Raw genomic sequence first — 288,358 nt, forward strand, 5'->3', positions numbered from 1 at the left:
TGGTTTAGTTCTATGTGCCCAGCACTCTCCCAGCCCCATCCGCTGGCTGGGTTCCACTGCTGCTCCTGCTCTGGTGTGGTTGGGTGCAGTTCTACATGTCCAGTGCTTTCCCAGCCCACAGATCTGTCCTGTCGACCCTGTGTACTCTTTTTGGCTAGAAATCTGCCACACTGTCTTCTAGTAGCTGCTACCTCTCTCAGATCTGCTCAGATTCACTTTTTTAGAGGTATCTGACAGAATTTGTAAGAGAGCTCCAGTAAGTCACTGGTTTTACTCTGCCATCCTAGCTCTGCCTCAGACCAGTCCATGCTGGACTTCTTGACAATGCATGACATGCTTTCCTGTCAATACTTGCTTGTTAATATCTGTCAGCAGCTTTGACCACTGAATTGAACTTGCATTTTGTGTGTTTATTTGGAAAATAATGTAATCACTATGACTTTATCTTTGTTATACAACAGATAAAACACATATGAACCTTTTTTCAAAACTTTCTTCCCTTCTCTTCTTTCCTTAGGCTTCCACCACTCTCTTATGTTTATTTAACACCTCCCAATTGCACCTGAGGCTGCCCCCTGGATTGTTCCAGCACCCCCCAGGTGGTGGCATCACCCACTTTGGGAATCTATGTGAAGATCATTGTGTTGCTGAGAAGAGCTGAGTCCTTCACAGTTGATCATCACATAGTGTTGCAGATACTGTGTAAAATGTTCTCCTGGTTCTGCTCACTTCAGCATTCATGTAAGTCTTTCAAGGTTTTTCTGAAATCTGCCTATTCACCATTTCTTGTTGCACAATAGTATTCCATTACATTCATATACCACAGCTTGTTCAGCCATTCCACAGTTGATGGGCATCCCCTCAATTTCCAATATTTTGCCACCACAGAAATGGCTAATTTTTTTGCACATGTAGGTCTTTACCCCTTTTTTATGAGTTCTTTGGGATACAGACCTGGTAGTGGTTTTGCTGGATCAAAGGGTATTTGGTGCATAGTTCCAAATTGCCCTCCAGAATGGTTGGATCAATTCACAAATCCACTAACAATGTATCAATATTCCAATTTTCCCACATCTTTTCCAATATTTATCATTTTCCTTTCTGTGTGTCATATTAGCCAATCTGATCGGTATGAAGTGGTACCTCATAGTTGTTTTAATTTGTATTTCTCTAACCAAAAATGATTTAGAGCACTTCTTCATATGCCTACAGATAGCTTTCATTTCTTTGACTGAAAACTGCCTGTTCATATCCTTTGACCATTTATCAATTGAAGAATGGCTTGCATTCTTATAAATTTGTCTCAGTTATCTATATGTTTGAGAAATGAGGCCTTTATCAGAGACACTTACTGTAAAGATTGTTCCCCAGCTTTCTACTTTCCTTCTAATCTTGGTTGCATTGGTTTTGTTTGTGCAAAAGTGTTTTAATTTAATATAATTACTATTATCTATTTCACATTTTGTAATGCTCTATATCTCTTGCTTGGTCATGAACCTGTAACTCACTTAATTTCTCCTTTAAGAATTCAGATGCTATAACACTTGGTGCATGTATGTTTAGTACTGTTATTGCTTCATTGTTTATGGCACCTTTGAGTAAGATGTAGTTTCCTTCCTTTTCTCTTTTAATTAGGTCTGTTTTTGCTTTTGCTTTGTCTCAGATTAGGATTGCTACCACTGCTTTTTTTTTTACTTCAGCTGAAGCATAACAGATTCTGCTCCACTGCCTTCCCTTTAGTCTATGTGGGTCTCTCTGCTTCAAATGTGTTTCTTGTAAACAACATATTGTATTATTCTGGTTTTTTATCTAATCTGCTATTCACTTCCATTTTATTGGGGAGCTAATCCCATTCCTATTCACAATTATGATTACTGTGTATTTTCCTCCATATTATTTTTCCTCCCATTTGTCCTCTCTCTCCTTCCACCCTTTTCCTCTTCACCAGTGTTTTGCTTCTAACACTTCCCCTGATCTGCCCTCCCTTCTGTTAGTCTCCTCCCCTCCTTTACTTAATCTTCTCCCCTCCTACTTTCCTGTTAGGTAAGATAGATTTCTATATTCAACTGATTGTGTATATTATTCCCTCTTTGAGCCAATGCTAATGAGAGTAAGGCTCAAGTGATGCCCATCACCCACTTTCCTCCCATCTTTCCCTCACTATAATAGGTTTTTCATACCCCTTCATGTGAAATAATTTGCCCCATTCAACCTTTCCCTTCCTTGTGCATCCAGTATATGCCTCTTTCTCATTCTTTAATTATTTTTATGTCATTCCCTCAAATTCACCTTATACCTGTACCCTTTTCTATGTATATTCCTTCCAGCTGTATTATTAGTAGCATAAGTTTTAAGAATTACAAGTATCATCTTCCTATGTAGGAATGTAAACAGTTCAATTCCATTGAATCCCTTATGTTTTTTTCCCTTTTTACCTTTTTAGGCTTCCCTTGGGTCTTGATATTGGAGATAAATTTTTTTGGTTCAATTTTGGTCTTCTCCTTATGAAAGCTTGAAACACTTCTATTTTATTGAATGATCATTTCCCCCTTTTAAGCATTATGCTTAATTTTGCATTTTGCAAGAGGATTCTTGGTTATAATCCTAGCTCCTTTGCCCTATGGAATATCATGTTCTATGATCTCTGATCCTTTAATATTGTAGCTGCTAAGTCATGTGTAATCCTGATTGTGGCTCCTCAATATTTGAACTGTTTTCTTGTTGGCCATTTGTAGTATTTTCCCCCTAACCTGATATTTCTGAAATTTGGCAATAATGTTCCTTGGAGTTTTTATTTGGGGATCTCTTTCTTGAGGTGATTGTTGGATTCTTTCAGTACCTATTTTGCCTTCTGGTTCCAGGATATCAGCACAGTTTTCCCTGATGATTTCTTGAAAGATGCTGTCCAGGTCCTCCTTTAGAGTATGGCTTTCAGGTAGTCCAATGATTCTGATATTGTGTCTCCTTGACCTATTTTCCAGGTCAGGTTTTTTCCCATGAGGTATTTTACATTTTCTTCTATTTTTTCATTCTTTTGAACTTGTTTGATTCTTGGTGTCTCATAAAGTCATTAGCTCAGTTGTTTTCTTCAATGGATTTTTGTATCTCCTTTTCCATTTGGCCAATTCTACTTTTTAAACTATCATTTTCTTTTTCCAAGCTGTTGACTCTTTTTTTTCAGAATTCTCTTGTATCACTCTCATTTCTTTTCCCAATTTTTCTTCTAGCTCTCTTCTATGATATTTAAGATCCTTTTTGAGCTCTTGGGCTTGAGACTTCTTCCTGTTTTTCTTTGGGGTTTTGCCTATAGGTATTTTGACACTGTTGTCCTCTTCTGAGTTTGTGTCTTGGTTTTCCCTGTCACCATAATAACTTGCTGTGGTTAGATTCTTTTTGTTGTTTTTTGCTTATCTTCTTTGGCATTTTTTCTTTCTTTTAAATTTGAGCTCTGCTCCTAGGGTGGAAGGGGCACTGTCTCAGGTTTCTTGTGCCAGGGGTTGTAGGCCCTGTTTACCTGGTGCTGTACTGATGTTGCTCTGAGGTCCATGGGGGACCCTCATGTCTGGTGCTGTGCTGAGGGGTCGGATTGGGGGGGTGCTGGTGCTGCTGGCAGCTTACTCGGTGCTTAGCTGGCATCCTGGTGCTATCTGGCATGTGCTGAGTGCAGTGGGGGTCTTTCTGTGTTTCCCTGAGGCTACACTGGGAATTTGGCTAGTGGTGGGTATTCGTTTGCCTGGGATTATGCACTTGGAGGTCTGGCCACTGGAGGCTGCCTGTTTGCCCCAGGCTAAACTGAAGCATGTAGTGGTTCATAGAACTAGAGTCTGCACTGGGGCTCAGGATCTCCTGGTGGGTTGCTGAGGTGGAGCTTGCTGGGATGCTTTATGTCCTGGACTGTGCTCCCCTTTTACCTGAGTGAGACAAATCTTTCTTGCCAATATTCCAAATTTTGGGGGCTAAAAGATTGTTTTACCCTGTGTTTTTGCTGGTTCTACTATTCCAGGATTTGTTTTGGGGTGCTATTTTATGGTTGTTTGGAGGTGAATATGGAAGAGTCATGAAGAAGTGAAAGGTGGTAGCCAGGCAGAGGAGTTTTCACATCGGTAGCCTATATCTCTGAATCAGACGAATTCTGAGTGGAGGGGTTTCCTAGCTGGTAGAGTTTAATAATAATTACTAGAAACATATACTGATAGTTCATTAGAAAGGTACAAAGTTGACTATGGGAGGTTCAGAAAAGGAGGGTCATAAATTATTTAAAGTGGCTTAACTTCTATGGGCTTCAGTTTCTTTATCTGTAGTGGGAGGGTAAGGGGTTGGTTTAGATTGGCTATAAGATATCTTCTGGCTAAAACTTCTGTGATTTGGGGGTCAAAAGGAAAAAGCTTACACCTCATCAGAAGTCTAGATTTAATCCCACATAGTATTTTGTTTAATTTGGCACTAGAGGGAGCAACACTGCTAGACATGAAAACTCAGCATTCTAAAATAGGAGCTTTACAACTAATACAAAATATTATATTGACAGCTACAACATTTCAGAAAAAGAAAAATGAATAAACAGTAAGAACATTCTTAGTCCTTGATGACAAACCTACTATGCACTACCAATTAGGTTAAACACCTATAAGATATAATTTAGATATAATAAAAGGAAAGATGAGCTTAAATTCATGAGGATCCTCATGACATTGTATGTGGGCAGGTCAGCACATATGTATTGTTTTGGGGAATGGGAGTTCCTAAGGTTGGAATTTCAAGTTCACAAATTTGAATGGTATTAAGAAAACTAGCACAGATTATCCTCACAAATGTTGCTTACCTCCTAAAAGGAACATATTATGGATACTACCATATTTCCTTCCTAGGACAACCTAAAGCACAATTTCTTCATCTAAGCATTCAGCACAGATGAGGTAAGAATCTTGATGATAATAATAACCCACATTTTATCTTTTATTTCAATTTTGTTTTACTTTTAGGTCTACATTATTTCCCTCCCTAACTTCCCAGACTGGAACTGAAATGACTGAACCTCCCAGGAAGTAAGTAAAACAAAATTCCTTACAAATGCATATGGTAATTATAACAAATTCCTGCGTTAGCCACGTCCTACCCACATCTATGTCTCAATCTATACTCTGAGTCCATTACCTCTCTATCTGGAAGTGGGTAGTGTGTTTTATTATGAGTCCTTTGGAATTGTGATCAGTAGCTGTGTTGATCAGAGTTCCTACATCTTTGCCAATTGATTGTCTTTATAATATTGTTGTTATTGTATAAATTGTTCTCCGGATTCTTCTTACTTTGCCTTGCATCAATTCATATAGATCTTCTTAGCTTTTTCCCTAAAACCATCTCTTTCCTCATTTCTTACAGTGTAATAGCAGCCTGTCACATGCATATACCATAACCTATTCAACCATTCTCCAATTGATATACATGTTCCTCAAATTCCAATTCTTCGTCACCACAAAAAATGCTATGGTAAATATTTTTGTACATGTGGGTCCTTTTCATCTTTCTTTGATCTATGTGGGGTATTGACCTTCTAGAATATCACTGAGTCAAGGGCTATGTGCAGTTTAATAGCTTTTTGGACATAGTTCCAAATTGCTTTCCAGAATGTCTGGATTACTTTATAGTTTCATCAGAAGTACATTAATGTATAACCCCTCCAGCATTTGTCATTTTCTCTTTTTTGTCGAGTTTGTCAATCTGATGGGTATGAGGTGATATCTCAGAGCTGTTTTAATTTTCATTTCACTAATTATTAATGATTTAGAGCATTTTAATATGGTTATTAATAGCTTGGATTTCTTCTTATTCCTATCATTTGACCATTTATCCACTGGGAAATGAAAGAATTTACATTTATATAGCACTTGGCGGTTTACAAAATATTTTCCTTAAAAGCAATCCTATGAGGTAGGTAGTACAAATATCATACCATTTTTATAGTTAAGGAAACATAGGTTCAGAGAGAATAAGTGATTTGCTCGTAGATATATGGCTAGTAAGGGCCGGTCAATCCACCAAAATTTATTTATATTTATTAAATACTCACTATGCCAGGCACTGTGTTTAGCAATGGGGATACAAAGAATACTAAACCTACTCAGGCTCCAATGACTTCACATTCTAATGAAAGAGACAATGTGTAAGTAAACTAGTTACATACGGGATGTACACAAAATAGAAAGAAGTTAATATTAGAGGGAAAGGCACTAGCAACTAGAAAGACAAAGACCTCCAGAAGAAGGTAGGATTTTAACTTAGTCTTAAAGGAACCCAGGGAAAGTAAGAGGCCTGGGTAAAAAGTAATAGCATTCCAGGCAGAGGAACTGATGTAGTATATGTAATGTCTCAGCAGGAACAATAACTGGTTCTGTGTGTCTGCATTATAGAGTGCATGGAGAGAAGCAAATTGCTCTACTGGAAAAGCAGGAAGGGGTCAGGTTATGAGGAGTTTAAATGACAGGCAACTTCATGTATAACCCTAGAGGAATAACAAGCCATTGGAATTTACTGAGTGGTGAAGGAGGTGAGGATGACATTGTCAGACCTAGCATTAGAAAAATTACTTGGCTTCAGAGTGAAGGAGAAATTGGAATGGGCAGAGACTAGAGGCAAGGAGATCAGTTAGAAGGCTGTTACATAGTCCATGTGAGAGGTTATCATATTTATAAAATGTATAATATTCATAAGTATAAACAGATTTATAGTAACACTTATTGTTGTAGCAAAGCATTGTTAGAAAAAAAGTGGATAACCATCAGTTGCTAGATGGCTAAACAAATTGTGGTCCAGGAATGCAACAGGATATTATTCCACTTTAAGAAGTATTAATTGAAGGATTTCTGGAACAATTGGTATGAATTGATGCAGAGCAGAATCAGAACAATTTATACAATGACTATAATAATGTAAAGGAAAATCATTTTGAAAGACTTAAGAACTTTATTAATGCATTAACCAATTATGATTTCAGAAAATAGATGATGGAGTATGCCTTCTGCTCCTTAACAAAGATAATAGACTAAACATGCAGATCGAAACATACGTATTTTCATACTTACTCAACATTTGAAATTGTTTTACTTAACTATACTTATTTGTTACAAGGAAGGGTATTTTTTGGGTAGAGGGAAGTTGCGGTGAGGCAAGTGAGTGTGTAGGTGAGAATGTAGCCAAAGTGATAACCAAAAAAAATTACACATAGCCCCCTCTTATATTTCCACCAGACCTTCTGAAAACAATGACCAAATGCATAGAAATATGCATAGCATATTTCAAGAAGCCAAAACTGCCCAGAACTATTGGATCAGAGGACAAAGGAAAAACAGAAAGAATCCATTAGTGATTACCTAAAAGAAATTTAACACAATGAGAAATTTCATAGCCAACGTCAAGAGCTTCTAAGCCAAAGAAAAAAATAAGGCAAGCAGCCAAGAAGAAAAAAAAATCAAGTTAAAAGGAACTATAGTCATGATCACACAAGATTGTAAAGCAATTTCCTTTAAAAAAAGGAAATTTGGGGATAAAGTATACAAAACACAAAAGTAAAAGGCTTATGACCAATAATAGCTAATAATAATAAGTAGCATTTGTATAGCACTAGATCATCTCCAGGATCAAATAGAAAAGCCTCTATTTGGCATTCAAAGCCCTTTATAAGTTGGCCCCCTCCCTAATATTCTTGTCTTCTTACATCTTGGTTCCTTCACATAATCTGTGACCCAGTGACACCATCCTACTTGCTGCTCCTGAAATGTGATGCTCCATCTTCCAGCTTCAGGCATTTGCTATTATTACCCATGCTTGAAACACTGTCTCTCCTCTCTGCTCCTTGATTTCCTGGCTTCTTTCAAGTCCCAGATGAAATCCCACCTCCTACAGGAAGCCTTTCCAGATCTCTCTTAATTCTTGTGCCTTCCCTCTGATGATTATTACAAATCTATCCTTTATATAGATTGCTTGTACATAGTCATTTGCACATTGACTCCCCAGTTAGACTGTAAGCTTCTTGAGTATAGGGACTGTCCTTTCTTTATATCGCTGCTATTTTGTTGTTGTTCAGTCATTTCAGTTATGTCTTTATGACTTTTCATGACCTCATTCGGGATTTTTTTGTCAAAGATACCGGAGTGGTTTGTCATATCCTTTTGCAGTTCATTTTACAGATGAGGAAACTGAGGCAAACAGTGTTACATAACCTGCCCAGAGTTACACAGTTAGTAAGTGTCTGAGACCAATTTGGAGCTCAGGAACATGAGTCTTTCTGACTCTAGGCCAGATGCTCTCTTCAATGTGCCACCTAGATGCTACATCACCACGATAGTTTTATTTAAATTTTCAAATCTATTTATATCTATTAATTTTCAAGATTTTGTCATTATATTAGAGTTGTCAATTTGTTTATTTTCTTATGAGGCAGCATGGATATAGAGCCAGTCTCAAAACCAGGAAGACATGGGTTCAAATTCCTTCTTCCCACACACATTGGCTGTGGGATCCTGGAAAGTCATTTAACCTCTCAGTACTCTAGGCAACTCTATGAGCTTCAGAGAATGTGTTGAAATGAATTAGTAGAGAAGTTTCCTTACCCTGGGTGTTTTATATGTCAATGAAATTATAGGTCCTATCTCTATTCCTACTTTATTCATTTTTTCTAGTCTTTTAAAATGTATGATTCATCAAGTTTATACAACAAACCATTGACTTCTCTGTTTTTCTTATTTTTTATGTTAGTTTCATTTAGCTTTATGAAAAGACCATCGAAGTTTCATACATGCCAATATCTCTTTAAGCTGTACTTAACTTTTTCTTTCTTTAAAAAAGATGATAGCGACAAGTACCTACTAAATAGCAAGCATTTTAGTAGCACTGGAGATATGTAAAAAAAACCCAAATACATGAAATCATGGATACATCAAAGTGAAAAAAAGTCCTTTGATGTAAATAGAAATGAATTAAAGATGTTCTGGTTTCAATTCATACAAATTCTTAAAGCATTCCAGATTTTTGGAATTTACTATCTTCCTCATTTCCTCTCTCCCTTACTATTCCTTTTCCAAACTTCCTTATTTCCATTAAACAAACTACTAGTAGGTGGCGCAGCGGATAGAATACCAGGCCTGGAGTCAGGAAGACCTATCTTCCTGAGTTCTAATCTGGCCTCAGACACTTACTAGCTGTGTGACCCTGGGCAAGTCACTTAATGCTGTTTGCCTCAGTTTCCTCATCTGTAAAATGAGCTGGAGAAGGAATTCCACTATCTTTGTCAAGAAAACCCCATGGACAACACTGGCATGCTACAGTCCAGGAGATCAAGGGGAGCTGGACATGACTCAGCAAGAACAACAACAAAGACTGCAATCAAAGACTTAGAGAATGGCCTAGAGCACTGAAAACTTAAGTGACTTGTCCAGTGTCCCACAGTCAGTATACACCAGAGACAGGACTTGAATCTAGGTCTTCCTGGGTTTGAATCCAATCATCTTTCCACAATGCATGTAGCTGGGGCAGTAGATAGAGGATGGCCCTATAGTCAGGAAAACCTAAGTTCAAATCCAGAATGTGACATTCCTAGCTCTGGCATTCTGGGTAAATCACTTAACCTCTGTCTCACTCAGTTTCCTTATATGTGAAACAGAGAAAATAAAAGTACCTACTTCACAGAGTTGTAAGAATAAAGTTAGATGATAGCTCATAACTTTAGATAGTAAACTGCTTTGCAAACTTTAACATTCTGTATGAATGTCAGGTATATATTATGATTATGATTATTCCATAATGCTAAGCCAAAACCATTTTCAAAAGAATTCCAGGTGAGTCTGTAAGGTCTAGGCATCTTCAGTAATATGCAAAATACCAATGTAAAAAATATGGTGGGATCTATTTTTACTTCCAGTATTCCTGTATGCCTTGGCTTCATTGAGAGATTGATGAACTCTGATAAATGTATTAGTAAAGTAAGAAGAATTGTTTCAGAATGACAGAAATTCCAAATATAATAAAAATTATGACACATTAATTGTCAGATTTAGGGCTACCAATCCAACTACCAATGAGTTATTTGATCAAGGTAGACAAAAATAATAACAAAATTAACTTAGAAGAACAAAAGGCCTTTGAACCTCAAGGGAATGAAACAGCATGTCCAGATGTTATAAAATAGTAGGTCATAAAAGACTAACCTAAACTATTTGAAATTGGTTTAAAAATAGTAAAGTAGATTAGTGAAACAGATTATGGAGGCTAGAATCAGAAACAATCAGATTCAATAAACCAGTGTTCAATAAACCCAGGAACAAAAAGTACTTGGGGAAAGATTCCTTATTTCATAAGAATTGTTAGGAAAACTAGAAATCAGTTTGATTAAAAAAATAGGTTAGATCAGTATTTTCTACAATTTTTACCACAGTAGATTCCAAGTAGACACATGAGTTAAAATGTAACATTATATTTCTAAAATTGGAGGAAAATGATGGAGATAACTTTCATAAGTAAGGTCATAAGAAGAATTCTTAAACGAATAAGGAATGCAGTTGATCACTAAAATAAAATAGATAATTTTAATGACATGAAATTGAAAATATTTGCAATGAGCAAAATAAATGCAGATAGGATTAAGAAGAAAACTGGCAGTTAAAAAAATCTTTTCCTTAAATATCATCATGAAAAATCTGATATTTAAGAAAGAGAGGGAATTAACACAAATAATAACACAGTCAATATATGTGTAGTACTTACTGTACTGAATGTTTTACAATCATTATCTCATTTGATCCTCACAATAACCCTGAGAGGTAGGTGCTATTATTATCCCCATTTTTACAGATAAGGAAACTGAGGCAATGAGAAGTTAAGTGACTTGCTCAGTGTCACTCAGCTAACTTAAGTATCTGAGACTGAATTTGAACTCAGATCTTCTTGACTCCAGGCCCAGCCCCAGTGCACTATCCACTATGGCATATAAGTTGCATCAAATATACAAGGTCTCTCACCAGGCTGCTTCTTGCCATTTCCTAATAGGCACATGATCAAAGAACATGAACAATTCTCAGCATAACTGCAAACTATTAAAAAAATGTCAAATATTGCTCAAAATCAACAAATCAACAAGCATTTATTAGGAGCCTACATGTACCAAGCACTGGGCTCATTGCTGGGGATACTAAGACAAAAATGGAACAGCTTCTTCCTTCAAGAACCTTATGTTTGAAGTGTTTTGTAATTTTTAAAGCACCATAATAAAGTTAGTTTTGACGATGGTGACTAGAAGGAAATCACTAAATAATAAAACAACTGTAAATTAAAACAACATTGAGATTTTTTTCTCAGACCTGGAAATCGCCAATCAAGAAAAAACATGGAAATAGTTAATGTTGGAGGGGCTTTGGGAGTCCAGACACATTACTATACTATTGGTAGAGCTGTGAATTAGTCTATTCTGTTAAATAATTTAGGATTATGCAAAAATTTGACAAAAATGTCTATACCTTTTGATGTAGAGATCCCATTGCTAGTTACATACCCCAAGGACCTAAGAGACATAAAGTTCTCATATTAGCCAAAATCTTCATAATGTCACTTTTTTGTAATAGCAAAGAATTGGAAACATTGAGTACCCATCAACTAGGGTACAGGAAAGAAATGGCTTATGTTCAGTTGGGTCTGATCCTTCATGACCCCATGGACCATAGCAAGCAAGGCCCTTCTGTCCTCCAATATTTCTCAAAGTCTGTCCGAGTTCATGTTTGTTGTTTTCATGTTACTATCTATCCATCTCATCCTCTGTCATCCCCTTTTCCTTTTGCCTTTAATCTTTCCCAACATCAGAGTCTTTTCCAATGAGTCTAGTCTTCTCATTATGTGGTTAAAGTTTTTAATCTTCAGCTTCAGTATTTGACCTTCCAGCGAGTAGCCGGAATCAATTTCTTTAAGTATTGCCTGATTTGATCTCCTTATTGTTCAAGGGACTCTCAAAATTCTCCAGCACCATAATTCAAAAGCATTGATTCTGCAGCACTCAGCTTTCCTTATATACTCCAACTCTCACAGCCATGCATTGCTACTGGAAAAACCATAGCTTTGACTACATGGACCTTTGTCAGCAAGGTGATGTCTCTGCATCTTAGAATGCTGTCCAGATTTGTCATCTGGAATACTATTGCATAATAAAAGACTTGTGGATAAAAGAGTTTGAGAAAAACAAGGGAAAGCATAATTATTGAAACAACACATAGAAGGGTTATAGTAATGTGAAGGGAAAGAACACAAAATCTATAGTTTCATCACTAAGTTTGACCTCAAGGAAGAGATGAGAAGCTTCATCTCTCTATTTCAGCTAGAAAGGTAGGGGATAATGAGTATGGAATGTTTCATATATTGTACTGGTTTGTTATGATTGTTTTTTTTCTCACAAGGAAAGGCTAACTATGGATTGGTGTAGGAGTGTTCGTGTATGTGATTGGAGGGGTGTGACAGAAAATTATGGCCACATAACTAAAAATATGAATAAAACTTTAAAAAATCTATTAGTATTATTATTCCATTCTCATCTTTTTTCTTGTAGTTCAAATACAATCTGAGGACAATTAATGGTCCAAGTATTATTCTTTTAAAGTTAATTCTTTGTGTTGTATTGTGCAGATGAAAAAAAGACTGCTTTTTTCTTTACAATTGAATTAGAATGCTGAGATATAAGCTTATCTCCCTTAGACTGACTGAAAACATCTTCAGCACAACTCCAGTAGCTGCCAATACAAAAGGGATGATATGTACCTCATCCAGTTTCTTCATAGTTTTAATTTCTTCCATTAAGTCTCTATAATTTGAAAGCTTTTTTATTCCAAATAGTTAAGTTTATGAGTAAGGTGGTATTTAATTAAAAAAACATTGTTCTTACTGTTTATGGATCAAAACATTTTATGTGTTTGTGGGGAACAGTTCTGTCTGTGCTGATGCTTCAGTTTCAGTAAAGTCTATTTGGCTACAAAATTAAAGCTATGTAGAAATTGAATGAGGTACATGTCCTTTCTCTTGTCCTGTCTGCTACTGGAGTTGTCCTAAGGATATTTTCAGTGAGTCTAAAGAAAAGGAGCTTTTATGTCAACATTCTTCTTCGAGGATATTTGGGGACTTGTAATTTAGAGTGTGGAGATTTGTCTGTTAGTTTATAGAATTAAAGATATGTAGAAATTGAACGAGGTACATGTCCTTTCTCTTGTCCTGTCTGCTACTGGAGTTGTCCTGAGGATATTTTCAGTGAGTCTAAAGAAAAGGAGCTTTTATGTCAACATTCTTATTCGAGGATATTTGGGGACTTGTAATTTAGAGTGTGGAGATTTGTCTGTTAGTTTATAGAAAGAGAGTGAGCTTGTGGCGCATAATTCTGTCGCTGTTCAATTGTTTCAGTCATGTGACCCCATTTGGGGTTTTCTTGGCAAAGATACTAGTGTGGTTTGCCATTTCCTTCTAGCCACCTGTTATATCTTTCTAAATACATTATTATTATCATCATGACTATATTATCACAGGTATCATCACTATTATTATAACTAGCTCAATACTGGCATTCAATGAGAATGCTTTAGGACCAAAACAGAAATTCTACTTTCTTTTGCAAGTTTGTATGTTCGAAATGTTCAGATTCCTTAAATTCTTAATTTTACTTGGAAGTGATCCTCAGTATATTTCAGTCTTAAGTTCTTTAAACTCTCCAATTTTTATAATATAGAACTCTTGGAAAATTTTGCACAAATCCAGAAGGGCAAATCAGCCCAACAGATAGTTATTAATTGTCTATTATTTCAGTCAAGCAAGAAAGCATTTTAAGCGTCTGTTAACAGGATTTTACTGAGTCAGTCTCTAACCTGAGAATGAAGAAACAGTAGGCCAGAGACAAAGTGTCAGTAATCAGGTAGCCATTTAATTAATTAGTTTCACTATGAGGAACAGATTTGCAAATTGAGATTTCTCTTGATCAGAATTCTACCTTGCAGAAGTGAAGACAGACATTGTATACATAAATCACAACTGGAGGGGAGGGGGGAAAGTGGATTACAAACAGTTGTTACCCAGGGCTTGAGTCGTTCCCCAGAACAAGCCCACAAATCCACACTACAATTCTGGAGTCAAATTTTTGGGGCTTGTGACTATCTCCCAGCCCTGCAAGGCACACCAAAGTTCTGTGACAGGAACAGATTCTACAATCTTTGATTTCCTTCTCTTAAGGTACCCAGGTACAAGAATGCCAGTAATTGTGAGAGTGCTGTCAGGGGTTTGATTGATCATTTCAAGCTGCATCGTTAATTCTGACGCCCAAGCCAGAGAGGCAACTCTTAAGAAATCTAAATAATTAGTGTAATCATTATATATATATCATATTGATTAATATGAAAATCACAGATCTACTATGTACCAGGCACTGTACAAGGTACTGGGGATACAAAGACAAAATTGAAATAGATTCTGACCTCAAGGAACTTTCATTTTTAGAGGGGAGACAACATGTTCATATATTTGTAAGGCATTCGCTAGGTCTTTGGAATAAAAAGGCAGATACAACACTTATCCTTCCCTAGGAGGTAGATAATGTGGGTAATGACTACATATGGACAAATAACTATAATACAAGAGAGAGCATGATTAATACAAAATCAAAATCTCAGCAAAGTGCTCTGAGAAATTTGAGAAAGGGATCCTTGTTAGCCACATGTTAGAGATGGGCTTAGGGAAGGTTCATAGATACGGCACATCATTTGTGTCTTGAAGGAAGAATAGGATGTCATTGAGGAGTGAGTGAATCAGTATGGGTGCATGTGTGTTAGTCAATTTCACTTTTTGGGATCAGTAGGATGAAAGACACCAAGGCAAGAAAGATAAGAAAGTAGTCCAGTTTGTCTGGAATAAAGGTTTCCAGAAAAAGTTGTGGATGAATTAAGGCAGGCATGGAAAAGGACCTTTAATAGTAGCAGGTAGATTGCAATTACTGATACGCATCTACAAAGGCATTTTGTTTACATATTTTAGATTTAAAAATGAACTGCATTATGTCATATTTCTCAGAAATCTATTTTGTGATTAAGTTAGGACTTGAATAGTTATCTTGCCTAGCACAAGCTTTATTTTAAACATGTTATTTGTTTCTGCAGGTCATGTGCGATCAATTTTACGCTGTTTTGGTCCTGCCTACTCTGGGCATAATCTAGGAGGTAAAGACACTAGAGATAAATGCCTCCTGATTTCAGAGAGAGAGCTCCCCATATCGAACTCTTTTATTTACTAGGGCCCTGACCCTTGCCCTGGGACTTGGGACAGGAGACTAAGTCATGAGCTGGTTCCTTCTATCCCTTGTACTTGATGGGAGAGAGAAGTTGAGGGAGGATTTGAGATCCTGGTAGAAGCCTCTGAAGGGAAGCCGGAAGGGGATGTTGTCTATCATCAATGACCTGGGGATATCAGCAGTAGTTAAGAGGCATGCTTCTGACAGAATCTGATTTTCTGAAATTTATTGCTGAAATCCACTCCAGCTTTAGAGAGCACCTGGTAAGTTTTCAATTCTTCCCCTTCTCCCTTTCTCTTCTTTCTCTCCTTCTGTCCCAAGATTATCTTTCTTGGTTTGTTTCGCTTTCTGTATTTAAATGTTTACCTTGTCTCTTTGTGATAAAGCTGTCAACCATCTTCATTGCTAAACTATGTATTAGAATACAGTTCGAGGGATAATTGGGGCTCCTGAGAGAGAAAAGAGATAGATTTAAAACTGATATTTTGCTAGAGCAGGCCCTCTGGCCATGGCTTTGAGCTTTTGTTGTTCAATCATTTAGTGATATCTGACTCTTAAAAACCCCATGGACATAGCATACCAGGCCCTTCTATCCTTCACTGTCTCTCAAAGTCTGTCCAAGTTCATGTTTGTTACTTCCATGATCCCATATATACATCTCGTCTGTCCTCTGTGGTGCCCTTTAGCCTTTAATCTTTCCCAACATCAAGGCCTTGAGCTAGATAAGACAATTATCAATTTTTTTTTTACAATTTCCAAAGTCAGAGAGAATACTTTGGCTGCTATTTTTCTTTTGTGGGAGAGAGGGGACAAAAGTGCAAATGAGTCAGAAGCAATGGCTGTGGCTAGCTCACCACTCAGACTGGTATTGAGGTGGTTATAAACCTTCTTTCCTAGACCTGGTTTGAAAGAAATGCCACTACCCAGAGGGGTATATCGATCAGAGGGTGGGTAGTAAAATAACAATGTCTGCCTCCCACCAGCATAGTCCAAGATACCATTACAAATTAGACCTTACTAAATTAGAAGGTTGCTAATATAATGTGGTTTTTTTTTTTTAACTGGACTTAAGATTTTATTGGTAGGGAACTCCCCCAGAGGAAACTCCTTCTGCCAATGCATGTCAGCCTACTCTGCACATTAAAGTCTTAGAGAGTTGCCTATGGCACTGGGGGGTTATTTATTTTCCTTAGGGTTACAAAGCCATGAGACTTGAATCTGTCTTCTTAACTCTGAAACAATTCCTTTCACAATTTCCTTTTACCAGGTTGCCTCTTACCTTCATTACTAATTGTAAAGTATCTTTTGGCTTACAGGTTGGAAACCAAGAAAGTGTTTCCTCATTGCAAGGTAAGGTCCTTGTTTTGTTTTTGTCTTTGTATCTCTAGGGCCTGGCACAAATTCAGTGCTTAATAAATGCCTATTGATGGGTTGCCTGACAGGTCAGATGATAATGTAAGGCCACATTAACACATTGGCAAAAATGAAAGGACAACTGAGGTTAATTATCTGATTAATTTACTACAGAACAGAATATTATCTTTGGTCGTCACCCATCTAGAGTAGCAGTTTTAATAGATCAAATTGTCCTGAAAGAGAGAGATTCTTCCCCCTCCCCCTCACCTGCGCCCCCTCTTTTTCTTGTGGATAGACCAACTGACTGTTGCAAGGGTAAAAGAACTTATCTTTTTCTTGAGACCCCAGGGAAACTCAGCTAGGGGCGTCAGTATCTGAGCACTCGAAGTTAGGGCTGGGTCCCTCTATCTGGTATATTGCCGAGCAAGCAAATAAAATCTTGACTTCTCTTAACCACGAATTGCTGTTTTGCATAAGCAGAGACGTCAGGCTCTGCCTGCCACTGCAATCAGTAAGTTTGTTCCATGGTTTCTCTGGGCAAAAGTGAAATGTCCTTCCTCTAAAAGTACAACTACCTTCAGCGGAGAGTTTAATTCCTTTCCTGCAATTCCCAGGGACTGAGAAACCTACCCTAGAAGAGCTGGAGCACAACTCCGCTGATGGAATTACGTCTGCTTCCTTTCATTTTTTTTTTTTAATTTAATCCCACGGGAGGGAAGGCAGCTATCATTCACCTGTCTCTCGGAGTTAACTCCAAAGCCAATGTCTACACTGGGTGTTTGAGGCTGATGTTGACATCACGTGGGAGTCATGCCACCGCTCTTTCCTATGGCTCTGGGAACCTGGATTTTAAAAATTAATATAGTAACTAAAAATATGTTTAGTGAAACATCCCGAATGTCAGAGAGAAGGCGAGATTAAGACCTAGACGGCCCTTCTCTCTTTAACTGCAATTAAGGAGTCGGTGGGTGAATTGTCTAAGAGTGCCAGAAAGGGTGGTTTACTTTTGGAATTTTTATAGAGGATTTTAAAGAGAGGAAGAGGTGGAGAGTCACCCACTCCGCTCATGGGAACCAACCTCCCCCTTTTTAGGAACTGAGTTTTGTGCTTGAGTGATCCCTTGAGCTGCGACCTTGGTCAGGAAGAACCTCAAAAGTAATTAAGCATCTCAGATCCCAAGACGCAAAGAAATGTTTCCGTCACATACCATACAGCTGCGTAGCTATCCTACACACTGAAGGGTATTCTTTTAGGAAAACACTGTGAAATAAATGGCCCTTGTCCCAAATCTGTTTCCTTATGTGGCTAATAAGACTATGTGTCTACATGCACGTAGTGATTCCATTTTAAAAATCACATTACAAATCAGTACTTTGTGTGTCTTTGATATTGAAAATACAAGTCGTGAGAATCTTCATATTCAGCGTCTTTCAGAGCCTAAATCAGTTTAGCAAAGAACGCTGTTCTAAATTTTAAAATATACCGAGAAGAACATGTAACCCCAGAGAGTTTGCACCTCAAGCGAGGTCGCTGAAAAGGAGGCGATCAGGACTTGGGACAAGGTTGGGGGTGGAGGATGAAGGGGGGGGGGGTCTTAAATCGGATGCCTTCGCTCGATGTCTCTCGTTCCATTTCCTGCCTCTGAAGCAACAGTGTCTGTCTGGGAGAGAGAGCACTTCGTGCAATTTAGAAACTCGATAGGAGGCAGCAGCTGATCTCAGACCACCCTAAAAATAATTCGCGGCAGGGCTCTACGTGCTTCATTCGCGAAGGCAAACTCTACCACCCGAGTTAATACTCCAGTAGTAAGAGGGCAACACCGGCTCTTAAAAATTCTTTTAAGACTAAAGGTAAGCGACACATTTTGGTCTTAACTTTTTAACTGGCAATCAGTGGGAGGGAGTATAATCTTTTCCTCCCTCCTCAGGCCCCTCAGCCCCTTCTCCTAACCCCTGCGACTTAGTCTACAGGACCCTTCGCGGACTTGCGCGGAACCTTGGGGGAGGGGAAGACTGTGGGGGGGGGGCGGGGGGGTGAGATGCGAAACTTAGAAGCTGTCTTTCCTGAACCAATGGAAAACATTCAGAAGTCTCAGGGTGCTGCTCTTCTTTCCCCTTGACATCTGTAATTTAGTGGATAGATTCTCGGTTTGTTTTTCCAATGTTTGGGGGTTTTAGGAGTATGGCTGCTTCGCTGGAAACAAGATCTTGTGAAAATTTAGCAAACTAGTGTTCGTGGAGAAGGCAGCACAGGTGTCCCCGTAGTGGTTTCAAGTAGTAGCAAGCACGTGGCCATGCCATTTGCCTTTTTACCTTAGGTATTTAATGTGGCCAATTCTTGCCCTTTTTTTTTGTATTCTAAAAATTGAGTGTTGAGAGTGTTGGGAGTTAGTCTCCACAGTCTCTTAAAAGCAGAAGAGTAAACTTAGTTCAGGCCACCAAATGGCTAACTAGTGTTTATTTTTGACTAGTGGTTGTCACAGTTGAATTCTCAGACATTTCTTCAATAATCTTTTCTTTAAAAGCACTGTATTTGTTGCTCACTTTGTTGATAATTTCTGCAGAATAGAGGACAAAGTGGTAGCTTCTGTAAGCTTTTGGTGAAGAAGCTCTAGCCATGGATAAGAAAATTATATTTAAAACTTAATGGTTTGCACACCTACAGAGATTTAGATAATCTCTGAATAAACACAAATGGTTTGTTCGAAGCCATAAATCTTTGCTGAATTGAACTGCATAGCCAACATACAAATTTACTTTGTACATAAGATTTAAAAAAAAAATTCCTTATGATACCTGTTCTGGGTTGTGAGAATACTTTAAAACAGCCTAGAAAATAGAGACTCTGAAGTAATGATTTGTGTGAAGTACTAGAGAAGGAGGGACAATTATATCAGTAATAATTTTACATTTACAATTTAAGAAGCCAATCAACAATAACAGTTCTATTTGCTTCTTACAACCCTCACAGGATTTTTTTTAAGTGTTGCACCTCCAGTGGAGGGGATTGTTGGAAAAATAAATGACATGATTATCAAACAATACTTATTTACATATTTGGAACAACAGTACTTTATAGTTCAGATTGCTATGTTCCCATTTTGCAGCTAAAAAAATGAAGAAGTCAAAGAACCAAATGACCTGGTAATTCTACATGCTATTTTGATAGCAATCACTGAATTCAGGTCTCTTGACTTTCAATATTTATTCATTTTTTTTCAAAATAAGAATATTTCTAATAGTAATTCTGCTATAAAATTAATGACTTTTAATGAAATTTAGTGATCTGTGCTCCCTTTCCCCCCTCCCATTTAAGGTTAGGGATACTGTTGAAAATGATCCCAATACATGCCTCAACATTTTTTATTGAGAATGTTCCAAAAGTGTTAGTGGCATTAATGCTTAAAATGGCACTAAGACTTTTGGGACATCTTGTACACAGTTGATTTTAAAATATTTCTTGAAAATACTAATGTCCCCAGTATTCAAAAGGTATTTGGCATTTTAAAAATAAGTTTGATTGAAATGTTTTATATTACCAGAATTTATTCATTGGCATCTCTTCCAAATAATTTTGGGAATCTGTAAATGAAAAATAAATACCACCTACTTTCCTGAAAGAGCTATGATCATCATCAAAAATATTTGACTTTCTCATCCTATATTTTAAAAATTTAGCAAATCTAAATCTTTTCCCTTGCATGCCACCAAAAACCTGCAGAGTTATGAAGTTAACTTGCATTTTATGATTTGACATTCACAGGAAAGATTGGATTATGCTCTTCTACTACCATGGAAAAATGATTTCATCTAGGACCACTTGGTCAGTGACACCCTCTAATGTCACAGCTTGGCAAAAGAGTGTATATGGTTCAGAAATGTCAAGGGTTTTACACAGGAACAGGAACTTTGCTTCCTGAATAGCAACCATGAATGCACTTAATAACAAATTTCTTTGCCATAAGCAGGTTATTGGTCTAGCCTAGGGAATCACTATCATCACATAAAAGCTTTGCTGAATACCTATGTGTTCAGAGTTGACAGCATACCAAAATAAATAGAAAGAATCCCCCACTAGAGTTCTTCAGATATTCTCCCCATTATCTATCACATACCCATCCTAGAATCTACCCATTTTTGTAGTCAGAGATGGCTAGTTAGGATATAATTCTCTGAGGCATCTTTTATTATGATAATCTTTGCCATCAATTACTGTTGGATGTGAACATTAAACACCTAAGGTAAAAAGCAAATGGCATGGCCACGTGCTTGCTGCTACTTGAAACCACTACAGGGACACCTGTGCTGCCTTCTCCCTGAACACTAGTTTACTAAATGAATGATACTCTCTGAGGATCTTGCTAAATACCCACACAATATTACGAACATACATATATCACTCTCAATGCCCAACATGGACACAGTGATACATATCAACAATGGTGTAGGGGAAAGGATGAGTTAGGGGACCTAGATTCTGTATTAGCAGATGGTTGTGTTATCTTGGTCAGGTTTCTTCTTCTTTTGAGTCCTTGGTTTCTTTCTTAGTAGATGAAATAACTTAGATTAAGTGATCTCTGGAGTCCCTTCCAGCTCTAATATCTTCCGATATTACTCATTGTACTATGGAAATTTATCAAATATTTACGAACTAGTTCTTGTTTATGAGGCCCTTTTTTCAGTAGAGAAAACAGCAAAGAGTTGTTTGGTGATCTTCCCAATATTTCAATCATTGGTCAGTGTGTGACATGAGTTCTACTGTCAGTTTGAAGTCTTCCAAATGAAGGGAGATGCAAAGTACAGTGAAGCTCCTCAGTTTGGAAAACAGCCTTGGGGGAAGTATTTTAATACCTGTGATCAATGATTAAAGGCAGAGGGTGAGAGATAACAACTGTCATCTGAGTATGTGAAAAAAGAATATACAAGGAATGTTGGAAAGATTGTCCTCTCTTCAATTTAGGGGATGGAAAAAGGTTGGATCAGATGATATCTAATGCTTTTTAAGGTTGTATTAATGTAAATAGGGTGTTGAAAGAAACAATTGAGTGAAAACAGGAAAGGGAATTTCAGGAAATGGGAGGGGAGATTTAAATGAGAGATTTGGGTTGAAGGAACAAATTGAGAGTGAAGGGCTATATAAGAAACGAAAAGGCTGAAATTGGAAGGAAGAAATGATTTAAAGACCTTTATGTTACTGATGTGAAATGCATGCTTGGTTGTGCTTCTGATCTTTTAGATAACAAATCAGGGGTGATTTAAGGTGAACATAATATTCATAGACAGTGTTGCATGGTCTTTGAATCAGATCCCTGAATATCAGTCCTAGCTGTGTTCCTCTTGTTAAGTTTTTATTCTTAGCAGGTCATTGTATTTCTTGCTTATTTTCTTAACTCATCCCTAATACCCAAAACCCATCTTACTCCAGGAGAATATTTTTGGATTAAGATACTGTGTATGAAGTACTCAGAAATCATTAGAAGAACTTATGTGTCAGGTAAATTCATGGTATTTTTCTTACAAAAATAATAATGATTAAGGTTCAAGTTTTAAAATCTAGCTAAAGAAAAATAATACTTGTTTCATCTAATTATTGGAATGCTGTACAATTGATATTCCTATTCCTTGTTTTTGAATCATTTACACATTCGTTGTAAGTATCCTTGAATTCTCCTAATATCTTTTCTAATAAATTAAAATAACAATCTAAGAAAAACTTCACAAAGAAAAAAGCACTTTTTTTCTATTTTTAACCCTTTTTTTTTTTTACCAGAAATACATTTAACAGATGAATAAATTAAGAATGAGGAAAGGAATAATTCCAATTGTAAATTCATGCTTCAAGCCATTTTTAATTCCCTTTTTCCCCAGGCTAAAGCAATAATACTTTGTTACCATTTATCAAATATGTTACCTCATCTTGATTTTTTACATTTGAGAATTATCTTTTAAAAAAATAAGCATCTAGAATTAGAGATGATAGTGATATTATTATATCAGTAAACGGGTGTATGTGTGACTCATTTACTAAATACGAAAAGAGAAGCTGTTAATACTCGGATGACTTAGAAGAGGTTCTTTTTAAGTTGAGCTTAATGACTCAACAGTTGATTCACAATGCGTGGTCTTCTCTGTACTGCTGTCTAAATGTTTTTACATAGAAATAGAGAAACAGATATTTTGTGATTTTAGAATCTTATATACCGCTAGTGACTTCAGAAAGAGTAAGTAAAAAAGTGTTTGGAATGCCAGATTTAAATGGAAGAATTTTTAAGACCACTAGAATACATACATACATACATACATATATATATATATACACACACACACGCACACACATATATATATATATTTCCTTTCATGTGGTAGAAACTCAAAATTGTCTAATCTACAAACAAACAACAACATAGATCTAGAATTGCAAGGGACGTCAAAGACCATTCAATCCAACCACTTCATGTTTACAGATGATGAAACTGAGGCCCAGGAAAGTTAAGGGAGTAGTCACAAGATCACACATATGATCATCATAATGATAATAGCTCACATTTATATGTTATCTGCTTTGTGTCAGACACTGTGTGAGGTGCATTACAATTTTTATCTCATTTGATACAACAACCCTGCGATGCTGGTATTGTTACTATCTTCTGAGGAAACTGAGACAGACAGAAGTTATGTGACTTGTCCAGGGATACAGTTAAGTAAGTGTCTGAGGTAGAATTTGAACTCAGGGCCTCCTGCCGACTCCTGGCCCAGCTCTCTGTGCACTGTGGCACCACCTAGCTGTCTCTAGTAAGCAATTCAGGGGAAAGGGATGGTGAATGTCAGCTATCTTCAGATCATCTGTCCCTAAACCTAGTGATATTTCCTATATCCTCATGGATTTGAAGTAAATATCTCTGCTACAGCCTATACTATCTATCATTTTATTGTTTGAATGGCCGTGGAATTTGGAGGCTCTTTGCTCTGTTTCTTATTCATTTGCCAATTTCCACTTCATAGTCTTTTTCAACTCATTTTTTACACGTATACTGAGCCAGTGGACATGGTAGATGTTCTCTTGTAGTTGTATGATTTTATTGTAAAAGAATCATGAATATGGTTATATTTATAACTAACTATAAATATAATTAATTGGAACATAATTGATTAGAAGTATAGTTAATTAGAACATAATTAACATTTTCATTGTCAGGCCGGCTCAGTTGGTAGAGAAGAGTCAATTCTTATAAAGCTGCTAGTAGCATTGATATCGTGATTCACCTTTCTAGCAACTGCTCTATCTGAGGGTGATCTCATAGTACTCAAAATCCTCTCCATCATGGCAGATGCAGTGTTCTTATCTATAACAGCTGTGAATTTTGAATTTGATTTTTTGAGGAATACCAAAGCATAACTCTGAGGTAATCAGACTGATTTTTTGAATTTCATTGCAATATGATCCGTAGGGTTTTTTTGTTTTCATTAGCTGGAAGGGACCTTGGAGGTCATCTAGGCCAACATCCTCCTTTTAGTGATGAAGAAACTGAAGTCTACAGCCATGCATTTAGTGACAGAGACAGGATTTGAGTCAAGTTCCTCTAAATCATACTGCCTCTTAATTTATAAATTAAATTTTTTTTTCAATTAACAAACATTTATTTTTCACTCTCCTCCACCTTTAAAAGAAAAGAAAAAAGCCTTTGTAAAAAATATGCATAGAACAAAATAAATTCCCGTTAAAAGAAAAGAAAAGCCAAACCCTCTTAAAAATTATGCATAGACAAGCAAAAGACTCCTACATTGTCCTGTATAAAAAGTCTAATTCTATACCCAAAATCTAGCATCTCTCTGTGAAGAGGTGGATAGCATGTTTCCTCATGGGTCCACTGTCATGGTTGGTTATTGTGTTATCAGAGTTCTTAAATCTTTCAAATATGTTTGTTTTGCAATTTTGATATTATTGTGTAAATTATTCTCTGTGTTCTGCTCATTTCATTCTGCATCAGTTCATACAAGTTTTCCCAGATTTTTTGGAAGCCATCACCTTCCATTATTTCATATAGCCCAATAAAATAGCATTACAATTCAAATCTCCTAGTTTGTTCAGCCATTCTTCAATCATTGGGCACCCCCATAAGCTCTACTTTTTTACCATCATAAAAGAAGCTACTATAAATGTTTTTTTGCAAATATAGGTCCTCTTTCTTTTTCTTTTGATTTCTTTAGAAGGAGTGGATATACAAAGTTTAGTAACTTTTAGGCATAGTTCCAAACTTCTTTGTAGAATAGTTGGAACAATTTTGCATTTCCAACAATTAATTAATGTACTTGTTATTGCACAGCCCCTCGACATTTATCATTTTCTTTTGTTTTTTTTTTGGTTAATTTTTCTGGATGTGAAATGGAACTTGATAGATGCTTCAGTTTGAATTTCTATAATTATTAGTGATTTGGAACATTTTTTAAAAAATTATCTGTTGGTAGCTTTGATTTCTTCCTTAAAAAAGTTCCTATTCATATCTCTTGATCATTTCAATTGGGAATGGCTCTTATTCTTATAAGTTTAAATCACTTCCATCTATATCTTAGAAATGAGATCTTTATCAAAAAATCTTACCATGAAGATTTTTTCCCAGTTACTTGTTTCCCTTCTAATTTTAGCCACATTGGTTTAGTTTTGCAGAAACTTCCTAACTTTATTTAAAAAAAGTCAATTTTCTTTTCCTTTGGTTATCAACTTTTTTTTCTCCAAAGATTTTTTTCTCCTTGTTAATCTAATTTGTTTTTGATTTCACCTTTTATGTCTTAATTGTGCATGGATTTGGAGTTTATCATAAAATGTGGTGTAAACTGTTGGTCTTCCAGATTACTTTCCAGTTTTCCTAACAGTTTCTGTTAAATGATGAGTTTATCCCTGCAACTGAAGTCTTTGGGTTTATCAAACACAATGCTGTATTTGTTTATTTCTCTATACTGTGTACCTGTTGACTTCTTTACTTGTTAACCAGTACCAAGTCACTTTGGTAAATGTTGCTTTGTAGTATGGTTTCAGATCTGGTACTGCTAAGTTCTCTTTGTTGCCATTTCCCTTGACCTGTTGTATAGTTCCATAACGAATCATTTTGTAGTTTTATTGGTATAGCATCTGATAAGTAGAATTTAAATAATACTTAGATAGTATTTCATGGCAATTAATACTTCATTGATTATTAGATCTGTTGTTACATTTGTAAAGAAAATTATATAGTTGAATTCAGTAGTACTTATATAGTCTTAGTAAAATTGATTTGCAAGTCTTTCATATTTTTTGTAATTATTTTTAATGGAATTTCTCTGTCTGTCCCTGTTGGGATTTATTGGCAACATAAAGAAACATTTATGATTTGTATAGTTTTATTTTATTCCCTGTAACTTTGCTAAAGTTATTAATTTTCAATTAATTTTTAATTGACTCTCTTGTATTTTCTAAGTAGACCATATTGTTTGTAAAATATAATAATTGTGTTTTCCCTTCACCAGTTCTTATACCCTCAATTTCTTTTTCTTTTCACTGCTATTGCTAGCATTTCTAGTACTATATTAAATAGTTATGGTGAAAATGGGCATCCTTGCTTTACCTCTGATCTTATTGGAAAGGTCTCTAACTTTTCTTCACATAATGTTTGCTCTTGGATTTAGATCCTCTTTACAAAGAAGAGGATGGGGAGCAAGGTAGAATGTGCTCAGCATCAGTAGTCTAGATTTGATAGAATTTTTTTTCAGCTTCCTCACCTCTTAACTTTTTGCCCTTCTCAGAGCCTAATCTTATTTTTCTTTCTTTCCTTTTAAAACATTCTTCATGATCCACCAGTAGTACGAGTTTTTTTGCTTAAGACTAATCCCTCCTTGAATTTGGCTTCTTTTTAATTTTCTCCTTGTTACCTCCTCTCTACTTACCCCTTTCTCCTTTCCCTTCTTTTTCCTTGTGTGAAATAGATTTCTGCATCCAACTGTGTGTATGTGCATATTTTTTCCTCCTCCCTTTGGGCCTGCTCCCTACTTACTGGTTTCATGGTATTTGCCATATGCAACACTTTTGGATTCTGCTTATCCATATGTGTAGTTTCTATCAGATGCTGGTTGATTGGACACTGTTCAGGTGGACATATAACCTCCACTGGATCTAGCTCTCTGGATGCTACTTCATGGCCTGGAGCTTCTGGCTCAGCTAAAATCCTTGGCTTTCTCTGTCTCAAGGAAAGTTTTTGTTTTTCGGTCGTTCACTCAAGTCTGACTTTTTGTGACCCCATTTGGGGTTTTCTTGAAAAGGTATTGGAGTGGTTTGCCATTTCCTTCTCCGTCCTCAAGGAAAGAGCAGGTGCTAATTAATCATTTAGCTTAAAACCCATAGGATTTTTTTCTCACCAATTCCTTTAGAAGAGGCAGAAAACATTATTTTAGCCAGGAAAAAAGATTCCCTGTTGGAAACAAGCTTCTCAGTCTTCTTTTTTACTTGTGGAGTGAACTGCTTTGTTCCTCTAAGAACCTTAGCCATGATTTTTCACTCATCTCCCCAATAGGAGATTCTTAGCCTAGGCATTGAACTTTAAAACTCAGGGTAGAGTTACTCCTAGTAACTAGTTTCCTCAGGTTCAAGCCTATAATCTTTTTGACTCAACTTACTGGGGTTGGGATGGTGGGGTCTTTGTGAGTTACTTCATTCTCGCTTTTGGTGGGCATTTAACATATCACTCAATTTTAATTTCTCTAGGCTTGACTATAAACCAACTATGTAAGTCCTGTTTGCACAAAACAGCTCTGTGGTGAAAGGCTTCAGTAGTTTTCAAACCCTGATCCTTTTCTGTTTTCACATGTATATGGGAGAGGTGGGGTGTTTAGACCAAGCTATGCAGAGGAACAAGGTTATCATCTCTTTCACCTTCCTAGCCACATTCCTAGTATTTCCCGGTATAGATACACATAGCAGGTGTGGGCAGGCAGAAGCTGAAGGGAATCCTAAAGCTCATCTTTGCCTATTCATCTAAACAAATGTGGCTCCTCATCAAAGCAGTGATCTTGTGACGATCTATGCATATGATGCAACCAGACTGTCGAGGCTCCAAACAGTTTTTGAACTGCATTGTTCTTTTGGAATTGGCTTCAGGGCATAAATGATGCTTTATTTCATTCAGTAAACATTAATTAAGTACTTGTAGTGGGTACAGCAAGGAATAGAAAGATGAATAAAACAAATTTTTTTTACCCTTATGGAAGTTATAATCCAATAAGGAGGATAAGAATGCAAATAACAGTAATACAGGGTAGAAGGTTATATAAGTACAAGTAGAATGTCAGGGAAAAGTGGACAAGGGGAAGATCATACTTGTCCATTATGGGTGAATTTGACTTTTAGTACAGTCAAAGGCCAGTCAACATAAAGTCTATTCTATTGAATAAGATGAGTGCTTAGTGTAATACTTTTTCTATAAACAAAAAAGAAGAGGGCACAAATACCAAATGATAAGACTGATTTTCTTGTGGTATTTATATGCTGTTTCTGAAGGTAGTTTCATAGATAAGTCAAATAAATATTTAGAGCATTGATAACACCATCAGAAGAAGTGAATAATCAAATAAAATAACTATGAATTTGACAATATATATTTGAGAGAGAAAACACATACATACTACACACAAACACCTCCCCTCCACACACACCCAGAGGGAAGGGTGGAGGGAGAGAGAGAGAGAGAGAGAGAGAGAGAGAGAGAGAGAGAGAGAGAGAGCGCACAAGAGTGAGAGAGCTCTTGTTTTATAGTCATTTCTCAAAAATTTCCTATGATACTCAGGGATTCTGTTTCCTTCTTGAGTCCAAAGGGGAGCATCAATGAGGCTATTTTTTTTTACCATAAGTTGTTCAGCATGACATTAGCCTTCTTTTTCTTTGAAGATTTTTATCTCTTATTCTTCTTGCAAATAGTATTCATTTTTACATTACTTTGCTTAGCAATCCTCAGTTTTTCCTCTAAGGTTTTGCATTTCTACTTTGGTTCCCACCAAAGTTGTTTGTTAGGTGACAGAGATTTCTGAATAAATTCAACTTAGATACATAATAGTTTATGTGACTGGAACTTTTTGAATTTGGAAGACTGGCTTTGTAGCATGAGGTGAATTTTAAATGTGAACTTTTAATAAATTATTCTGAATAATGCTATAGAGATTTATTTTTAGTTTGCTGTAATGTATTGGTTATATGCTCATTCCTACACATTTAAAATATATTTTTAGAGTTTTATTGATGCATTTTGTTTTAAAATCAGTCATTTTTAGCCATCCTCACTTACCCTTTAACCCAACCCCATGATCTTTCTCTTATAGCAAAGATAAACCACCTGGCAGTGAACATGATTGACACTATATGTAACCTTCCATATCTGTATTTTCCTACCTCTGTAACAAAAGGAGGAAATTGCATGTTTTCATCTCATATCCTGGGACAAGTTTGGCTATTATAATTACATACTGCTCTGTTTTATTTTAATATTCTTTTCATTTACATTACTGCGATCATTTTGTATCATATTTTGCTGGTTGTACTTATCTGTATCAGTCTGTATCAGTTCAAACTTATCTTTCCATGTTTCTTTGAGTTCCTTATATGTATAGGTTCTTATGATGCAATAATATTCCATTATATTCATATATCACAATCTGTATAGACATTTCCCACTTCAATTGCTAAGTATCTGCTTTATTTTCAGTTTTTATTTTTGCTACCACAAGATGCTGCTATGAACATTTGGCTAAATATGAGATCTTTCTTTTGTCTTTGATCATCTATCTCAGCAGTGATTACCCTGGTTCTCCCTGTCTGAAGGCCAGTTATGTTACATTTTACCCCTCTCCCAGGATTCTCTGGTACCCATAAGGGTGTTTGGGGTGTATAGTCCCTGCCATTGTCTCAAGTTCCTATCAATTGGGTTCTCCAATTTTGGGGGTTCCCTGAGCTCTGATTCCATTTCACCACTTAATAGATTTTTACCAAGAAAACATAATCACTTTATACCACCTCAGATTCAGGGAAAGGGAGATGGATTGGTTCACAAAATAGCCCCGTTCCTATAGAGTATGGGTTCTGTCACTTTCCAAGTTAACCTTCTTCTCTTTAGCTTGAGTCCCAGCACTTTGGCTTCCCGGGGCTTTCTTGCTAGGCTAGAAGCAGCATTCAGCATGGAATTCTGCCTCCAGGGTCTCCATGGATTGAGCTCCTGGATCCAGAGACTCTGTCACCTGAATCTAGAATTGTAAAGGAAACAGAGCAAAACCCCAAACCCATTTCTCAGGGCAAGAGGGCTTAAAAGGTGGGGCGAGGAAAGAGTCCATCCTAGTTCATAACACCTCTTTTGTGGGCAAACAGGACTTTCACTACCCCCGCCCCCCAAGCTTCTGGCAAAAGAGTGAGAGTATGCAAGACTGGCAGTTTTAAAGAAGTAGCCTGTTCAGGCTACGTTCAGGCTACGTTCAGGCTATGCAGTCGATTAAGAGGCTATTCCACTCACATGGGAGGGCAATGAAAAAATGTCTTTTCCCAAAAGCAAGTTCCTGCTGTTTCCCACATGGGTACCTCCATGTCAGGTGGACTAAACAAGCACAGAGCCTGGGGTGGGGTGTGTGGGAGAAAGAGAGAGATGGAGAGAGAGAGAGACAGAGAAAGAGAAAGAACGTAACTGTCTATATTGAGGCAGCTGAGTGGCACAGTGTATAGAGTCTTGGATTTAGAGTCAGGAAGACAGGACTTCAAATCTGGTCTCAGACACTTAATACCTGTGTGACCCTAGGCAAGACACTTAACTTCTGTCTGTCTTAGTTTTCTCATCTGTAAAATGGGAATAGTAATAGCACCTATCTCTCAAGGTTGTTGTGAGAATAAAATAAAATAACATGTGTAAAGCACTTGGCATAATGGCTGGCACGTAGTACCACTTAACAAATGCTTGTTAAAGGTTTTTTTAAAATATTGTTTATTGAATATCCATTTGGGACTTGGGTCATTTGACAGATGCTTATGTAGTGAGTATGTTCTTTGGTTGACTATCCCTGAGCCAAGTCAGCTACGTCTGTGCCTCAGGGCTTTAGTGGTACCCTAAGAGGTTGGGATATCTCTTCTCTACTACCATCAGCTTGAGCTCTCACCAGTTGTGTTCTCCCCCATTAATCACCAATCAGTGTTTAACACCTCAGTTTCATTTAGCAGTTAACATCGTCTATCTTTTATTAAAGGTTGTGTGCTTTGAAGACATAGGAATAACAAAAGTAAAAACATTTTCCCCCCAAATTTCAAAGAGACACTCTCCTCTATTCCAATTTGTTCTCTGGGGAGAGCTGGTCTCCTCTAGACTTAGCTAAGTTACTATATGACACTGATTCTACCAACTTCCATCTCCGAACGTGGCATCATTGCTGTAAAATTGTTTTAGGTACTGCTAGGCTGGGTATTGAAGGTCACCCCCAAAGGTTAGCTCTTCCTCCTTAGGGCATCAGTGCCAGGCTCCCAGAATTCTTACTTTCTTGGCCTTTTGAAACTCACTAGGATGTAGTCTCTAATCCCTTCACCTCAAATGGAAACACCAAGGCAAAATAATGAGGATTTTTCATAGGGCCACATGTTGGCTTCCAAGAGAGGGACCAAGGCTTTTGGATTTATTTTGTAGTATTATTGTTGCAATATATCATGAAGCTATATTATCTCAAGCACTTTCTCTGATGATTCTCTGGAGTTTTTAAAATAAACCATTGTGCCATCTACGATAAGGATAATTTTGTCTCCTCTTTTCCATTGTTTATGCCTTCAATTTCTTTCTCTTGTAGCATTATCTCTAGCATTTCTGAACCTGTCAGATAACAGTGGAAGATCATCCTTGCTCTAGTCATGTAATTATTGTGAAAGGTTTTTTTTTAATGCTTATCCGTTGCAAATGGACTGGCATTTGGTTCTAGATACTAGATATATTTTAATATTTAAACAAAAACCTTTCATGCCTACACTTGCTAAGGTTGCAGTGTAATATTGTATTAGAAGTTTTTCTGCATCTATTGATATGCTCATTGTTATGGTAATTAATTTTGTTGTTTATTTCAAGGGATCAGTAAACTACAGCTCAAGGGTCAGTTTGGTCTACTGACTGCTTTTGTATGCCACTTAGATAAAAATGGTTTTTACATCATTAAGTACCATTGTTGAAAAAAAACATTCCCTGCTGTTGGGCTATATAAAAATAGGCAGTGATCCAGACTTGACTGAAGTCAATCATGGTTTATGCAATTAATTGTTTTCCAATCTTCAGCTATCCTTATAACCCTGGCATAAATCTGATGGTTAGAGTGAATAATTTTTGCTTACCTTAATATATATATATATATATTATTGCATATATTACTATAGTCGTTTTTGCTATACCTTTATTAAAAAATTTTGCATCAATTTTAGTAATAATGCTGTAAAGATTTCTCTCTGCTTTTTCCCTCTCTGGTTTAAGTATTGGGACCACATTTTCTTCACAAAAGGAATTTGATAGAGTACCTTTTATATTTATTTTTTTGAATTTTTGATAGCACATATATTAATTTCTCTTTGATAAAACTTAACGGAACTTTTTTGTTAATCCATTCAGGACAGTAATTTTCCCATTCATAGTTCCTATGTGGCTTGTGCAGTGTCACTTTCTGAGATTAGGTTGCTTAGATATCATGTTTTGTTGCAGAAGAACTTTGTATTTTTAGTCCCTTTTAAACAAAACAAGATCCATGTAAATAATTCTGTAAAATTCCCTCAGATATACTTATGAATAATTTTGGCCTGTATCTTATTATTCATTTTAAGTTTTGGCTTTTTCCATCTGAAAAGTTACAGTAAGATGCTGTATTCGTATCAGTAGTAACCAGGGCCAAGCCAGTGCTAGGAATGGCTATGAAACTATTCTCTCTGGGGCAAGCTTTAATGGGGAATAGGTCACTCAAAATTTGATTGTTGGTAAACCACTCAAATAGTGCAAGGGGCGACTGGACTAAAACCTAGTACTCAATATCCTCTTTAAATTCAGATAGTGGAATAGATCATTGTCTAAAATGTTTAACCCTACCTCCTCTAAAACTATGGGCACATAAAGTTTTTTGAATTAGAAACATTATTCTATAAATCATGGAAAATAGAGCATCTGAGCTTTAGTCTTAATCCAGATTCCTTTTAATAGACATAATGAAAAGAAATGGAAACATAAGCGAAGGCAGGAAAAGGAAGAAAAAAGTGATTTATTTCAGATAATTTAGGAGGTATGTCACCAAGGATTATGATCTTGGGATATATAGTAGCCTGGTATATGCTAGATAATAGATGCAATTCTATGCCAAAACATAATTTTTTAGAGTTCTGAAATCTATTGATCTTGACATTTCTCTCCCCCATTAAATGGAAACTAATTAATTAGCAACAATTACTTGATTTAACTACAAGTAACAGTTTTCTTTACCTATTTGCCAAATTATTTTATTGGTAAATAAAGTCATTAACATAGTTATTAAGACCATGGGACTTAAAATATTAAAGTCCATCTATGACCATTTGAACCTAAAAAACCCCAAAGAATCAGATGTGAAGTAGAAATGAATGCTAATTTTAAAAGAAACTGAATTTAGCAAATAGTTGCCTAGTTCTTATTTGTCTTTCCTTGAAACAAACCTCTGATTGGTTGAAAATGGTGGATTTCAACACTCCTTTTCTGTTTCCTTTGTCATATCCATAGCCTGTCTCAGGGTGCTAACAAAGCCTTGGGATATGTAAGGATTTGCCTCAGAAAAGATTTCAGTTTTCTTTTCCTCTGTCGTGCATAACTTTTCTGGCCCAGTCTCCTTTTTTAAAGCTGTTTTCCTTTTAGAGAGTCATTGGATTTATTGACCAGTTAGGTTAGCGTAGATATTATTAGTGGTACCTGTAATCTTCCATCGTGTATTGGCCTCCCTGGCTTTCTTCATTTCTTGACTAAACTCCCAATTTATGCAAGAAGCCTTTGAAGTCTTCCTTAATCTCGGCACACTTTCTCTGAGATTATCTCTAATTTATCCTGTATATATTTTGTTTGTACCTAGTTGTTTGCATATTGTCTCCCCTATTCACCTGCAAGTTCCATGAGAGCAGGGACCACTTTGTTTTTGCTTTTCTTCTGTTTTCAGCGCTTAGCATGGTGTCTGACTTGATTTGTCAGTTTAGGTTTTTGTTTTTGATATTGTTGCACTTTACCATCCATGTCCTTTTAGATTCATGGCTTCAGTAACATATAACTGTGCATAGTAATTCTGCTAAACCTTTTGATTTATTCTGTTTTTATTGTGAATTTACTTTATTCGTTTGATTTTGGCAACAATTTACCTTTCTTTAAATGAGCTTAGCTAAAAGTTGATCAATTTTGATAATCTTTTAAAAAATACCAGCTCTTAGTTTTTTCTGATGATTTCTTCTTTTAAAAGAAATTTTGATATATTTTATTTTTACATCTCCTCTAAGTTTTACCTTCTATCCCTCCTCTTCTCCCACAGTGTCATCCTATGTAACAAAGAATGTATTTCAAATAGAAAAAGAAGAGAAAAAATAAGCAAAAGTGAGGAATACATGAAAAATGTGTTACAGTTACCATGTGCCTGAACCTGTCATGTCAGCAATGGACTAGGGGAATATGTTTTCTCTTATCTCTATTTGGGGGCCAGTCTTGTTCATTATAATTTTCAGATGTTTAGTTTCAGTTGTTTTGTAGTGATTGTTCTTGGTATTTACATTGTGGTAGTCATTGTGCATATTGTTTTCTTGACTCTTAACTTCACTCAGCATCAATTCATGGAATTCTTTTTATGCTTATCTGTATTGATTACATTTGACATTTCTTAAAAGTACAACAGTATACCATTACATTTGTTTACCACATTTTTTTAGCTGTTTCCCAACAGATGGGCATCTCCTTTTCCCTAGTGCTTTGTTACCACAAAAATGCTACTTTGCATCCTTCTGTTAGGAAAACTCATGTCCACGGACTTGTGTCTATTGGGCTTCTGCTTAACTACTTTATGCATTTAAATAAAATATTTCAGCTATATTTTTAGCTAAATTGGCCTCATACTTGCTGAAATCTTCATCCTTGCATGCCTCTTCAGTAATCGACATACTCTTTTCTCTTTCCCTTGTGGCCCCATCCTTTCTCTTTTTTAAAATCAGTGAGTTCTATAGATTACTATTTTCTCTAAAATGAAATTATTAAGGAAACTATAAGAGACTGTTATAGGTATTTGCCTTTTTCTTTATCTATAAATTTCCAAGATCTTTTCATACTCTAAAAATTGAGTACTTCACAAGAAAATCTAATAATAGTTTATATTATATACTATGCTTTTAAATTTGTTTTTTCTCTCCATTTTCAGGAAAAGCAACAGGAGAAAATGAGCCTTTCTTTTTGTGGTAACAACATTTCTTCTTATGACATCAAGGAGGGCGTATTACAAAATGTCTGTTTTGTGGATGCCCTTAACCTGGTCCCTCATGTCTTCCTGTTATTTATTACTTTTCCAATATTGTTCATTGGTAAGTAATCTCGTGTTCATATCTATTGTCAATAGATAAGCTTCAATAAAACATTAGTTTTGTTCCTTAAAATATGGAATAGAAGAACTGTTAGAAAACTTATTAGTATTTGGATATCACTTCCCACATTTTATGGTATATGATTTAGTATAGGTAAAGTAATTTTAATAAGATGTAGGATTACGTTGGAGAAATTAAGGAAAAGTCAAAGAAAAGTAAACAAAATTATGAGAAGGAAGGAGAGTAGGTTTAGTGACAGTTTAAAGGTTAAAGTAGTTGAGATCATTTAACCTATAGAATGGGATGCATTACATTAAGGATAATTCTAACTTTAATTCAACAAACATTTATTAAGAATCTGCCCAGTGTTAGGTACTGTGCTAGGCTCCAGTTATACACACATAAAAATGAAACAGACCCTTCTGATCTCAGTGAACTTACAGACTGCTGATGGGGAAACCACAAAGTTAGCTATACACATACATGAAATAAATACAAAATAACAAAACAGACATGTAAAAGAGGTGTTAGTCCTGGTGCCTACATTATTAAATGGAGAGGAAAGCAGCTAAGTTAATTTGGGAATCCCAGTGGTATTGTAATTTCTGTTCCTTCATAAATTGCTCAGGTTTTTCCTTATTTCAAACCTAAATTTGTCTCTTTTGTAACTTCTATCCTTTGCTTTTTGTTCTGCTTGGCCCTTTGAGACCTCAAAGAATGAGGCTAATTATTCTCTGTATGACAGTCATTCAAATACTTGAAGACACTATCCCATGGTCTACTCTTCCCTAAACAGGGTTAAAACAGCTCTAATTCCTTAAACTGATCTTCAGTAACACGAAATTAATCTTTACTTGATGCTCTCCAGGTTAGCAATATCTTTCCCAAAATATTCCCAGAAATGATGTAGTTTGAACCAGAACTAGATGTAGCCTGAATAGGTCATACTGCAATGGGATTGTTGCCTCCTTTATTCTACGTATTATGCTTTCTCCTAGTAAATTCTAAGATTGTATTAACTTTCTTGGCTGTCATAGCATACTGCTGACCCATTTGGATCTGGAGGTCTACTAAACAACCTGTATCTTTCTGTAGGCACAGTTTCTTCAGCTTGTATTTGTGAAATTGATGTTTTGAATCCAAGCATAAGACTTTAGTACCTCCACAATTACATTGCATCTATTACCTTCAGGTAGGAGCACAGGAAAGATTTAATCAATGGAATACATAAAGTTTCCTTTAGCTAGGTGTCTCAGTGGATAGAGTGTTGGGCATGAAATCAGGAAGATCATCTTCATGGGTTCAGATCTGGCCTCAGACCCTTACTAGCTGTGTGACCCTGGGTGGGTCACAGCCCTGTTTGCCTCAGTTTCTTTACCTGTAAAATGAGCTAGAGAAGGAAATGACAAACAACTCCAATATCCTTGCAAGAAAAACCCCAAATGTGGTCATGAAGAGTCAGACATTACTGAAATGACAACACCACCACCACCACCACCACAACAACAACAACAAAAATAATAGAAAACATCCTCCCAATTCATGCTTAACGTTTAAGAGATCTCTGTAATTAGGGGAATCTAAGACTGTTGTGCTTTCGCTGTTATAGATGGATAAATGTTTTCAGTTAGGGATCAGATTACCCATATTAGAAAAATTAGAACTTAAAAGAAAAGTTCAATGATATAATTAAATGAATTGCTTGAATTGTTGGTGTGCTGAAATGACAAGAAGAATGAGTTAAGTGTTTTCAGCTAGAGATAGCTCCATCATTTGTGGCATGAGTTCCTAAAAGTACCATTAATATTCAAATTTGGAAACTGTTAATTGAGTGGTGTTTCTTGTGCTTTGTACTCAGAAATTTGCAGAGAAATTTAGCAAATGTTTTCTCTAGCCTCAGGAATTTAAAATCTGAGGGGAAGATTTTTATTGTAATTAGTACATAAGAATAAAAACTATTTTTGAAAGGAACAAGGAATGAAATATTTTAATAAATGTTATAGTGATGCTTTGTGACTATACAGGGTGTTCCTAAAGTCTGGACACATAGGCAAAATGGTTATTTTCAAGAAATGAAATGAATGAAAATTTTATTTAATTGGAACGTTAACAAATAACATCTTCAATATGATTTCCATCATTTGTGATGCAAGTGTTGATGCACTTTGCAAGATTCACGTGAACTCAATGCAATAACTCCACCTTTGCTGTCAGTTGCCTATGTGTCCAGACTTTAGGAATACCCGTATAGTAATTCCTTCCTGAACAGTGTTGTAACAACAGTGCTACTTGCCGCTACTGTGGCTGTGTAAGACCAGTAACACCAGCACACAAGAGGACTGCTAGCACAGGTTCTTTGATCTGCTTTTCTAAAGAAAGCAACTTTAAGGGGTTTACAATTTTCCTTTAATTAAACATATATATATACATGTATATATATAAAATATGTGTGTGTATATATATACATACATATATACATACATATATACCTATATACATACATATACATACACACACACACACACACACACACACACACACACACATATATATATATAAATAAAACAAATATAACACAAATCAACAGAGAGGCTTCTGTCTGACCAAGACATTATATACATAGTTACCAGAGAGAGAAGCATCAGCATCTGGGCTTTTCAAAGCTGGGGGGCTTCAGTGGCTACCCAGAGTCTCGTCTGGTCAGATCACATGATACTCTTCCAGGGAGTGAGCCCCAAACAAAATGCTAACCAGACTATATATACCCTTTTTCAAGGCCACAGGGCTTCACACCTTTCCAGGACTTTCACACCTCTTGTGAGTCTCTGGACTTTTAATTATTTTATTACTAGGATAGTTTAAACACGTGCCAACTTTCCACTCAAGGAATGTGGTACTTCACCTCCATCTAGAAGGTATGAATGTATGAAGAGTGCTGACTTTTAGGACTTCAGTGGTCTCCTCCAGTGGAGTCCTTTTCCCACAGAAAATAGAAATTTTAACATAAATTTAACATTAACTTAAACATAGCATTGAAAAAATGGCAGGCAAACATTCAGTAAAGTAGGCTCTGGCACTAGTTGGCACAGTGGATAGAGCCTGAAGCGAGGAAGACCTGAGTTCAAATGTGGCCTCAGAAAGTTACTAGCTGTGTGATCCTAGCAAGACACCTTAGTTGGCTTGCCTCAGTTTCCTCATCTGTAAAATAGGGATAATCATAGCACCTGCCTTGCAGGGTTGTTGTGAGGATCAAATGAAATAATATCTGTTAAGCACAAGGTAGGTGCTATATAAAAGTTAGCTATGGTTATGATATTATTATACTGAGCTTCATAATGAACTGATAATCTTTATTTGTTGTTTCTGATAAATGGATGCTGTACACAGTCACAACTGGAGAAACAAGGTGCGCACTTCTCTCTACAACTCCCCTTTCAATAGGTTTATAATATACATGCCATAAATTAATGTATTATTATTAGAAAGCCTTAATCCTAAGTGAGAATACTTTAGAATACAATATTTTTAGATTTCTTTGCTAATGAGAAGTTCTAAGATATTGATCAGAAATTGGGGATATTTTCTTCATATATATTTTTATAATGTTGAAGGAAAAGTTGTGTACTTCATTAGTGAGATACTTTCTTCTCACCCAAGAGTAAGAAAAAGGCATTTGATAGAGACAAATGTAAAATTCACATACTCACAGAAATAAGTAGCAATTATTTTTGAAAGATACCAATTGAATAGTATTGATTCGATGATAGTTTTTATATTATTAGTAAAATAATTTATAACAATTGGCTAAATATTATTTTCATATTGTATTCTAAGCTCATTTTTCAAGCCTTTCCTTTTTCTCCTTTTCCAGGGTGGGGAAGTCAAAGTTCGAAAGTACAGATTCATCACAACACATGGCTTCATTTCCCTGGACATAACCTGAGATGGATTCTTACATTTGTTCTCCTATTTGTACATGTTTGTGAAATAGCTGAGGGTATTGTTTCTGATACGTAAGTCAACATTTAGCTAACAATAGCATGATGTTCTAGTAGACATATAAATGTGGAATGTAGCTGAGTGTATACAAAAAAAGGTAGAATCTTCTAGGCATAATTCATAAGGAGTGACAGATGCAACGCTAAGATCCTGTCTTGTCATGGTATTAAATATGCCTTCATCCTTTTCCTGAGACAAGATTTATTTAGTAATTTATATTAGTACATCTTTGATTTGAACACTTGCCACTTAACTTTTTCCCTTTCCTCTCCTACTCACTATAGTATGTAACTCTTGCTTCCTTCTCTCTTTAATTTTCATGCTTATAGGCACACATACTTATAGATGTCTTTGCTATCTATGTATGTTTCTTTATTTCTTCCCTCTGTATTATTTATCCCCACTCATTAAAAACTTTTTATTCTTTTGCCTTTTTTATTTATACACTTCATAACCCTTATACATGGTTCTATTTCCTCCAACTTTAGTTCTCAAGTGAATAAGTTGGATGCAGTTCAATAGCCCAAGAGAATGCTATGATGTGCACATTTACACCAGCCATAAAAGCTTTCTAGAATTAGATTTTGATCATTAAACCTAGGTTTTATCATCATTCACAGAGTGAATGCTATTTTATAATCCTGAAAATAACCTATAATTATTTTCTTAATAAACATCATAGCTGTTAAATTCAGGGCCTATAAAAATACTAAATTTTTGTTGTCTACAACATTATGCTCGTACATAATGTTGTCTACAACATGATGCTCATATAGTAAAACTTTCATGTATTTGGCTAATCTGAGCATAACTTTAAAGTTATTAAAAAAGAAAGGTACTAAATATATATCCTGAAAATGTATTATCACCCAGTCAGCTTTATCCCTTGGTCTCTTTACTTTGAAATTAATGGGGAAATGGGAGACTTTTAAAACTTTAGCCAAGGGACGAAGCTTAAATTTCTGGTAAGGAAACGAACAACGAGATAATGTCTAATTAAGCCACTGTCAGAAGTTATATTACCAAAGGTAGAGGGATAAGGACCAGTCTCTTCTTGACCAGCTTTAGAATGTTTAGGATGCCATCGTTCACACCAATGAACAGGTGGTGGCTGCCTGGCCCATGGACCCCATGGGAGACTGGCTTTCTTTCATCAGTTCATTATTCCTTCACCCATTAGCACTGAGGTTGCTCATAGCTGCATTCTAGGCTGTGTTTTTCCTACACATTGACAAATGACCAGATGGTCAAGTACCAAAAGTATGCACCTTACCTTAACTAGGTCTATTTCCTCACTTTTCCTGCATACATTTGTTCTTGAGACAGGACCCCTTCCTTTGTCCTCCCAATTATTTATTCAGAAATGAGGTCAACTATCTCTTTGTAAACACTGACTTTGTTAAAGGAAGCTTGGCTTCCAGGAAATTTGTTAACTCAGATTCCATTGTATAACACGTGGGCCCTAGGGCAAGAATGCTACATCTCCCTTCAGGGTTCTAGAAGTAGCCTTGAAGGAGTGGGGAGGTTTTCTGATGCTGTAGCTCATAAGACCTCACCTATGTGCTTTGCCCCATCCCAGCCATGATCATCAGTTGATGACAAGTAGTCAGTCAGACGTAATTAATTTTTTGAAAGGATTGTTTATGAAACTAGTGTTTAGAACAGTTGCTACAAGACTTCCGCACAAAAATCTTGACACTTTTGCATCAATATGTACAGAATCCTGGGGAAAGTGGGCTCAGGCTTAGACATCATATCTGGTCAGTCCTGATGTAGCTTTTCTTCAATGAATCAGCTATTCCAGGAAGCTTCTAGGATTAAGATGCTTATGGGAAGTCCAGAATCCTATGACACTTTGAGGTTCTCAAGGTCCTTCTCTGGCTGAGGGTTCCAGAAAGAGAGACTGAGACCAAGGCTGGAGTTCTCCTCCCTGCAGACATTTCATTCTCAGGGACTTGGCTAAAATGGCTTGCTCTTTTGTAGGAAGATGCTCAAATTCCCATTTTCAAACTAGTTCACTGTTTTCATACAAACTTCACAAGTCATACCTCAGTTAATCCTTGGTCAATCACAGCAGACTTCGTGTTGCACACCTAGTTGCAGTGCCTTTGATTGATGGGATGATCAGTTGGTTGACTTAGTTGACTCACACCCTTAAAATTGTATGATGGATTGAATAAACCCAAAGATTTAAAGGATATGTGAAATCCCTTGAAGTTAATCACCCAATGAAGTTTTTAAGCTTATACTATTTGTCCAGCACCATATTATGTATTGAGACTAGATTAAAAAATAAAGCTAAAAGATAGAGTAAGCTGTTATTACAGTGAGTCCTTGGGGAGATAAAATCAATATAGAAATGGTACAGCTAAGTGAGGAGGTTAGAAAAGGGATAAATTAGTACAAACTAGGATAACAGAGAAGATTCTTAGTAAGAAACACATTCCCAAGATACTATAGCTGAGGAAACTTATGTTGTGTTTATATTCGTCTATTTATTTTTATTCAAATAGTTGCTAATTATCCAACTGCTCATCAGGTGATGTATCTCACCATATATAGTACAATCTTTTCCACTCAAGAAATGTAATTGAAAGAGAGACCAAAATAAACACTAATGAAGCCAAATGAAAGGATTAATGATATAAGTTTTAGGCACTGATATTTCACTGTTCCTTTTAGACATATGGAATCTCGTCACCTTCATCTCTTCATGCCTGCTGTCATGGGATTTGTGGCCACTACTACATCGATAGTTTATTATCACAATATTGAAACATCAAACTTTCCTAAGTTGCTTTTAGGTAAGTGAGGTGGTTTTAAAAATACAGGTAAGTGAAGTGTTTTTTTAAAAATTCATTTTCTCCTGACCCCCAGTGCTTCAAAATCAATAAGAAAAAAGAAAGCAAATTATATCATATTTATTGAAATCAGTTAATTTAACTACAGATGTTTACAAAACAAGTATTATGCAGTTGCACTGATATTTCATAAGTTTTCAATAAAGCATTTAATTTAAAAATTGCTCTCATTCAACTCAGTTTTCCTTTTCAAGACTTGTGGGAGCATTCCTGATAGGATGCCCTCTGAGGCTTTGCAAGTAAGACAAGCTTCCCATCATTCTCCTCCCAGATTCTCTCCTTTTGCAAAAGAATTACTTATATTCATGTGTATATAGCAGGCAGAACACTGCACATACTAAAAAGATGAGACTCCTTTTGCTCAATCTTTATTTAACACCTGCTTCGTGTCTTTTTGTAAGTCTTGGCTCTAAACCCCCAGGAAAGTAGCATAAAGCATAGATTATACCAACTGAAAGCAGTATGACATAATAGAAAGAGCCATAGACTTGGAGTCAGGAGAGAATTAGATTTGAATCCTACCCCTGATACAAAATAACATTCTAATGAACAGAGCTTGAACTCAGATCTCCTAATGCTTAATCTAGTCTTCTTATAGGGGCTGTTGGTATTATCTGTGGAGACAAATATACTATTCGGTTTAAATTTAAGCCACACCTTTCCTTTAATTCAAGCTTTAAAAAAGCCTGAGTATAATGTATAATCATATTTTTAGTATCACAGGTAAGGAAACTATGATCTATGAGGAGACCTCTAAAACAACACAGAACTTCATTATTCTACCATAACGGTTTTAATTGATAGGGAAAATATCTCTTGAATCTGTTGTCTGGGACTTTTAAAAATGGCTTCTTTGCAAATGCAACGAATGCTAGTCAAAGTAGCACTATGAGAAGATAGGAACATCAGGAAGATCACACACATTCATTTGTTCTTTTGTCTGGACCTGTGGTTTCACTGGTATATGGGGACTTCCTCTACCAAAGCAACTTAGCACCTTCTCTGCAACTTGTAGCATTAGAGAATTGCCTGATACACTGTTAAGTGACTTGCCCAGGACCGCACGGACAGGGTGTGTCAGAGGTAAGACTTGAACTCAGGTCTCACTGATTCTGAGGCCAGCTCTCTATCTACTAAATATCTATGTTTCCCTCCTGTATGTAGATTTACTTTCAGAGAGATCTCATTTTCTTTGTATGTGTATCTCCAATGCCTGGCACAGTGCCTGGCACTTAGTTGGTTCTTAACAAATTTTGTTGATCAATTTTAGGGATGCATCTTATATTTGTTGGAAGTTTTTTATAAAGCAACAAGATGACTTATCAATAAGTGGGGAACAAGGGGCTAAGTAGAACACTTTCCCCAATTTATCATATTCTCCATTTTGTTGCTGTGGGCTATCTTCAGTTATAGACTCTTATTCCATCTATCTTTAAAGAAGGTCTTCCCAATGCAGAGACATCATCACATCTGTTTTACACAGAAAACCAGTTTCCAGAGATCAGGTTTTGAGAACTTTAAGAAATCAGAGTTCCATAAAATATGTAAGGGTGCTATGTGATATACTTTCAAAGACATGCCAAATCATTCTTGACTATCCTTAAATGTCTCATCTGTATGTGCTCACACATGTACCTGATCTTTGTATTCATCAGTATGGAAGGAGATAATTCTAGAATAAATAAGATGTTTAAAAGAAGCATTTAATGTGTTATCCTTTTGAAAATTCAAGGCATTTATAGTGTGCACGCAGTGGTTGATGATCATCATAATGATCTGTTATTTTATATAAAACTATGTAGAAACAGAACATTTGTGGAATATTATAATTTCAAAAAAATGAAGGTTGGGATCACCTGTAGCCAAAAGGAGAGGCACACTTTTGACATGAGCAAGCTGCTGTGATTGGCATTGAAGAATAAGGTGAAGTGGAATAATAAAAATGTCACTAAAATAATGTGTTATTGAAAAGGAAGTTGTACTGCTTACATGGAAGAGTGAGGAATAGCAAATGAACAGTCTTAGCCATTCCTTTGGCATGATTTCATTGTTGAAAGAAAGTGAGGAAGAAGCCCAGGATCTTTTGTAGTGAGTTTATGGGAAGACAAGAACCGCATTGGATGGGTTGCAATCTGCATTGGAGGCAATATTGATGAGATTACAGATCCAGTTGAGCATTTGAATACATTTTATAGAAAATGACTATCTGCACATTTAAACCCTCATGAAGTTAAAAATAAGACTCTGACATTTTTTGTTACTGCATTTTTTCAGCCCTCTTTGTTTATTGGGTCATGGCTTTTATCACAAAAACAATAAAATTAGTTAAGTACTGTCAGCTCGGTTTGGGAGTATCTGAACTTCGCTTCTGCATCACGGGAATGATGGTCATCCTGAATGGATTATTGATGGCTGTGGAGATCAATGTCATTCGAGTTAGGGTAAGTGTTTTATGATATTTTTGTTTCATTTCATAGATATCCTTGCTTCCAAGCAGAATAACCTAGTTATTCTGAAACTGGGGTGGGGGTGAGGCACAGAGGGAGAGGGAGGGGTGGAGAAAAAGAGAGAGAGAGAGAGAGAGAGAGAGAGAGAGAGAGAGAGAGAGAGAGAGAGAGAGAGAGAGAGAGAGAGAGAGAGAGAGAGAGAGAGAGAGAGAGAGAGAGAGAGAGAGAGAGAGAGAGAGAGAGAGAGAGAGAGAGAGGAATATTGATGGAAAAAAAACTGAATTATTTACAAAGTTCAGGACCAGGACCAAGGAAGCTTTTTCTCATGGTACATATTATCTTGCTATTGCATCTCTGCAACATGTCCTCAGGGCCCATGCTGTGTTGTACGTTATATAGTGTGCACCTGATAATTCTGTTATATAGTACCTTGGACAAAGTACGTATCAGACGTGGGTGAATTAAATTCCAACTCCTGTTAGACTTTTTTATAGTGAGTTGTCAGTATGTACACTTTGAAAAATGCTGGATTTCCGATAGAGCACTTCTGAATCAGCTGTAGGAAAGACATACTATGGGTAGTTAAGAGCAATGGACCAAGATCAAGACAGCTCAGTGATTAGGCCTGATTGACTAAACCATGTTAGATCTGGACAGTCAGTTGCCTTTTTTTGATAATAGAGAGAATTTTCATCAGAGATGAGCAAGACTTTTCTCTGCCTGAGATAAAAATTGAAAATGCTCTACATTTGTTTTAGAATCCACTAGGAGATTTGATCCTTCACTATTAAAGAAACAATTAGACTTATTATAAAGTAATTACATACCTGTTATGAAGAATGGAATTTTCTGACATTAAACTATTTATATTAATAAAAAAATTATTTAAAAAGCACCCCTCATTGAGACTCAGTGTATTGCACCCTAGATGTTTGTCTATTCTCCTTAGACAAATTGTCAGCCCTGTTTATAAGCTAGCTATACTGAAACCACTGACCACTGAATGCTACAAGGTTTTTGACAATGATTAACCTGCAAAAACTGTGGGGTTTTTTGCAATTGCACAGTTAATTTTAACATATGTGGAGCAGATCATTCAAGTCTTGAGGGTTTTTTTGCAGTCCTAATTTATACATGTTAGTAGCCTATATTGATTAAATTAAGCCAAATAATTACCCAAGATTCTTAATTGGGTTGTGTGAAGGTAGCCAGTGATGGGTGAGTAGTGACTTTGCTTTATACTATCTCTGAAGGGTCAGCTACATGAGGCATCATTAGGCCATGGCAAGACTAACCCATGATACATCAGACAGTGGTTGTGTTAATATATTTCTATAGAATTTTTCACACTTAAAGAAGGGAGTGTAAAGATAATTATTACCATTTGCAGAACAGGAAAGCTAGGCAAAGTGATTTGTCAAAGATAAATATCAGAGCCAAGGCTTGAACCCATGTGGCTACAAGATCAATGCTAAGTAGAACTGTGGTGTCTCTCTTGACAAAGTCCTCTTTTTTTCTTTTTAAATGTTTTATAGATGCTTTTAAAAAAGCACCACTGACATTTTGCATAAAATATTCATATTTATTTTTAATTTTCCCATTTGTATTTTTATTTTAAAATAATATTAATTTCTGAATATACCCCTCCTCCCTCTCTACCCAGTGGGCCATCCTTTGTAACAAAGACTTAAATATTTTATAAAGAAAGAGGGAAAAATTTAGTTCACCAAAAGCAGTGAATATATTAACTGTGTCCAAATATATAGACAGTGTTTTACATTAATAGTCCCTCCCTCATCAGTGGAAGGAGAAAGGTATATTTTGTCAACTTTTCTGTGGGCCAAGATTGATCATTATGATTATATAGCAGAGCTCTACTTTGTAACAAATAAGTACAGTCAGGCAAAATAAATCACATTAACCATAAAATGTATGCCTTATTCAACATATATCCAATCACTTGGTAAGTCAACTAAACCATTAGTCCTCCGAAGTTATAGCTGGTTACTACATTGATCTGAGTTCTGAATCTTTTAGTGTTGCTTTCTTTTACATGATTGGAGTAATCATATACATTTTCTCCTGGTTCTGCATCAGTTTGCAGAAGTCTTTCCAAGTTTATCTGAATTCTCCACACCTGTCATTATGTCATAATAATATTGCATTACATTCCTATGCCATACATTGTTGAGCCATTACTCAATTGATGGATGGATACTCAACTTTCCTTCTAGTTCTCTGCTATTCCAAAAAGTCAAGCTATAAATATTTTTGTAGATATCTAATTTTATATCATTGACTTCCTTGGGACATTTGTCAAATGGAGGTGTCACTGGGTATAGTATAATTACAAACTGTTTTCCAGAATGATTGAATGGATTCATAGCTTCATTTATAGTACCTCAGTGTGCCTACCAGCTCATTCCTTATCAACCTTTTCTAGCTATTTAGTTCCACTTCTCAGCTTCTAGCTAAAGTAATTTCTTTGGAGGCATTAAATTACTTTTTTTTTCCACTAGGGAATGCCTATTCAGAGACTTTTCTTTATCATTATTCTCTTTGACTAGTGTTCCCTTCCCTTCTTTCCCCTTACTTCCTACCAGGATTTTAAGTGTGCCCAGGTGTTGAATTGGATAGGGAAAGGGAAAGGGAAGGAGTGGGATTAAACACCATTAATTCAGCACCAGCTATGTGCTAGGCATTGTGCTAAACTCATTAAAAATATTATCTCACTTGATACTTGCAACAATTCTGCAAGGTAGTAGTACTGTTGTTATCCCCAATTTTGCATTTGAAATAACTGAGACAAACAGAGGTTAAGTGACATGCTTGGGGTCACCCTGCTGGTAAATATCTAAGGCCACATTTAAACTCAGGTCTTCTTGACTCCAGGCCTGTTACTCCACCCCCCCCCCCCCCCCGTGCCACCTAGCTACCAAAAGGGTAGAGAGCCAGCTCTAAAATCTTAAAAATCTAAAAATCAAAAAAATCTAAAAAAGTTTAAAATTTAGTGCAGTTTTGAGCTTTAAGTTGGTAAAGCTAAGTTACTGAAGTTTTAAGTTATTATAACAGGGGCAGCTAGGTGGTGCAGTGAGTAGAGCACCGGCCCTGGAGTCAGGAGGACCTGAGTTCAAATGCGGCTTCAAACACTTGACACATTTACTAGCTGTGTGACCTTGGGCAAGTCACTTAACCCCAATTGCCCTGCCTTCTCCCCTGCAAAAAAAAAAAATTTAAAAAGTTATTATAACATAAAACTGCATTTAGGCTTTTGGGATCCTGTATAGTCTTTAAACCATTACATATTTATAAATATATGTGAGCTTTAAGAAAATTGAATCACTAAAAATAAAAATTTATTAACCAGATATTTGTGAGTATTTCTATGTGTGTTTGTATGTGCGTGCATGTGCATATAGGTTTATGGCGTAAGATAAAGGCTCCTGGATTTGGAGTCATGGGACCTGGGTCCAAATCTTGGCTCTTTGTATTACTGCCCATTTAATATTGGGTTAATTCTTACCTCTCTATACTTCAGTTTCCTCATTTGTAAAATGAGGAGAATGATCTAAATGTTCTCTCAGGTCTCTACCAGCTTCAAATCTGTGATCTTATGACTCATTTCATGTGAATAAAAAGAAAAATGACTTTCAATAAAAAGCCATCATCATAAACTTAAGTATTTGTTTTTTTATCATCAACTATATGAAACAGAGAAACTTAGACCTGAGATGGCTATAGATGAAGGGACCTACAGAAGGTTAATTGATTTTATAAAATTGAGCTTAAGCAAAATTAATGTCCAATTGACCTAACATTTGAGTGTTTTCACAGTTTGAAGTGCATTGAAAGGTAAACCAATCAGTTGAACCTTTTTATCAATTATAGTAGGAGCCACTGCCAAATAGGAGTAAATAAGAAATAAACAGAGGCAGTTTGCCTGGATAATGTCCTGAGTCCTTCTTTGCTCCACAGATAAGGTCATTTTTCTTACATCTCTTTAAAATGGGGTGAAATTCCCTTGACAAGATTAAATCATGAATAATAATAATAGCTGGCACTTAAAGAATAATTTCAGTTTTGCCAAGTGTAAAATATGTAAAAATTTATATATTTTCTCATTTAAATCCTCAGAACAAAATCGTGAGGTAGGTACTGTTGCCCTCATTTTATAGATGGGGAAAATGAGACTGTGAGATATGAAATGAATTAACTATGGCCAAATAGCTAATAAGTGTGTTTGATCCAGGATTTGAAGGCAGATCTTCCTGACTTCGAGTTAAGCACTGTATCCATTAAGCTGCCTAGCTTCTTTAAGTATTTTTGGTTAAAAAAACCCCAAAACTCCAAAACAAAAAACTAAAATACCTGTCACATTTTTTGCATCTAGGTTTGCCTGTAACATGTTGCCTCTTTCTTGCAGTTCCCCCTCCTCGCATTTCTTTGTCCTGCTTGTTTATATGAACCAATTAGAAACTTCCATGCCTGTGAGTAGTCAGTTCCAAGCGGTTCTCTGGCTGTATCATCAGAAAAAAATAGAACTTCAGTGAGATCCTACCCTACCTCCCTATATGAGAGTATCATTACCAGTATCATTAAGATTCCCTGCTATGAAAGTATCAAAGAACCCAGGATAGTTGGTGAAAGACAGAGACCTAGCGAAGGCAAATCTGGTTACAGCCTTTCTGGAGGACTATTGTTAACTCCAAGGGGCAGTTAGGTGGCACAGTGGATAGAGCACTGACCCTGGAGTCAGGATGGAGCTGACTTCAGATCTGACCTCAGACACTTACTAGCTGTGTGGGTAAGTCACTTAACCTTGTTTGCCTCAATTTCTTCATCTGTAAAATGAGCTGGAGAAGGAAATGGCAAACCACTCCAGTATCTTTGCCAAGAAAACCCAAAATGGAGTCACAAAGAGTCAGACATGACCAAAAAGTGACTGAATAATAAAATAATAGCAAGGAAAAAATTTTTATTAAGTACCTAATCTGTTTGTGCAAGGCACTGTGCCAAGCATTATACAAATATTATCTCACTGATCCTCACAACAACCCTAGAAGATAGATGCTGTTATCCTCATTTTACAGTTGAGATAACTCAGGTAGACAGAGGTTAAGTGACTTACCCAGAGTCATACAGCAGGAAAGTGTCTGATGCTGGATTTAAAATCAGGTCTTCCTGACTCCAGGCCCAGCACTCCATGTACTGTGCCACCTAATTGCTTCAAGTAGAAATGTGGTAGACCTGAGCTTGAGTCCTTTATTTGCCATGTCTTGGCTATGTGACTGGGCAGATCTTCCAATTTCCTCAGCCTTAGTTTCCTCATTGGTAAAACTGACATGGTAATGACCTTTCAAGGTTGTTGTAAAAAAGGTGTCTTATGAATTACAAGGCACTATAGAAATATGAACTGCTATTATTATTTTTTTTAATCAATTAAAGTCCTCAAAGTGACTGAGAGGACCTATCTAGTGCATAGAAAGCTTTTCTTGGTGTCAGGAAGACATAGGTTCAAATACTGTCTCTGATACGTACTAGCTTGGTGACCATGGGCAAATCTTCTAACCTCTTAGTGCCAAAGGCAACTTTCTTAATATTCTAAGTTACAGATTTATTCCTGACCATCATGATGTTTATATACTAGGAGCTCTCCCCCGCCCCAGAAAAAAACAACACCAGCACTGCTTCAATAACCCAGAAGCAAAACCCAAACCAAAAACAGTTGTTCCCAAAAATGTAGCAAATGTAAAATATATTTTATCTAAGTGATCTATGGGTAAGGAATTTGTATCCCTTGATGGTCTGTTGATATTTTTTTCTTTTTGCAGAGATATGTATTTTTTATGAAGCCTCAAAAAGTAAAGCCTCCTGAAGACCTTCAAGATCTGGGTGTGAGATTTCTTCAACCATTTGTGAATTTGCTTTCAAAGGCCACATACTGGTGGATGAACACACTTATTATATCAGCTCACAAAAAACCTATTGATTTGAAAGCAATTGGAAAACTCCCTATAGCAATGAGGGCAATGACAAATTATGTTTGCCTGAAGGATGCATATGAAGAGCAGAAGGTAGATAATGATCAGTCTTGTTCCGTTCTTGTGAATTTAATGAGTTGGCAGATAAATCCTGCTTGCACGAGCTTATCAATGGGGATGGGTAGATTACTTTGCTTTTCTTTCCTCAGTAGGTGAAGTCCCACCATACACATTAGATTCATGATACATTGTACTTTTCGCTAAACAGAGCAGCACAGCACAAGGAAGTGAGTACTTTGGTCAATGGAAATCTTCTAGTGGAAGATAATGGAGATGTTGCAGAGAAGAGAGATGTAACACTTGGTCAGCTGTGTATGAACCAGATTAAAAAGCAATTGGGAGATATTTAACAAAATAAATGAAAATATAATCAAACAGATAATGTTACATTTTAAAACTCAGTATGCAGTTCACACGGATACTTTTGTACAGATTTGTGACCCTTGTATCCATTGGAGTTTGATGCCACTGTTGTAGAGGATATTAAAGCTTCAGGTATCACAGGAGGGCTATATTAGCTCTAATGTCCCCCTTGAATCAAGGCTTCTTTAACACCCTATAGGGCAAGTATGGGATAAAAAGGATTTAGTTGCTTAGCTGTTAGTTCATGAAAGATATAAAGATGTGTTTTCTCTGTGGAAAAGAAGAAATGGTACTATCAGCCTTTTACATGAGAAAATATTAATTATGCTTGATGCTTGTAGGATATACATATGTTTGCGTTTCAATTCTACCATGCCTTATATTGAAAAATCTTATGTGAAATAGATTATACATATTCATATGATAATGATTTAAAAATTGATAAATGAAGAAATACATTGATTCATTATGAAATGATAAAGTTAGTAGCTCATACTTGAAAAACTATCATATGGAGAGGAATTGAACTTCCTCTTCTAGACCATGGAGAGTAGAACTAGAATTTACTTTAATGGATGTGTGATCTTTGTTCTTTTGAGACAAATGGCTACGGCTAATGTAGCCTTGAAAGCAAGGAAGCAGATTTCAACTCAATATTAGCAATGTGGAAATGTAAAAAAAAAAAAAAAAAAAAAAAGCAAATGCCAAAAATCTCAGAAAAAGTCAAAGACCTTGAACCTAAGCAGATAAAACAACAAGGAAGATATTCATAATAGAAGAGAATATGACATCTATGTAAATCCTTTAATCAAGTCCAGGTATCTATGAATATAGATATTGCAAGACAATGGAAAATGAACCAATAGCTGATGAGGTAGAGGAGTCTTGCATTCTCAAGAGAGCACGGAACCACAGGAGGTTATTCCTGAATGGTTTAAAAAAGAAGAATGAATTTTAAAAGTAGAATTTATGGCCTGAAAGGAGAAATAATTGGCAGAATTATTGGGGCAGCAAGGTGGAGGAGTGTAGACAGAGTGCTGAGTTTAGAGTTAGGAAGATATGAGTTCAAATCTGGCCTCAGAAACTTACTTGCTATATAACTTTGGTCACTTAACCTCTTTTTGCCTAAGTTTCTGCAAATTGAGGATGATGACAGCATGCACCTCCCAGGGTTGTTATGAGGGTTAAATGAGATAATATGCGTAAATATGTATTAAATGAGACCATATATGTAAAGTGCTTAGCACAGTACCTGGCACATAGTAAGCTCTATATGAATATGATTTTAAGCTATTATTATTAGAACAGAAGAGAATATATTAGAATAGAATAGAAAAACTTGAAAGAACAGTAGCAAACCTCACTAAAGAAATAAAAGATAGAACAACTGCTTGGGAATGCAAATACATAGAAGAGAAGAAGAATCTGGAAGGAGAAAATTGGAAAGCAATAATGTTAAAAGAAGATGTAATGTCCATACCATTAAAACATATTGATCTTCAAGATAGGATGTGTAGAGTCAACCTAAGCATCATGAAACTTCCAGAAGAACACAAGTCCAAAAACTTGAACACCAGAATGCAAGAAATAATACAAGAAAACAACCTAAAACATCTGAACACAGAAAAAAATTCCAATTAAAATAAACTATAGATTACCTCCCAGGGAAAAAACAACAACCCTAGCTGCAAACTCCAAGATGCTCAGTAATTAAATTTTATAATTCTAATTCCAACAAATTTTGCAAGCAACTAGGCGAAAGAACTTCAAATGTAAAGGAAAAGAAATTCAAATTAATTAGGACTATTCTGCACTTAGCAGAAAACTGCATCAGGAATTGAATAATGTATTTCAAAGAGTACCTTGAGACTCTGGGTGACATACCTGTCAAACCTTAGCCTAACTTTTAATGAAAAAAGGTAGATCTTAAATGAAAAGAGGAATTCAAAGCATTTCTTAAGGAAAACTAGATTTGAACAAATGATTTGCTTTTCAAACAATCTAGGGCAGCAATGCAAGAAATATACAAATACAGCAACCAGAGACAACCAAGAAAAAACCTAAGAGAGACAATTAATTTCTTCCTTGAAGTACACAAAAAGACCAGAGTGAAAGTGGAAGTCAAAATAAAAGAAGTAATGGGCAAACAGTCCTGAGACATCATGACCAGACCTCACACTCACTCACCTCCAGGTGACTCAATGTTTCCTTGAGAACTAAATAGCAGAATTGGAGGGTGCTTAGAGCACTTGTGCTGCCTCAGGAGAAAGGAAATTAGAGCTTGTGAGGGCAATTGACACCCAGGAAAGAGGGAGGTCAGGGACTTAGAGAAGTGATTTTACGGCAAATGGGTGTAGCGCCAATGCGATACCCTCAGTGGCTACGGCTGCTATGAATATGCCGGCGCAGTTGTGAATTACAAAATATAACAGACTCTCTTCGTGGAAGATAGAACCAAAACATTTATTCCAACACCAGAAAGCCAAATCCATTATAGCAGCAGAGAAATCTATACACAATATCAGTGCAGGAGGCAACAACATCCCCAAGCCTTCCCTTCATTAGGGCCTTCCCACAAACAAGGCCAAAATCACTCCTCTCACTCACGCTAGCTGCTGCTCTGTGTCTCTCTCTCCCAGCTCTGACTGCTCTGTCTCACTTCCTCTAAGCTCTGCTCCACCCATTCAGCAAGCTCCTCCCACCACAGGCTCATGTGACTCAGACTCATGTGACTCAGGTCACATGGGCCTGTCAATGGATGGGAAAGATCTTCCCATGGAAGAAAATATTCATGGGGAAACAAATGGGCAGTAATGAACTCTGTGATTAGGAACATAAAAGTTTCTCCCATGCAACGATAGTCTCCTCTCTATATTGCCTGCAGGGATGAGTATTTCTGAGTGAGGCATAACAGAAAAAGGAGACTAGTGGGCAAGATCTGCTAGATTTTTTATGTAAAAACAGTTTAGAAGAAGGAACTCAAAATAAGTGCTTTAAAAACTTTAATTCCTTGAAGAATACAGAGACTAAAGAAGAATAAGTATAAAGGCCATGAATCAAAGAATAAAAGTCTAGAATGGACAGAAAAGAAGAAAAATAATGAAGAAGATTAGGGGAAAATCCATTATAGAAAAAGATATCAAAAATGAAATTGAAAACTAACAAAACACATTGAAGGGAACAATAGGGAGGGCGATGTTACTTGACTACTTAACCGAGAGGGAAAAAAAGTTAAATAACTAGATTTAAAAAAGTAATAAAATGGACCAAAGTTAGGCAAAACTCCAAAACTGGGGAAAAGCAAAAAATTGCAGAGAAAAAAATGGCTTGAGGGTAAAGGGACGAGAACTAGTGGGAATAAAGTTGTCTTAGAGTAGATTAATTTAAAATAACCACTGAGACGAAGTACTTTCTTAATAGAACAAGAGGGAGAAATCCTAATTTAGAAACACCATTGTTATTTACTTCTTCAGTCATGTTCCCTTCTTGACCCTATGGATCATAGCACATCAGCCCCTTCTGTCCTCTACTATCTCTTGAAGTCCTTCGAAATTCCTGTTTGTTGTTTGCATGATACTATCTATCAATCTCTTCTTTTGTGATCCCGTCATTAGAGACAAATGAGTTAGGTTTATAAAAAAGCATAAACATTTTTTCTGCACCCATTCCCTTGTATAAATTTACACAAAAAGTATAAACCTAACTCCTATGCCTTTTAATGTGAATGTATTAAACTACACAGTTTAAGTGAAAGAGAGTGATATATTGGATCAGAAACAAAACCCCACAATCTGTAGTTTATAAGAAACACACCTAAAAAATTAAGGCATACACAAAATAAAAAAATGAGGGGGTGGATCAAAATTTACCATGCATCAAGTGAATCCCAAAAAGCAGGAGATGAAATCATTTTATGAGACAAAACAAAAACAAAAATTCACAACAGAAAAAGAGTTAAACAAGATGACTACATTATACTAAAAGGAACCATAGATAATGAACCAATAATAACATTAAAATTATATGTTCCTAATGCCTTAGCATCTAAATTCATAAGAGAAAAAACAATTGAATTACAAGAAGATGTAGTCTATTATTTAATAATGGAAGGAATTTTCAAGAACACTTTCTCAGTTTTGGACAAATTGAATAGAAAAATGAAGAGAAAATATAAAATTGAAAAAAATGAACTAAAAGACTTATAGGATCTTTTAAATGGGACTGCAAAAATACTCCTAAACAAATAGTAAAGGTATTATAAACAAATATTGGTATTATAAACACATATTAAAAGGCAGAAATAATAGATACATCCCTTCCAGACTGTGACATACAAATAGTAGTAAGGGAACACAAACACAAGAAGACATAGACCAAATACAGATAAATCTGAGTAATGAGTGGGTCATAGAAGAAAACATAGAAGCAATTAATAACTGCGAAAAGAAAATTATAAAGACATATCAAAATATCTGCAATGTAGCTAAAGCAGCCCTCAGGGGAAAAATAATACCCCTACAGACATATATTTAACAAAATAGAAAAAGAGAAGATTTATGAACTGAATATGCATTCAAAAAATCAGAAAGCCAATAAATAAACCTAAAATAAGCACAAAAGAGGAGATATTAAAATTAGGGAAGTACATTGGAAACCAAAAATATTGTAGATTTGATGAATAAAACTAAAAGCCAGTACTTTGAGAAGACTAATAATGTTGATAGATATTTAGAAAGCTAACCTAATTAAAGAGGGCAGAAAATCAAATGAACAAAATAATAAATGAACAAGATAAAAGCATAAAGTTAGAAGAAATTTAAAAAAATTATCTGCACCTAATGTGAATGGGTACGTGTTGCCAAAGTTGAGAACACAAAGGAAATGGTGGAATATCTTCAAACATATGAAATACTAAAACTGACATAAGGCCAAATAGGGGTCTTAAACTCCTCTCAGATAAATAAATAGAACCAGTTGTAAAAGAACTACCAATAGCACCTGCCCTCCCCCTGCAATCCTGATGGACTCAGAAGAAAATGCAGACTCTAAAAGTTCAATTAATACCAATACAACACACATTATTCAAAGAATTGAAGAAAAATGCACCCTACTAGATTCCTTTTATCAGACCAATGTAGTCCTAATATCTAAATCAAGGAAGGGTAAAGCACTGAAGGAAAACTATATAGAACAATATTATTAGTGAATATTGATTCAAATATTCAAATAAAGTCATGCAAATAGATAATATCAATTCATACAAGAGATCATTCATTGTGATCAAATTGGATTTGTCAGGGATGCAAGAATAGTTCAACATTAGGTAAAGAGAACATAAAAAGATCCCAGTTGACACGATGGTTTACCTAACATACTAAGGAATTAGCAAATATACCAGCTGAGACAATTAATAGCTTCAGCAGATTTATAGGCTATAAAATAAGCTCTCAAAATCAATAGCAATTCTGCTTAAAATTTTCAAAATTATATTTTTAACATTCTTTTTTATTTTGAGTTCCAAAGTCTGTCCCTCTGTTTAGCCCCTATGCCTCTCATTGAGAAAGTAAGCAATATGATACTCATTATACATGTGAAGTCATGATGCTATCCTCCTCCAGATTGAGAACTGATGAACTCAATACAGATTGAAGCATTGGTTTTTTACATTTTTTTACTTCATTTTCTTTATATTTCTTGCTTTTTTGCAACATGGCTAATATGGAAATATGTTTTACATGATTTCACATGTATAGCGAGTATCATATTGCTTGTTTTCTCAATGGGTCCCCTTTGGGCATGGTTCCAAATTGTTCCCTAGAATGGCTATAGCAGATCTTAACTACATCAACAATGCACTAATGTACCTATTTTCTATATCCCCTGTAGCATTTGTCACTTTCCTTTTCTTTCTTGTTAGCTAATCTGATAGGTGTGAGGTGGTACATCAGAGTTGTTTTAATTTTCATTTCTCTAATCCAGGGCTTCTTAAACTTTTTTCCATTCATAACCCCTTAAGCACTTCTTAAACTGTGGATCATGACCCCATATGGGTCTAATATTGATTAGTAATCAATTGTCATTTAGACTGCATTTTTATATGACTAGAGATAGTTTTGATTTTTTTCTTCTGAAAACTTCCTGTTTATATCCTTTGACCATTTATCAATGGGGAAATGCCTCTCATTTTCTATAAGTATGGTTCATTTCCCTGTATATTTGAGAAATGAATACTTTATCAGAAGAACTTGCTGTAAATTTCTCCTCTCTGCCCCCACCAATTTCCTGTTTACTTTCTAATTTTGGCTGCATTGGTTTTGTTTGCACAAAACTTTTTTTTTTATTTTTAGGTAATAAAAATTATTCTTTTACATCCTGTGTTCCTCTCTAGTCCTTGTTTGGTTATGAACTCTTTCTTTATCCGTAGATCTGACAGCTAATTTTTTTCCATGCTTTCTATTTCCTTTCGATATCATCCTTTATGTCTAAATGGTGTACCCATTTTGACCTAATCTTCTATGCCTAGCTCCTGCTAAGACTGCTTTCCAGTTTTCCTGTCAGTTTTTGTCAAATAGTGAGTACTTACTCCAAGACAAATTGCTTTGTTTTGGACGTGTATTATGAAATTAATGTTTCAGGAAATGGTAACTATAGTCTAAACCTGAGAGGCTTTGATGGGGGAAATTATGATCACATTAAAAAACAATAAAACATATCTTAAAAAGAGAAAAAAAGAATTTATGACTTCTGTAAATGAGAATCAATTATGCATTTATGGGAAGTGATGAAAATTGCCACAAAACAAATTACTTTGTTTTGGAAGTGTATTATGAAATTAATGTTTCAGGAAATGATTACTACAGTCTAACCTGAGTCATCTCTCTAGTTGTACCTCTGGGAAGACTGTTTCACAACTATCCTTTAAAAGTATTTTATTCCTCCCCACAATTACATGTAAAGACAATATTTAACATTCATCTTGAAGAAATTTTGAATGAAGAAATTTTCTCTCTTCCTCCCTCACCTACCCCCTTCCTGAGATAGTAAGCAATTTGATATAGGTTATACATATTCAGTTATGCAAAGCATATTACTATGTTAGTCATGTTGAAAGAAGACACAAACTCAAAGGAAAAATTTCGTGAAAAAAATACAGAAGGAGAAAAATAATATGCTTTAATCTGCATTCAGACTCCATCATTTTTTTTCTCTGAAGGGGGATAGCATTTTTCATGATGAGTCCTTTGAAATTATCTTGAATCATTGTATAGTTGAGAATAGCCAAGTCATTACAATTGATCATCATATAATATTGCTGTAGCTATGTATTAAGTTCTGGTTCAGCTCACTTAATTTTGCATCAGTTCATATAAATATTGACAGGTTTTCCTGAAATCAGCCTGCTTAACACTTTTTATAGTTACCACAACTCTCTCTTGAAAACTGTTCTCTGAAAGGGAAATGAACCATAACGTGTTTAAGTTTAATCTATATAAGAAAAAAATTTAAACTCTCTGTTTAATGTCTTTGATTTCTGATAAACTATTCCTAAAAGGAACTAAATTATTTATTCTTATCTGGAAAGAAATGTATAACATAATTGAACTATATATTATATCTGTTGTAACATATAATTATATATATACATATATATGTATATATATATATATATATTGCATTCAGCTTAGGCAAATCAACTACAGCAAACGATGGCAATTGTGTTTATTTTTTCCCTTTAGGAATGATGAATAACTGATAGTAAAATTGGAAGACTTGCTCCAAAATGTCATAGATAGTTACACAATTAAAGCAATTAGTTTGAATACCTATTTCTTAATTTATATTTCTTTGGTTTATCTCCCATTTTCTAGAAATCACGTTTCTTGTAGCTTTAAATATTGCAGACTATTACTAGAAATATGATTCATGTTTCTTTAGGAAGTTTACAACAGAAACTTACAACCATTTGGATGATCACAAAAATCAATACTCTAATAATATAATTAATCATTATTATTGTTATTGCTAATAACAAACTCTATTTTATGATTATATTTAATGTTACATGATGTTTTCTCTTCCCTTTCCTTAGTTCTCAAAGGCTATGTCAGTGGAGCTTTGACAAATTATACCAAAGTGGAATGGCTTTGAATATTCACTTGATGGTAGTTTGTATGACTATCATCCTAGGACTAGCCTTGCTAAATTTGAGAAGGCTCTACACAGTCAATAATAATTGGTCACAGGATAATATTTTTTTTAGTTATAGCAATTTTTGAATATGTCATCTAAATTAAAGAGGGGTATGGATACATCTTAACTCTCTCACCTTAATTGAATGGCAAACTCTTGGGTAGGGAATCACTGATTTACCAAAAGGAATAACAAATTTTTTTCTTCCTTATCTACTAATTTTCCAACTAATCTTATTTAGTTTCCACTGTCTATATGCAACTATATTAAGACTAAAAATGCTTCATGCAGTGTTTTATGAACCACTCTCATTTCAGCTTGATACTCACAGGAATCCTGGAATTTAGGCATCAGACATAATATTAGTGTATGTGATCATGAAAAATTGACTCATTCTGGTTATTTTTATGAACATTTTTCATATTTTGGAAAGATGTAGTGTATTTGCCCATGTAATGTTGTATGAACCAGTACAACATTTTAGTTGCTAGAATCAATTACTAGCCTAATAGATACCATTTAAAATTTCTGGTTTTCTTTCAGAAAAAAGCAGCAGACCATCCCAAGAGAACTCCTTCTATTTGGTTAGCAATGTACAAGGCCTTCGGGCGACCAATCCTGCTGAGCAGCACATTCCGCTATCTAGCTGACCTTTTGGGCTTTGCTGGACCTCTCTGTATTTCTGGAATAGTTCAGAGTGTAAATGACACTGTGGGAACAATAAATACAACAAACACAGTAAGTTCACAGTGCATTATTGTCACATCATTTCTTTGTTATTTTCCCTTTTCCACTTTCTAAAATGTTTATTTTCAGAGATTTTTATGCATGTGAAAGAAGATGGATTAATCTTTGTAAGGAGGAAATGTCCTTTAGGTACCTCTGAACGGGTCAAGCAGTAATTTTTCTTGATACAGAATTAGAGGAAAGCCAGGCACACCCTTACATATATCCTTGATTTTAGCTTAAAAAATCTGGACTGGTTAAAAAAAGGATGAATAAAATATTTAAAATTCTGTAGTAGGCACTTACCATGGCCTAGGTATAAAAAATACTTTCTTATAAAGCCTCAGAAAGAACAGTCTGGGAAGAATGCTAAGGACAGCAAAAAAGAAAGGTTTTGTTCTATTTATGGAATAGGAGGATCAAAAAAGGAAGAGGACTGATGCTCAGGTTAGTTGTGGGGGGTGGTAATAGATTATGGAGAGAATATAAAACGGTTTAGCTCCTATTTTACTTCTGTTTTCTCTTACAAAGGCAATGATCTTTGGATTGGAAAGGACAAATTAAAAACAGCTAATAGAGTTGGGGGAACATTGTCAGGATTGGAAAAGAGCAAATGTTTCCTTAAATCCATATTGTTTTTTTTTTCTTTTTAAAGAAGAGAATGGAGTCTACAAACTGTGAGCCAGTTGGTTGGACTTCAGTTCCTGGCATAATTCTAGAGCATGTTATTAAATCATTAGCAACAGAGTCAGGGATCACGAAGAGCTAACATTTCTTTGTCAAGAATTTGTCAAGTCAGTTAATAACCTTGTTATATTTTGTGACACGGTTACTAGGCTGCTATAGAAATACTTCCCTAGATTTTAGCAAAATATTTGACAGTGTTTCTCTGCTACTCTTATGGAAGAGATGGTGAGATGTGGGTTATATGAGAATACAGTTTAGAACTAGGACTTGGTTGAATGGCTGAACTCAAAGACTAGTTACTTTGGAAGGAGGTCATTAGTAGAGTGTGCTAGGGATCTGTGGTTGGACCTGCGTTTAATATGTGACTGGGAATAGAGGATATAGATGGCATGATTATCAAATTTATAATTTGATATATAATTTTTAATTTGACATATACTTTGTAATTTAACATAAAAATAGGCTGTATCTGTTCAGTTGTTTCAGTCATATCCAACTTTTGTGATGCCATTTTGGGGTTTTCTTGGCAAAGATACTGGAGTGGTTTGCTATTTCCTTCTCCATTTCATTTTACAAATGAGAAAACCGAGGCAAACAAGGTTAAGTGACTTGCCCAAGGTATATACGATATATACATATATATGTATACACATCATAAATATATATATGTAAAAATACAGTATAGCTAGTAAATGTCTAAGGTCAGATTTGAATTCAGGTCTTTTTGAGTCCAGGCTCAGTGCTCTATCCACTGCACCTCCTAAAATCAGGAGGGATAGCCAAAATGCTAAATGGGAGTCAGGATCCAAAAAAAGATCTCAACAGGACAAGGATCCCTTGGGAGTTTAATGGGTTCTATCTCCCCCATCCCCATCCCATTTGGGACTGCAAGCAAATAATGGATATGGGTTGGGTATCTGTTTGACTATATGGCCCTTGAGGTGCCTTTGAACTTTGAAATTATATGATTTTATCAATCAAAAATAACTGCAGACTCGCAAATTTTAATGGTTGGGAGTGTGGTGGTACCATCAATAGAAATGATTGTCATGTTTTATTTCAACACTACAAATTTTTTTATCCTGGTGCAATTGAGTCAACTCTTCTAGTCATCAATCACAGTTGAATTTTAAACAAATATTAATTTGTGCTTATTAATCTAAATCAGATTTGTGATATTTGTTTTTATATATTAGCTTTTAAAAATCATAATTTCCCCTAGGCATGAACGCATTTGTCAGTTCACTCCTTTCTACCATTAAATTACCTTCAAACTGATTTATTTCATTGCTCTAAATACAGCATATGGGAATGTATTTTCATCATATATGCTCATCATGTATCATCATAATTGCAGGCATGGTGGCATGTGCAATCCTAGTTACTGGGAAGACTGAGTAGATGTGAATCTCTTGAGCTCAGGAGCTCCAAACTCCAGTGGGCTGTGCTGACCTGATGTCTGCAAGAAATTTGGTATCAATATAGTAAATCTCTGGGAGTGGAGAGCCAGCCACCATGTTGCCTAAGGAGGGACAAACTGGAAACAGAGAAGCTTTAAAGCTCTTGGGCAAGATGGAGAAATCCAGTCTTTAAACACACACACACACACACACACACACACACTACTACCACCACCACCACCACCACCACCACCAACAATAGCAACAATTCTCTGCTGGAATAATTGATTAAGGGTTTTCAAGTCATCTTAATTGCACCGCCGTACTTCTAACCAGTAAAGTTTGAAAGTTTAGAGTTATTTTTGATTCATAGCATCATGTAATGTAAGAGCTTTAAGAGACCTCAGTAGACATATAGTCCAAACCATCCATATCTCATATCTACTTTAACGGTCAATTTAAATCATGATGTGCATCAGTTGTCACTGTTGATGGAAAATTCAAAATAACTATGCTCAATTTATGTATATGTATATATATATATATATATATATACATATATACATATAGTGCTTTGAAGACTTGAGAGAACAAAGATTCCCAAGCAACTGAAACCCATTTGTTCGTGTTAATTAAGCTTATTTTGAGTTAGGTCTTCTGCAGCTGACCTCATATTTCTTTTATAGCTGCTATCATTATTTTTGTAGCAAGTTTTTATAATTTCAGTGAAATCAATTGATCAGATACTACGTGCAGAGTACCACGCTTTAGACTGTGGGAGTTACAAAGGAAATGCACTCAAAGTGTTTAAAGTCTAGTTGGTTATATAATATGTACATTAAATGAGACAGGATACAACGAAGTGTTTAGTTCAGTGCTACAGACAAGTCCAATTTGGAGTTCAAAATAGGAAAGATCAATTAAATTGATAATCTTTTAATTTAATGCAATTCAATAAACATTACCTGGGAAGTTGCCAAATGTACTGGTTAGAAACCCTTGTAGTCAGGAGATCTGAGTTTGTCAGGATTCTGACACATGCTAGTTTTGTGTCCCTAGACAAGTTACTGAAATTGTCAGTGCCCTAGGCATCTCTCTAAAACTTTAAATTCTAGAGCCTATTGGTGTTGGCAGAGGGGATTTTCTCACTAAGAACTCCCTAAACAGATGAAAGTATGGGCCTGGATTTTTTCTTAAAGCATTTGTTACATGTCTGCTATGAGCAAGGCACTGTGTATACAAAAACAAAATGGCAAATAGCCCCTACCTTAAATAGCTCACATTCTACTAGGAGATACAACATACAAATAATTAATTTTATTTATATTAAATTATATTTATAGTATTATATTGCTTATATTAAATTATGCTTATTTTATTTTTATTAAATATTATACAAATAATGTATTTTAATATAATTTGATGAAAGAGAAAACACTATAATTAGGATGATCAGGAAAGGCTTCCCTTGGCACTTGAGATAAATCTCGAAGGAAGCCTAGAAGGGGCAAAGAGACAGAGGTGATGAGGGGACTGCATTCCAGGTGTGTATAAAAGCATAGATGCAAGAGATGAGGCCAACTTAGGGAGTAGCAAGTAGGCCAACTTAATTGAATTACAGAGTGTGTGAAGTGAAGGATAATGAAATAGGCCTGAAAAGGCAAATTGGATCCATGCTATGAGGGGTCTTCAAGGAGATGACCATGTTGAAGAGTTTTTATTTTTTTCTAGAGGTACTGAGGACAAGAAGGTTCTTAAGTAGAGGAGTGACATGGTCACACCTAGGTTTTGGGAAGATTATCATGGCAGTTGTGTGGAGAATCATGGAATACTTGTATTTATAAGATCGTTATGCAATTTTAAAGAAGAGACAGTCAAAACAAATTCAAAGGATCTTAGATTTAGTGCTGGCAAGTGCCTTAGTGGCCTTTGGAAGTAAAGCATAATTTATATTTACTTTTTTGATGACATATCTTATATCTTTTTTTACATTTAAGGTAGCTCTTCCTCTAAATAATTTTATAGTTATCATACCAGGTACTACACCAGGTGTGTTAGCTTTTCTAATTTTTTTTCTTTCTTTAATGGCAAGCTTTCAGGTTCACTTACCTCAAAGCAATTCCTTGAAAATGCTTATGTGTTAGCTGTTCTTCTATTCCTGGCCCTGATTCTACAAAGAACATTTTTACAGGCCTCCTACTACGTCACCATAGAAACTGGTATTAATCTTCGTGGAGCTTTGCTGGTAAATATGTGCTTTAGTATATTTATGTCTTCAAAATATATCCAGATAGGATAATATCCACAATTTTGTCTTTTTTCTTTCAATTAACTAGGTTATATCAACAATACTTCCAGGGAAGTGTAAAGACGATAAATTATAGAAATGTATGTTGTTTTGTACTCTTCATCACAATTCATCTTATGCCAAGAAATTATGACTTTGAATTTTTGGGTACATCATGTTTCAACTCATAAAATATATTAAGATCAAAATTATATGAGTTCTATTTGATAGACGTCATGGAAAAAATGAATAAAACATAGATTTTTCAGTCCACATAACAAGTTAAAAAAGAGATTTTTTTAATCCTATGAATCTCTTGATTTAGCCTCCCCATTTAATAATGAAGTAATCTTTATTAAAACTATAATTTTAATGTGTTTTGTTTCTTTTTTGTAGGCTATGATATACAATAAGATCCTGAGGCTTTCTACATCCAATTTGTCTATGGGTGAGATGACTCTGGGACAAATCAATAACTTGGTCGCCATAGAAACTAATCAGCTCATGTGGTTCTTGTTCCTGTGTCCTAATCTATGGGCCATGCCTGTTCAGGTAGAGCATCAAAGTAAGGTTTTAATTTATTTAAAAAAAAGGAAAGAAGTGGAAAGTCAGTTAGCTTACTAAGAGCTTTTCAGGAAATTGTCAAAAGAAACCCTTTGCTTTAGTGTCAATTTTCCATACTGAAAAGAGAAGCTGTGGAGGAAAGATGAAATGACTGAGGAAACAAAGGTTCAGTCTTCTGAGCATATTGATTTATTAAGCAATGCGTGGCAATTGCCCAAAAAACTAGCACCAGACTGTCTCAGCTTAGGCCTAGACCCCAAATACAGGGGGAATTCAGACTCTTGTATATTAAAAACAATTAACCAAATAAGATCAATTAATTAAAAGGAAACAATACAACAATAGATTATCTGATTTCTAATTGAAAGAAAGATTAGGGCCTTTCTAAGTTGAGAACAAACAGGTGCAACTCCCTGAAATCAGAAAGGAGGTGTCCCACTCCCCCAGAGTGTTTGTAAACAAAGAAACGTGGAAACAATAATTGGTTGATCAGTATGGGGCCAGTTTTCTGATAAAATGTATGAGTTTCTTGAGATGTTTAATTGTGGGGAAATTCCTTGCATCCATTTTAGGATCTGCCTGGGTTTCTGGTCAGTATAAGTTAGGTCCTTGGTTAAGGGTCTCTCAGTAGCAGGTAGAGGTGGTCCAGCTTTCCAGCCACTCAGAGCTAGGTTCAAATAATGCAATAGGGTTTTCTCCTAATTCCCACAATTGAGTAAAGTTTTCTCATGTGATAGAAATTGGACTAGACCCATAACTGAATAGAAAGGGAACTGAGCTAGCTCCAGAATCAGACCACAAGATAAAGTCAGTGTGGTTCACTTAATTCCCATAATAAACCACTTCCAAAAAAAAATAAAAATAAACCACTTCCAGTCCTAATCCCCTCAATCCCCTCAGAATACAAATATAATCTTAAGTATGTATAACAATAATGCTACTTGCCACTACTGTGGCTGTGTAAAGCCAATTACACTAGCACACAGGAGGGCTACTAGCATGTGTTCTTTGATCTGCTTTTCTAAGGAAAGCAACTTTAAGGGATCTACAATCTCACTTTAATTAAACATGCATTTATCATTCACTTAGTTTAGGGGAAAAAGTCAGCACCCTGAACTTTAGAGCAAATACAAACAGAAATTATGAACAGAAAAAATATAAACAGAGCAAATAACACAAATCAACAGACAGGCTTCTAGCTGTCTGACCAAAGCTATACATACATAGTTACCAGAGACAGACGCACCAACATCTGGGTTTTCAAAGCTGGGGGGCTCCTTAACGGCTACCCAGAGTCTCCATACCAACACTCTTCCAATGAGTGAGCCCCAAACAAAATGTTGGCCTCAGAGTATATACATCCTTTTTCAGGGCCAGAGGGCTTCACACCTCTTCAAGGCTTCACACCTTTTGTGACCCAATTAGCAAAAGGGTGTGGGCCTTCCTACAAACAAAGGCAAGACTCAATCAAAGGCACTTGATTGCCTTGGTGCTAAGAAGCACCCCAAAAGAAAAAACAGTAAGAAGTCCCACTTTGCTGGCCCTTACAGTATGTAAGCCTTCCTGTGTCTTAATCCAGTGCCTCATTTTGACCTGGTCATGACACAGGTCTATTGAATACTGTGGCAATGGAGAAAAATTTTGATGGGCCCTACTTAGAAGTAATATTTAAAGTATAATCCTGGTGACTCTGTGTCTGCCATCTGAAGAATCACTCAGTTAAGTTTGAAAAAAGTTATCCCCAAGCTTTCCACACTCTACAGAATTAACCTTCAAATACATCTTTGGGCAAAGACCCTCCATCCACTGGTTAACCAGTAGGTGCTACCTTTTTTGGACATCTAGATGACTTATTAACTGTTCTAGCTCCAGCTTAGGTACTCTTAGCCAACTACCACAAATGCCAGTTTTTATCAGGAATTTTTTTGAAGGGAAGGCCTATTACTTGGTAGAGATTTTAGAGGTAGGAGAGAATCTAAAATGGCAATCCCTTAACTTAAAGCAGACAGTATTTTCTGTGGTTGTTTAAGAAATAGGATCCTAACTGGTGTTTTTCAGTAATTTTTTTTCAACATCGTTTTTTGCACCAGATTTATTCTAGACACTTGATGGGTTAGGACAGTCTCCAGAAGTTTGTACTATCACGTGAGCCAAGAGCCTTTTCTCATACTAGCAGCTCTGCCTTCTTTTCTAGTCAATGTGTCTTCAGTGCAGCCAGGTTTTTATTTTTGGCCGTGTTTTCTCTAATTACTTGTGTGTGGGCATATGGGAGCAAAAGGGCTGTCTTTGCTCTCTCCTGCCTTCTAAACTTCAAACTTTCTTTTTCTAAGCCTTATTTGGCTTCTAAAGTTCTTCCAGTCCCCAGGTGAAAGGCACAGGGTGACTTTTAAATCCACTGTTTCCCATTTGCACAACCAGCTTTGGAGTCCACTTTTTTTCTTTGATAAGTGTTTTAGAATTTTCAACCAACCAGGGATCTCTAAACCTTGAGGTAAGATTTTTTTAAAAATAAAGTAATTAAAACCAGGGTTGGGGGAGTCATATTTATCAAATAAATGATGTAATATGATTGGGAATTCCAAAATTCCAAATAAAGAAGTTTTACTTAAAAAAATTTTTTTGGCAAAATCATTTCTCAAAGACCATCTTTCAAATCATAGAGGAATTTCAGTATGTGTCAGTGGCTACTAAGAAATAGATCCTTGAAATATTGAAGTAGGAAACATTTAAGAAAACCTAGCTTATTTAAAACAATTTGATCTAGAAATTGGGAATTGTAAAAATACAACTTGAGTTGAGAGTACCAGGATTTTTGTCTTGCCTCTGTCAACTATGTAAACTTCAGTAAATCACTTATTTTGTTTGGGCCTCATTTTTCTCATCTGTCAAATAAGGAGGCTCTCTCAGGTCACTTTTAATCCTGTCCATGGGTTCCTAAAAATCTTGACAACCAGAGAGCTGATACACAATATTTGTGTATCAAAAGAGTCTTCACATCAAAAAATATTAACTATTAGTTTCTGTTATTTCTATTAATGCACAAAGGATTCATAGTTTCATCAACATGGGTATTCCCTTTGCTAATACAGATAGAAACTCTTCTACAGCTTTGTAAGTAGTCTTTGGGAATTCTTGTGACCAAAAAAGTCATTGCCCAGAAGCCATCTGCTGATAATTCTCTAAACCTAACTAGGTTGGTCCTCAGCATATATACATACATACACACACACACATAGATACATACACATACTTGTATATATGTATTTTTAAAACTATTTACTTGGCTTTACATCCATTTATAATCTATTCCTCCCACTGAACAAACCTAAAGGAAAACTTTTATCGCAGACATGTATAGCACAAGTAAGTAAATGCTTATGTTAGCCATGCTTAAAAATGTATGTTTCTCTTTGTATTTGGGGTTTATCACATCTCACACAGAAGCTGAGTGGCATGTTTCATCTTTAGTCTTCTCTTTTCAAAAATCTTTTTAAAGTTTTTCCCCCCGGAACACCTCCTACTTTACAATTCTACTTCGGGATCGCACTGGTTGTTGTAAATGTATAACAAACTTTCTCCAACTATAGATCATGTTTTCCAAGGAAATGTTAAGAGTCCCTGAGACCATTATTTTAGAACCCCAAGCAATTGTTTGTTAGTGATAGGTGCTGCCAAACATTGGCTGGAACTGACTTCTTCCCCTTTTGTTAAGTATTGATTCATCACTTATATTCTGGTCCTGTAAGCTTTTAATATCTACTGTGATCCAGATAGAGAGAATACTGGTGAGGACGTCCAGTCCTTCAGTGGGTAATAGCACCTTCAAGGGAAAAAAAATGTAACTTTAAAATTCCCCCTCCCCTTTGGAGACTGATATAGGTCAAGTTAGGAAATTGGACATCCTCAGCAGCCTCATGAGGTAAAATTGTATGGCATAGCAGAGTGGTAGAACGTCAATTCTTTGATCTACATTTCCCCAGATAAATCATAATAATCTCGTTTGTTGAAAAAGTTGGTTTTCTAATGGACAATGATTTACCTGATTCTTTTTGCTTACTTGCTGTATAGTTGAAGAGTACTAAGTTTTCCATTAAAAAGAATTCCTCTATGAGTTTTCTCTCTGTTTCTTCCTCTTTACATGTGTTTTTCTCCTTAGATCATAATGGGAGTGATTCTGCTCTATAACTTACTTGGATTAAGTGCGCTTGTCGGTGCAGCTGTCATAGTGTTACTCGCGCCAATTCAGTACTTCATAGCTACAAAGTTGGCTGAGGCTCAGAAGAGCACTCTGGTAAGTTCCATCATTTGGCTTCTCTATTAGGAAAATCCTGTGCTGCTATTTATTTTCAAATATAGAAAATTGATACATATCATTTGGGATGTCTTGGAAGGATATTGCTCATCTTGATTCTTAAATTTTTATATTATAGGCAGAAAACATGAATTTTTCATGTTCCAAAGATCATTTGAAAGAAGGAATTAGAAATCCAAGACTTGAAGCTCTTAGCTTCCCAAACCCCATGTGAACAGATTTTGATATTATTAATTACCCTGAAGTTATAAGACTTTGAACCCCATTCTAAAATACTTTGCCTAAGGAATTAAAATTAGCATAGCACACTTAGAGCCATTTGATGAATGGGGCGCAAAAAATATATATATATCAAGGGATGAGAAAAGGATCAGTTTTCATGCTTCTGAAAACTAAATTTCCCAAGAGGAGAATCACAACATGTGATGAGATATGGAACTTAAGTGAAAGATTTCAGCGGCAGCTGTTTTGGTTAAATATGCTCCTGGTTAGCTTAGCAAGGAAAGAGAAAAAAATCCTTGACCTTCTTTGGCTGTACTGTTCCATGGAAACATTTCTTATTTGAGTATGAATTGGCCCATTTTGAAGGAATATTTGAGAATTATGAAATTGTTGACAGCAATTTAGAAATAAAGTTTGATTAAATATGGGCAAGTGATATCCATAAATCTGTAACATTTAGCATGGTTTTTACTGCTGGAAGAATTGTTTCCCGTGATCAATTTTCCAACTAGTCTGTTGCATATATATCTTGTACTTCTTTCCTTGTTATCCCTTGCATCTCTGTGACTACTGATGGAAATGTCATGTGATTAAATTATGCCTTTACAACACATTTACACTACTTCTTGTATGGCAGGAGGGACCCTAGGATAGCTGTATCATAGTTGAAGTCAACACACTCAAAACATAGATCACAAGCCCTTTTCAATGCATTTACTTTTGTTAATCAGCCAGGGGACGAAATTATTTCAAAGCAAAGTGTTCCATGATATAATAATATAACAGCAATAAAAATATATTATAAACCTAGGACATACTTTGCCAATAGTACACACTTCATTAGTGGAAGATGTGGACACACAGTGGGATCACATATGGGAGCACAGGTCTAAGGACCACATGTGGCCATGGCACTAGTGTGGAGAGGCAACTCATGCCTCTAATGGCTCAGAGCCACGAATACCTTTAAATGATATCATCATGCTGCTTTCTCTGTTCCAGTCTGTAGGTGAGCCAGCCGTTGTCTCTTCTGATATGGTATCCTGAGGTCTGTGTCTAATCTCCTCACCCCCTTCCCTACGTGGCATAGTGTTGTCTAGGAGTCTTCCACCCCTCTCCTCACATCCCCCAGGAATATGTTATAAAGTTAATTTGAAGGCATTTTTCTTACTTCTTACATGGCATGTTTTGTACTATTTCCCCTTAGTCCAAATTTTGCTATTTATGGCTCTGAAAAAAAGTAAATCACATGCCTCAACAAGATAGGACAAATGTACTTCCTCTTTATGACTCTGTATTTTCTAGTAGACTTGTTATAGGAATGTTAGTGTTCCATCGAAGAATCAAAAGATGCAGAAATTTTTTGAGGTATAGGGTATTTTAGAAATCATGTCATCCAACACTTGGTTTTACAGATAAGGAAACTGACCTGCAGAAACAAGAAGTGCCTGTTCCTATGTCACACAGCTGATTGATGGACAGAGCCAGAATAGAATATGTCTTCTACTTTTCAGTCTAGAGTTCTCTTTAATACACATCACTACCTTGTTCTTTCATTTAAACTCTCCTCACATTTTCTTGTTTCATTGTTTTGCAGGATTATTCTACTGAAAGGCTGAAGAAAACAAATGAGATACTAAAAGGCATCAAGCTTTTAAAGTTGTATGCCTGGGAGCACATATTTTGCAAAAGTGTAGAGGAAACAAGAATGAAGGAGCTGACCAGTCTCAAAACCTTTGCACTTTATACATCACTTTCCAGTAAGTTCATATGATTAAGAGTTGGAGAAAACATTAGAGGTGATCTCCTCTGTCTCCCTTGTTTTACAGCTGAGGAAACGAAGTCTCAGGGTGATGAAGTGATTACTTAAGGTTACATAGGTATTAAGTAGCAAAATCTGGAATTGAACATCGGTCTGTTTGACCCAGGCCTCCATCCACTATCAGTCTGCCTCTTGTTGCCAGGATAGTGTTAAAGGTGACTAACAATTGTTTGTGTTCTATTTGGTTTAAATTTGTGGTTCTGAAATTTTTGAGATATGTATGAAGGAATGGTAAGTCATAATGTTCAGTGAGACATTTAAGCCACTACAGAAAGACTTAATTTTTAGTAAATATGTTCTAATTGATTTTCTAATTTTTTAATATTTTATCATTATAGTGATCCCAAATCAACTCTTTAGTACTTCCATGTGTATTCTTTTACTTTTTAAATTATGCAAAGAAATTTTAAGTACCAAATCTTTTTACTTTTTCCCACTTCATCATGTTGCCTTTTAAAAAAATTTTGTTTCGAAATCAAAAGAAACTGACCCCAAATATTTCTCGGTCACTTTCCCTGTACCATAGGATATTGCAAGTTCAGAAAATGCCAACTAATTTGTTCATTTAAAACCTACTTAAACCAAACAAATGTGCAACAAAATTATGCCCTAGATAAAGAAGCCCAGACCAATGTCGTTTAATACTAGTGCTATTGTCATTTTAGCCAAGTCAAGAATGGTCTAGGTCTCAAAGAATATTTCAGATCAGCCTAGTTGCTGCCTAGTGAGATTTTGTTGTGGTGCTTGTTCTTTGTCAGATTGCTAAATATCACATAGAGATGATGATAAGACTTAGAGCTGGATAAAGCTTTAGAAATCTCATGAATACTGGAAACAACCAGTTAAGTGGTGAACTGGTGAATGAAGCTGATGCCTTTATTAGTAATAGCCACATTCATAACAAAGGGGCAGCAGGTAAGTGGTTTCATCTGGCTACTTCTGGAACCTTAATGAAAAGATACAATCTTGTGCTTCAATTGATTACCTCTAGGATCAAATATAAAATCCTCTGTTTGGCATTTGAAGCCCTTCACAATCTGACTCTTTCCTATGTTTTTGGACTTCCTAAATTTAATTTTGCTTCACTAAGCTATGATCCAATGACACTGACCTCTTCAATGTTCTTCTCACGTGACATTCCATCTCCCAACTTCTCCAAGCCTGGAAGGCTCTCCCTCCTCACCTCCTCCTTTTAGCTTCTGTGGCTTCCTTCAAGACTGGGTTCAAGTCTCACCTGTTGCAAGAGGCCTTCCTGGGTTTTCCCTCTTTCCCCTAGTTTCCAGTGCTCCATTATTAGTGCTCTCTTTCTGGGCTTACCTTTAATTTACCCTGAATATAGATTTATTTACATAGTTGTTTGCATGTTTCATCCCTTATTAGAGTGTGAACTCCTTGAGGACAGGAACTGTTTTTGCCTTTCATTAAATCCCCAATACTTAGCACAGTGCCTGACACACAGTAAGTACTTAATAAATGATTGTTAACTTGTCTTGATTTGACTTGAAGCAACCAGGGCTTGTCATAAGCAAAATTGTGAGGTACATTTTCAGGACCTCTGCAAATCCCCAAGCAAGTATTTATTGTTCTTTTACTATGTGTTCAGAACTAGGGGTTATGGGGTGGGAGTATAGAAGAAGCTATGACAGTATCCCTTCCCTTTCCTCAAAGAATTTATAGGCTTTTTAGATAATATTAATGAAAATGAAACAAGAATGACCAATTCAGGTAACACATTCTAAGAGTTCACATGGATGAGATAAGACTTGTACTAGTCTTTTAAGAAAGAATAGCATGCATGTACAAAAATATTCATAGCAGCTCTTTTTGTAGTGCAAACAATTGGAAATTGAGGGGATGCCCATCAGTTGGGGAATGGCTGAAAAAATTGTATATGAATGTCATGGAATACTATTGTGCTATAAGAAGTGATGAGCAGGCAGACTTCAGAAAAACCTGCAAAGACTTATATGAACTGATGCTGAGTGAAGTGAGTAGAACTAGGAGAACGTTGTACACAGTAACAGCCACAATGTTCGATGAGTAACTTTGATAGATTTATCTCCTCTTAGCAATGCAAGGATCTAAGACAACTCCAAAAGGCTAATGATGGAAAATGTTATCCACATCCAGAAAAAGAATTTTGATGTCTGAATGCAGATAGAAGCATATTATTTACTCGCTCTTTTTTCCTGTTTCTTGTGGTTTCTCCCATTGATTTTAATTTTCCTTTACAACATGACTAATGTGAAAATAGGTTCAATATGAATGTATATGTAGAGCCTATATCAAATGCCATCTTGGGGTGGGGAGAGGGGAGAGACGGGGTAAAAATTTGAAACTCAAAATCTCATGGAAGTGAATGTTGAAAACTAAAAATAAATAATTTTTTAAAAATATTTTTCTAACAAATTAAAAAAAGAAACAGCTTTAGGGTATCAATCAAAAGATTTCATTAAGAATCAAGAAAAACTAATTGCATGATTATATATGTATTTTTCAAACTGATGTACCATTTTCTATATTTTTCTATTTTTCATTTTCTGTATTTCATTTTCCATATGAATCGTTTTCTATGTTTCAGTCAATTTCTATTAGTTGATCTACATGTCAAAATTCAGTAAAATTATCTCCAAGAAACTAAGTAATTTTGTTGTGTTGGAATTCTGAATCCTTGTTGTATCGACTATTGCTTAAAATAAAAGGACCACTTGTTTAAAAAAAAAGAAAGAATATCATGTAGAAAAGCAGAAATGAAAGGGAAGACTTCACAATGACAGGTTACAGTGAGAGGAAAGGAGAGGCTACTCAAATTTAGGAAAATCACAGAAGTAGAACATTGTTTTTGGGAAAACCTGGAGCAGACTGACCTGACTAGAGGATATTAGGGAGTAGTGGTAAAGAAAATTGGTTGAGGTGGGATAAATTATGGACACATGTGAAGAGTTTAGATTTGTTGCATCAGGTTAACAAAGAAATAACATAATTTCTTTTTAATAGAGACTCCAAAAAATAGAGACTCTTTGGAAAACACTGTGCCTTAACTAAAAGAAATGAATCTAGAGGTAGGAAATCTAGGCACTGAAAAACTATTAGGCAGATATTTTGAGGCAGGTGGAACGTTCAGTGCCTCCCAAATTATATTTCATATGCACTTAATCATCTATGAGTAAACTGACTCTCATGTATCATGATCTGAGCAGTGCCAAAGGGCACTTTTCTCAAATATCTTCCCACTCTGCCCTCCCATGACACCAGCTTCTGCTTCTTACCTGGGTCAGACTGAAATACATAATTTGGAGGGGAAACGGAATATGCTAGCCCATTCTTTTAGATTCGCGTAGCAGAATTAGAGCTGTGTCTTCATGGAAAGAACAATGGATCTGGTGGCAAAAATCTTGGTTTAAATCATAATTCTGCTATTTCTTAGTGTGTCAGTTTTCTCCTCATAAAATAATGATAACAATAATTTCACTGCCTAGCTCATAGTGTCACTGCGATGAACATAGATTGTTGTCGTTCGTTCGTTCACTTGTGTCCGACTTTTCATGACCACACATGAGGTTTTTTGGTAAAGATACTGGAGTGGTTTGCCATTTCCTTCCTCCAGTGGATTAAGGCAAATAGAGGTTAAATGACTTGCCTAGGGTCACCAGCTAGGAAGTGTCTGAGGCCAGATTTGAACTCAGGTGTTCAGACCCAGTGCTGTATTCAGTGAACCATCTAGCTGCTTTCAAGGAACACATATAGAATATCCTACCAACTCTAAAAGTCCAATATGAGAAAAAGCTATTATTATCAGACTAGTGAGTAAGAATTTACATTTATATAGTGTTTTGAAGTTTGCATAAGACTTTATATGTATTTGATCCTCAGAAAAACCCTAGGAAGTAAAGTACCATAGATAGTATTATTATTCCCATTTTACAGATGAAGAAATTGAGGCTTGGAGTGAAGAAATGACTTGCCTATTTTTCACATAACTAGAAAAGACAAGATAGATACACAGGGTTTTTTTTGAAACTTTAAGTCCAGCATTATTTCCACTACGAGATCCTGCCTCTTACCCTTTGAAAGTAGAGAAGGATATTGGGTGAGTAAGTTTTTAGGGCAGGGAATGGGTTCACGTTGAAGGGAGAGAAAAGGTGAGGGGCAGGAAGTGTCTCAGGGTTGGCTCATGGGCAGCAGAGGAAAAGGAGGGCACCAAATAACTAGAGAGAAGTATCCAGATGAACTTTATCTACTTAATTATTTTGAATAGGGCAATCCCTGTGAGCTCCAGTCTGACCTGTGTGCCAGTCCATGCCAATCTATTTCTAGACTTCCTGGGAGATATAACACATATACATACATACATACATACATACATACATACATACATACACATACATGTATGTATATCTATATGTGTGTATACACATATTTACATATGTATATATGTATATTTAGTTATTAGGAACTAAATATTCCCTGAGATGATTCCACTTTATTCTCAGAAAGCATAGAAAAGTCATAGAATCTCTGGCTTTGAGGTTAGTTGTAGGAGAGTGTGTTATAGGGGGCCTAAAAAGCTTCTTTCCCTTCCATGCTCCGTTAATGCCCATCCCATGCACAAAGGAGAGTCAAATATGGAGGATGCAAGATATTTTTCATATTATTTTTCTTCTACATTTTGAATATTTTCTGCCTACACCAATATCTCCGAAACTGAACAACCAATTGTTACTCCATGTCTGAGTTCCTTGCTGATAGTTGGAGACTCCTATTAGATTGTCCTCTTTCCTTAGCTAGAGGAGCTTGCCTACGTTCCTGGTGGCTGAGATGATATCTGGGAGAAAGGGCAAAGTTCTCTTGCCTTATTCCATAAAAGAATATCCGATTCTCCATTGCCAAGGAGCCTTGTGCAGAGTTTACTTACACAGTAGTTCATTACCCATTGATTTCAGTTATTTAAAAGAAAGGCAAAGCTATACCTTTTTATTAAGTTTGAGATAACTTCAGGTTGTTCTAATGGGGGGAATTTTAATTTGAGCTTGAAAGAATAGGAAATAAATTATAGGAATGAATTAAAGGAAAAGGAAATACTAAGAATAGAGTAGAAATAGCCATGATAATTCTCAAAAAATAAAAGAGCTGAAGTTAAGACTTGGCCCCCACCTAAAATATGTCTCCATGCTCATTGGGTTGATTTGACGTTGCTGTCAGATTTTAGATTTCTACTAGTCTTAGTTTGGGTTCAGTGAATACTGATTCACTTCTGGAATTGAACATTTATTTCTTTGAGTCTGCCATCTAGGAGGCAAGAAAGGGTTGTTCATTAACAATTATAACTGTTAGAAATTAACAATTATAAATGAGGTATGATGAAGATGGCAGCATGGTGACCTAGAGAATGTAGTCTAGAAACTTAAATTCTAGTTCCAGAGTTTTGCCTATTTGTGTAACTCATCCTCTCTGGGTCTCTCTTTCTAAGACTACAGTGCTATCATTTATGGGAAACAGTCATGTTACATTGTTATCTTAGGTGTTTTAAAAATGTGACTTCCAAATAGTATAACTGGAGTTGATATCTTATCTAATCGAGGACAAAATATGAAATCCATTTTTCCTACTTTTAGCTTCAGATAATGTATTTATGATAGGCAAACAGAATAAGCACCTGAAGTTTTCTGAGCTACTGGAAGTATTGTGTGTATAGCTGCTTCCATTATGTGAAAAGTCTCTCAATAAAAAGAAAGAAAAAACAAAAACCAATTGTGACATTGTGGAGGAGTTACTAGAAGTGATGTGAAAGCCTTGTCCTTAATTTGTACAACAGATTATATTCTTCATTTTAGTTATTTCAACTAACCAAACAGCACTTCCTTTCTATGGAAACAGAAAAGAATACAGGCTTTGTAATATTATGTATAATATCCTTCTTAAAGATGTACAGTTGTTTAGTTCACCATCCTTTTATATTTTACTAACAAAAGATTGTCTCCTGAACTCCATTATTTACGATGTTTCAAATGTTATCCTGTTAAGATATAATTTTATAATTAGAGGAGAATATTTTCCTATTGGTGTACTGTGTGGAAGTCATCTACTGTGTGGAAGCCTGGATGACTGTGGATAGAAAGTACCATTTGGGGAAATTTTATGGAATGTTGTTTAACTGTCTCTTGTGTCTCTTTGGACACTTAAAAGTAATAATAGATGGTTAATTAAACTTAAGAAAATACTTTAATAGCTCAAAGATTCTAATATATACATTTCCTTCCACAGTTTTTATGAATGCAGCGATCCCCATAGCAGCTGTTCTTGCAGTAAGCAAATTTTTTTCTCCTTATAGGAATAAATAATAAACAAATGCTAGTGTTTGTAGAAAAGACTTACCAAGAGGTGTGTAGGTGGAGATGTGCCTTTACCCACCTCTTTCTCTTCTTGCTCAAAAGCGACATTTATCAGCTCTGGAATCATATGATTAATATACTTTTTATTGTCACATTGTATTTCAAATGAAAAGTAAAAGTGAACAACTTGTTATTTATAGAAATGGAAATGGGTCAACTATATTTTGCATATTGGAAGTCTCAATGATGAGACCATACTTAAGAGAAACCTTAAAAAAACATATTCTTGTTTCTCTGGAAAATTTAATATTGATTACACTACAGATAACGAATTAAGTTCAATTTAATAAACATTTTTAAAGTACCTATTTTGTTCAAGTGACATGAACTTGGGTGACTTTGTCTTGTTTTTTTTTTTTCTTTTCTGCTTTTAGCATTATTAGGGAATAAATGGAAAAGTTCAGTTCCCTCTGACATGAAATCAATGTAAATTTTTTTGGTGAGACTTTTGGGGGCAGTTCCTAATGGAATCTTTGTTTGTAATTCTATAGACCTTTGTGACGCATGCTTATACAAGTAAGAAACTGTTAAAACCAGCAGAGGCCTTTGCATCCTTGTCACTTTTTCACATCCTGGTCACTCCTCTCTTCCTGCTCTCCACAGTGGTCAGATTTGCAGTCAAAGCCATTATCAGGTATGCATTCTCTTGAAGAGTTCTAGATTATATTTTTATTTGGTCCTTTAGAAACATTATATGCGCCTTACTGTTTGGAAACTATACATTCAACTTACAGTCTCTAAAATAAGATTCTTTGAACACAGGGTAGTATTTAAACATGAAGAATGATAGTAAGTATAGCCACTACCTCTATTTTGCATATTTTGGGGTTTTTGCAGTTTTGTAGCTGTACATATCTCTAAGACATATAATCCCTCCTTCTCTTTTTCCTAATTTTATTTATTCTCACATAATGTGATCAATCAATTAGCATTTATGAATTACCATTGCCAAAGTAATCTAAAAATAATATTCTGAATCTTTGCATAAGAGTTTTATGCAACTAGTTGTGCATTTGGGAGAGTATATCCAGGATACATCAGGGATGTCTACTCTCCATGCAAGTGAAGACTTCCTCCAGCAGAATGGGCAGATGAGAACAATTTGTTCCAAGGACCACAAAGGTGGCTAAAACAGGCTTGTTGGAATGCTTAGACGTTGGTTAGAAACCAAAGCTGCCAAAGTCATCCATTACATTCTGGGGGCATCACCAGTTATCTTGACTTTTGTCTTGCCACTGGACTTTGATAACTCTGGAAGAGAGAGTGAGGGTGATGACTTTGTGCAACTCTGCTTCACTTAAATCCAATGTATGAGAGTCAAGACATCACCCTGTGATGTCATTGTTCCTTTTTGAAAATGAAGGATGAACAACAGTCATCAGTGAAGGAAAATAAGAATGTTCTGGCAGCTTTTTCATCAACTGAGGAGTAAGAGAGAGTCTCTGCGATTGAATAAGTGTATGTTCTCCTAGAAAGAGACAGCAAGTTCACCGATAAATCTATATAGAGTATATGCAAAAATACATACTTATTTTTTGGAGGATAACTGACAATTATGATAATCAGGAAAGGCTATTTGAAGGAGAGAACACTTGATCTGAGCCTCCAAGGGTTCTAGTAATTCCAAGAGGTAGAGGGGAAAACAGAAAACACCCAGGCGTAGGAAGTAACCCGTGTAAAGGTATAGAGTCAGGAATGGAGAGTTACATATAGGAAATAGCAAGTTGGCTTATTTGACTAAAGCTTATAGTGTGTATTTGAGAGAGAATAATATGTAATCCACTGAGAAAGATAGTCTGGAGCTAGATGGTGAAGGGCTTGAAATTCTAAACAGACCAGTTTGTGCTTTATCTTAATGGCAGTGGAGAGCTATTGGACCTTTTTGAGCAGAGGTGTGATGTGAGTGTACCTAGATTTTAGGAATATTTGGCTATTTTTGAGGAATATGAAAGATTTATCTTCATATATTGTAATTATAAGAATTTGTTTTAAGGTATTTTTTTAATCTATATGCTTCTTTTGTTCTTAATCTCTATACAATATCTAAAGAGCATAATACTGTGATTTTCTAGTGTAATATTTGTGCCCACATGGATTGTTTCATTGTGTAAATGTGACTCATGGATGACATGGATAGAGATGATCTGCTTTTGCAGAGAGGAGGATGCCTAAGAGCTTTGTCTGCATTGCCAGCATGCTAGATGGGTGAAAAGGACAGGCAGGATCCAGGAGTGCCTTCTAATTAGATGCTCTTTGGGCATTAAGCTACAGTTGTGCCTATTGTCCCCCCTTCTTCCTTTCCCTAGTGTTGTTAACCTAGGGGACTTTTAGGAACAAAAGGTGAAAGAGTAATCCTTAGCTTACTTAGCTCTTTCCTACCGAATACTGGTTAAACCAGAGACCATCACAAATAGCATGTCGAGTAAACCCCGAAGCAAAACAGCAGAGAAATTATACAGACTAGACTATAACCAAGGATTATACATGTGTGAATGAACTCTTCAGCTTCAAGTAAGATAAGATCTCCACTTCACTAAGGACACAACAATTTCACCCAGAAGGTCTGTTTTCTGCAGTCTCTAAAACTTCAAGTGAGTCCAGGCACATGATGAAGCTAGCTACTCATGAATATCTGCTAGTTCAGAATTTTCTTCTTTCTCTACCATTTTTCTGAAGTATCCTCTGCCCATATCATGTGCTTCTACCCAGATTTTCTGGAACCAACTAAGTCCCTAGCAAAGGTCCATCTCTCCTTAACCCTACTTTGGTGAGATTCAGATTACATTAACCATAATACTGGAAGACCAAATCTATAATTTTAGGGGTGGGGAGTAATAGCTTCTAGCCAAACTAACCTAAAGTTATATTTGTATTTTTTAAATTTAAAAGGGACCTCAGAGATCATCAAGTTGAACCTCCTCCTTTAATAGATAAAGAAATTGAGACCCAGCTATGGAAAGTGGATTATCGAAGGTTCTTAGTGTCTCCTACATTCTAGCAGAACTAGGACTATAAGACAAATTTTCTGACTTCCTAGCTGGGTGCTCATTCCCTTACTCTAATGGAAGTTGCTCTACACTGACACCATGAAATGATGAAAGTTACAGTATCAGCACAATTATTTTCTCAGTCGTGTGATGTTAACTAAGATAGGATTCAGAGCTAGAAGAGACCTTAGAGATTATATAGTTCAAACCCCCTATTTTACAGATGAAGAAACTGAAGCCTACAAACGGGAAGTGACATAACTGAGGTTTTATAGGCAGTAAGTAACTGAAGGAGTTTTGAATTACATCCTCTGACTCTGGGACTAGTTGTGTTTTTCTGCCCCCTTACAAGGTAGGTTAGATTTGGAGCTCAAGCTTTGCAGACTCTTCATGTACTGATTTTCCCTATTCGTTGTTGTTTCCGTCCACTCTTGTTCAGTTGCTTCAGTCCTGTCCAATTCTTCATGATCTCATTTTTGGAGTTTTCTTGGCAAAGATACTGGAGTGGTTTGCCGTTTCCTTCCTTAGCTCATTTTACAGATGAGGAAACTGAGGTAAAACAGAGTTAAGTGACTTGCCCAGGGTCGCATAGCTAGTAAGTGTCTGAGGCTGGGTTTGAACTCAGGGTTTCCTGACTCCAGGCCTACTGTTCCACCTAGCTGCCCTTTCGCTCTGTCTGCTGAAAAATCATGTAAATCACTCACTGATTTTTACAGCAACACTTGCAAATCAGGCCTTATTTTAGAAGGAAAGCTATTTCAAACAATAAAATTAATAAATCATAGAGCACCTATTATTTTGGTCTCTTTTTTATTTTCTTCATTAACATTGATTCCTTTCATGGTTATTTTTGAATTCACAATATTATCCTGTTCAGCCACAGAGGTAGAAAAAAATGATAACATAAAAAGGCATAACTACTGAAATCAGTAAGATTACAAATATTAAGAGGATAGGGTAACACAGAATATTTTTAAGACCTTTTTATGTTTGGAAATTTCTAAATCCTCTGCAAACAATTCTGATTTAGCAGGTACTGAGAAATGATAACATTCCTTCAAGAATGATATACTGTACTTCATTTTCCCATTCCCACTGAGGAGTGAAAAGGCACTTGCCCGCTTGATAAAGATCAATCTGTTTGAAGGGCTCTGCTCCAGACACCTCAAATCTTCCACAGAATAAGATTTCTGCTTATGTTGGTTCATAGACTTGATAGAGATGGCAAGCCAACCCAACTTTCACTGTGTGTTCATTCTGGGAACCCAAACTAGAGACTCCCTAATAATTATTGCATTTTGCCAAATTGGCCAGAATCAGTCTGCATTTTCAGTTGTGCTTAGGGGACCCATGATCAGTCTTTGATGCCAGGTGGCCTATCACAATTTGGACAGTATCATTATAATGAGAGAAACTAGTCAGCTGGTTTCAGAGTGTCCCTTATAGGACTGGAGAAACAGCAATACTTGATGTTAAAACTTGTTTGACTAACTTATACCAATGGCCCCTTTTCAGAGTATTCAAGGATAGGAGGATATCCTCGAAACTTAAGTTAAATCCACTATTACAAGGAAATTTTACGTAGCAGTGAAGATTAGAAGGAAGTTCTTCATAAAAGGATCATTCTAGCAATGAAAGTCCTCCTCATTGGACTGTGACTACAATATGAAATCCAGCAATCAACTGAGATGGTTATGTAATAGTTAAAACTGTAGCCCCAACTTTATGCACCTTATGCACTTTGAACTTTCTGAATATTTTAGTGCAAAGTAGACTTGTCCATAAAAGTCGAGACAAGGCAAAATGCCCTCCGTTACAAAAACCCTGAAGCAGGCTCAGCAGTGCTGTCAGGACTGGGTGCTCATTGACCAGTCTCCTGTTACATTTGCAAACAATCCTGAATTAGAGTTCTTTTATTTCATCATGAAACATGCTGAAGATATTCAAAGATGTTTAATCTTTTACTTAGCATCGTGAAACACACTGAAGATATTCAAAGATATTTAATTGCCGAATGGATTTTATAGCTGTCCATTTAATCATGTTCAGCAAAAGGCATCTGGGTCCTGGGGAGTCACACACCCTGGTGGTATGCAGCTGATCATCCATTTAATCATGTTCAACAAAAAGCATCTGGGTTCTGGGGAGTCACACACCGTGGTGGTATGCACCTGGTCTTCTAGGGAGACATGCTGAGTAAACACTCTGTGCTCTGTGATTTCCTTCAAATCTGTCTCTTTTCATTTGCTGTCAAAGGGTTTCTGGATTTGTGAATCAACACAGTCAGAAATGAACTCTGAGATTCTTTATACTTGTGAAGTCCACTTTCTTTCTGATCTTACTCTATTTCTGTGAGAGCAAATTATGATTACACCGAAGCAGACAAGCATATTTATTGTTGTATGTAGCATTTATTTAGCCTAGAATTGATGGATAGATAGTAGATCATAGAGAGGAAATAGCGAAAAATAAGACATCTACCAAATGATGGTGAGCCTGGCCCTCTTTTAAACCCAGGAGATCCCTCAAGACATAAGATCAATTGAACCCAGGACACTGGAAATGTACACTTTGAATTCTTCCTTAAGCAGGCAAACAAGATTTTTGCAGGAATGAGTTTTATTTATTCTTCCTGTAAACCAGCCCCAAAATCATATAAAAATACAGAAACTCTGGCCTCTGGGTCTTTTAATTTGAGACTAACAGCATGGGAACCATGGAAACTAGACTTGGGATCCAGGTAGGATCAGAGAAGATAATTGGTCTTGCTCTGGGATGTCCTGTCACTTGTGAGAAACATTAAGCTTGTCTGAATGCATTAGTTCATTGCCAGTGGACAGGATAGGTGGACCTAGTAGTCTCGTCAAGCGGAAGTTATACTTCCCTTGGATCCTCACATCCATCTTTTTTCTCTGCCCTTAAGCACAGAACCTCCTTACCACAGCTATCTCATGTCACTTCCTGGCAGCCTTTCCTCTCTTGTTTCTAGCCCAAGCCCACTGTCATTCTCTCAGTGGAAACAGGCAGCTGTACAGTGAGGGACGTTCCAGTTACTGTTTTCCAAAAAAGAGATAAGACCTCTGAATTTTGGGAAAAATTACTTTTCATTACCTTGTTCTTATCTTCCTCCTAAAGGAATGTATGCTTGGACCTTCTATGGTTTTTGCCATCAATCAGATATGTTGCTGCTATCTATGGTAGAGCATTTATATTTCAGCCAGTTCCCTTGATAGCAGTCAAAAATAATAATATTTAGTATTTCTGTAATGCTTTAAGATTCATGAAGTATTTTGCAATGAATTATTATCTCAATGAATTATATCTCACCAAAATCTGAAGACGTAACTGCTGCTATTATTTCCGTTTTATGGTTGAGGAAACTATAAGTGATCTGCCCAGGGTCATACAACTAATAAGTGTCTAAGGCCAAATTTGAATTCAGGTCTTCCTGACCCTAGGCCCAGCACACTGTCCACTGTACCACCTAACTGCCTATTGGGTCCCAGGTATTATGTTAGCTAAGAGCTGGACATTACAGTGACAGGAGAGAAAGAGTTCGTGCCTTGAGAGAGCTCACATTCTATCAAGGGAGACAATATATAAGTATGTAAATACATACTGAAAGTTGCATGGTATTATTATGATCAGAGAAATACAACCTCTGTCCGAAAAACTTAGGTTGTGCCTTGATGTGTCAGATGATGCCAAAAATGAAAGAATTACTCATACAATTGAGGCTGAAATCCTTTTGTCTTGAATTGCATAGAAAATTATGTATATACACATATGTTTACATGTATACATACGTGCATATGTTATATACATAGATATATGTACATATGCTTTTTTCTGTGATTGATCTGCATAACTCCGCTTCATATAAAAAGTTTTATTGATGTCTTCTGTTTTTACATCACAGTCATTTCTGGAAATATTACTCTCTTCCCCTTTCCCAGCTTTCTGAAGAGTGGAAGCCCCTTTGGCAACAAAGAAAGACCAGTTAAGCATAATTGCTATGTCTTAACATTTGATGAACGTCACAATGACAGTATATACAATATTCTGCCTTAGTAATCCCTTGTCTGTTTGTCAGAAGGAGGGTGACTATCTCATTTGTCATGTTCTGTGTAATTTGCAAGAATAGACATTTTAGTTATTTGACAAAGTAGCTAGGTGGCCTAGGGGAAATAGCCCTGGGACTGGAGTCAGAAAGATCTCATTTGAAATCTAGCTGTAGAAACTTGCTAGCTGTGTGACCCTGGGCAAGTCACTTAACATTTGTTTGTCTCAGTTTCCTGAGACATCTACTTCACAGTGTTGTAGTGAAGATCAAATAAGAGAACATCTGTAAAACACTTAGCACAGTGCCTGGTACATAGTAGCTGTTACGTAATTGTTTATTTCTTTCCCCTTGAGTAGATACTCTAACCAATGGGTTGAAGAATAAGCTGTTGTGAACCAGCGAGGGGAGGTTTTCTGTATATTTACATGGGAAGAAATATTATCTTCTATGTATGGGTGGTAGGGCATGTGGGAGAGAATCTGTGTTAGTCAACAGTCAAAAAACATTTATAAGTCCTCACTATGTTCCAGACACTGTGCTAAGCGCTAGGGATATAGGGAAAGGCAAAAACTGATTCCCTGACATCAAGGAGCCTTCATTGTAATGGGGAGAGAGCATGTGGATAACTATGTATGTACAACTTACATATACAACTTAAAAGGGAGATCATATCAGAGGGGAGGCACAGGAAAGGCCTATTGCAGAAGGTGGGATTTGAGCTGAGTCTTGAAAGAGACCAGGGAAACCAGGAGGTGGAAGTGAGGAAGGAAAGCATTCCAGACATGAGAGATGTCTTGTAAAAAAGAAGTTAAAAGTTGCTAGATGGAGTGTCATGGGGGAGAATAGCAGAAAGGAAGGTGTAAGAAGACTAGAAAGGGCTGAAGAGAATAGGCTGTAAAGAACTTTAAAAGTCAAACAGAAGGTTTTCTATTGATCCTGAAGGTAGTAGGAAGACACTAGGGTTTATTGAGTAGGGAAGTGACATGGTCAGAATTGCACTTAAGGAAGAACTCTTGGGAAGCTGAGTGGAGGATGGACTGGAGAGACTTGAGGAATGAAGACTAACCTGGAACTTACTGCAGTAGCCTAGGCTTGAGGTGATGAGGGCTGCACTAAATAGAGACAGCATGAGTGGAGAGAAGGGGCCATGTATGAGAGCTGTTATGAAGATAGAAACAAGCAGATGTAGTGACAGATTGAATATGTGGGGCATGGGCAAGTGAGTTGAGAATGACATTTAGGTTGCAAACATGGGAGATTGGGAAGATGATGGTGCCCTTGATAGTACTAAAGAAGTTGGGAGGAAGGGTTGACTTGGGGAAAAGGTAATGAGTTTTGTTAATGACATGTTGAGTTTGAGATGTCTAAGAAGACCTCCAATTTGAGATGTCTAAGAGGCAATTGGAGATGTCAGACTTGAGCTCAGAGGAGAGGTTATGATTGGATGAATGGATCAGAGAGTCATATGTATAGAGATGATAATTGAACCCTTGGGAGTTGATAATATCTCCAAGTGGGATAGTGTAGAAGCAGAGAAGAAGAGGATTTCGGACTGAGCTTTTGGGGACATCTATTTTTGGAGATTGTTACTTGGAGGAAGATCCAGCAAAGGGGACTAAGATGTATTGTTCATATGTGTAGGAAGAGAACCAGGAGAGAGCAACATCATGAAAACCCAGAGAAGAGAAAGTATTCAGAATATCATGACTTTCAATGTTAAAATTGCAGAGAGATCAAGAAGGTTGAGGACCAAGAGAATCATTAAATTTTGCAATAAAGAGATCACTGATAACTTTGGAGGGAGCATTTTCACTTGAATGATTACATTAGAAATTAAATTGCAGAGGGGTTCGAAGACAGTGAGAAGAGAAGAGGTGGAGGCCCTACTTGTAGAGGACTATTTCAAAAAGTTTAGCCACAAAAGGAACAGAGATACAGCATGATAGCCAGCAGAGATGTTATGATCTAATGAGGATTTTTTATGATAGGGAACACATTGGTGGATTTGTAGGTAACAGAGAATATATAGAAAGACGGAAGATTAGCAAGATAATTGGAAGTATAGAGGGGGCAATCTTACATATTTGCCTTGGAAAGAGACATAGGTGAAGGAGGAGATAGTGAAAGAAGTCATTTGAGTGATATGAAATGAGGAGGAAGAGAGAAGTTGGAGCTTTTGGTAAATGGCCTCATTTTTTAATGAAGTATAAAAATAAGGTCCCCAGCTAAGAGGGTGCCATTGGTAGTCTTGAAGAAGAACTAAAATATTTGAAATAGTTGTGGTATAGGATAGTAAATCAATTAGGAAGGTGTAAAACAATTGCCTTGATGAGTGAGGACTGAGTTGAGATTATGTAACCTAAATTTATAGTGTGCCTAGTCAGCATGGTTTTGTGACTTTTTTCAGCATCATGCAGCTGAGACTTAACGGAGTGGATGGTAGGAGTAATCCAAGGTCGAGGTTTAACAAGTAATAGTTATTAGTGATAGGATAAAGGGGCAAGAGACTGCATTCTGTAGAATAGTAGAGAGTTGAACTCATTCATCAAGGGGTCAAGGTAGAGGGAGGAGGAGAGTGTAGCTAGTTGAGCAGTTATAGCTTGGGAGGGAACTGAAAGGTTGAGGGATTGGAGGTGATTGAAGATGAAAATCAAGGTTAGGAGTTGTGAGGCAGAGGGAAAAATGATAAAAGATTATGATCAGATAAAAGAATTTTGGAATTCACAAACATGGGAGTGGAACACTTACACACAATGGCAAAATCAAAGGTATGACCATCTCTGTGTGTAGCTGAGTTGGTATCAAGGAACAGTTCATGAGAATTATGCAGACTGTTCATATCCTTTGATTATTTATCAATTGGGGAATGACTTGTATTCTTATATATTTTACAAAGCTCGTTATATATTTGAGATATGAGACCTTTATCTGAGAAACTGTCTATAAAATTTTTCCCCATTTTCCATTTTCCTTCTGAACTTGACTACATTTGTTTTATTTTTTACAAAACCTTGAAATTTAATGTAATCAAAATTATCCATTTTATACCTTATTCTGCTCTCTATCTCTTGTTTACTCACAAATTGCCTATTCATAGGTCTGATAAGTCATATATTCCATATTCTTCAAATCTTCTTATAATATCTCTTTATATGTAGGTCATGTATGCATTTTGACCTTATCTTGGTTAATGGTGTAAGATATTGGTTTGTGCCCAATTTCTGCTATAGTACTTTCTAGTTTTCCCAACTGGAAAAGATAAGTGAGAGATACCCCATTTAAAACAGTTCTAGGGGGCAGCTAGGTGGCGCAATGAGTAAAGCACAGGTCCTGGAGTCAGGAGGACCTGAGTTCAAATCCAGCCTCAGACGCTTGACACACTTACTAGCTGTGTGACCTTGGGCAAGTCAATTAACTCCAATTGCACTGCATTCCCCCTCCAAAAAACAACAACAAAAACAAACAAAACAATTCTAGATGGTACAAAATACCTGGGAGTATATCTGCCAAAACAAACCCAGAAACTATATAAACAAAATGATAAAAAAAATCTTTTTATAGAAATAAAATCAGACTTAAATGATTGGAGAAATATTAATTGTTCATGGGTAGGCAGGGCCAATATAATAAAAATGACAATTTTACCTAAACACAATTCAAATATTCAATACTATCCCAATTAGATTACCAAAAATGATTTTATTGAATTAGAAAAAATAATAGTAAAATTCATTTGGAAGAACAAAAAGCCAAGAATATCAAAGGAACCAATGGAAAAATGTAAAGGAAGGAGGTTTAGCAGTACCAGATCTTAAACAATGTTATAAGAAATTAATTATTAAAACTATCTGATACTGGCTAAGAAATTTAAAGGTAGATCAGAGGAACAGAATAGATATACAATTTACAGCAGCAAGTGAATATAATATTTTTGTATTTGACAAGTTTAAAGACTAAAGTTTATGGGATAAGAATGAATTATTTGGTAAGAATTGTTGAGAATTAAGTAGATTGAAGAACTGCAAAGTTAGGATATTTGAAGGAATATAAATATGCATGGTGAAGTCTCCTAATAAGACACCAGGAGTTGGGTTGAAAAGAAAGACTGTGAGCTGAGCACTGAACTCATTGAGGAAGGAAAGAGAACAGTCTGGGGGGTGGTAACAATCACTACAATCTAATAAATTTGGATTGAATAAACATCAAAGGATGAGAGGTTACTGAGTAATGGTGATGGAGGGAGGGTCTAGAAGTGGCAGAGTAAAACAGTTATGGCTAGCATTTCATATAGTGCTTTGCAAAGTGTTTTATATATGTTGTCTCATTCGCTCTTTACAACAACCCTCATCTATAGATGAGGAAAATGAAGCTGAGACGTATTAAGTGACTTTCCCAGTGTCACACAGCTAGTAAAAGTCTGAGGCAGGATTCAAACTCAGGTCTTCCTTACTCCAAGTTGAGAACTCTGTTACTATATAACTTACCCATGTAAGGTGGCTAAATTGACTTCCCCCGACCATGACCAGTAAGTTAGAGTATGAATCTGAGAAAAGGTGCAACCAGTACTGGAGAGAGTAGCCAGGAGGGATTGAGGCCTTAATGAGAGCCAGAAGATGGAGGGAGGTGAAAGGAAAAGTCTTAGGATGAAGAAAGGCAAGTTTGTCTGCTTCTAAGTAGGTGGTCACACATGACCCCAGGAATTCTGCAGGAGTGAATCCCTAAGGGTGCTTCTCTTTACTTCTCTTGACAGTTCTCAAATGTCAGCCATATCCCTATCCATGCCAAGTGTAAATGAGTTACAGAAGAAAACATTAAAAAGGTTAGAGGAAGCTAAACTCTCTTTTATGTGCAGGGATGAACAGGCAAAAACCGATCTTTTTGTTTTAGTAACTTACAGATTTCAGTGAGATTTACTAGACATTTGCAAAGCGGAGCTGAGAATTGAAATGAACCAACTTTGCTTAAAATATAAGAGTATGGCCTCAGCTGTATGTTTATATGTAGTGACATAGTCTGAGACAAAGATGTGAGGGCAGGAAGCCTTTCATTTTTATTTTAAAGGACCGCATATAGGACTGCTTTTTATGATCAACACCAATTAGCACATTACAAGAACACAATTATATATAAATCTGATAAAAGTGGAGAAGCAATGAATAGCATTTGTTGAAAATAAAATAACAAAAATTTGATTATGATCCATCAATCAACAAGCATTTATTGAGCAAATGAAACATTCACTGCTCTCAAAAAAGCTCATATATTCTGTTGGAGGAGAAAACATGTATTTACAGAGTACTGTGCCTTGGAAATTTGCAAAGCAGACCTTTGATGACCAAACAAAAGCTCTTCATAAATAACACATGGCTACCATTTTCCTAGAGATAAAATGTGAATTGTTTAAAGGTGGCCTGCCGTAATAGATTGTATGTGTTTCAGTGTTGCTATGGAGAGACACAAGATGTAAAGAGGAGCACACTTTATGAATCATAGTAAATGGCTTGAATTGAACTGACCTCTATTCATTTAATAAGTTTGTTGGGAAAACAAACCTAAAGAGGCTTATTTGAGATGATTTAGCCTTGTCCATAAATACACTATTTGAAAGTATCTAAATATGTTTACCTGTCTAATAAAAGCTACAGTTTTGTTGTTTTTACGTAGAAAGCATATATGTGTCCACTTTCATATATTCCTCATAACAAAGTGGATCCACCTTTTTACCTTATCAAACTATTGCAAGAAAATAATTACAAAATGATATTGTTTTTATTGTTTTCTTCTTTCTACTTCCCCACCAGATTCTATTTTCTTGATTTGATAGCTAATTAAACCAATATGCCCTCAGGGAGACAATCATCGATTAGATTTTAATTGGAAGAAGTGAGATTTTATATAATAGGATCTTCAGAAATATTAGGACAATACCATATGGTTTTCTTGCATGGTTTTTTTGGTGGGGTGGGGGTTTACTCTTTAATTCAGCTCTATCTATTTTGTACAATTAGTCAATCAACTAGCACTTATTAAGCACTTGTCATGTAGATGGCATTGTGCAAGGGCTAGGGATACAGAGATAAAAGTGAAACAGGCCTTGCCCTCAAGGAGCTCCCATTCCAATGGAAGAGACAACATGCATTGACATGGGTTTACGTAAAATGCATCCAGGGTAGATTGAAGGGCACCTGGGCAGAGTGATGCATTGACCATTGGAAAGACCTTGTGTAGAAGGCGTCATGAGATGAATTTTGAAGGAAACTAGTGATTCCAAGAAGTAGAGGGGAGGAGGAAGCATATTACAGGTATGAGAGACAAAAGGCACAACAGAGGAAGGAAGAATATCCTACATGAAGAACAGCAAGGTGATCAGGCTGGCTAGACTGTATAGGGTGTGAAGGATGAAATAGTAAGCCAGGAAAGGTAGGATAGGACAAGGTTGTTGAGAGCATTAAATGCCAGAGGAGTTTACATTTGATCCTTAGGTAACCACTACAGTTTAATGAGTGATGAGTGAGTGTGTGTGTTTGTGTGTGTGTGTGTGTGTGTGTGTGTGTGTGTGTGTGTGTGTGTTGGTCAGAGTTGTGCTTTGGAAGAATTATTTTGGTTACCATGTGGAGGGATGGCTTGGAGTAGGAAAAGACTAGAGGCAGAAAGACAAATGAGGAGGTTATTGAGATAGTCCAGGTGAAAGGTGAGGAAAAGCTGAAATAGGGTGATTACTATATAAGTGGAGAGAAGGAGAACCCATATGAGGGAAATGTGAAGTATTTGGCAGTTGATTGGGTATGTGGGGTAATTGCAAGTGAGGACTTGAGATTGATGCTAGGGTTAGGACCCTGGGTGACTGGAAAGGTGGTGGTATCTTTGCAGAAATAGGGAAGGTTGAAAGAGGAGTAGGTTTGGGGGAAACTCAGTGTGATTTGGTCACACTGAGTTTGAGATGTCTCTGGGACATTGAATTGGAAATGCCCAGTAGGAAGTTGATGGTGAGAAGCTAAGCCTGAGTAAATAGATCTGTGAATCATCTGCATTCAGTTTAGTCTAATTCAGCCAACACTTATTCATTACATACTGTGTGTAAAACACTGTGTTTAGAACTGTGTAATACAGAATATTTAGCTAAGATACAACTCCTGGCTTTATAGCTCTTAAGGGTAGAGATGAGAAAAGCTGATTATACCTCTTGATATGTATAATATGTATAATTAAATGTGGAATATTTACATATTACAGAATGATGATGGTGATAATAAATTAATGAAGTGGGCCATTTTTTCTGATACTTCCAATCCTGAGGAAATGACTAATGAAGAACACAAAAAGTAAGAGAGCCCTTCCTACAGGAGATGGGCTCAGTTGGAGTGGGTCACTGGGATTGATCCAGAAGACTGGCTCTTCTCACTAATCCTTCTCCTTATGGGCTCAGCCATTAGTCATATTACTAGTGGCAGGCATTGAAAAGATTGTCTTCTCTCCTAAACTCAATCTGTTCATAGTGTGATGAGTAGTTAGGAGACATTTCAGAGTTCTATGTATTCATTCCGTGCCCTTCTATGTCAGTTGCAAGTGGGGTGTCCAAAGCCACGCAAGGCCAGGCAGGGTCGAGTTGGAAGCAGCTTTGGAAGAACTCCGATTTATTGGGCTCATAAAATTTGTTTTACCTATCCCTAACTCTACCTCTTCAAATCCAGAATATAATTATAGGCAGGTTATAATGAGCAGCAGAATCAGTGAAATTTAAAGTAACTCCCAGAAAAAAAATGAATTTGGAGAGGTAAACAAATGAGAGTTGAGGGGACTTGATACTCAAAGGATTCACTTTTAACCATATGATCATAGATTTTGACCTGGAAGGGTATTTAGAGATTATCTCGCCCAATTGCTTAATATTGCAAATGAGGAAATTGAGTGTGGATCAGAGAAGAGAAATGACTTGTCCACAGTCTCACAGCTACTAAGGCGCAGAAACAGGACTGCTATATAAGTGTGTATATATGTATATTAACGCATATTTTTCACTTTATGTTTTTTCTTTTGCCAGCGTTCAGAAGTTGAACGAGTTTCTTTTAAGTGATGAGATTGGTGATGACAGCTGGAGGAGCGGTGAAGGTTCTGTAACTTTTGAGTCTTGTAAGAAACACACAGGAGTAGTAAGTTCTGTTCACCAAATGGCTTATTATTGTGTTGTGTTTTAAATGGGAGAGCATTAAAAAAGAACGTCATTCATATGGTATGAAATCTCTTATGTTTTTAGGTTGGGGGTAACTTTTTTCACCCAGAAGTAAGGACAGTTGCCATTGGGTTTAAAAACTCATCGATTATATAAAACTAAATAAAAGCAAAAACCAGACCAAACCGAAAAATAACAACGGTATCTCTCTGCATAGTAACAGTGCTTTTACATTGACATATACCTTTCTGTTTATAAGGTGCATTATCTCATCCCATTCTCACCAATACCATGAAATAGCTGATATTATTATTCTCACTTAATGGATGGGCATACTGAAATTGAGAAGTTGTAACTCTACAGTCGAATTGTTGGGAAGCAAAAGGGTAGCAAACTTGAATTGAGTTTTTTTTTAATTTCCGGCTTATTACTCTTTCGAATATGTAAAATTACTTTAATCATTATATGTTTTATTTGCCTAGTCTCTTATAATTTTAAAACTACATTCATGAGCATTATCTTATTATGTGGTTTGTCCATTTCTAAGGGTTACCCTATAAGGTAAAATATGTCCAATTCAGAATGAAGTTGAAAAGTTTCAGATTCATTCGAGCTTTAGCCACACCTAAGACCAAAACAACCTTACAAGATAACATTAGCTCTTATCAAATACAAAGCTCAAGATTACAAAATACTATGAAGAAACCCTTAAAATTGTATCTATAATAGTTATTTCAATTGATCTCCTTAATGGTGTATTTTCTTTACTTGTATAAATCACAAACCATCCAGACTTTTTCATTCTTTGCAATTCTTGTTTACATCCTTCCTTAAAATCTCTAAGAGGATCTACCTAATATCCTGGAGGCCTTATATAAAATCCTGACGGAAAGGGTGCTTGGTTTTGTGGATGATGTCCTACTGAATGCCTCAGAAGTTGGCCTTACAATCCTTAAAGGGAAAAACTAAATGAATGAAAAATTCCTGTTGGTTCCTGTATCTGTGATAGGCACTACAGGAGGACAAGGAGTTGGGACCAGAATTGAACAGGAAGAGAGCAGAGTGGATTACCTTTGGAAAATTGTGTGGTGGTTCTCTTGATTCTAAGCTGGTCTCTGCATTGAAAGACCTGTGTTTTCATAAGTACACACAAAGTTATTCTGGTTACACTGTATAGTTTTGAGACTTTAAAAAACCACATATTCTGAGGAATTAAATTTTCAGGTGATCCTAAAGCACCATAGAGGAATGCAGACTATGCCTTTGTATAGGTGGTCTCCCAAATTGGAGGTGTCTTTGAGAAGTCCTTGATGCCACTTCCTACACAAAGCCTTTCTTGATGCCCTGAGATATAAATGCTTTCTTCCTCTTAAAATCATTTGAATAAATAAATAAAAAGTACTTATTAAGTGCTTGTTATCCACTAGGCCCTCAACTAAGTACTGGGAATATAAATATAGAAAGCAAGATGGTTCCTGCTCTTAAGAAGCTTCAGAGTTTTTTGATGTAGATTCGTGTACATTCTTTCATTGGATGATCAACACATACTTAGTTCAAAAAGAAATGGAGAAGTTCCCAATGCATTCAAGCTTTATCCAAACCTAACTGCAAAATAAGTTTATTAGTCAGAATCAGCTCTTATCAGATACAAATATCTTTTGAAAGAACATTTTGAAATATTAGAAAGAAATCCTTTAAATTGTGCAAGATGAAAATTATATGCATGGAGTTGAAGTCCTCAGAAGAAATCTGTTAAAGGAGGCAGAGCAGCATAAATGGAATTGACTAGAGACTGGTAGTAAAAAAGAAATACATCTAAGAAGCATATAGATTCCTCAGAAATATTGAAAATATACTATATTTCTTGATTATTAATATCAATTGAGTTCCAAAACAGGGAGAAGTATATTTACCAAAGATGTAGAAAACCTTGATGTATTTTTGTCTATCTTGATATATCTTGTGGTCTTGGAGATTTTCCTTTTTGTATATAACAATGTGTCAATGGTATTAAGGGCTGGAGCAATGCAGTTACTCCTAAATGAAATGTTGAATCATTTAAAGGAATCTGATCTAATTATTTACATAGTGAAAACTAAGTGGATGAAGAATCCTTTTTTTGTTCAGATTAAAATGTACAGGTAGATGGATCACCTATAGAACTCATCCCTCATTGTCCAGACAATGTGAATGGACAGTATGGTAGGCCCAGAGTTGAACAGGAGAAGGAGTGTTGTCTGGAATGATTTTAATAATCCCAACAGTCTCCTTGAAACAAAGGGCTATCTTTTTAACAAGATTCTTCCAGTGATGCTATATAGTGGTGACTCATGGAATAGCACAATCTCTAAAGAATTAAAGTCAGGGTCACCCAAAGGGTAATGGAAAGGTACATAATGGGAGTGAACAGGCTGCAACACATTACAGTTGAAGAATGGTATAAACTGTGTCATCAGAGGTGTATGATTGGGAAAAAATGACTGGTTACACAGTGGAAGTGTGGGAAAACCAATGGACAGCCTGCGTACTTCATTACTAGCTACACATTGTCAAGACATTGAGAGGAAAATCTTCAGTATATTGGGTAGAGTTGCTGTCAAGAATTTCTTGCAAGACAGACTTGCACAGGTTCGGCTGGCAGAAGTGGAGTGAGACCTGCATTGTTGGAAGGAAGGTCAACATTGACACTATCACAGCTCCATCAAAGTATTGAAACATTAAACTAATTTCTTTCGGGGTCATTTGTCATTGTTCTAGATCCAAAACGCAAAACTACAAACCTTTAAAAATGGAGTGAAAAAAGCTGTGTGTTTTAAAAATAAAACACTAATGGAAACTCTTCCCTGAGTTCACTAAAGATACTATGTATTCTGTCAAAGCTTAGAGTTAAGTGGTTTTGGCTGTAGAAATTCCATGGAACATTAGTGACATTTTGGTGCCAAAGTTTCTTCAAATTACATCTGTGAAACTCCAACTCACATCTCTGTCAACACTTTCCTTCCTCCCACCCTCTCCATAGTTTAGAGAAGAGGGTGAAGTCATTCTCGCTGATCGTCTTTGGGGGACAATACTACTACAGAACTGAATATGTCTAGAAGACAGTGATTTTCATGCATATATTCTTGTTGTCAGTATTATTATTGGAAAGCACGCTTAGTTTTAAAGTACAGGACATTTTTCTAATTTATCTCATCCAGGGCATTATTAGCTTTACATGTGTGTATCATAGGCAAAACTTTTTCCATTTAGGTGTAGGCCAAATTTACTGAGTGGCTTCTTTCTCTGTATGTTTATCGTGTATCAATGTTACCAGGTGCTTTTATGATCTCTTGGTACACAGCACAGTTCGTAAAGATACGAATGCTGTCTTGCTTGCCCTTAAACTAAGTACTTTTCTGTGACCTTTTTGATCTACTCAGGCTAAATCTTGAATCTGGAACCTTAGTCAGGAACCCTATTTGAACTTTTTGTGTTATGGCCCACTCGTTGTAATGGGTATGATATTTACTTTCTCAGTTAATTTGTTTTGTTTTAAACCCAATGTTATTTGCCCTCTATAATTCCATGAAATGGCTTTTTAAAATTACTGAGTTGGATTATTACTTTAGGCTGAAAACTACACCCAGCAAATTCCTGAATCAGATCTCAAGGTCTCCTAAGCTTTTCTGTCACAAATTTATAAAGATAAGTTTTCTTGCAGATATAAGGACCATTGCCTATTTTTATCAAAAATAGAGCCAAAATGAAGCCCTAGGGATGCTGGAGAAAGACAGTAAATCATTTCCAGTCATAACCTATCTCCAAATACTTCATTCTACCTTAAGCTTATTAGGTCTCTCAAATGAAATTTTCAGCAGCCATCTTCATTGGAACGACATTCTTGTTCTGGGGATTGATTTAAAAACATTGACTCTTAAAGGAAGAAAAAAGTACACGTGGTATTGTTGCTCATGTATCTGGAGAATCATAGCTTTTCGAATCCTCAGTTTTTAATCTCAGACGGATTTAAATATATTTAGGCTTTCTCCTGAGGGATAGAAACTATACTTGTAAGTTAGCTGGTAGATACAAGTCCCTGGTGAGGAAACTCTCTCTACCACTGCTGGTCAGCACCTTCTCTCCAACTAATTGACTGAGTTGCCTAGAGCTTTCAAGGAGGCAGCGAGGCGGAGAGAGTCCTGTGCCTAAAGTCAGGAAGACTCATCTTCCTGAGTTCAAATTAGACCTCAGACGCTTGCTAGCTGTGAGACCCTAGGCAAGTCACTTAATACTGTTTACCTCAGTTTCTTCATCTATAAAATGAGCTGGAAAAGGAACTGGCAAACCACTCCAGTACCTTTGCTAAGAATATCCAAAATGGTGTCACAAAGAGTTGGACATCACCAAAACAATTGAACAACAGAGCATTCAAAGGTTAAGCAACTTATGCATCAGAAGGGGAACTTGAACTTAGGTCTTCCTGGCTCAGGGACCAACTCTATCTTCTGTGCTATGTTGCTTCTCTTTCTGCTGAAATAGCTATAATTATATTTAGTATAGATCTGATTGCATTTAAATAGTTGTGAAAGGACTTGGTCATGCAAACCTCTTTTTTTGGTGAGGATCATTGTACATCTGATTTTCTCAATAATATTGAAAAGCGTTTTATTGTTTCCTTTTGATATTTAAATAATCTAATGAGTAACATTAGGCTGGCTACAGTTACCACAAAGGTATCCCTTCCACATCACAGGGGTTCGGGGTGCAGTGCCCCCATGATCTGGAAAGTACGTGTAAAAATTTTTGGCCTTACTTTTGTACTCAAGAGATCTGATTTTTTTCTTTTCTTTTATAGGGTGTTTACAGTACTTTATTGTAAAATTTGGGTTAAGTATTTGCTCATAGGTTCTGTGTTGTCTTCTGGCCTTACCGTGTTATCTGTGCTTCCATGAAACTACCCCCAAATTCCCATTTAATTTCGTATGCTAACCCATGGTATATCGAAACCATGAGGTATGGAAGGCATAACTGTAAATTAGTTCAGAGAATAGCAGAATCACATAGTTTGGGATATACTAAATATTAAAAAAACAATTTGTTTCCCATTTGTGTTCTATCTTTTTGAAAAATGTAGATTTAGGAGGGGATAAGTAGAATTTGTATTCACTCTTGAAGTTATTTCTTAATAAATACATTTTACATAAATTTCTTGACTTGAAAAATCAGATCAACAAAATCCTAGTTACTCATTATTATTAGTCTTATTATTTGTATCCAGGCCTGTGATTTTACTGATATACACAAATTTCAGTGAGGAACTCCATCTCCCAATATAGATCAGCAGTTCTTGAACTTAGTCATAGAGAGTTGTTTAGGAAACTGAAAAATTAAGTGATTTGCTCGTAGTCACTCAACCATTACGTATCAGAGGCGGGATTTGAACTTAGGTCTTTCTGACTTAGAGGCCAGCTCTCTGTCCACTCTATCAAACTTCCTATGAAAAGTGCTACTCCTAAAAATAATCTTAGTACTCATTGTGGTAGTAGTTATTACAATAGAGTCTCTTCAGAATAGGAATGCCATAAAGGTAGGGAGAAAAAATTTTGCCCCTCAAGCTCACCAGGATTGTGGAATATCTAGCTACCTCAGAGAAGTCATGATTATGACTCTAGGACTGAGAACAATTTGTTCAGTATGCTGAATCCTAAGACAAGAAATAAGAGCTCACCAGGACTGTGAGCCCTGAATTGGGGAAATCACGGTAACCACATCCTTTTTTGTCCCTTTCTTACTTTCTCCTACAATGTAGAGATATATGGCACAGTCATATATATCCAGTGGGGACAATTTTTTCCTTACCCCACTGTTTAGTGAGTAGTCAAGGATATGATGATCCAAGGCCTAGTATAGTTTCTTTCTTTTTTTAAAGGTTTTTATTTATAAAATCTACAGATTTCCCTCTCCATCTTTGTGCCTTTCCCCAAGAATCATGGCTTTTAACAAATGACTTTAGAAAGAAAAAGAGGGATTAAAAAAGTCACCAAAGCCAAAACCAGTTGTGTATTACATACAAGTTTCCACACCCATGGACATTGACTTCTGCAAAGGAATGGGGGATGTAAAGTGCTCATATCTCTTCTTTGGAACTTATTCTTTATAATTTCACAACTTTCTGCTTTGATTGTGTAATGGTAGTTATTCTTTATGCTTAAGTTGTTGTAGTCATTGTGTATATTAGTTTCTAGGTTCTCTTCCTTCACTTTACATTATTTGTTCATGTAAGTCTTTCTCTGCTTCTCTGTATTCATTATGTTTGTCATTTCTTAGAACACAGTATTATTCCATTGCAGTCATATACTACAATTTTTTTAGCCATTCTTTGATCTTTTTGCCTCAAAAAGTGCTGCTATAAACATTTTGAAGCCTTTCTTTTTGTCACTAACCCCCTTAGGGTATATGCCTAGCAGCTCAAGATAGTTTTACAGTCAGACTCTAAAATTCATTTTGGCTTGAATTAGTCTGATAAACTGGTTGCACTTTGTGTATTCACCAAATACTTGTTTAACATTTAGTTTTGCTTAGCCTGCATTAATCTGGGCACACTCATCAGTGGTTCCAGCATGAGAATATGCTAAATCCTTGTTTTTGGCCCAGCATATTCACTCTTATAGTATGTGGAAAACTATATCACCGTTACCTTAATTTCTCATTGCTTTCAAATTTTATTAATGAGAATAAAATTAGAACTATAGATTTACAACATTATAATTTTACTTTTAAGTATCTCTTTTTTTTAGAAAATTTTATTGGCATCTTTGTTTTCACATGATCCTTATTTCTTTTTTTTGCTTTATTTTTTTAAATTTAAAAAAAATGTATTTAATATATTTCGTTTTCAGCATTGATTTTCACAGAAGTTTGAATTACAAATTTTTTCCCCATTTCTACCCTCCCTGCACTCCAAGATGGGGTATATTCTGGTTGCCCCATTCCCCAGTCAGCCCTCCCATCTGTCACCCCACTCCCCTCCCATCCTCCCTTCCCTTCTTCTCTTGTAGGGCAGGATAAATTTCTATGCCCCATTGCCTGTGTATCTTATTTTCTAGTTGCTTGAAAAAACTTTTTTTGGTTGTTGTTGTTTTTGAATGTCTGTTTTTAAAACTTTGACTTCCAAATTCTCTTCCCTCTTCCCTCCCCACCCACCCTCCCTAAGAAGGCAAGCAATTCAACATAGGCCACATGCGAATCAGTATGTAAAACCCTTCCACAATACTCATGTTGTGAAAGATTAACTATGTTTTGCTCCTTCCTAACCTATCCCCCTTTATTGAATTTTCTCCCTCGACCCTGTCCCTTTTCAAAAGTGTTTGTTTTTGATTACCTCCTCCCCCCATCTGCCCTCCCTTCTATCATCCCCCCTTTTTATCTTCTTCCTCCTTCTTTCCTGTGGGGTAAGATACCCATTTGAGTGTGTATGGTATTCCCTCCTCAGGTTAAATCCAATGAGAGCAAGATTTGCTCATTCCCCCTCACCTGCCCCCTCTTCCCTTCCTACAGAACCACTTTTTCTTGCCACTTTTATGCAAGATAATTTACCCCATTCTATCTCTCCCTTTCCCCCTCTCTCAATATATTCCTCTCTTATCCCTTAAATTGATTTTATTTTTTTAGATATCATCCTTCATATTCAACTCACCCTGTGCCCTTTGTGTGTGTGTATATATATACACATATATGTATATATAGCTACATATATACATACATAGACACACACATATGTGTATATATATATGTATACACACACATATATATATATGCATATTCCTTTTAGCTACTATGATATTGAGTCTCATGAATCATACACATCATCTTTCTATGTAGGAATGTAAACAAAACAGTTCAACTTTAGTAAGTCCCTTATGATTTCTCTTTCTTGTTTACCTTTTCATGCTTCTCTTGATTCTTGTGTTTGAAAGTCAAATTTTCTATTCAGCTCTGGTCTTTTCACTGAGAAAGCTTGAAAGTCCTCTATTTTATTGAAAATCCATATTTTGCCTTGGAGCATGATACTCAGTTTTGCTGGGTAGGTGATTCTTGGTTTTAATCCTAGCTCCATTGACCTCCGGAATATCATATTCCAAGCCCTTCGGTCCCTTAATATAGAAGCTGCCAGATCCTGTGTTATCCTGATTGTTTTTCCACAATATTCAAATTGTTTCTTTCTGGCTGCTTGGAGTATTTTCTTCTTGACCCGGGAGCTCTGGAATTTGGCGACAATGTTCCTAGGAGTTTTCTTTTTGGGATCTATTTGAGGAGGTGATCTGTGGATTCTTTCAATTTCTATTTTACCCTCTGGCTCTAGAATATCAGGGCAATTCTCTTTGATAATTTCTTGAAAGATGATATCTAGGCTCCTTTTTTGATCATGGCTTTCAAGTAGTCCAATAATTTTTGAATTATCTCTCCTGGATCTATTTTCTAGGTCACTTTTAAGTATCTCTTTAAAACTACTCTATTTGGTTAATTTTAAATTTAAATAATAAATTCATCCACCCTAGGGAAAATGAAATATTTTTAAAAAGTGAATTTTAGCTGCATTTAAAAACCACATGAAGTCACGTGTACACATATACAGAAATGCACATACACACACTGTAATATCTCATTGTAGCCACAATAGTGACTTACACTACAATTCTTTTGGTAGTTTTGGTTTTGGTCTGGACCAATGATTTCAATGGTAGAAGGAACTCTTGGTAAAGAAAATTTCCCTCTGTCAGTGCAGATTAGCAACTGTTCTGTAATTTATGATCTTAGTGAGTGACCTGAGACACTATGGGGTTAAATGACTATGTTTGGGTTGTTTATATTTATATATGTGTGTATATGTATGTGTGTATGTAACAGATGTGAATATGTCAGGCTGGATAGATATAGGTGTGAAAAAAGAAATATTCTTAACTTACATTTGATTTTTATTATAACATAATACTTAGTAGTTTTTTTTTACCTCTTCAATGGCAGATGTAACAAAACATTAAATAAAAGGCCATTTAGTTATATATATATATATATATATGTATGTATGTATGTATATATATGTATATCTTCTAAGCAGAAATAGTTGAAATGTGTTCTTTTTATAATTTTTCTCTGATGGCAGAGGAATCAACTGTGAATTTCTTTTTAATAAAAGAAAAGTTTGTATTGTTTCATAAAGACAGCTTGCCTTATTTTTTATACTTTGGAATACAGCAAACCAAAACTATAAACAGGAAGCAGCCTGGAAGATATAACCTGGACAGCTATGAACAATCAATTAGACGAATTCATCCCCCAGAGACTGAAGATATTGCAATTAAGGTTATTTAATTTTTTGAATTCACTCTTGATTCATACACTTCTACTGTTTTCATAGTTGAATTCTGCCAAATTGTACTCCAAATGTCTTTGCCACAAATTACCTCTTTGGAATTAACCAGTAAGATGAAATCACTGTAATTTTTAGTTCTCCTTCATCCCTTTACCCCTCCCTTCTATCCACTTCCTGCCTCAAGAAAGGCAGTATATTTTGAGATAGTAAAAAAATACTCCCCCCCCAAATTGCTTTTTTATTTCAGGCTCATTGTTAGCAGTAAATATCCAGAATATTTCCTCCTTTAATCTAGTATCAGATTAAAATAATTTAGAGTAGACAGTTATACTGTCATCATGAATTGTCCTTGGTCATAAGTGTTTTTTTTAGAACCTGCACTACCACCAAGTAGTTTTCTGAGTTTCTGGTTCTGCTCATGAACAAACGTGGTTGTTTTATTTGAGATGGTTAGTCCCTACAATTGATAACAACATTTATGTTATTTCAAGGGTATTATCTCTGTTGTCAGAGTACCTGGGTTCAAATCCCACTTCTGATACTGTCTGGCCCAAGGCAAATTGCTTAAGCTACCTAAGCCTTAGTTTCTTCACTTGTAAAATGATGGGGTTAGACTAAAAAGCCTCTAAGGTCCTGTGATTTCAAAGTAATGTTAATAATCTCAAAATTTTAAAGTTAAGTCAGGTATCATTTTGGTCATTCAAAATCATGAAACATCAAAGTATTTGAATGCTAGAAAAAAATACACAAGTAATTATTTTTTTTTCATCTCAAAAATACACACTGTGAAAGAATTAAGGATGCTTCGTTGATCTGGCTTGAAGAATTGAAGGCTTAGGGAATATTGCTTGCGTTTTATTGCACAAGGCACTCTATGAATGTGTAAAGGGATATTATGTGAAAATTAATGAACAAAGGAGCTGTTTGCACTTAAAAACAGAAAACAGCTGTATTTGAAAAAGAAGCAGAAGGAAGACCTTCCTGGACAATAAGCTGAGATCTGAAACATCCTGTCAATTTGGGGTAGTTTGAGACCAGTACTGACATTGGCAGTAGAATGAATTGTATACTTTAATATCCGTTCTCCCCTATTTTCTTTCACTCTTTCAAGCTATTTTGTATACTGTTGCCCGATTGTTAGAATATCACTAATTTGGGGGTCTTTTTTCCTTAGTATCTTATCTTTTAAAAATCTATCCACATAAAAGTGAGATGAATAATGTTTTAGCACTTTTATATTTGTATTTAAATGTTTAATTATTTTAAAACAAAAAATTATTTTAGTTTGAACCATTCTACATGAAAGTATTTGTCTTTCTTGCTTATCCTAATAAATTTTTTCCCTTGACCTTGTTTTCTAGGTGACAAACGGGTATTTTTCATGGGGGAGTGGTTTAGCCACGTTATCCAACATAGATATTAGAATCCCAACAGGTAAGAGTCACTCAGGGATTGTACTGTATAGTGTTCAACAACTAAATTGTATATTTAGCACCAGAACATGAAGAATCACAGCTCAATGAGGCAAAAATGATGCTGATGTAAAACATAATTATATACTATGATATGAGCCAACATGATATCATAATATAGGGAGCAGAACATTTCAATGGAAATTATGAAATTTGACATTAATTTAGAGTGTGACTTTGGAAAATATTTACTCTGTTCCTTCATTTTGCCATTTCAATAAGTGATTTCTGTTGTTTTCATTTTTGTTTGAATTTACCTTCTACTCAGTTTTTGATTGATGAGGAAGTTATATGACACAAAAACTAATGAACTATTTAAATGTGATCTTTCAAAATATTTGAAGTATATTTTGAGCTGACTAGAAATTTTGGAGCTAAGACTGTATCTACTCATATAGAGGTAAACAAATAATAGTGGCATTTATCTTGAAAATGTAAGCAAAAGGACCAGTGATGCTTTTGCCACAGTTGCCTAAGTATTTCATTCAAAACATATTTTTATCAGAATCGTAATATTTTGAGCTAGAATGGACATTAGGAATCTAGTCCAAAGCTTATATTTTCATGGGAGGAGAGGTCAAAAGACTCCCTAGGGTAGCTAAGTCAGGATTTAAATTTTCATCTTCTGGAGGTTAAATGTAATACAGTAGTATTTCACACTGAGGATGTCTTGACTTAAAGATCTTTAATTTTTAGAGCACTATGAGATCAGGTATTGATTTGCCTTTCTTTGTATTTCTACTGCCTAGCACATGCTAAATACCTGTTGGCTCCCTTTTTAACTTACTGTTGACTGGAAGGGAATTTTCCATCATCTAGTCAGGTGAGGAAACTGAGACCTTGAAAGGTGAATTAACTTCCCCGAGGTCACATTGGTAGTAGTAGCACAGCTAGAGTTCAAACACAGTTACTATAATAATAATGACAATAACTAATAGATGATGATTTAGTCTTTGCAGGAATATTAGGGAATATTGCTTGTGTTTTATTGCACAAGGCACTCTATGAATGTGTAAAGGGATATTATGTGAAAATTAATGAAAAAAGGAGCTGTTTGCACTTAAAAGCAGAAAACAGCTGTATTTGAAAAAGAAGCATAAGGAAGACCTTCGTGGACAATAAGCTGAGATCTGAAACATCCTGTCACTTTGGGGTAGTTTGAGACCAGTACTGACATTGGCAGTAGAATGAACTGTATACTGTAATATCCATTCTCCCCTATTTTCTTTCACTCTTTCAAGCTATTTTGTATACTGTTGCCCGATTGTTATTTATGATCTCATTTGATGAATATCTATAGTAAGTTATTATTTGCAGTTCAATGGAAAAATCCTGGTAGCTCATCAGTCAGTATATACTGATATGTAGATATATCAAATGGGCAATGAATTGAGCCCAGAAAAACAGGAGAAGAATGGGCTGGATTGCTTCTGGAAAATTGCAGACTTCTTTTAATGAATTCGAGCTTTTTCCTGAAAAAGGCCCATCTTTTTCATAATAATCTTCTTTCAGAGATGGTATATGGCTACAGGCCATAGAATCCTACAGTCTCTAAAGAATTAAAGTTAAGGATCACCCAAAGGGCAGTGGAGAAGCATGTGGAGAGGGTGTGGAACATTACCAAAAAAATGACAGCAAAAAAGTGATGTAAAGGATGGCATAAAGGAAATGGATGATTAGAAATTAAACTTAAAAGGGGATATGTATGGTAAGAGCAGCTGGTAATTGGTGGAAAGCAGATATGCTCCATTAGGTTTCTCATAAAGTCTAGAGAAAGTAAGGAAGGTGCTCAGTACATTGGGTAGACCCCTTTGTGTTTAACTTATAGTAAGATATATATAGCAGTTACACAGGATAAGTAAGCATAGATGGGTTACAATCTGAATCATGAAATATCCACATTGATAATATTGGAGTGGCATAAGATATATAAAGTGAGATGTGAACTGTTTAAAATGTTTTTGGATTACATTCGATGCAGAATTTTCCATCTCATGCAATTATTTAATTTTGTTTCATTACTATAGGTCAGTTGACAATGATTGTGGGTCAAGTAGGCTGTGGAAAATCTTCACTTCTTCTTGCAATACTTGGTGAAATGCAGACACTAGAAGGAAAAGTTCACTGGAGCAAGTAAGTTTTTTTTAACATTGCTTTAAAACTAAATTAAGTGAGTAACATTCAAAGAATTTATTTAAAACTCCATTCTCTAATTAAAAAGCAATGCAGAAAACTTGCATCATTTGTAAAAATGAAGAGTTTAACGTTATAGAATGGGTTTTCATGGCAGTGTTTTCTTTTAGATTTCTTTCTACCTGTTGGATCATTCTGTTTCAGTCTCCTCTGTTAAGTTTCATTGATACCATATCCACCTCTTGTGGGTGCCCCTAAGGTACTATCCTTATCTCTCTACCCTCTCTCACTTGATGATCTCATGAGTTCTTATGGGTTCAATTGTCATCTCTATGCAAATGATTCCCAGATCGATGGAGTCTTCCCCAATCTTTCTCCTGACCTCCATTCCTGCTGCTTTTCACCAGCTGCTTATTGTATATTTTAAACTGGTTGTCCTGTAACAATCTCAAACCTCAAAAATATTTTCAAAACAGAGCCTATTATCTTTTCCTCTAAACTTTCTCCTCTTCCAAACTTCCTCATTATTTTCTAGGTTGCCGCCATCCTCACAGTCACCTACATTTGTACCCTTGGTGTCATCCTTGTGTCTTCCAATTCACCTCACATACCCAATTAGTTGCTAAATCTTCTCGTCTCTACCTTTGCAATATCTCTCAGATTTATATTTCTTTTTTACTTACATAGCCACTATCCTTGTTCAGGCACTTATCACTTCTTACCGATAATATTGAAATGGTTTTCTAATTGGTCCCTCTTTTTCAAGTCTCTCCCCACTCCAACCCACAGTCCACTCAGCTGCCAAAGTGATTTTCCTAAAATACAAATCAGTCTCCTACCACACAATTGATAAACTACGGGGTACCGTTACTTCCAGGATCAAATATAGTCTTTTGTTTGCCATGAAAAGCTCTTCAAAAACTAACCCCTTTCTGTCTTTCAAGTCTTCTTATACCTTACTCACCTCCATATATGCTGTGATTCAGCCATATTAGACCTAAATATTGTTCACCGATGACATTTCATACTCAATCTCTGTGCCTTTTTACTGGTTGTTCCCCATGCTCATAATGCTTTCCATCTTTCTAACCGAGTCTATGATCTTCCTTCTCTACTTGTATTAGCACTTCTCTTTCCTCCTTGCTGGTAACCTACACCCTGCCCTTTTGCCCTGTCTTGCTAGGGCTCAGTTCTTCATACCACTTCCCAGCCTGCTCAGTGTCACACTGCCCCATTTGAGCTCCTTTCTTAACCTTTACTCCTTCCTAGAGCACCTTTATGAGGATCATCTTCATTAGAATGTAAGTTCTGAGGGCAGGGACTGTCATGCTTTCTTGTATTTGTTTCCCTAATGCTTAGTTAGCACAGTGTTTGGCAAATAGTCAGTGCTTAATAAATGCTCTATCACTGCTTCTTCGTAGAATCCTCTCTTTCCCTTGTGATTCACCTTAGATGCCACCTGCTGCAGGAAGCCTTTCCAGAATGGGCTCTGCCCTCCCACTAGCGTGTTTCCCTATTAGGTTTCCTTTCATATGCTCTAAATGCATCTATTTATTTACTTGTCTCTCTCACTCAATGTAAGTTTCTTGAGGGTAAGGACTATTTTTGTTTTTGTAATCCTGGCACTTGACACAGTGCCTGGTACAAGGTATATAATACATGCTTGTTTATCAACAGAATTAAAGAAAATAATATGAATAACTTAGGAGATTAGTGCTTCATTTCTATTCCTGCCATGAAATGGCATTATATTTGAAATGCAGAAGAATCAAACTAGTGCTATTCTGACTTATTGAAGGCTGAGGCAAGGAACTTTTCAACCAAAGTGTATCCTGCTCTGCTGTTCCATTCCGCATTCCATTTCTTCTCAATAGCTTGTACATAGTCTGCAAGGAGGTCTCCTGGTTAATTTTGACTAAAGGGAAAAGAACTGGACATGTGGTTTATTTGGTGTAGAAAACTCCCGGGTGAGGCAATTTGCTTTTACCAATGCCAGTCTATGCTTTGTCTAGAGTCTTAGAAAGATACTTACAGCGTAGAGAGGTAATATAATAATTATGTGATTGTAATATAGCATTTTAATATTTAATTTTATTGTTTTTCTTAACAACCATTCTTTGGTATCACATCAGTATCACAGTTCTAAGGGATGTCAAAAGTTCTCTTGTCCAACATCTACTATCCCTGATGAATGAGTCTCCACCTAAAGACTTTTAGCTTGCCAAACATCTCATTACACCCTGGTGCAGGTATCATCAGGAAGTTTTCCTTCATATTGGGCTTATAATCTGTCTTCCTGAAACTGGTATCCAGTGCTCTTAATTCTGACTCCTGTGATGAAACCTCATCTAGTACCTCTCCAGTAGCTTCAAATATTTGCACATCACTATCATGTCCCCCTGAAATGCTCTTTTCCAGGTTCTTCAAATGATTCTTATATAACATGGCCTCAAGCTCCTTTGGGAAAATAACAAAGAACAATAGATAGGAAAATGTCCTTATTTTCAAGAAAAAGCAAGAGGGCAAAGTCTTCAAACTATAGGCTGGTTGACTTTGATTCCTGACAAAATTCTAGAATTTATTAGTTAAAATAAAGCTTATGGGCATTTAGACTGGGAAGCAGTAATCACTAAGAGCCATGTGGACCAGAAAAATCAACTGTATAAGTATCATGTGGAAGGAGGAGGAGTTGGAATGGTTGAAAAACAGTGTGTATAAAAAAGATTTGAAAGTTTTAGGGTAAAACAAACTTCACAGAAACCACCATGGTATAAAGGAAAGAGTACAGGCTCAGGAGTCAGAGGATCTGGGTTCAGGTCTCACCTCTGCCATAAGCGCCATAAGGAATTAAGATTCCTATGTGACTTGAGCAAATAACTTAATGCCTCTGGCCTCAGCTTCCTCAACTGTAAAATGAGAGTTTTAAATTAGATGGTTTCTGAGAACCCTTGTTGTTGTAGATATATGATACAATCATATGAAAGGCTGATATGGCAGCCAAAAAATGTTAACATGATTTTAAGCTGCATCAATAGAAGCATAATGTCAAGAAAAATGGAAGTGAAAACACAGTAGAATGAGTGATGAATTTGGAGGTGATGTTCTCAGGAACAAGCTCTGTATAGTTAATATTCTTTCTGATATGCTTAGCAGTATAAAACTAATCCAAATGTAGTCTCACTTGACCGTTGTACAGTTGGATTTTTACCTCTCATACAAAGACTCAGTGATACCCAAGAGTTTAAATTGGTGACTTTTAAAATTACTCATACTTAGTGTATTTGTATAGTGTCATCCAAAGGCATAGATTTTATTGTTGGCCTTACTCTTCGATATTCTCTTCTGTGAATTACTGGGATTCTATCTGTAACTGAAGTCCTTTTTTTTCTTATGGCCACAGTTTATTACATGAATACAAATTTAATCCTTTGGTCAGAGGTTCATTCTTGACGCAAAGGTCCAGATGATTTCAGAACTTGTCATTGTTCTTGCCCGTTACTTCAATCCAAGGAGAAAGGGAGAATATTAGTATCTAACAGTCCCTGATAGTAACCACCAAGATCCCTTGTATACATTAACGTTTACAAGGTTTCAAAACAGAAAACTTTATTTACACAGAGCAAAGAATAGATGCTGATCTGAGGCCACTTCCAGTGGGGTCATGTGATCATAGATTTAGAGCTGGAAGAGCCTTACAAGGCTAGTTCAAACTCTGATTATACAAGCAAGGAAACTTTAATATCACTTGACTGAAGCTTCCCTCTCTAAAGTTGCCAGTGATCTCTAAATCTAACGTTCTTTTTTCAGTCTTAAGCCTTCTTGACATATCTGCTTTATTCGATACTATTGGTCACTCTTCTTGCTATGTTTTCATTATTCTCTTCTGTCTTAGTTTACCTCCTACTTGTATGACCCCCTTCTGAATTTCCTTCTCTAGTTTATTATCAGTCACACATCACCAATCGCCTATTGGACCTTTCAAACTGGATTTTCAGAAACATCTTACAATTAAAATTGAATTCATTATCTTTTCCCCTAAACTCTCCCTCTTCCACACTTCTTTCAAGTCTTTCAGGTTCATAATTTCTAGCTCTCTTTGATTCCATGCTTTGTACTACATAGATTGAATCTGTTTCTGCATCTTCCTTTTTCTGTCTTCACAACATCTCTCTCATCTGTCCTCTTCACTCCACTCACACAACTATTACCTTAGCTCAGGCTGTCATCAAGTCTCAGCTAGCTTAACCCATCAGCCTCCTAACTGGTCTCCCTCCCTCAAGTCTCTCACCATTCCAGTTCATCCTACACACTGCTGCCAAATTATTTTTCCTTAAGCATAGGTCTGATAATCTTGCTCCTTCACTCAAATAATTCCAGTGGCTTACAATTTGCCTCCAAGATAGAATATAAACTATTTTAAAATTATTTTTAAAATTTTTAAAGTTTTGAATTGCAAATGCTATCCTTGTCTCCCTCACAACCCTCCCCCGACCCTGAGATGGCAAGCAATCAGATATACATTATACATGTGCAAGTATGCAAAACATTTTGTACAAGTCTTGAATGAAAGAAAAATGAAAGAAAATGAAAAAATGGCATACTTCTTTCTCTGGAGGTGGATATAGTGTTTCATCATTAGTCCTTTGAGATTGTATTGAATCATTGTATTGCTGAGAATAGCTAAGTCATTCACAGTTTTTCATTGAACAGTATTGCTATTACTGTACACAGTGCTATCCTGGTTCTGTTCACTTCACATACATCAGTTCATGTAAATCTTTCCAGGTTTTTCTGAAATCACCCTGCATGCCAGTTCTTATATCACAATAATATTCCATTACAATCATATGCCACAGCTTGTTTAATCAATCTCCAATTGATGGGCTTCCCTTTGATTTCCAATTCTTAGCCACTGGAAAAAAAAGCTACTATAAATATTTTGCACAAATAGGACTTTTTCTCCTTTGGGGGATGTCTTTGGGATATAGACCTGGCGGTGGTATTGCTGGATCAAAGGGTATGCACAGTTTTATACCACTTTGAGCATAATTCCAAATTGTTCTCCAGAATTGTTGGATCAGTTCACAACGCCACCAACAGTGCATTAGTGTCCCAGTTTTCCCACATCCCGTCCAATATCCCCAACATTATCTTTTTGTGTTATATTAGCCACTCTGATAGATGTGAGGTGGTACCTCAGAGTTATTTTCAATTGCATTTCTCTGATCAGTAGTGATTTAGAGCAATTTTTCATATGACTGTGGATAGCTTTTATTCCTTGGTCTGAAAACTGTTCATATCTTTGACTATTTATCAATTGGGGAATGACTTGTATTTTTACAAATTTGACTCAGTTCTCTGTATATTTGAGAAATAAGGCTTCTATCAGAGATACTTCTTGCAAAATTTCCCCCCAGTTTTCTGTTTTCCTTATAATTTTGGTTGCATTGGTTTTGTTTTTGCAAAAAAAAAATTAAATTTTGTATAATCAAAATTATATAGTTTACATTTTGTAATGCTCTCTGTATCTTCTTTGGTCCAAATTCTCCCCTTATCCGTAAATCTGACAGATGAACTATTTCGTGCTCTCTTAATTTACTTATGGTATCACCCTTTATGTGTAAGTCATGTACATATTTTGACCTTATCTTGGTTCAAGGTATTAGGTGTTGGTCTATACCTAGTTTCTGCCATACTGTTTTACAGTTTTCCCAGCAGTATTTTGTCAGATAATAAGGTTTTGTTCCAAAAGCTTGAATCTTTGGGTTTATCATATACTAGATTACTATGGCTATTTACTATCATGTCATTTGTACCTAATTTATTCCACTGATTGATCCACTACTCTATTTCTTCGCTAGTACCAGATTGTTTTGATAATTACCACTTCATAATACAGTTTGAGATCTGTTATAGCCAGACCATCCTTATTCACATTTTTTCATCGATACCCTTGATATCCTTGAGCTTTTGTTCTTCCAGATGAATTTTGTTATTATATTTTCTAGCTCTATCAAATAATTTTTGATAGCTTGATTGGTGTGGCACTGAATAAATAGATTAATTTAGGGAGAATTATAATTTTTATTATATTGGCTTGGCCTGCCTACCCATGAACACTTAATATTTTTCCAGTTATTTAGATTTAACTTCAATTGTGCGAAATCGTGTTTTATAGTTGTGTTCATATAGTTCCTGAGTTTTTCTTGACAGGTAGACTCCCAAGTATTTTATATTGTCTGCAGTTATTTTAAATGGAATTTCTCTATCTCTTACTGCTGGACTTTGCTGGTAGTATGTAGAAATGCTGATGATTTATGTGTATTTATTTTGTATCCTGAAACTTTGCTAAAATTGTTAATAATTTCAAGGAGTTTTTTTAGTTAATTTTCTAGGATTCTCTAAGTATAACATCATATCATCTGCAAAGAGTAATAGTTTTGTTTCCTCATTGCCTATTCTAATTCTTTTAATTTCTTTTTTCTCTTATTGCTATAGCTAACATTTCTAGTACAATATTAAATAATAGAGGTAATAATGGGCATCCTTGCTTCACCCCTGATTGTATTGGGAAGGCTTCTAGCTTTTCCCTTTACAGATAATGCTTGATGATGGTTTTAGATAAATATTACTTATCATTTTAAGGTAAGCTCCATTTATTCCTATGTTCTCTAGGGTTTTTTTAATAGGAATGAGTGCTATATTTTGTCAAAGACTTTTCCTGCATCTATTGAGATAATCATATGATTTCTGTTGGTTTTCTTATTGATATGGTCAATTATGCTACTAGTTTTCCTAATACTGAACCAGCACTGTATTCCTGGTATATATCCCACCTGGCCATAGTGTATGATCCTTGCTATATATTGCTGTAATATCTTTGCTGGTATTTTATTTAAAATTTTTGCATCAATATTCATTATGGAAATTGGTCTACAATTTTTCCCTGTTTTGGCTCTTCCTGGTTTTGGTATCAGCCCTATATTTGAGTCATAAAAGGAATTTTGTGTAGGACTCCTTCGTAGCCTATTTTTCCAAATAGTTTATATAGTATTGGGATTAACTGTTCTTTAAGGGTTTGGTAGAATTCACTTGTGAAACCATTTAGTCCTGGGGATTTTTTTCTTAGGATGTTAATTGATGGTTTTCTAAGATTGGATTATTTAAGTATTTTATTTCTTTTTCTGTTAATCTATATAATTTATATTTTTCAGATATTCATCCGTTTCATTTAGATTTGGCATGTGATTGAGCAAAATAGCTCCTAACAATTGCCTTAATTTGTTTTTCATTGATAGTGAATTCATCCCTTTCATTTTTGATATTAATAATTTGTTCTTCTTTCCTTTTTTAAAATTAAATTAGCCAATGGTTTGGTTTTTTTTTTTCATAAAACCAGCTTCTAGGTTTTTTTTTATTAGTTTAATGGTTTTCTTTCAATTTTATTAATCTCTCCTTTGATTTTCAGGATCTTCAGTTGGAGTTTAATTGGAGATTTTTAATTTGTTCTTTTTCTAGTTTCTTAGTTTCATGCCCAACTAATTGATCTGTTTTTATCTATTTTATTGATGTAATCAATTAGAGATACAAATTTTCCCCTAAGTACTACTTTGCCTGCATCCTGTAAATTTTGTTATGTTGTCTCATTGTTGTAATTCACTTTAATGAAATTATTGATTGTTTCTATGATTTGTTATTTGACCCACTTACTTTTTAGGATTAGATTATTTAATTTCTAACTAATTTTTAGTCTCTCTTTCCATTGTCCATTATTGGTTGTAATTTTTATTGCATTATGATTTGAAAATTATGTGTTTATTATTTTTGTTTTTCTGCATTTGGTTGTGAGTTTTTTATGTCCTGATACATGGTCAGTTTTTGTATAGGTGCCATATACTGCTGAGAAAAAGGTATATTCCTTTCTATTCCCATTCAGTTTTCTCCAGAGATCTATCATATCTAACTTTTCCAGAATTTTATTCACCTTCTTACCTTTTTTCTTGTTTATTTTTTGGTTAGATTTATCTCATTCTGAGAGGAGAAAGTTGAGGTACTCTATTAGTGTAATTTTATTTCTATTTCCGACTGTAAATCATTCAACTTCGCCTTCAAAAATTCAGATGCTATATCATTTGGTGCATGTATGTTTAGTATTGATATTACTTCATTGTTTATGGTACCTTTCAACAAGATATAGTTTCCTTCTTTATCTCTTTTAATTAAATCTGTTTTTGCTTTTGCCTCATCTGAGATTGCAATCCCTGCTTTCTTTGTTTCAGCTGAAGCATAATAGATTCTGCTCTTGCCCCTTACCTTTTACCCTATGTGTATCTCTCTGCTTCAGGTGTTTCTTGTAAAAATGTATGGTAGGATTCTGGTTTTTGATCCATTCTGCTGTCCACTTGTTTTATGGATGAGTTCATCCCATTCACATTTATAGTTATGATAACTGTCTATTTTCTTCCATGGTATTTTTTGCTTGTTTATCCCCCACCTCACCTCCTAGTCTTCCCTCCTTACAAGTGTTTTACTTCCTCAGTATGCCCTCCCTTTTCTATTATCCCTGTCCTCTTTTACTTCCTTATAAGATAGATGTTATTCCTTCTTTGAGCCAGTTTTGATGAGTGTAAGGTTTAAACTTTGCCCTCCACCTCACCCTTTTTCATGCCTTTTCATGGCTTTTTCATGCCTCTTTTATGTGGGATAATTTACTCCATTTAATGTCCGCCCCCCCTTCCAGTGCAATTTTCTTTCTCACCCCTAATATAAACTCTTCTATTTAGTTTTTAAGCTCTACACAGGTTCACCCCAAACTATTTTCCAGTCCCTCTGAATATTTCTCCATGTCTTGCACTCCACAGTCCAGCCAACTTGGCCTTCACTGCTTTCTTCACACTTTACACTCGTTGCCCATCTCTTTGTCATTGTACTGCTTGTCTCCCATGCCCAGGATGCGTCTCTTCTTCACCTCTGCCTCACAAGTCTCCTCTCCTTTCAAGATATAGATCAAGCACTACCTAATGAATGAAGTCTGTCTTAACGCCTCCCAAACTGCTAGTGCCTTCTCTCCCAAATCACCAAGTTCAGTGTCCTTTCCACTATGTTGTTACACTCATAGCAGAAGGAGACTGATTGCATTTACCTCTTTTGAATATTTTTAATTTATCCTGTATAGAGCTTGCTTTGTACATATTTGTTTGCATGTTGTCTCTCCCATTAGACTATAAACTCCTTGAGAGTGGGGGCTGTATTTTGCCTCTTTTTGTATCCCCAGCATTTAGGACAATTGCTGGCATATAGTAGGCACTTAACATTGATTGATTGTTTAATTACATTCCATATATTTGTATTTATTAATTTTATATACATTTGTTGCCTAGCATCCCCCCTCCCAACCCATTAAAATTTAAGCCCATGAGAGTAGGTATTGTTGCATTCTTTGCACTTTCATTCCCATCGCCTAGCACAGTATCTAGCGCATAGTAGGTACTTTGATAAATACATTTTGATTAATTGAGTGATTGAAACTGAGTTCCAAAGAAGTTAAGTGACATTCCCATAGCCTTTGTTAGCAAATGGTCAAGGTGGGATATGAATCTAAGTTTTCTGATTTCACTTCCTTTTTTCTTTCCACTGTACCATACTAATGGTCCCAGATCTTGTACCATATTGCCCTGGGTAGGGTCCCAGCAAGAGAGGATGTCAACTTTGCCCCTTCACCAGGAACTCTATACCTGCTTGATCTTTCACTAGCAATTCTCTTCTCTTGATGTTATCTTCTGTTCTTGTAATGGGTCATGGATCTTTTTCCCCAGAATCACGGTTGTTTGCTCCAGCAGGCATCACGGTCCCTGACATTGCTATCCCTGTTTTTTTGTTTTATTCTTTTGCTTCCTTCTATTTGGCTCTGCTCCCTGACCTCAGTAGATAAGTGGTCAAGCAGTTCTCAGAAGAATTGCTATTAAAATGATATGAAAAAAATGCCCCAAAGTACTAACAGTAAGAGAAGTACAAATCAAAACAACTCTGAGGTTTCATCTCACACCAAGAAAATTGGCAAAGATAAAAAATGAAAAGAATAGTCAATGTTTGTAGTAGCAAAGAACTAGAAACAAAGTAGATGCCCATTTTAGGGGGGGGGAATGGCAAGCAAACTGTGATCTGTGAATGTAATAGAATAATACAATGTTATAAGATACAACAAATATGATGAATATAACAAAGCATAGAAAGACTTTCATGAATTGGTGCAGAGTGAATAAGCAGAACATGAAAATAATATTCTTAATGACTGTACAATGCAAATGGAAAGAACAACCACCACAACACAATCAAAAATGGGTATTTCAGAAATTTCAAAGAACAAGCAGGACCAAAGAAGAGTTATGAAAAATACCTCCCAGTACTCCTTTGCAGATATGTGGGGCATGAGAGTGGCACACCATGTGTGCTTGTATGTGTGTGTGTGTGTGTATATATATATATTTACACAAATACACACACTTACATATAGTCATACTTTTTTGAGAAATTATTTCATTTTGCTTATTTTTTGCCTTTTTCCTCATTTTCTTTTAAAGATATTTATAGCAGATAGTCTCTGAGCAAAGGGAAGGGGAAAGATATATGGAGAAATTTAGGCAATGTAAAAAGAAAATATTTCACTATAAATTTATTTTTAAACACTAAAAAAAGGAAAATATATCTTAGAAATAAGAAAAAAAGATAAGCCAAAGGCAAATGCCTACATTTCTTTTTTTCAAGAAGAAAGGTAGGAAGGGTTAGACATGGTGAGGATCACAAAACTTTGAAAAATATAATATTGATACTATTACAACAGACAGAAAATAATTTGTTACTGATGTGAGAGCAGTTTCCAAATCAGCCGACTCTGCAGAGTTAGAGCATTGACTTGTTAGAGAAAAGATCTAAATTAACATCAAACTAAAATAAAAATAAGATGAAATTGTGACCAAGAACTGAGGAAGTTCCAGCTTGACCTAGTCAGAAATGGAAAAGTTGTAAAATACAGACATCAACACAAACTATCGGTATTTCCTAAGGGAGCTTAAGTAATATAAATCAATTGCAACAATTAGGAGACTAAAAGAGTCTAGAAAAATATCTTAGTCAGCAAACACTTTTCTCTTTGACAAGTGTTGCCCAGGGCAACACCAGTTTAGAACATAAACTTGGTTTTAAAGTCTTATGAAGAAGGATGGTGGTATAACTGGTATCACCTCATAAAATGGAGAGAAGCAGTGGATAGAAAAAAAACAAGTTTACACAATGCTTTACGAGATGCTCAGTTTAGCCAGATCATCCTAAGGGCATTTAAGGACGAAACAGAAAGAGGAAAAAAGGGAAAAGATCCCTAAGCATTTTATAACATTTTTTTTCATCAATGGCAGTGTACCTACCACTTTTTAAACTTTGCCATCACAATCCCCAGTATCCCAACAAAAAAATAGGAATGGAAAGGAAATGAAAAGCACCTCTGAGCCACACCAAGCAAATATAGGGGAAGCCTTTGTTGTGAGTGACATGATTTTGAAGACAATTTTTTAAAGCATTGGATATGCTCTTTTCTTCCAAAAATGCTCCCTCATTGTCTTCAAAATCAAGTCTTTTATTAATGATAAAAGGTACATGAGAAGATACCTATGGCCAATAGTGCCTCATTTCATATCTCTAGAAAATATTTATTAAAATTATGATACTATTGGATGAACATTATACATATATATGCAATATATACACATGTATATATTTTATTTCCTCTCCTCCCCAAATACATGTTAAAACAATTTTTTAACATTTGGTTTTTTTTTAAGCTTTGAATTCCAAATTTATCCCTCCTCCCTTCCTACCCTCTCCTCCTGAGATAGTAAGCAATCAGATATAGATTATACTCATGCAGTCCTATAAAATATTGCCATATTAGTCATTTTGTACAAGAAGATTTGAATAAAAGAAACAGAATGGAAGAAAGAAAGTGAAAAATATCATGCTTCAATCTGTATTCAAACAATATCAGTTCTTTCTCTGGAGGAGGATAGTGTGCTTCATAAGGAACATTTATTTATTAAAAGGAACATTTATTAAGTTTCTGTTATGTGCCAAGTACTATGTGCTAAGTGCTCAGGATACAAATAAGAAAAAAGGCGGTCCCTGCCCTCATGGAGCTTATAATCTAATGGGGAAGACAGTACACAAAAGTACCAAGGCTTGAAACCAAGCAAAGTAGCTGGTGGCAAATGAAGAGATGGCTGCCATTTTGAGCCCTCTATAAAAAGAAGCAACAGGAGGGATTTTTAAGCTCTGCCCTCCAGAGAAGGAGTAGCAATTGATGAGGTTTGAGTAACAGGGCTGAAGCAGTCTTCATGCTGATGAGTTTCCTGGTGATGAGATTATCTGAGGATGAGTAGCAGGTATATCCTTGGTGGGGCATTGTGAAGATGGTGATGAGTTTCCTTGTTGAAGATATGTAAAGGGAAGAATAATAGACTTTATAAATTAAATTCTGAAGAAAACTATATGTTTACACTTACAAAAGCGATTGAATGTTATAGAGAATAAAAGGTCCAGTTGCTGTGTTTGTGACTATTAAAAAATTTATTTTGTCATAGTAAAATACCACCTTAAAGGCTCCTCTCTAACAAAGTATCTTCCACACATATACAAATCTCATAGATTACTTGAAAAAAGTAGCAGCAGCAAAACTTTTGTTCAGTGCTATTTGATTTCTTTATTTCAAATGAGGCGTAAACAGGGAGACTTGTGTTGGCCAAAAGTATTTGCTATTATCTTAGAGGATACCCAGTAGAGATTCTAAATAGAAAAGAGATTCCCTGTGCCGGATGAAGGCCTCTGCTTGTTGATTGCATCAAGCCCTGGAATATTGGAGATCCTTCTAAATGAAATCTATAATTATTCAAAAGAGTTAGTGTATTTATTTAAGAAGGAAAAAACAGTTTTATGAAGAATATCTGTTGTCTACGCTGTACTGTACAGTTGGATGGGCTGCTCATTCACCATGTCAGAATCACCAAATTTTGAAGTCCAATCATAGCCCAAAATAATCACCACTACAGGAAGTTGTCATCCAACCAGTGTCTGAAGACTTCTATTGTGTGAGAGTCCCCTGCATCACAAAGTCGCCATTTCACTTTTGGATAGCTGTATTTTTTGTTTGTTTGTTTGTTTGTTTTTTTGGAGGGGAGAAGGCAGGGCAATTGGGGTCAAGTGACTTGCCCAAGGTCACACAGCTAGTAAGTGTGTCAAATGTCTGAGGCCAGATTTGAACTCAGGTCGTCCTGACTCCAGGGCTGGTGCTCCACTCACTGCGCCACCTAGCCGCCCCGGGATAGCCGTATTTTAAGCAAGTTTTATCTGACATTAAGACTACATTTGCCTCTGTTCCACTTCCACAAATTGCTCCTTGACCTTCATTCTGGGGTCATGCAGCACAAGTCAAATGCCTCTTCCTCATGATAGATTTCAAATATTGGAAGTCAGCTTTCATGTTCTCCCTGAGTCTTCTTTTACTCCCAGCTACACAGCTCCAAATCCTTCAACCAAAACTCATATGACATGGACTAGAGACCCTTTACCATTCTGGGTACTCTTCTCTGGATATTTATTAGATTATTTATGTCCTTCCTAAACTCTAGTATGTATTATTGAACATAGGTATGAGGTGCTTACTCCAGGTGAGCAGTGTACAGAGAAGTTATCATTCCTTATTCCTAGAAACTATGGTTTTCGATACACCCCAAGATCGTATAAACTTTTTTTGACTGCTCCAGTCCACTGTTGATCCATATTGAGCTGACATTTCACTAAAATCCACATATTTCTTCCAGAAGACTGCTATCTTAACTATGCCTTTCATGTCTTATACCTGTGAAGTAAATTTTTGGAACCCATATGTAAGGCATTTATATCTATTAATTTTCGTCTTTGGCCTGCTGATTAACCTGCCAAGATCTTAGAACCTGATTCTATCATTTAGTCTCTCAGCTATCTTTTCTAGCCTTTTGTCATCTATAAATCTGATAACCTTACCACCTATGATTTTATCTAAGTGTATTATAAAATTGTAAAAAGCATGGTACCAAGCAGAGATACCCAAGGCACTCCACTGGAGACCTCCTTCCAAACTTACATTGGCCTATTAATAACCACTGTTTAAGTCCAGCCATTCAGCCATTTCTGAAGTTATCTAAATGTTTTGTCAGCTAGCCCGTATCTCTCCATCTTTTACACAGGTACAGTATGTGATGCTTTATCAAATGCTGTGCTGAAATATAAGTAAACTATCTATAGCATTGCCCTAATCTACTATCTTTCTTAAATTTACCTAGTAGCATTCTGGTTTGATTCTAGAGTAGCCAACTTTGAAAAAATACTCTGTTTTCTTGAAGTGGCAGTATCTTGTGGAGAGGCTACTTACTACACTCCTGGAACAGCTTCTTACCTCTTGTTTTCTTATTTTTTTAAGTTTGGTTGATCCTTGAGTTTTTAATCATATTCATTTTCATATACAACACCCCCCACCACTGCAGTGAATCTTTTCTTGTAACAAAGATACACACAAACAAGACATATATGTATACTTGTGTGTACATATACATATATAATACTTCTATATGGTTTGTTGAAGCCATTTATACATCAGTTGCATCTGAAAGCACATGCAACATTCTAGACCCATAGTTCCCCACCTCTCAACTTTTTCTTTGAGACAAGCTTATTTATGATAATTTTGCAGTATTGTTTTCTTTATTGTTCTTTGTATATACATTGCTTTCATCATTCTGTACATTACCCAATTTTACTTAGGACACTCTGCATCAATTCATACAATCCTTCTCATACCTCTCTGAATTCCTCATAGTCATCATTTCATATACAAAATAATAATGCATTTTATTCACATATTACAGTTTGCTTAACTGTTCTCCAATCAATGGCCTTCACCTTGTTTCTGGTTCTTTGCCATCACAAAAGGGTGGTTCTGAATATTTTTATATATATGGGATCTTTCTGTTTTTAATTTCCTTCAATTATATCATTAGCAGTATCAACATTTTAGTATCTTTTTTTCACTTATTTCTGAATGGTATTTCCAGAATTGTTGGAGTAATCCATAGCTTATCCAGTAATGTATTAGTTTTTCTATCTTCCTGTGGCCCCTACAGCTCTGACTATTGCTTTCATTTGTCATCTTTGCCCATTAAAGGTTAAAAGACAAAACCTTCAAGTTGCTTAAGTTTTGATATTTCTTATCATTGGTATCTTAGAGCAGTCTTTACTGTGGCTAATAGTTTATAATTCTTCTGTTTAGTGATAACAACAATGAAATATCCTCAAAGTTTAAAAAATCTGTTTATTCATATGCTTTGATCATTTATCTATTGAGGGAATAAATATTTAGAGCATTTTATAGTCATATGTTTGTATTAATTCCTATATATGATATTTTACCCTATATACCGATATGTTACTCTTATCAGAGACATCTGAAACAAAGATTTTGTCATCCAACAGTTTTATTTCTTACAATACAGTAAATGTATTGATTTTGTTCAGGTAAAAACTTTTCAGTTGCTTTTCATAAAATTTTATCCCTTTTTTGGTTAAGAATATCCCCATAGGCACTGTTGTGAAAGGCGTCTCTCCATTTGGAATCCTTCATTTAAAAAAAATCTATCATTTTTATATCTTGGTTGTATATCCATTTGGAACTGGTAGTTGGTTGTCTAAGATGATGGTCTAAACCTATTACTTGACAAACTGCCTTCAAGTATCTCCAGCAGATCTTGTTCTTCTTAAGTTCATTTGTTTTTTGTTTTTTGTTTTTACTTAGGTAATCTGTTCCACCGATCTATTTTTCTGTTTTTAAATAATAACAAATACTTTCGATGAGTACTACTTCATAATATATTTTAGGATCTGGAAGAGCTGTTCCATCTTTTGCTTTTTCCCACTTTCTACAGAATTATAGGAGTACTGATTTAGAGTTCAGATCCTCTCTTATTCCTGGAGTTTTGTGATAATATTCTCTCCTTGTTCTTTTCCTGTCTTGCTACTCCTCAGTGTCCTTTGCTGGATACTATGTCTCCTTCACCTTCCTTTTCTGTGTGGATGTACTCGAGGGCTCTGTTCTGTGTCCTTTTCTCTCTTTGACTCTCTCTCTCTCTCTCTGACTCTCAGTCTCAGTGTCTCTCTCTGTCCACCTGTATCTGTCTCTCTTTGTCTCTCTCTCGTCTGTCTGTCTCTCCATTCTGTAGTGATCTTATTAGCTATCTATTAGATTCAATTATGTCTGTACAGATGACTCAAATCTATATATCCATCCTTCATCTTTCCCTTGGTTGCTAGGACCATACTGCCTGTTGGATATCTCCACCTGGACATTTCATAATCATCTCAGACATGTCCAAATTGGAAGTCATTAGCTTTTCCATTAAATTCATACATCTTCTGAACTTTTTATATTTTTTATGTACACATAGAACGTACTCAATAGGCACTCACTGAATGAATGAATTGTGAGAATGTACAAAGATGGGAGGTGTAATTCAGGTAATAGCTAGTAGTCCGGTGTATCATACAGTAAGAAAATAACAGAACTTGAAAGCTTGATTTTATACACAGGTCCTGAGATATCAAGTTTTTTTATTCTTTCTGTTGTGCTCTACTGGCTCGTTGAATATTACTATAGAAGACACATTGACTGAATTCCTTGTACAAGTTATTATATCCCTTTGAACATAGTATATATTTTTTAAAGTTTTTCAAATGTTTGATACTGTTTTCTTCAGAGGACCAAGTACCTTATTAATTACTTATATTGAAATGAATACTGTAGCTGACCAAAAAATGAATTTGCTGACAATTTCAGACTACCTTAATATAAGGTGATTACAAAAGAACACCTAAGGTAATTAGTATAAACTCCTTGTCTTTCTAACAGCAAAACATAGTCTTCCTCCTTTTCTGAGAAAATTATATATTTATATATTAAGAATGTGTAAAGGGCTGAAAATTATTTCATTTTTAAAGCTTGGAATTATTAATTAATATATTTCTATCCAGGAAAAACATTAAAATAGATACAATAAAATGAGGTCAAACAGTTGATCTAAGAGTTATTTTATTATAAAAATCAATTGGGATAAAAGGGATGGGGACATAATTCTTATTGACAGTGAAAGCTGACAATGCAGGGAAGCAGCTCCTTTGCCTCAGCAGAACAGGGGACTCCTCCCCCATACAGGTCTCAACCAATAAGTGACTTAGCTGATAAAGTTCAATGACTTCCCCAGGATTACACAGTAGCAAACATCAGAGATGGAATTTGAATCTTCCAGATTCCAAGCCTAGCCATTATGCCAAACATGATCAATATGCTTACTTGGGAAATAATAATGAAACAAAACAAAAACTACACTTGACCAAAATTACCTTCCCACCATTTTCCAAGGAAGACCTCTCTGCTTCCTGGCTTTTTGAGTTTTATTTTTAATTTTTCATGGAGGATAACAGATGCAGTAAGTTCTCTAACTTGTTGCTTTGGGAAGTTTTTTTTTTCCCTATAGAGAAAAGAGTTTTACTTTATGTCCAGACCATACCTACCAGGAAGTTTCAAAAAAAATCAAGGAAAAATAAATGGAAGCAGTGACATAGATACAGTTTCATAACAACAAAACTAGACTGTCCTAAAGTATTTACTTTGAACCACTTACCTCTGCTGTAGTGGTGGAAGGTTATTGGCTAACCAGGGAAACTTAAAATAATCCTTTTGTTTTCCTTTGTCTCTATTTGGTGATTCTGAGGGACTATTACAAAAACCTCAAGACTGGACTATCATTTGTCAGTGAGCCCTGGTCTGCAATGTGTAATTCCAATAAAAACAATAAAGTGTAAGGCCCTTAAGCAGCATTAATAAAATCCTAGTGCCCAAGGCTTTGTACATATATGACTTTGACGGACTCCAAGACATTATCAGCTGCAAGTAAACTCAAGATAAAGTTATGAAGAAATCAGAAATTTGTCTTTCCTATTCTTTGATGTCACCTTCTTTGTCTTCTCAGTTCATATGTTTTTGGTTTTTATAATTTTTTTCCTCTCTTTCAAAGCCTGCTCTCAGGCAAAACTCTGATGTCAGATATGCAAGAATTAGTATGAAGTTAATACATTAACTGCCAATGGTATTTGTATTTTAACCTTATTTGTAATTGAATAGTGAAAAGCTTCTCCCCAACCCACCAGCCATTGTGGTTCAGTGAATTTCAACCATCAGCAGATTGGCAAGGGAAGGTATTGTTGTGGTTGTTGCACTGGCTACATCTCTGTTCTCATCTACATTGTGGGACAAAATCTGTCAATTATTCATTTTTATCACTTTTGAATGAGTTACTCCTAATTGGATTTATTCTTACACAGACGGCCCTTAATTACTGTGGTATAATTTTAAACCCATGCCAGCATACTACTAGATAGCACAATCCCTTACAAAGCATACTTCTGGCAACTACCTATGAGTTGGTATATATTCAGAAAATATTAATATGAACACAGTTCAAATGAAAATAGTTACCCCCAAACCATATAATATATTCATCATTCAAGTGTAATTTAGTTTTGGAATATCTCGTTATTGGGTTATTGGAGTATTGTGTTATTGTTCATCTTCATTAGCAGAATTTAGATAGATTTACCTGGAATATTAGAAATGAAAGAGTCAACACCAATGAGGAAAATATTACCGAGGAAGATAAAATGACTTGCTCAGGTTGACTTGTAACAGTGCTAGAGCTAGATACATTCATAATCACTTGAATCTAGTCACAACAGTATCTGTTATGGATGAGAATAGTATTGTTCACTAAACATTAGCTTAGTCATAGAAGAGGAGCATTTTATGTCTAGTTTATTGTTATGGAATTCTAACCTGCATTTCTTTTTGAAATCAAAATAAAAATTATATTAGGAATTTAAGTATTTACTATACCTAATGTTTACTGTACCCCTTACATAAAATGTGTACACAATCATTATATCCATTTCTTGAATAATGAACATTGTTTACCATACTTGCAGTGTAAATGAATCAGAACCTTCTATTGAAGCAATCAGAAGGTATTATTTCTGTTTTAACTGTGCTTAATAAAAATAACTTTCTTTCTCAAACTTTCCTTGAAACTTAACCTTTTACTTCCTGGTCATTTTGTTCTTTTCATGTAACAAATCATTCACGAGAATGCGTTAGCCAAATTTTAAGGGCAGTGGTTCTCAACCTGATTAGGCACAACTATCAATTTAGCAGAAATAGGCTTATTGGGCCAGAGAGTTTGTGCACAGTAAGTTGCATACATCTTGATCTCAGCTAAAATTCATACTGTTTTTTTTAACCAAATTGGGATTAGAGTCTGTCTATATAAAATTGCAAGTGGGAATGGGAACTAAATAATAATGGAGCATTGGATATCTGAATATCCTTACTCAGATAAGGAAGGAGACCCAGAAGCAGCAATGCTAAAAACCTAAAGAATCAGAATGGGTTCTTGTGCCCAAGGTTGGTCACCACTGCATGAGTATGAATACATCCATCTAAGAAGCAATATCTGCATTTATTATATTTTCACATCTTTTAAACTCTTAAAATCGATACTATAGGACAACAGCGTTTCTAACTAATATTTCATATACTACAACTACTCTTTCTTTCTTAACCTTAAGTTGCACTTACTTATTTCAAACTAACATTGAAAGTTTGACTTAAAACTGAACTGGCCCTCAAATTCCATCTTATTCTAAAGAAGGTAGTTCCTTAATTACTGAATATCTGATGCACAGACATCTGGTATGATTTCCAAGATTAAAAAGGATAACTTTGTAATCATTTTGTTGTATAAACTCTTTCAATATGTATTAAAATGCATTTTACTTAAATGTAATTTTTAACAGATTATTCTTTATGATAACAATGTCTTAGGTTAATGTAATATATAAGCATTCAAAATATACTTTTAAAATGTGACTAAGCCACAAAACATATTGATCTATTATGGTACTGAGGGAAGTCTGCCCTTTTTTGAAGGGTCATCTACAGAAAAAAAAGCAACGCATAGGGACAGTGGCTTAACTAGAATTTTGAAAATATGTGGCTATTAAAGATAGTTCATGGCTATTAAATTTAATGACTATTTATATATACATTAACCATGAAAAGTCAGTTTATATATTTCATTTTAAATTTTACTTTCCTATAACTTGGACATTTAAAGTTTAAAAGTTTACATTCAAATGTAGTTTCTTACACGTATAAATTTTCTGCACAGAAAAATGCACCTTATATTCCAGTTTGATCAAATGCTAGCCCCTTTAGATGAGGTATTAACAACACAACTAATCAACAAGATGGGTGGATTTTGAAAATGACCCCTTTAGACCCTTTTTTATTTGTTTTTGGACCTTTTGACTTACAGCTACAAGTGAAAAAAAAATGCCCCCTCTTTATGTCACCTTGTTGTCATTTTTGTTTACTTGTTTTTTTCCCCAATTTTGCAGTAGGAACAGGTACTCTGTGGCCTATGCAGCTCAGAAGCCCTGGCTATTGAATGCTACAGTAGAAGAAAATATTACCTTTGGGAGTCCTTTCAATAAGCAGAGGTGATTATGAATTCATCATCGATATTGATCAAAATACAAAAGACTAATTCTTTTTAGTTTATGTGACCAGTTTTTCAAATGGTTGATCAAATAGATTTCCCTGATTTCCCTCTCCTATGCCTATTTCCATGATATACCACCAATATAAATGGGGCCTCCACACGAAAAATAGGATTGAATGGAAAGTTTAAGCCTGTCTTTCATCATTTGGACTCTTGTATTCACACATGTATAAATGAACACACATGTGTATATATGAATATGTAATGAATCAACACACGTACATGCATGTGTATGTGTATATATACAAATATGTGTGTATGTGTGTTTATTCATTACATATTGGGAAAGGGGGTATAGAAACAGAAAAGTAAGAGGGAATTTGAAGGGAAGGGGTGACTTGATGGATAGGAAGTACCATTATGGGACTGAGGGAGAGGATTCCAGGCACTGGTAGCAGCCAAAGAGCACCATATCTCAGTAGTTTATCAGGCACTGTTATCCAGTGGTGAGAAGGTATGCCCACACTAGTTTTGCCACCACTTTATGGCTTATTATTGTTCTAAGAACCTGAGTCTCCTCCATTAATCTTATGTGACCAAACAGTTGTCTTCATTAGCACAAGAAGAATCTAAAAGAGAGTGCTTGATCTGAATAATTATGTAGAAGATGGTGGAGGATATTCTATGAAGTTGGAACAATCTAATAAAGTGAGGATTATTCAAGATCCAAGATATGGTCAGGGCATAGGGTTCCTGTCTTTTCTATTCCTGGAACATTCCATCATTCTCCTAGTAATCTAAGCTAAAAACTTTGTAGTCATCCATGATTCCTCCTTTCCTTCTCTCTCACATTCACATCTGACTGAAGTAGATAGTTTATATAAAGGGAATATAATCTTGCAAAGATAGTTGGAGGCCAAATTGTGAAGGACCTTGAATTTCAGACTAATGACTTTATACTTTAACCTATAAGCAATGGTGTATCTCTTCAGGTTTTTATCATGGCATTTTTTTCAGGAAAATCAGTCTAATGGCAAGATGTAGAATGAAGTGGAATTGGGAGGGGAATACTGGGGACATGGAGACAAGAGGTGATAGTAGGCTAGTATGATGGCAATGGGAACAGAAAATAAGTCATAGGTACAAGAAATGTTTTAAAGGTGGGCTTGATAAGATACTATGAAGTCAAGGATGACTTCAAAATTTCAAAACTGATGGCACATAAGAGAAAAGGAAAGGCAGGAAGAAGAGCTAGTTTGATTGGGATAGGTTTTGAACCTGGCAGATTTAGAAACATCCAAATAAACGGGAACAGTCAGTGGGCTTTGAGACTGGAAGTCAGGAGAGTGCATAGGACTGAACATCCTGATTTTTGAATCATCATGGAAGTGATAGTCAAGATTGAGGGAATAAGCATTTATTAGGAGCCTAGAATGTGCAAGGCACTGTGCTAAGTGCTTGACAAGTATTATATTATTTGAGCTTCATAACACCCATTTTCCCCCATTTTACAGTTGAGGAAACTGAGGCAGAAGAAAGTTAATTTACTTGCCCAAAGTCACACAGGCTATTAAGTGTCTGGGGCTAGATTTGAAATAAGATCTTCCTGACTGCAATCTCAACCCTATTCACTGTGCGTCCTAGTTGCCTCTGATGAGGCCATGAGAGCTGATTGAGCTCTTCAAGGGAAAGACTATAGAGAAAAAGACCCTAATGATTTGCTGTGTCACCTGACCACAAATTTAAGCAATTTTCTGTATTTCACTTAGTATATGGACAGGTCTTAAAAAGAATGAAACTTGCACTAACATTTGTAAATCGCCTACAATAATGTGATATTGTCTACTTTTGTGTTTGCCCAAGATTAGTAGGGCTGCAGCTTATAGCTACCATGCTTCTAGAATTTAGTTACCAAGCTTTAGAACCCAAGAATAAAATTCATCTTTTCTCTGAAGGTACAAAGCTGTCACTGATGCCTGTTCTCTTCAGCCAGATATTGATTTGTTGCCATTTGGAGACCAAACTGAAATTGGAGAAAGGGTAAGTTAAGAGTTAGATAATCCATGTAAATCTATAATTATATGCATGTAATATTTAAATATGTTAAATATATTAAACATAATATATTGTTATTTAAATAAAAGACAGTATGGAGAAAAGCTTTTAATCTTCTCATTAATTTCCCATGAAGTATTATAAGAGCTTAGATCCTAAGCAGTATGTATTTCACTAGTGCTAGAAACAGGACTGCAAATGGCTTCTAATGCTGTACACCCCTGGGCTTTGGCAAAAATGGCCCTTTATAGATCACTAGACTGAGAAAACTTCCAATCCCTCAATCACTATAAATACTTAAGGAAATTGCCTGAGTCCTCCTCTCTTAAATACCACCTCGCAACCCACCAAAATGTAGTTCTGTTTTCGAAAGGCTTTCTCTTATGGACCATTGAAATGATTTTGAGAGTCTGACTAAGGGCGCCCAGGACAATTCAAGGAGAAATGAACCGACAGGAACAGTTGGTCTCCCATTTTTGTAGAATTGTGATTATGTGGGGCAAATATACTGGGATAGAGGGATTAAAGAGCATCCTTGGTGGGAACACCAGCCAGCAGTTTTCAGGGTAAGATTAAGTACTCCTTAAATATCTACAGAATAGTACCCATCCCATCTAATCATTGGGTTAAATGTAGACTGCTTATAACAGCCCCTCACAAACAGTTTGGCAGGAAACACATTCAGTACCTGATTCAATTCAAAAAGTGTTTATTAGGTGATTACTATTTTCTTAATACTGTACTAGGCACCCTGAGAGTTATAAAACAAGTGTGAAACATGACATCCTCCTGTTGACCAAAATGTTTTTATTGAGTGTTATGTTAACTGTGCATAGTTTGTGCATTGGTAATTGGTATTGTGTCTATAACTTTTTACTCTGCAGTCCTCTATATATGTTCCTTGACAGAATGCCTTTCTATCATTATGTGAAAATTGCCTTAGACCCATCTCTGATATTCAAGCAAATCCTGAAATATTTCTCCAGCCTGAAACTTTGACTATTCGACTAAGAGAAAATGTTGCCAAACAGAGAATCTTTCCTGAGACAGTAACTTATAACATAAATCTAAAGTAAAGAAGCGATGAGTAATTTTAGGAAAAAGAAACATAATAATAGACACATAACAATCACTATTATTATTTATTATTATGTTTCTTTTTATGAATAATACTAATCATTTATTTGTTATTAAATAGCCACGTGTCTATAGAACAAAAGTTCTATTTACTAGTAAATATAAAACTTGTCTTGAGTTAATTAAAATTTTAGTCAGTGGAGTCATCATCTTGTGAATGTCCCATCAACATCAATTGGAGGTAGACAAATGGTGTAGTGAGTAGAGCTGTGGGCCTGGAGTCAGGAAGACCTGAATTCAAATTTGATTTTCAGATACTTTTAAGTTGTAGGATTTTGAACAAGTCACTTAGCCTCTATTTGCCTCCCATTTCCTCAGCTGTAAAATGAGGAAAAAAACAGTATCTCTTTCGCAAGGTTGTTGTAAGGATTAAATGAAATAATATCTGTAAAGGGCTTATTACAGTGTCTGGCATGTAGTAGGCACTATATAAATGCTTTTTCTTTCCCCCTTCCCTTCTCCATAGAAGTGATTTAAACTTACAATATTAGAAATTACTAAATTTCTAGTATTAAGAAGAATAGTTTTAGTTAAAAAATAGTTTTGACTTTTATGGCTTGTCATACTCAAATCATTTTGTTTGCTCAGATGACTGATATTTATAATCTATTTTATTTATTAGGGGATTAACTTAAGTGGAGGCCAACGACAAAGAATCTGTGTAGCCCGAGCTCTCTATCAAAACACTAACATTGTCTTCTTGGTAAGAATATTTCTTTTGTTTTTATATTTAATTATTTTTCATGTTAAAAACAAGTAAACATTTAGAGACTAAGAGGAGTCTTCATTTGACAAAGAAAACATGGATTAAATTTATTGATTTATAGAACAAGGGATTAGGTCAGGCCAAGGGAACACAGAAGGATAAGAGATCACCATAATGCTGAACACTAGCCGCACAACATTGTGGGGTAAGTGCTAAGTGGCTAAGTTTTCCTCCCACTGAACGGAGTAGTCCAATGAATTACAAGTGATTTGCTGGACTATAGTAATATATGTGGAAGGGTTGAAATACTACAATTCAATTTCAAATGCTACAATTTCAATTCATCAAATAGTTTAAAAGCATTGATTCACGCAGGTGTTCCTGATTCTAGATCCAGCATTCTACCCACTGGGACACCCAGTTGCCCCTGTACTTTATAGAAATGCTGACAAGTTTTCAGGATTTAATACCATTTTTCCCCTACTTTACTAATGCTATTAATGGTTTCCGTTGTATTCTTCACTGATTATCTGGTGTCTTTTATGTAAACTATCATATCATTTGCAAATAGATATTGTCCTCTCTTTGCTAATGTGGTTGCCTTTAACTTTTTTAACTTGTCATACTTGCTGTTGTTGGCACTCCTAGAACTATGTCACTTAAATGAGATGAGGAGATCTCCTCAGTTTGTCCCTGCATTTATTGAGAAAACTTCTGAGATTATTCCATTGCCAATAGTTGTAACATTCTTTTTATCATATTAAAATGGCACATCTTAGAAAAACTGAAAGTTCCTATGATATCCATGAGAATAATTTGAGTCTCACTAAGAAAATTGTTGATATTTTATTAATAAGATTTTCTGCTTGCTTATTTGTTTTTTAAATTAATGTCTTACAACTAGCATCCTCCTGGATAATTTATGCTACAGAGAGGTAAATTGTCAGGGAGCCACCATTCCTTTAAGCCATTTTAATTAAAAACAATTTTTAAACTAATCTAAAATTTTATAAAAATCTATTCCAAAAAACAGTGTTTTACAAAATTTTTAATTGGGATAATGCAGTTATTTGGACCAAGGGAAGGATTTTTCATCAGTCTTTTGGGTTTGGGGCTCTAAACACAAGTTTTAAGGGCAAGAACAAGCAGGTATACTTAACTAAGTCAGTCTAAAAGGATACTAAGTTGGAATACATTGGTTATGAGTACTTTAAAGTAGGTTTATGGAATAAAACAATTGAAATTTTTTTGCGATTACAATTCAGACATTTTAAATGGATCTTCTATATCTTTCCTCGTATGTGTGTGTGTGTTGGGGGGTGGGGTGTAGCATAAATGAACACTGTATTTTATCAAACCCTGCTTTTACATTATGTGATTTTGGTTGCTTTCCTTCTAATAAGATTGCTTAGGCTAATTGTTTTCCCAGTGTTGAGCCATCTTTGTATTCCTGGTATAACTTCAACTTTGTCATAATAAATAAATTTTGGATATGTTACCTTAGTCTTTTTACTAGGATTTTATTTAACATTTCTCCACCAATATTAGAGGCATAGTTACCTCATAGAAGGAGTTCAGTAAAATATTTATCTTCAAGAATAATTTTTATAACAGATGCTGATTCTTCTTAAATGTTTGACTGAATTAATTTGTAAGTCTATTTGGATATACAAAAATGGCCTTCTGGCAGGTAGTTTCTTGATGGCAATATCACCTTCTGAGACTGGTCAGCAAACCCTTATTTAACACCTTATTTTGTGCAAGGTGTTGCACTAGGCAGGCTATTGGAGGGATGTGGTATATACATAAATAAGTATAATGTAAAATCAAGTGTGATCGGGGCAAAGAAAGAGTTTAGATAGTGTTTTAGGGAAATTTTTGGAGGAAGAGCTCACTTTCAACTTGAGGGCTCAGGAAGATCTTCAAGAAGGCTGATAGAATCATAAATATAGAGCTGAAGGGGACTTTAAAGACTTTCTAATCTAGACTCCTCATTTTACAGATGAGGAAACTATATCCCAGAGAAGTTACGTGATTTATCTAAATTAACACGGATAGTGTTAAGTGAGAAAGGCAGGATTTGAACCCAAGTCCTCTGACTCAAGAAGCAGCATGAAGAGTCAGTACCCAGGCATTACCTTAAAGAAAGGGAAGGATTTCAACAGTTGGACATGAGGGAAAAGTATCTTCCAAGCATGGGCAGTGACTTATTAAGACTTACCCCAGAGGAGTGGGCAGATGAGAACAATTTGTTCCAATGGCCATAAAGGCAATGGAAGCAGGTGCTGTGGAGTGCTTGGAGCTTGGTTAGGCATCAAAGATGCCAAGGACAACCACTGCAACCTGGGCCATTGCTAGTTGTCCTGACTTTCACTACATGATGTCATTGATCTTCTCCAAAAATGAAAGACAAACAACAACTAAAGTATACAGAGACAGGCAACAACAGGACAAAATTTGGTTTGACAGCAGTTGTCCAGAGTGTCTGGAATTTGAAGTATATGTAGAAAAAGAATATGCGATAAAGCAAAAAAGCTATGAAAATAGGTTGGTTTTCTTGTTTTCCTAAGTGGCAAGCTTAAAAGTTTACACATCCTGTAAGAAATTAGGGAGTTCCTGAGGGATTTTTTACTAGAGGTGTGAAAGGTTTTCATGACTTGAGTATTAGAATTATTCCAGCAATGGTATGAAGTATGAAGAGATTACTGGCTGGGAAAACTGTAAGAAGGCCATTACAATAGTCTGTGCAGGAAGTGATAAGGGCCTATATTGGGGTGGAGGCTGTGTAAATGAAATGAGGGGCCAAATGTGAGGGCTATTGTGGGGATAGAATTGACAGGATTTGAAAACTTATTGGATGTGGGTAGTAAAGAAGAGTAAAGAGCCTAAAACTGGTATTTCCAGCCTGTGTGACTGGAGTATTGACAGTACTATCAACAGAATAGGGAATTGGGGTGAATGAGATAGAAACCCTGCCTCCCTGTGCTACCCACCCCCCACTACTGAACCAATCCCAGTTTGTCGGTGCCTTTAGTAAATTCCTGTTCTCAGACCTGAGCAAATTATTGCATGTATGTTCTGGCAAGTGCAGATTTCTGTATTTTATAATTCAGCCCACATTTGCATTTTCTTTTTAGGAGTTACATTAGTGTTGTGAATAACTAAGCTTTTACATAGTTTTCACATTAACTGTTTCCAACATATCTTTCTTCCATCGTGTATTTCAGAAGTTTAGTTTTTGAACCCAAATGCAAGTATTGAGATTTATTATTGTTAAATCAAATCTGATTTGTTTCAGCCCAGTCTGCCATGATAATCTTAAACCTCAAAGGTGTCATCAATTATATTAATATATTTCCCAGCTTTCTATCATTTGAATATTTGGTAATCTTGCCCTTTCTGTGTCACTGATTAAATTCATTGTTTTAAAATGTCAGATATATAAATCAGTTATTATTTTTTATCAGTAATACCATTGTGGCGCATGTGATAACAGAGCCAATAACAAAACCCAGGAATTTAAATTTATTTAAATCTATTTATAAATTTAAATTTATATACGACAACTAATGAGAATTCTTAGTCATGTGATCAACATGACTATAATATAAATAATTCATATTTCTTTTTTTGCAACAATATTCCTAGGAGATTTCTTTTTGGGATCTATTTGAGGAGGTGATCTGTGGATTCTTTCAATTTCTGTTTTGCCCTGTTGCTCTAGAATATCAGGGCAGTTCTCCTTGATAATTCTTGAAAGATGGTATCTAGGCTCTTTTTTTGATCATGGCTTTCAGGTAGTCCAATAATTTTTAAATTATCTCTCCTGGATCTATTTTCCAGGTCAGTGGTTTTTCCAATGAGATATTTGACATTGTCTTCCATTTTTTCATTCCTTTGGTTCTGTTTTATGATATCTTGATTTCTCATAAAGTCACTAGCTTCCACTTGCTCCAGTCTAATTTTTAAGGTAGTATTTTCTTCAGTGGTCTTTTGGACCTCCTTTTCCATTTGGCTATTCTGCCTTTCAAGGTATTCTTCTCCTCATTGGCTTTTTGGAGCTCTTTTGCCATTTGAGTTCGTCTATTTTTTCAGGTGTTGTTTTCTTCAGTATATTTTTCAGTATTTTTTTGGGTCTCCTTTAGCAAGTCATTGACTTGTTTTTCTTGGTTTTGTCGCATCCTTCTCATTTCTCTTCCCAATTTTTCCTCTACTTCTCTAACTTGCTTTTCCAACTCCTTTTTGAGTTCTTCTATGGCCTGGGGCCAGTTCATGTTTTTCTTGGAGGCTTTTGTTGTAGGCTCTTTGACTTTGTTGACTTCTTCTGACTGTATATTTTGGTCTTCTTTGTCACCAAAGAAAGATTCCAAAGTCTGAGACTGAATCTGGGTGCGTTTTCGCTGCCTGGCCATGTTCCCAGCCAACTTACTTTACCCTTGAGTTTTTCAGTGGGGTATGACTGCTTGTAGAGTAAAGAGAACTATGTTCCAATCTTGGGGGGATGTGCCAACTCTGCCACACCAGCACTCCTCCTTCCCCAAGAACCCCCAACGTGCACTGGACTTAGACCTTCAGCAGGCTCTGCACTCCTGCTCTGATCTGCCACTTAATTCCTCCCACCAGGTGGGCCTGGGGCCAGAAGCAACTGCAGCTGTAGTTCTGTAGCTGCCCTACCTCCACTGCCCCCGGGCGGTGGCTGAACCAGGAACTTCTGTTTTCACTCTGTCCCCAGCAGCTTTTCCCACTAACTTTCTCTGTTGTCTTTGGTGTTTTTGGGTTGAGAAGTCTGGTAACTGCTGCAGCTCACTGACTCAGGGCGCTAGGGCATGCTCCACCCGGCTCCTGGTCTAGTTGGTCCGCACCGTCTACGCTGGGCTCTGCTCCGCTCCCAGCTCTGTGCGCGAAAGACCTTTCCCAGCAACCATCCAGCCTGTCCTGGGCTGGAGCCCTGCTTCCCTCTGCTATTTTGTGGGTTCTGCAGTTCTAGAATTGGTTCAGAGCCATTTTTTATAGGTTTTTGGAGGGACTTGGTGAGGAGCTCACGCTAGTCCCTGCTTTCCAGCCACCAACTTGGCTCTGCCCCCAATTCATATTTCTTGACAAACATATGGGAGACTGTCAAATGCTTTGACAATTTCATTATCTACAAATATAGTAAATAGATCAAACATGAAAAGCAAGTATTTTCATATTACTTGTTCTTAGTCAATCCATAGTGGTTCTTAGTGATCACTGTGTTAATTTGTAAATGCTCATAAATCAAGCTATTTTAATATTTATTTCTAGTGTTATTTTACTGTGCTATTATGAATTCCAAGCAGAGGTGGTCACTTTCTTCCAAGGTTCCTTCCTTTGTTCATCAAAATTGTGTCCAGAGTCCAGTTTCCCACTAGATTTTTTTTGACAAATGAAATTGTCGGTAAATTAAATACAATATTTATCTAATGTTCCACTTTTAATAGTGCTTCCCCCATTCCCCACCATATGACTATTATAGCTTGCCTTATAAAAGTTTTATGTTCTTTATTAAGAAGCATTCTTATTTACTCTATCTGGCAAGGTCATCTATAATGCTCCACCAAAAATACCAAAAATATATATCTCTTTTAAAAAAAATCCCACCCTAAATGTATACTCTTTTTTATGATTTTACTCTTTGGTTCATTAATTTCCAAACAAGTACAACTTCTGGTTCCAAATCTTAGTTTTTGTGTACTCTTGGACTGGGTTCAGTGTTTAAGAGACTAATGACTGTCCTCACCCTGAGCATTCCTTGGAAACATAAAAAATGTGGCTCATGTCTCTCTAAGGGCCCAGCTTTCTTCTCTCCTCTTCCCCGTTTATCTCAGCAAATAGTGAAGATCATAACATAGTTGGAAACTGGTCAGATTTATTAATAACAGGAATTAATCAGTTAATATAAATAATTCATCTTTTCCAATGTGTTTCCTTCCCTGAGGTTTCAGAATTCTGCCTCCTAAGCAACAATCCTGCCATAGTTTCAGGCAATCAGTCAGTCCACACTTATTAAATATTTTTAAGTTAAATATTGTCAAATTAAATTTACTTTATGTCATGTACCATTTTAAGTTCTGGGAACTCAAAGAAACGTAGAAGATAGTCCTTGCCCTCAAGGAGCTCACAGACTGATTAAGGAAGAAATTAAGCAACCAACAGGGTATAAACTAGATACATTCAGGATGTGGGCCTTGGTAAGGGGAGCTATATCCTTGTGTTAATTGCCTCCTTTCTCACGGGTCTGCTTGTGTGCCTTCTGCTTGCTGCACTTACTGTACCCCCTTCTCTTGTCATCCATAGCCTCCAGCACCCCCAGTAAGGCCTCCATCTGCAGTCCTTTTAGTAGCATGGTCACTTTAGTAGTCCAACTCCCACTCCAGCAATCATGCAAGCAAGATGGAATTGGATAAACTTTGCTCCAAGCCCCAGTATTTGGGTACAAGGACCAAAGAATATCTCAAGGCCATGAGATTAAACAGAAAACACAGCTTTGGCCTTGGCGTCTCTAGAAGAAATATATTGTCTTAGACCCTGAAGGGCAGCTAAGTGGATGGTGGATGTAGAATCAGGCCTAGAGTCAGGAAAACCCGAGTTCAAATCCAGCCTCCAGGCACTAGCTGTCTGACCCTGGACCCTGGGCCTGTTTTCTCATCTGTCAAAGGAACTAGAGAAGGAAATGGCAACTATTCCAGTATCTTTGTCAAGAAAACCCCAAACCCTGCAGTAAGATGATCTGGGTTTGAGTCTTGTTTCTGCTACTTAATATCTGTATTAAGGATGTCACTTTCCCTCAATGGATCTCAGTTTAATCATAATTAGGGGGTTTTAAGAACCCTTACAACCATAAATCTTTGGTCCTAAATTTCCATTCAGCCTAGCAAATGTCACCCACACATTTGTATATTAAAATTTAGAGTCCCAATAAGGCAGTGTTAAATCTGAAAAAAAAGTTACAGTCCCTGTCAAAGATGCATAATCATTGTTCATCTACGTATAATGATGCTCCTCCCCCACCATTTCTATTAGAACTTTTAAAAAAAAATTTATAAACTCTGATTGTAATGTGTCAAATGTGTCATACCTATTAAAATGTAATCATTAGCCAAATCAAAAGGCCCAATGAAATAGACTTGTTCCAGTAAGACTTGAAATATCATTACACCGTTTTGTTTTGCCATAAAATCTTTGATTGTTGTGCAAATTATTATCACCTCTTACTTGTCAAGAGAGAGAGAAAAAGAGAGAGAAGGGGTAAAGCAGTACACACAATCACAGAGTATGCTGGAAAATGTTTTACAACTGGTTCTCAAAAAATGTACACACTATAGGCTTTTAAAATTAATCTGAATTATTAACATTTTCTCCATTTTCTTAAGTCTTGACAATCAGCAAAACAATAAATCTAGCCCTCATTCATAGCATCTGCCAAATATCAAGGCATCAATGTTCACACTAAAAATTTAGCAACTGGCTCTTGTGAGCCAGGATGATTCAGCTCCAGCACAATGGAAGGGATCTTAGAAGCCATCTAGTACACAAAATGAATCCACCCTCATTTTATAGATGAGGAAATGAATGCCCATGAAGGTGAAGTTACTTGTTCAAGGTCACACAGACATCAGAGGCAATATTTGAGCCAAGGTCCTGCATTTGCTCCACCAAACTATTACCATTGTACCTTGCAGACAATCCAGAGAAAACTAGATTATGAAAACTCAGCTAAAATCCATTTTACATTGCTTATTTATACACTCAGAATTTACCAGAAAATGGGAGTACTCTGGGAATTCTTTAGCCCTCTGTTACAAAAGGAAATATTTTCTTCCGCTATGTTGGAGCCAGAAATGAGTCCTAGAGACATCTGGATTATAACCATGGTGGCTTCCTGAATTACCCAAAGCCAGCGTTTTCCTAGAGGCTCAGTCTGAATAAATGCAGCTGCCCAGATAACCTAGAAGCCTGTCTTACTAAACTGACCACTGAGATGCGTCCTCAATAGTGAGAGTATTCTAAAATATGAATTATTTTTTCTGCATCTAAACCTTAAAATATGTATTTTTAGACTTTTTAGGCTTTCACAACAATTAATGTTTCACATTTTTATCATTGAATAATTCTGTTATCTCATAGTAACTTTGGTGGTACTTCAGGTTTTACATGTTGGTGATATTTCCTTTAATGAAATTACAAATAACCAGGATCTTTTTCTGTTTTGGCACATTATGATTTCTACTTTTTCTAGAAAACAGCTTGTTTTCAAAGCATATTTATCTTTTAGGGATTTATTTTTTTAAAGGATCCAGGATATATTCTGAGGTTAGTATAGCATTAACAAGACATAGATGCAATGCACTAAGCAGCTTTGGACACAGGATATTACCTGGATGGGAGACCTGAACTTGGCACTTTCTCTCAATTTTACAAGAATGACCTTGAATAAACTATTGTTATTTTAGAAGGGGTGGGATAAAGCTTTCACAGTAAGGCAGTGAGTCAGATAGCATTTATTTAGTGCTTTCTATGTGTCAGTCCTTGTGCTAAGCACTGGAGATATAAAGAAAAGCGAAAAAAACCCAAACAAACAAACAAACAAACCCCGCAAACCTTAATTCCTCCCTTTAAGGAGCTCATATTTTTCCATTTAACATGCAAGCAACTATATACATGCATGATATATACAGGATAGTTAGAGAGTCATCTCAAAGGGAAGGCACTGACTGTGAGGAGGACCTAGAATGATCTCTTACAGAAGGTGAGTATTGGGGGGTGAGATTAGTAGGTGAGATTAGAGATGAGTAGAGAGAATTGGAGACAGCCAGTGACAAGTATGGAATGGGAAGATGGAGTATCATGTGAGAAGAAAAATAAGACCAGTGTCACTGGATCATAGAGTAGGGGTAAGGGATTAAGGTATAAAAGGACTGAAAGATAAGAAAGGTCCAGTTTGTAATGGGCTTTGAAAGCCCAACAGGAATTTTATATTTGACCCTGTAGGCAATAGGGAGCCATATGTGTTTATTGAGTAGGAATATGACATAGTCAGACTTTTGTTCTAAGAAACCGTTTTGGCAGCTGAGTGGAGGATGGTCTGGAGTGGAGAGAGATTTGTGGAAGGGAGACCAATCATAAGGTTATTAACTAAAGTTACAAAGGGTTTAGTAAATAGTAGCAACCATAAAACTAACTTGTTTAATTTTTTAAATGAGAATAGTAAGCAGTTACAAATGGGTGATATATCTTAAAGAAAATTATTAACTCAGCACAGAGCAGAAAGTGTTATAATACTTTATATTCAATACAATTTTTCTTCTACTTAGAAAAAGGAGTTGTGCTAAATGGGTTACACTTATGGTTTTTAGGAATAAGTAATAAATAGATTCAATCACACATGAGGCATGTCCATCATTTAATTTTACCTCTTTTGGCAAAAATTAATATATCAGTGGCACCTCTAGTCATTAGGTGGTCTGCAGCAGTTGCATAAGGTACTGGCCAAAAAAGAAAGATTATCTGTGATATCCTACTGTTCTCTCACACAGTTGTGGCAACACCTGTAGAACAACGTAAGACTATAGTTGATGAACTCTCTCTAAAAGTTCCTGATTTTACCTTTTCAAATGCTGTGTTCCTATGTTCTTTTAAAAAAAATGGCATTACTAGTCCTTTGTATTATCTTAAATATCTTAAATACAAAATCTAAATGTGTTATCTAAATACAAGAGTGTGATAAACATTTATGCAATCAACTATAATATATTTTACAGAAATTCAGTACTATTTCTCTAAGCATACATACCATTTTTCTATAGAGTAGCCTAAAAATCCAAATCATTTCAGGGCGTAAAACTCTACTTTTCCAAAATCATGAATTTTAATCCCGTTGTACTTCCTTATTTCCAACTGAGTGATCTTCTTTATGCCTTTTTAAATGACCAATTATTTATATGCATAGAATTATTACTCTGAATCTGAAATTATTATTAAATGCTATGATGAAATATTTAATAACTGCTACCTTCAGATATAATGGTTGAAATATTCTTCATTTGTTATTTAATTAGGAGCTTCATAGTACATGAGAGTATAAGACATGGTTACTTTTCTTAGTTCTGCCATTAATATAGTATATTACGTTAGGGATATTAAGTGGGAAGGACTCTGCTATGACAGCAGGAATGGCAACAGCTTCCACCAGCTTGCTCTTCCCCCTCCATTGTTTTTAGGATTTTCTGGGAGTTTATTGGAACTTCAGCACCATTTACATGAATGGCTGCAGGTTACCAGGGGCCATGACTGGATTTAAATGGAAAGCTAAAATAGTTGCATGTGTTTATGTATTCTACCTCCAAACTCAGTGGAAGATGTTGAATGTGGGTGAGAGCAGACTCTTACTTGAGGCATCCTGAGGCAGGAAAGAGGTAAATAGAAATTGATTGCCCCAACTCTACTAGTTCTAAGGGTTGAAGACCTTCTTTACTTAAAGACAGTCTCCTCCCCATCCATTCCCTAGTCTTCATTCATACAGCCACCACTCTTATTACTTTTTACCTATACGCTACTTCAAAAACCTCCTAATTGATTTACATGTATCATCTTCTTCCCTCCAATCCATCTTCCACTTGTGTGCTAAAGAGACATTCCTACAATACATGTCTGACCATGTCATTCCTTTGTTAAGTGAACTGAACCTCTCCCTGTTATGTCTAGTATCAAATGCAGACTTCTCTGCCTGATATTTAAAGCCCTTTACAGTCTGGCTCCAACTTACCTTTCCAGTCTTATTACATTTTATTCCCATTCACACAATCTTTTTTCCCAGCTAAACAAGCCTTCCTATCGTTTCTCACACATAAAGTTGTAACTCTCAAATCTGTGCCTCTGCAAAGGTCATAGTCATGCCTGGAATACATTTCTTCCTCTTAGAATTTCTTGCTTTCTTGAAAGCTCATCTAAGTTTTTGAGATAACTACCATACCTCACAATTCTGCCACTGTGTCATAGTGTACTTAGTAGCCAATGCATCTGCCACAACCTTGGAGTATAGGACAAGTGGACAGTCTGAATGCTACGTTTTTATGTAAAAACAATGACAAGAGTAAGAGAGAATGGAGAAAGTGTGGGGGAGTGGCAATCTGCCTATGTAGTAAGTACCAGCTTGATGAAAGCGTCATTCATCATAACATAAAAGCATTGAACGTGGCTCCATTTCTGTCTCTCAGAAATGTGGGTGATTATATTACTTATTATTTATTATAATAAATCAGATCCTACCAGGTTAAACAAATATTTGGATGAAGGTGTTAGTTGGTGCATGCACTATTGTTTCTAGTTTGTACCTAGAAGGTAATACCATTGCTTGAAAAATCTCGTATTTGTATAGATGGTTTGAGCTGGCCATCACCTGTGCACTGGCTGCATTCTCCTCCCTTCCCAAACTCGAACCTTTGGTGAATCAGTTTCACTCTACACTGTCCTCTAACCTTGAATTCCTTAACTCTCATCCTGTCTTTGCTTATGACTTGCCAACCCCAGCCCTGAATTTCTTTCACCTTCCAAATTCTGTGATCCTTTTTGTGCTAATAAATGAGCCGGAGGACATCATATGGTAGTATTGACTGGATCAATTTCAATTTTATCTAATGAGGCCATTTGCCGGGAGCTGCAGCTTCTCCCTGCCTCATCTCACAAGGCTTTGATTTAATTCATGACTTCTTTTATTATTCCAGATTCTTTTGAAGAGGTGACCTTTCTCACCAGATCACTGCCTTTACTGGTAACTTTGATTCCTTTGCATTCTGGCTTCCACCTTCATTACTCAGATGAAGCTGCTGCCTCCTAAATCACCAGTACTCTTTAATCCCCAAATCTGGTGGTCTTTTTTCTGCCCTCATCCCCTTGACTTTTGCTACATTTGACACTGTTCATCACTCCTTCCCTTTGGCTGCTCTCCTCTCTCTGCGTTCTTGTGATACTAATCTTTTCTAACATTCTTCCTATGTATATGAATGTTCTTGACTCATTTCCTAGATTATCCTTCATATACCTATTAACTTCAGTGTGGTTGTACCCTAAAATTCTGCCTTAGGCTTACTTCTCTTTGTTTTTGATATTCTTTTACAGTGACCTCATCAATCCTTATGGATATATACACACACTCCTACATAAACACATATACATACATACATACACACATATACACTTTTCATATACATCTCCAGTTCATCATGTCCAAGACAGACTCATTATTTGTCCCTGCCCCCACAACCCCTTTCCTTTACTAAACTTACCAGTTGCCACCTTAGTTCATGCCCTCCTTACTTATTTCCTGGATCATTACAGTGGCTTCTTAGTTGGACTTCTTGCCTCAAGTCTCTTTCCATTCCAGTCCATCTTCCACACAGCTGTCAAAGTGATTTTCCTTAAGGATAAATCTAACCATATCACTTTGCTATTTTAAAACTCCAAAAGCTCGCCTATTGTCCCTAGGACCAAATATAAATCCCTCTAGCTTTTAAAGTTCTTCACAGTTTGGCCCCAACCTATCCAGCTTCATTGCATGTTATTTCCCTTCTATAATCTATGGTCCAACCAAATTGGCTTTTTCTCCGTTCCTCACTTTCAACATTCCTGTTGTGCCTTTGCACTAATCATCCTCCAAGCTTGGAATATTCTTCCTCCTTATTCCTACCTCTGTGAATTTCTCACTTTCCTTAGGACTCAGTTCAAATGCCATCTTTACAAGATGCCTTTTCTAGTCCCCTCCATATCTGCTGCTAGTATCTTTAATAATAACTAACTTGTATTTTTATCCCTTACATTTATTTTGTGTTTATTCTGTACATACTTACACACACACACACACACACACACACACATATATATATGTATATATATATATATGCTCTCTTCTCTAATAGAGTATGAGCTCCTTTACAGTAGATACTATATTTTTAAAATGTTTTTCAAAAGCCTAATACAATGCCTGATACATAAATTCTTCTTGATTAATTGATTAATCTCCTCCTTTCTCATTTTCTCTATTTTCCCTACTGTAATTTCTCCCTCATCAATCTTCAGTCTCTTCCAGTAATCTGGTTCCTTCCCTGTTATCTGTAGAAAAAGCCCTCACTAGATTCTACCACCCCCACTAGCTATCATCCTATGTTGTTCCTTTTCTCATCCCAACTGCTTCAGAAAGCCATCTATATTTGGTGTCTCCACTGCTACCCCTTTCATTTTCTTTAAAAACCTCTACAATATGACTTGTGACCCTATCACTCAACTGAAGTTGCAGTCTTCAAAGTTACCAGTCATCTCTTAATTGATTAATCTAATGGTTTTTCTCTGTCTTTATCTTCCTTGACCTCTCTGTAGTATTTCACACTGTGCATCACTTTCTCCTCTTGGTGTAACAACAATGGGACTTGCAGCTGCTGTGGCTGTGTAAGGCCAATAACACCAGCACACAGGTGGGCTGCTAGCACAGATTCTTTGATCTGCTTTTCTAAGGAAAGCAACTTTAAGGGGTTTACAATCTCACTTTAATTAAACATAATATATCATTCACTTAGTTCAGGGGAAAAAGTCAGCACCCTGAACTTCAGAGAAAACACAAACAGAAATTACAAGCAGAAATTATATGAACAGCAAAAATAACACAAATCAGTAGATAGGGCTTCTAACTGTCTGTCCATAGCAATACATACATAGTTACCAGAGAGAGAAGCACCAACATCTGGGTTTTCAAAGCTGGGGGGGGCTCCTTAATGGCTACCCAGAGTCTTGTCTGGCCAAATCACATGAGTGAGCCCTCCAAGCAAAATGATAACCTCAGAGTATATATACCCTTCTTCAGGGTCAGCCCACAGAGGGCATCACAACCATGTGACTCAAGCTCATATGACATAGGCTTTCTTGTGACTTAAGCAGGTCATCAAAGACTCTTGATTCAATCAGAGACTCAATCAAAGGCATTTGATGGCCTTAGTGCTGAGAAGCACTCCAAAAGAAAAAACAGCAAAAAGTCCCACTTTGCTTGCCATCATACCTGGGCACGCTTTTCTCTCTGAGTTTTTATGATTCTCTTCTCTCTTGATTTTCCTTCTGCCTATCTGACTTCTTCTGTCTCCTTTATTGGATCGTTATTATCCATATGATGCCTTCTAATTGTGAGCATACACTAAGGCTTTTACCTGAGCCCTCTTCTTTTTTCTCTCACTTGGTAATCCCTTTAGCTCCCATAGGTTTAATTATCATCTCTCTGAAGATGACTCCTAGGTCTGTCTATCTAATTTGAATGTGTCTCCTGAGCTCCAGTTCCATACTGCAGATTATCATTTGGCTATTTCTAATTGAATGATCCATAGAGATCTTAAGCTCAATATGTCCAAAACAGAACTCATTGTCTGCCCCTTCAAAACCTATCCCTTTTTCAAAATTTCCTATTACTTTTGATGGTACCCTTATTCTTCCAGTTACTCAGATGTCATCCTTAACTCCTCACTCTCATTGTCCACACATATACAAACAGTTTCCAAATCTTGTCTTTTCTATCTCTGCATCTCTTGCATGTGTACCATTTTCTACACTTACACATGTACCATCTTAGTTCAGATCCTCATCTCTCACCTGGTCTATTTTAAGAGCATCCTATTTGATCTCTCTGCCTAAGGTCTTTCATCACTGCTATCATCCACAGAACCTCCAACGTGACTTTCCAAAAGTTCAAATTTGACCGTATCACGTTCCTACTCAGTGAACTCCTATGGCTCTCTGTTACTTGTAGGAACAAATATAAAACAGTCTTCTTTTTTTTAAAGTTCTTCACAACCTGCCCCCATCCTACTTTTCTTCCCTTACTATACACACTTTTTCACACATGGTGCTCTATCTTGTATCTCTGTGTCTTTGGACTGGCTATATCGCTCATCCCAAGAATGCTCTTCCTCCTCTTGGGATCTCAGGTTTCCTTCAGAACTAATCCCAAATACTACTTTCTTCAGGAGTCATTTCCTGGTCCCCTTACTGCTTAGTGCTTCCTAAGCCAAGGTTATTTTATGTCTATACTTAATAAGTGTTTGTTAATTGATTGAATAATTTAAAAATTTGCTTCATTGAAAAGATATAAGTGAAATAGTTCAAACTTTTATATTCTCTTGGGGGAAATACCAACACACATGCAAATGAACAAATGCAAAATAATTTATAAAGGGAAAGATCCCTAAAATATGTGTGTATGTGGGGGAAATGGGAGGATGGATTTGCAGAGGGCACTCAAGCTGTTTGAAGAAATTGAGAGATTCTGTGAAGTGGATTGAGGAAAGAGTTCAGTCAAGACCTAGGAGATCACCTTTGCAAAGGGATGGAAGATATCAGGCTATGTATGGGGAATATTTCTGAGTTTTGAGAGTATATGAAGAGATGTAGTATGAAATAACACTGGAAAGTTAGCAGTCATGTTGTAGAGGGTTTTCCATGCCCACTGTCCATGGTATGGGGCTATATGAGGTACAGTGAATGAAGAGCTGGACTTGAAACCCGAAGACCTGGGTTCAGCTTCCACCTCTAACACGTACTGGTTATGTGACCCTGAGCAAGTTACTTACCTTTTCAGTGAGCACTGGAATGAAGTCTCTAAGACTATAAGTTACAGGGGGAAAATACTGACTTGGAGGAATAGAGGGAATTTTATCCATGCAAGTTGCCGTTTTTTCTCTTTTAATCTAAGAGTTCTGCATATTTATTAAATTTTAGGTATAGTCTCTATCCCCTTTAAATGCCAGACTGAGGATTTTGTACTTTATTCTAGAGACCATAGCAAGTCACTGAAGATATTTGAGCAGAGGAGTAGGTGAGGTTTTGATAGATCAGAACCATGTTTTAGGAATATTAATATGCTGACTTGTGGAAGATAGGTTATAGTAGAGACCAGAGACTTTATAATGGGGGCAGCTAGTTGATGTAGTAGATGAAGTGCTGGACCTAGAGTCAGGAAGACCTGAGTTCAAATGTGGTCATAGACATTTACTAGCTGCGTGACCCTGGGGAAGTCACTTTTCATTGCCTCAGTTTCCTTATCTATAAAACAAGCTGGAGAAGAAAAGGGCAAACCATGCTAGTATCTTTGCCGAGAAAACCCAAAATTGGGTCACGAAGAGTTGGATGTGATTGAAGCAACTGAACAACAGAGATATGGAAACCAATTAGGAGCCTGTTGAAAGAGGGAAGGGAGGGAGGGAAAGGGAATAAACATTTATTAGACATCTACTATATGCCAGACACTGTACTAAGCACTTTACAAATATTATCTCATTTGATCCTGACAAGAACACTGTGAGATAGCTTAACCTCATTTTACAGTTGAGGAAGTAAATTGCCCAGGATCACATGGTAGTAAGTATCTGGGGGACAGATTTGAACTTAAATCTTACTGACTCCAGGCCCAGTGTTCAATAGTCTAGATAAGAAATTTTGAACTAGGTTATTTGTTATGTGAGAGAAGAGAAGGAGACAGATGGAAGAGGTGGAATTAAAAAAATTGATCAGGCTCTCTTGGGTATGAGTATTAAAAGGGAAAAAATAAAAATGACCCCCAAGATTTGAGTCCCAGTGATTTAAAGGATTGTATTGAGGATTGTTTTGACATTAATATAATTATTGCCTTGCTAAGGGATACATTTTGGGAAAATACAAGGAATTCTATTTTGGATATGTTGAGTTTAAAATACTTATATCTACCTATAACCAGGAGGCATATTATAATATGGGATGGTAGTTCAAATAAGAGAGTAAGGCTAGGTATGTAGATTGGACAGTATCCTGCACAAAAATGATAACTCAACACATGGGAACTTATAAGCTCACCAAATAACAGAACAGAGACAGACAGAAATTTTGAGTACTTATTTAATGGGCTAGAGAAGAATGAATGATGGTTCAGGGAAGGAGATATACATGGAGCAATCAGACAAGCAGTGGAGAACCAAGAGAGAGAAGTGTCACAAAATCCATGAAAGCCGGAAAGAGTGATCAGGGAGAGGGATTTATCGGTAGTGTCAGGGGCATCATAGAGTACAAGCAGTATGATAACTCAGGAGGGAAAAGTCATTGGATTTAGTCTTTAAGGCAGAATTTTTAACCTTGAAAATCAAAGTTTCAGTTGAGTGGTGGGATCCGGATTAATAATGCAGGAGAATGAGAAATGAGAGAGAACGGAGGGAATGGAGGCAACATGTATAGAGGGCCCTTTCTGAGTAAGTAGGAAAGGTTAGAGAGATTTAGGACAATATGAATGGCAGGATCAAGTGAAATTTAATTAAAGAGAGAGACCTTTGCATGTTTGTAGGTAGGGAAGAATTAAGAATAAGGAGAAAGTGAAAATGAGAGAAGAAAGGGAACGATCAAGGAAGAAAGCCTTTGGAAGATGTATGAATGGATGGGATCAACAGCCGAATTAGCCTTGATAAAGAAGGAGAAGGGCTGAATTTCTTCATCAGAGGAGAGCAAAAGAGAAGAGAATAGAGCCTAACAATGAAGGGTTTTAAGGTCTTAAGTTAATAAGTACCAGTTATGAATAATTACTAAGTAGTGTATAATCTATAAACAATTTGGGATAATAATATTATACCAATAGTTTCAGCTAAAATTTTCTAGAAGAAACAAATTTCTAAAATACAACCTTTCTTCCTCTCCTCACTCTCAACACTGTTTGATTGATTCAGGATGACCCATTCTCTGCACTGGATATTCATTTGAGTGATCATTTGATGCAGGAAGGGATTTTGAAATTTCTCCAAGAGGACAAGAGGACCCTTGTTCTTGTGACCCACAAATTACAGTACCTGACACATGCTGATTGGGTAAGAGCTTGGAAGAGACCTTTAGTGATTGATTTTCTCTTTATGGCACCTTATGCAATTAATGACTTGAAAATGTTTTCAGTGATTTTAAAGGTAACGATGATTAAACTTTGATTTTTAAGTTGGGAATGTAATTTGTATAATTCATTTCCTTTAGATCATAGCTATGAAGGATGGTAATGTACTAAGGGAAGGAACTTTGAAGGATATTCAAAACAAAGATGTTGAGCTTTATGAACACTGGAAAACACTTATGAATCGCCAAGACCAAGAATTAGAAAAGGTAATTGTAAATAGTCCTGAAATATCGAGATGGACTGGATGATATATTGCCTACTCCTTGAAACTCTCTAAGAAGAGTATCATCAATTCATAATTTCAAACCAAAATATGGTACATGCTTATTTTAGTAATCAAGATAATAGTATGATTAAACAATAAAATTCTAATGATATTACTGTAGAAATGGTCACAAAATATATAATCACATGTACAGACAATATACATATATATATATGTAATTTAAATTTAGGGCTTAAATGTTATTTGTGTGATCTGGCTTGTGATTTTAGGTAAACCATTTGACTTAAGCTTTTTCATTTCTCTCTCTTCTCTTCTCTTTTCTCATCTGTACAATAAGAACTTATTTAGACCCCATGACATTTCTTAGGCAAAAAGTCACAGACAAGAGCCAAAATGACATTGAAAGAAAGGAATGCAGGTGGACCAAGGAAATACTTGTAGAGTGTTTAATTATAAGTTGACTGAGGGAATAGAGAAGCTAGTGATCAGAGTAAATGGAAGAGAGAAAAAAAGCAATGTTTGCATAGTCCAAACTAGAGAATTTGTGAGCTGAAATTGTTCTTGTGGTGATATCTAACCCTGATAAGTTATCTAAGTTCCTAAAAGAAATTGCTGAAGAATTAAAATATGATCATTGGAAAAAGAGAAGAAATATACATACCACAACAATAAGCAGCAACATGAAAGGCTATATGTGTGTGCGCGCGCATGTGTATGTATGTGTGTGTGTACACACAGGTATGTGTACGCACATACATATGTATACATGCATGTGTGCATATACATGTATACATATATATGTGTATATGTGTATACATATATATTTAAAGCTCATAAAGTTTGTGTGGATTCCTCTAAGGACCCCTCATAGAGAGACTCCTCACAGAGAGAAAAAAGATGTATTTCAAATATATGATGAGACTAGCACAATTTAGAACTGTTCAAATGATTATTTCTTATCAAAATAAGATTCAAAGGAACAGTCAGCAAGTGCCTACTTAGGGATTATGTGGTGAGAACCTTGATTATATACTTTTACTGGGGATGACTCCAAGAGACATTTTTATAGGATTTAGATGCCAGGGACAAAAGAGTATGATGTAAGCTTTAGGAGTGGGGCAATTTATGGTTTATTTTGGAAGAAATCTCTGGGAAAAAATGAGAACCCCTGGCCAAATTTTGTAGCAATAGCATTGCACGGGCCAGGAGTAATGTCAATTTAAATGTACTTAGATATGATGGAAAGACATTTACCTACATACATATGGATCTGGGAGAGAATGAAATATGGGCTGATACATACTTAAATTCTTAAGATATGAAAACCTTGGTCATGACAGTATATTAGGTATAGAACAATGAATTTTTTAAAACAAATAATTTTTGTATTACTTGCTTTATGGCAAGAAGCAACAGTTACACAGTATCAGAGAAAAATGGATTGGATGAGAAAGAACACAATGCAGGAAAGAAATGAAACTGATCTATTGCAAGGCCTTATAGGTTAAGGACTCACAGATGTACAGAAAAGAGTTTATTAAAAAGCTAAAAAAATGTGAATAAGAAGGGAACTGGAAGAGTTAGAAGGGAGGTGATAGAAAGGGACAGAAAGGATTAGAGGTTTTGGGGCCTGATTTATAAAACATTATTCAACAATAGTTCTAATTTTATTGTTGTGAACGCATACCTTTATAAAGTTAGGAATAACGGCATGGATGATGTACTCTAACAAGATTTGTTCACATTTTCATATCAATTCCCACATTTCATATCAATAAAGGCTCAGCAATTTAAAACACTAAACACAAGTTTCTTAAACTTTACCATGTGCTTATGAGATAGAATTTTTTTAATGGATGGAAGGTGGTTGGTCAATCAGTCAATATATTTTTTAAGTTCCTGTTATGTTTTAGGCACTGCGCTCATCAATGGGGATTCAAAGACAAAAATAAAATAGCCCTTGCCTTCTCTACATGGAAAAACACAAGATAATTAGGAAGACAAGAAGGTACTAGCAGCTAGGAGACCAAGAAAGGCTTAATGTAAATCAGGCATTAATAAATCAGGATGGTTCATCAGTCAGTGATTGAGAACACTGCTCCAGTGGAGCAGGAGTCTTGGTCCCTTTCTTCCTTACCAGTTTCCTTACACCCTATTCCCTTCCACCTACCCTGAGATCCAGTGACACTGGCCTCCTAACTGTTCCTTGTACTTGACACTGAGTGTTTTCACTGGCTGTCTCTCATTCCTGGAACTCTGTTCCTCTTCATCTCCTGGTTTTCCTAACTTCCTAGAAATCTCAGGTAAAGTCTCATGTTCTTCAAGAAGCCTTTTCCAGGCCTCCTTAATCTTAGTGCCTTCTTTGTGAGACGACTTCTAATTTTTTATCTATCTTGTGTGTACACAGTTGTTTGCATGTTGTCTTCCGATTAGATTATGAGCTCCTGGGCAAAAGAGACTGGGTTTTTTAGTTTGTTTTTCCTTTCTTTGTATCCCCAGAGCTTAGCACAGTGCCTGGTACATAGGCATTTAATAAATACTAATTGATGTATGGTTGAGTCTGAAGATCTGGGTTTGAATCTTTGTTCTACTGTTGACTGTGATCCAGTCACTTAACCTCTGAGGGCCCAGTTTCTTTCTTTGTAAAGTGAATGTGTATTTCAGCCCTGAGTCTTAATATCTTTAAATCATTGCACAATGTTAATCATAGGATATGGAGGCTGACCAAACAACCTTGGAAAGAAAAACTCTCAGAAGAGCTATGTACTCAAGAGAAGCCAAAGCACAAATGGAAGATGAAGATGAAGGTAGATAATTTCTTAGGATATGCTTTATAAAGACAACATGAATAGAAATTGTGGATTTCAGACTTTTGTCTTTGACCATTGAGATATGTGTATGTCTCAGGTAAAGATGGGCAAGGAAGAAGTGTTTGGGACATTTCAGAGAAAAAAAATATTGGGTCTAGTGGAAATTATTGTAGGAAGTAATAAAATCGAAGAACATAGTGTGAAACAATAAACAAACATTTATTGGTCACTCACATGATGACTTTCATTCCACTAAACTTATGGTATGTCAGTTGTAAAGAAGCAGCAGTAGTATGGAAATGGAGCAAGAATAGGATAGAGAAATACGAAAATTCTTTCATAATAACCTAATCATGTCACTAATAAGTTGTTGACTATTATGGCAATACAGTTGAAATATGCTAGTGACAGTTAATCCTTTTGGAATGAACAAAGGTAAAGATGTAGGTTAAAATAGTTATATTTTGATCAGAGCAATATAGTCTTCCTGATATTCTAATGGTAAATTCAGAAATTATGGGTATGAGAATTAGAAAGATACTTACCATAATGTAATTCTCTGGATCTATAGATCCTCAATTTCTCAAGAAAGAGAAACAAAATACACTGTGTATGGATTAAGTTACATATAAATTATGTATATACTAAATGTACATATTTAATTTATATAAAATTAATTTATATCTACATTATACAGCAAATTAAAGAATGAGACCAGAATAAAAGATATTGAAAATGGAACTTTAAAAAAATATAGACCAGCATACTAGTAGTACAGTACTTCTTCAGGCTTCTGGTAATCACTACTGTCAGATGCCACATGTCTGTGATATTGATAAATGTGGGAAAGGATGATAAAAAAAATTTTAGAGGTTGGTAGCCTTTTTTAAAAACCCACAGCAAAGTGCTTTGGAGAATTATCGTCAATTTAAGACATGGTTCCCTGCCCAGAAAACCTGCTTTAAGGTAATCTAAGCTGTTTTTTCTAGATTTCTTGTGAGTTTTAAAATAAATTAAGGTGAAATTAAACTTGTTTATATTTCTTACGAACATGAAGCTTTATTAAATTTTTGGTATGCAGAGGAAGAAGAGGAGGAAGATGAAGATGATAACATGTCCACAGTACTGAGGCTCAGGACTAAAATGCCATGGAAGACTTGCTGGAGATACCTCACTTCTGGAGGATTCTTCTTCCTTTTTTTGATGATTTTTTCCAAGCTCCTGAAGCATTCGGTTATTGTAGCTATAGACTACTGGCTAGCTACATGGACATCTGACCTTAATGGAAAGGATAGTATAAATGATTATCAGGTAGAAAGGATTTTTTAAAATCATTAGACAAAATATGGAAAAATCATCAATATCCTACTGCCTGGCTATAATCACATATTGAAATCAATCTTCACACCAAGATTTCTTGTAGTATAATCTAAAGTTTCACACAATTGAGCCCATACTATAATAATGAGGTAGCACTTAGCATAATGTCTTGCATATAATAAGCACTTAATATTGATTGATTGATGATGTAGGAGGTGAGATTACATTCTTCCTTTCTGAATTCGCCCATTCTTTTGTCCTTTTATGTATTAAATTTGATAATCTCTATGAGAGGGTTTCTCTTGAACCTTTCATGTGTATTCTTTGGAAATAGACCTAAATGTAAAATTTTGGTAGCTAATGCCTTGTACCAGTTGAAATTATGGAAAATTAGAATCTCCTTAAATTTAAACCCATACCTTTAATATTCTGGCCAATTGTTCTTTGCTATGGAGTCAGTATGGTTTAATGGTTATAGAGTTAGTAAAACTTGGCTTCCTATCCTACCTCTGACACGATAGCTGCATGATCTTGGACAAGGAACATAACTTCTGTGTGACCCCTCAACTCACTAGGACTTGATCCTCTAAGTCATTAGAAGGATTTAATCTGACTTGGTGTTGGAAGATCTGTCTGCTGAAGAAATCACAGATCCTTTGTAAAAAAAAATAGTTTGCTAACTCTGAACAAATATACAAAGCATTGGTATCTCAGCTTATTCAACAATAGTGCTTTTGGTAAATTTATAAATATCCTTGTATCTCTAAAATTCCTTTCAGCTCTAAATCTGATGACACTAAATATGAGCAACAAGAATAGCAGAAAATTATGATTATTCCAAAAAATCCTGTTAGAGAGAAAAACAGTTTAGGTTTTGATTTATAGACTGTAGCATCAAGATAAAAAGAAATGAATGAGGACTGGGGAATGATTTTCACTTTCTAGGACTAAGCAGCTAAAATAATAGATTACAGTAGTATTCGAAACTGGATTTATTATGGATTATAGCATTATAGGCTCAGTTAGATCAAGAGTTATTATTATTAGCTATTTAATGACATTAGAGCAGCTGGAAAAAGCTAAATCAGACTTTTTCCAAAAAGTGCATGGAAAATAGCAAAAAAAAACCCTGTTATTTTACTGTACAATGTACTGCTTCAATCACTCATCAAGTGAGAACTAGCACTTTTTCTAGTATGAGATTTTTTTAAAGCAGAAAGTCACCATTTTAAGAATGGGAAGAGATTATCTAATCTAATCTTTTCATGTTTTGGATGAGGCAACACAGGCTTAGTGAGGTTAAATTACTTCTCCAACTTAATGGATAGTAGTACCAGGTTCTGAACTCCAGTTCTCTGGTTCCAAACTCTACTGCTGTGTTATTTGAACTTTCCTACTTCAATTACGTCAGTCATTAGGTTGAATGGATCATTCAACAGGCATTTATTAAGCATATACTCTCTGTGGTACGCCCTTTGTTATGTAATGTGCTAGCTGCTAAAATAGAAAAATACGGTGAGATTATTTCATGTAGCAGTTATTTAGTATGAAATAATCTCTGCGAAGAACTGTTTTGGTGTTTGAGGAAAAGTCTAAGGTCCCTCAATCTATCCCAGTTCTCCTTTAGAAACATCCAGGTAGGACAAGGTAGAAACCAAAATTGTGATTGAACAAATTATGTGGAAGAGGACATTGTGCATACTTTGGAAGTGTTTTTGACAACTCACCAAGTCACTGAAATTTAGACATACCTTATATGTTTTTGACTTACAGTTTTTACTACAGAATAATAAGGAAACTTATTTTGTTTTGATAATGAGTGTCTGCTTTTTGGTTATTGTTTTTTTTTCTCTAGTCTTATTATGTGGCTGGATTTACTATCCTTTGTGGAACAGGTATTTTCCTTTGCCTTGTTACATCTCTCACTGTAGAATGGATGGGCCTCACAGCTGCCAAAAATCTTCACCACAACCTCCTCAATAAGATCATTCTTGGACCAATCAGGTATAGAAACAGTCATTTTACCAAAACAAAAGCAAATAAAACAAAAAACCTTCCCTGTATGTATCTTTGTAGCATAGTAAACAAGGCTTTCAGTAGTTCCTTGAGATTAATACTAGATATAATTACAGAAGTCTGATGACCATGTAAAGAAAACAAGAAAAGCCTAGGCTCTTCATCTTTAAATATGTAATTTTAATGTGCTTATTCCATAGGTTCTTTGATACAACACCCTTGGGGCTAATCCTAAATCGTTTTTCAGCTGACACAAATATCATTGACCAGGTGAACATATAAATCTTTGTGTCTTCTTTTAAGTAAGATATTGATATTTAATCCTTCACTAAATTTATACTCCAGTACTTCATCTTGGAAGGAAGGGGGATCTATGTTATATTCCCTCCTTACATTTTCTTATTTGTGCACATTTTTTATCCCTCCCCTCCAAAACAATAGAATAAAAGCTTCTTGAGGTCAGAAGCTAGATCACTGGAGGCTCACACCTAGTACAAAATCTTGTGTATGATACATAATAAATGCTATTAGTACAAGTGAATTAATGCATTCTTAAAGGCTATGTACATTAGAAAGATGTGAATGTGTCCTAAGCATTTGGATCATGAACCAAAGAGGGCACTGATTCCTCCTGGAAGTTCTCATTATGTCTAGGTTAGTTCTTTGACTAGGGGGATACAAAGATGATCCTGACATTCCAATATACTAGGAGAAATGGAATGCCAGAAATATTCCGTTTAGTCTAGATGGAACCACCATGACTTTCCAGAGTGGGGTCTTGAGTCTGGCCCAGACCAAGAGAAAAACTCTAGAATAAAATAGGCTAACTCCCCAGTCTTGCCAATACTATCATGATAGTTCAGGAAAGGGATAAGGAAGGATTCTAAAATACACTGAGTTTAAGCTGCAAAGGGCTGGCACCCAGTTGAAAAGACATATTTTCAGATGTTTGTATAGCCACTATCTAATTATGGTCCCAGTGATAATGCACATAAATAGTCTACTGTCTTTAAAAACACAGTGACTTGATTTTGCATAATAATGTGTTTAATTAGACCTAAAACTTTTTTTTTTCAAATTACCTTCTGAATAGCACATCCCTCCTACTCTGGAGTCTTTAACCCGCTCAACTTTACTCTGCCTATCTGCCATTGGGATGATCTCATATGCGACCCCTGTATTCCTGGTTGCTCTTGTACCTCTTGGAATTGCCTTTTACTTCATTCAGAAATACTTCCGAGTGGCCTCTAAGTAAGTAAATGGAACAAAGTTTGAGTGTTGTTAAAAAAAAACCTATTTCTTGCATCTACCAAAGTCTATTTTTTTTTCAAAAAAGGTGATGAAAGGTTATAAAAGATATTTCTTCTAGATAAATGTGTAGCCTTTAACATGTAATAAATGTTTAAATTAACTTGTTAAACTGTCTTAACTCTAACAGTTTTCACTTTATAACCAATATCAAATGTTTAATAGGTTATAGAGGTTAATAGTGCTGGGCACACAGCAGCTATGAAATAAATATTTGCTTATAGTTCAGGGATCACGTAGACAAATGCGCTGGATTTTATAATTCTCATCAATTCCTTTTGTTCACCCATTAGTTTTAACTGCTTGGTTTCTTTCCTGAGTGTTGTCATGTCTGGAGTTCAGAAATGATAAAATGTACTATAATTCCCAGTATAATTTGAGGTAGAGCAATAAAACATATATAGCACTATTTAGTAAATCTTGCTCATATGCTTCCTTGGTACTGTCATGAAATTAAAGAAAGTAAGGATGCCCCCATGCATATCGGGTAGATTCCCTGTGGAAAATTTCTTTTACTACAGTTATAAATATTAAATAAAAGAGCATTAGAATCATCAGAGGCATATAATTCTAAATAATTAGAATCTTTTTATTTAGATCATGCAGAAATAAAATCTTGTGTTAATTGTTCATCAGTCTGTAAACTGTCATATTACACAATGGGATAGACTTTTAGAATGTCAGGTGAATGGTCTTTTTACTCTCAGAATTCTACCCTATATTAGAAACAGGGAATCTTCAGAGTTGCAAGAGACTTCAGAAGTCATCTAGTCTAACATTCATGTCATCCTTTGAAAAAGTGGTCATGCAGCCTTTATTTGAAGACCTGCAATGAAGAGATGAGGCAGTTGTGGGGCACAGTGGATAGAGTGCCAGGCCTGGAGTCAGGAAGACTCGTCTTCTTGGGCTCAACTCTGGCTTCAGACACTTACTAGCTGTGTGACCCTGGGCAAGTCACTTAACCCTGTTTGCCTCAGCTTCCTCATCTGTAAAAGGAGGTAGAGAAGGAAGTGACAAACTCCTCCATTATTTTTGCCAGGAAAATGCTAAATGGGATCGTGAAGAGTTGGACACAACTGAAAATAATTAAACAACAGCAACAAAATCCACCTAATTATATTGTCGTTCAGCCCTCATCTGTTCATTTCCCTCCCACACACAGACAGAGAGATGTTATCAAATGTTTTGTGCTAAAATACAGGTGAACTATATTTACAGCATTTTGATGGTTGTAAATTTAGTAGCCCTTTCAAAATAAGAAAAAATGGAAATGAAATTAGTCTGGCATGACCTCTCTTGAGGAAGCCATTCTGGCTCTTTGTAATTGCTCCTTCCTTTTTCTAGCAGTTCATTATTATTTAAATAATACATATTAAAATTGGTCAATAATCAAAGTCAAGTTTCGTTTGTACAGTTTCTCCTATACAGTATACAGACTTCATTTTCACTAAAGGACTTTATTTAAACTCTTTTATTGGAAGGATAAACTCTGGTACTGGAATAGAATCATAGAGGTCTTGTATATTGTTGTATGATGTCCAACCTCTTCATATTAGACAGGAGGATTGAGTCCCATAGAATCCATGACTTACTCAAGTTACAGGAAGTGGCAATTCTGAAATTCAGTCCACATCCTCTCACTCCAAATCCAGCTCTTGTATTTCACTCCACTTCCTAATTTTTATGTAATTAAATTTGGTTCATCTTTCTGGGTGGTTGATTTTTGGAATTCTGACTCTCTTATCCAATATGTTTACTATTCTTCCCAGCTTTATGCATCTACAGATTTCTAGCTGATTAATAAAAAAATGTTGAATAGCATAAAACCAAGACATATCCCTATAGAATTCTACTGGATTCCTCCCTTCAGGTTGATTATCAGCCTGGGATCTGGTCACTTAAAGCAACTTTGATTCTACCTAACTACTCCTATTCAAACTTTGTCAAATGCTTTGATGTAACCTAGACATGCTATTTCTTTGAGCTTCTTCAATTCCCTAATCTAGTAACCCTGTCAGATATTTTCAGAATTCTAACAAAATCTCTAATAAGTTGAGGAGGCCTGCCATATACTTAATAGAAGGCAATAGTCTCAATTTATCTCATTTTTAACATTATTTGAAAGCAAGCAAAAAGAAGGTTGTTCTTTCTGCCTTAGAGAGCACCATGGACTTTTAGACCTAGGAAGTCTATCAGAAGTCATCTCATTCAAATTCTAATTCAGTGAAGCCTTTTTCACCTAACCCTTTTTCAGTGCCCCTGACGGTTAGCCATCTACTCTATGCTTGAAAATAAATCTTCAGTGTTAGGAAAATCATGACCCAGCAATGAAGCCCTATAATGTTTGTAATTAGGGGTGCTTTAACTGAGTCTCTAGTTCGGATCAAGTTCTCTCATGTTAATCTGTCCCTGGGCCCAACATAGTGTTCTCTCTCAGAAAGTTCATGCACAAAAGAGCATATTTGCTAATCTCACTGTTTCTACTTCTTCTGGAATTGTTGTTTTTGTTCCTTGCTGGGAGAGAAAAGATAATTAAGATAGCCTAGGTAAAGTACTTTGTGTCACATATAAATGTCAGTCATCATCATCATCATCACTATCATTATCATCATTCTTCACAATCGAAAATTTTCCACGAGCTTTTTTTGCCTCCTCACTGTATTAGAGACACTACTGAAATTCAGCTATCAGTCCCATCACGCACGTGTCACATAATTTATTGCACCAGCCTGGTCATTTAGCGGTTTTGGAGTGAAGCTCTGTCATTTGTAGAGAGAAAAAGGCAATGAGGTATTGCTAGAAAGTAATTGGTTTAAATTGTGATTATATGTTTACATTTACAAAGAATTAAACTATTATCTTTGGAAGTGAGTAAACAGGACAGAAGGCATTAATTCATTTAGACCTAGATTTAAGAATACCTCAAAGGACCAGGCTGCCATTTGATGCTGTGCATTTCCACATATTAGGGATAGTAGGAGGAAAATTTTATTCCAAGATAGAATTGTAATATCTGCTTGTAATTATTTGTTTTTAATGTGCTTTTACATAGATAAGATAAATTATAGTACATTTATAAGATATATTAAAAATTCTTTGGTGCACCTGGTTCTTCTGGTTTTGATAAGTACCTACCATATGCTAGAGATCACCTACTGCTACCTAGTAGGTGCCTAAAATGAAATATGCTTCACCCTCCAGAAGCTTATATTTTATTAGGGGGAAGCAACCTAAACGCAGACAAGGACATACAAAATATAGATAAGATAAATACAAAGTAATTTCTGGGCATGAGAGTAAGGTAGAAATAGCAGTTGGTAGAATCTGAATAGGCCTTGTACATGAAGTGGCCCTGGAGCTGAGCTTGGAAGGAAGCTGAGGACTCAGAGAGGCTATGTTGAAGAAGTAATGCCTTCCAGCCAGAGGGACGACATGTGCAAGGGAGTAGGAAATGCAGTGTTGCAGGGAACAGAAAGTTTGCCAGTTTAGCTAACAGCTATAGTGTGTGAGGAGAAGTAAAGTACAATGCCTGGAAGGTAGGCTGGAGCCAGATTTTAAAGGGCTTTAAATGCCAGAAAGAGAAGTTTTTATTTTATACTAGAAATGATAGGAGACCAATGAAGCTTCTTGATCAAGGAAGTGACATAATTAGATCTGAAATTAATTTGGAAGCTATGTGGAAGATGGTTTGTTGAAAAGAAAACTGAAGGTATTGCAATAGTCCAGGTTCCAACTGATGAGGGTTTTTATGATGTTGGAAGGGGCCAGATGCTAGTGTTGTTGAAGAGGTAAAAGCAATAAAACTGAGGAACTGATAATATGTGGTAGAGTAATGAAGGAGTGAAGAGTTGGGGGAAAATCTGAGGTTGCAGACCTGGGTGAAATAGTGAAGTTAGGAAGAAGAAATGATTTTGGGGGAAAGATAACAAGTTCTGTTTTAAACATATTAAATTTGAGATGCTTAGGGGACATACAGTTGCAAATACCAAGTCAGCAACTGATGATGCATGCATGACCAGAGCTCAGGAGAGAAACTAGGACTGGAAATATAGTTCTGAGAGTCACCTACATAGAAAGGACAATTGAACCCATATAAGCAATAGGTAATTGAAGAGGCTTCACTAAAGCAAGTATATGTATGTGTGCTAAGTCTCTTTAGTGTCTCTCTTATGACATTGAAAAGGAGCCTTACCAACCCTTAAAGGGTTCCTTCTTATTGCGTGGACTCCAGGAACACAACCAGTTGTTAAATGTTGTTCCTTGGGATCATCCTGGGACCAAATAAGGGTAGTGAATGTCAGATGAATATCTTTTTATTTCAGTTCTATTCCCAAGTCTATTCCTAGGCTCAGAATGGTTTGAAAAGTGTGTTACTTGGCAGTAACTATGGTTTCCTTAGTGGGCTCAAAATAAAAAAAAAGGAATGTTCATGAATCAGAGCAGCAGGATTAAGAAAATAAAAAGGCAGTAGTGGATTTTCAAGGATAAGCAACCTCAATAGATGAGACAATTGTGGGCCTTACTTCGTTACTCTTTACCCTCTACCTACTACACCTCATTTTCCATTTTTTTCCTTCCTCTCTTATTTTTTCACTTACTCATCTGTTCTTTCTGTTTTTCCTGTTTCTGTCTCCTATAACTATGCAATAGGCTTACTAGTGGTGCCCAGTGATACCGCCAAGTTTGTCTTACCTACAATGTTGGCACTCATAGTTAATAAAGTTAACAACCCCTGACCTAAGAGGCAGCTAAGTTGCACATTGGATGGAGTGCTGAGCCTGGAGTCAGGAAGACTTGAGTTCAAATCCAACCTGTTATTTATTTGCTCTGTGACCCCAGGCAAATCTCCTAACCTCTGACTGCCCCAGATTCTTCAGCCATACAATGGAGATAATAAAAGGACATACCTCATAGGGTTGTTGTGAAGATCAAATGAGATGTTTGTAAAGCATCTTACACAGTCCCTGGCACCTAATAGAAACTTAATAAATTCTTCTTCCCTTCCCTTCCCCAAAGACTACGATCAATCATTAAACATTTATTACAGGACTAAATTGGGTGGAGATTTAGAACAAAGGGACTTTGGAAAGTCAAAATATTCATTTTAAAAAAAGGCAAAACACCCCCCACCAAGAAACCCAAACCCCTGCATGTTATGAGGCTGGAATGCCTAGACTTTGCTAGAAAAGCTCTTAGTACCTAAGGCACCCTATTGGTGAGTGAAATTGCCACAGGAAATCCCACACATTTTTTGAATGTCTAAAATCAAAGATCATGTGATATGCACTATGAAATGACTGTATAGCTCTACAAAGATACATGTTCTAAATATAAGATCAAGCTGGCCTTTTACCTTTAGATTTCACGAAAATGAATTTTACAAACTTTGCCCTGTGTATTCTAATCTGATGCTTTGGCCCATAGCTGGCAGCAGCGTGGCTTCCTTATGGCATCTGTGTAGGTTTGCAAACAGGCACTTGATGAGAATAAATCCCACGTATGTTGTGCAAATAGGAAAGGTTCTCATTTCTTTTCATGCCTGATCTGTACCTTTATGTAGCATCTCTATGGAATATGAGTTTTTTTAATTGGGCAAGTCAGGGTTTTATACTTATTTGGCATATTGGAATGGTTGTCAAGAATGTCCCAAGTTCAACACCAAAGATGCTGTTATTGAATTCATCACGTAGTTACTGTTTAACATACCAACGATATGCCTAAAAGTTATGTTACACAAGCTACTCATAAGGGAATCAGAGAATAGGAAAAGTCAGGATATGGTTTTTGAAACACATGATATTTATTTCATTATCTATTCTACAGCTAATATCTTTTCACTGTAAAAAGAAAAGGAATTATGTGAATGTGCACTTTTTATGAAACTCTAGTAAGATTCCTTGACATTGACTGAAAGTAAATAATGGAAAGGGAAGAATACTGGATGTTGAGTCAGAGGACCTGGATTTGAATTTTGGTTTTGCTGTTTAATACCTGACTGGCCTTCATCATTTCACTTCTCTCAGTTTTAATTTCTTCCTCTCTAAAAGGAGGGAATTGAACTAAATGGTCTCTGAGCTCCCTTCCAGCTCTCATGCTATGATCCTACTTCATGCCTGATCTCATATGTGATGTAGCTGAGCATATTGATGATTTTATTATAGAATGGACACTTAAGTCTTTGATGTCCTAATTGTTTCTTGTCTTTATTTTTGTATTTTCCCTCTTTCTTAGGGATCTCCAGGAGCTTGATGACAGCACTCAGCTGCCTCTGCTTTGCCACTTTTCAGAAACTGCTGAGGGCCTCACCACCATTCGAGCTTTTCGGTTTGTAAATATATTCTTGAAATCTCAAATAGAGAATTTTTATCAAATTCAAGTAATAAACATAGTTATGGAGTACTCAGTATATGCTTCGGGTAGTATAGAGGATGTAAAAGCATATAAGACACAATCCTTACATACAGATATCATGACAAATGGTGGGTTTACTGATTCTTAGTTGACATTCCTGGAAGAACCAAAGGTGCTACAGCTGCAGCCTTTGCCAAATGAAGAGTATGCTGAAGTACCACCAAACTTTTAGAATGTCCGTAGTTATTAACTCTACAATGTTGAAGGACTAGGAAGGAGAGAGGGAAGAACTGTCCAAGAAGAGATGGCTGTATGCTGCTTAATATTTATTATCAGTGATTTAGATGAAGGCATTTCTGGCATAATTATCAAGTGTGCAGGTAACTCGGAATTGGGCAGGATAGCTAACTTGTTGGATGACAGTGTTGGTATCCAAAATGATCATGAAATCTGAAAACATGAGCCTAATTTAATAAGATGAAATTTAATAGAGATAAAAGTGAAAGTCTATATTAAGGTTCAGAAAATGAATGGAACAAGCATGGAATGTCCCAAGACAACACTTCCTATAGAACAGTATTGGGGGGAGGTACTGATATAGAGCTATGATTTTATTGGTATAACTAACTCCCAGTTTGCAAAGTTTGCCCCACCAAAGCAGAATTGCCTAGGGCCCTGAGAATTTACATGACTTACTCAAAATCACACTGTAAGTATGTGTCTGAGATAGCACTTGACCTCAGGTCTGACTCCAAAGCCAACTGTAAAACTTTAATATTTATCTTGTCACCTTATTAAATATGGCTGCTTATTTTAGCTTATAATCTTGTAGGTTAAGTGCATTGAAGATCTTAAAGTATTACATAAATTTCAATTATCATTATCACTGTTATCATTAGTAGTATTACCACTACTCCATGCTACTGGAAAACATATGGGGATTTAGTGAACTCTAAACTCAACATAAGTGAACAATCTTCATGGCAACAACAGCAAAACATGCTAATTGTATTTTGGGGCTGACTTTAGGAGGCGTAGTGTCCAGGAAAAGGTAGGTGAAAACATTGTGGTTCTTTCCTTTAGTCAGACTACATCTGGAATATTATTTTCATCTCTGAAACCCACAATTTAAAAGGGAAACTGACAAACTTAAACCCAAATTGAAGGAGGGAGGAGTTGCAAACAAGATAGAGAGATGGAGATCATGTCATGATGTACTAAAATATAATTATCTTAATAAGTTGTGGTTCTCCGATTCTATGTCTGCCACTCTTTTCCCTGCACCAAGCTCTAAAATATTTCAAATCAGATGAATCAGATGTGTATAAAATGGCTTCATTAAGTTAGAAAAGTGCAAACATAAAAAATAAGTTATTTGGGGCATTTAAACCTTTTCTTCAGCGTTAATGTTAGAGCTTTTCAGAAATGGAGAATTTTAAGGTGTTAGTCTGTATTAGAAATAACATGGCAGAACTTCCTGTCTGTTTTGAATGCCAGTAAAACTAAGAACAGAAATGGTGAAGTGTTTCAACAATCCGGCAAGCAGCGTCTGTGGGGGTGTAAGATCCATCCACAGCCAGCACCCAGAAAGCTGCCAACAGCACGGGTTCTTTTGATCTGCTTAACTAAGGAAAGCAAGGTGAAGGGGTTGACAAGTTTACTTTAATTCAGTATACAAATATCATTCACTTAGTTCAGAGGAAAAAGTCAGCACCCTGAACTTCAGAACAAAATACAAACAAATTACAAACATCAACAGACAGACCTTGTCTGATTCGAATCCCAATACATAGTTACCAGAGTTCAACAAAGTCTCAGCATCCGGGTTTACAAGCTGGAGGGCTCCTTAGCTACAGCTTCCCGGAGTCTCCTCATCAGCACCATCTCGAGAGCCCTTAAACAAATTACAGACAGACCCAATACAATTCATAGTTCCCAACATCTAGGTTCAGCCCGGGAGCTCAGAACAAGGGCTGGCCCAGTCATGCGCACCACCACTGCTGTGGGTAAGAGAGCTCCAAAGAACAAACAGCCAACCCCTGGTTTTTATATCTTTTTCAGTGTCAGGGGTGAGTCACACATGCGACTCACCCACGTGACCTAGAATCGTCACAGAGAGACAGACTTAAACCCATTGAATCCTGCTTAGCTAGATAGCCGCTTCTCTGAAGCTGCTGCCTCCCTGGAGACCAAATGCATCCAGGAATAACTCCCACTGGATGTGTACCTATGCAGGTTCTTTCTGCTTCCAGTTTCTGGCTCCAACTTAAGTTTTCAGCTACACTGCTATTTCTTCCTCATGAGAAGAGTAGGCTCTGCCATGTTCTTTTAGTTCATAAATCCAGGGGTTTTTTTTCCAGCCTTTCATTTTTTTTTAAAGAAAAGCAGCTCCTTTTGTTAGTCACAAGACAAAACCAATTCCAAAACAAATAAACAAAGATCCTTCTCAGCCTTTTCCCTTTATGGAGTAGTCTGTCTATTCTTGGCTAGTAGGTCTTGCATAGGAAAAGTGGCAGGGTCCTTCCACCTAGCTAATACCCTCAGGCTCATTCTTTTATTTGGACTGAACCTCTGGTCACTGGGTTTAGGTCTCTTTTGGAGACCTTATTCTAGCTTATGATGTGCATTCTCTGTTTTTCCTGATTTTTATTTCTGAAGGCCTGTCATTATTTATGAATGAGTTGCTTGTTTAGTGATTGCCATGCATCTCTGGGAGTCATGATTCCCAATATTTTTTAGCTCAAAACCCCTTCTCTTTCCCATATAGATGAATGGACAGAGTAAAGACACAGAGACCCAGATAAGACCATGGGACAAGGTCGTTGTCTCTCTTACCCATCTAGCCACATTCCTTGCCTTTCATAGATAAATATATAAAAAATTATAAGCATATATTATGCTGGGAACTGTGTTGTTTGTTTATGTAATATCAGAAAAGGCTTTAAATTCACCCTTATATCTCTGTTATAACATTGATTACTGTAAGTTTACTTTCCTTAAAGGAGCTGAATGATGAAGACAAAATTGGACCCAACATATAAAGTTAAGGCACTATCACACTCGACTTTATGCATCTGTGTTAAAGATATAATATGTATACTTTAATGTAGTAGGGATATTTTCTGTAGCAGGAAACTTTTCCCCATCAAAGTATACAGGTTTTTAAATTTTATATTTGAAACGAGCTCTAGGTACTATTTTTTCATTCTAATCACTTATCACTGATATGATAACCATGTTGACAGAGCAACACTACATTCAAAACCCCTTTGTTCAACAGAAACACATTTACCAGAAAGAGAGTTATCCTTCCAAATAGTTACTAATCAGTGGATATTAGCTTTCCAAGAAAACCTCAAAGCTCTAGAGACTCTGAGTAGCTTGAAAGAAAGGAACAGATAATAATGATTACTGACATTTATATGGAGTTCTAAGGTTTACTTTCCTCACAATGACCCTCTGCATTAAGTAGCAAAAGTGCTACATTTATCTTACAAGTGAAGAAACTGAGGCTCAGCGAGATTAGGTAGTTTGTCAAGTGTAAAACTTCTGGCAAGAGCCTGGTTTTGAACTCAGGCTTCTGGCACCAGAACCAGATATCTTTTCACTGTGTCACTCTGGCCAAGTTGATGATTGATAAGTCAAGATTCAAGTTTTAAAAGGTACCTTTTCCATAGTCACCCAAGCAGAGTTTTACTTTTCCAAATAGAAATTTTCTTTTCAGATCCAAAATTCTTGAAAGCCATCGGAAAAAGAAAAAGACTATTTGTCTTTTGCTTCTGGTTCTCCTAATCCCATGAATGTAAGAGTAATCTAACAATAAAACAAACTAGTTACTTGCCTTCCCTGTATTCCAAGTTCATTGTAAACTAGAATGAAACAATGAACTCCCTCAAGTAGCTCAGCAAAATATCACAGTTCAATTAGACTAAGATTTTGGTATCCTTTCCTATTTTCTGTCTGATAGAATAAAGGTCTAGGAATGTTCAAAAAGATGAGCTGGATATGGATGAAAAGATGCAGATTCAGTGCGTCAAAGTTTCCATTAGGAAAACAAAAGGTTTCTTGCCAAATAGAAACACACAGAAAGAATTTTCACTGCATTTTCATCCCTCCCCTCTCATTGCTGCTTCAATTGTTGCCAAATCCATTTACAAATGGTTTAAAAGTGCAACCAAGATAATACCACAAAACTTAAGAAATAGTAAGGAAGAGAGTACTGTCAGAAAGGGCCATTTTTAAAGTTGTTCATTGTGATGTTAGTGGCTTTGCTTCAAATGAATTGTAGTGCTAACTTTGCCATTGGGGAGAGGAGTGAGGTGGCTCATAGACACTGCTTTTAACATTTTCTTATTTTCTAATAGTTATGAGATAGAAAAAGTTGTGAATTTGGTCACCAATTGGGTAGATGGGCTTCCTGCTCAAACCATATGAAGAGAAGTATGTTCTGGGAGCCACATTTTAGAAAGAATTTTAAGACACTGGAATATATTAAGAGAAGGATCTTGTCCTTCTCCTAATAAAGAAGAAACTCTTAATGAAGAAGAAACCTTGTCACAGGGTCAATTAAGGGAACTAAAGATATCTAACCTGGAAAAGAGAAGCGAGAGGATTATATGAAGTGATCTTTTAAATTCCTTTCCAATTCTAAATTCATGGTATGATAGCCTCTTGGGCTCTTTCTTCTTCAGTCCATATTCTGCATAAATAAGAGGACATGATAGTTGTCTTCATGTATTTGTAAGACTTTCATATGGATAAAGGATTAGACTTATTTTCTGTTGAGACCAGAGGACAGAACTAGAAGTAATGGGGAGAAATTACACAAAGGCCTATTTTATCTCAATATATGGAAATACTGTACAACAATTAGCAATGGTCCATTGAACGATGATGGATTTGTTTTGTTTCACTATGCAAATTTGTTAGAGCAGTTTTTATTAGGGAGATAGGGTGGTGGAGAGAGAAAATTGATATTTAATAATTGAAAAAAATTTTGAAACAATTAGTATGGTCCAAAAATGGAATGGGCTTCCTTGAGAATTAGTTTGTTCTGTATCCCTGAAGACCTACACACTGATAACTGAGTAATAATTTCTTGGCATATAATAAAAGCAATTCTGCTTCAGATGTGAGATGGATGAGATGATCTCTGAATTATCATTAAAAAATAAAAGAGTAGAAATGCAGATTGGGTCATTAGAAAAGCCTCTCTTGATCTTTCAGCTCTGAGAGCTTAAGTAATATGATATTTTTCATTTTCCCTTACCTCATCCACCAGTGTATGAATATACAGGACATGTCTTATTTTGTATAACATTCAAATTATATTCTATACAATACAGTAAAATAATAATTTGGTACCAATCAAATATGTAGTATAGTAATTTGATTAGTAGAAATCAGATATTGATGACTTTGAATTATCCTGTTTCTTTGATTTGGCCACCATTGATCAAGTAATTAGAGTTTGTCCTGTGTATATGACTGGATGTGTATACTCATGCACACATACATATGTATGTATGTGTGTATATGTGTATATATATATATATATGCATATATATATGTTTGTATGTAGGATGTATATATGATAGGATGATCAGGGGGGCTGTATTTGCTGCATACCTCATGAGTTACTCTTTGATCATCAGATATAAATAATGGTTTCTCTCAAAGTTTTATATTTAAAAAATTAAAAAATTAAAAAAAATTTTGAACTTCTGAAATGGTCAAATAGAAACACCTCTCTCTTTTAGAATGATATCTGGGTTATTTATTTCAACATAATCCTTAAATACAAAGTCTGTGCAAGATGATTCATGACTGTTGAGGTCGAACAAACCTCACTACTTTGATTTGGCATTTCATCAAGATCTGAACCAACTTTTGTGATTGTATTATGCAGTCTTTCTATTGTTGCTATCGTCAGGGGAAAATAATGGAAAAATGAAAAGAAACTATTTTTTTGTAGTTTAGGAAAGATTTATTACCACATAGCAGGACTTTTTGTGAGAGAATAGAACACATGCTCAAATGAATAAGGTTTTCATTAACAGTTTCATTTGTAAATCAGGTTATGGAAGAAATATCTTGAAAATTTTGAACCCAGAATGAACTTAGCTGATCACAGATAAATGTTTAAGTGGTCTGCACGATATATTTTATTCATATACTATAGGCCAATGTAGACCATTGTAAGATCCAAGATTACTTTTAATTCAGTGACCCAGTTTTGTAAAAATAATAAGATTTAGTAATGGAAATAACCTTAGAGGTTATCTACTAAGATAAGGTTGAATACAATGAAAAAATACTTTGGGAGAAAAAGAAAAAATGATGTTTCCAAAAAGAAAGAATCATATAACAACTAAAAGCTCCTCAGAAGTAGAACTCAAATTTAGAAAAAAAAACTTCAAAATAGTGAATTAGAGAAATAGGGAAGTTCTAGCATATTTAAAAATGCAATTAAAATCAGTGAAAGAGAAAAATGAAAAAGAATGACTTGAGTCTTGGTAGCTTAAAACAGTAGGTAGATTTATAATTTAAAATCTTTATAAATGAGTAGATTCTCTAAGAAATATAATGATCCAAATGGAAGACAAAATGCAAAAGCCATTAAAAAAATTAAACTGGAAGAATTGTGATTGCTGCAAATTAAAGTAACAGAGCTAGCGAACATAGCTTGTCAATACAAACTGAGAATTGTTAGTTACTCAGAAAAATATAAAGAACTAATTGTCTGAATGCCATACTTTAAAAAAAAAAAGTATACATATACTTTTCCTGAAAGTATTGAAAATGGAAGGCGAAATCCAAGTCTATGAAATCCATGAAATTTTGACAGAGAAAAATTGCAAATTTAATTCATCCTGAAATGTAATCATTAAATTCCAGTTCTTCAGTGAGAAAAGGATCTTAAAAGCCTTTAGGAGCAAACAACTCACTAACTCCAAGATCTAGGCCAGTCACATCTCTTCTCTAGACCTCAGTTTCCTAATCCAATAACCTAAGGGGTTAGATGAGGTGATTTGTAGTGTTCCTTCTAGCTCTAGATTCATGATATGATAGCCTCCCAACTGGCCTCTGTGCCTTAAGTCTCTCCCTTCTCCTAACCATCTTCTACAGAATTGCCAAATTGTAAGCATGGACATGCCATTCCCCTGTTCAAGGAGGTTTAGTGGTTCCTTCTTGCCTGTGAGATAAAATATAAACTCCTCTGTTTTGCATTTAAAGCACATCATCATTTGACCACTATCTGTCTTTTAGAATAATTTTAATTACTATTCCCTGAACAACTTTACATTTCAATCAATTTGTTTTTCTCTTATATGCCATTCCACCTTTCATTGTTTTGCCTTGGAATAGGCTGTTCCCCTATGCCTGGAAAGCTCTTTATCCTAATCTTTGCCTCTTAGATCCTCTAGCTTCTTTTAAGGCTTAGCTTGAATTTCACCTCCTTCCCAAGATCTTTCCTGAGATTCTCAATTATTAGTGTTCCCCTGCCCACAAAATTGCCTTTATTTTGGATTTGCTTATCTGTGGGCATGTCTTCCTCTTCCAGAAGCTCTTTGTGAGCAAAGATTATTTCAGTTTTGGGGTTTTTTATTCCCTTGTTTGATGAATTGAAATGCTAAAAAACTAATTGAAATGCTATAATAATTGAATGGTAAAGGAATTATTAAAAGAGATTTAAGTGGGCCTCTATCAGATCTTGACAAGTCAAACTGAAAGATAAGATGGAATTAACAAGCTGAACAAAATATTGAGAAATTTTATTGATATTAATTTGATATATAGAATTGAACAGGATTTATTAAGAATTTCTTTCCTCCATACATTATATCTTTATAAAATGTGATTATGGTCTAGGATAGTAGTGTTAAACTGAAAAAAAACAAGAACTACTAATCATTGCACATTGAAATTAATATCAGACCCCTTTATAGAACATATACACAAAAATCAATAAAGAAAACAAAAAGTAGGCCAAATTGGAGACTTAAAATGCTTTCTTAAATAATGAGTGTGGTCAAAGACCAAATTAAATGAACAACAAAAATGACCATAAATGTAACAATAATATTATCTGAGAGTGTTCCAAAAGACAAATATTCAAATAAATGCCAATTTTAAAAACTTTGAGCTATCATTTTACACCTATGAAGTTGACAAAAATTGTCAAAGATGAAAAAAATCAATATTGGAAAAGCAACATGTTTAATTTTCTGCTACTACTGTTGGAACTATGAATTAGTCTGACTACTTTGGAAAGTAACATGAAATTTTCCATACTTCTTGACTCAGTGATCCCATCTATGCTAAGTTTATACCATAAGTTGATCACTGACAAGAAAAAAGTCCTATATGTATAAAACTATTAATAACAGTTATAAAAAAGCATAGAGCTGGAAATAAACTGAATCTAACAATTGGAAAATTCTTTTTAAAATTGTGGTGCAGAAATGTATTAGAATATGACTGTGCCTTAAAAAATAGTTGACATGAAAAATTTAAAAAGAAATACTTATAAGTGATGCAGAGTGAAAAAAGCAAATCCAAAAGAATAACTCATTGTAACTATGTAAATAAAGACCACTTTAAAAAGCAAAAATCAAAACCAAAAAACAATCCTTTGCATAAATACAATGGATGATATTGTTACCATGTCATTAAAATGAAAACAAATAGCTTCCTTTTCTCTTAACAAATATCATATAAAAATTATACGATTGCATGTACAGTCATTTGGAGTCATTTTTTTCTGTTTTTTGTTAGCTATTTTCAAAGACTGTAGTTTTTCATTTTGTTAAAAATGAAATTTGTCAATTAAAAAAGAAAGTTTCTTCGGGAAGTTCTCTTTTCTCAGCTGTAGTGCAAGAAAGGAAAACCTCTGTTTGCACCATCTGTATTAACACTACAGTAGAGCAGTAGCAGTTGACCTTTATTTTAAGTAGGAGTCCGTTTACTATTCCTTCTATCTCCATTAATTTGTCACTGTGTTGAGCAAGAAGTGAAGTAGTAGTAAGTGGCTGTTTTTTATTATTTTTCCCATTGTGTGGCTAACATCGTAACATTTTTTTTTTGTTTTCTGCAGGCATGAAGCCAGATTTAAGCAACGCATGCTAGAACTGACAGACACAAACAACATAGCCTATTTATTTCTCTCAGCTGCCAACAGATGGCTGGAGGTCAGGACGGTACGTTCATTTCTTGATTTCGAAATGGAAATCAAACAGAAGTGGTCTAATACAAAGAGGGAGGCAATTGTAAGAACCCATCTCGTGCTGAAATTCAGCACCCAACTTTTTGTTTAACTGTCCTTTAAAATAGGCCATGTTTGTTTATGTTTTACATGAAATTTGTTATATTATTCCAGCTAATGATAAGACAACCCCCCCAAACAGTTCACTTGATGCCATATTTGTCTTTCGATTACATAAGTTAATGGAAGGGCAAATATTTGTATACCTTCAGAAAGAGAGGACTATTCACCTGAATAAATTTGATGAGTGAACAGATATCTTAATTTTCCTTACTGCATTGTACTTGCTTGACAGATAAATTTGATTTTCCATTATCTTTCTAATGGATGTTTTTAGCTCAAGTAAATCCGTTGTTCCCTCTTTCTCCATTCCTAATGTGGCTACTTGTTCAGGGTTCGTATTCGTGTCCTTTGCTTCCCCCACGGTCTTTTCTGTTCTTTCTTCTTTCTCTACATTGTTCCTGTTCGAGAAGCAGCCTCTTTCCTAGCCTGGCTTTCCGGGTGCTAAATGTCAGGAGTGTATTAAGCAAAATGGTTCAGATGAAGGTTCCTACACTGGCATTTGGACCAGATTGAAAATCTGGCTGGGACAGGGAGAGGCATTGGAGTGCAGATGGGCATGGTAGGTAAATGACAAAAGAGCACTAGCCATTCCTAGTTATAAAATTCCTAGTTATAAAATATGAACAAGGTTACCATAGATTGTGATTGGCTGATTCTATGGCTTTAAAATGTCTACAAGTTCAAAACAAAATGTTTACCTGTTCAGCAAGCAGTATGTTTCATTTGAAGTATTTTTAGCAGTACTGTCTCCACTGAATCTTGGCTGTGCCTGCCTTTTATATCTGGATCTCAGAGATTAGACAATAGATCTCTGCCCAAGCACTACTTAATGGTTATTTTTTGGGCCCTCCTGGCTCAGAGTGAAGGTAAATAATAACTGTTTCTCTTTTGGCCAGCAACCCTGGGGGTCTTCCCCTCCCAGTTTGATTTTTTTATTAAAGGGGCCATCCCTTGACTCGCTTCTTAAAGAGGCCTATTCACTGAATGGGTGATGCCTCACTCAAAGTGAGAACCTGAAAAAACCTTAGATTAAAAGGGCCAAGGTCTCCCACTGCATCCTGGGCCATCTCCGGTTATCCTGATCAGTATCTGGCCACTGGATCTAGATGGCTCTAGAGGAGAAAGTGAGACTGGTGACTTTGCACAGCCCTCCCTTACTCAAATCAAATCAAAGTCACCTCCCTGATGTCATGGTCTTCTTCAAGAACGAAGGACAAACCACAACCACAGCTTTGTATCAAGCAGTCCCTTTCATAAGAGATTTAGAAAGAGTAAAGAAATCTGTTGAAGCATAGACACATCCATCTAAGACAGAATGTCTAGTGGTTTCACAGATACATTGGTGCTAAACTTGGTAACTGAAGTTCTTCCTAGTGTCCCATATTCCTTCACTTTGTTGACACGGATTCCCTGCTGAGCAAAAAAAAATGACTCAGCTGCACTAATATTACTAAGTTTCACAACATTTAAATTAATGCCTGGCCATCAATATTCAGTTCCTTCCAGAATGAATGGAGGGGAAAAGGCTCCCCCCCGAATGACCTTTAGATATTAAAAATATTTTTCTCATTTCCCATGCAGAACTTGGATTTTCATTTGTGTGCTAATTTTTGTCCTCTCAGAAAAAAAATAATCTCTCTTCTAAAATAATAAAGTAAAAATACTACCAACAGACAAAGGGAGAATAAAAACAGCCTTGCATCTGTTTTTCTCCAATTCATTGGAGAGCAAATGGGTTTTTTGGGGGGACAAGTATATTTACTTTGAACTTGAGGTGAGTGGGCATTGACTAATGTCTTGGGTTTCTGCCCTTTAGCACTTCCTACTGTCAGATTTAATGGACAAGGGTTTTATATGAGTCTTTGAGTAAAGCAAGTGTTCTCTCCTCATGACCAGAAGGAAAGATGTTAGTGGCTGGAGTCTTACAAGAAAAGGAAAGTAAGAAAAAAAGTAGAAAAGGAAATAAATCAAAGGAAAGATAGCTAAGTTTTCACTCTTTCTCAGAACCCATATGGAAAAATAGGGTACCATTAACTGGAAATGTAAATGTTTGTTTAAAGTAGCTTTTTGCTAAGTGGATCCCCCAGATAATGGTTGAAGGTACTTTGTGTGTCAAAACCTTAGATCTCTCTCTCTCTCTCTCTCTCTCTCTCTCTCTCTCTCTCTCTCTCTCTCACACACACACACACACACACACACACACACACATATTACATATACATACATACATCAGTATGTGTGCATGTGAAAGACAATGTATATATTGCTACTTGTGTCTTACTCTTGTTCTTAATACATATTTGTTGAATTTAATTGACTGATGAATAGTTCTTTGGGATTATATTCAGAGGTATATCTAACATGGAGTAGAGAGCTGAATGGCGTTGTATCAGGGTAGCTACAGGACAGAAATTGTTTCCTCCCTGAGAAAAGACTTTCCTCTGATGACTGCTATCTCTAGGCTTTGAATTACAGTCTTTTCATTTTTGTCCTCTGAGCATGCTTTGCATAGACTTTAGTCTCTGTGGAGACCATCTCATAGTACTAGCTACTTACCTTCCCAATGGCTGGGATAGTTAGGTTGCCAGCTTCCTTATTGTTGTCATCTTTGATAATTTACTGGATGTTAGGAAAAATCTCAGAGATGTTTTGATTTTCATTTATCATTAGTGATTCAGAGCATTCTTTTATATGATTGCTAATAGTTTGAGATTCTTTTGACTTTTTAAAAATGATTTTAGTGTTTCTTTATTGGGGGAATATTGGGGAGCATAGCTTGATATAACTTGGAGTTCAAAATAGTTCAGTATAATCTGTCATTTTTTCATTCATGTCTAAAAGACCATCTTAATGTATAGACACACACACACACACACACACACACCTCCGTTATTTAATAGATGGTGACTTCATCATTGCTTTCTTTCTTTCATCTTAATAGACTGAATAGCAGTAGGGTGTAGCAGAAAGTACATTAGACTTGAACTCAGAAGTCCTAGGTTCAAGTCTTGAATTACTACTTATTAGTTATGTGATCTTGAGCAAGTCACTTATCTTTTCAAAACCTCATGTTTTCTCGTTCGTTAAATTAAGATGATAACAATTATGTTTGTCCATAAGGTGGCCTTTGGTCACTCAACTGATCGTACTTACTCTAATAGTTCCAGTGGTGTTCCAGTCCACTCAGCATATATGTTGGAAGCTATTTATGTCTTTCAGAGCATAAATGACTTTATATCCCTGGTTGTTCTTTCAGTGTTAGGGGGCTTAAATTATTGCAAATTTGTACAATGAGAAACAGTTCTCAAGTCCCCCCACTTCTGGAAAATCCCACTTTCTTTTTATTAACTTACTATATTTCACTGAACTTTAAATAGTGACATTAGTATAGTGAAATCACCTCCCCACAGGAACAGATAAAATCTGTTTAACTAGTACTTACACCATTTGATGCTTGGCATAGGATCGATAAAGGTAATGCAACGATACAAATAAAATATCCTATTAACTTTAGCAGTGCTTCCCATCTGCAGTTTCTTACACGTCCAGGTAGCACCCAGACAGTAGACAGTGTTCCAAAACCAAGAGTCTAGGAAATGCTGTTTTGTTTTGCTAGTCCCACAGCCACTACTCCTACAAGTAAGTAAAGGTATGTAGACAGTACAGCACAGTTCACAACTGATGACTGACTTGCATATACAGGAGGGCTGGTCATTAGGTAAAGACTAAGAAACTCTGGATTTCTTAGCTCTGGTGTGAACAGGAACTTCCTGATCTCTAGAACATTCCCAATCAGTGTCCAATGGCTAGAAGGAACTTCTTTTGCTTGCCACATAAAGATGATCATTTGAAGAACAGGAGTAGTAGACACAATATTAGGCCACAACAAGGAGGATCCATGCTGGCCTCCTGGAGTCTCTCTCTCTGACACTGAAGCTTTTGTGTCTTATTCCTTTTGCCATCCCTCAAATTTAATTTGAAATGTTAAAAAATAAAGGTTAAAATACCAACAAATCAAAGAATGATAAAAGTCTAAAGGAACAGAATCATTTGGCTGGTAGAAACATTAACAGTTGAGCGTGACCACCCGAGTTGCTCTGGCAGCAAATTAAGTATTTTTTTTCCCTTTGGATGCCAAGTAATGAGGACTTTACTTGTGTGAAATGTATCACTACAACATAACCTTTGAAAGCTGCTTATGTTTAAAAAAACAATGTTTTCTCTTCATTCCTTTGCACTAAACAATTCCAGCTTCTCTGGCATCTGCATTCCCATTTTCAAAAATTGTGTAACTCTATCTAAAAGCTGTCTTTCCAAGGCTTTGTCTTGCTGTGTGGTGAAAGGATAAAAGAATATTCACATATTATGAAGCCAAAAAAATGAAAGAATGTCTTTAGAGTCAACAGACTTAGAATTAAAATACTCCCATGAGTGAGTCTATATGAGGGATTGTGAAACAAAGGGAAAGTTGTGTTTTAGGCAATTCTAGGTGATTTCGGGAGTCTAAAATAGACATATTCAATGTTAGGGATTCTCATTTGGAGATCTTGTTCTGCTTTTATATCAAACAAGATCCCCCATTGTAGGATCATGTGCCCAAGATCTATCTACCACTTGGGCACTAATATGCCCAAGAGAAGATCTATCTACTGCTTTTAGTTGTCTTCAGCAGTTTTTGCATATTTCCCATATTTGCAGATAATTGTGCCTTTCACTAGAAATCCACTTACAATGTTTTTGAACCACTAGAAATTACACCAGCTATTTTTTTGTGGCATGTCTCCACACCTAGGAAACAAAGCCTCCCTTTTCCTTGATAGTGTGTCAGATTTGAAAAGTCTGAACCATATAGCTTCCTCTGGTCAGCTCCTCTAAAAGCATGGAAACTCCTCTCTCAGGTTGAAACTGTCAGTCAGCAGCACTTGGAGCAGTTTTGTTTTTCACTGAATTCATTGACCTGATTGATGATTTGGGCATTGTGTAACCACAGTACTAGCCAGTGCCATTAAACCAAGTATCCAGACTAAATATCCCATTTGAAGTTATCCAGAATTTCTAACTTTGGTTTCTCTATTCATGTGATTGTCCTTTGACTTTTTCAATGTCTATTTATTGACACAGAAAATTATACAGGCAACTTTGCCATCCAGTGGCTCTTACTAAAGTTTTTTTTTAATAAAAAAGGAGGTAGGAACTAGAAGCTTAAATGAGATCCATAGCTGATTTTAAAACTATGGCTTAAATGAAATCCATAGCTAATCTAAGAGCCTCAGTCTTCTAGACCACTATACTTGTTACTATTACAGAAAAAAAGGAAATGGAAGAGTTTTTATTTTTACTAGGAAATTACTCAGTAAGTGGTGACTTGTATGATTCTATGCTGCATGTAAAAGAAGAAGAGTAAGATGAAAAATGGTAAGGCATCAGCAGATTGTGATGAGCCTTGAATCCCATGCAAAGCCTATTTCCTAGGCAGTAGGCCACCAGTGGAGATTTTTAACAAAGGAATGGAATGTCTAGATTTATGCGTAGGGAAGAAGGTAGGAAGGAGAGGGTAGAGATGGGAAGAGTTATTACAGGAGGATAGCATAACAACATGGTAATACAAAGCATGTGGTAATAAGAGCCTAGATAGAATAATGGCAGGGGGAACAGAGGGAAGGGGAGGAGCACCAGAGTAATCATATAAGTAGAATTGAAAGGACTCATTAATTAATTGATTTCCACATGAAATATGAAGGATAAAAGGTGCAAGGATCCTATGCCACATTTGTTACTGACACTCTCATCTTTGAGAGTATAAGAATAGTGCAGGATTTCAAATGTAATAGACAGGTATCGTGGTACCAATGGCAGTGACATTGCCTAAACATAGTTTTTAGACAAATAGGTCAGGTTTTAGACGATAATTCCAATTTGAACATCTTTAGTTTGAAGGGCCAGTGATACACTTAGGTACAGATGTCCTGTAGGTTGATAGAAGCATGAATTAGGACCTCCCAAAAGAAATGGAAATCAGTCAACCAACATGCATTTTTGAGAGCTTAATATCCACTGGTTACTAAAGATACAAAGACAAACATAAAATAATACCTGCCTTCAAGGAGTTTATTTTCTATCAGAAGAGACAATACACACCTACAAAACATAGATAAGGTAACCTTGTGGTGGGGGAAGGGGAACGCATTAGCAACTGGGGAGAACCAGGAAAGGTCTCACACAGAAGGTGGCATTTGAGCTGCATCTTATATGAAACCATGGGATCGAATAAGGTTTCTAGGGGAGAATGAGTTACTAAAAGAAAGAAGAGATGGGTTAAAAAGACAATTAGGAAACTTCAGTGGATAAGGATAGAAACTATTTGAGTGGAGGACCAATGATGTATGAGGTTCTCAAAGTCAAAAGGAGAATACAAAAAATGAAGGATTGTGATAAGGTCAAGAAGGATTTCATGGAAGTCTCTTTCATGTAAATAAGAATGTTATGTAGAACAACTCACAAAATGACATAGATATATGTATTGGAGTAACTGACTAGATCAGAATTCTCTTCTAAACCGTTTTGCAATCTCCCAAGCCCACACTTCTTACATGACATTGAGAAGCCGCGGATACGTGTCTCGAGGCTCCTTCTCCCCATTTCAATGCCTTTTCATCCTGTCATAGCATTCTCTTCTTCTTCAGGTATCCCTCCTGTCAAAAAGGAAAATGATCCAATTAACTTATTTACACCAAAGTTTTATGAATTTTATTTGCCACCCTATCCAAAAATAGTCATATGTTTAATAGACTGAAAAGAGACAATGCTTAATCCAAAAGCACAAATTATTGATGGAAGAATTGGGAGTATCAGCATACTTCATATTGTGTCAAGTAGGCCTATCCTAGCTACACAAGACCCATTTCAGCAGTGATCAGGAATGAGATAAGAACAAGGGGTTTTTAATGAGAATGTCAAATAAATTTCCCAACAATTAGAGCTGCCCTAAAATGGAATAATCTGCCTTGAGAGGTGCTGTGTCCTCCCTCCTTGTAGTTCTTCATCAGAAGCTGAATGACATTATCAGGTATGTTGTAGTGAGGATTTCTTTCAGTTAGACTAAATGGCTCCTGAAGTCCCTTCTAACTCCTGAATTCTGTGACTTTTTGCAATGGAGTGCTTAAGAGATTGTTTTTATGGAATGGAATTTGTCCAAGTGAATAAATAGTTACACGACCCTGCCTTTTTAAAGAAGGCTCCAAAGAGGATAAGTAAAAACAAAAACAAAATGCAAAGGATAGTAGATTTTAAGCTGAAAGAGACCTTGAAGTCTATCTAGTTCATTTTCCTCATTGTATGTATGAAGAAACACAAGCTCATAGGGATGAAATAATTTGCTCATATTTATACGAAGTAGCAGAACCAGAGTGTGTGCTTTGCTGCTGTACTTTTAAGGTGAAATGTTAAATTTTCTTCTACCATGGTTGAGAGCATCTAAATGATGGTTTGTTCTTTATTTCAGGGTAAAGTCAAGATAGTCTTAAGATGAGGCTTTGAAAATAGTAAATAACTGGTTTCTTACCTTCCCCTCAAACTATACCCCACCACCCCCACCCCTATTCATTCTAGCCCCCAAACAGGTTCAGTATCTTTCTTTAAAGTCACTGGCTCTTCAAAAAAAGTTCCACATCAGCACTTCACCTGCCATGACCAAGTTTCTTCACTGTGAAACTGCATCCTGGACCATGAATCAAGAAGTCTGGATTCTAACCGTGGCTCTTCTGCTAGTTATGTGTGTGACCCTGGTAATTCACAATTCCTCTTATCCTCAAAATTGAGCTAATACCTGCTTTGCCTACCTCACAAAATGCAAATGAAGGTGTTTTGAAGAAACACTGTAGAAAGGCGCTATGGAAGGATCAAGTATCAGTATTAAGGGCTAGAGATCATCATCGTTTCCTGCAGCAATTTCACATCTATGCTGCAACACTGTGTACCGATTCATATGTACCACAACATACAAAAGGTTGAAACTACCATCTTAGCTCCACAGAACCGCCAGTGATCTTTTAAAAACCATTGTTGACCAAATTGTGTTTGACAGCAAATTCCACAGACATTGTAGATATTACTTTGCTTGCCTTTTGTGATGGGACATATTAAAGTGAGGCCTTGCGTCTGTGCATCTGTGTTCACGATCCCTTGGTTAACACGCTGTATATCTCAAGTAGATCTTGATTGGTTTGTTTTTAATTCAAATTATGGTGCTAGTTGTACACAATTGCATGAGGGCAGCACCCAACCTATCTTCTAGGTTATCTGCAGTTTATAAATGCCAACATGCTGCCAAATAACTCTATTCTCTTTCTTTTAAAATATTTACAGCAGAAATTAATATTTGGATTCTCTTCTTTAATACTGAGCCAGAAGTAACCAAAACACACTCTTTGTACAGAAGGAGGGCACATATTTTGGAAATAAATACTATAGTTTTTGCTATTCTTGTAGCACCTTTCATGCAAACATTTCAATAGATTTTAAAAACTTTAACTAGTGAGACCACAGTTCTCTTTCTTTTGCTTCCATAAGATACCATTTCCACTACAAAATAGGAGAAAGAGTATTCGATTTGGAATCAGTTACTAGACTCAAATGCCTGTTCTTCCACCCACTTTCTGTGTAACCTTTGATAAATCACTTCCCTTTTTTAGGTCTGTTTCCTCATCTATAAAATGAGAATGTTAGACTAGATGATCTGTGATCTCTGTTCCATCAGACCGTGACTTGTCTGGGGTCTTTTATCCTCTGTGATTCTTGCAAATGTCTTCTAAAAATCTTCCATATTGGAAAGACTGAAAGCCTTCCAACAAGTCTTTATTAAGCGCTCACCATGTGTCGGGCCCTGTGTTAAGATCCGGGGATGCAAAGGGAGGCAAAAAACAGTCCTTCTTTTAAAGAAGTTGATAGTCTAATGAGGGAGAGGCCCTTTAAACCTTTGTAGGCATCCATTCAGCACTCAGATCATCCACCTGTTATCCCTCATTCCTGCCATCTAATTGATCCACCTTCTTTTCCAGGCATGCCTTTCCTTGATGATAGATTTTACACTGCTTTGTGCACGGAAGTCATTGTGGTGTAACATGCTACTTACGCCCACCATGTGTTTATTATTGCACTTTAGTATACCTTAAATTTTAATTGGTCTGAGATCTTGGTGTTCTTTTAATCAGGGTCATACCACATCAGCAGCAGAATGTTGGTATTAAACAGATCTTCATACAAAGGAGAAACTTGGCACTGTTGAAATTTTTGTACAATTTTCTAAATACAATTTATCCCATTCTTTCTTCTAGTCAATTCTGAACCTCACTCATTCTCTGTATATTACCTATTCAAGATATAAGTACAATCCAATTCAATTTCATAATCTGGTCCACCCATAAAACAAAGAATCTTCATTTCATGGTCATAAGAATGAAGCAAATCTGTGATTAAACTCTAGGGATAAATTCCTGTCAGAGATGGTCTACTATATGCCAGGGATACGAATACAAAAGTGGGACAGTCCTTGCTGCCAAGGAGCTTACATCCTCCTAGGGGAATACGATATTTCCACAGATAAATACCAAATTTATATGTATATGTATGTGCATGTGTATAGAACTTCCATGGTAAGGGTGGTGAGCAGTGTTGTCCAGTCATTCTATTTTGCCTACTCTGACTCAGTATCCAGATGGATCTCCCAGTACAAACACTCTTTTGCTTTGGGAAATTGTATCAAATGATCGGTAATTCTTTCTGTCTTTGTAGCTCCAAGCCTCTAGCCAGAGACAGTGTCTTTTCAAAACATCTCAGTGATAGATCTGTTTTTTCCTCTTCTTTGAAAATACTCCCCCTTCCATTACCTTCTTGTTTCTAATAAATACTCTCAGACTAGCAAGGTCTGTGATTAACAGTGCGTTTAAAGACAAATCAAGCATTTAAAAAGAAAGGTAAATATACTTTCCAGGGTCTAGAAAGAAAGGCATTGGGCTTCTATAATGGAGCCCAAAGGGAGAAAGAGAATATACAGGATTCCTGCCTTGCAGTGTATAGTTCAGAGGGATTTCAACAGCACAGCTTCTATTCTAACTTTCCACATGCCCAGTCTGATCATGTATCTTTGCCCCAAAAGTCATAGAATTTGAGAGTTGGAAGGCACTTCAGTGGCCATCTATTGCAAACCCTAACCAAAAGGAATCTCATACTTAACAAATAATTATTCACCTTCTGATTCAAGATCTTTTTAGAGGGAGAAACCCATTACCCCTAATGACAGCCAATCACACTTTTGTATAGCTCTAATATTTAGGAAGATATTCTTAATATCAACCTGAAGTTGACTCCCCTCTAAGATATAATGGAACAAATCTAGTCCTCCAAAGGACAACAGTTCAAATACTTGAAGACAGTTGTCCTGTCTACCCACCCAGACTCATCTCTTTTCTAAGCTAAATATGCCTGATTCTTTCAACTCATCCTCATGTGGCATGTACTCAGTATCTTGGTTGCCCTCCTCTGGACACTCCAGGTTATCAATGTAATTAAAATGGACAAATGTAATTTGTAATCTGCCATTCTTCATATAGAATGATGATGCTAGTAACTAACCATCAGCAGAGTATATCCTCTGAAATGAAGTGTTTCCAGTAGTGACAGTGAATTTATTACATTTATCCATACTCTTCTCCAATCCCCTTTGTGCCCAACAGTACAAGTTTTTGACAAAGGTAATAAAATATGCTATGTTAATTTTGCTAATAAGAGAACACAAAAATCAACAAGTCTGAATTTTTGTTTTATTAAAATAATGCCATTTTATTTGAAATAGATGTCACTTGAAACCAAGGGTGTGTGTACTCACTGCCACAAGGGTTCCCACTTTTACAGACTCACATAGACAGGACTCAGTTCTGCAGAATCTTAACCCCAAAGAAAAGGATCCATCCTTTTTCTCTTACCCTGTGGCTCATCATATCTCCATCTGAAGTTACTTCAGGAAGATCTCCTTAAACAAATTTTAGATTCAGCTTGTGTCCAGGGTCTTCCCAAAAGAAATTAACAGAGTCCCGTCTAGAAAAATCATTCAATGTACAAGGTAGTAGATGTCAAAAAATGGAACAGTAGATTTTCATCAACCATAAAAGAAACAAAATATGAAACAGTAACCTATCACAAAGAACTTACAGGAACCCATAAATAGATAACATAACACACATGAACCACTCAAAAAACTCATACTGAACACATCCATAAACAGATACTAAAACATATTAGTCATCATTCTATTATGCTCTCCTGGAGGTAAAGATTCCCGGGAGATTGACTCATGGGACTGCTGAACAATTTTCTTTTTTTTACCTCAGTCTGTACTGGCTGAGTAGCAGCTTAAGGTCCAGGTCTTCTAGCCAGCCAGGTCATATTTGATGCTTTCAGGTGTCAGGATGATCCTGCCAGTGATCTCCCTCCCCCAAGAAGTGGCACTGTTGCAACAAGCATCTCCTGCTTTTAGTCAGCATATGGAATTCAGAATTCCCAAAGTCATGAGTTACTTTAAGTCATGAATTAACCATCAAGGTTAGAAACATCCATCTCACGACCACCATTCAGTCACTTTTGCTCCGGGACAGAAACAAAGCAAAAGAGAAAGCAAGGGATATGTAATAAAGTCTCGGGGTCATCCACATGTACTCACTGCCATATGCATGCAACTTTCTATGAAGGGAGAAGAGAGCAAAATCCATTTGGAAGTTCAAGAGAAAGCTGTCGCAGTCCTAAACCAGACCTTCAAAAAGATTGGAAAAAAGAAAAAGGCAGAGATTTCATCCTCTCCTTCTTAACTCTGACCATTTTTTTGGAGGGGGGAAGGCAGGGCAATTGGGGTTGAGTGACTTGTCCAAGGTCACACAGCTAGTAAAGGTGTCAAGTGTCTGAGGCTGCATTTGAACTCAGGTCCTCCCTGACTCCAGGCCCTGTGTTCTACTCACTGCGCCACCTAGCTGACCCCATTTTTCTTTGGCACAGCTCCTATTCGCACACTCCCCACCTTTATCATAGAGACCAACCAGTAGTCCCTGGTCATACATAAAACCTTATCCAGGGCCCAGAGCATATATATCAATAGAAATGGCCTTGCTCAGCCTCATCACCCTTATATTATATAAAAAGATTACATTTTTAAGAAAATATCATTTATACAATCTGTGTATTTTGCCAGACATATGGCTTTAACTAACTTCTGGAATGAATTGGATTACTTTCTGTATTCAGAAATTTTCAAAGAAGTTGGGTATTTATTCTAAGGGGTTGGATGAGGCAGATAGATAGAGAGATAGATAGATGCACGTATCTGCCTTGGGCAAGTCCTTTGTACCTTCCAGGCCTTAGTTTCCTTATCTTGTTTAGACTCAGTGATTTCTAAAGTCCCTTCCAGTTCTAAAATTCTATAGGTTGAAGTTTCTGCTTCTTTTATATGCAGCATAGTACATCTTTTCCATAGACTCTATACCCCAGTCAAATTGGACTTTGTACCATCCCCTACATAACCCTCCACGCTTTCTAGCTTCTGTGACCTTTGCTCATACTTTTTTCTGTTCTTAGAATGTACTTATGGATTGCTACGGCAAAAAAAAAAATTCATCACAAGGTTCCAGCTTACTGTTGATATTTTTTTTAATTGAGGTTGGTCCTCAGAAAAAAAGGCATTAATCTGTTACTTTAAAATTGATATCTTTCTAGCATTGTACAACATGCTAGAGTTTGTGCTGTGCTTGCATATCCTTCCAGAATTCAGAACCACCTCCGTAACACAATGAGGCATTGGAGTAAGACTTTTTGGAAGAAAATATAATATCCCATCGTGCTTATCATCTGCTTCATATCAAAAAGTGTTTGATGTGGTAGGACAAAATGTTGTCTAAAAATTCGTAAGGCAAAATGTCTCCCATAATACATCAAAAGCAATCAGAATTCCCAAGGATATGTAGCAACATAAGTAACCATACTTAATAACCCCTTGATAATAAATCACTTGAGGCATAAAACTTGGAGATATATGCATAGAAATGGAATAATCATCATGATGGATCCAGCGCAGAGTCCAAGTTGAGAAGAAATTCTTTTATGGATAGTGAGTGCCTCTAGATGCTGCTATTTGCAGATAACATTGTATTGTATAACAGCAAGCTATAGGACACTGAAGAACCTTATGGAAGTGGTCTATAATAATTCAAAGAAGTTTGAACTGCCCATCTACACAGGAAAAACCAAGTGGATGAGGAATGTCTATTGCCCATATTTCAATTAGCATTTAGATGTATATTCTATAGCATTTGTCCAGTTGGTATGATTCTTGGGGCAGATAGTTAGTGAGCTGAGGCCTGAGTTGAAATAGCGAAGGAGATGGAACTGTGTTGCTTTTGGAAAATTATAGAGCTCCTTTACTGACCCCAGGATTTCCATTAAAGGCCCAATTTTTCAATGCCAGTGTTCTACCAGTGTTGCTATATGGCATGGAGACACAGAATACCATTGTTTCTAAAGAACTAAAAGTAGGAATCACACAGAGGGTAGTGAAGGGGTGTAGGATTGATATGAATAGGCTACAACATGTAACCAATGAAGAATTCTGGAGAAGAGCAGGAGTAAAGGGGGTCATCAGCGAGTGGTACAACAGGAAGAAAAGATGGGATAGATATATGACAAGAGTAAGAAATAACAGATAGACAATAGTACTCTACTGATCCCCTCACAATGGCATGAGAAATTGAGAAAGGCTTCTAGCATATTGGGTAAATTCCTTATAGTGAATGTTTAGGATAGCATAAGAATAGTCACACAGGAAGAGGAAAGCATGGATGAGTTGAGATCTGTATCATTGGAGGGAATTGATGAAATCGCAGATCCATTTGAATATTTGAGAATGCCTTTGCCATAATACCTCTTTAATTCTTACCTATCCTGTGAATCCCAGTTCAAATTTCATACCTCCAGGAGACAGGCTGTGTGACAGAGCGACTTGGATTTGATGCATGTTTGAATCCCACCTCTTCATCTGTAGGGAAGTCTGAGCCTTGGTTACCTCCTCAGTAAAATGAGGGGCTGGGATTTGATGACCTCCAGGATCCTTTCTGTGCAGAGCCTTCCCTTATTCCTAAAAGTTAGCCGTTATGTTTTCCCTCAGCCTTCACTTAGTTCTGTGGATGTACCACGCTTACATAATTGCTTTGTATGATTTTATATTATGGTGATTTTTGCACGTGTTGCCTCTCCCCAAAAGGGAGGAAGCCATGTCACATCTGACAATGTTGTATACACTAGAGATGGCTAATAAATGTTCATTGGATTGATGAGATGGGCTGTTGTATGATGGGATGTGATGATGTGGTGTGATGTGATGTGGTGTGGTGCGGTGCGGTGCGGTGCGGTGCGATGTGATACCCCAGACAAAAAAAAAATCTGAGTGGCATTTCAGCAAATTCATTCTTTACTGAGTTTCTGAGAGATAAATGGTCCAAATTTTAATAGGCAGCCGGGAATAGAGTCCTGCCAAGGCCATGGCTTGCATATTAAATAGTTCTAGCACTAGCAGTCACAGCCCATTGGTGAAAAGCCATGAACTAAAACACAGACACAAATAAAGGCGAAGTGCTAAAATTAGAGACACATAGAATTGCCAATCTGAACAAAGAAAGTTTCCACTTCACGTCATCTCTGACATTCCTCTAAAACTCTAGGTCTTTAGGATTATATATAGGACATATAGGAAATGTGCAATAGTACTTTCTCTCCTGTGGAATTCTTGGGTGGTCACTCCCTTGTAGAGACCCCTCCCTGGTCCAGTCCCATTGATTTGAAAATCTGGAACTAACCCATTTTTGGTTACTTTTTAGGATTATCTGGGAGCATGCATTGTTCTCACTGCAGCTGTTGCATCTATTGCATCGATTACTGAAACTTCTTATTCTGGTCTGGTAGGGCTGGGCCTCCTGTATGCACTTACGGTATGTATGAAGGAGAATAATAATGTATGAAGGAAAATGGACTTGTGTACAAGATTTTATATATATATATATATACACACACATATATACATGTACAGAAATACATGTACATATACATACACGCCTATATTTATATACATGTACACACACACATATACACACACACACACATTTTTAAAATCAACATATGGATCTCTTTCTAGGTCAGTTCTTGTTAATGTATGGTAGGGGAAGAACTTGAAACAAATAGCAAAAAGAGTGTCTTGTATGTACTGGATTCAGACCAAAGCCAAACAAGTTCAGAACAACTTGGAGTAGATTCAGGCTCCATGAGCCAATTTTTTTTTAATTGCAAGAACTCTCCCCTCCCCCTCCACCCTAGTGCACACACGAACACACACACACATTCTTATAGTCAAAGTGCTCCTAAGTCTATAAGAAAAAATACACAGTACTTATTTAATCACACTCTTTTCTGTGTTGTTACATAATAGTTTATACTTTATATATACTTTATAAATTAAGCATTGAGAAATGAATGAATTATTGGACTAATGCAAGATACCAGAAGACAAAATATTTTTCCTCCCTTCAGATCAAGTCACTATTAAAGTCCTAGGTATATAGATTTCATTTATAGAGATTTTCATTTGGTTAAGTCACACAGCTAGTAAGTGTGTCAAATGTCTGAGGTCAGTTTTGAACTCAGGTCCTCCTGACTACATATAACGTTATTTAATAATAATTAGAACTTACGAAGTACATTATACACTATCAGATTTGGAAGTAGAATCAGAAACCATCTGTATCAGGGGTTCTTAATCAAAGGTTCATGAACTTGTATATATGTTTTATATTTTAATAACTGTATTTCAATATAATTGATTTCCTTTGTAATAATTATTTTATACATTTATAACAGTAATAGAAGGGGTCCATAGGTTCCTTTAGACCATACCACAAAAAACATTTAAGATCTAGTCCAAAGAATCCCCTCGATTTCCAAAGAAGGGGAACTCACGAACTTCTAAGACCCATCCTACTTTTGGATAGCACTAATTATTAGTAAAATTCTCTTGCACAAGGCCTTAAATTTCCTTTTTTCAACTTCTACTTGTTGCTATTAGTACTTCCATCAAACCAGATTAGGCAATTCATTGGGGCATGTCCAATCAGCCTCCTCTGAATTCACCTAACTGTACTGTGCTTTAACTTACATCTCTCCCTTCTGTTGACAAGAATATCAGAAGAAACTTTGCTTTGGTCATTCTAGATAAATGCTATCTACATAATTGCACTGATCTACCAGTCTAGTAACCCTGTCAAAAAAAGAAAATGAGATTAGTCTGTCACTTCCTGTTAGGTCCCTTCCTTGAATTTTGTCTTCTGTGGATTTCTGGGCATCCCTACATTTATTCTACTTCATGCCTTGTAGGATCTAGCTTGGTATATAAATATAGGTAGCTTCCTATCTCTCCCTCCACCTCACCCCACCACTTCCTATTCAGTAAAATTTTGATTTTGACAATGCCAAGCAAATACATTCTTGCCAGACCTTGTTAGTTGTTTTCCATCCCTAGACATGTCATTTTTATATTTTGAGCCATAGTCCAGAAATGCAATCTTTATTTGTTCTCACAACTATAAACTCATGGCTTCTTTAAGTATTATAATAAAAATATATTTATCTGAGAATTTCCACTTTTTGGATTGAATGTCAAAGTTTCTTGTTATTTTCAGTAGGTTTTATATCTTGGAGCCAGAAATATTTTGTAACGGAATGTGGCTCCAATTTTATAATGGAAAAATTGAGAGAAATAATTAGATTTTTAGAAAGTCTCTTTATAGATGACTTTTCAGGACCACATCTCTTGTATAAATGAAGCTGTTCTGTGATAGCAACAAAGTTCTATGGTTTTCATTGCAGTATGTATTATAGGTAAGTATTAATTGATAATTCTGGATAAAATTAAAGTTTAATGCCTGAATCAGTCTAGTTGTCAGTGTAGTACAGTGGAAGTAGCCCTAAATCTGTCATCAGATGGACACCTAGATTTGAATACATGCCCTACCAACCTGTATGACCAAGGGCAAGTCACAGATTCTCTGAAATTCAGTTTCATCATGTATAAAATGAAGGAAATGGATCAGACAGTCTCTCGGGTGTCTTCAAACTCTTACTGAATCTCTGCTTTGTTTTGTCTTGTTCACATGTGGTTATGGTGTAATTTCCTATGTCATATTAAAGTAAAAATATAAATAATTTGTCTATGAATTGTAGTTTTTTAAATTTACTTCAGAAATCTTTTAGGAAATAATTTTGAAATGAACATTTTTTTAGTTTAGTTTCTTTCTCCTTTTGATGTTATTATGTGCAGCAAATCATTTTTCTTGCTTAAGTCCTTTCTCCTCTACCTATATAAAGCCTACCTATTCTTCCAGGACACAGTGTCTATGAATCCTTCCTACTATTCTAGCCCTTAATGAACTCCCATACCATCTACCTGCTCTTTTCCTACATCCATGATAGACTTCTAAAATGCTAAACTGTGTAATACACAAGTTAACACTTATGATCTCTCATAGTACCTTCCTTTTTTTAATAAGAATTATAACTTCTTTTTTATTTATTTTTTATTTATTTTTTTGGAGCGGGGAAAGCAGGGCAATTGGGGTTAAATGACTTGCCCAAAGTCGCACAGCTAGTAAGTGTGTCAAGTGTCTGAGGTCAGTTTTGAACTCAGGTCCTCCTGACTCCAGTGGTGGTGCTCTACTCACTGCACCACCTAGCTGCCCTTCTCATAGTACCTTCTAATTGTTTCTTTGACATTAGTTTTATCTCCAGATTGTATGGTTTTTGAGGCCAAACCATGTCATATTTGTTTTACATCTTCAAGGCATGGAGTATATACTAAGAACGTAAAACTTAACGCTTGATAGTATAATTTTAAAACTATTATCAAATACCAAATAGTTACTTAAAATAGTTCATTTAAAATTATTTATTTTTTTCTGATATAGATAACCAACTATTTGAATTGGGTTGTGAGAAACTTGGCTGATTTGGAGGTACAAATGGGAGCTGTAAAAAAAGTGAACAGTTTCTTGACAATGGAGTCTGAAAACTATGAAGGAGCAATGGGTATTGTTCTATGTGTTATTTTCATAATCTTCATCTTTTCATTTTCTTTGCTTTGAGCTAAAGATTTCAATGTTACTTCTTCATTTTAATAACTAGGCGAAGCTATATTAGAGGACCAGATTATTCAGCAAAAGAGAAATGGGGCTAAGGAAATTATCTGGACAATTCGATTTAAAAGGAACTTTTTGTTTGAACTAACCAGAAAACTGCTCTAAATCTTAGCTTTATTTAGCTATGGAGATCTTCTAAGATGTACAGTGTATAAGTAGCTACAAACAATTTAAATTCCAAAGAATTAATCATGCAACTATTACTCAAAATCAATAACTTCTTGATGTTTGATAAATGCGAAGACCCCAGCTTCTGGGATAAGAACTCACTATTTGACAAAAACTGCTGGAAGAACTGGAAAACAGTATGGCAGAAATTAGGTATAGACCAACATCTTACACCATATGCAAAGATGAGGTCAAAATGGGTATATGATTTAGACATAATAAGTGGAACTATAAGTAAATTAGGAGAGCAAGAAATCATTTATTTGTCAGATCTATAAAGAAGGGAAGAATTTATGATCAAACAAGAGACAGAATGCATTATAAAATATAAAATGGATAATTTTAATTCTATCAAGTTAAAAGGTTTATGCACAAACAAAACCAATGCGACCAAGATTAAAAGGAAGGTAGAAAACTAGGAAACAATTTTTACAGGAAATATCTCTGATAAAAGCCTCATATCTCAAATATATAGAGAACCAAATCAAATTTATAAGAATGTAAGTCATTTCCCAATTGATAAATAGTCAAAGGATATGAACAGGCAGTTTTCTAATGAAGAAATCAAAACTATCTATGGTTATAGGAGAAAAATGCTCTAAATCACTATTGATTAGAGGAATGCAAACTAAAACAGCTCTGAAGTACTACCTCACACCTATCAGACTGGCTAAGAGGTCAGAAAAGGAAAATAATAAATGTTGGAAGGGATGTGGGAAAATTGGGACACTAGTGCACTGTTGGTAGAGTTCCAAACTGATCCAACCATTCTGGAGAGCAATTTGGAACTATACCCAAAGGGTATGCTGTTTGATCCAGCAATACCACTCCTAGATCTGTATCCCAAAGAGATTTTTTTTAAAAAATTGCTTATTGTCTTAGGGAGGGCAGAGGTGAGGGAGGGAGGGAGAAAATTTGGAACTCAAAATTTTAAATGAATGTTAAAATTTATCTTTTTGCATAATTAAAAAACTATTAAAAATAAAATAAATCATTCCTACCTTTACTAGAAAAAAAAGATCAATATTTCTAAAATATTTGTTTTACTGGTTTAATTACTCATCTAATAATAGATTCCTTATTACTCTAGGATAACAATCATTTGATTCTGGGCCCAGATGTGAACCTTAAAATCAATCTAGTCCAAACCCCTCAGTTTGCAGATGAGAAAACTGAGTCCGAGAGAAGTTAAATAAATGGCACAATTGATACCAGTACCCAGGTCCAGAAGGCTCCCAGTTCTTCAGAGTTCTCGACCTTATAAGGCAATATGATAAAAATGTGGACCTTAATATTGGTATCTTTTAAGCTATGATTCTGAGCTTTGCTCGACAAAGAATGATTGGCAAGAATTTCACAGCTGGCATCTGGAAGGAGTGTTTGAAGGTTAGGGAGGCAGGATCCTTGCTAACTATCCCAATATAGAGAAAGAAAAAGTTGAAGTTTTAGTTCTGAACCTCTTTCCCAGAATATAATTTTACATAAATAAATATCACAAAATCCATATGAGTGTTACTTTAAATTTTAAAAGAGTTTAGTCTTATTAAAGGAAGTATATGGTTTATTGTTTTAAATTTTGTTTATCTTTTCCCAGATCCATCTCAAGTTCCAGAGCACTGGCCACAGGAAGGAGAGATCAAAATTCATGATCTGTGTGTCAGATACGAAAATAATCTCAAACCAGTCCTTAAACATGTCAAGGCTTACATCAAACCAGGGCAAAAGGTACGGGAGCTCTCACTGTTGTCATTTGATTAATTTGAGGTTTGGTAATTGGTTGGTTATATAGAATGAGAAAATAAAAGTGAAGAGCAAGGATGACATCAAAGTCACCATAATGTGAGATTGGAAAGCTGGTGGTATCCTCAACATAAATAGGAAAGTTCAAAAGAAAGGTGAGTTTTGGAAAAAGCTAATGATGTGTTGGGTTTGAGATACCCATAGGGCATTTGCTTTGAAATGGTATTTGCCTAAGCTGATTGACCATCTTAGCCAACTGTATTTTTGGTGGTCTTTATCCAGCATATACTTTGGCATTCAAATTATCTGGACTACGGAATAAAAAAAAAGGTAAAAGTATTTTGGGAGTGAAAAGGAGAAAGATACTATTGTTTTCTTATTGGTTTCATAAGCATTTTCAAAACAAGTAGAGTAGAAAGTAGGCAATGATTGACTGATTTTATGAAATCTCTGTCTTCCCCATCCTAATCTTTCCTTAGTGTGTCATTAAATCCTTCCTCCTGTATTTTGCACTTGTGTCTTTCTCATACCTAAGAACTAATTCTCATTGTGACTTTTCTTTAGTAATGACTGATACATGCAAAGGAACAGTATTTTAATTTTAACAGAGTATTTGTCTAATAAGAAACTTTGCCTTAGGCAGGTAGTTAGTGCTCAGAGAAGTCCAGAGTTTTTGAAGGCCTGACATCCACTAAAATTAGTTGTTTTAAATCTACTGTGGGAGGAGTACTGCCACTGACCTTCATGGATAAAAGGTTATTCTCCGAGAAGAGTAATCAGAGAAGATCCCCAGATGACCGAGAGAGCTTTCAAGGGACTGGGCTGAAGAGAGAGAGAATTGAACAATGGCAGCAAAACTTCCTTAGCAGGCTGTCCTTGATACCTCAGAGTTTGGCATCTTCTCTACCTCTAGCACATTCTTTAAAAAAACAACAATACCTATTTTCCCAAGCCCTGTCCCCTTCCTTCCTACACATCCCTGGCTATTAATGTCCAAAGCTTCCTCTTTATCAAGAGAAAGAGACAGAGACAGAGAAATAAGGACAGATCAAGACAGAGATGGAGAAAGACAGAGAGAGACAGACACAGACACAAACAGAAAAGGAAGGAAAGAAGGAAGGCAAAAAGTACAACTTTTTTGATTCAAAGTCACACTAAGCAGCCCTTTGAGAATTTTTGTGTTTAGATTGGTTCGATCCCATAGTTATTTTAGCTATGGTATTTAAAAAGCAACAACTATCCGTCTTATTCTACTAGTCATTATTCTTGAAATGATCACCTTTAAGATAGAACAAGACAATTTAATGTTCAGAAAGCCAACTAAATACAGAGACCAATGATAAAGAAAGGACAAGACTGTGAGTGGATACAAAGAAAGCTGATGTAGATTGCAATTGATAGTAGGGAAATTTAAGTAGGAAACCAAGTTTGTGTCTTATTAATGATAGTTCATGATATCAGTGAAGAGGTAGATCAGTAAAGAAAGACCATCCACAAATAAATGATTATACTATGAGCATGTAAAAAGGGTTTTGGCATTTTTATCATGATATTTTTGAGTTAAAAGTAATTTTGTCCAATTTCTGTTCTTTTTCATTGACTTGGTGTTTGTGATTCACCTTCTCTATCTGGAGGAGAGATGGTTGCTTCTCTGATCATGTTTTCTAATCTCCTTGCACCCCACCCCCATTACACACACACCCTCTGCTCAAGAAACTTGAGTTGCTTCCTATTACATCTAGGCTAAAATATAAATTCCTCTGTTTGGCATTTAAATTCTTTAACAGTCTGACTCCAGTCTGCCTTCCTAGACTGTTTTCTCATTACGTGCTCACACATACGCAACATCAGCCAAAGTAGCAAACTTGTTGTTATCCATACATTACAGTCCCATCTTCTGCATCTCTACCTTTAGACAGGTTGTTCCCAATGCCTGGAATGTTCTACCTCCATATCTACTTGGAATCCTTAGCTCCCCTCAGGGGTCAGCTCATGTACCATCTTCTACAGGAGATCTTTCTTAATTCTTCTAATTAGTCCCACTCTCTCCACTCCCCCCTCAAATTACTTTGTCTTCACTTACTCCTGTACATGTGGTCCATTCCTTCCTCTCCACTCTCCATTAGAATATAAGTCTTTAGTGGGGAGGGATTTTTGTAGCTCTATTCCTAGAGCCAAGTACTTTGATTGTCACATAGTATTTACCTAAATGTTTGTTGTAATTGTCTAAGGTTGGCATATGTGGTCGGACTGGCAGTGGAAAGTCATCATTATCCCTGGCTTTCTTCAGAATGGTGGATATCTTTGATGGTGAGTTGCTAGGAATTTTCTGCTGGAACTTCTTTTCCCTGAAAAAAAAATACTTGCTTACTAACTTGTTATTTATATGGTGGTGAAAATAAAATATTTCTAGAACCAAGTGCAGTAAAGTATGTTGAAATCCCAATGGTTTTAAGTCTGGCTTCCCACATCAAGCATGTCAGGGTCAAAAATTCTGTTTTAAATATAGGAAAGATAAGCCAACAACTTATTGCATTTGAGAAAGTAAAGCATTTAGCCTTCATTCTCCTCTCCATAGATTCTACTTTAGAAATCACGTTAAATTGGATTAAGATATGGTAGTAGGGCAACTTTCTATGGAGGAAAGGAAATGGATAAGAAGATGTCGTGGAGGCAAAATTGTTAAGACTTGGCAATTGATTGAGTGTAGAGAGAAAGGGAGAAGGAATCAAAGAAGACTCAGAAGTTTCAAATCTGAGTGATTGAAACCAGCAGGAATAGGGAAGTTTGAAGGCAGAATAACATTTAATCAACATAATAAACCTTGTAAATGAATTTCGTTGGACTTTTAAAAATAGTATGTGAACTTGTCAAATGAAATTGCATATTTTGTGAGGAAGGCACAGTGTTTTTATAAAACATATCTCATTCAATAATATTTACATGCTAATTGTTAGTATTAATAATTACTATTATCATGGAAAATAATAAAGCCGTGGAAATAACAGATATTCATCCCTGAAGAGGACCCATCATGTTGCTTGATTCAACAATTTCAATGTGGTATTCTTGAAAAAGTGAGTACCAATCATCCAACTTAACTGTTAGCTTAAGGAGGCATCTAGAAAGTTGACTAGCTGATCTCTGAGGTCTCTTCCAGCTCTGGGATTATGTGAGGGGAGGTGTCAGGGACAGGTGACCTTGTAGACTAGCAGTTGCATTCTTCTGAAGCAGAAAGGTTGGGAAGGGAAGGAAAGGGAAGGGAAAGAAAGAGAAAGAAAGGGAAAAGGAGGAGAGAAGAGAGGAAGGACAGAAGGGAATAAACAATTATATAGCACTCACTGTGTGCCAGACACTGTGCTAATCACATTATAAATATCTCATTTGATCCTCACAATAATCCGGTAAGGTAGGTGCTATAATTTTTCTGATTTTACGGTTGAAGAAACTAAGGCAAACAGAGGTTAAACAGCTTGCTCAAGGTCATATAGCTAGTAGGTGTCTGAGGCTAGATTTGAACTCAGGTCCTGCTGACTCGAAAGTCTAGTGATCTTTCTGCTGTGCCACCTAATTGCCTCCAAAAAAGGGGGCAGTGTGTTATATTTGTGACACCCACATTCTAGGCTTGTTGCTCAACTCAGAGTAAGGGCTGTAAAATTCCATGGGAAGAACAGATCAGGAAGGTCACACAGTCCTTTTTCTTAGTTGAGTTTTAACAACTGAAATCCCTTTTCCCTATGCGAGCGGGGTAGATATCATGCTCCCATAATAGATTATGTCCTTCTGTTGAGCATCTCCAAGGTGTGATATTAATATTTCAACTCCTTTTCAATCCAGGCCGGCATCCCTAAAACTCTGACAAACCTCAGAGAAAACACCAGGAATGCTGCAAGGTCAAGGGCAGAGTGGATGACCTCTGCCAGTAATTGTTGGCACTGTAGCAAAGTTTCCTGTTCCTCTTACATAAATAAAAGATGATCCATGGCATTTATATTGTCCTCAGACTTAAAAAGCTTGGTGCTTAGTTAACACATGATGTTAATAAGACCAGGGTCATGATTTAGATATTCAGACAGACCAATTAATTTTTCTCTAATTCTTAGCCACAGGCAGTACTTCTAACCCCCTGCAAACATTTTGAAAAGCCATAACACTGTTTCTGTTGAAAGTATGAACTGTTCTCTGTTTCCTGTATGAAAAGCCATAACACTGTTTGTTCAGGTGATGAAGAATAAGTTGACTAAAATTTAATACCTGAAATATATTGGGGAAAAGGGGTGAAATTGGGCAAATCTACCATATTTGATAAATGATCATTAATGTCTAGGTATTTAAAAGTGCAACAAAATAATTCTGTCACTATATTGGTAGAACACTTAAAACTTGACAATTCTGTCATTTGATTTTCTTTCCTGTTCTTTTCATACAATATAAGTAATCCCTGGAGAAATATCTTTCTTGGTTTCTGTGAGCCATATAACTTCAAAGGAATAAAACAAATTACTTTAAAAGAAAACAATGATTTTGTACTCTCTCTTTTCATACAAAGAGATATATAAAATTTCTAATGTGGCAATTTTTATCATTAAAATCTAGTGTTCAACTTTTACATTCCATCTATGAGGCAAAGTAGTATTCCATCTTTAACAAATATAATTTTATTATTAACTTTACCACATGTTTATTATATGTGTTTATTTTAAACAGGAAAGATTGTCATTGATGGGATAGACATTTCTAAGCTCCCACTGCACACTCTACGTTCAAGACTTTCTATCATTCTACAAGATCCAATACTCTTCAGTGGTTCTATTCGGTAAGTCCCTGACGTGGTGTGAGGAATGCTAAAATATTCCTGCATTCAAGAAACACTTATCAAGCACGTAATTTGGGCTGAGGTGCTGGGGGAGATATAAACTTTAGATAAGACATAGTCTCCACCCCCAAATGGATTACATCTAGTGGGGAAATAGATGTTAATATATGTAAAATATTACATGAAGCCATTTGCCAAGAGCTCTTTCTTTTGCACTTTTCCGCATATCATACACTTCTTATATCTTCCCCTACTTTCTCCTCTTTCACTCCAGTCTCTGATGAAGAGGAGCCCCTTCTTTTTGCTAAAGCCAACCCCTCCACAGCCAACCTTGATCCCATTTCCTATCTTCTCCATCAGATTACCCCCACCATAATCCCCACATTCTCTCTAACCTTCAGTCTCTTTTTATCTGTTGCCTTATCTCCTACCTACAAACATGCCTGTCTCTCCTTCCATCCTTAAAAAATCCTCAAAAATACATATTTAATATACACTTGTTGAAGGACTAATTTATAAAAACTTCTATAAAAAAGTGCCTCATGAGCTTCAAGGGAGTAGATTATTACTAGTTTGCAGGATCTTCATAGACTTGGCTTTTAAATTGGATTCAGAAGATGGATATGAATTCCACGTGTGAATTAAGGTAGAGAGGGAAAGTCAAGAAACAATATGAGTTACTTTGAGCCCTTCACATATATGCTAAAGTTCATGGAAGGTGCTATTCTCTTTTAAGTATGTGTATAAAGATATCTGCAATTTAAGACTAGAGATGTTTATACAAGACAAAATTACCCAAGTGATTATGTTTGAAGTTTTTCCATCAGAAGTGTAGTGCTTAGGTTAACCAATTTTTATTATGGTTAGCCTTATCTGAAAGATTTAAAACAGAATGTTCCTGAAGAATTAAAACATAAGACAATGCCAGGCATGATAGTAGTTTATATTTCTCTTTTACAACCTGTCTGTGCTGTCTCATCTGCATTATCTTTTTTTCAATATCATTGTCACTTCCCTGTCATTCTATCTTGGAATCTTCTTCCCTTATAATAAAGTACAGTTAAGTAAAACAAACATATTATATTATTAATAAATATCTAATATTGCCACCAGTATCACTATTTTTATCCAACACAATGTTTTACTATGCATTATACCATGATCAAATAAATATTCACTTTTTAATTGCTCAACAAATTCCACTTCATTGATAAATTAATTTATTTTCCCCTACAGATTTAATTTAGATCCTGAATGTAAATGTACTGATGATAGACTTTGGGAAGCTCTAGAAATTGCTCAACTTAAGAATATGGTCAAGTCACTTCCAGGAGGTCTGGGTATGTCTTTGAACACTCCAATTTTATGTCTCTCTGTGTTTTTTAAACATACGTTTGTTACATTTATAATTTGTTTATTTATAGTGAGTTCATCTGTACATTTATAATAGGTTCATTAGAATCCATGGAATTAGGCTCATTAACTATCACTTTATACAAAGCATTTTTTTGTTGTTCTTCAGAAGTTAAGTCACTTGGCATGATCTCCAAGAGGCCCTGTTTTATGCCGAAAGATCTTGCTTCATAGAATTATAACAAGGTTCTTGTGTATGTATTCTAAGCACATTTGAGGGGAAAATTACCTAAAAATGCTAACCTATACATTTTCCCCATGCTTACCAAAAGTCGATCAGTACAGGCACAAAACACTTTAAATTAGTCTTCCCTGTGCATACAATATACACTATTAATTACTTTTAAGAATGGTCCATCAGATTGCGGTGTTCCTAGAGCGGCTAGAATTGTGTAGAAGAAAACAACTTTCCATCTAGGCAGGCTTTTATTCTGCTACTGGGGAGTATACTGGTTTTCAATAAATTTTTACTCTAATATCAAAAATATAATTTATATCATATCACACTAGCCTGTGTGGCCTTGGATAAGTCAGTTAACCTTTGTTTCAGTTTATTCATTTGTAAAATGGGAATATAATAGCACCTACCTCCCAGGGTTGTTGTGAAAATCAAATGAGATAGTATTTGTAAAATATATAGTTCAGTACCTGACACATTGTAGGTGCTATATAAATGCTAGCTATCATTATTATTATTATATCAGAATACTTTTTTCTTGCTTTACTGTGCCAAGGGCTGAATTGTGTGACTTCTTAGATTCAATTAAAAACATTATATGTACCTACTGTGTGAAGAGCACTGTGCTAGGGGGGCTGAGTAAGATACAAAGTTTAGTAGGTAAGTAGACATATGTCTTTTGGGATGCCTATGGGGTAAGTCTTTTAATGATGTGCCAAAAATAACAGGCATACAAAGTTTTGTAGCTAAGTAGAGAGATCAAGATGTGTCCTTGAAGTTCCAAAAATAACTGTCACCAGCATTGCAGAGCAGATTATTAAACAGATGCTTAGCCAACATCTAGAAAAGGAAGAAATGACCACCAAGAGCTAACATAGTTTCATTAAGAACGAGTTATGCCAGACTTTTCTGGACTTCTTTTGTTAGATCCTCACCCAGGTAAAGCCCACTAACTAGGAATGTACACAGAGGCTCTGCCCTGGGTTTGCTTCTTCTCTCCCTGTATACTACCTCTGTTGGAGATCATACTAACTCTAATGGGTGCAGACAATTGCCACTTCTCTCCATCCAACCCTAATCTGCCTGCTAAGCTCCACTTTCACATCACTAACTACTTTTTGAACATCTCCAACTGGGTTTCCCATAGAAATCTCAGATTCAGTATGCCCAAAACAAAACTTCTCAGCCTTCCTTCCAAACCTTCTCCATTTTTGAAATTCCTCTCTGTTGAGGGCACAGCTATCCTCCAGTCACACAGTCTCTTAACGTTGGTGTGACTCTCAATTCCTCACTTATATTCACCACATAGATCCAATCTGTCATTAAGTTTTATCATTTTTGCATTAACAGATCTCTACTCATACAACCCTGGTTTAGGCCCTCATCATCTCACTCTTGTAATATTGTAGTAGCCTTCTAGTTGGTTGCCCTGCCTCAAATCTCTCTCTGCTCCAATCCATCCTCCTCTTATCTGACCAAATGATATTCTCAAAGCTCAGGTCTAACCATGTCACCCCTCCTCTTAATTAAGAATCTCTACTGGTTCTTTATTGCCTGCAAGATCAGATACAAAGTCATCTGTTTGGCATTTTAAAGCTCTTCATGACCTACCACCTTCCTATATTTCCAGTCTTCATACACTTAACTCTTCTCCACTCACTCCATGATCCACTGAAAGTGACTTTTTGTTCTTCACACATGACACTCCATTTTCTGACTCTGCCTTTTCAGTGGTCACCCCTATTGCCCAGAATAGCTTTTCCTCCTAATCTCTGCTTCCTGGCTTCCTTTAAGACTCAGTTCAAATCCTACTCATGCAAGTAGTCTTTTCCATTTGCCCTCTTCCTCACTGCTAATGCCTTTCCTATGAGATTACCTTCCATTTATGCTATATACATCTTTTATGTATATTTTTGCAGGTTACCATTAGAATATGAGCTCATTAAGGGCAGAGGCCATATTTTTTTTTCCTTTCCTTGTATCTGCAGAACTTAGTATAGTGCCTGGCACATACTAATAAATTCTAATTGACTGGCAATTTTATTTCCTTTTGTATCAGCATTATTAAACTAGTAGAACAGGGTATTGTAAACATGTTGTTAGACAATGAACTATGTTGTAGACATAGTTATCTAGATTTTAGCTCAGTATTTTATAGGATATTTCATACTATTCTTGTAGAAAAGATGGGGAAATGTGGGCTGACAGAACCTTTAGATAGATTTTTCTAGGTTCAGGGTAGTCATTAATGACTCCCAGAAAAGTTTCTTCAGTTTCCAGGTACTCAGTGGGTCCACATTAACTGAAAGCCACATAAAGGTACCACAAAAACATTTGCTTGTAGTAATGATCCAGAGGATGAGATTAGTTCAAAGCAAAGACTTTTGATGAAATAGCATAGTCAAAAAGAGTGTCACAATTGAACATTTCACCTATAAAACACTTTCCTACAATGTACATACTCTTAGTGTGAAGAATGAACATATTGGGGTATCACAAATAGCAAAACACACATGCAGGAAACATATGTAGCCAGAGTACTTGCATGGTTCTGATAGCTAATTGAGCTGAAAAGTGTTCAGTCTGTTTTTTTGAACTGAACTTCCTTCTAGTATCAGAACAAAAGTCGATGTTCCAATCCTCTTTCTAACTTAATCTCCTTTGACTTGAGACAATTCCTGATGGCCAGCCTTCATTTCCCCACAGTGGGCTGCATTCCATCAAACCACAATGGGCTGTGGGGGTCTGAGGCACAATAGCTTCCTTCAGTTTTCAAAATGCTCTGGGTCTTCCATGCAAATGAATAGGTAAAAGAATACAAGAAACAAAAAAAAAACTTTCTCTGTTTCTGTAGGACATATTGTTCTAGAGGAAACAAATTGTTTGTTCCCTGCTTTCCATAGGCAAATGTTGTTGGCAAAACTTTATTAGGCTTTGAGCTGCCCTACGCGTCACTTTCTTGGGCCTCAGTTTCCTCATCTGTAAAATGTGAGGGTTGGATTAGTTTCTTTCTAGTTCTAATATGTGGTTATGGCTTAATTTTCTATTTTTTGGTATAAAAGGCTCCTATGTTACAATATAGAAGGGAAATATTTTTAATCTTCATCTTATTAGTTCTGTATTGTTTAATCTTTTTTCTTTTAGTTATCTCAAATTCTAAGGTTATAATGGAGGTGAGTATGGAGAGAGAGAGAGAAGTGGAGCTCCCTAAGGGAATAATTTCAAACCAAGGACATACTGAAATAATATAGAAGTATGGCACTCAATGAATTAAGCACATGAGAATTTTATTATTGTGCCCAGTTTGGGTCCAGATGTGACTTTCATGGTCAGGAAGCATGGGCTTGCCAATCTAAAGTCCTAAAGGAAAATAAGGATGGGGAGGGTGGTTCTGGGGGATTTAAGACCTTCAAATTTACGGGTTAGTTTGTGGGTATCCATTTGGGCTGTGATACACTAGTCTTGGACTGAGAGCATTGGCCTAATTTGATAGGCCCTGTTTTTACTATATGCTTATTCTGTCTTCTTTTGGTCCTTAACTGCCTCAGGTGGAGGAGGGAGCATTGGGCTGGGCTCTTTGTTAAAAGGGAGAGCACAGTATATTCCTAATTTCATTGCCATTCAGAGAGTCTCTGAGAGTATGGCAGAGGGGGTGAGGAGAAAAAAATCTTTCTTCCTGTCTCATTTGTTCTTGAGAGAACAGGTCCCTGGAACATATACAGATAATACCTGTGTTAATACAGCATTTCTTCTTTAATTTAATGACCTGATTGGTTAGTTCAAGATAAATGTATTTTATTCTCCAAGCTGATTACTCCCCCTGCCCTCCACCTTCAGTTATAGTAAAAAAAAACTATCAATAAGGATGGCTACTGCTTAGATTGTGATCTACCTGGTTCTATTAATCATATTCTGGGCACTTTCCAGAAAATGGAGCCTAGATTCTCAGGTTCTCTAGATTCTGAATTCCAAACACTGACTTGCCAGGAAGAGCCTCCAACCTCAGTCTGAAGGTCTAATACAAATGTATGATCATTGTGAGGTGTACAAGAATAGTGACATGATAGTGTTATTTAATGAAAGCAACTAGAAAGGGAATCTGGACTAGATGCCTCAACTAGTAATTCGTGGTAACTGATGTTATTGCCAATCAGAGCTGAAGTAATAACGTTCACAATTGTTGAGTTACACATGCCTTCTTGTTGTCTAGTCATTTTCAGTTGTGTCCAACTCTTTGTGACCCCTTTTGGGGGGTTTTCTTGAAGTTTGCCATTTCCTTTTCCATCTCATTTTTCAGATTAGGAAACTGAGGCAAACAGGGTTAAGTGACTTGTCTAGAATCATAAAGCTAGCAAGTGTCTAAAGCAAGATTTGAACTCAGATCTTTCTGAATCCAGGCCTGGCACTCTATCCACTATGCCACGTATCTGTCCATGTGCTTTTTATTTTTCAGTCTTTTTAGTTGTATACAACTCTTTGTGACCCTCTTTGGGATTTTCTTGGCAAAGATATTAGAGTGGTTTGCCATTTCCTTCTCTGGCTCATTCTACAGATGAGGAAACTGAGGCAAACAGGGTTAAGTGACTTGCCCAGAGTCACATAACTAGGTTGTGTCTGAAGATGAGTCATCCTGACTCCAGGTCCAGTGCTCTATTTACTGAACCACCTAGCTGCCCCTGCCCATGTGTCTTATCTCATAGTAAAAATCATTTATTTGTGTCAAGGGGGCCTTATCCAAGGCAGATGGATGTTTTTGTGATTCTAATTTAGTTGAGAGGAAAATACATCCCACCTTTGAGTGCTAATTAGGTGGTCTCCATTCTAAGCAAAAGCTGGAATACTTTAGAAATATCATGTCATGGAAAAAGATTGAGAGTTTTTCTTGAGAAGCCTGACAGTGAATTTTAGGGATAATCCCAAAGATGTCATCCTAAGGCTTCTCAGTACTTCTTTTGATCTTTCCTCTGAGGTTGCAGCCAGCCAAACCTAAGGATCAGTGTACAGGTAAACATTAACCTACTGCATGCCCATTTCCCTTTTTTTTCTCTTCAGTACCAAGAGATCTACGTGAACAGCAGTGTACACAGTCAGTTTCACCTTTATGGCCCTGTCCTTAATTTACATGTAAGAGGTAGGTAGGGAGTAGATAGGTGTAACAAATTTTCTGTGTTGACAATGATACTTTTAGTAATATTCACTTTGTCAAATGTCAGTGCAATAATAGAGGAAAGGAATGTATTGAAAGGCCAATAGTATACTGTAATGGAAAGAGCCTAACACTCTGGGTTTTAGTCCCTGCCACTCACTAGCAGGATGACTTTAGGCAAGCCATTTCTGGGACTCCATTTCTCCATCTGTTAAATGTTAGTTGAACTACATTAACTCCAAGGTCAGTTCCAGCCTTAGAAGTCCATGATTCAGTGATAATGTGCTTCTGTCCCCAACAAACTTACTTAGTATAGTAGTAATTAGCGTTCATCAAGTACTCTGCTTGGTTCTAGGGATAAAAGCACAAAAACTGTGACAATCTCTGCCCTCAGGGATTTTACATTCTACTGAGAAAGACACAACCCACTTTTGTCAAAATTGAGATAATCCAAGTTTTTCTGCCTTTTCCAAACTCCCTTGTTACCCTCTCCAAAAAAAATAAAATCATCTGTTACTGGAAGCAGTCCAAATGGTACTTTGACTCTGGAAAACAATATTGTCAGTGGCTTGTGTGTAATCTTGGGACACAGTGGCTGCTTCCCAACATATCCTACTATTTTGTTCATGGAAATTTTCACTCGTACTTCTCTGATTGAATCCTTGCTTCTTCTTATCTAGATGCGGTTGTCACTGAAGGTGGAGAAAATTTTAGTGTGGGACAAAGACAGCTTTTTTGCCTTGCCAGAGCCTTTGTGCGTAAGAGCAGCATTCTCATCATGGATGAAGCCACAGCTTCTATTGATATGGCTACAGTGAGTGAATGGCTTCCATTTTTAGAGTTGACTTATTAACTATTGACTAACGGAATGTAATGTATATGAGGATCTGCTTCTTAAAAGTCCAGATCGTTGACCTAAATTATTGGTCTGTGTAAAAAAAACCCACAGAACTTTATACATGTATGTATATTTATATATGCATATATAGATATATGTGTGCATATATATACACACATACCTATACAGTACTCTGAGTGTTTACAAATGCAGATTTCAAACTATTCTGCAATATATAGTACAAGAGAGTTGCCTGAGTCACCAAGAAGTTTAAGCAACAGCTAGCAGGTATCAGAGGTGAGATTTGAGCTTTGATTTTTCAGATGATGAGGCCAATTTCCTATCAATTTCACCATGTTGCTACACACACACACACACACACACACACACACACCCCAAACTAATATGACTTATTGGGGGTATCCATTATGTGCCCTTCAGAATTGCATACAGATTAGATGTGGACCCCCTTTCAGAAGCTCACAATATAATAGGATGGGACTATATGTATGTGTGTGTATTGTATGTATATATGTAATTTATTGGCAATCAATGCATATTATATCATTATAAAATATTTTTTTCATTTCCTTTGACAAGAATAAGCAACCTTTAAAAATCTAAGTCTGGGCTGTGGGATTCCAAATGAGCATTGGCCTATTAGCCAATTTTTTGAATTAGCATGAAAATAACTAAAACTGTTTAATATCATTATATGACAACAGTGCTTATTTGGATTAATGATTTTCTGTTTTACGTATTTGTGTTGTGTTTTGTAGTCAGTAACACACACACACACACACACACACACACACACACACACACACACACACACAACTTCTAAAAGCACCATAGGATCACTAAAAAGGACAGCCCTTCCTAATTACATTCATTCAAAAGACAACTATATAAAAAAGATACTGAGCCCATCCGATAGTAACTTAGGCAAATTGTGGCAGAGTATTTAGTAGCGATCTCTCAGTTGTCCCCAGCTCCAGATTCTCCTCCTACAAACCTTAAAGACAATGTTTAGAACTTCATGAAATAATACATTTGCTTGTAATACCCTCTTCATTTCTGAATTTGGAAAACAAGAAACAAACACAAAATTTCCAGGCATCCTCAAGCAGTGGAGAAAGTACTATTTCATACTACTTCCTAGTTTCAGATCATTTTTTTCTGTTCATTAAATACTGTCCACTAAGGACTAGCCAATACAGCTTAGCTCACTACTATGTGTATTCGGTAAAAATGCACACATGCACACAAAATGACAAATTTCTCTAAAATATTCTATATTTGAACTATTTCACAAATTCTTAGACTGGATATGACCAAACTGTTCCAGACTACTTGCTGGTCTGTATCTCCTTAGAGGATAAAGCAAGAGGAAATGAGATTAAGGGGAAGTAAGAGAAGTTTAGATCAGAAGAATAGAATGTCTTCACGGGAAAATTTCTTAATTGCTGAAGCAGTCTACTAAGAAAGACACAGAATCTTGATCCATGGCAATTTTTAGGGTTATGTGGGAAAGTCAGCCAAGCCTCAAACTAAAGAAAATAAGGAATAAAAATAATTCCCTTGCAGAAATGCTAACCATAGCTTACCCCCAGGCCTATCTATAAATGTATAAGGAAAATAGGAGAGAAATGGGGTAAATGAAAGAATAAAGAAGAAAAAAGAAGGTAAAGGGGAATTTTGGATAAATTTTTTTTGTTTAGGAATGGGGAAAATAGAACTAAGCCCACTAAAGAAGCAGGAGCCACAAATTCTAAGTCTGGATCTTACTTTCCTCATTTCTAAAATGAAGGAGTTCTTCCAGTTAGAATTTTAAGGATTGGGTTAAAAGGTTGAAAATGGCGAGTTTAGAGCAGAGATGTCTATGAACTTAACTATACATATATATATATATATATATATATATATATATATATACATATATATTTGACAACAGTATTTAAATAGAACTAGTTTCTTTTGTAATCCTATGTATTTGATTGTATGCATTTAAAAACATTCTGAGATGGGGTCCTTAGGCTTTACCAGATGGCCAAAGGGATCCATGACACAAAAAAATATGTAAGAGCCCTTACCTTAAAACCTTTAGCCCATTCCTCCCCACTGTTGATGGAAGATGGCATCATGTAATAGAAAGAGTGTGTATTTGGAATTCAATTCCAATTGCTGTCACTAACCCATGTGATTTCAAATAGGTCATTCAACCTCTTAGAGCTTCATTTTCCTCATCTGTAAAAAGTATTTGGTTGGATTAGAAGACCTCTAAATTCTCTTTCAACTCTAAATCTAGAGTTCTTTGGACACTATTTTAATATGTTGGCAATAGAATTTCATAATTCTACATTCTTTGTGGGATAGAGAGACTATAACATATTAAAGATGCCACTATTGGAGATTCAGGTTCATTTATCTTAATATAACATCATCTTGATTTTTTACATATTTTAAATTTAACTATTTCATGATTATTTGATTTCACCCTCTTAGGCATTTGGCCTATTTTCCAGCTCACAGGCAAAAAGATGGAATTTTCAAATGATAGGCCAATTAAAATTACTTTGACTCCTGGCAAAATACTAGAAATAGCACCTCATTAAAGGACTGTTTTGGAAGTATTTAGGGAAAGAAGCAGTGATGATCATTTCATCCAGAACAAGTCATGCCAAGATAATCTCACTTTTGATATGGTTACTAGAATGGTAATTGTACTGTATATAGAAGTATAGACTTAGAATTTAGCAAAGCATTTGACAAAATTCCTCAGGACATCCTTGTAGATACAGTAAAGTGACACAGGCTAACTGATATGATATTTACAAGGATTTGGACCTGGTTGAATGACTAGACCCAGAGGGTGGCAATTAATGAATTGATCTCAGGTAGAGTAGTCTTCTAGTGGAGTGCTCTAGGAATGGATCCTTCCAAATATAATCAAAATGACTTTAAAATAAAGGGTAGAGAAAACTATCTGTGTAAAACCTTCAAGCTACAAACCATAGAGTAGCTACAATGTAAGAGGAAGAATAGCATGTAAGAAACCCAGAATTTCACAGGGATCAAAATAGAAGGACTCATAAGTAAAACTCATGGTGCCAAATATCCATAGACAAATACAAACAAGTACTTTAGGCAGCAAGCAAAAAGAACTAAGGATACTGAAAGATGGAGGCAAATTGACTTAAAAGATCTAACTTATTTTTGGTGGGTTGAAACTTATGAAGAAACAGTATAGATAAAAGGAAAGGAGGCAGAAAATATAGTAAATTGTATCATATCGTATCACATAACTTATTTAGAATATATTTTATAGAACACATTTATATACCATATATAAATATTATAAAATATTTTATATTAAGACAATATATAGTACTTTTCTGAAGATTCGAAGAATTAGAGCAGGAGAGTAAAGTGTAGAGTATTTGAGTGAAGAGCAACAGAGAGGAAAAGCTTAATACTACATATCATTTGGACAAGAATATTTTTAAAAAGATGATCATAAAACAGGTTAATAAGCCTAGCATGCAGGAATATTGTAGGAGTAATGTGGACTTCAGTTATCTAGGCATCTGCTGGAGCTGTCACTCTGTCAAAAGCAACTAATAAGTTCTTAATTTACCTTTAATGGTGATCCATCCTTCAAAAGGTAGAGGAATCAACAAGAATGCATTTTATGATGAATTTTGTTCTCACCAAGAAGGAGAACTAGCCACTGTAGAGAAAATTATGTGCACCTTAGGGGTTTAGGGGAGAAAGAAGTGACCATTCTTTATAAAAGTTTGTGATTGAAAAGGAGAGGCATAATGAGGGATGTATCCTAGATATGAGGAAAGCAAATTTCAGAGATTAAAGGAAGAATCGGTGGACTAAAACTCTATAAGGGAAGTCAGCCCAGGAGGAACGGCAGAATCTCAAAAACAAGATTCTGAAGACACAAAGAGAAACAATTCAAATGAAATGGAAAAAATGGGAGTTGTCTGTCTGTATAGGGTGATGTATATGCATACAGAAATCATCAATTAACTTAGTTTTTTAAAGATATGTGTACCTTTCCCTCTAAAAAAAGGTTAATAAGAGTCACAAGCAGATCATAATGACCAATATTAGCCCTGAAGAAGATTTGAAACAGTGCATCTTAGTCCCTTCTTTGTAGAGGTAGGGGGGTGCAGAGGAGGGACCTTATGAGTGTAGAATATTACATATACTGTCACATACAGTTGATGCATGTATTGGTTTTCCTAAACAGCCTTCATTCCTTTTCTTTTTTAATTTTTAATTGGAAAGAATGATGCTGGGGAGGAGAGGGAAGATGAATGTATTTAGAAATAAAAATAATATAAAAATAAAGGAGCAATTTAATTTGATATTTTTAAAGAGTAAAAGAAAGTATGGAAGTTGAATCAAGAACACGTAACAAAAGGTGAATAGAATGTAGAACAGTCCCATGAAAACTGTCAAGTTATAAAGCCCAGAATGATATGAGGTTAATGAAGGACAGCAAAAGTGGATGTTTTTAAAGCTATATTGAGGGGAAACTAAGGAAAACAAAAAGTAGTCTTTCCTCTTAGCTTTATTGGCATGAAAAGGGAGAAAATGAGCAATTTCTGACACTTTTGTTTTACAGGAAAATATTTTGCAAAAAGTGGTAATGACTGCCTTTGCAGATCGCACAGTTGTAACAATTGCTGTAAGTATGAGAGACATTGTTAATTTGAACTTCTTCAGTCCTTTGTTCCTACATCTGGTGATCTTCCTCCACCTTTGAATGATTAAAATACATTTATATATTTAATTAATTATTCTTCTAACAGTTTCGCATATGTGCCCCTTGCCCCAAAAGAGAGAAAATCATCTACAGCTTTAAAATCTTTCCATCAGCATTTCCAAATTACATTTGGGTACCTCAGTTGGAAATTAAGCTATAAGTGTGGACCTAATGCTATAGAATCCCGAGGAACTCATCTAATGTTTATGCATTTAATCCCACTCTTTTGCAGTCTAAGGCTATTCTTCCTTAGCACAGATGTTTGTTCATATGGAGTAATTCTGTCCTTCAGCAGATGTCTCAGTTGCTTTCCCAGGAGCATAATCTGGTGGTTTGAGCAGTGGTTTAGGAATGAGGATTCCTAAATTTGATTGCCAACTCTGCTACTGGCTTTCTGCACCTAATTTAAGTGCTTTCATTGATACATCTTGGGAAAAATAGTCACTGTCCTACCTTGCAGTATAGTTAGCGACTTTAATTTTGGAAAGTTCTGTGTCCATGTCATGAAAATGACTAGTTAATCATTTTTATGTTGTACCTTCATCTCAAAACTTTTATGTAATTTATCTTACTTCCTACTTAGTATAAACTTTTGTTGTTTTTTTCAATCCCACTCTTTTCCCCTTCACTGTCTTTTGGAGAAATTCTTGCTTGTATTCAGCCTTAGCACTCAACAACAGTCATCTTTCAATAAGTCAACTGTACATTTTCCCTCCTGCTGACTCCTCCTCTTACTTTTCTTTCTGTTCTTTTCTCTCTAGCATCAGGTGTCTTCTATTATGGATGCAGGCCTTGTTTTAGTCTTTTCTGAGGGTATTTTAGTGGAATGTGATTCTGTTCCAAACTTGCTTGCTCACAAGAATGGCCTCTTTTCCACTTTGGTGATGACCAACAAATAGACCATCAGAATCTACTCAGCCTACAAAGCATCTCGTTCTCTGGTAGTTACTTCACCAGCTTTTGTACCATAATGCAAATGTGCCATAATGGCTGTATGCAAAGGTGTGGTAGTGCAGGGAGGAGGATGGCTTGCCACTGGCCTATATTACCCAAAAGAAAAAAATTTTTCCCTGAATGGGGTAAATTTATATTATTGAAATTATGCATGTATACATAAACATATGTGCATTGTCATAAATGGAGCAAAATAATGATTTCAAATATGCACGTTAAGAGTGAATCTATTTACCACCAGACTCATTTTTCATCTAAAGCAGAGGTTCCCAAAGTGGGTGATACCATCCCCTGGGGGGCATTGAAATGATCCAGGGGGGCAGTAGTAGCCTCAGGTACAATTTGAGGGGGGGCATTGAATAAAAATAAGGGGGTGATGGAAGAATAAGGAAAGAAGAGAAGAGAAATTTTGAAAAAAACTTTTGTATATGTTTCATCTGTTGTGTAACAGAATCAAAGTCATAGTGATTACATTATTTTCCAAATAAACATACAAAATGCAAGTTATAACTGATCAGTGGTCAAGTCTGCTGACAGTTCTTAAGCGATAGTTGGCAGGTGAACATGTAGGACATTGTTGGGAAGTCCAGTATGCATTGGCAGGAATATGTGTGTAATGACTTGTTTACAATATGTTGTATGGTTACATAATGCAATATTGCATCATCAAAATTTCAAAGCAGGAAGAAACCTACAAATTTACAATAAATTATTAAATTTAAGATATGCCATTTTTTTAAAAAAAATATGTATTTTTTTAAATGACACAAATTTCTTCCCAAAAGTTGAACGATTAAAGACTTCCATGGAGGGCACTGAGTAATTTTTTTAAAAGGGGGCAGTAGGCCAAATAAGTTTGGGAACCTGATCTGAAGGACCAGTTTCAGTGTTTCTCAGTGTGTTTCTTGTGTGTTTTTGTAAGTACTATATTATGCATGTTTGTTGCATGCTTTTGAAGAGTGCATGATTTAATGAAGTTGGTTTGTCTGTGGTTTGTAGTCCAGAAAGGATGACATGCATGAAGTTGATCTGCTGGCCCAATTTGGCTCTGTGTGATTAGGGGTGAGGATGAGAGAGGGGGGTGTGGGAAAGATAGACAAGGAAGAGGACAAATCCTTTTGAGAGTACACCTTACACAAACTCAGAGAGAACTGCTCCCCACCAAGGTTGATAAAGACAAAATTGTAAAGTAGAATTTTCCTTTTACACCCTGCCCCCTTTACCTAATTTTCTGTACTCTTTCAGTGTCTCTTTCTATCTTATTTATCCTAGATACCTAACCTTCTCGTAAGCTGAAAATGAGATAATATATTTGCTAAGCATTTTGGAAACCTTAAAATGTCATATAAACATTGCTGCTGTTGTGGTTGGTGAATGATGGTGCCACCATGGTTCCTTATTCCATGGAAGGATCACCAAATAAATTCACTGAGCCTGCCCGGTACCACTTAAATCAAACTGTGTAGGCAGCCATCTACTCTATATCTTGCAATGCTGGCCATGATTCCCATCATGCATACAACATGGGGCTACTGTATAACCTGGCATGGTGCATTGTTGGAAGATTAACTGGACATGAATTGGTATAGACATGAACATTATATCTTTTGCTTGATTTCTGCCCCTCTGTATATTGTCTATACTTCCTCATTACTCTGTCCATGTATCTCTTTAGCCACCTTCCTTTCTGCAACACACTTGGAGGATAAGGTACCATTTACTTAACAGAAATCTTTTTTCTTTTTCAACTAACTGTGGATCTTGCTGCAAGAGGGAATCATGGTTGGAGCCAAAGGTCAGACTATCTCCTCTCTGAAGGCCTAGAAAAAGCTCTTGCAGGGAATGAAATAGGGAGGAATTTGAATTTGCCAGTCATTTTTATTTCTATGTATCAATTTTTTTCCCATGACTGAGAACCTTTCTGTTGATTTCGCTGAATGACCTAGAAAATTGTGTGAAAGTCTTAAGAAGGACTTATTTCTAACCAGTAACTCTCAAGTACTGAAATATTAAATGTAAATCACTTATTAAAATGGATTGGTGATTAGATTAATTCCCTGGGTAAGAATTTCATCAACATTACTACCACTGAAAGCAATTTGTAAAAATGATAATAATAATTTGGATAATCAGATGAAACTAAGCCACATTTGCTTCTTTGGCCAAAGTTTCTAGCTTTTTCTTCTTTATTTTTTATATAAACACAATTTTAGTGTAGCAAGCCAATGTTTATGACAGTCTATTTATGGATTTGGAGGCCTGCTTGTTTCTCTTAGTGAATGGTTGAATTATTTTTTTAATATCAATTGCTAGGAAAATGGAAGAATTAGGGTTTAGTTTAGTTTAGGTTTTGATTAAAGTGTACAAAAGTTTACAGTAAATCTTACACAGCCCATTAAAGTCTATTTTTGACGCAGACATGAGGGGCTAGCCTTATTCAAATAAAAGTCCTTATAAAAAGGAAAATAACTCAGTCCCTCCCTCTCCTCCCCAAGGGTGTCCCTTTTAAAATAGACTATGATTGTGTATATTCAAAGCTAATACAGTTTATGATAGTACTATCAATGCATAGATTAAAAAAATCAATGAGCAACCTCTAATTCCTGTCATGTTCCATATGAGTATAATCTGTGCTCCTGGGGACAACTATAGAATCTTGCTCAGACATTGGAAATGCCCCCAACAAACTTCTCATTGCTGAGGGGCCCCAACAAAGTTTTAAGGGTTGAAGTAGTAAGGGGCACCAGAAGAAGACATTAAGAAATACTGATGGATGTACTTCAAGGTATAGAATGACAGATGCTTATGTAGTAAGGCCCCCTTCAGAGTTTGGTTAATTGTCAGATGGAGAGGGTTACTCCATAGCATTCCCAACACTCACCACTAATAGGTGAGATTTTCCAGATACTCTTGTCTAACAATCATAATCGCTTCAAACGAGGCACCCCAACTGCATGCAGGCAGTACCCTCAAAATTCTCTTCCTGGCATTCATTGCCATAATACTTTAAATTGTGACATGGCCCACAGGCATTGGCTGGATTTACATAAGGAAGGTAGGTGAGATACAAAATTGTATAATAGAATAATAGACAGGACTATAGCCAGAGTGTGATCTCCGGAGCTCTACCTTAGGCTGCCAGTGTATGCAGAGAATATGCTTTCTCCTCTCAGCAGGCCTTCAATCCGCCAACCGGCACACCGTATAGTATTTTGCTACCTCTGGCTTAAGTGGCACTCTCCCTGAGTATCCTCTCCTTTTCTTGGTGTCTACCTTCCCCCACAGGTATAGTTGCCTTCCTCTAACCTACCTCTTTCCTAGAAAGGAAGTTGCAGAGGCACCATCTTTGTCATAGGGGACAGAGCTGTACTCTGGGGAACAGACTCTTCCCTGTGCCAGGACAATTTTACTATACTAAGTGTGCACCCTGGACACCAGAATTCTTGCTTAGACCTCTGAACATTGATCTGCCACAGCATCTTTTAATATTCACTGAATAGTCATTCATTCATTCATTCAGTAAATAGCTATGGAACTAGTTCACTTGATTTTCTATAAAGACAAGCTGCAGCAAGCTGTAGAGATTTTATGTCATCATCTAAGTCAAATTCTGACTTCTTTATATCTCTCTCCCATAGTAACCAAGATTTAGAAACCTGCAAGTAAATGGTACCTCATTGTATGAAAAAGTTAATGTGCCTTCTGCATTTCTTCACTTATTCCCTAAGAATAATGAATGTTTGTTTTTGATAATCTGCCTAAAATATTTCATTTTAAAATTCTTACTTTATGCTCATGAAAGATTATAATGGTAATATATTGGGTTTGTCTTCCCCCCACACAGCATCGGGTTCACACTATCCTGACAGCAGACCTGGTCATCGTGATGAGGCGAGGGAATATTTTAGAATATGACACCCCAGAAAGCCTCTTGGCTCAGGAAGATGGCGTATTTGCTTCTTTTGTTCGGGCAGACATGTGAAAGGGTGCCTGAATGTGATTTACATCGTTAAAGCAAAATGTAACAACTGTTGTCTATTTAATGGAGCATCTTTTCTAGTCTTTGGGAAAAAAGTGTCGTTTTAACTTTTCTCAATTTGTAGCTTAGGAAGAGTACTTCCCATATGAATGACATTTTAGAAATAAAAAAATATCTCTTCACCAAAGAATATACACATGTTCCCAGCGCTAGCTTTCCTAATGTTTTTGTTTCTACCAGGTATTAATTACTTCTTATTGTTTCACTGTCAATACAGTAATGATCAGAAGGCCTTAACTCTGAGAATGGCAGATTATATTGGAATGGTTAGCCTACCTGTGAGGGTAGGGTTACAAAGTCATGCTTTGATCTAACTTCAAGTTTTGTAGTTATTGGCAGTGGATGCTCAGCAACATAACCATTTTATTTGTATTAATATATTTTCATAAACACTGATCACAAAGCAGTCATATGTTGTATTGATGTCTTCAGAAGATTAAGGGAGAAAAAAAGAATTTACTCTCTATATGTTGTACTTTTACTACAATCCTTAGTCTATATGAATAGTTCTAGTCTTAGGTTTCTATCTCTTGTTTTGTCCTGTTAGAAATAAGTTATCAAGCCTCCAATAAATATCAAATCACACTCTAATTTAGCAGTTCTTATTCAAACTACTGAAGGATTTGAAAAACAATACTCAATCTTTCATCCATTACAGTTAGCAAGAAGAGAGTTTAATAGACCAAGAATACTTCCTTCTCCAAGACTGTAAGCTTCTTGAGGTTAAGCATCCTCTCTTAATCATCTTAATATCCCCCATAACACCTAGAATAGTTCTTTACACTTAGTAAATGTTTAATAAGTGTTGGACAACTGAATTTTACCTTACGGAATTAGAAGTCACAGATTCAAATGTTAACTAGGATAAAAAGAAATCCTTATTCATTCAGTGATTAACCAGTTACATACTTTATATGTTATACCCTGTCACCTGTGAGCCCCAGAGCAGTACCTTAGATTTGAAACATTTTGTGGGTACCCACTTAAAGGCATAGCTCATGACTCTCCATCATTGTGTTTATTTTTCCAGATAGGCAGACACCACATTAGCTCAAAACAAAAGATATTTAATCAAACAAAATGAGACAAGAAAAAGTTCTCTTAAGTACACATAGGGTATGTTCTTCTACAGGTGTGCCACACCTGCAAAGAACAGGTGTTGGGGTGGCACACATATGTACATAGCTAGGACTCTTGCATGGAGGTGCATATTAATAAGGATCCAGATGTCAGAGACACATGCATAGCTGGGACAACTGACACTTCCAACACTGAAGAGTACAGATGTCATCTAGTAATGTTATTACTCGGCTTTCTGCTAGGTATCACGTCTCTGGGCTGGGTGTCACATCTTCACTTTCAAGTTGTCTCTGATGTGTCCTGTAGCCTCTTGTTCACCAAGTTATTATCTTCTACCATATTCTGGGTTTCAGCAACCTAGCCTCTTCAGAGCTAGCTGTTGTTCTCTACTATCATTTTCTGAAATGCAGCGGCTAGAAGGCCTCTCCCTGACAGAGTGAGCCATATTTCTATTCATGCACAGTCTATGGCAGACTATGAGCCAAAACAGACAAATGAGGCAGCAGCCAACAAAAGCTAACAGAATACTTCAAGCTGATATGGTCTGTTATTTTTATTATTTACTTCTGAGATTGATTCAGTCTTTGATATCAAACAACTGTCTGACTTGGGGATAACAAATTACTCATAACTCCTGTTACCTCCCTAACTATGAGCATGTGTCCCTAAAATCTGTTTCAGGGATTGTGCTAGAAAAAACAAACCAACCAAAAACAGGTACTGTTTAGTACTATGTACTGAAATGAGCTTCATTCCGATTTTGGCATGCAAATGAAATTAGGGTAGGAACAAAAGCTAAGCGAAAAAGCTAATGCCATCACTCTCTTATCCCTAGTCCACATCCTTGCCCTTATTGTGTATATCTGCCAGGAACAAAACCTCATTGGTCCTCTTTTGTTTACTTCTTCTCAGCAAAAAAGGTGCTCTAAATATATAAATTACATCATAGTCTTCCATTTAGGACTCAGAACATTGAAATTTTCAAAATTCAAAAATACTTGTTAAACATATTTGCCATAGTAATTTGTGTTCAGTCTAAGTGGAATTTGTTTGTTCTGGGTAGAAATATCTAATGATGCTGACAGAACTTTGTCTTTGGCTCATCTTGTCCAAATCTCATTTTAATGAGTATGTAAAAAGTGTATAAAAACTTGCATAATGTTTTTCTGTTGTTGAAACCTAAAAGCATAAAATGAAATATAATAAAACCCGATTTAAATAGGCTTTCTGTCAGTCAAAAGTTTTCTTGCATAATTTTGTACACATCTAATACAGAGATAATTGGTTCTCATATTGATGATTCTTAAGCACTTGTCTGACTTTTCATGACCCCATTTGGAGTTTTCTTCGGGTTGGCAAAGATACTGGAGTGGTCGGCTGTTTTCTTCTCCAGCTTATTTTACAGATGAGGAACTGAGGCAAACAGGGTTAAGTGACTTTCCTTTTTCGCATTCCTAAAGGCTGAATAGAATCAAATTAACCACCTATAATCCAGTTTTGCAAATAGTTCCCCAAAAATCTACTAGCCCCATAAAAGTTTCACTGAACCAACCAGAGCTGATTTGTTTCACTTCTTGGCTGCCTGGCGATGTCTCTTTGTCCCAGGGTGTACCTTCTAAGAATGGCATACATTTATTCAACAACTGTTTATTTTATGTACTGTGTGAAGAGCGCTGTTAGGGGCAGTAGGGAGATATAATGGCTATTATATAAGGTGCGATCCCTATGATCATGGAATTTTCAGTCTAGAAACCTGTATTACTGTTTGTGAGATAATCTGTATTTGTATACACACTCTAATTCCCTCTGAAAATATAAGATACCATACCACAAAGTGCTAATACAACCATCACAAAATCAGTTTGAAGTTAAATTAACTTGAGCATTTTCTTTACCGGTTAACCACTATAATGGTTGTCAGCATCACCCATAATTGTTAATCATTGAAGTTGAATGGTTACCCACATATTTACAAAGATACCACGAGTGGATAAAATAGATTTTTACTTTATTTAGTTGGATTAGTAAATTATTTTGTTATATTATCTCTTAAATAAACAACTGAGTTCTTAAAGAAAAAGAATAAAACTTTTCCCTAAATAAAAATACATCTATATACATATATATTTAAATGAAAAAAATCATCCACATCTATAATTTTTTATGTTTGTAAAAAGCAAAAAACCCAAGTTCATGTATCTATGTTAAATATCATTGGTTTACTGTAACAAAAAGAAATTCTCAAAAGAAGTATGTTTTCTCTAGATTTCCAAAAGTCAAATTATTCCTCCAGTTCAACAACCATTTGCCAATCACTTACTAAAATGATGAAGGGGTTAGAATTCTGGTTGGGTATCATTTGAATCTCTGAATCTCTGGTTGTAATAGGAAAGCAGCATGGCATTATGGGAAGATAACAGATTGTGTGAGGAAATTAGATTCCACCACTACCTGTGTGACTACGGGTAACCCATTTTGAGTTCTCAGATGCAATTTCTTCACCTGTGATGTAATAAAGTTATTTCTTTTCAAAAGATGTGTCCCTATGCCACTCTTCTTTTGCATGTTAAAATATTCTTACTTTATTCCTAGGAGTGACTATTCTCTCATTTAGAATGTTGCTGGCTTGCAAAAGATTATGAATTATTGGTGATGCGCCATTATACTAGCTGTTGACAGGGTACATGGCTTTGCTTGGGTTGTCTTGCTTTTACATTTCCTTTAGGTCCCTTTCTGGTGCTACTCACTTCATTAATTTTTTTCTGCATAGATTTTGGGGGAAGATTCTACTAGGTACAACAGTGTCATCAGTGCATTTCATTATTTTTCAAATCAAATCTGTTTTTCAGGTTTTTTAAATTTGATTTTCTGGTTCTATCCTAATAAATCTCTTACCAGTTATTTTGTAACACATTCTTGAGTTAATATTTTTAGTGCTGTGATGGATAGTAATATATCAGTTGCCGTAATAGCACTTGATTAAGGTGAATTGCAGGTGTTTGCTCCTAGCAAGACACTATGCCTGTCGGTATAATTCGTAGCAGCCTAGTGGACACAGCTTTCTATCATGTTCGGTTGTTTTGTCAGTAAACATTGCTGATAACTATTATCAGAACTGGAAAAACTATACCAGAAACCTTCGTCTTGGCTCTTGGAAACCAATTGAATGAAGGTGACCCTGAAGTCTTACAGTATTCCTTGCTATTATAGATGCTGATTGTCGGGGCGGCCCTTACTCAGGTTGGTACCCTATGAGCTCAGGCTGAATACTGGAACAAGATGGGACATTTGGAGATCATTCAATAGTTAACAAAAGGAGACTTCCTTAGCCAAAGCAGGAAGATTATGTAGTGAGGATTGGCATTGAGGATACCTTGAGTTGATTCAGCCGAATGAAGCTCCCTTGCTTTAGCTGCCTGTTGTTTCCCACTAATTAAGCATCAGAAGGACTGTCTGAAGATCTTTTCGACTGATTTGTATGTGGGCAACAAGGAAGTGATGTCAGCATCCTGGCCTTTAGAATCCTGAGCCAAACAATTTTCAAGGATAGTCTCAATACCCATTAAGGAAAAACTAGCCTAACTTGCAGGGCGAAAGTGATTAGGATATTCCTCCCCCCCCCCCCCCAACACTAGTTGAACTTTTGCTTTTCTCCCCATCCTTTTATCTTTCCACAGGTAGACTTCTAAGACAGATTTTAGAGAAATCTAGACCAAAAGGTCATTCTCTTCTCAAATCTAGATCTCTGTAAGCACCTGCCAAACCAGAAAGACTAAGATATGGGCAGATTAAAAAGTAACTATCCTCAGTTAAATTTACCCTTTTGGAACAATCCTGGTTGTTGACCCCATTCTTAGTACAACTGTTGCCGTACTTTTCCCAGACCCTACCACATCTGAGCTATTCTAGGCCTAACCACAGCCTATCTAGTACATAACCACCTGTTGCACTCAATTCCTATATTCCCATATTCCTTCCTCAATTCCTATATTCCTGACCCATCTTTACCCATTTTCAGTTCAGATTTACTGCTCTTAAACCCTAGCCTACCTGACCAAGCAAAATATTGCAAAGGCCTCTAGACCTAATAAACCAGCCTCAGGCACCTCAGCAGCATCAATCCTCCAGTCTAGTTCCTAAATATTAACTTTCTAACAAGTAGGATGGTTTCAGAAAAACCTGGGAAGACTTACCATGAACTCATGTAAAGTGAAGTGAGCAGTAACAGCAACATCGTAAGGATGATTAACCGGGGAAAACTCAGCTACTCTGATCGAGTCAATGATCCTAGACAATTGCAAGAGACCCATGATGATATCCATCAACCTCCAGAAAGAGAACTGATGAACTCTAAATGCAGATTGAAGCACTTTTTAACTTTCTTTTGGTTTTATTTTGTTTCTATTTCCTTTTGCAATATGGCTACTATGGAAATGTTTTGTATGATTTCAGATGTATAACTGATATCAACTTGCCTTCTCAAGGCCGGGGGAGGCACAGGAGGGAGGAAAGGAAAGAATTTGGAATTCAGTATTAAAAAGAATGATTGTTAAAATTTTTTACATCTCATTGGGAGATGTTTAATGAAATAAAGATTAAAAATTTTTACAATACAATTTTTTTGATTCTGTTTCTTCTTTCTCATGATTCATTCCATTGGTCATAATTCTTCTCCGCAACTTGACTAGTGTATAAATTAATTCAATGCGAAGTTATTCGTGGTAGTTATATGAGATTCCATGCCGTCCTGGGGAGGGAGGGGGGAGGGAAGGGAGAAAATCTGGAACTCAAAATTATGTAGAACCGTCTGTTGTAAACTAAAAATAAAAATTAAAAAAAAATTTACAATATTAATTTGCAGCATCTATCTTCCAGATCTAGCCTGGTCTTGAGACATCTATTTTAACCCCAGCTATTATGGTGGCTAACTTGGCCAAAATATGTCTGCTTGAATACAATAATGTGATTAGTAATGACAATAGAATAATCCTTACTACCTTAAAATCACATTTTGTGCTTTCAGCCAGAGTTAGTAGTCTGCGATATCACAGAAGGAGCTGCCTTGGTTTAGTTATAAATGGCAATAGCTTTTTCTTCACAACTTTACCTAACCTAAGGATATAGAGACTGTGAGCCTGTTTTTGTTTCCACAAGTGAATTAGCTGATGGGTCATTTGTAAATTTACTGTATCATTACAACTTTAGGTAACTAAAAATGGTGACTGGTTATTCTGAGCAGTTTTATACATTAAATTCACACTTCAGAGATAAGCAACCATGTCATATGATCGTAGTACCAGATATCTGCATCTGGAAGAGGTCTCAAAGGCCAACTAGCCTAACTCACTGTGCTGGTAAGCAAAATGGGCTCCTTAGCACTTAGTTCAACAAGTGCCCTTGAAGAGTTTGGCTTTTGTTTGCTTTGAGTAATTTAGTGTATTTCATTGAGTCTTACTAAGTGCTAAGCCCCAGGCCCAAACCCCTATTAGGTGTAAAACCTTAGTGAATGTGGATTGGCAACTAAGGTGGGGCCCAAGGTGGGGCTAACTCCAGGGAGGGCCTAGTTTACATGTCTGGGAGAGCGGAGGCTCTTAGACCACGTGGGTTTAAGTCTCCTCTTTGTGACGATTCTAGGTCACGTGGGTGAGTCCCATGTGTGACTCACCCCTGATGCTGAAAAAGATATAAAAAAGGGGGTTGGCCTCCTCTTCCTTGGAGCACTTTGCCGCAGCAGTGGTGGCGAGTGTGACTCTGGGCCAGCCCTTGTTCCGAGCTCCCAGGCTGAACCTAGATGTTGGTAACTATGAATTGTATTGGGTCTGTGTGTTTGTAATTTGTTTAGGGATGCTGGGACTTTGTTAAACTCTGGTAACTATGTATTGGGATTTGAATCAGACAAGGTCTGTCTGTTGATGTTTGTAATTTGTTTGTATTTTGCTCTGAAGTTCAGTGTGCTGGCTTTTTCCCCTGAACTAAGTGAATGATATTTGTGTGCTGAATTAAAGTAAGTTTGCTAACCCCTTCACCTTGCTTTCTTCAGTTAAGCAGATCAAAAGAACCTGTGCTGTTGGCAGCTTTCTGGGTGCTGGCTGTGGGTGGATCTTACACCCCCACAGAAGCTACTAGCCAGATTGTTGAAACACTCACTCATTTTACATATGAGACCCAAGAAGGTTAAGTGACTAGTCCAAAGTCAAATAGGTAGTAAGCATTAGAGGTGAGATTTGAAACCAGGTCCTTTGGTTCAACATAGTATTCATTCTACTGTACCATGCTTCTACAGGCATCCGTAACTACAGAGTACCCAGTTTCCAAGACTGTCAGGACCTCATATAATTCACACATCAGACCTGACCAGGAGCCATGTACCCCCAGGATAAATAGCATATCTTCTGGGTGTGCATCATTCCTCATCATCTTTGGATAAGATATTTGCCACCAGCTTGGTCTTGACTCCACTTTCATCATCACACCCCTGTACTGGGTACCATCCGGCATACTCCTCAAAGAAAAAAGTTCCATTTGTGGATTGTCTTCCCTTATTAGATTGCAAGCTCCTCAATGGTACCTGGAGCACTATTCCCACTTGCTTTCTACTAAGGGACCCATCTGCTTTGGACCCAGCTACTTGGTCTATATGGGTATATGTATAGTCTAATAAAAGGAATTAGGCTCCCCTTTTCTCACACTTTTTGTCTCCTTATACTCGCATCAAATTACATAAATAATTTGATAGGGATGTAAGTAATCTATAAAGATTCGATTTTATTTCATGTTTGGTTCTCCTCATAGGAGCTGAGTGAGAAAGGAGACATTAAAAAGTATTCAATGTACAATGTAAACCAAGTGTAGGGCAAGTATCGATTCCTTCCCTATCTGCCAAAAAAAGACCCATAGTGCACATTGACAAAAAGATTTAAAATAGGATTCAGAAACTTAATTTGTATCTACAGTTATACTTTCCTAAGAGGCTGATAAAAGCACTACTACTATTACTGGTTGGTTGTTGTTCTTCATTCTCAAAGAGGACCAAAATGACATCACTATGCTAAAGTCAAGTTGTAGCATGTCCAACTGTGGCTAATCAGAGCAGTATGAGCTTGGAATGTTCTACCATAGATCAGGCACAAATAGTCCATGTGAACATTTGGGGTAGATTCTCTAAATTTGTGCATCCTGCATTTCCTTTGAGCTGTCTCGATTCTGCTTTGTTCATAGAGCACAGCATGTTTTCTGATGTGGACATGCCATGCTGGGCAGTCCTGTGTCCATGTTACACAATCAATTCCGAAGTTCTTAAGAGAGGCCTTGATAGTGTCCTTTTATTGCTTCTTCTGACCACCATACGAATGCTTTCCCTGTGAGTTCTCCATAAAACAGTGTTACTGGTAAGAGTACGTTTTGTATTTGAACAATGTCGCCAGCCCGTCAGAGTCGCACTCTCTGAAGCAGTTTGAATACTTGGCAGTTTAGTTTGAGTAAGGACCTCAGTGTCTGGTACCTTATCCTGCCAGGTGATCTTCAGAATCTTCCTAAGACAATGCAAATGGAAGCAATTCAGTTTCCTGGCATGGTGCTGGTAGACTGCCCAGGTATCACAGGCATACAACAACAAGGTTAGCACCCGCAGCTCTGTAGATCTTCAGTCTGGTGGTCAGTCTAATACCTCTTCTCTCCCATACTTTCCTTCAGAGCCTCCCAAATACTGAGCTAGCTCTGCCAATGCATGTGTCAACCTCATTCTCAATGTGTACATCCCTGTAAAGTATGCTACCAAGGTAAGTGAACATATCCATAGAGTTCATAACTTCTCCATTCTCAGACATCATTCTCTTAATTCTCAGAGATTAATTTCTTAACAAGCAAAGGCTGCTGAATTGACTGCTGAAGCTGAATTAAGCATTGATACAGAAGACTACCATTGGATCCTCCCTGTCTACCTTAGGTTGGAGAGGAAGAATTGTGATGATCCCCCAGTGGAGGTTTGTTTTGTTTTGTTTTGTTTTTTGGTGAAGTGGAGTGATATGGTCAGATCTGTACCTTAGGAAAATCGCTGTGAGAAGTAAGAAGAAACTTGAGGCCAGGAGACCAATAAGGCCATTGCAGGAATACAATCATCATCCTCATCGTCGTCGTGGTCATCATCATCATCATCATCATCACTATCCCTGGCATTTATTTAGTGCTTTCAGGTTTACAAAACACTTTCCATATGTTAACTAATAAAATTAGCATCACACTCCATATGCCACTATGAACCAATTCTCCTTAGTGAATGAGATTGTTTGAGGATGCTTACAACTCACTTTCTTAGCCTTTCATCAACATCATGACAACTTCTTTTGCCTTAACCATTTGACAGTCACAACCATCTTCCTTATTATCTCACTAACTTCTTACTTTGTTTTATTTTAACCTTGATTACCAATTACCTTCTCCTTGAGTCTTTTTCTTCCACAGGTCCTATCTACCAATCCTTCTTCAGTTTGAATACTTCTCTTTTTTCTCCTTTTCATCAAATTATTCTTCAAGTTATCACAAATTTTCCTCCAAAATCACCTTCAGAGTTTCCTTCTCCTCCAATTCATCTCAAGTTCCCTCTCTACACTCGTGTTAAGATGCTAGAATAATTGCTCTGTCTTGTCAAGACCAAGCAGTATATTTGTGCCTTCTCTCCAGGACCCTGAACATCTGATCATCCCCACCCCCACCTCTCTCTCTCTCTCTCTCTCTCTCTCTCTCTCTCTCTCTCTCTCTCTCTCTCTCTCTCTCTCTCTCTCTCTCACACACACACACACACAGAGAGAGAGAGAGAGAGAGAGAGAGAGAGAGAGAGAGAGTTTTCTCCCTCTTCCATATTCTTGGCTTTGGCATTTCCTTAAGTTATTACCCTGTATCTCTTCTCTATCTCTTTCTCCTTAAGCCAAACTTTAAAAAAACAGTTGTGTATGTGATTCTATTTCATCACCTCCAAGTCACTTCTTACCTTCTTGTAATCTTGATTCTGACTACATCACTCAAGTGAACCAATGATTCAGATTATCAGTTATCTGTTAATTATTAAATCCAATGACCTTTTCTCTTTTGTAATCTTTCTCGAACTCCCTAATGGGTTTTTTAAAATTCTGTGGATTGCCCTCTTCCCTTGCATACTTTCTCTAGGCTCTGGTGCTGCTGCTTCCTCCTTGTTCTCTTTCTATCTATGTAACTACTCCTCAGTCTCTTTGCTGGATCATCTTCTGTAACTTACTTTTAAGGGTTGGTATCACAGTGTTGACTCATACTGAAACTCTGTCCAAGGTTTTTTTCTTCTCTCTCTCCACATACTTTCTCTCATCAACTTCTGTGGGTTTCATTATCATCCCTTTGCCGTTCCCAAATTCAGAACTACAGCTCTCGTTTCCCCTGAGTTCCCATCCCACATCACAGCTGCCTGCCAAAACTCAACATATTCAAGGTTGATCTCATTATCTCCCCCCTGTTTTTTTATTTCTCTATTTCTATTGAGGGCCTTATTATTCTTCTAGTTATCCAGTTATGCAACCTCGGAATAATACTTGATATTTCACACATTCCCACTGATACAATTAGTTGCCAAGACCTGGTGATCCCACTTCCAAAGTATCTCTCCAATCCTTTTTTCTATCCACATATCTACCACCCTCCTTTAGGACTTTATCATCTCTCACAAAGACCAATGTAATCCTAATTGGTCTCATAGCTTCCAAACTCTCTTCTACAATCTGTCTTCCATGTATCTGCCAACATCATCTTTCCAACAGAACTTCTCATGTTCTCCTCCAACCCAGACTCTCTTCTGAATTCCTCTGTTACTATTAAATGTATGACATTCTACTGAGTAATCCAGGCTCAGCACATCAGTGTCATGTTCAAATCCCCACTTATATTCACCCTACATATCCAATCCATTGTTAAGTCTTGTCACTTCTTCTTTAATAACATCTCCCATACGTGTACATTTTTCTTCTCTCTAATCATGTAACCACTACTCTGGTGCAGGCCCTCACTACTTCACACCTGGACTATTGAAACAGACTCGATAGTTTGTCTCACTGCTTCAAGTTTGTCCTTCCTCCAATCCACCCTGCACTCAGTTGCAAAGTGATCTTCCTAGAGTATAGGTTTGACCACATCAACTCCCTACTCAATAAACTCCAATGGCTCCCCATTACTTCTAGTATCCAATATAAAATCCTCTCTTTAGCTTTTAAAACCCTTCATAATCTGGTCCCTACCTATTCTTTTATATTTTGCTTACATTTTACTCTCTCCCACATATACTGTCATCCAGCAACATTGATCGTATTGCTGTTCTTTGTATGTGATATTTCATCTCCTGACCCTGCCTTTTCACTGGCTATTTCACATTCCTGGAAGGCTCTCCCTTCTCACTTCTAACTCCTGGCTTCTCTGGCTTTCTTCAAAACTCACCTCAACTCCCACTTTCTGTAAGATGCCTTTCCTGGTGTATGGTTAATGGGGAATAAGATCTTCACCCATCAATAGGCCTCATGTAGAGCCCATTAAGGGAAGATTGCTTGCTTGTAGGAAGGCTTACACACCTTTTGTTAATTTCTAATTAGGCACCGAGCCTATTACCTTCTTTAAGGTATACATTCTGAGAGGTGAGCTTTTGCTTTGTTGGCTCGCTTATGAGAAAGATGTTGTGATTCCCTGGTTGAGACTCCGAGTGGCCGTATGTTCAGAACTCCCTGACTCCTCAGAGGTAAAGGGTCTCTTGATTCAGTGGTAGATGTAAAGTATATAGCAGTATTGTTTTGATTCAGGCAGTAGAGCCCTATCTGTTGGTCTTTATTTCTCTTCTCTGTATTTTTTCTGTTTAATTAAAGAAGATTGTTGACCCCTGAATCAGCGTCTTTCCTCATAAAGCAGATAAAAGAACCTGCGCTAGCAGCCATCCTGGGTATGCCAGTATGGTTCCCGTTACTCCTGGTCTTCTACCTATCCATGATTAGTTCCTTCTATGTGAAATTATTTCCCATTTGCATTGTATGTATGTTGTGCATCTATTGTTGTCTATCTTTTGTCTCCTCTGTTAGACCATGAGCTCCTTGAGGGCAGGGAGCATGTCTTTGACTTTCTTTATATCTCCAACACTTAACATAGTGCCTGGCATCTGGTTAGTACTTAATAAATGCTCAGGAATCTTCAGTATCTCCCAACTATCTCCAGAATAAACTACTGACTTCTCTGTTGGACATTTAAAGCCTTTCACGATCTAGTTCCAGGTTACTGTTCCAGGCTTATTACACATAATCCTACATTATAAATTTCATGTACTCTATGTTCCATTCGCCTATCTCACTTGCTGTTCCTAGTACATGACATTACATCCTCCTCTTCTGTATTCCTCAAGCCTGGAATGCATTCCTTCACTTCTGCCTCTTAGAATCACAAGCTCAGTTCAAGTGATAGCTCTTTCACACAACTTTTTTCTGATTCCCCATTTCTTAGTGCCCCCTCCAAATTACTTTGTATTCACTACGCACACACACACACACACACAATTTTGTATTTACATGTGAATATGCTGTTTACATCAATCTAAATTAAAATCTTTGAGAGAAGAGATTGCTAGATTTTTTGCCTCAGTTTTTCCTGTGTCAGAGAAATAGTAGCCACTTAATAATGCTTGTTGAATGAATGATTAAATTGCAAATTATGCTATGTCATCCATAAGGGTTTGTTGGGTCCTTCTTGTAACAAATGGTGCCTAATGATAACCAGTGTTGGGGGCTTATTTGTGACTTGAGAGTTTATGCGTTGGTTGTTGTTTGTTGTTCAGTCATTTCAGTCCTGCCTGACTCTTCATGACTCCATTTGGGGTTTTCTTGGTAAAGATACTGGAGTAGTTTGCCACATCCTTCTCCAGCTCATTTTATTGATGAGATAACTGAGGCAAACAAGGTTAAATGACTTGCCCAGGATCCCACATCCTCAAATCTGAGGCCACATTTGAACTTAAGAGGAGGAGTCTTCCTGACTCCAAGCCCAGGACTCTTAGTTATTGCACCACTTAACTTATTTTTCTATTTGAAGTTTGAATCCCTAACATTGGTCTTATTGATAGTATTCTCTAACCAACTAGTCCAGTTTATCAAAAACCACATGCCACTTATTGGTGACTTAAGGTCAGTGCTCTGAAACTGTTATTATTTAAGGTCTAAAATGAATAACATGAGCTTATAGTGCAACTGCACAAGAGTTAAATGTGACTTCATTATTCTCATTTCTCTATTCTGGAAGTGAGCTACAGAATGTAATTGTTTATACAAATTATCAGTTGTTATTAAGTAAAAGATCATTGACCTTTGCTATTACCAGAACCAGATGGATTTAGGCCAACCTGTCTGTTTCTAGGTATTCGCTCTCTTAACTCATGGTAGTTTGGGCTTTTCTCCAGTCCCGGTATCCGCAACAGAGAGAGGAGTCTTTAAAACATATTGTTATCTCTTTACTTCAGACATTTATCCTTTGAAATAGAACATAAACAGAAATCTTGAAAATTTGTATTTGTTAAGTTAGGTTGCTAACCCTGATTTTCAACCAAATCCCTTCCCCCATGCATATACACAGTGTTAGTTTTCACTGTATCTTGTTTCTTCCTTAAATAATATTTACAAAGTGTTGCCATGAATATAAACACTACACAATTAACTTAATAAAATATATAAATAAGGTAAATGCCCTTATGCCTAGTATGAATGCTAGAGGAGAGGAAATCTTTCCTTTATAATATTCCACAGATAACTCTCCTATGATGAAAGCTACTTTAGGAGGATTTTCCCCTCTGGAGTAGCGATTCTTAATCTCTTTGTGTGTCATGGCCTCCTCTGGTAGCCTCTTGGAGACTAATACTACTGTGGCTTGTTGCCTACATAATGAAGGAAAATGTTGTTCTGGGTTGAGCCTGATTCAGGTCATTCTCCTGGTAGTCTGTGTTTGATATTGAAACAAAATGAGATACTCTTAGTAAATCAACAATAAATGAAGAGAAATTTAATTAGCCATAGCAGAAAAAGGACATTCAATAAGTTTAGGCAATGAGGACACAGAGCTGATTCAGCTAAACAAAGCTCCCTTATCTAAGCTGTCTGCCATTGTCTATCAAGAGATGGTCCCCAGAGAGAGTCTCTGGAGATTCTCATGATTGTTTTATAATCAGGAGACAAAGAAATGATGTCAATGAAAGTGAGCCTTTAGTTACCCTGAGCCAATCAAGTTTCAAGGATGGTTTTAATACTTTTAGAGGAAGAGTGAACCTAACTTATATGTGAAGAAGAGTTAGGATATTGATCCCACCACAAATGCTAAATTTCAATTAGAGGTTAGTAAAAATAAAGATGTAATTTTTTTTAATTTTCCAAACTCATAGAAGCCCTAGAATCTATCCATGGACCTTTAGGGAATCTGTGAACATCAGGTAAAGAACCCCTGCTATTAAGTATAAAAATATAATAACAGGAATCTTAAAATCCAGACACAACTTTCCCCCTAATAATCGAAAGCTGGTTACAAATAGGTTGGTACATGAACATTTTCATGTTGTTTTTTCCCCCTCACTCAACAAAAGGATAAATTTATCTGTAAGTACATTTGTCAGCGTTTGTCAAGAGAATGAATGCGATGGGTATCACTAAAATATTATCAGTGACCCACAAGTGAAATGCTCTATGATTATAACTTTGATTGATTTGTTGATTCTGCTATGTTATAAGCATCAGAGATGAAGATTTGGGAAATGTACTGCATGTTCTCCATAACTTAGGGTGAGTCCCTCATCGAGAGAATCCAGTCCTAAATGAGGTGTTGTTGAAAGGAGAAGCTATACTTCTCTCATCCCTCTCCTGGAGGTGACAAACCTCAGAAACAAGAACCTATAGGCACAGAACTGAGAGAATCTTCTTCCAATCCTAGGCTAAGGATCTCTTCCTTTTCTTAGAGGGCACAGTAGCATCTCAGCTGAAAGAGCCCACTATTCTAACAGCAATGCTACTTGCTGCTACTGTGGCTGTGTAAGGCCAATAACACCAGCACACAGGAGGGCTGCTAGCACAGGTTCTTTGATTTGCTTTTCTAAGGAAAGCAACTTTAAGGGCTTAATAATCTCATTTTAGGGAGTTCATTCCCACAGCAGTGGTAGTGCGCATGACTTTGGGCCAGCCCTTGTTCTGAGCTCCCGGGCTGAACCTAGATTTAGCATGGCAGAAGAAGATATTAGTGGAGAAGACTATCCAACAGAAATTCATGACTATCTGTCAGCTTTTGAGAATTCCCTTCATTCTGTGGATGAAATGCTGAAGACCATGATGTTAGTTTCTAGAAATGAGTTATTACAAAAGTTGGACCCACTTGAACAGGCCAAGTTGGATTTAGTTTCTGCTTATACATTGAATTCAATGTTTTGGGTTTACTTGGCCACTCAAGGAGTTAATCCCAAGGAACATCCAGTAAAGCAGGAAATAGATGGAATAAGAATATATATAAACAGAGTCAAAGAAATTACAGACAAGAAAATGGCTGCCAAACTGGATAAAGGAGCTGCTTCAAGATTTGTAAGAAATGCTCTCTGGGAAGCCAAACCAGAAAAAGGATCAAAGTCCTCAAATAAAGGAAAAAGGAAAAAGTGAATCTTTGGTTTTGTTTGGTGAGTATTCAGAAGTCTTTGGCCCTATCCCTTCGAAATAGGTAGAAAATGAAAGAAGATTATATTGAATTTTAACTGGAGAAGCTAGGTTTAAATATATGTTGGTATGACATTTTTCCTTGAAATTTGTTACATGATGTGTCCCCCCTCTCCAATATTTTAATTGATTTTTCTAGTTCTTAAAAATTTTAAATTTCATATCCATATTTTGCTAAGTACTTACCTCTAAATTATTACATTTCAGCTCAGTGTTTTTTGTAAACGCATTTGCTATTATACTGCTTGTATAAATTACATGAATTCTGCAAGTGAAATTCAGTGTTATTAGTGCATCTCTTTTCAGTATTTGTGTTAAAGGATGAAATGACTAAATGTTTCTTTATGGTACAGTTATTATGGCTATCTCTTTTTTGTTTCTAGAAATCATTGACCTTTTAAAAATAAGTAATTGAAATATGATATTAAAACTTAAAGGGTCATCTATAGTTTACGACTATTTGTCCCAATGTCCATTTAAAAATAAATGGAAATGTTATTTGAATAAGAGTTGATTTCATACTGAGTACTAGATTTTGAGTAAGAATCACAAATTCTTTGACCTGAAAAGAATTCCAGATGTCATCTACTTTCAACATCCTCATTTTATCGGTGAACAAACTGCAGCCCAGAAGTGACTTGTTCCTATTTCTTTACTCTAAAAGCTAGGGTTGTTATCTTTATTGTTTTAATGACTCTTTTGAGTAAGTTTTTTCGGATGATTCACTTATGATAGTTATCCCGCTCATAGGAATTGTGTTGCAGAGGTTCCTATGAATAGTTAATCGAAATTACCTGTTCTTGGTTCAAAATACTTAGACAGCTATTCAAGCTCTCTCTCTCTCTCTCTCTCTCTCTCTCTCTCTCTCTTTCCCTCTCTCTCTCTTTAGTGCTTTGTCTGTTCTTCCAGTTATGTTTTCTTAGGTTATATTATGGTAATAATTGCAAGTGTCTGTGTCAGGCAGAATCCAAACAGGGAGGTTACAGCATCCTTGTAATTTGTCTCATTTTCATGCAACATTTATTAGTGATAGTTCTGTATTGAATTTTTCAATATTTCATGAACTTTAAACCCGTGAACTTTGACTGTATATTTCCAATTAATGCAAATGTAAAAAACCCATGCCATCACATACAGGAATGCCAAGAACAGTAAAATACTTTAATTTTGAGAAAGAAGACGATATGATTTCTGTGTGATTAATTCTCCATATGTAACCTTGAATAAATGGATTTCTTGATTTATAGAAACAGATATTGGAAATGGTCTTAAAATGTAATGGATTTTGTAAAGCATTTTGGGCTCTTTCTGTGACACGTGATGAGGAAAGCATTGATGGAGGTGCAAATTCTGTTCTGGCTATAATGTCAGATAATCTGAAGAGTGGAAGAACATTTATAACTATCGCATACTCTACCTGCAGCTTCTCTAATAAAATTATTTTCTTTAAAAAAAATAATCTCATTTTCATTAAACATACATATATCATTCACTCAGTTCAGGGGGAAAAGTCAGCACCCTGAACTTCAGAGCAAATACCAACAGGAATTGAAAGCAGAAATTATATAAATAGAGCAAATAAACACAAATCAACAGACAGGGCTTCTAGCTGTCTGACCAAGACATTACATACATAGTTACCAATGAGAGAAGCACCATCATCTGGGTTTTTCAAAGCTGGGGGGCTCCTTAACAGCTACCCAGAGTCTCATCTGGTCAAATCACTCAACACTCTTTCAGTGAGTGAGCCCCAAAACAAAACTCCAACTTCAGATCTTATATACCCTTCTCAGGGTCAGAGGGTGTCACAACCATGCAACTCAAACCTATGTGAACTGGGCTTTCTTGTTTCTCAAGCAGGTCAAAGACTCTTGATTCAATCAAAGAAACAAAAGACAACAAAAAATTTACTTTGCTTGCCATTACATTTGAAAGGCAAGACTCATCAAAAGTACTCAATTATCTCAGCATGCTAAAAGAGAAAACAAAAAAGTCCCACCCTAATTACCATAACACTAGTCCACTGAGCTTGAGGCTGGAGAAGGTACCTGAGTATTGACCCATCCACTGGGGATGTGTTCAATTGAATGACCTGCCAGCTTCAGGCTGGCAATAAACTCACCATATAGCCAGACAGGATGCCATACCTTGTGAAGAGCTGGCATGGCCTGGCGATGAAGTGATCCATCCATCCCACTGCCACATCTCGCAGTGAAGTTTATGAGGACTCTCTGGTGGAAAAAGAAATACTGAAGCCCTACTGTTCCAGAATTGTATGTTCCCTTGGCCATATATGTTCCTTAAACCTATGCCTCGCTCTCATTGTACTTTAAGTTTGTACCTACTCTCTGTGAGGATTCCATGTACATGGACTCTTGTGTGTTTGTGGGAGAGTGCAAACCAAGTTTTTCTTGGGGATGTTGGGGGGAGGGGAGATGCTCTGTAATTACTGTTTTTGTGTCATTTGAGTAAATGAATTTCATAAGCATTAGTTGAGTCTATTGGCTGATTGTTTATGGGAAGCCTACTGGTGGGTGCTCATAAACTATTGTGTTAGGATTAAGAATCCACTGGATTAACCCTTGAACCTGAGGTAGCAGCTCCTATGGGGATCCAATTTGCCAGTGAGAGTGCCAGTTTGGGAGAGTACTCCAGAAAGGGTCTTTGCAAAAAGCAAAAACAAAAATAAACCTAAATAATAATAACTAATATCTGTCTAGATCTAGAACATCAGGGTTTACAGAACACATTATATGTATTATCTATTCCATTTGATTCTTGCAATAGTGTAGTGATGTAGGCAATATAGGAATTATCCCCATTTTACAGATGAGGAAACTGAAACAAAAAGTAGTTGTGGCTTGTCTACAATTCAAAATCCATGCTTTTCCCTCTATATCACCCTACTATAGGTGATAATTGCATCTGTGAGAATGGGAGAATGGGTGTGATTTTAAAGAGGGAAAAATAGATGGCGATGAACTGAGGCTTAAAAAGAAGAGGAGTGGAGGGGAGGGAATGGGCCCTATGGAATTTCAAAAGCATGTAGACCTGTGCTTGGTCCTATGTTCTTTAACATTTTTCTCAGTGACTTGGATAAAGGAATAGATGATATTCTCATTAAATTTGGAGATGATGCAAGATTCACAGTAAGAATCCAAAAAGAGCTTGAGAGGCCAGAGGATTGGGCTGAATATAATAAGATGAAATTCAATAGAGATAAATATAAAGCATTATCCCTGGGAACAAAAACAATCATCTTCACAAGTTGTTCTGGAAAACATCTGGGGATTGTAATGGTTTAAAAGCTCAATATGAAGATATACAGGCAATGGGGTATAGAAATCTATCTTGCCCTACAAGAAAGTAAGGGGAAAAGGGATAGGGGGGCGGGGGGAGTGGGGTGATAGAAGGGAAGACAGACTGCGAAAGGGGCAATCAGAATTTATGCCATCTTAGGATGAGGGGGAGAGTAGAAATGGGGAGAAAATTTATAATTCAAAATCTTGTGAAAATCAATGTTGAAAACTAAAAATATTAAATAAGAAATAAAATTAGAAAAAAGAAACAAAGAAAAAATAAAAATAAAAAAATTTAAATAAAAGCTCCATATGATTTAGAAATATTATGTAGCAGCCCAGAAAACCAATGGGCTCCACTAAATGTATGTGTATGGGAGGCGGGGTAGCTTCCAGAAATAGAGAAGTAATAGTCCCGTTGTATTCTGCCCTCACTAGATTTCATCTCAAATTTTGTGGTCAGTTCTGGGAACTTAAGAAGGATAACAACAAACTGTAGAGTGTCCAGTGGAGGAAACACATTATGGTGAAAGGCCTTGAGTTCATTACATATGAGGACTGAATGAAGGTCAGGATTAGCCTGGAGAAAATAAGACTTTTTGGGGGGGTGGGGGGGAGGTGAAAGGCAGGGATATGATAACTGTCTTCAGTCAGACTGCTGTCATATGAAAGGGAGGTTAGACTTACTCTATTTGGGGCAAGTAGGGGCAAACCAAAAATAATAGGTGGAAACTGCTGAGACAAATTTAAACTTGACATCAGGAAATCTTCCTGAAAATTAGAGATAACTAAAAGTAGAATGACCTTCCTCGATGAGTACTTCTTGGAGGTCTTCAGGCAGAGGTCAGATCACCACTTGTCAAATACATAACAGTCAGGATACCTTTCATACATGGGAATTCTGCAATTCTGTGAGTTAGGGAGCAAAAAAAAAAACATCTGTTGAAGGGAACAAAAAAAAAGAATCAATAAATGATATGTCAGATCAAATTACTTTTTCTCAAACATCATCATTTGGATACTACTTACTACTCCTTCCCCCTTCTAGATGTTTTCTCCCCTCTAGGTTTTTATAACGCTACAACTTTATTTCTCCTCTTGTGTTATCATTTCTTCCCAATCTCCTTTGTTGTGTCATGATTCAGCCCACCAGTCCATCCACCACCACCCCCAGCTTTGAATGAATGTAGCCCAAGGTTCCATTCTGAGCCCACCTCTATCTTTCTCTGTCTCTGTTTGTCTCTGTCTCTCTCTGTCTGTGTCTCTCTCTGTCTCTTGGTCTCTGTCTCTCTCTGTCTCTGTCTCTCTCTCCCTCCTCTTGTTCCTCCTCATCTTCCTCCTCGGCTCACATGAGTATAGTTATCTTCCCTATGCAAAGTAGGACTAGACCTGAGATTTCGTTGGTATAGGGAACTTTCTCTATCATTGCAAGTCAGTACCTTCCCTGCAACTCATGGTTGTGAGAGAGTTGCCTAAGGCAGTGGTGTCAAACTCAAATAGAAATGGGACCAATAATTTCCACTTAGGGATTCTTGTAACTTAGTTTATGTAGTATTAATGTGATCAGAGATCTTCCCCACCCATTCAATAGGCCTCGAGTGGGGCTAGGTGGGAAAGCTTGATTATATCTTTGCAAGTTGGCCTAAAGCCTCTACTTACTTGGTGCTAAGCAGATTGGGTATGAAGCCCTCAGGGTCCTAAGGGGAGTTGCTAAGACCAGAGCCAATGGTATGTGCACTGAGTTATAGTCAATCATGAATTCAGCCAATCAGAGACCTGAGTTCTAGCCAATCAGATGCCAGCTAGGACTGTATATAAGGAGAGGCCAGAGAGAACCAGAATTGAAGAAGGACAGAACTGAGAGCAGCAAAATTGAGAAGCAGACATCAAGAAGACATTGAGGCAGCAGACATTGAGAGAGAGCCAGCATCAAGAGAGACTGCAGAGCAGAGAGTGCAGAACAAGAGAGTTGCAGAGATCAAAGAGCTGAAAATCTACAGCATCATGAGATTAGAGAACTGAGAATTGAGAGAATCTAGGAGACTGCAAGGACTCTGAGAACTGCAAGGGCTTTCAGAACTTCGGAGAGGATGCAGGCAAGCAGACAGGATTCATGAATGATTGTTTATGGGAAGGCCCTAGCAGGGGGGAAGGTTACAGGATGACTTGGTTCCTTGCTATAATATTGTGTTATAACTTCCTTATTGCTACATTGATGTGGGCTTACTGGTTTTGGAATATAATTACTGCTATATCAAATTGAAGTCATTGGTCTTGGGATTTTATCCTCTGGCGTCTAAATAAATATTCTGCTTCCTCTGCCTTCTACCTAGAGAGTTTTTCATACTTTGCAATTTCAAACCATACAGGTGTGTTATGGTCATCCTCAAGGGCATGAATCTTGCCTTACTGATATAGTTTATTGACTCTTAAAATGTAATGTTATGTGTGTTTTATTGTATTTTTATTTATTTTGTTGAATATTTTCCAATTACATTTTTATCTAGTTCAGGCCACACTCAGGAGTGTTGCTGGCTGTGTGATCAACACTTCCGGCTTAGAACACTAAGAGATTAAGTGTCTTGCCCAGGGTCACACAGCCAGTATATGTCTGTAGTAGACATGAATCGATATCTTCCTGGCATCAAGGTGATCTCTATTTCCCCTATGCCATAGTGCAGATGGCTTTCAAATCTACATCCACATTCAGCCCTCATCTTTCTCCTGAGCTCCAATTCTGCATCACCAACTGGCTGTGGGACATCTTCACTTTTAGGTCCCAAAGGTGCCTCACATTAAACAAAACAGAACTCATTATCTTCCCACCCCTCTCCTAACTTTCCTATTTCTATCAATGGCACTATCACCTTTCCAGTCATCCAGGTTCACAAGCAGGTTCAAAGTCATCTTCAGCTAACTAGCTGCTACAACACAGATGTCAACAAATTTGACCAAGTCACTCCCTGAAGTGAGAAACTTCAGTGATTCCTATTGCCTTTAGGATAAAATACAAATCTATCTGGCATTTAAAATCCTCCACAATTTAATTCTAAGCTCTCTTTAAAGACTCATCTCACATTCCCCCTCCCACCTCCATACAGTCTACATTCCAGTCAAACTGGCCTATTTGCTTTTCAACATGCCCAATGTTCCATCTTCCTGTTATGTGTGCAGGATGACCGTTATACCTAGAATATTCTTCCTTACTTCTACTTCTTAGAATACCTAGCTCCCTTCAGAGCCCAGCTCAGATGCCACCTAATAGCCAATGCCTTTCCTGATCTGTCTTCTTCTTCCCCACCCAACACACACACACACACACACACACACACACACACACACACACACTCATATACCAGTTGTTAGTGCTCTTCCTCTCCTTGGAACTGATTTGCGTTTACTTTGTACATAATTTATATATCTTTATCTGTATATGTGATATATCTCCTATAGAATGTAAGCTCCCTGAGGGCAAGGCCTGGTTCATTTTTGTTTTTGTATCCCTAGCCCCCAGCACCAGTGCCTGGTACATATTAAATGCCTAATGAATACTCATGGGTTTAAACTGAGTGCCATGATAGTGAAGCATCCCAGAAACTAAGAAAGAATAGTTGTACTCACATTACTGATGAGTCTATTAGTAACACTGGTAATGACTAGCGCTTAGGCAGGGGTGGGGAACCTGTGGCCTCAAGGCCACAAGTGGCCCTCTAGGTCCTCACGTGAGTCCAAGTTTTACAGAACAAATCCTTTTATTAAGGGGATTTGTTCTGTGAGGTTTGGATTCAGTCAAAGGGCTATACTTGAGGACCCAGAAGTTCCCCACCCCTCTGGTTCAGAGCATGCAAAGAGTATTCAACTGAACAAATTCAGCCTTTAGGGGCTACCTCAGTAGAAACATAGGGGCAGGGTAACTGTGTCTTATTTTTTCCCTCTTAATATATATATATATATATATATATATATATATATATTTGAGATTTAGGTATTTTGAGGCAAATTTGGTCTGAATACACAATATTTGTAGAGATTCAAAGACTTTTTTATATAGTTTTCTTTCTTTTCTCCCAAAGAGATCTGGGCAAAACAATACTCAGTGGGTATCTGCTTAAGGCAAATGTGGGCAATGGATTTATGTTGTTTAATCTAGGATTTTGTTTCATGATCCATGCCATTTGTCTACATAGTTGTAAGAACTAATAAGGTCATATATGTGAAAATATTTCACAACTAAATAGAAGTGTTAGTTTTTGTGGTTACTATTATCATATATAACAATCAATAATCATTTATTAAGTGACTACTGTTACAGGCATAGTAGTAGAAACTAGAAATGCAAAAACAAAGAACAGTCTTTGTTCTCAAGGAACTTACATTCTTATACGGGACATAACATATACATATGTACATATATCTTTAACATCATTGGATGTTCCTGTGGAACAGGTCTGGGCTATATCCTTTCCAGTCCATGCCTCTGTTTTCCCTGGGATTAGAGGAGAGGCTGTTGGTAGTGGTTTATGTTGGAATCTTTTTTTGTCAGCCACCTCCCCTTCTCTAAGGAGATTTAATCAGTCACACACTTTTAAAAGGTGAAATAAATGTTATAAATATTGTCTCCTCCTTTTCAGTGTTATAGAGTTTGTATCAAGTTATGAAATTTTATCAGATGGAGCTTATATCAAATGAAAATTTATGAATGTAATTACAATGTCTCAGAGTTCCCAGTTAGGAAAATTTCTAACCCTAAGGCAGAGGTGTGCCTCTCTGCCATAATTTAAATTTAGTTTATCTCTAGCTAATCCCTTTTCTCTTGATGTCTGAATGAAAAATTGAGATAGAGAACATGTTTAGGAAAAGAAGAGATCAGGGTGTATTACCATGCCTGTAATAAAGGAGGCACAGGAGGGACAGTTGGGGAAAGAATAGACATTTTTGGAACTTTCCTCAGTCCTTAAAGAGGTGAGCACAAATCTACAGTTTCATCCTGAGTCTTCAGCTCTGAGATGCTGATAAGAAGATGAGGGCTCTTTTTGATTTTTTCCCCTTTCTATCAAAATTCAGTCTTTACTGCGTTAGGGCAAAGTATAACCTCTTTTTGTTAAATGCTCAATGGCTTTCTTTTTTAATATAATATTTTTATTGCTTCCAAGTGTTTCATTTCATCCCAAAATTGAACCAAGAGAGTGCTGGTGTTGGGCCTGCCTTCGACATTCACATATATAACTTACACAGCTATGACCCTAGATCAGGTACTCATCAACTCTCACCTGGATTTTTGCAATAGTCTGCTAATTGACTTCCCTACTTTAAATCCCCCTCCTCTTCTATCTGTCATACACATAGTCACCAAGGCGATTTTCCTGAATTGCAGATCTGACTATACCATTCCCTTGTCAGCAAACTTGAATGGCCCCCTATTACTTCAAGAAGCAAATACATATTCTATTTAGCATTTAACATTCATCACACCCTAACTCTAATCTTCCTTTCCGGCATTATTATATATTTATATGGATGCACCACAATCCAATCAAACTAACCTTATTTCGCCTCCTTCATGTATGACACTATATCGCCTATCTTTTTGCTTCTTATTTATTGTTCCTTCCTAGAATGAACTTCCTCCACTTCTTAGATTCTCTGGTCTCCTTTAAGGCTCAGCTCAAACTCTGCTTTCTACTGGAAGCTTTTTATGACTCCCCTTAACGGGGTATCTTCCATCCAGAATTAGCTTGTATCTATTCTGTATTTCGTATATACCTATGTATGTGCATGTTGTTTCCCTTGACTAGAATGTCAGCTCCTTAGGGATAGGCACAATTTCACTTTTATCACTATGTACCCAGTGTTCCGCATAGCGCCTTGTATATAGTTGATGCTTAATTAATGTTTGTTGGTTGATTTTTCTAGACCCATATTTTCTCTACTCACTTCCCCAATATGCTCATCTTAATTTTTACTTCATTTACTTTACTAATATTTACTTCACCAACCAGTTCTTCCTTGTTGCTGAGAATCAGATCCAGAACAGCAGTTATGCTCATAGGTTCCTCTACCTTTTGAGTGATCAAATGATCATTAAGACAAGCTAGAAAATTATTGTTTAACCTGAGGTTACCTGAAATAGAGCTCCAAATACAGATTCAGAAACTCAATGGCAGGGGAGGGGGAACAGAGTAGCAGGGGAGGATGATGGGATGAGGAGTCATCTCTAGATTTAGTATGAACTAAAACTCACAAAGACGGTACTTTTTCAAGCCTCAGTCTCATCTGTCTGGTTGCTGGTAGAGTTCTTTGACTTTTTCTTGTCTAGAGTAGGCCAGCCCAGAGCAGGGTAGACTTGCCATCTCTTCATCTCCCTGACCTAATTTAGTGGAGGGCCCCTCTCTGCCACAATTGTATCTTTCCTCATTTCCTATCTACACTCTCAGCACAACTTTTCTTGGCTCCGTGTGCAAGGTGGGGAGTGAACAGACAGAATGGAAAGGGCACTATTCTAATAAGGAAAAAAAGACATACACATGTAATAAAACAAAATGGTATATATTACTAAAAGAAGAGTGAACAAGATGCTGCCAGGAAGGTTGCATAAAATATGTGCCTCAGTGTTTTAGGTGGGCTTTGAAGCATTTGTGATGAATACCATTCCTACATTCTTTGTCACAAATTATGTATACTGCTTTCTAAATAATTTAGGGGCTCCCTTCATAGCAAGAAAAATCTTGAGATATTTCAACCAATTACATATAGATCACCGGGCTTACTGAATCTCAATCAGTACAATTAATATCATTTTCCACCAGGCTGTGACATATGATTCCAGCATTCAGCAAACACTTGTAATCATATGGATGTATATATAGCTTGAAACAAATTTATAAGTCCTTCATCATTGACCTCTATAAATTGAGACTTTAATTCTTAACAATAAGCATAGACATAAGCATGTAATCATATTAACATTCATAATGAGTCAAATAGAGCATACGAAGATTTACAAAAGAGAATTTTTTCATAGCATCCATAAAAAAGCATAATAGACAGGTATTAATCATTGTCACGAATAGCGGACTCTTGTCCTATCTCATCGTCCATAATATCTAAGACAGAGCAGCTCATCAGAAGGAGAACCCAAAGAAGTCCCGATACATTAGAACTCTCCGAGATTTTTGCCTGGATGTAGGGGTTGAATTAGCAAGCAAAAGGTCAGTTGGTGAATGAGTTGCTGAGAGAAGGAGTGATCCCAGAAACATGGTGTTCTTGTTGGATAAGAAGACCATGCTGAGGATGATGAAGAGCTGGCAAAGCAAGCAAATTTCAGGGCTAGAACTTGAATCAAAGTTTTCTGATTTAAGGTTCACTCTTATTTCTACTATGCCATATTTTTCAACTTACATAGGATAGAAATAGATTACAGATCTGTACATCTCCTGGAGTCCCACTGATCCAGCTTACTTAACAGAATATTTTGCAGCCTACCAGCTGCAAATCAAGCATGACAATGGAACAAGTGGATGCAGCTGTGTCTTCCCAGGAGTCAGGCTCAGAAAGAAAGAAGAAGCCTTGCCATAGGAAAGAACAGGACTAAGAGAGAATGTAGAAGGTACAGATTACTGCTGAACCTCTGCTTTGCCTACCAAAGAGCATCAGAAAGATGGCAGTTAAGTATCTTTCTTTTATTCTTTGCATGAGACTTATCTGTCCCTTGGGTCTAGAACTTTGTTTCTCAAAACTCATTAACATACTTCCAGATGGGGTATTATGTCTTTCTGGGCAATCTCAATGCTGTAATTGCCCATGGCATCACTTATATAAGTGGTGGCGGTAGAATAAGATTTATATGCAGTACTTGTCAATCATGAAGAGCAGAGCTAATCTCAATGGTAGGCAGAGTGAACAATTATCTATGTGCTGTCAGTTGAGAGGATACCTAAAGCTCCTATTGCCCCAAATATTGCATCCACAGTGCCTAAAAATTTCACCATAAATACCTCTTGGATTAGGGCATTAAAGACCATTGTCAAAATGCAAATATATCATTCTAGAGGATTTAACATCTGTAGCCACTATCAGTCATTAACATTTCAACAAATTAATCATTAAAATATATACAAATTCTGAATGATTTTCATTAGTAGGAAATACATGGGGAAAGCCACCTGTCCCACTGAGTCAAATGACCATTTCTCACATATACATATATATGTATGTGTGCGTATGTGTGTACATATATGTATTTATACATACATACATACACACACACACAAACACATATGCAGAGCATGGATTCTGAGCATGTTTAATCAACACATCACATTGATTATCCTGGAAAGACAGTAGAGTATGATCATGGTATCAGGTGGCTGGTGATATGGAGATCACTGCAGAGAAGTAAAGCATGGTTGCTGGGAATTTCCTGAATGGTGTTCTGGGAGAGGCATTTAGCAATCAGTGCAGCAAGGCTCCATGTTTGAATGGGCAAGGAAGTTGCTCCAGTGGAGGAAATGGTGAAACAGGAGGGACTCAGAAGCCAGGAACTCCCAAAGTCAGTGCTTTTCTTGGTCTTGGTGGCCCTGATGCTGACAGTGGCCTCCAACTTCTTCTGACTTCTGCTAGCTCATCACTCAGAGAAGAGAATGAGTAAGCCAGCTGGTCCCAGCAAAGTGTCCCATTCTGACCTTGAGTGTAGTGCCCTTCTCTGCAGCTTCTGAGTCATGTCACTTCCTACGTCCAATTCTTCTCTTGCTTTCCCAGTAAAGCTGCACTCCTGAAAAAAATAATGGTTATGTGTGCATGGCAGGGGGGAGTGGTATGGAGGAGATTAGGTAGAGGGGCATGACAGATGAATTGATTTCATATTTACTCAAAGAATTAAAGTCTGGAAGGGACCATAGCAATCGTCTGGTCCAACTGCCTCATTTTATTGATGAGGAAAAGGTTTGTATAAGGTTATACAAATAATTGTGAGAGAGCCAAGACAAGAATCTAAATCTCTTGATTTCTGGCTAGTGCTTGCTCCTCTTTTTTCCACTCGATAATTCCAATTCTTTAATACTTTGCCACTACACAGAAAAAAAAGCATTAACCCCACCTCCTCAATCTTATAATACTGAAATAACAAATTCCAGTATTATATTACCTTCTGCTAGTATATAAAGTTAATTTTAGTTTATTAAAATTAACATTTTTTGTATGTAGTAGTTGATATCTTATATTTTTGGCTCAAAATCTAGAATGCCTTTCTGTTCCAGTCAACACACATTTACTAAGTACCCTTATACACTAGGCACTATGCTTGGTGTTGGTGGTATAAATACAAAAGTGATATAGTCCTTTCCCTTAAGGAGTTTACATTCTGCTTGGAGGACACAGCATTTTCACAGATACATATATATGGACCACGAAAAAAAATGCTGAGCAATTGAGGGGAAGGGCACTAAAAACTGGGGAAACTAGAATATACCTCTTGAAGAAGGTGACATTCAAGCTGAGTCTTGGAGGAAGCTAAAGGTTCACAGAGATAGAGATGGTGAGGATTAGTATTGCAGGCATGGATGATAATGTATGCAAAGGTAGAGGTGAGAGAGAAAATGTCCCAAACAGAGAACAGAAAGTAACCCAGTTAGGTTGGAGCTTAGGATGTGGGAGAAGAAGCAATGTGTAATTGTCCTTGGAAGATAGACTGGAGTCTAACTGAAGGACTTCAATTCTAAATATAAGACACTGTATTTATCCTAATGGCAACTGATAACCATTAAAGCATCTTGAGCAAAAAAAGGCATAGGGAACATAGTCAAACCTGCACTTTAGGAGGATAGATGGGAGAGATGAGAATGGAAATATGGAGATCAATTAGGAGGCTGTTGTAATAATCTAGCCAAGAGATAATGAAGACATGAAATAGGGTGGTTGTGGTGTGAGCAGAGAGGAGATGATGAAAATATATTGAGGATGTAGAGTACATAAGACTTGGCAACTATCTGGATGTGGGTAATGTGAGTTAAAAGCAGAGGTGGCTATGAACTTGGGTTACTAGAAGAATGATGGTCCCCTCAACAAAAAATAGGAAATTTAAGAGGAGGAGTAGAAGGAGGGGAAAAGCAATAATGAGGTTTTTTTCAACATGTTCAGTTTGAGATTTCTCTGAAACATTCAGGTAGTAATGTCCCCTGGTAGTTGGAGATATCTCAGGGTAAAGATGAGAGTTGACTTTCTACATCTGGAATTAGTCTGCATGGAGATTACAATTGAACCCATGATTGTTGATAAAGTCAGCAATAAAGAGCAGAGAGGAAGAAAAGAGAAGCAAAGACCTAGGACAGACCCTTTTCATTTTCACAGAGGTCAGGGACCAGTGTCACAAAGACCCAGTTTCCTAGCATAGCTTTCCTTACCCTGCCACAGCTTCCTTCTTCCACACAACTTTATTGGTCAGATTTTTCCTAAGGTAGCTTCCTGGGCTGAGGGGATAAAAAGTCCCAATGTCTGGTAGTCAGTGCCTATAACCACGAGTCAGTATATCTTGATGACTGACTGATCAGACTAGCTTCCAGATGGTGAAGAGGGGGGCTGAATCCAGAAAACTTGAGTGACAATGTAGTATCCTTGTTGCATATTCTTCATACATGAGGGCAGATTAAACCTTCTCCTTTGTTAAATGTTCAGTGACTTGTGCCTCATTTCATCTCAGCATCAAGCCTGAACTACGAGCATCAGAACCATGCCTACAACACCCAGGTAGGACAGAGTAAAATAAGGAAGTTGTTGTGGGTGTGGTTTGTCCTTCATTCCCAAAGAGGACCATGACATCAGGAAGATGATGACATGGCTTGAAAACGAACTGGATCTGAGTGAGGAAGGGCTGTGCAAAGTCACCAGGCTCACTTTCTCCTCCAGAGCCATCTGGGTCCAGTGACCAGATATAAATCAAGACAACTGAAGATGTCCAAAGATGCAGTGGGAGACCATGGCCTCTCTAAGCTAAGGTCTTTCCGAGTTCTCACTTTGAGTGAGGCAGAGTTCATTCAGTGAATAGGCCTGTTTAGGAAATGAGGCCTCTTTAATCAAAAAAGAATGAAAATTGAGAAAACACCAATGGATCTATTAATAGATATCACTGGTTAACAGTGGAAAATGCATTTTCAGATTAGTGGTGAAAATGGTAACTAGATAGCAAGGAATTAAGAATTGAACATGTGAGAAAGTGAAGGGTAGAGTATATGTAGGCAGTTTTTCTTTCTTCTCCAACATAATATTTTGTTCTATATATGGATGGGCACTATACCTGTAATTTCATTGCCATAGGGAATTAGCAGATGAAGAAACTTTCTACCAATGCAGGTCAGAACCTTCCTTTTATTTAGAATATTAGGAAAGGGGGGGAAGGGAAAGGGGGTCATTCATAGATGTGGAACACTGCATATATTATCAAATGTTTTCAAGACATTGGTTTTGCTTATTTTCTTTCCTTTTTATTTTTTCTTTTAAAAGTATTTCTAAGAGCTATTCCTCAATAGATAAATGGTCAGGAGAAAAAAATTCTAAATTATTAGAACTGAAATAAACTCTAGAGGTCATGCAGAAGAATCCCTTCAATTTTTTACATCTAAAGAAACTAAGGCCCAGAAAACTTAAGTGACTTGTCTAAAATCATGCAGCTAGTAGCAAGCCATGGAAGACCCAGGTTCCAAACTCTCCATCCAGTAGTCTTTCCTCCATCCCACACTGTCTCCTTAAATTTCATCAGCTCCCAGGCATTGTAGTTGGGCCTTCTGTTGCTGACATTTTTGAAGGGTGGCAATACGCAGTCATACTGCACAGAGTCCTGGAAAATGTACAAGTTCCCCTTCCAAGGGTTTTATGAATCAGCCACTCTGTAAAACATCATGATATGAAAACATAGCAAAGGTACTGGACATCCCATTCCTGGGAACTGCCCTTCTCACAAAAGTTTTGGCAAATGCTCCGTAGGGGTTGAAGGATGTGATGGATTTCAGGCACAAAGTGACTTTCTTTTTTTGGTGTGAGCACATCAAGAAAGCAAACTGCAGGCCTTTAGCATCACTCACAAACCTTACTGAGGTTTGATGCAGGTTCTTAAGAGACACCTAGCCATTAATTTGTAGTTTTATTTATCTTTGAATTTTGGCAGATAGTGTTATTATTAGCAATATTTCTGAGATTGGCTACTCCACTGGGAGTGAGGGTATGAATGTGAAAGCAAAAGCTTTTGTTTCTGCTCCCTCCTTCTGTACTCTCTCCTTGCTTTTCTAATTTACCCTTAATTCTACTTGATTCAATTAAATGTTGACCTTTGACAAAGAATAAAAGAGGAGCTACTTCTAAAAGAACATCTCTCAAATTCTACTTGTCCCTATTCATATAATCACTGTCTTAATCCAGGGCTTCATCAGCTCTACCCTAGACTATTACAATGGCCTCCCTGCCTCAAGGATCTCTGCACTCCAATCCATCCTTCACTCAACTGACAAATGTATTTGCCTTAAGCTCAGATCTGACCAAAACCCTACCCTACACAATAATTCTAGTGGTTTCCTATTGCCTCTAGGATCAAATATAAATTTCTTTATTTAGCTTTTAATTTTTCTGTTTAGCTTTTCAAAACTTGGCCTTATACCTTATTACACATCATTCTCCTTCTCTGTATGGTCTACCAAACTGAACTTCTTTCTGTTCTTTATACAAAGCACTCCACTTCCCATCTCTGTGTCTCTGTATTGGCCATCCTCTATGCCTAGAATTTACTCTTTCCTAATCTCCATCTCATAAAACCACTAATATATTTCAAGGATGCTCAAGCACCACCATCTACACAATGCCTTTCCTGATGCCCCCAATTGCTACTGCCCTTCTTCCCGAGCTACTTTCTACTTATCTTATGTTCATTTAGTATTTATTGTGCATATATTTCTTCTTTTTATGCTTACACATGTGCATGTTTTCTCCATTGATAAGATATAAGCTCCTAGAGAACTTTTGTCTCAGTAGCCCAGCACCTTCTACAGTGGCCAGCACATTTGTCTCAGTAGCCCAGCACCTACTACAGTGGCTGGCACATAGGTGGTACTTAATAAGTGATTATTGATCACTGACTGATTACTCACGTGGCTAGTTAAATCTTGTGAGTCCAAGTACATTGTTTTATCCACAATGCAGTGCTACCTCCTGCCACCAAGAAAAATTAAGCTGCTTCTCCCATTTCAAGAAAACTCCACAAAAGTGAATTTCTAACATGCTGTTTTGATTACTAGTTTATGTAACACTTTTATTAAGCTGATTCCAAAGTAGCATGTTCCAAAGTGGTTTAAATGAGGACACTAATAAAGTAGAATACTGAGCAACTAGACCAAACAACCATTTCTTTGGTCTGCTAACATAAAACTCCCTCATCTCCTTTTTTGGAGACTTTCTGAATCTGCTCTAATAAGGATGGGAGTCCAACAATAGAAAATCCACAAACAGAAGCAAACTGAAGGTCAGCTAGCACCTTTATCCTTTATTACCATTGGAAATTCTGTTTGTTTCAGTTTCTATTTTTTCTCCACTGCTTATATTTGCTAAGAAAACAATAGAGATAATGGTCAAAGCATTTTGCTCAGTAGTGGCTTCATTTATTTGTAAGTGGATGGTAGATTTCAGTTCTTGCCAGAGCTGAGAATATACAAAATGATGGAAGTAAAAATATAAAATGGAAAAGTAATGAAACAGAGTTTCACCCAATCAGAAGGTTTTGGGGGAACTAGATAGCAGATAACCTGCATATGAATAAATAGGGTACCCAAATCTGTAATAATTCATTATTATCTGATTGCCTAAGCTTCTCTGACATGGAAAGTGGACAGTTCCTAACTGAACATCACTCGCTTTATTACAATTAAAATTGGAAATATTTAATTCAACAAACATTTTCAAGTGCCTTCAATGCTCAAACTAAATAGTCTCTAGGGTATGGTTGCCACTTCTGTTCAAATCAGTCCTCTTGCCTAAAAAAGAAAAAAAAATGAAAATAAAGAAAATAAAAATCATTTTCCTAAACTTTGGCCTGTGTGGTATATTTTAGGGATTTAATAACTAAACCAATAAAATGAGCTTTCAGTGAAAAGGAACACGTTCTCTTAAGTATTATGGTATTAATAGGATCACTGCTAAGGGTAGACAAGATGATAATCACTGACAACAAAGAGAAGGTGGAGTTGCTCGACGCTTATTTTGCTTCTCTTTTCTCTGCCAAGAAGAAAGACTTTGGGACTGGAAAGGATGGAATAAACATGGCAAATGGGGAATTGATACCCAAAATGAAATAAGAAGATAGCAAGATATGATGTAACTGCACATGTTGAGCTTATGTCATCTGGCCAAACATGAACTAGATCTTTGGTTACTAAAAGAACTGAAAATGTTTTTTAACTGCCATCAGTGATATTTGAAAGATATTTGAAAACAGAGCAATGGAGAAGGGCAAATGTTGTCCCCATTTAAAAATGAAGGGGAATTGAATTTACAAACTATACGTCAATGGCTTTTACTTTAAATCTTGGTAGCATTCCAGGACATTTCATTAAAGATCATTTAATAAGGTAGCAGTGCTCATAAAGAGCACCATGACTCCAGCATGAATAGGTCAACACTTTGGTAGTTATCAACAGCCATGTATTAAGTGCGTTCTACAAACTAAGCACTGTGCTATGCACTGGGAAAGAAATACAAATCAATCAATAAACATCTATTAAGTGCCTATGTGCCAGGCACTGTGCTAAGCACTGGTGATACAGAAAAGGGGCAAATGACAGTTTCTGCTCTCAAGGAGCTTATGATCTAATGAAGGACAACATGCAAACACATACAAAGTAAGGTATATACAGGGTAAATAGGAAATAATTAACAAAGGAAGGCTCTAGAATTAAGAAGGGTCAAAAAAAAGTTGTCCTATGAAAGACAGGATTTTAATTGGGACCTAAATGAAGGCCAAGAGGTCTTCGGGCGGAGTTGAGAAAGTGATAGAGCATTTGTCCTTAAAGATCTCACATTTTATCAATGGGTGGTGGTGGTGTAGTACATGTTGACAGAGGAGTAAATAAAAGACATAAAAAATAAATACAAGATTACTTCCTGGAGGGTTGGGTAGTATGGGTGATGGGGAATTTCACAAGTTGGGTAATAAGAAAAGGTCTCTTGAAAAATGTAGATCTTGAACCCTAATTTCCTATTAACATCAAAAGTAGCACCATCCTTCCAGTCCCCTAGGTTCCCAACTTGTCGTCCTTGATTCTTCACTATCTGTCACCACCGCCCTCCCCATATCAAATCTGTTGACAAGGCCTCTCGATTTCACCTTTGAAACATATTCAGAATATGCCTCTTTCTGATCCTAGTTCAGAACCTTATCACCTCATGCCTGAACTATTTGCAATAGCCTTCTTGTTGGTCTGCTTGTCACAAATCTCTCCTCACTTCAACTCATCCTCCATTCAACTGCCAGAGTGATTTTCCTAAGGCACAGGTCTGAGCATGTCATGTCCTAGTTCTACTCAAAAAATTCCAGTGGATCAAGTATGGAATCCTCTGTTTGACATTCAAAGACCTTCATAACTTAGCCCCTTGACTCCCTTTGCTTGGCTCCCTTCTTACACCTTACATACTCTGATCCAGTAATGCTGGTCTCTTTTCTGGAAGAACCTTGTAGAAACTGGCAATTTGCCAACTCCACTGGGGGCAAATGCATACATTTAAGAAAAGTGGACTAGAATCTTGTCATTAATACTATGAGAAATAGTTCTGAAGGAGTTAAAAGAAACACTACATTTGGATTCATTAAGGTCTAATTTTAGGCCAGTTAGTATTTAATGAACACAGTGTTTATTCTGTGTCCTTCAGATTCTGAGACTTGGAAGATACATCAAAGTTCCAAGAATTAAAAGTTTTGTTGAATGTTAAATGTCAAAATCTCAAGCCTTGATCTTGTGGTAGGTAAAATACAATTTTCTTTTTCCTGATTCTTTTAAAACCTAATAGCAAAACAACAGGGATGCACAAAATGTATATCTTTCTTGTTCTTACTTACACTGGTTTATCTTCCATGTGGTCTTAAAAAGACATAACTTTACCTTTACAAGTCCCAATCAGAAGCCAACTGGCCTTTTGCAAGCTAAAGTTAGCCTTGGTCTGTCAGGTGTCTCTATTTTGGGTACAATTTCCTCATTAGGAAAAAAATTGCATGGTGCATGACCACAATCCAATGAATGGGAAGAGTGACATCTGTAGTCAAAGGACCTGGGTTTGAATTACATTTCATACTGCAGGTTTTTTTTTTTATCTTTAGTGGCTTGTTGTATAGCCACCTAATTCTAATTTAACCTATCAACCCTTGTTTTCTTCATCTGAAAAAAAAGGGGGGGGGGGATGGAATTGGCCTATAAATGACTTCTGAAGTTCCTTTCACTTCTGGGTCGTATAACTTAGTGTGTAGCATTTATTGTGGGATTGTGGGGAAAGTGCTAGCTTTGGCGTCAGAGGATCTGGATTTAAATCTCATTTCTGCCATCTACATACAACCTGTGTGGTCTTGGGTAAGATACTTAACCTCTCTGATTCTCAGTTTCCTAATCAGTAAAATAAGCGGATTGGACCAGACGACCTTCAAGGTTCCTTTTAGTTCTAGATTTAAAATCTTAGGATACAGTTTGGAAGATCCTTGTATAAATTCTCTGGTCTTTCCTTGGCTGCTTGGAGTATCACGTCTGTTTCTAGGTTTAAAAAAAAAAGAGAGAGAGAGAGAGAAGAAAAGTAACTAACTTTCTCCTTTACGTCAGTGAACTCTGAAATGTCCTCCCCCCCGTCTGCCGGGAGCCTTTTAAAAACTTGTGAGTCCACGCTAGGCGGCAAGAGGCTGGGGCTACAGGGAAATGAGCTTTCTTCCGAGGTTCCCGCCCTCATCTTTCCCCATCCTTCCCCTTCGGATCGCAGCTCCGCTCTGGCTTGCCTTGTAACTCCCCAGGACTCGCCTCAGCCGCCCCCCCTTCCTAGCACGTAGCTCCTCTGCTCCACAGCATCGTAACCCTGGCGCACGTCAAACCACTAACCCAGAGGGTGATTTATTGAGCACCACCCCTCCCCCAACATTAGCTTTCCACTACCCCCAACCCCATACACAAAGCGAAGACAATTAAGCTGGGGGGAGGGGGATGCTGTTACCTCCACTCCCTCCCCCGCACTTGCGGTTCATTTGTACCTTTTTATTGTTTTGACTATTCCTTCCGAGATCTGTCACCTTAGTGACGAATAACAGCCTGCTTCTGTGCACTGGGATGGATGGAAGCTTCAGTGACTTGACTGGTGGTCAACCGGCAGAGAGGGTAAGGACTCCAGCTGTTCCAGCCGCAGCAGATTCCTGTAAGTTTCAGCTCTTCTCCTGGGGCAGGGGGCATCGTCTTTTCTCTTCACCTTTTCCAAGGTAGAAAAATAGAGAACAAAGTAAAAGTCTCTGGTGTGTACTTTGTGTCCCCTACATTCGGGAATTTCCTTTGCTTAGACCGAAGTTCATTTTTCTTGGTCTCTTTGTAACTACCTCGTGGTTTCTGCATTAATTCTGTAGCTGGAATAAAGTTCTTTCTCAGTTTAACTAATTGCTTTGCAACTCATAATTTGCAGTTTGAATTTGAAGGATGGTTTGTGTCTATTATTTTACCAAGTATAATGAAAATAGAACTTACGTGATGCAGGAATAATGCCTCTTAGCCATTGCCTGACTCTTAAAATGTTCAAGGAAGTTTTCTTCCAGCTCTGTGGATATTGTGATTTCATTATAATTATTTAATGTGCATTATCATTCTTTACTGGCCTAATTACAGCCCTGGAGTTTTGCTTGTGATTATTCCTTTTTAGAAGTCCTATTAACAAATATAATTTATTCAGAAAACTCTATAGGGAAGGGGGAGCGCCTAGTTCGTTTTGTTTTAAACGAGGTTTGTATGTGTTTACATCAAGAATGAAGGGGAAAATTGAAGCCAGGCCAAAAATCTCCATCTGAAACAGGTATTTAGGAAAAATCAGAATTTTGCTCAAATAATCCAGAAAAATGGTTCAGTTTTCTATATTACTTTGCAGGTATGTAAATAATAGCCTATATTCAGGCAAGAAAGTGAATTTCATCTGAATTATATAAATAATGGTCTCAGTTCTCCAACATGTGGACATGGACTCTTTGAATGAAAGTATTACAGAGATAAGAAAATTAGATTTTTAAAAATCATCTTTCTCCCTGTGTAGGAAGACAAATCAGAGAGGAGGAGATAGGTGGAGAAACAGCTTATAATATAGGTTGGCTATGACAAAAGGAAGATGTTGGCCAGAAAAAGCATTATTCCAGAAGAGTATGTGCTGGCCCGGATTGCTGCCGAGAACCTGCGCAAGCCACGCATCAGAGACAGGCTTCCTAGAGCTCGCTTTATCGCCAAGAGCGGGGCCTGTAACCTTGCCCATAAGAATATTCGGGAACAAGGGCGCTTCCTCCAAGACATCTTCACTACCTTGGTGGACCTGAAATGGCGCCACACCCTGGTGATTTTCACCATGTCCTTCCTCTGCAGCTGGCTGCTCTTTGCCATCATGTGGTGGCTCGTGGCTTTTGCCCATGGTGACATTCATGCTTACATGGAGAAAAGTGGTATGGAGAAAAGTGGCGTGGATTCCAGTGCTTGTGTGACTAATGTCAGGTAAGAACGTAGTCCGATGAGGAAGAAAGTGAGCTTGATGTAAAAATTAGACCCAAAATGCCTTGTCAACTATCACTTTATCACTCTATATGACAGGTTCTTAACTTTTTTTTTTTGTTTGCTTCATAGATCCCTTTGGCAGTCTGGTACTGCATATGGGTCTCTTTTTAGAATGTTTTTAAATGAATGGAATAAAATAAATAATTTTGCAAAAGAAACCAAAGATAGGTGAATATAATGATGTATTTTTTTTTCTCATCTAAGTTCATGGACTCCTGAAATCGATCCATGGACCCCTTGGTGGCCAGACCATGGATCCCTGGTTAAGAACCCCACTTTACCATAAGTTTGCCTGCAAAAAAAAAGTGAAGGGTTTGATACAGTCTTCCAAAACAAAAACAGAACAGCACCTTAATTGTAACAGGTAACTTGGGACATAGGAAAACAAAAGTTGCTACTTTTCATACAGTTTATGTCTAAAAAGCCAACTTAAGTGAAAACTATTTTACATGTGTCCCTTGAAGTCCTGCCTTCTCTTGAAATATATCATCTGATGTATTTTTTAGATTGCTCTAAAAAGAGTTTTTATTTGGCATTTCCCAATGTAGCTTTTTAAAAAAAATCAACAGGGTATTTTATTCTAACACTATATACTTGAGTGAAGGAATATAATGCAAAATATTCACTTTTCAATACAGAAATACTGTAGTCTGTATTTTAAATGCATACAGACAAGTCTGCAGAGACAAATAACAAACTGATTGCATCATGGGACTTGCTCCTTAACATGTTCATATATTGAAAAAAAAGGTCAGAAAACTAGGTTCAGCAGGGTCCCTAATTAAAATATCATAAGATATAGAGTAACTTGCCCAAAGGCAAAATCTTCCCTAGCAGGACTCATCTTTATGTATTTTGCTATCAACAGCTATTTTTGAAATTAGATATTTAAGCATGAATCAATGGCATAAGACATGTATTTTTAAGAATGTTCAGCCATAATTGTCATTGAGGGAGCTGTTTATAAGGGATGTATTTAATGGTGCCTTCTCATTTCCAAATGGATGTAGAAAGGATTCATACTTCAGGAACAGCTGTACTCAGTGACTTCTGAAGGCCCTTCGAGGTCTAAGATTATAGAGATCAAGTTATGAAAGTTTAAGAAAAAAATTAGTCCTTAATTTTTCTAAATCTTGGAATGTTTTTAGAAATCATATTTTTTAAGTATTGCCAAGATATTTTGGTAAAGAGAATTTTAGATCTCATGACTGAAGATGTGATAGGAATATTTGGTTGTGCAGGTTTTTAATCTTCTATTTTTTTTAGTATAACATTGAGTAAAGGTTATTTATACTAGGTGCATCAATTTCACAAAGTTACTGTTAACTGACAGAAACAAAGATGGAAAAAATGCCAGGACATTTTAAAAATAGTATTTCAAATTCACATACTGCACATAGCTTAAACCTTTCGTTAGCTCAAAGAAATCTTTATTTCCAAGAAATTGTAAAGGATAAAATCAATACTCACTTCTTTGTTGTGAACTAACAAGCCAGTGAAAAAACTATAGCTTATTAATCTTAGAGAGTACAGTAACACAGACCTTGTTTCTAGAGAGAGTAAGCTATACAGTCAGCTCAGATGAACTTTATCAAAATTATTCCATTAACTTTATTATTGAGTACATTTATAAAAAAAAGTTAAACTGATAAAAATTCAATAGTTGCTCAATAACCAAAGTAAAACAAGGATTAAAATCTCACAAGTTGTATGTGACTGGAGATACAACATGCTTGACTATTAAGCTGATCTTAATTCACTATTGAACTTCATATTACCTCATATTTATTTTTTGAGAAATAACTCATATTATTATTAATTCACTATTGAACTTCATATTACCTCATATTTATTTTTTGAGAAATAACTCGTATTATCATTTTGTGAGAAATATTTTTGATCAATTTATAAAAGCATATCTGATCACAATTGGATAAACTGAAATGACTAGTTCTAGTAAACATGGTTAATTTTATTAATAGCATAGCAATGTGGGATTTTTGTCACAAAAATGAAATTCAGTTATCTATAAGAGATTTTTAAGAATGAAATCTTTTAAAGTATTTAAAAATTTTTCTAAAGCAGTAATCAGCAAGCATTTATTAAGTGTCTATCCTGTGCCAGATACTATACTAAGCATGGGAGATAAAAACACAAAGAAAGAAACAATTTTTATTCTTAAGGAGTTTGCATTAAGATGGTAGAGACAAATACATATATAAACATATACAGAATAAATATTGAGAGAATAAATACAAATAAATTCAAAGTAATTTAATAAAATTTACTATGCATAAAGTTGTTTGAAAGGGAGGGCGCTAGCAGCTAAGGCCAACTGGGAAAAGTTTATGTAGAAACTGGTACTTAAGTGGTGTCTTAAGGAAGAGAAGGATTTTATGAAGGGGAGGTGAGAGAGAGTACATTTCAGGCTTGGGGGATGGCCAGTTGCAGTCATTGGAGATAAAATATAGTGTGGGAGGAACCGAGAAAAGACCAGTTTGGCTTGGATTGAAGAGTGAGGGAGGAGGAATAATGTTCAGTAACTCAGTAAAGATAAGTTGGGACCAAATTGTGAAGAGCTTCAAAAGCTGAACAGAGTAGTTTATATTTGATCCTAGAGGCAGTAGGAAGCCACTGAAATTAATTGAGGAGAATGACCTAGAACTTCAATAAAGGAAAATCACTTTGGCAACACTATGGAGGATGGATTGGAGTGGGAATAAATCTGAGGGAGAGAGACTAGTTAGGAGATTAGATGATGAAGACCTGAACTGAGGTAGTTGCTATGTAAGCAGAAAGGAGTCAACTACATTATAGAGGTAAAAACAAAATTTGGCAAGTGATTTGGATACATGAAGTTTAGGGAGAATGAAGAATTAAAGATAATAACACTGAAGTTATAAACCCGGGAGACTGGAAAAATGGTGGTGTCTTTGAAATAGAGAATTTTGGAAGAGGAATAGATTTTTGGGAAAGTTTACAAGTTCATTTTTGGATGTATTGAGTTTGAGATGTCTCTAGAACATCTAATTTGAAATGTGTGATAGACAATTGGTATTGCTGGTCTGAAGCTTGGGATAAACTGGGTACATGTGTACACACACACACACACACACACACACGCACACACACAAGATATTTGCACAGAAATGATAATTAAACTGATCACAGCTGGTGAAGTCACCAGAAGGGCTAATGTACAGAACAGGATATAGCCTTGGAGAACACTCACAGTTAGAGGGTGTGATGTAAATGATGAGCCAACAAAAGAAACCAAGGAGTGATCAGATGATAGGAGAACCAGGAGGAGAGGCTGGTCAGCTGTGTCAAATGTAGGAGAGAGGTCAAGATTAGGATTGAGAAAAGGCCATTAAGATACTTTAGTTAAGGATTTTTTGACCAAGAAAACATATTGTATTGTTGTATTTTGCACTGGATAAATAAAAGTAATTTCTGTCTTCATTGTACTGTTTTGCTTTCAAAGCACTGAATGAGTGCCAAATGGTATGTAGGAAAATGATCCATGTGCATGTTGAAGAGTTGGACTTGTAGTGCCAAAGTAACCATTTTGCTCCTAACCTTCGCAAAATCCCTTAACAAATCCTATAAAATATTTTTACATAATTTTTCCCATTTCTTAATTGTATTCTCTCCTACCTCAGGATGCAGGAAACAATATACTTAGACCATAATAAATCTTATATAAAAGATTTTATTAAAACTATTTTGGTACAAGAGTTAATACTGCATAGTTATTTTAACACAAATATCAATGAACATATTGTTTTATACTTCACTTTTTCATAAGCCATGAGTCCTGCTGCCTTTATAAAAATTGGAAACTAAAATTTTATTGTTTGGTGGATACTCACCAGTACTTTCAAATAGCATTTTATCTCTAGACTTTAAAAATAAGCATTTCTTACTTTTGTGAAATACAAGTAATTGTAATTCCATTCAGAAAATGTTCTGCCATTTGTTCCAGGGTTTCTACTAACTGTACAGCTGAGCTCGGTATCAAAAAGCATGAGTAGCCAAGTCCAACCAGCATTTAATTATTATGTGTCACAGATGTCCATAAGACACAACAGTCACACAATATACGTAGGTCCGTAATTCCAGGTTGAGAAGTCAATAATGGCCTTACACGCTTAGCTGGCTGTGTGACCCTGGGCAAGTCACTTAACCTCTGTTTGCCTCGGTTTCTTCATCTGGGAAATGAGGACAATAATAGCACCTATCTCCCAGAGTTGTTGTGGGGATAAGTGCCTGGTAGATAGTAAGTACTATATAAATGCTAGCTATTATTATTACTGTTGTTAGGATCAAATGAGATGATGTTTGTGTAAAGTGCTTAGCATAGTTCATACAGTAGGTGCCATATAAATGCTAGCTATTATTTATTACTGTTGTTGTTGTTAGGACCAAATGAGATGATGTTTGTAAAGTGCTTGGCACAGTTCACACAGTAGGTGCTATATAAATGCTAGCTATTATTATTACTGTTGTTAGGATCAAATGAGATGATGTTTGTGTAAAGGGCTTAGCATAGTTCATACAGTAGGTGCTATATAAATGCTAGCTATTATTTATTACTGTTGTTGTTGTTAGGACCAAATGAGATGATGTTTGTAAAGTGCTTGGCACAGTTCACACAGTAGGTGCTATATAAATGCTAGCTATTATTATCACTGTTGTTGTTGTTAGGACCAAATGAGATGATGTTTGTAAAGTGCTTGGCACAGTTCACACAGTAGGTGCTATATAAATGCTAGCTATTATTATTACTGTTGTTAGGATCAAATGAGATGATGTTTGTGTAGAGTGCTTAGCATAGTTCATACAGTAGGTGCTATATAAATGCTAGCTATTATTATCACTGTTGTTGTTGTTAGGACCAAATGAGATGATGTTTGTAAAGTGCTTGGCACAGTTCACACAGTAGGTGCTATATAAATGCTAGCTATTATTATTACTGTTGTTAGGATCAAATGAGATGATGTTTGTGTAGAGTGCTTAGCATAGTTCATACAGTAGGTGCTATATAAATGCTAGCTATTATTATCACTGTTGTTGTTGTTAGGACCAAATGAGATGATGTTTGCAAAGTGCTTGGCACAGTTCACACAGTAGGTGCTATATAAATGCTAGCTATTATTATTACTGTTATTAGGATCAAATGAGATGGTGTTTGTGTAAAGTGCTTAGCATAGTTCATACAGCAGGTGCCATATAAATGCTAGCTATTATTTATTACTGTTGTTGTTGTTAGGACCAAATGAGATGATGTTTGTAAAGTGCTTGGCACAGTTCACACAGGAGGTGCTATATAAATGCTAGCTATTATTTATTACTGTTGTTGTTGTTAGGACCAAATGAGATGATGTTTGTAAAGTGCTTAGCACAGTTCACACAGTAGGTGCTATATAAATGCTAGCTATTATTATTACTGTTGTTAGGATCAAATGAGATGATGTTTGTGTAAAGTGCTTAGCATAGTTCATACAGTAGGTGCTATATAAATGCTAGCTATTGTTGTTGTTAGGATCAAATGAGATGATGTTTGTGTAAAGTGCTTAGCATAGTTCACACAGTAGGTGCTATATAAATGCTAACTATTATTATCACTGTTGTTGTTGTTAGGAAAGTGCTTAGCATGGTCCACACAGTAGGTGCTATATAAATGCTTGCTATTATTATTATACAAACATTCCCCCCATGAATATAATGAAAAACTGGTCTTATGGGGGCAGCTAGGTGGCATAGTGAGTAAAGCACTGGTCCTGGAGTCAGGAGGACCTGAGTTCAAATCCAGCCTCAGACACTTGACACACTTCCTAGCTGTGTGACTTTGGGCAAGTCACTTAACCCCAATTGCCCTGCTTTTCCCCCTCCAAAAAAAAACTGGTCTTATTAAGTTTGCTATGTGCTGCTTTAGTTACTTAAGTATTTGAAACAAAAAATGAATTCTTTACTACCACTTTTTGAAGAATACACTCCTGTCATTGTTTGGACAATGGGATACATCAGTTCAACAAATGCCTTCCATGTGCCACACACTGTGCTATGTGCTTGGGCTACAAACACAGGAATGAGACAGTCTCTACTCTCCCAGAGCCTGCATTCCGCATCTTGATGTTTTGTATAGATAGTACATGAAATAGTTGGTGCATCTATTCATGATACCTACGAGCAATACAAAAGAGAAGCAATTCGGCCATGCTCCTCTACATGATAATTGGGCTAGCTTCAGAGCATGCAAATTACCATCTGGGTTCTTTTGGAGGCACTGTTTTGAATGGCTACCTCGTTGAGGCTTCTTTTTCATTGAAGCGCCATAGCATGGTGCCAAGAAGAAGCGGTAGTAGACTTGGGCTTGAATTCCTCCCCAGATGTTCGATACCTGTGTAATCCTTGCTGGTTGTGTGATTGTGGGTAAGTCATCTGGGTTCTCCAAATTTCAGTTCCTCATCTAAAAATAGGGATAACAATTCTCAAACTAGTTCCTGTTCACATTTGTGAGAAAAGCATTTTGGGAATCTTGAGGTGCTCTAGAAATGTGAATAATAATAATAATAATAATAATAATAATAATGATAATAATAGTAATGACCATTATTATTATTATACCACCTCAACATCAAAAACTTTAAACATTATATAATTGAGAATGGGACCTGCTTCTTGAATATGGATGTGGTGATGAACAAAGACAAAAACACATCTGGTGTGGCTGAGTAGAAAGATCACTGCCCTAGAAATGATGACTTTTGGGACTTTGGGGAGGTCATTTAATCTTTCTCTACCTAGCTTCCTTATCTATAATCTTGTCTGGCTCACTAGATCACTTTCCAAAGTGATAAGTAGTTATAAAACATTATATATTTTTTGTTACATAAATTTGCATAGATAGTGTGTCATGTATATTTGCATTCCCTGGGTCTCCTAAAGTTCCCAGTATATGATATAAATGTTTGTTGATGACTATTAAAGTTCCTAATTTATCAAGTGGTTTAGAAAATCAATACCTTAAAACCACTCAATTTATATACTTAAATACTGTACGCATTAAAGTTCAGTTTTTTAAAAGTATTTTGGTATCATCTTTGTCCTGTGTGCTAGGATTTTTTCAAATGACTTCTCAATTTGAGGACATAGCTATCTTGGGCTGCTTTTGCTTCTCATAAACTAGGTATGTTTTTTGTTGGGCTTGATGTTAATATTAAGGAGGTAGTGTATTCATGATGTCATAAAAAGAAGAGTCCTCTGAATGGACTAGAAATAATTGCAGTAAACTAGAGGTCTAGAAAATAATGTGCCTCTAGAAAGTGAGACACTTGTTTCATTCTTTCCTTCAAATACAATGAGCCTTTGGCAAGTTAATTTCATTCATATTTTTAAAGGTCCTTGAGCATTTATTTCACTATTCAAAATTTGCCTTAATGACGTTAGTCTGGTATCTAATTTCTTACAGGTCTTTCACCTCTGCTTTCCTCTTCTCCATTGAGGTTCAAGTGACAATTGGATTTGGTGGGAGAATGATGACAGAGGAGTGCCCTTTGGCTATCACAGTTTTGATTCTTCAGAACATTGTGGGGTTAATTATCAATGCAATCATGCTGGGTTGTATCTTCATGAAGACAGCTCAGGCTCACAGACGGGCAGAGACCTTGATTTTCAGCCGGCATGCAGTAATTGCCGTACGAAATGGCCGACTGTGTTTCATGTTCCGTGTAGGTGATTTAAGGAAAAGCATGATCATTAGTGCTTCCGTACGAATCCAGGTTGTCAAGAAGACAACCACCCCTGAAGGGGAAGTGGTGCCTATTCACCAACTTGATATCCCTGTTGACAATCCCATAGAGAGCAACAATATTTTCCTGGTGGCCCCTTTGATCATCTGCCACGTAATTGATAAGCGCAGCCCCTTGTATGAGATCTCAGCCACTGACTTAGCCACCCAAGACTTAGAAGTCATAGTTATCTTAGAAGGGGTAGTTGAAACTACAGGCATCACCACACAAGCTCGAACCTCTTACATTGCTGAGGAGATCCAGTGGGGTCACCGCTTTGTATCTATCGTGACAGAAGAGGAAGGTGTATACTCTGTGGACTACTCCAAGTTTGGCAATACAGTCAAAGTGGCTGCTCCTCGGTGTAGTGCCAGGGAGCTAGATGAGAAGCCTTCTATACTTATTCAAACACTTCAAAAGAGTGAGCTGTCCCATCAGAACTCTCTGAGAAAGCGCAATTCCATGAGAAGGAACAATTCCATGAGAAGGAACAATTCCATAAGGAGGAACAACTCTTCTCTGATCGTGCCAAAGGTACAGTTTATCACCCCAGAGGGAAATCAGAATGCAACTGAAACGTGACCTTGGGTCAACACAATCTTGACAAGTCAGTGAAGCCTACATCAGGTACTCACTATGGACTATAATCCAGGACTGCAAAGGCAATTACTTGTTCTACAGCTTTGTCAATGCACTAACTTGTACTCTTATCAATACAGCAACACTTGATATTATCAATAAACAATAGCACCCAGAGCAAAGACATCACCATTCACACTTGTCATAAATCTGGTTTTTGTAGCCAAAATTTTTGAGTTGTTAAAGAAATGAAATATTCCTAAAAGTGGAAGATATTTTCTCAAAATGAATTAAAATTGCCCTTAAATATGTTTTTTTTTACTGTAGTAATTAATGCAAGCAAAACATTGCATCAAGAGGAAGTGTAGAAAATATATTGGCTCCTAATAACTTGTTTTGGAATTCTAGGCCAGAAAATCTTCTTACTCACTGAATCATGACCTTTTTTTTAAAAATGGAAAACAAACCCTGGACCCCTATAATGAAACCACTTTCCCCCAGGCAGGAAGGCACCTCCTTCTTTCACCAGGGATAAGTTTTGAAAAGTCAGAAGGAGCATAGAATTACACAATCAGAGCTGGAAGGGCCCTTAGAGGTCATTTAGACAAACCTCCTCATTTTGCAACTGAGGAAACTGAGGCCCAAAGAACCTAATTGATTTACCTGAGATTACACAGCTACTAAGTGTCTGAGGTGGGATTCAAACTTGTGTCTTCCTCACACCAAGTCCAAAGCATTAACTAGTACACCACACTGCTTCTTGAAGAAGATTATTGTGTTGCTCTTTTTCTTTAGGAGTTCAGTCAGATAACTCTTGCCACTCCAAAGCAGATCCTACTTTTGATACCCCTAAATAGCTCCAGGTAATTTCCATTTCTTCTTTACTGCAGGCCATAGGGTAGAGTTGGAAATGGAGGCTTGAGACCAAGGATGATGAAGTGAAGGTTAGGGGATCTCTGGTTCCTTAGGAAAGAGTTACCCTTCCTTAGTGAAGCTCGAGCAGCAGGTCAGCACTCTTCTACGGGGACTCTTTACTCCTGCCTGCCTTTTTTCAGTCATGGATTGGATACATAATATACAGAGAGTAAAAAGTGCCTAATTTGCATCCTCAGAGTAGCTTGTGTACTGGGAAAATCTGACTCAATATTTTAGCCAATTATAAGAAATCGATTTAGTACTTGTCATGGATATTATTCTGGACATTAATGGACTTTCACTTAACCATTCATTATGTAGTCACAGAATAGACATAGTAGGAGAAGCCTACACCAGTTTCCTGGCAGTATCCTTCCATATTTGTTAAAGTCATTGGGCATTTTTAGCCTGGAAAAGAAAAGAACTTTGGGGGGAGGGTGGACAATAAATATCTTTGTAAATTTGAAGGGCTGCTGTGTGGAGGAGGAGGTGTTAGACTTGTTCTGGTTGACCTGAGAGAGTAGGAGCAATGGATTGAAGCTGAAAAGGGCAAATTTAGGCTTGATTTTGGGAAAAGCTTCCTACCAATTACAGCTGTCCAGGAGAGGGAATGGATTCTTCCTCCTTGGAAGTCTTTAAGTAAAGGCTGAGTGACCACTTGTTGGGTATGTTGTAGCGGAGATTCTTTTCATGGTCCATCTAATTGGACTAGATGGCCACCACTGAGATCCCTTCCAATTCTTAAATTCTGTGATTCTGTGATATCTATCTGTGCTATAGTTGGGACAATTACACACAATAAATTAAACCCTTTAATGATCAGCTGAACAATTATTGCAAAACAGGAGAGTGAAAAATCTTTTGGTCAATATGGATTTTGAACTTATTCAAATTTAGGATCATCAGTTTAGAGCTGGAGAGAATCTCAGAGGTCATTTAAGCCAAACCCCTCTTTTTACTGATAAGGAAACTGAGACCCAGAGAGATTAAGTGACCTTCTTGAGGTCAAACATGTAGTAAAATGTGGGGCTATATTCTTATCTTTTAGAAAAGGCAACATAGTGCAATAGAAGGCTCTGGAATCAAATCCTATGCTTGAAACTGCCAGTGTGATATTGGGCAATCCACTTAATCTCCACGGGCTTTAGATGGACTAAATGGCCTCTGAGGTTTCATCTAAATGGAGTCCTACCTTTCTATTTTGTGACTGAAAAAAAAAAGTATGAAAGCTAGACACAAGTATAATTCCTTACTAGTTAGAGCAAAAATGAAAGAACAGCATTGTCAGGTATAAGCTGGGAATTCCTTTAGCACCCTTTCACCTGTGCCTTAAATAGAAAAATCTCATGCTATCATCAAATGGAATGGGCACTGTTAAAAGGCAGACCTCTAAAGGAGTAACTGACAGTCAGCAACCCATTACTGAGTAGCCTCTTTGATGTGCCTTTGGTGCTCATTTCCTTGTCCTTAAATGAGAAAACAAACAAACATGGTGCACAGAGGAGTGAGGAAATACAGAGTTGCCTGAGGCAGGGAGGAGGGTACTGTTTTATTGCTTTGGGGCAGAGGTTGCCAGCTCTTGGATCAGCTCCCAGTCAGTCAACTGACTCATGCTACAGTTGAATTCCTTGCTCCCTTCCAGTTTCCCCTGTGTGTGACAGGAATGAAGAATTCAAAGGAAGATGTAGTATGGGGTAAGAAAAACAGGCATGGGGGGAAGAGGTGGAAGTGAAAAAAAAAAGCTAGTTTGAGCCTCAATTGGTGTGTGATTCAAACCTAATATAGAGCAGAAACTGTCATCTGGAGGCCAGAAACTTGCTGCCAAGCATCCTTAAAAGAACAGTAAGATCTAAAATTCAATTTGTAAGATTTGGAGATAAAAGAAAGGCCCTCAGATATCAGCTAATCCTACCTCTTAATTTTACAGATGAGAAAAACCAGACCCAGAGAAGTAAATGACTTGCACAGGATCGTATAGGTAGTAAGAGAGCAGGGATTCAAACCCAGGTCCAATGACTACTTCCCAAAGCCACAACTAGGAATTTTTCTATCTGGGGAAAGAAGCAGAAAAGGTGCCTTCAGTTGGGGAGTGGGAGAAAAGAGACTTCAGGACACTGACACCAGACAGAGAATGGGGAGAAGAAAGGGAGAACCATCTGTTTTAATTAATTATTCTTGATAACCAGGTGCTATTTAGGAAGGCCCTGCATAGCCATTTCAGGGAGATGGGTAGGGCTCAGGAGGAGGCAGAATGATGTAGTGGAAAGTATTGTTTTTGGAGAAAGAGGACCTGAGTTTAAATCCTGGCTCTGAAACTTACTACCTCGGTGATCTTCAGCAGGCCATCTAACCTTGTTAGGCCTCTGTTTCTCCATCTATAAAAGTGAGAGGCCTCCAAAGTTTCTTCCTGCTCTAAATCTATGAACTCTTGTCCACCCACCTGCCTCTCTGCTCAGTCACCACAATCCAGTTGTTGTCTACACATAGGAATGACTCTGGCATTCATCTTTCTCCCTCCTTGAGCAGATAGTGAGGAAGGAAGCATCAGAGAACAGGGACCTTCTGCTTTGGGAGGAGGGTAACAGGAGTGGGATCTTATGGCAGCAGCAATGAAAGGGATGCCAATCCAACTCAGGCCAAGACAATGTATGCCCACGTGGTCTCCTTCCACCATGTGTATGGGGAGAAGGTGATCCTGTTAGTGGAACCCTGCTATGGCTGGTATATATACAGTCTCAGGAAGGAGGGGGTGGCACATACTCTCACCTATTTCCTATGTTCCAACACCTGTCTCCTCCTATTCTTTGGACTGGTTTGGCCTCAGAGAGGAAGCACTGACACCCTTACAAAGGCAGGAGGAGGTGACCACTTATGGCAATTGATGCCAGTCTGATATTCCATCCTATTACTCCTAGAAGCAGTTGAGTGCTAAAGTGTTGATGCCCCATAGGTTCTTCAGTCCTGGCTCTAATCTTCCCCAATCATTGCCTTGGGTCTGAGCTCCCCTTCCAGTGGGGAGATGGTAGTACAGAGTTTGAGGGCCCGCTGGAACCAGAATGGGCTTTCAAATCCACCATTTTGTTTTACCATCACCATAGCCAAGGTACCTAATGATTCTTGGCTCAGAAGCTTAAAACTGTGGAAGCCTTGCATTGTTCCTATCCTATACCTCCCCATAAACCTTGGTTTGGTGAGATGCCCTCAGATGCCAAGGCAGCTTTACAGAAGAGGAAACACCTGGCTCCAAATTCCCCAGGTTCTAGTGGAGTGAGGGTGGCAGACGAAAGCAGAGCAGGTCCCGTGGTGTTGAACTAGGCAGTCTGAAAATCCAGGAATGTTGGCACTGGGTGTAGAAGAGGGACCCTGAAATCAGGAAGACTTATGTTCAAATACTGCCTCAGACATTCACTACCTATGTGACGGTAGGCAAGCCGTTCAAACCTCTGTCTGCCACCATTTCCTCACCTGTGACATGGGAGTAATGATAGCACCTACCTCACAGGACTGTTATAAGGATCAAAAGAGATGATACTTTCAAAAGCACCTAGCACACAGGAGTAGCTTGGTAAATGCTATTTCCTCTCCTTTTCCCTTCCCAACATCACTCTCCTGTGTGAGTGTCCCCAACCAATGCCCCTATACCTGATGGTAAGGTTGGCCTCTGACTTGAATTCTCTAAATTTGGCACTTTCTAAAACAAAGTCTCAGTTGTTCCACTCTGCCTTGATCTCTGCTCTTTCAGCTGAACTAGGAACGGCATACTGGAAACATAGGCAAAACTTTCATCATCGTAATTTGTACTCCACAACTTTCCCCTAGCAACATAGCTTTACCATAATACTCTGCAAATGAGTAGAGACTATGTTCTGGGCCCAGGGCACGTTGAGAAATACACTAACACACAGCCGTGCCATGAAATATGAAAGGTCAAAAAGCACCACCCTGGTGGCACAACAAGGAAATCTCTCAGCTTTAAAAAGTAAACCTAGCTTACCCCCAGAGAAGAGTTTACATACTCAGGAGAAGCTTCAAATCCCCTATCCATTAGTTGGAATAACCTTTGTATGATTTGGCATTTGTAAAACAAAATGTCTACTATAAATCAGTAGTACAACAAGGATGATAAGATAATCACATTCCCTCTGGCTTCTCCTTCTCCCCCTCTACTCTGCCCCCAACTTTTGTTATTTTTAGCATGTGGAAGGTGGGGACAAAACTAGGATTAGTGTCTCCAAGGACTAGTGTATGAAACTAAGCATAACAAATTCTACAGGCTGTTAAAGAGGAAGACTAAGGGTCAGGCTCTTCCCATGATCTTGATGCAGAATTTTCCCCAATAATGATGGGAATTTCCCTACAGGCTAGAGAATATACCCCTTGATAATTGATTCTCATTACATATGTCGTGCCGACTTAAGTTTAAATTCATGAAAACTTTAATTAGCTTTTAAACTTAAGACCAAAAGGCCAAACCACAGCCTGATTTGATTTTAGATTATTTACATCCTATAATAATATACTCTAAAATGCTGTATAGTATCCAAATGTTCCCATGGAAATTCTCTTTGTTTTACTATGTAGTCTCCTTAGGTAAGAGGTTATTATTCTCTGAATTAATATTCTATGAATATTTATAAAATATCTTCTTTGTCCATTAGTTATTTCAGTTACAACAATCAGAATGCAGAAGGAGCTACTCTTTAATGATACTAACGTTAAAGTAATTATTTACCAAATTCAAACCAATATGCTAATTTGGATCAGAAAGCACATACACACAAACAAATTTACTGCACATACAGGTGTAAGTCTGGCTTAAAGCAAAAAAAAGAAAAAAAAAGGCTTGTGCCTACCGATTATCCATTAATAACTATAGAAATTTGAGACAGTAAAGAGTGATACCTTGAAATAGCTCCACCTAGGGGAATTTTTGCTCCTCTGCTTTTCTCCTTTCTTCTTTTTTTTTTTTTTTTTTTTTTGGTCCGAAGCCACATTTGAACTCAGGAAGGAATTACAATTCATAGCAAAATAAGAAGGGAAAGTTCTCATTTGTGCCCACAAGAATACACTTTCTCACAGATTCCTGTGCCATCAGTGGTAAAGAAAACACTCATATACTGGACAATTCATAACCCTATAATTGTGTCTCAGTTGGAAAACGTCTGAAGCTGCCACTTGCTACTTTTCTTCTTAACAGGCTTCTTCTTTGGGCAGCTAGGTGGCATAGTGGATAGAGTGCTGGGTCTGGAGTCAGGAAGACATCTTACTAGCTGTGTGACCCTGGGCAAGTCACTTAATCCTGTTTTCCTCAGTTTCCTCATCTGTAAAAGGAACTGGAGAAGGTAACAGCAAGCCACTCCAGTATATTTGCCAAGAAAACCCCAAATGGGGTTATGAAGAGTTGGACACCACTGAAAATGACCAAACAGGTTTCTTCTTTGTTGAGCTGCTACTGCCATCTGGTGCTCCTCTGAAGAATTTCAGACAGGCTACTTTCCCCTTAGGGAATATCTATTATTCTTTTGTGAGGCAGTCCACAGCCTGGGATATTTCACTTTTTTTAAATGAAATTCACAAACACACCTAACCAGCACAACCAAAACTTCAGATAAAGTCTGGTTTTAGAACTACTTTCATTCTCTCATGAGAATCATCAAAATTACCCTAGAGCTTTACTCAAGCATATTGGAGGGGAACATGGCAGAAATGATGACTTGTCCTATATTCCTGAAACTATCCACCTTACACACTCTCCGAATGTTAAAAAATGAAGTGCTTGCAAATAACACCAGATACAAATAAGTCATAAGTAATTATTCCAAATAGACAAAACTTAATTGATTCAATTTAATGAACATTTATTGAGATTTCTGGTACAGATGATGACATGAAAAGTTCTAGCTAAATCTAAGTCCCTTGAAGTTTACATCAAGAACAAAAAGCTGCTCTGCATAAAATATAAGAACTATAAACAAAAGAGATTAATGGAAAATATATAATAAGGTGATCTTTTGAAAAATAACAACAATAAAAGCCCACTTAAAACCCCACAGGGCTTCTTAAACTTTTTCCGCTGGAGATACCTTCAGAGTTTTGATCAATACCAAGAAAAAAAGAAAGATCATCTCTCTCTCATTGGGCCTTCAGCCCCTGTTGAGAGTTGATAGAGATAGAAGGAAGGAAGGAAAGAAGGAAGGAAGGAAGGAAGGAAGGAAGGAAGGAAGGAAGGAAGGAAGGAAGGAATAAAGAACAAAAGAAAGAAAGGAAGAAAGGAAGGAAGGAAGGAAGAGGGAGAGAAAAGAAAGAGAGAAAGAGAGAGAAGGAAGGAAGAAAAAAGAAAGAAAGAGAGAGAGAAGGAAGGAGGGAGGGAAGGAAAGAAGGAAGAAAAGAAGGAAGGAAGGAAGGACAAATAGATAATATTTATTAAGCACTTATGATGTAAATATGTTAAGCACTGAGATTGCACACATAATGGAAAAAATTGTCTTCTCCTTCAAGAAGCTTATATTCTGATGTGGGAAAACAATGCATAAAGAGGAGCTGGAGGATAGGGAGGAAAGAATAACCAGTAGGCAGAAAAGGGCAATGTGAAAATTTCAGGAATGGTGCTGAGACTGAAACAGAAAGGAAGTGGCTTCTGGTTCATACTGATCCTTTTCTAAGCCAGTATAATCCCAGTAACTGAAGATCCAAGAGAAGTTCTAAAGAAACATCAAAGGTTAGGAAGAGGAAACTTTACCAGTCATTTCTACTTAAAAATGAAAAAAAAAGAAAGAAAAACCTGAACACAGGGAAAGAATACTATGGCTTAAGAGAAACTCAGGATAAAACAATAGAACAGAAATACTTATAATAAGAAGAGAATTATAAGTAGAATACTATGAAAAAGAATGGATAGGCCACAATTATACCAAGAGTAGATGAAAGGCTTTCTAACAGAAATGAAGGAAAAAAGTGAAGGAAGAGATAAGTAGCCAAATTAAAGCTCTTGAGGAAAAACTTAAAAAGATAATAAACAATTAAGGACAAAAGAAAACCTTACCAAAGTAGTAAAGATACTGCTAGCTATTGTCTACAGTCTTCAGGTCAAGCCCCTTCCTTCTTCAGTGAATTAGGAACCAGACTCACAATTTTTCTCTTCTCCCCAACTTCTGTCCTCATACTTGTGGACTTCAACATACATACATAACATACATATTTATATATGACAACCAAACATACATATATACATACACACACACACACACACATATATATATATATATACGTATACATATATATATATATATATATATACACTCTCTCTTAAACATTCTAACTGTTCAGTTCTTCAACCTACTTACTTCCCATGACCTACTCCTCCACCTCACTTCAACCATACACAAAGATACCCTTGGATCTTGCTATTACCCATGAATGCACCAACTCCATGTTCAAGAATTCTGAAATCCACTTATCTGACCACATTCTATTGACTTTACCTCTCACTCTGCCTTCCTTTGTCAAACTTTATTCTTCATCCACACCAGGAACTCCAAGTCCTTGAACCTTCTGTTTTCTTCCAGACTACCTCTCCATGCAATATCCACTCTCTCTTCTTTTTCCCGTCTTGATCCCTTAATGAACCAATTCAACTCTACATTGTCCTCTTTTCTCGAGTCTCTGACTCTCTTATCATACAGCTAATTGCATCCTGCTGAGCATCAGCCATGGATCACACCCATCATTCACAATCTTCACTTCCACATACATGCTAATGAGTAAAGGTAGAGAAAATCATACAACTATTCTGATTGGGTATACTACAAATTTATGTTATCCAACCTTAATTGGAACCTTGCTGCTACTAGGCAATCCTTTTACTCCTCCCCAATCAATTCGTTATGCCACTTTCTATAGTAGTTCTTCTAAACCTTTTCATCCTTCCTCAAGCCTCTCATGGTCTGCCTCCTCCCACCCACTCAGCTGAGAACCTTGCCATATATTTTAGAGGAAAAAACTAAAGCCATTCACCATGAACTCCTTTTTCCTTCTTCCTCATCTCCTATCACTCCAATGCCTTCTGCCACTGTCTCTCCCTTCATGTGATGAAGTGACCTTACTCCTTACCACGGCTAATCCCTCTATTTATTCCATCCCATCTCCTCCAACAGATTGCCCCCTCTGTCATCCCTACCTTATCATTTATCTTCAATTTTTCTCTATTGGCTCCTTCCCTACTGCCTAAAAATATGCCCATGTCCTTCCATTCTCAAAAAACACTAACTTGATCCTTCTTTCTCCTTTCTTATATCTCTTCTGACCTTTGTGGCTAAACTCCTCATAAAGGCCATCTATAATACATGCCTCCACTTTCTCTCCCCTCCCTCTTTAACTTCTCAGAAACTTACTTGTTAGACCCTCACAACCTGGCTTCCAACTTTATTATTCCACCAAAATTGCTCTCCCTAAAGTTACTCATAATCTCTTAATTGCCCAATCCAATGGTCTTTCCTCAATCCTCATTCTCCTTGACCTCTCTGGAGCTTTTAACAGTGTTGATTATCCTTCTTTTCCTTGATACTCTATTCTCTCTAGATTTGGGGAACATCGCTGTCTCCTGGTTTCCCTTCTACCCATCTGACTGCCTAACTCTTATCTGATCTTGGCAAATAAAGGTTGCTAGGGAAGAGTATAGTGTAGAAACATAATAAGGTAAACAGGGAATTGAGCTAGGCTAGAACAGAAAAAGAAGGGATTAAGGAGTTTAAAAGAGAGGATGGATTTGTAGCGGGGAAGAGTCACAAGCAAAACAAAATTCAATTAGCAAGAGTTTCAGTTAGGGAAGGATAGTAAAAGGGAAAAAAATGAGAGGAAAAAGGGCAAAGCCCAATATTGTAGCTTTGGTCTAGGGTACAAGAAAAGAGTAAGATAAGCCGTTTCAACTACAGAAAACTAGCACTGTTATATTATTCTTCTCTTCATTTCTTTATCATTTGTGGGCATAGAATAAAGAACATACTATAATTGGAACTGGTACAGGGGGAAGCAAACCTAATTATTATAGCAATGAATGTGAATGGAATGCACTAACCCATAAAATGAAGCAGGATATCAGAAAGGAAAACAGAAAAATTTATTATTTATAAGAAATGTACTAAAATCATAAATATTTATATAGAATTCAAACTCCTGTTGTTCAGTTGTTTCCATCATGTCCAACTCTTTGTGACCCCTTTTGGGATTTTCTTGGCAGATACTGGAGTGATTTGCCATTTATTTCTCCAGTTCATTTTACAGATGAGGAAACAGAGGCAAACAGGGTTAAGTGACTTGCCCAGGGTCATATAGCTACTAAATGTCTGAGGATGGATTTAAACTCAGATCTTCTTGACTCTAGGTCTGACTCCAAGCCCAGTGCTCTATCCATGAACAAAATCAATGAAGTTATGATGAGAAGAACAATTGTCAAGTGGGAAAAATCTTCAGAGTAAGTATTTCCAATTTAACACTTACATCTACCATATGTAGTTAGTTCTTCTATAATATATGTGTTCCAAAGCATCACTTCATTATACTATTGTTCCTTGGGTCCTCTGATGGCTGCAAAGGGTACCAGCTATGGGCCACAAAATTCTAATCTGTAACAAAAGGCAACTGAGGCAGAACTCCAAGCATGATCAATCAATTTATTAGGGAGATTAGTGGTCCCTAAGCAATTGTATCCAAAACCTTCTTCTTAGTCAAGGATCCCTCTTCTTGGACTCTGACCTTTTTTATAGACACAAAGAGATCTCTAAAAATAGAATGAGGTAGTACAATTCATGACTGGTCAGTTCCAGAAGTGGAGGAAATCACATAATTGGCTGAGGGGGAGAAATGGAAGAAATTCATCCCATATTTGGCCAAGAAAAATGTCTATCAATCATAACTATTTTGTCAGTGGCTTTCTTGGGCCTCCATAGTCCATCTCAGCAGGAACTTCCCACCTGCTAGCAATATTCTAGGGCATAAGCGTAAAACGTACATTTATAACATGGCAACTGTGGTTTTTCAAGCACAGCTCTCATAGTACATTCATTGGAGTGGGGGTGGGAGGCTGGCACTAATGCAGCAGGTCTCTATCCCTATCTCTAATATAAGTTAATATAGTATTATGTTATGTAGTACAAGTATAAATCTATCCCTGACCCAAATGTAAGTAATATAACCATCAATACAAGTTGGTTAATTAACTCCAACCTACATAACTCTTAAGGACTTAACTAAAGGACTAACTAAAGGACTTAACTAAAACTTAATTCTATCCCACCTAACAATTACTGATACCCATTAAATCACAATGAACTGAGCAAATACTGATTACATTAGGTAGGGATATCAAAATTGTCTTCATACAGCATCAAGAACTGGCCACTAAGAGATGCTTATTCCATTCATTCCATAGAATTTAAGTGAGTGATCCTATCTTCTCTTTTTCCCCATTTTCCAAGTGTGTTAGGAGTCTTCAAACCTCTCCCATGTGAGATTAGGGAAGGGCTGCCCTTTCTCCATCCCTGCAGTAACATAGCTTCAAATACATAGCAGATGAAACTGAACCAAGAAAATTTGAGAATGGATTTCAAAGCCCCAATTGTCTCTTTTTTTTAGTTTCCTGAGAATAGGTGACTGAGTGGCAGTCCTGAGAAGAATGTGTACTATCTTGAAGGCAATCTTTTGGAAAGGTAGGGATCCCCTGGCTCCTAGGGCTGACTACACTTTGGTATGAGACATCCAAAATTACTCCAGCTCCTTTTGAAGAGGATAACCACTAGCAAGAATGAGCTGGAAACTTGGCCAGGCTTGCCAGGAAACAGGGACCTGGAGAAATTTATTTATAATAGAGAAGCAAGGTGAAGGTGAAATGTCAATTCAGTAGTCATGCAAAAAAAAATATTTTATGTTTTGATGTTTTAAGATGAATTGATTGAGGTATTGATGAGTTTTTATAGCTACTTGTTTAAGTTGTTAATGTGTTCTAGTGATTCCTTTAATGTAAAACATTTCTTTTGTGTGGAGAAAAAAAATGTTTGTTCTATGCCTGATTTACATTATATATGAAATACCTTTCTATCCCTACCCTTGACCTTCTCACCTTGAGGGAAACTCCAGATTTGAGCCAAACCTAAGCCTTAACTAATTTTTCTCCTGGGCACACTTTGGGCAGCTCTACATAAAGGACAGAGTCCTTGGTGGTGGTGGATTCCAGACTAAATTATAACACTGATTACTATGTCTACCAACCACCCAACTGAGCATTTACTTCACAAAAGATCACCACCCTCCTACCAGAACCAGACAATGTGCTTGTTAATCTGGGTCAGAGTGACTGTGGGAAAAGTGTACAGGTGCCCTTTGAGTATCCTTGCTATAATAAACAGCATTCTCAACCAAGTGGTGAGAATGGATTCTTTAGCTCAAATTCAAACCTCAAGCAAAACTCCTTCTAGATTGACTGACATAACTAACACAGTTAGCACTTTACTGGCTCAGCCAGACTAGCACAACAAACAAATAATAAATCAAACCAGCTGAGAAAAATGGTATGAATTTCATAGGCTTAGTTTCTTTTGGCATCCAGTTTTATTTTAGTAATAAAAACAGTTGAGGGCTAGAAAAGGGATCTCCAGCATGATAGTGGAGTAAAAAGAGAACCTAATGCTCTCACTGATTCAGAAACACTGCCTAAACCCCTCCTTTTCCCATCAAAAACAGAGAAAGGAAGGAAAAAAGGGCGGAAAAATCTTTGGAAAAATGAACTGGGGTTTGGGAATATAGCTACTTCCACAAAACTCCTCTGTCCTACTCCTCTTATTTATCTGAGATAGCATTAATTCATTGGTACATTACCTTCCTTGGCACAAGAGACAGGGACCCTGTCTCTTGTATCACACACAACATCATCTCATTGTTAGTGAGGGTATAGGGTTTACTGTGGGCACTTCACCTCCCAGTTCTCATGCTGACCTTGGCTGAGGAACCCTAGAATCATTATCTATGGGGCACCTCATGTCCTTCTCCATTCACCCATGGCTGATAAGGTTTTGAGAATCTTCTGGTCCACTAGGCCACCCCTCCATGACCCAAAATAGGAGGGAACTTTACTCTTTACCCTTACACCAATTCTTCTCCTGCCTGAAGTAGCCGTCTGCCAGAGGATAATTGTGTCTGTGCCTCCATGTAGCTCAGGCTCACTCCCCTCTTCCTTGGGTAATCTTTTGATATCCTCAGGAAAATTGCAGACTGCTCCCTTGTCTTGCCAGGGACAAATCTTCTCTTCTACTTCCATCAGAAAAGCTTCATATGGATCTGAACTTTCCCCTTCTCCCTTACTCCAGCCATGAACTGGAGGCAATCCTGCTCCTTCTTGACCTTCCTAAAAGCTCCCCTGCCCTTAGGAAATCAGGCCAGGATGAGAGCTCAGGTTGCTCTGAGACTCCACCATTCTGCTGGAGGCCACATCACTCCTCCTGCTTAATAAATGTTTGTTCCCTCCTCCCACACTATTCTCAGACCTCTTATCCTATTTCCTACCATTGGGAAAGCACCCTGGATGGAACTCTGATGTTTTTACTCTCTGCCAGTGCTACTGCTAAGGGGACCTATGGCTTCCTCTTCCCAACACTACCTATACTTCCATCGGACTCAATATACTGAAGCATAAGTCCCAATTCTTGCTAGGTTTGCCTAGGTTAAATCTGCATGACCTGTCCCTTCTACCTCTCCAGTTACTGAATAGGAGAATAGAAAATCCAAATTTTTAAAAATTTAATTCAATAAAGTTTCATCAAGCATTTATTAAATGCCTACTGTTACCAAAAAGAGGAACTTAATTCTTTTTCTTGCCTAGTAACTAAGCACATTTTCCAGTCTATTATATTACTAGCAATACACATAAGTCAAGAAGAATTTATTAAGTAACTCCTGTGTGCCAGGCACTATGCTAAGTTGTTGTTGCTGCTGCTAAGTACTGAGAATACAAAGAAAGGCAAAAACAGTCCCTGCTGTAAAGGACTTCACAGTCTAATGGGGAAGGAAACACATAAACAACTATATAGAAACAAGATATAGGCTGGATAAATTGGAGATAATCAACAGGGGGAAGGCACTAGTATGGGAGGGAAGGATCTAGAGAGATTCTTTGCAGAAGAGGGGATTTTAGCTGGGCCCCAAAGGAAGTCAGGAAAGCCAAATGAGGAAGGAGAGAATTCCAGGCATGGGAAAGCTAGTGGAAATTCCCAGGGGAACAGCAAGGAGGTCAGTGTCATTGGATTATGTTGCAAATCGAAGAAAATTAGTAAGAAACCTGGAAAAGGTGGGAATGAACCAGGCAGACTTTTTTTAAAGGGCTTTAGAAAGTAAACAATAGATTTTAACATTTGATCCTGGAGGTAATAGGGACTCTCAAGAGTTTTTTGAATAGGTATGGAGGAGGACATAGTCAGGCCTGAATTTTAGAAAGTTACTAATTAGGTCTGACAAATGGGGTAGTAAAATTAGGGTTTTTAAAAATTAATTTATTTATTTTTAGTTTAGAACATTCAGTTCCACAAGCTGTTGAGTTTAAAATTTTTCCCCCTCTCCAAGACAGCATGCAATCTGATATAGGTTCTATATATACATTCATATTTAACATATTATCACATTAGTCATGTTGTAAAGAAGAATTATAACCAATGGAATGAATCATGAGAAAGAAGAAACAAAACAAAACAAAAAGGAGAGAGAGCAAATAGTATGCTTTGATCTGCATTCAGACTCCATAATTCTTTCTCTGGATGTGGAAGCATGGAAAATTAGTTCTGCATAAAAAGTTTCTTTAGTATAAAAGGCTCTTTTGAATATCCTTCAATTTATATAAGTCTTAGTGGCAGTTATAGACTATCTAGCTAATTGTATTTTTATTACTGGTGAATAACAGTTGAGACTCTTTTAATATGAATTTTACTATTATGCTAGATGTTTGTATCGTAGCAATAATAAAGACAGAGAGATTGTCTTTGAATAACATTATTTTTGTGAAGTTCTCATCAGTGAATGGAGTATGGCTACATTTAGAAAATGAGAAGTACAACTCCAAAATGTGGACTATATCAAACATCTTTACTTTGTCTTTGTCAGCTGATAAGCTTTTTGGATCACTCTTAATGATTGTGCAAAATTTCAATTCAGCTTGAATCATTAAGCACCAGCTATGCATTAAAATCACTTCTCTAGGCATTGTATGTGATACACAGTTTAGATAAGACATGGTCCCTTTCCTCGTAGAGCATATAGTTGTATATCAAGACATGACATATATACAAACAATTGTAATAGAAAACAAACATCTAATAATGCAACATGAAGGTATCAGATTTGGAGACTGCCTATGGACTATGAAAAAAGTGTCACCAAAAAGACTATGTACTGCTGTACATTCTTTGTTGGGGGCTAGAGGAAACTGTAATCTTCTAGGGAATATATTCATTAGGAAAGGAGATGATGCAGTTGCTGCCTTATGTAAACTTCTGGAAAGGTACCTCCAGGTAAAATATCTGGAAATGAATTACTTGGGGACTAGTGTAACGGCAAGCAAAGTGGGACTTTTTGCTGTTTTTTCTTTTGGAGTGCTTCTCAGCACTAAGGCAATCAAGTGTCTTTGATTGAGTCTTTCATTGAATCAAGAGTCTTTGATGACTTGCTTAAGTCACAAGAAAGCCTAAGCCGCATGAATTTGAGTCACATGGTTGTGATGCCCTCTGACCCTGAAGAAGTGCATATATACTCAGAGGTTAGCATTTTTGCTTTGGAGCCTCACTCATTGGAAGAGTGTTCATGTGGAGATTCTGGGAAGCCATTAAGGAACATCCCTACCCCACTTTGAAAACCCAGATGTTGGTGCTTCTCTCTCTGGTAACTATGTATGTATTGCTATGGACAGACAGAAGCCGTGTCTGTTGATTTGTGTTATTTGCTCTGTTTATATAATTTCTGCTTGTAATTTCTGTTCGTGTTTTCTCTGAAGTTCAGGGTGCTGACTTTTTCCCCTGAACTAAGTGAATGATATATGTGTGTTTAATTAAAGTGAGATTGAAATGTCTTAAAGTTGCTTTCCTTAGAAAATCAGATCAAAGAATCTGTGCTAGCAGCCCTCCTGTGTGCTGGTGTTGTTGGTCTTACACCTCCCCAGCAGCTGCTAGGAACATTGTTGTTACAGCTACTTACTAAACCTTCTATTTATGGCAAGAAATTACTAGGTAAGATGAAGTTCTTCAAAGAAGGAAATGGGACACCTTTCTCTTTTGCCATCTGCCTGATGACAAGCATGACATCCTACGACTACCCACTAATGAGAAATGTGGTGAGTTCAGGTAGAGCATTCACTTATGTGGAGAGGAAGACTAGGGGAAAATGCCACAGAGATGTCAAAATTGTAAGAACCTGATGAAGGAAATTTGGTCTTTTATTAGAGAGCCCAATGGGACCTACTTCTGATTTCTGATACACCTCAAAGATGGAACAGTCTTCTGTACTGGTACTTGGCTGTTTGTGGCTGCTAAATAGCCAATTTGGTGACACTGAAAGTACAGGGGGCAGTTATGATGATTGCCTGTAAAGATCTGTAAAGACCTTCAGGTTTGTGCCAAGGTTGGAGAAACTACTTCAAGAAGCAGTGATGAAAGTTGCAGTGGCTATGAAACACATTAACCACATTAGGCTAGCCCAAGTGTTCTTAGGGACTTAGTCACAATTTATCTGGTCAATCAGTGAAGCAGAAGTAGATTATATGGACAACAAAAGGATAGGAAAGTTGGTCTCACTGCTGCCCAAGCAGCTTACTCACGAATGGGTTTGTTGCTATTATTGAGTTGCTTTTCAGTCATGTTCAACTCTACATGACCGCATTTGGGGTTTTCTTGGCAAAGATCCTGGAGGGGTTTGCTTTTTCCTTCTCCAGCTCATTTTACAGATGAGGAAACTGAGGTAAACAGGGTAAAATGACTTGCCCAGAGTCATACAATTAGTAGTATCTGAGGTTAGATTTTAACTCAAGAAGATGAGTCTTCCTGATTCCAGGCCCAGTACTCTATCCACTGAGCCATCTAGCCACCTCCAGGGGTGGGTTACTGACAACAAAAAGAGAGACCAGCCAATACCAGACCAACCTCATTGAAGAAATTCAAATCAAGTCTGCTGCCTGTTTGATGGTTGTATAGAGGTAATTTTTCTTCAAGGAAAAGGAGGCCTAGGTTAAAGAAGCCACATTTTGGGAATAGCCCCAAGGGAGTGAAGCTAAAATGGGTAGGGAAAGCATCAGACCTGAACACTGTAAGTTGGTCACTCCAATTTTCTAAGTTCCATGAGGACATTAAGTCTTTTAGGACAGTAGATTACTGCTTACTTATCATTTCAGGGGAAAGAATGGAATGAGGGGGGAATGGTTAAGTCTAGCTGAGTAACTTACCATATTTATCTTTTAACTGAAAACCCTGGTAAGAGAACTAAATTCTGAACCTAAATTAGAAAAGCATCATTGCATGTAACAGACCGCTGTGTTATAACTTTTACTTACATTACTTCCATGATGTTGAGTCAATTTTACTGGCTGATGTAGACTCCAACCCAAGAATTAGTCAAGATTGTGAAAGTTACCGATGTGTTAACAGTGCTGGGCTAAAAGTGGACTGGAAAGAATTCCTAATATATACAACTGTAGTGTGTTTGAAATAACTATAAAGAACTTCAGCCAGTCTATCATTCTTTGCCTGATTCTCATCTGTAGCCATCCTTGGGAGCTAAGCTCACTCTTTGAAAGCAATGAAACATGAATTTTCCAATTTTCTTGTTTCTTTTGTATTCTTTATACTTAATTTAAAATATTTCACACAGTTGTTGTTCAGTCATTCAGTTGTATCTGACTGTTCATGACCCCATGGACCATAGCATGCAAATACTGTCCATGGGGTTTTCTTGGCAAGGATACTAGAGTGCTTTGCCATTTCCTTCTCCAGGGGATTAAGGCAAATAGAGGTCAAGTGACTTGACCAGGGTCATACAGTTAATAAGTGGCTGAGGCTTGATTTGAGCTCAGGTCTTTCTGACTCCAGGATCAGTGCTCTATCTACTCTGCCACATACCCAGAATCAGGGAGATTGGAGTTCAAATCCAGCCTTACTTACTAGCTGTGTGACCCTGGGCAAGTCACTTAACCCTTTTTTGCCTCTGTTTCCTCATCTGTAAAATGAACTGGAGAAGGAAATGGCAAACCGCTCCAGTATCTTTGCCAAGAAAACCCCAAATGAGGTCATTAAGAGTTAGATACAACTAGAGGGACTGAACGATGTCAACAACAATAGTCTATGCAATAGAAGTCCAATCTGCGTATTGGGGGGACAGTATGAACAAAATACACAGAAGCATAAGGAAAAATGAGATCAGAGCTAGTTTTCCTTTCCATCTAGAACATGGAATGGTCAAAGGAAATGGGTAGGAAAGGAGACTAAAAGGTAAGATTGGGTTAGATTGTAGAGGGTTTAAATGCTAAGTTAAGGAATTCACACTTTACCTGGTAGGCAACGGGGATCTAATTATTAAAGTTTCTTTAAGAGGGAAATGATAGTACTAGTGCATTAGGAAGATTACTCTGGTAACTCCGAATTGGAGAAATGTATGCAAAGTAGGATTTATAAACACTAACATAAAGGAAGGTTTTATTAATGAAGCGTCCGTTTATCTGGACCTTAAAGGATGGGTAGGATTTCAGTAGCCAGAGATGGGGGTGGGAAGGGGAGGAGGAAAGGCATTTCAGGCGTAGGGAATGGTATAAGCTGAGCCATGGGAGCTGGAGCACTCGGAATGTATTCAGGGGATGACAAATAGTCTGATTTGACTACTGTGTAGAGACTGTGAGGAATGGAGTTGGAGGATAGGATGTAATGCAGCACAGTATCCCCCAAGTCTGGGATTCATTCCTCCTCGTCTCTACCTCTTTATTATCCCTAAGTTCCTTCAAGGCCCAGCTCCTATCCAAAGCCTTCCTGATTCCCCTAGCTATCAATGCCTTCTCCCTTCTCAAATGATCACGTTTATCTGTTTGTATGTTATATGCAGGGGCAAATAGGTGTCACAACGGATAGAGTGCTGGCACCGTGGTGGTATTCAAATAAATTAACAACCGGTTGTCCACGGAACTGCATAGAGGTGCAGCTGTCGTGGAGGGCACTGGCCCCCGCTAACAACCGGTTCCCCGAACTCAACCTAAAATTAGGTACCAGTTCTACCGAACCAGTGCAAACTGGCTGAACCCCACCGCTGGTGCTGGGCCTGAAGTCAGGAAGACCCATCTTTCCTGAGTTCAAATCTGTCCTCAGACACCTGGGTAGTTTGATTGACCCTGGGCAAGTCACTTAACCATGTTTGCCTCAGTTTCCTCATCTGTACAATGAGCTGGAGAAGGAAATGACAAACTGCTCTAGTATCTTTGCCAGGAAAACCCCAAAATGGGGTCACAAAGAGTCAGACACAACTAAAATGACTCAACGACAACATTAACAACAACCACTACTACAACAATAATGTTATATGAACGTAGTAGAACATAAGATCCTTGAGGGTAGGAATTATTTTTTTTTCTTTTTGTTTTTGTATTCCAAACAGCCAGAAGTCTTGAACATAGTAAATTCTTAGTGGGATTAGGTTAGATTAGAATGGAGCCAAATTACAGAGAGAAATCAGGACCAGGTTAAGGAGTTTAGACTTTATTTTATAAGTCATGAAAAGTCACTGAAAATTTTTGAGCAGTGAAATGATATAATCAGAGCTTTGCATTAGGAAGACTCTTTTGGCAATAGTATATATAGAGTGATATGAATATTTAGCACATAGTAGGTAGTTAACAAATGCTTGTTGATTGGTTGATTTAAGTGTACAGTAATGAGGATATAAACTAGGTAACGTCAAGGGGAAAGAATAGTAGGGGTCAGATGGAAGGGATATGAGACAAAATCAACAGGACTTAGGAAATGACTAGATTTGGTGGGGGAAAGGGAAAGATTATCCCAAGGAGCCTAATTTAAAACAAGAGAGTAACCTGAATGCTAAGAGATACAGACTTATGCTTTGTCATCACTTATTGTTGGACCACTTATTCAAATTTTAATTATCTATGTCACACAAGAATAAGTAAAAATTGTTTCAAGACTTAGGGTAGCATTATAAAATGAGAGACTACTAACATAATATTTATGCTTTTCTCCAAACATATTACATATTATAAAATTCTTTCCAGAGTAGTTTTATTACAGCTCTGCTTATACAGTAATAAATTTCTTAACCCAACCTGAGTAATTGTCAAAATCAGGGAACAAATGCTGATTTCATTTTATAATCAACAGATTCATGATTTTATTGGTGTGGGTATTTCCTTCACTGACATAAAACATGACCCTTCCATACTTGAGTAGATAATTTTAATGAGTTACTGTGGCCAAAAATAAAAATCACCTAGTGATCAGCCTTATGGTGAAGAGTCTAAAATTTTAAAATGGTCTTCCTAGAGTAAAAATACAGTCCTTCACCAGGCCAATACTTTTTCAACTTTGCATGCCATGTCAGAATTTGTGTGGTACTAGCATAATCTTTGAGAAGCCCAGATCATGAAATTTCAAGGTTAGAAGTGACAGAAGTGACCGGCAAGTCCAACCCATACTCAAAATAAAAAGATTTCCCTCATTTTGTAAGTTTGTAGAAGCCTGGAGCCATGACAACTTTCCCTAGCACGAATGAAATACTTGAACTGGGAACATGCCCAGTATTTCAACCCAGAGTAGACAAAACAGTCTAGAAGGTAAACACTACCTTGACCGGAGTGAGCACATGATCCTTGGTTTAGAGACCCTCTTGAAGACATGCACACACTCCTCCCCAAAGAGGAGATTCCTCAGTTCTAATAAGAATACAAACCTGGGTGAACTAAATTCTGGGCACCATTTGGTACATCCGTGGGATGGGGTGGGCTAAGGAAATTATGTGGAGTAGCCATGACTGCAAAGAGTCATCTCAAGGCACCTAACTTCTCCCTACCTCTCTACGTGCTTAAATAAATCTTATTCAAGTAAACAGAGAATGTGATCCATTGGTCATACCATTAGAATTCTTTGAATCAGTAATTCACACTGAAGAGGCTTGTAAGCTACAGTATTATATTAAATAATACATGCAAGCTGTGGAAAGGCGGCGTTGCACCTGGCCTACACATGCATAATGGTTCACCTCTTGATTAGGCTAATGAGACCTTTAGAACTGACAAATGATTACTACTGAGCATTTCAGTGATTTGGAGACCAGATGCTCTTTACAGCATGGACTGAGGCATCTAAGGTAGAGATCCTTGTATGTTTATAAAAATAGAAGTTCCAAAAAAGCAATGATACAAAAGAAATCTGGAGTAAATAAAATAAGAGGATGTCAGAACAGGGGCTTTTGTTGTAGACTGCTTGTATCACTTCTTCTGGTTCAGTTGTGCTCTGTAAACATTTCTGTCACTGCTTTTCAAACAAAAGCTTATCATAGACCAGCTTGGTGACTGTTTTACTTTTGGAACAAAAAAGTTTTTTATTCTGAACTTAAATAGAAAAAAAAAAGTGCATTTCTACACACTAAGCCAAACATAAAAAGAAGATTCCATATGAAACTGTGAACTTAATTTCATATTGCTTGATTTTTAAAAGGATATAATAAATTTTATATGTTACTTTAATAAGTATCCTGCTTGTCTATACTTCCTTCTGAACATCCATCTATTCCCTTTTGTGCACTTAAAAAAGTTACAATGGTCACTTTTTATTTTTCACTAATTTTGCCAACTTTCCTGACCCCTGACCTTCCTCAATTAAAGCTGAAAGAGGGAAAAATATCTTGTAACAACTAAGCAGAGTCAAGTAAAAATAAATCACAGAGTTGCCATGTCAAAAAAAATATATTGCTGCACCTTGTATCCCTCATCTCTTTTGTGGGGGGCGGGGGGTGGGGCGGCATGGTAACGCATTTTCTCATAAATCCTCTAGAGATATAGTTGGCCAGAATTCTTAAGTATTTCAAAGTGGTTTTTCTGTGCAATGTTTTTGCCCTTGTATAAATCATTCTCATGGTACTGCTTACTTCACCATACATTACTTACTTCTGCCCAAGACTCTGAAAGTATTGCATCATTTCTTACAGAGCAAGAATATTCCATTATGTTCATATACCACAATTTGTTCAGCCATTCCCCAAATATCTAAGAAGTCATCTAAAGTACTTATAGTCTAGTTCTTCTCTTCCTATCTTCCCCCCACCCCCACCCCTGTAATCCTACCCTTAGGATCAGGGAATGACTATTCCCTCCTATTATTATCCTTCCTCTTTCTGGATGCTTACATTGTTTTTTTTTCTTTTATATGGGAACTCTGTATGACATTCCTGAGACTTTTCCTTTTGTGGTTTCTTTTAAGAGATGATCAATGAATTCATTTTGCTTTCCCTTTGCTATCTAGTTCTTTTTAAAAATTTATTTATTTTTAGCATTCATTTCTTTTTAAATTTTGAGTTCCAGATTCTCTCTCTTCCTCCCACCCTTCCTCTGCCCATTGAGAATACAAACAATATAATATCAATTGTACATATGAAATCATGAAAAACATATTTCCATATTAGCTGTATCACAAAACAAAGCAAAAATTGAGAAAATTATACTTCAGTTTGCACTCAGAGTTCATTAATTCTCTCTCTGGAAGAGGATAGCAATTTTTCCATATAATAATTCCTTTGGAATTGTCTTGGATCATTGTATTGATCAGAGTAGCCAAGTCTTTCACAGTTGATCATTATTACAACATTGCTGTTACTGTGCACAATGATCTTCTGGTTCTTTTCACTTCACTTGGCATCAGTTCATATAGGTCTTATCATGCTTTTCTGAATGACAACCCGTTCCCCCCTCTCCCCGCCCCATCATTTTCCACAGCACAGGAGTACTTCATCATAACTTGTTCAGCTCTTTCCCCAATTGATGAGCAGTCCCTCAATTTTTAATTCTTTGCCACCACAAAAAGAGCTATTATAAATATTTTTGTACATATAGGTCTTTTTCCTTCTTCCTTGATTTTGTTTTATTATTTCTTGATGTCTCATGGAGTCATTAGCTTCCACTCACCCAATTCTAATTTTCAAGGAATTATTTTCTTTTGTGAACTTTTGTAACTCTTGTTCCATTTGAACAATTCTGTTCTTTAAGGAGTTCTCTTCTTCAGTGAATTTTTGTACCTCTTTTACCATTAAGCCAATTCTGTTTTTAAGGTGATATTTTTTTCATTATTTTTGTGCCTTTTTTTGCCAAAATGCTAATTCTCTTTTCAAAATTTTCTTTCATCACTCATTTCTTTTCACAATTTTTCCTCTACTACTCTTATCTCTTTCTTTTACTCCTTCAGGAATTCTTGTTGGGTTTGGATTCAATTAGCATTTCTCTTTTTAGGAGTTATTTTTTTGGTAGCAGTTTTTTATATTGTTGTCTTCTTCTGGGTTTATATCTTGGTCTTCCTTGCCACTATTTTTAGCTTTTTATGGTCAAATACTTTTGTTGTGTTGTTATTGCTTGCTCATTTTCCCAGCCTATTTCTTCACTTTGAACTTTATGTCAAAGTTGGGCTTCACTCCTCTGGGGCTGGGGAAGCACTGAGACAAGCTTCAGGCTTTTTCATACTGCTGTTTTTAGAGCTAGTTCTGAGGGTCTGTAAGTTTTTGGTGCCTCCAAGATGGTGTGATCCTGGGAGAGGGGTGGTCACTGCTGTGCTGGTCTGTGCCCTGGTCTTTACTCAGGAAGGGCCCCTGGTCCCCTACTGCCACAAGTGCTAGTAACTCCTCTTTACCTTGGAACTGAGACCAGGGCCACTTCTCCCTTGTGACCAATCCTCAGTGTTCTCTGTGCCCTGGAAATGCAACCCAGAACTGTGTATGGCCAATAGAGTTGCCAATCAGTGCTGGCTGCACCCAGCAAATGGTCCCCTGTAATCTCTTTTGGACCATTAGTCTAACTCCCTTACCATCCCTGAGCTGAGAGCTCCTGAAGATGCTACTGCTGCTGTCACACTGCCTCCAAAGAGCATTGCTGGTCTTCCTGCTAAGCTCTGGGCCTGCTCCCACCCCAGTGACAGAGACTTCTCCTGCAGACTTCCTAAATTGTCTTAGGTTGGATAAATGTCTCCCTCTGACCTTTTCTTGGCCTTCCTGCTCCAGAATTTGATTTGGGCATTATTTTAAAGTTTTTTTGTAGGAGAATTCAGCTGGGTCTCAGCCCGTACTGTACTTCTTAGCTGAACTTTTTCAAGAGATTCCTTTAATGACCCGTTAATATTTTGTAGTATAGTGGTTATCATGTTTGTCTAACACATGAAAGACCCTCAATTCAAAATGGGGTGTAAATGCCCTACCTAGTTCTCATAGACCTGGACACTTTCATCTGTGATTTCTTGAAATATAGTGTCCAGGCTCTGTTTCTCTAAAAAAAAATCGTGATGTTTGGGGAATCCAGTGATTCTCAAATTATCTCATTGACCAGTTTTCTGGTTCAGTTGTTGTTGTTTTTATATAAGGTAACTTACATTTTCATCTATTTTTTTTAATATTTTGATTTTATTTTAACATTTATTACTATCTCATAGAGTCATTAATTTCTGTTTTATTCTATTTTCAGCAAGTCCAGAGTGAGGTTTACTACTTTCTCTTCTGGGCTATTTATTATTCTTCTGAGTCTTTCTTCTGGAACTTTTATTTTATTTTTATCTTTTGCTTCATTTCTTCTAGATATTGATGTATTTTTTGTGGGGAAAAAAGCATTTTTTCCTTTGAGTCTCCGCTTTGTACTTGCTCCTCTTTTAAGGAATCTCTAGCTTTTCAATAATTTTTTAATACCGGTCGTTTCAGCTTTAGTTCCTGAATTAGAAATAAGTGCCAGATGCAGGTTCTGCTCTATGTTGCATTTTTGGGTAGGTCCTGACTGGTCTAGCCCTCAGTTTCTTAGGTTCCCATGCCTTCCTAGAACTCCTAGAGTTAAGTGCCCCTAGATCATTGAAGTTCAGAATGCTGGAACTTCAAGGTCCTCTCTGGAATCTCAAGTTGGAGTAAAGGGATCTCAGAGCTCCTGTGTATATATAATCTTAACAAAAATATGAAAAAGCTTTCACAGATTATAGCCGATTATGTCTTTATCATCTCATAACTGATGCAAGGAATATAATACCCAGTTGTATTTATGGTTTCTTAATTATAAAAAAAGCATTTGATTCCATTTTTAGCAAGCTGTCTTCAATATGTTAAGATCATGCAAAATTCCTTAATCAATACTACTGTAGAGATAACTTCGTTCAATGATTCTCTGACCATTAATATAAAGCAAAACAAAATAGGAAGACACACAGTCAGTTCTGCTGTAATATGACAAATATATTCATAAAAATCACTGAGCTATGTAAAATCACAAGATAAAAAAAACCACTGAACTAATGAGGAAAAGGGGTTTAGGGCTTGCTCAACACTTAAAAACTTTATCAATGGCACGTAAGAAAAAGATAGGACTCTAATAAAATGATAGAACAGTCTTATACATGTTAAATAGTCAAGAAATACATAAATATTTAAGGTATAAATATTTGAATATATTAATATAACTATATAAGAAATATAGAGATAGGGAAATGTCTGTAGCCCAACATGACTAATATTGAAATATGTTTAACATGATTACACATGTATAACCCATATCACATTGCTTGTTGTCTTGGGGAGGGAGGAAACGAACAATGGAGGGAGAAAATTTGAACTCAAAATTGTATTAAAAAAATGAATGTTGAAAACTATCTTTACATGTAATTGGAAAAAATAAAACACTACAAAAAAAGAAATGTCTGTGGTCTTGGTCTGCTGCTTGGCTTGTGCCCTTGGTCCCACAGGGCCTGGGCTGGCAAAGTTAAGTCACTACAGCCTATAGGGCAGGGGCACTCAGCCATGGTGAAGAGGGGACCACCTCTCCTTAGCCCATAGTTCCAATCATACTAGAAGAATCACAATAAATATGTCACTTTACCTTGAAAAAATCTGACATTTGCTTGTAGAAGTAGCCATTGGAAGGGTTGCAGCTGGTGAGTTATTATAAAATGGTGTCATTTTCTGTGTTCTCTAGCTGTTTCTCAAAGAAGAAATCACACACAAGCAAACACAAAATTTTAGTTATGCTCAAATTGTTCCCTAATATATCAATCACATGGAATAAATCCATATTTCCAAAACAACTGTTAACAGCACAACTGGTCGTACATTCAACAAAGGCATTTGCCACTTTTTTTTGCATAGTCTATGCAAAGTCTAAAAGAATTTTGACTCCCCAGTGAGAACTACAGCCACTCACAAAAGATTGGTCTAGCAACTCACAAGTGGATGAAGGATGTATATTATGGAGATTATGGTATGCAGTTGTGTGGATAGGATGGACTTTGGGAAACTGCAAAAATTCCATGATCTTAAACTGCTTCCTGCTGCCCAAGCACCTTTTTGTCACCAACATGCTCTTGCAGGTACTATACAGCTACAAATCCCAGGATGCTCTCATTTCAGAAGAATACAAATTGTCAGAAACTCAGAGGATAATGGAAAAATCACATATTGGTGAGCTGCATTATACCAACAATGATATGAGTATAAGAAATGGTATAAATGGCATCATCAAAGACACGTATGCCTAGGAAAGGAAGTGGGCCAGGAAGCTAATAAGGGCAAAGACTAACATATGGGCACAGCACTGGCAGCTACAATTTTTTAAAATTAATTTTTCTTAAAAAAAAAAAAGACTGGATCTACCTATCTTGCTCAGGCTAGAACAAAGGCCACTCACAGGGCCCATTACACTCTTATTAGTCTGGGACAGGGCTGGGGAACCTGTAGCCTCAAGGCCACATGTGGCCTTTTAGGTCCTTGAGTGTGGCCTTTTGGCTGAGTCCAAATTCAACAGAACAAATCCTTTTATTAAGGGGATTTGTTCTGTGAAGTTTGGATTCAGTCAAAGGGCTGCACTTGAGGACCTAGAGGGCTACATGTGGCCTCGAGGTCACAGGTTCCCCACCCTTGGCCTGGGATATTAGACCTACTCCATTTCAGACCTTGGATGGTTCACCCCTCCTTTGGTAACCTGAGGAAGCCCTGTTCCTGGGAGCATATCATATTGTTCTAAGCTTAGTTTGGACATCTGATCAGACTGCAGCTCAGTATGCCCAAGCTCAAGAGATCCACCAGCCTCAGCATCCCCACTAGTAGGGATTAGTACATGATACCACAGCCAATGGAAGCCATGAAATATTAGGATGCCTAGGAAAAAGCTTTGGGTAAATCCTCTGCGGACGATTTAAAGGAATCCATGGACAATAATTACACAGGAGGATAGGTCATGATCTGCACTGATGGGATAAATATGCACAATGATGAGATCATGGATCCATTGAGTTATTGACGTATCAAAGTTTACTTATAATTTCTCATGCATAACATCAAATATGGTCTTCACAGCCATACTAATGGTGAATTATTCCACTATTACCTTCCTAGATGCAGAAAGACTTAGGTTCAAATTCTGCCAGAGAATGGCTGTGCGGCCCTGGACAAGTCAAAATCTCTCAGACACTCAGGCAATTCTAATGAGATGAATTGCATAGTAGATACTGATATGCACTGATAGAATGAGTTCCTCACTTGGAGTTCCCTAAACCAGTAAAATTACAGATCTGGAACAAATATCTAAGGTCTGTTACATAGCAAATGATTTTATGAAAAGTACACAGCTATAGTGATTAAAAATAAATAAACAAAAATATAAGTCCAGATTCTCTCCTGGGGCAGCATGTCAGCTTGAGGATGGCATTCAGATTCAGCTTCTCTCTGGAAGATCTAAAAGCTCCTGTATGAGCCTGCTTGATTTATGAACCAGACCATTAAGCCAGGAAGCCATGCAATTTATGTGACCTGTTTTGTTTTTGTCTTTGTATCCCCATCACCTAGCACCAAGCCTGGCACATGGTCAGTTCTTAATAAATATGTCGTCTTGTTTTTTATGACAACTGAAAGTTTCAAATTAGATTAATTAATGTTTATCACAAAATAGCAAAATATAAATGAAAAAGAACTAAGA

General features: G+C 36.7%; 3 protein-coding genes across 8 annotated transcripts; all 3 read left to right on the forward strand.

The window, feature by feature from the left end:
* Positions 1–18,305: 18,305 nt before the first annotated feature.
* Positions 18,306–217,575, forward strand: ABCC9 (ATP binding cassette subfamily C member 9). Of its 4 annotated transcripts, none has more exons than XM_036759015.1 (40): positions 18,306–18,498; positions 35,071–35,230; positions 39,102–39,243; positions 41,912–42,033; positions 44,365–44,531; positions 50,369–50,611; positions 59,675–59,869; positions 64,037–64,189; positions 64,628–64,783; positions 68,952–69,086; positions 70,927–71,089; positions 77,416–77,456; positions 78,035–78,177; positions 92,635–92,743; positions 101,998–102,105; positions 103,477–103,549; positions 105,615–105,720; positions 124,831–124,869; positions 126,301–126,402; positions 128,360–128,444; positions 130,219–130,299; positions 148,041–148,178; positions 148,336–148,461; positions 151,192–151,288; positions 152,373–152,602; positions 154,467–154,615; positions 154,828–154,897; positions 155,721–155,878; positions 162,167–162,259; positions 171,384–171,486; positions 186,524–186,634; positions 189,656–189,776; positions 191,649–191,779; positions 194,026–194,104; positions 196,502–196,610; positions 197,847–197,950; positions 204,028–204,161; positions 208,828–208,890; positions 209,730–209,909; positions 213,767–217,575. In XM_036759015.1, the coding sequence occupies exons 2-39, from the start codon at positions 35,089–35,091 to the stop codon at positions 209,865–209,867; spliced, it is 4,659 nt and encodes a 1,552-aa protein (XP_036614910.1). In that variant the 5' UTR covers positions 18,306–18,498; positions 35,071–35,088; the 3' UTR covers positions 209,868–209,909; positions 213,767–217,575. The 4 variants fall into 4 exon arrangements, with proteins under 4 accessions (XP_036614910.1, XP_036614912.1, XP_036614909.1 ...); XM_036759017.1 differs by lacking the exon at positions 213,767–217,575 and adding an exon at positions 213,096–213,142; XM_036759014.1 differs by lacking the exon at positions 209,730–209,909.
* An 11,709-nt stretch (positions 217,576–229,284) lies between these two features.
* LOC118852109 (nuclear nucleic acid-binding protein C1D-like) lies at positions 229,285–229,722 on the forward strand. The gene has a single exon (XM_036761765.1). It carries the CDS (start codon positions 229,285–229,287, stop codon positions 229,711–229,713), a length of 429 nt encoding a protein of 142 aa, XP_036617660.1. The 3' UTR covers positions 229,714–229,722.
* Positions 229,723–249,964: 20,242 nt separating this feature from the next.
* On the forward strand, positions 249,965–260,543 carry KCNJ8 (potassium inwardly rectifying channel subfamily J member 8). 3 transcript variants are annotated; one of them, XM_036761397.1, is made up of 4 exons: positions 249,965–250,008; positions 250,348–250,478; positions 251,355–251,800; positions 259,335–260,543. In XM_036761397.1, the coding sequence occupies exons 3-4, from the start codon at positions 251,427–251,429 to the stop codon at positions 260,233–260,235; spliced, it is 1,275 nt and encodes a 424-aa protein (XP_036617292.1). In that variant the 5' UTR covers positions 249,965–250,008; positions 250,348–250,478; positions 251,355–251,426; the 3' UTR covers positions 260,236–260,543. The 3 variants fall into 3 exon arrangements, with proteins under 3 accessions (XP_036617292.1, XP_036617290.1, XP_036617293.1); XM_036761395.1 differs by having other exon boundaries at positions 249,977–250,071; XM_036761398.1 differs by lacking the exons at positions 249,965–250,008; positions 250,348–250,478 and adding an exon at positions 252,065–252,224 and having other exon boundaries at positions 251,722–251,800.
* Positions 260,544–288,358: the final 27,815 nt, after the last annotated feature.

This window comes from Trichosurus vulpecula, chromosome 5 (genome assembly GCF_011100635.1).
Source record: "Trichosurus vulpecula isolate mTriVul1 chromosome 5, mTriVul1.pri, whole genome shotgun sequence".
NCBI classification, from domain to species: domain Eukaryota; kingdom Metazoa; phylum Chordata; class Mammalia; order Diprotodontia; family Phalangeridae; genus Trichosurus; species Trichosurus vulpecula.

What these genes read in the sequence shown, in the direction of transcription:
- KCNJ8 (XM_036761397.1), top strand. Translation starts at nt 251,427, where the DNA reads ATGTTGGCCAGAAAAAGCATTATTCCAGAAGAGTATGTGCTGGCCCGG. An exon ending in GCTTGTGTGACTAATGTCAG is followed by an intron (nt 251,801 to 259,334) that starts GTAAGAACGTAG and finishes AATTTCTTACAG; the next exon opens with GTCTTTCACCTCTGCTTTCC.
- LOC118852109 (XM_036761765.1), top strand. Translation starts at nt 229,285, where the DNA reads ATGGCAGAAGAAGATATTAGTGGAGAAGACTATCCAACAGAAATTCAT.
- ABCC9 (XM_036759015.1), top strand. Translation starts at nt 35,089, where the DNA reads ATGAGCCTTTCTTTTTGTGGTAACAACATTTCTTCTTATGACATCAAG. An exon ending in AAGACCAAGAATTAGAAAAG is followed by an intron (nt 148,462 to 151,191) that starts GTAATTGTAAAT and finishes TGTTAATCATAG; the next exon opens with GATATGGAGGCTGACCAAAC. An exon ending in ACCACCATTCGAGCTTTTCG is followed by an intron (nt 162,260 to 171,383) that starts GTTTGTAAATAT and finishes TGTTTTCTGCAG; the next exon opens with GCATGAAGCCAGATTTAAGC.